Consider the following 288,358-nt stretch of genomic DNA (forward strand, 5'->3'; position numbering starts at 1 on the left):
AGAGAGAGAGAGAGAAAAAAGAGACGCAATGATTGAAAGCACGAAGCTTCACCATCTGACCAATCAGCGGTCAGACAGGCCGGCAGGCAGTTGTTTACAGGTAGAGAGAGAGAGAGAGAGAGAGAGAGAGAGAGAGAGAGAGAGAGAGAGAGAGAGAGAGAGAGAGAGAGAGAGAGAGAGAGAGAGAGAGAGAGAGAGAGAGAGATGGCTTCCAAACCTCAATACGATTCAGGAGCTAGCAAAAGAAAGAAAAAGTCCAAACAGTCAGAGGCTCGTGCTTCACTTGAAGGTGGGATGTTGTTGACATAAAAAAGAAAAAACTTTGTGGCATAAACTGTTTATGCCACAAAGTTTTTTCAGACGTGTGCATCTGTAAAGTTCTTGTTCCACTGTTGATCTGTAAAGTTCTTGTTCCACTCTTGATAGAGGCTGTTCATTTGATTCATTAGTAATTGTAATTTATTATTATTATTATTATTATTATTATTATTATTATTATTATTATTATTATTATTATTATTATTATTATTATTATTATTATTATTATGTTATTGGAAGGGGGGCCCCAAAATAAAATCCTGCTTAGGGCCCCCACTTGGCCAGGGGCGGCCCTGAGTAAAACTCATCAATAATGCTGAAGCAGAATCCTCATTTGGTGACAGACTGTCTTCACGCTCTGTGATTGGCCAGTCACACACAGAGCCGCCCTCCACACACACACACACACACACACGCACACACACAAACGCACACACACACACGCACACACACGCACGGCACAATCCCCGCTTGCAGTTTCCCTCCGCACCACAGAGGACGCTCGCACCCTCGCAGCGGCTCGTCGTCACTTCCGGCTTGAAAACAAGAAAAAGAAAAATGTGTGGCGCCAAAGCTTGACAAGCAAGCGGCAGTAACGGACACGGTCGTCGCGGTAGCCACAACACCTACGGTCCAGACTGGTTCGTTGCCACTGAAGCGGCAGTACGAAGTGGACGTTTGTTCGCAGGTTGAGCGGGAATGGGACGTTTCCCGTTGGGACTGCACTGATGTCAACATGTCCGCGAAGACAGGTCAACTTCTTGTTGTTGTGTCCATCCTGGAAGGTGAGCACTTAAACTCGTGCTCAGCTGAGCGTGAACTTTAATGCAGATGCGCTTCGTTGACACGGCTGGGTGTGACGCATATCGTCGTGTTCGTGCAGTGTGGTGTCTGAAGCAGCAGCAGCTCTTTTCTCTGTCAGTGAAATCCTCTGACTTGTACTGTGTGTTGTTCTCCGACTCCTTTCTCTACTGCTCCTTTTGAATGCTTTTCTGGTCTTTTATTTACATCACAATTCCACACATCTGCTGAAGAATGTACAGAATAATCAGCTATTCCACTGCACCAACAAGTACAATTCCACAAAACTGTCTTTTCTAATAGTATTATCACTACCTTTTTGAAAAATACCATTGCATATGTACCTCAAACCTCTTGTGTTTATTTCATGGTCATCTACTGTTAGAACCACAACTATTTTGATGATAAACAGTTAACATTTGCAGCCACATCTGCCTCTGTTGCGCTTTCAATAGAATAACAAAGCTGAAGTGTCTCATAATACACGAACTCCGCTTCTCATTGGTGCTTCTGAACACTTTCTGTGTTCCAGAACAAAAACCCACACAAATTAATTTCAGCAAAATTAATGTTTGTCTCATCACATTGCCTCAAGAATAGCAACCTATAATCTCTTGTTTGTATATCAAGTAAATATATTGGCATTAGTGCAAATAACCCTGATCTTAACACAGTCATTGTGACATATCGTTGAGTTCTGAGGCGTGACGATCTGGAAAGAACAAAGTGTTATAACATCATAATGAGGATAAAAGTCTATTTTATCTTTTTATGTAAACCTTTCCACTTGAGTAAAAATACAAGGTGATGCTTGAATGAAACTCTGCTAAACTTCTCTTCATCTGAACTTAATCCTTGTTATCTTTACCAAGAAGAAACCCAACATTTCTCAACTGTAGTGAAACGTGATATTTTGAGAGGAGACAGATTTGACTGGATCAACTGTTTTCACTTTCAATTCCGTAAGTTGAACATTTATACAACTCAATTTGAGATGGAAGTATTTTTAAAAGGTGGTCTGGTGTGCAAATGCGATGTGAATGTTTATTCACATAGAGTTGTGTACGAACTTTAAGGGGATGATGAGATGTGGTGGACAAGAGCCTGTGGCTGCAGGATCACACCCCTGACGGAGGAATGTGTGGTGCTCCTGAGCAGTCAGTGCTTCGAGAGCTGAATCGCAGCTTCTCACTCCTCTTCCAGGACGCCACTTCCCCAAGAATCCTCGGCTCACCCTCTTGGTTCAAGCCAGCTTCGATGGGGAGCAACTGGCCACGGACTGGGCCGAGCACAGGGAGCAGCCACAGTTCAACACGGAGCTGGCCTGGGAGCTGGACCGCCGCACGCTGCACCAGCACAGGTCTGGAGGACAAACCAGTCTGCACCGTCTCTTCAACCATACGTTTGTCAATCTTGTGCATCTCTACTCGTTCCCCAGACTGCAGAGAACTCCCATCAAGCTTCACTGCTTTGCCGTTGACTGCGTCAGCAAGAAGAAGGAGAGCGTTGGCTACATCGTTCTGGACCTGCGCTCGGTCCAGGAGGTCAAACAGGTCCTCTTCTTCTCTGAATGGCACACTGTAACATCTGACTGGTGCCTGCTGGGCCACTGAGTGGACGATTCTGTGATGTTTTCCAGGAGCCTCGCTGGTATCCGCTGTTGAGCAGTAAATATGTGAAGCAGAGGCCGGCCCTCCTCCTCGCCGTGGCACTGGAGAACGACTCCAAGCCATCCAAAAGCAGCCCTGACGGGTTCAGAGCCAAGAAAGCCCCGCCCCGACAAGGTCTGCTCCCTCTGCTACGTTGTGTCTGACCCTAGTGTCATGTTCTAAACATGTACACAGTATATTTATTTAAGTGGTAAATTAATTTCACTTGTATAGCACTTTTCAACTACTTGAGCCCCAAAGCGCCTATGTATTGTTGATCATGTTCACCTATTCATGCACACGTTCACACACCAATGGAGGTCGCTGCCATGCAAGGTGCCTAATCCATCCACGAGAAGCAATTTGTGGTTCAGTGTCTGGCTCAAGGACATTATGACATGTGGACAGGCAACGATGGGAATCAAACCTGCAACCTTGTGATTGGGAGATGACCGCTGGATCAACCGACCCACAACTGATTGGGTTGTAACGGACTAATAGGTTGTCACGGACACACAACAATTATCTTCAATCATTGCAAATCGTCTCATACATAAGATGAGATAAGAGAATCCTCTATTCATCTCTGACAGAGAAGTTGACAGTGTGACAGCAGTAAAGAAATATCAGAAGAAAATCTCACAGTACAAAATTAAATGAGATAAAAATGTAAGGAAATATGCATCAAAAATAGTTAAAAAGACCCAGTAACTTAAAGAAGTCTGTAAACCAATTGAAATAAAAAAAACAAAACCCAATAATATCAGATGACAGTGACATCTTATAATGTGATTGATGCACAGAGGCAGAGATGAATTACTGTTTGTGCGCGTGTTTGTGATCAACTGAGAGCAGCTTGGTTAAACAATGTGACTGCAGCAGGAAGGAAGGAACTGGGGTATCTCTCCTCCAGACCGCGGGTCACTGAAGGAGCTGCCCAGGGCTGGAACAGTACCATGCAGGGGTGGAGACGTTCTCCGTCAGGGAGGATAGTTTCATCATCCTGTAACAGTACCATGCAAGGGTGGAGACGTTCTCCGTCAGGGAGGATAGTTTCATCATCCTGTAACAGTACCATGCAAGGGTGGAGACGTTCTCCATCAGGGAGGATAGTTTCTTCATCCTCCTGTAACAGCACCATGCAGGGGTGGAGACGTTCTCCATCAGGGAGGATAGTTTCTTCATCCTCCTGTAACAGCACCATGCAGGGGTGGAGACGTTCTCCATCAGGGAGGATAGTTTCTTCATCATCCTGTAACAGCACCATGCAGGGGTGGAGACGTTCTCCGTCAGGGAGGATAGTTTCTTCATCATCCTGTAACAGCACCATGCAGGGGTGGAGACGTTCTCCATCAGGGAGGATAGTTTCTTCATCATCCTGTAACAGCACCATGCAGGGGTGGAGACGTTCTCCATCAGGGAGGATAGTTTCTTCATCATCCTCCTGTAACAGCACCATGCAGGGGGTGGAGACGTTCTCCATCAGGGAGGATAGTTTCTTCATCATCCTCCTGTAACAGCACCATGCAGGGGTGGAGACGTTCTCCATCAGGGAGGATAGTTTCTTCATCATCCTGTAACAGCACCATGCAGGGGGTGGAGACGTTCTCCATCAGGGAGGATAGTTTCTTCATCCTCCTGTAACAGCACCATGCAGGGGTGGAGACGTTCTCCGTCAGGGAGGATAGTTTCTTCATCATCCTGTAACAGCACCATGCAGGGGTGGAGACGTTCTCCATCAGGGAGGATAGTTTCTTCATCATCCTGTAACAGCACCATGCAGGGGGTGGAGACGTTCTCCATCAGGGAGGATAGTTTCTTCATCATCCTCCTGTAACAGTACCATGCAGGGGTGGAGACGTTCTCCATCAGGGAGGATAGTTTCTTCATCCTCCTGTAACAGCACCATGCAGGGGTGGAGACGTTCTCCATCAGGGAGGATAGTTTCTTGATCATCCTGTAACAGCACCATGCAGGGGGTGGAGACGTTCTCCATCAGGGAGGATAGTTTCTTCATCCTCCTGTAACAGCACCATGCAGGGGTGGAGACGTTCTCCGTCAGGGAGGATAGTTTCTTCATCATCCTGTAACAGCACCATGCAGGGGTGGAGACGTTCTCCATCAGGGAGGATAGTTTCTTCATCCTCCTGTAACAGTACCATGCAGGGGTGGAGACGTTCTCCATCAGGGAGGATAGTTTCTTCATCCTCCTGTAACAGCACCATGCAGGGGTGGAGACGTTCTCCATCAGGGAGGATAGTTTCTTCATCATCCTCCTGTAACAGCACCATGCAGGGGTGGAGACGTTCTCCATCAGGGAGGATAGTTTCTTCATCATCCTCCTGTAACAGCACCATGCAGGGGTGGAGACGTTCTCCATCAGGGAGGATAGTTTCTTCATCATCCTCCTGTAACAGTACCATGCAGGGGTGGAGACGTTCTCCATCAGGGAGGATAGTTTCTTCATCATCCTCCTGTAACAGTACCATGCAGGGGGTGGAGACATTCTCCATCAGGGAGGATAGTTTCTTCATCATCCTGTAACAGCACCATGCAGGGGTGGAGACGTTCTCCATCAGGGAGGATAGTTTCTTCATCATCCTCCTGTAACAGTACCATGCAGGGGGTGGAGACATTCTCCATCAGGGAGGATAGTTTCTTCATCCTCCTGTAACAGCACCATGCAGGGGTGGAGACGTTCTCCATCAGGGAGGATAGTTTCTTCATCATCCTCCTGTAACAGTACCATGCAGGGGTGGAGACGTTCTCCATCAGGGAGGATAGTTTCTTCATCATCCTGTAACAGCACCATGCAGGGGTGGAGACGTTCTCCATCAGGGAGGATAGTTTCTTCATCATCCTCCTGTAACAGTACCATGCAGGGGGTGGAGACATTCTCCATCAGGGAGGATAGTTTCTTCATCCTCCTGTAACAGCACCATGCAGGGGTGGAGACGTTCTCCATCAGGGAGGATAGTTTCTTCATCATCCTCCTGTAACAGCACCATGCAGGGGGTGGAGACATTCTCCATCAGGGAGGATAGTTTCTTCATCCTCCTGTATCAGTACCATGCAGGGGTGGAGACGTTCTCCATCAGGGAGGATAGTTTCTTCATCCTCCTGTAACAGCACCATGCAGGGGTGGAGACGTTCTTCATCAGGGAGGATAGTTTCTTCATCATCCTCCTGTAACAGCACCATGCAGGGGTGGAGACGTTCTCCATCAGGGAGGATAGTTTCTTCATCATCCTCCTGTAACAGCACCATGCAGGGGTGGAGACGTTCTCCATCAGGGAGGATAGTTTCTTCATCATCCTCCTGTAACAGTACCATGCAGGGGTGGAGACGTTCTCCATCAGGGAGGATAGTTTCTTCATCATCCTCCTGTAACAGTACCATGCAGGGGGTGGAGACATTCTCCATCAGGGAGGATAGTTTCTTCATCATCCTGTAACAGCACCATGCAGGGGTGGAGACGTTCTCCATCAGGGAGGATAGTTTCTTCATCATCCTCCTGTAACAGTACCATGCAGGGGGTGGAGACATTCTCCATCAGGGAGGATAGTTTTTTCATCCTCCTGTAACAGCACCATGCAGGGGTGGAGACGTTCTCCATCAGGGAGGATAGTTTCTTCATCATCCTCCTGTAACAGTACCATGCAGGGGGTGGAGACATTCTCCATCAGGGAGGATAGTTTCTTCATCCTCCTGTAACAGCACCATGCAGGGGGTGGAGACGTTCTCCATCAGGGAGGATAGTTTCTTCATCATCCTCCTGTAACAGTACCATGCAGGGGGTGGAGACGTTCTCCATCAGGGAGGATAGTTTCTTCATCCTCCTGTAACAGTACCATGCAGGGGTGGAGACGTTCTCCATCAGGGAGGATAGTTTCTTCATCCTCCTGTAACAGCACCATGCAGGGGTGGAGACGTTCTCCATCAGGGAGGATAGTTTCTTCATCATCCTCCTGTAACAGCACCATGCAGGGGTGGAGACGTTCTCCATCAGGGAGGATAGTTTCTTCATCATCCTCCTGTAACAGCACCATGCAGGGGTGGAGACGTTCTCCATCAGGGAGGATAGTTTCTTCATCATCCTCCTGTAACAGTACCATGCAGGGGTGGAGACGTTCTCCATCAGGGAGGATAGTTTCTTCATCATCCTCCTGTAACAGTACCATGCAGGGGGTGGAGACATTCTCCATCAGGGAGGATAGTTTCTTCATCCTCCTGTAACAGCACCATGCAGGGGGTGGAGACGTTCTCCATCAGGGAGGATAGTTTCTTCATCATCCTCCTGTAACAGCACCATGCAGGGGGTGGAGACATTCTCCATCAGGGAGGATAGTTTCTTCATCATCCTGTAACAGCACCATGCAGGGGTGGAGACGTTCTCCATCAGGGAGGATAGTTTCTTCATCATCCTCCTGTAACAGTACCATGCAGGGGGTGGAGACATTCTCCATCAGGGAGGATAGTTTTTTCATCCTCCTGTAACAGCACCATGCAGGGGTGGAGACGTTCTCCATCAGGGAGGATAGTTTCTTCATCATCCTCCTGTAACAGTACCATGCAGGGGGTGGAGACATTCTCCATCAGGGAGGATAGTTTCTTCATCCTCCTGTAACAGCACCATGCAGGGGGTGGAGACGTTCTCCATCAGGGAGGATAGTTTCTTCATCATCCTCCTGTAACAGTACCATGCAGGGGGTGGAGACGTTCTCCATCAGGGAGGATAGTTTCTTCATCCTCCTGTAACAGTACCATGCAGGGGTGGAGACGTTCTCCATCAGGGAGGATAGTTTCTTCATCCTCCTGTAACAGCACCATGCAGGGGTGGAGACGTTCTCCATCAGGGAGGATAGTTTCTTCATCATCCTCCTGTAACAGCACCATGCAGGGGTGGAGACGTTCTCCATCAGGGAGGATAGTTTCTTCATCATCCTCCTGTAACAGCACCATGCAGGGGTGGAGACGTTCTCCATCAGGGAGGATAGTTTCTTCATCATCCTCCTGTAACAGTACCATGCAGGGGTGGAGACGTTCTCCATCAGGGAGGATAGTTTCTTCATCATCCTCCTGTAACAGTACCATGCAGGGGGTGGAGACATTCTCCATCAGGGAGGATAGTTTCTTCATCCTCCTGTAACAGCACCATGCAGGGGGTGGAGACGTTCTCCATCAGGGAGGATAGTTTCTTCATCATCCTCCTGTAACAGCACCATGCAGGGGGTGGAGACATTCTCCATCAGGGAGGATAGTTTCTTCATCCTCCTGTAACAGCACCATGCAGGGGGTGGAGACGTTCTCCATCAGGGAGGATAGTTTCTTCATCATCCTCCTGTAACAACACCATGCAGGGGTGGAGACGTTCTCCATCAGGGAGGATAGTTTCTTCATCCTCCTGTAACAGCACCATGCAGGGGGTGAAGACGTTCTCCATCAGGGAGGATAGTTTCTTCATCATCCTCCTGTAACAGCACCATGCAGGGGTGGAGATGTTCTCCATCAGGGAGGATAGTTTCTTCATCATCCTCCTGTAACAGCACCATGCAGGGGGTGGAGACGTTCTCCATCAGGGAGGATAGTTTCTTCATCATCCTCCTGTAACAGCACCATGCAGGGGTGGAGACGTTCTCCATCAGGGAGGATAGTTTCTTCATCATCCTGTAACAGTACTATGCAGGGGTGGAGACGTTCTCCATCAGGGAGGATAGTTTCTTCATCATCCTCCTGTAACAGCACCATGCAGGGGGTGGAGACGTTCTCCATCAGGGAGGATAGTTTCTTCATCATCCTCCTGTAACAGTACCATGCAGGGGGTGGAGACGTTCTCCATCAGGGAGGATAGTTTCTTCATCCTCCTGTAACAGCACCATGCAGGGGGTGGAGACGTTCTCCATCAGGGAGGATAGTTTCTTCATCATCATCCTGTAACAGCACCATGCAGGGGGTGGAGACGTTCTCCATCAGGGAGGATAGTTTCTTCATCATCCTGTAACAGCACCATGCAGGGGTGGAGACGTTCTCCATCAGGGAGGATAGTTTCTTCATCCTCCTCCTGTAACAGCACCATGCAGGGGTGGAGACGTTCTCCATCAGGGAGGATAGTTTCTTCATCATCCTCCTGTAACAGCACCATGCAGGGGGTGGAGACGTTCTCCATCAGGGAGGATAGTTTCTTCATCATCCTGTAACAGTACTATGCAGGGGTGGAGACGTTCTCCATCAGGGAGGATAGTTTCTTCATCATCCTCCTGTAACAGCACCATGCAGGGGGTGGAGACGTTCTCCATCAGGGAGGATAGTTTCTTCATCATCCTCCTGTAACAGCACCATGCAGGGGGTGGAGACATTCTCCATCAGGGAGGATAGTTTCTTCATCATCCTCCTGTAACAGCACCATGCAGGGGGTGGAGACGTTCTCCATCAGGGAGGATAGTTTCTTCATCCTCCTGTAACGGCACCATGCAGGGGGTGGAGACGTTCTCCATCAGGGAGGATAGTTTCTTCATCATCCTGTAACAGCACCATGCAGGGGGTGGAGACGTTCTCCATCAGGGAGGATAGTTTCTTCATCATCCTCCTGTAACAGCACCATGCAGGGGTGGAGACGTTCTCCATCAGGGAGGATAGTTTCTTCATCATCCTCCTGTAACAGCACCATGCAGGGGGTGGAGACGTTCTCCATCAGGGAGGATAGTTTCTTCATCATCCTCCTGTAACAGCACCATGCAGGGGTGGAGACGTTCTCCATCAGGGAGGATAGTTTCTTCATCATCCTGTAACAGCACCATGCAGGGGGTGGAGACGTTCTCCATCAGGGAGGATAGTTTCTTCATCCTCCTGTAACAGCACCATGCAGGGGGTGGAGACGTTCTCCATCAGGGAGGATAGTTTCTTCATCATCCTGTAACAGCACCATGCAGGGGGTGGAGACGTTCTCCATCAGGGAGGATTGTTTCTTCATCATCCTCCTGTAACGGCACCATGCAGGGGGTGGAGACGTTCTCCATCAGGGAGGATAGTTTCTTCATCATCCTGTAACAGCATCATGCAGGGGGTGGAGACGTTCTCCATCAGGGAGGATTGTTTCTTCATCATCCTCCTGTAACGGCACCATGCAGGGGGTGGAGACGTTCTCCATCAGGGAGGATAGTTTCTTCATCATCCTCCTGTAACAGTACCATGCAGGGGGTGGAGACGTTCTCCATCAGGGAGGATAGTTTCTTCATCATCCTCCTGTAACAGCACCATGCAGGGGGTGGAGACGTTCTCCATCAGGGAGGATAGTTTCTTCATCATCCTGTAACAGTACTATGCAGGGGTGGAGACGTTCTCCATCAGGGAGGATAGTTTCTTCATCATCCTCCTGTAACAGCACCATGCAGGGGGTGGAGACGTTCTCCATCAGGGAGGATAGTTTCTTCATCATCCTCCTGTAACAGCACCATGCAGGGGGTGGAGACATTCTCCATCAGGGAGGATAGTTTCTTCATCATCCTCCTGTAACAGCACCATGCAGGGGGTGGAGACGTTCTCCATCAGGGAGGATAGTTTCTTCATCCTCCTGTAACGGCACCATGCAGGGGGTGGAGACGTTCTCCATCAGGTAGGATAGTTTCTTCATCATCCTGTAACAGCACCATGCAGGGGGTGGAGACGTTCTCCATCAGGGAGGATAGTTTCTTCATCATCCTCCTGTAACAGCACCATGCAGGGGTGGAGACGTTCTCCATCAGGGAGGATAGTTTCTTCATCATCCTCCTGTAACAGCACCATGCAGGGGGTGGAGACGTTCTCCATCAGGGAGGATAGTTTCTTCATCATCCTCCTGTAACAGCACCATGCAGGGGTGGAGACGTTCTCCATCAGGGAGGATAGTTTCTTCATCATCCTGTAACAGCACCATGCAGGGGGTGGAGACGTTCTCCATCAGGGAGGATAGTTTCTTCATCCTCCTGTAACAGCACCATGCAGGGGGTGGAGACGTTCTCCATCAGGGAGGATAGTTTCTTCATCATCCTGTAACAGCACCATGCAGGGGTGGAGACGTTCTCCATCAGGGAGGATTGTTTCTTCATCATCCTCCTGTAACGGCACCATGCAGGGGGTGGAGACGTTCTCCATCAGGGAGGATAGTTTCTTCATCATCCTGTAACAGCATCATGCAGGGGGTGGAGACGTTCTCCATCAGGGAGGATTGTTTCTTCATCATCCTCCTGTAACGGCACCATGCAGGGGGTGGAGACGTTCTCCATCAGGGAGGATAGTTTCTTCATCATCCTCCTGTAACAGTACCATGCAGGGGGTGGAGACGTTCTCCATCAGGGAGGATAGTTTCTTCATCCTCCTCCTGTAACAGCACCATGCAGGGGGTGGAGATGTTCTCCATCAGGGAGGATAGTTTCTTCATCATCCTGTAACAGCACCATGCAGGGGGTGGAGACGTTCTCCATCAGGGAGGATAGTTTCTTCATCATCATCCTGTAACAGCACCATGCAGGGGTGGAGACGTTCTACATCAGGGAGGATAGTTTCTTCATCCTCCTGTAACGGCACCATGCAGGGGGTGGAGACGTTCTCCATCAGGGAGGATAGTTTCTTCATCATCCTCCTGTAACAGCACCATGCAGGGGGTGGAGACGTTCTCCATCAGGGAGGATCGTTTCTTCATCATCATCCTGTAACAGCACCATGCAGGGGGTGGAGACGTTCTCCATCAGGGAGGATAGTTTCTTCATCATCCTCCTGTAACAGCACCATGCAGGGGGTGGAGACGTTCTCCATCAGGGAGGATAGTTTCTTCATCATCCTCCTGTAACAGCACCATGCAGGGGTGGAGACGTTCTCCATCAGGGAGGATAGTTTCTTCATCATCCTCCTGTAACAACACCATGCAGGGGGTGGAGACGTTCTCCATCAGGGAGGATAGTTTCTTCATCATCCTCCTGTAACAGCACCATGCAGGGGGTGGAGACGTTCTCCATCCGGGAGGATAGTTTCTTCATCATCATCCTGTAACAGCACCATGCAGGGGGTGGAGACGTTCTCCATCAGGGAGGATAGTTTCTTCATCATCCTCCTGTAACAGCACCATGCAGGGGTGGAGACGTTCTCCATCAGGGAGGATAGTTTCTTCATCATCCTCCTGTAACAACACCATGCAGGGGGTGGAGACGTTCTCCATCAGGGAGGATAGTTTCTCCATCATCCTCCTGTAACAGCACCATGCAGGGGGTGGAGACGTTCTCCATCAGGGAGGATAGTTTCTTCATCATCATCCTGTAACAGCACCATGCAGGGGGTGGAGACGTTCTCCATCAGGGAGGATAGTTTCTTCATCATCCTGTAACAGCACCATGCAGGGGGTGGAGACGTTCTCCATCAGGGAGGATAGTTTCTTCATCCTCCTGTAACAGCACCATGCAGGGGTGGAGACGTTCTCCATCAGGGAGGATAGTTTCTTCATCATCCTGTAACAGCACCATGCAGGGGGTGGAGACGTTCTCCATCAGGGAGGATAGTTTCTTCATCGTCCTCCTGTAACAGCACCATGCAGGGGGTGGAGACGTTCTCCATCAGGGAGGATAGTTTCTTCATCCTCCTGTAACAGTACCATGCAGGGGTGGAGACGTTCTCCATCAGGGAGGATAGTTTCTTCATCCTCCTGTAACAGTACCATGCAGGGGGTGGAGACATTCTCCATCAGGGAGGATAGTTTCTTCATCCTCCTCCTGTAACAGCACCATGCAGGGGGTGGAGACGTTCTCCATCAGGGAGGATAGTTTCTTCATCATCCTGTAACAGCACCATACAGGGGGTGGAGACGTTCTCCATCAGGGAGGATAGTTTCTTCATCATCCTCCTGTAACAGCACCATGCAGGGGGTGGAGACGTTCTCCATCAGGGAGGATAGTTTCTTCATCCTCCTGTAACAGTACCATGCAGGGGTGGAGACGTTCTCCATCAGGGAGGATAGTTTCTTCATCCTCCTGTAACAGTACCATGCAGGGGGTGGAGACGTTCTCCATCAGGGAGGATAGTTTCTTCATCCTCCTCCTGTAACAGCACCATGCAGGGGGTGGAGACGTTCTCCATCAGGGAGGATAGTTTCTTCATCATCCTCCTGTAACAGCACCATGCAGGGGGTGGAGACGTTCTCCATCAGGGAGGATAGTTTCTTCATCATCCTCCTGTAACAGCACCATGCAGGGGTGGAGACGTTCTCCATCAGGGAGGATAGTTTCTTCATCATCATCCTGTAACAGCACCATGCAGGGGTGGAGACGTTCTCCATCAGGGAGGATAGTTTTTTCATCATCCTGTAACAGCACCATGCAGGGGTGGAGACGTTCTCCATCAGGGAGGATAGTTTCTTCATCATCCTCCTGTAACAGCACCATGCAGGGGGTGGAGACGTTCTCCATCAGGGAGGATAGTTTCTTCATCATCCTCCTGTAACAGCACCATGCAGGGGGTGGAGACGTTCTCCATCAGGGAGGATAGTTTCTTCATCATCCTCCTGTAACAGCACCATGCAGGGGGTGGAGACGTTCTCCATCAGGGAGGATAGTTTCTTCATCATCCTCCTGTAACAGCACCATGCAGGGGTGGAGACGTTCTCCATCAGGGAGGATAGTTTCTTCATCATCATCCTGTAACAGCACCATGCAGGGGTGGAGACGTTCTCCATCAGGGAGGATAGTTTTTTCATCATCCTGTAACAGCACCATGCAGGGGTGGAGACGTTCTCCATCAGGGAGGATAGTTTCTTCATCATCCTCCTGTAACAGCACCATGCAGGGGGTGGAGACGTTCTCCATCAGGGAGGATAGTTTCTTCATCATCCTCCTGTAACAGCACCATGCAGGGGTGGAGACGTTCTCCATCAGGGAGGATAGTTTCTTCATCATCCTGTAACAGCACCATGCAGGGGTGGAGACGTTCTCCATCAGGGAGGATAGTTTCTTCATCATCCTCCTGTAACAGCACCATGCAGGGGGTGGAGACATTCTCCATCAGGGAGGATAGTTTCTTCATCCTCCTCCTGTAACAGCACCATGCAGGGGGTGGAGACGTTCTCCATCAGGGAGGATAGTTTCTTCATCATCCTGTAACAGCACCATACAGGGGGTGGAGACGTTCTCCATCAGGGAGGATAGTTTCTTCATCATCCTCCTGTAACAGCACCATGCAGGGGGTGGAGACGTTCTCCATCAGGGAGGATAGTTTCTTCATCCTCCTGTAACAGTACCATGCAGGGGTGGAGACGTTCTCCATCAGGGAGGATAGTTTCTTCATCCTCCTGTAACAGTACCATGCAGGGGGTGGAGACGTTCTCCATCAGGGAGGATAGTTTCTTCATCCTCCTCCTGTAACAGCACCATGCAGGGGGTGGAGACGTTCTCCATCAGGGAGGATAGTTTCTTCATCATCCTCCTGTAACAGCACCATGCAGGGGGTGGAGACGTTCTCCATCAGGGAGGATAGTTTCTTCATCATCCTCCTGTAACAGCACCATGCAGGGGTGGAGACGTTCTCCATCAGGGAGGATAGTTTCTTCATCATCCTCCTGTAACAGCACCATGCAGGGGTGGAGACGTTCTCCATCAGGGAGGATAGTTTCTTCATCATCCTCCTGTAACAGCACCATGCAGGGGTGGAGACGTTCTCCATCAGGGAGGATAGTTTCTTCATCATCCTCCTGTAACAGCACCATGCAGGGGTGGAGACGTTCTCCATCAGGGAGGATAGTTTCTTCATCATCCTCCTGTAACAGCACCATGCAGGGGGTGGAGACGTTCTCCATCAGGGAGGATAGTTTCTTCATCATCCTCCTGTAACAGCACCATGCAGGGGTGGAGACGTTCTCCATCAGGGAGGATAGTTTCTTCATCATCATCCTGTAACAGCACCATGCAGGGGTGGAGACGTTCTCCATCAGGGAGGATAGTTTCTTCATCATCCTGTAACAGCACCATGCAGGGGTGGAGACGTTCTCCATCAGGGAGGATAGTTTCTTCATCATCCTCCTGTAACAGCACCATGCAGGGGGTGGAGACGTTCTCCATCAGGGAGGATAGTTTCTTCATCATCCTCCTGTAACAGCACCATGCAGGGGTGGAGACGTTCTCCATCAGGGAGGATAGTTTCTTCATCATCCTGTAACAGCACCATGCAGGGGTGGAGACGTTCTCCATCAGGGAGGATAGTTTCTTCATCATCCTCCTGTAACAGCACCATGCAGGGGGTGGAGACGTTCTCCATCAGGGAGGATAGTTTCTTCATCATCCTCCTGTAACAGCACCATGCAGGGGTGGAGACGTTCTCCATCAGGGAGGATAGTTTCTTCATCATCCTCCTGTAACAGCACCATGCAGGGGTGGAGACGTTCTCCATCAGGGAGGATAGTTTCTTCATCATCCTCCTGTAACAACACCATGCAGGGGGTGGAGACGTTCTCCATCAGGGAGGATAGTTTCTTCATCATCCTCCTGTAACAGCACCATGCAGGGGGTGGAGACGTTCTCCATCAGGGAGGATAGTTTCTTCATCATCCTCCTGTAACAGCACCATGCAGGGGTGGAGACGTTCTCCATCAGGGAGGATAGTTTCTTCATCCTCCTGTAACAGCACCATGCAGGGGGTGGAGACGTTCTCCATCAGAGAGGATAGTTTCTTCATCATCCTGTAACAACACCATGCAGGGGTTGGAGACGTTCTCCATCAGGGAGGATAGTTTATTCATCCTCCTGTAACAGCACCATGCAGGGGGTGGAGACGTTCTCCATCAGAGAGGATAGTTTCTTCATCCTCCTGTAACAGCACCATGCAGGGGGTGGAGACGTTCTCCATCAGGGAGGATAGTTTCTTCATCCTCCTGTAACAGCACCATGCAGGGGGTGGAGACGTTCTCCATCAGGGAGGATAGTTTCTTCATCCTCCTGTAACAGCACCATGCAGGGGTGGAGACGTTCTCCATCAGGGAGGATAGTTTCTTCATCATCCTCCTGTAACAGTACCATGCAGGGGTGGAGACGTTCTCCATCAGGGAGGATAGTTTCTTCATCATCATCCTGTAACAGCACCATGCAGGGGTGGAGACGTTCTCCATCAGGGAGGATAGTTTCTTCATCATCCTGTAACAGCACCATGCAGGGGTGGAGACGTTCTCCATCAGGGAGGATAGTTTCTTCATCATCCTCCTGTAACAGCACCATGCAGGGGTGGAGACGTTCTCCATCAGGGAGGATAGTTTCTTCATCATCCTCCTGTAACAGCACCATGCAGGGGTGGAGACGTTCTCCATCAGGGAGGATAGTTTCTTCATCATCCTGTAACAGCACCATGCAGGGGTGGAGACGTTCTCCATCAGGGAGGATAGTTTCTTCATCATCCTCCTGTCTCCCTCCACCTCCACAGGGTCCCGGGGGGGCAGCAGCCCAGGACAGAGCTGGCCTTCTTCACCAGTTTGTTCAGTTTCTTCCTGTCTGTGGCCATGGTGCTGCTGCTCCAGCAGACTACTCCATAAAAGATGGCTGATGCCACCACGGAGTCATAAAAGATCCCCAGGAGTTCTCCCTGCACTCCAAAGGACCTGATTCTGAGCTGCTGTCAGCAGGGGGGAACGTACGCAGTTATCGCCATAACGTTTGAGATTTCCTGCAGCAGATAGTACTTCCTCATGCTAACAGCTAGCAATTCAATGTCATTACAGCAGAGTTGTTCTTTGATAGTGATGTGCCCTGGATGACATCATCTATTGTTCAAAACACTGCCAGCCCTCCTCCTTTCCTCTTACCACTCTCCTTTGTCTTGTCGGCCCACATCAGCTGGAAACCATCCAGCGTTACGTTGGAGTGCAGTGTGTGCTCCGTTAGCCAGGTCTCCATGAACAGCATCATACATCCTTGATACTCCCTCTGATGCCAGGCTCGCAATGCTCGCTCCTCCATCTTATTGGGAAGAGATGTTACGTTTCCGGTGACGACTGATGGTAGGATGGGTTTAAAACGTCTTCTCTTGTTGCGGCGCTTTACCCCGCACGGCATCCCCGTCTCCTTCTCCCCAGCACGCAGGGAACATCGGGTCTTTCACCGGTTAGCTGAGCTGCTCTATGGAGGGCTAACAGCTGATCCCCAGTGTAAACAATGGTACCACTGGACGTGGCCTCTGCGGTCACAGGTGAAGCAAGAAGAGTTGATAACAGCAGAAAAAACAGAGAAGACTCGACCTGAATTGTGTCTATCTTGGGGCAGTTGATTATTGTATTAAATCCACAAAAAAGAACAGGTTTAGGAGAGGGAAGAAAGTGTAGAACAAGGAAAAACCCAGCAGGAGCTGCAGTAATGTACTGCCAATAGGGTGGCGCACATACTAGACTAGATTATCACGTATTGCATGTTTTCCTGATGACATTTTCTGATATTTTTAAATAACTAAGATGAAATTTCCCTGTTTAAGTCACAGTAGTGAATATTGCACAACACACTCGGAGATCAGGGATTTTGCTGTAGAGCATATTGTTCACAAACGTTTGGGTGAATTTATGAAAACAGACATGCAGCTTGGTCTTTCAGCAGGATCTCTGAAGAATAATTCTCAAAAATCAACTCGTATATTGCTTTTATAGAGGGAACCATTCTAATTTTCTTTTGAAAATGTCATTGTTTTTTCAAGATATTTCATTGAATGTAAACATTAATATTGCTCTCACTTCTTTGCAGAAAGGGAACAGTTTTAGTTTCATTATTCATTGGTCAATGTGACAAACCTTTTTAGGCGAGATCACGTTGTGTGACTCGTTGGACACAGTTGAACAAGCCTGAGAGCTTTTTTCTGTGCTCTGTCCTGCTGCAGGCTCCTCCCCCTCAGTAGCAGGCCTCCTCCCAGACAAACTGGACGCTGTGTTGGTCCCAGACAAAGGTTACCATCAGGTGGGACCGGCGGACCTCTGCTCCGACATGTTCGTTCTGTCGGTCACCGTGGCCTTCGCCACCAACCTGGAACAGGTAAACACAACTTCTCACCTCCGAGTGTGTGAGGAAGTCACTGCTAGATTCCTCGTGTGTTTCACATCACAGCAGAGAGAATTCTTCATGGCTACTGAGATCCATGAGAAATTAAAAGCAGAACTCTGAGGTGAAAACGTATTGTTTTTGTGTTTCTGTTTCAGACATTGGTATTGTCATATTCACCATAGCTGTGTTCAATAGCTCTTCTGCCCATGCTCAGTAGATGGACAGTAAGAACAAGATGTCCTCATTTTGCTTCTGGCTTTGCTACTGTGCAGACATGTCCTCTTCGCTCTCCACTTCGCACTTTACTTTTGTCCTTTTTTTTTTCCTTATCTTTTATTTCTCTCTGCTTTTCTTTTCCCTTTTCCCTTCTACAAGAAAATATTTTATAGAAATACTTTTGTGTTTCTGTCAACATAATACTTATTCTGAAAGCTGATTAGAGGAATAAAACTTCGGGACACTGGACGTTGTTCTCTCAACCACCAACCAGAGGAATCCTACAAACCGTCCACCGCAAGAATGTCATCCAGCTGAAGGACTGAGAAAAACCTGCTGATAAGGTGAACAGCTTGAACAGAAGATTGAATCGCTGTGTGAAAAAGAAGTGAGGACTTCATTGACTCTGTGGTCGCTATTGTACCTGGAGGAAATGTCACTGAACCGTCACAGATTGTACTGCATGAGAATGCATCTACTGCTACCACTGCACCGTGGGCCTGGCTACAACAATTCCTTGGACTTGTTCCAATGGGACTGAAATATCTGCTGAGGCTCCAAAGTCCAACAATTGCAATGTTTCTTACTAGAACAGCATCGATGCCAGACCTATGGCATCGACTCCAGCCCGGACTTGGTCTGATGTTGTACGTAACAAAGGCAAGCCCAGTACAAAAACAACCAAGGAGACTCCTACACTCACTCCTCCAGCTGAAATTCTTTTACAGAACAGGTACGATCCCCTGGCTCTGGCTGAAATGTGTGATAGCCTGGAGCAGCCAGGACTCGGGGACGCTCATCACACAACAAGCAGGAAATACAAACAGGTTTGCAGAAATGACGCCAAAACCACAACTAAACCAAGGGTGAGGGCAAACCTAAGAAACTCATCAAGTTCCTTTTCAAGTCTGGACCTGCTGGACACTAGTGATTTGGGACTCAATCACCAGGCAAGTCAGAATGAGAAAGACTGAAAATGTCCGTGTGGCCGACGCAACAATGCAGGAGCTGACAGCGATGTGACCCACTGTTTGGTCTGCACATCCCAGCCACATGAACATCCTCATCCATGCAGGCTCCTTTGACATACTGCAGAGCAAGACTGGTGCCGAGTTCCTGAAACATGACTTTCCACTGCTAATGGAGACTCTGAAGGAGTTCGAGACCCAACATGTTTCAATTTCAGGCCCCATTCCAACCCTGGGAAAAGGAATTGAATCTTTCTCTCACCTTTCAGCCCTGAATACTTGGCTGACTTCAACATGCTTCTGCAGTGGGATGATGTTCATTGACAACTTCAACCTGTTCTGGAACTGTAAGGACCACTTCAAACCGGATGGGTTCATCCCAGTATCACTGGATCCAGCCTGCCCTTGGGATAACATGACCCAAGTGGTTCGTGCCTTGACTTTCAGTAGGTTGGATTATGGCAATGGTGTGTTTACAGGCCTCACTAAAACATCTGTCACACAACTGCAGCTCATCCAGAATGCTGCAGCCAGAGTCCTCACCAACACAAAGAGGGTGGAGCACACTACACCCATGCTCCACCCTCTCCACTGGCTGCCTGTGTGCCAAAGGATTGACTCCAGGATGTTCCTTCTGGTCTATGAAGTGCTCAATGGTCTCAGGCCTAAATCACCTCAGATTGACTTGTAGAATCTAGAACCTCCAGACCTCGGAGGTCCTCAGGAAGAGGTTCACTCAGTGTTCCTCCAGTCAGAAGAAACAAGGTGAAGCAGCCTGTAGTTCCTACCTCCTCACCTGTGGAACAAACTTCCTGAACACCTGAAGACTGCTGAAGCACTCACTTCTTTTAAATCACCACTTCAAACATTCTTATTTGCCCAGGCTTCTGAATAAACATCTGATTTTACTTTCTTTATTAAACTTATCTTAATAACTCGCTTACCTGAGTTATTATACTTTTCTTTGTTATTTGTTTTTATGCATTTTCCATCATCAATGGGGCCCAAATATGAGTCACCATGGCAACAGACTGAAAACCCAGGTATTCTGCTGTAAAAGTCCCGCCGCTGCAGCAGCAGAGGAGACGACTGGGACAAAGTTGCTGCATGAATCAAAGCATGCGTTTAAAAGCATTACTCCATTGACTTAATATTTAACTTTAGATCGCGGCAGACGGGTAGAAGTAATAAATAAGGTCAAATCTGAATAGAATTTAGGTGCAATCCAACAGGAGGAAGGCAATTTGGAAGCAGCTACAAATTAAATATAAAAACATCTTTCCGAATGAAAAGGCTTATATGTATAAATGCTGTGATTGTACCTCATTTCGATTTAAATTTTAGTGTTTGAATTGATGTCGGCTTTTAAATTTGTTTAAATAGTAATTTAAACCAGTGACACAATGTTGTTTCTCGTCCTCACTAATATCCTACTTGGTAGATTAACACTGTGTTTTATTAAAGTGGAGTCAGTTAAAATGTGTTGATGTGTACATCAACACTAAATTAATAAAATACTACACACACACACACACACACACACACACACACACACACACACACACACACACACACACACACACACACACACACACACACACACACACAGGCGTTGCTTTATTTATATAACCCAAAAGAAAAGAAAGTCACTTGTTTCAATGTGAGGCTGATCCTCTAACTGCTCTACACACTGTTGCTTTACTAATATATAAAGAAAACTACCATTTCACAAAAAAAACCCTAATACTGTGCTTAAAATGTGCTCTGATGTGAGGCCCTGGTCGATTCGGGAAGGAATTACTACAGTCTTAAAAACAAACTTGTAATGGGCTAGAAGACATACGCTATCTCAAATTATTTGTGCCTCGATGTCAATCAGGTTTGGAAATAATGGACAACCTGCCTCAGGTGGGAGGAGCCAGTAGGAACTCAGGGTTTCCTCTACTAAACCTGCTTCAGGTGGGAGGAGCCAGTAGAAACTCAGGGTTTCCTCTCCTAAACCTGCTTCAGTTGGGAGGAGCCAGTAGAAGCTCAGGCTTTCTTTTACTAAGCCTGTTTCAGGTGGGAGGAGTCAGTAGAAGCTCAGGCTTTCTTTTACTAAACCTGCTTCAGGTGGGAGGAGCCAGTAGAAACTCAGGGTTTCCTCTACTAAACCTGCTTCAGGTGGGAGGAGCCAGTAGAAACTCATGGTTTCCTCTACTAAACCTGCTTCAGTTGGGAGGAGCCAGTAGAAACTCAGGCTTTCTTTTACTAAACCTGTTTCAGGCGGGAGGAGTCAGTAGAAACTCAGGGTTTCCTCTCCTAAATCTGCTTCAGTTGGGAGGAGACAGTAGAAACTCAGGCTTTCTTTTACTAAACCTGCTTCAGGTGGGAGGAGTCAGTAGAAACTCAGGGTTTCCTCTCCTAAACCTGCTTCAGTTGGGAGGAGTCAGTAGAAACTCAGGCTTTCTTTTACTAAACCTGCTTCAGGTGGGAGGAGTCAGTAGAAACTCAGGGTTTCCTCTCCTAAACCTGCTTCAGGTGGGAGGATCCAGTAGAAACTCAGGGTTTCCTCTACTAAACCTGCTTCAGGTGGGAGGAGCCAGTAGAAACTCAGGGTTTCCTCTACTAAACCTGCTTCAGGTGGGAGGAGCCAGTAGAAACTCAGGGTTTCCTCTACTACACCTGCTTCAGTTGGGAGGAGCCAGTAGAAACTCAGGCTTTCTTTTACTAAACCTGCCAGTGAGCAGGTTCAGTTCAGTATGTGTTACAGTGGTGACTGACCCTGAGCCTGAAATGAGTTTCCCTCTCAGACTCCGGTCCTGGAGGGCTGCAGCCCTGCATGTTGTCCATGTCTCCTTGCTTCCACACAGTGGATTGCAATGAGCAGCAGGTTGTCTGGCTTTGTGCTGAACGTGGTGAAGAACCATCAGGACATTCAGGGGAGGGAGACGTGGAAAACATGCAGGGCTGCGCTCCTCCAGGACCGGAGTTTGAGACCACAACTTTGGATTGAGACATGGTGAACCTGAACAGGGACACGAGGTGAACCAGTGAAGGGGTCTTTTCATCCACGGCTCTTTCAGGTTAGGGTATGAAGGTTAACCCCTGGTCTGCTCCATGGAGGCTCAACCTCACCACCTCCTTCAACTTCCATGACACTTTGGTGTCACATACCACAGCAGCCATCAGAGGTCTGGTAGAGTCCAGACATAAATGACAGCCAGTCATAATATTATGGCTGGTTTGTTGTAAACAGGATAGTTTTTGTTGCCAGAAGCCTCTTCAGATTCACCAAGCTGCCACCTTGTTCCGGCAGCTGATCCCCAGCACCATGCCGCTGTCCTCGGAGGGCTCGGACTTCTTCTTCTACTACGCTCTGCTGGGCAACGACATCACCAGCGAACCTTTCCACAACCTGCTCAGCTCCGACTTCCAGCCGGAGCGTGCGTCCGTCCGGATCCGCAGCAGCAAGGCCGTTCTTCAGGTCTTCTTGTCTCAGCAGCCCAGCTTACAGGTGAGACTCCCAGCGATTGAGATTCAGAAGGGTGGCTGCCATCGTCTCTAACGTGGCTCCCGGCTGCTCCCCGTCCTCAGATCCACCTCTGCTGTGGAAGTCGCTCTCTGGGCAGCGCCGAAGTCTTGCTCTCCCCCCTGCTGGCGGCTCCTTTGGACCTGGAGACCAAGGCAGCGACGGTGGAGGGAGCCTTCGTCCTGCAGCCCCTCCAGCACGTCAAGCAGCAACTGTCCACTGTCCACGCTGACCAGCAGCCCACTGTGGGCGTGTCTGTGGTCCTGAGGGGGGAGGGGCTTACTCCAAAGGTACAGCCACACAGGCACATGGGCTTTTATCAGGTTTGGGTTGGAATAACTGAAGAGTGAAGTGCTGTGTTTTCCTCATTATTCGTCACACTACCTGCATTTCTGAAAGTTTTCCATCATGAATATCAACTTTGACCTTTCATTATTTGATGTTTGACATTTCAGTTATTCAACTACAAACCATCAAGTTCAATTTGAACAAATCAAATGTGTTTTAACTGCATTCTTAACATGTGTATTTCTTCTTCGTCTTCTTCTTCTTCCTCCTCGTCCTCGTCCTCGTCCTCGTCCTCTTACTCTTACTCTTACTCTTACTCTTCTTCTTCTTCTTCTTCTTCTCCCTCTTCTTCTTTTTCTTCTTCTTCTTTTTCTTCTTCTTCTTCTTCTTCCTCTTTCTCTTCCTCTTACTCTTACTCTTCCTCTTCCTCTTACTCTTGCTCCTACTCTTACTCTTCTTCTTCTTCTTCCTCTTCTTCTTCTCCCTCTTCTTCTTCTTCTTCTTCTTCTTCTTCTTCTCCCCCCTCTTCCTCGTCCTCGTCCTCTTACTCTTACTCTTACTCTTCTTCTTCTCCCTCTTCTTCTTCTTCTCCGTCCTCGTCTTCTTATTCGTCTTCGTCTTCTTCGTCTTCGTCTTCGTCTTCTTCGTCTTCTTCTTTAATTTATTATTATACGAACCTTTTCAGAATGTTTCTGATATTCTGCCTATGACACCTATAAAAAGAGCAAAGAAAACTCGTGCTTGGAATATTCAAGGAAAGCCGACATTTCTTCATCTTCAGTTTGTAATGTTGTCAAAAGCTTTAGATGTAGTGAGGCATCATTCTCCCTGACCAAGTCTTTTCTTCAAGTGAAATATTTTGACTGGCATTTGAACGTTTTTTCCCAGCTCAGCTTCCATCTCAGACATTTGAACTATAAGTCAATGAGGTGAACACACGTCAGACACGGAGGAAGAAGCCAAGTGGACTTGGATGGTGACGAGTGTGATCCTAAAGCCTCTGTTGTCTCCTGGCTTTTCATCAGGCTGCAGCAACTAAAGACGCTCTGTCTCCTCCTGCTGACCCAAGACCTCAGATGGCCTCTCCTCTCCAGGAACCTCCGGTTTCTCCTCTCCTCCCTCCTCCATCCTTTCTCTCAGAGAGTCTGCTGGAGGAGCTTCAGCCCGGTGGAGAGCAGACAGGTGAGCTCAGAGCAGCCGTCAATCTTATGGGAGTGCTTGGAGTTGTCTGTCTTGAGCGGAATTGTCTTCCGGTGCAGATCTGGACGTTCCGGCTCAGCTTCCCAGCGAGCCGCCTGAAGCCACTGCAGCCTCGCCCGTCAGCGTCTCCGCTCCCAAAGCGTCCATCCAGTCTGCTGCCCATCACTTCTGCTTCTCCCTGGACCTCTGCAGCCTGTCCAAGCTCAGCCTGGCTCACCCCATCGCTGCAACTCTCAGGTGAGGACCACATCGCTTTTTATCACATCTGCTCAAACAAATGCTTGTTCAGCTATGTTATGTTGTGTTGTGTTCATTTCAGACATGTCATATTTCAAACATGTGTGCAGTCACACACACTCCATATACATAAATCCATATAGGAAGCTTTTAATAATGTCAATTATTAAAGTTACATTTTATGAAAATATATTTTGAGAAAAAGTAGATCATTAACACATACTTAAAAATATACAAACCACCAAACATCCAATGTGATTTAGTCATTTTTTGAGCTACATCTGGACTTTTGATCAAAACCGGGATTTAGCCCAAATATAGTCGGGTTGTTATTGGGCCATCCAATGTGGTCCGACCAGATTCAGCCCAAAAACAACATCTAAATCACGTCCGGTGTTTGGTGGGTCATAAGCATGTGACATTTAATGCAGACTTTTTTCACCGTATTGACCATAAAGAGACGTCTTTCAACAACCTGGAACCCACTGCATTCCATCTTCCACTTTTCTAACAAATTCTGACATAGTTTAGACGGAAGGCAAAGAAGTGTTTTCAACGTCTTTGAAATGTTTTTTTGCTCGGTGATATACCTACATCCTATATCTATTGAACATGCCTGACAAGGGGTAAGAAGACTTTTTTCATCAGCACAAATTCAGGCATCACAACAGTTCCATTTTGCACAAAGATGAGGAAAGGTTGTAAACATTAGTAATAAATCAGTAGAATACATGCAGTGCTGTGACACTTTTATTAGATTTAGTCAAAAAAAAGACAATATTCATCCGTAGTCATGCAAATCTTCACAACTTCCTCTTCTGATGTGCCGTCTGTCTCCAGGTATTCGTACCGGTTCTTCGACAGTGCGTCTCCCATTATGACAAACCCGCCAGTAGAGCTGCAGAGGAACTCCGAAGTCTTCCTGCCTCAGTCCTTCTGCACCTTCAACTTTGCCGCCCTGCCGAATCAACTGCACGACACATTCCTGAGGTACGGACGCACCCGAGCGCACACATCCTCTCCTGGGGCTTTCCAATCTATTCTCTGAAGAGAACCGACTCCATCATCCCTGCTGAAGGAGGAACGCCATCTGACAAGCAAGTGCCACAACATTAGAATGAATTACATCAAGAATAATACAACTGTTTTCACACATTTAACTTTTGAAATAAAGATAACTCAGCTTTTAAATATCAACTCCCAAATCTAGAGCTCATATTCAATTCATATATTATTATTGCTATTATGACTTTCACCATTTCTAACTGATTTTCATTGTATTTAGGCATTTTCTATTATATTAATTGAAATGCTCTTAGTTTTATGTGTTATAAAAGCGGTGGGCAATGTTAAAGTTTGTAAGGAGAATAATACGCAAACGTAATGGGAAGAAAATTCACAGGCTGATAATTTTGCTTCATAGTCTGTAAAATAATGGTAAAAAATGTCATGACATTTAAGAACGTTTTTGAAACGATAAAGTCCATAAGCATTGTCAGCTGTGAAAAACTCATTATTCTGTCCATCTTGAATGAAACTATAAAATTTTTTCAGGGATATTCTCGCTCTTTGATTGTTCCAGGAGTGTTTGTGGGAGGAGGAGTTGGACTCTCCGACTCTTCTCTGTTGGTTTCCTCCTCTGAGGCCTGTCTGTTTGTGTGTTAGAGAGCCCCTGGTGGTAGAGCTGTGGCACAGCAACACCAGCAGCGGAGACCAGCTGCTGGGCCGAGCCTCCATCCCTCTGCTGGGCTTGCTGAGCTCCGAGAGCAGCCGCCTGTCATCCACAGCAGAGCAGCAGCACTCGCAGAGCCGGCAGGACGTCCTGGCCTTCCTCTCAGCTCTGAGGTACCGAGCAGAAGCTCTGCTGCGTCTCTCAGGGAGGGTGTCCTCCGTCTGACCTGGGTGTGTGTGTGTGTGTGTGTGTGTGTGTGTGTGTGTGTGTGCGCACGTAGGCCCAATGAGAAGGTGGCAGAACTACGCTACACTGCAACACTGCAGGATCTGGGACTGGTTAAAGCCAGAGAGGTAATACTGTCACACTCATCTCAGGTGTGTGTGTGTGTGTGTGTGTGTGTGTTACATTATTTCCTTTATGGGGCTGAAAAACATTTCACTCAGTGCCTCAAACGTTTGGAGCAGCTATTGATATTATTTGTGCTCCCGACTCTTCTCCATCAGATAGAGGCTCCAGTCCACGTACAGCCTTCTTGTTCCACTGTCACTGCTCCTGCTGCCCCCGCTGCCCCTCCTGGCCCCGCTGCCCCTCCTGGCCCCGCTGCCCCTCCTGGCCCCGCTGCCCCTCCTGGCCCCGCTGGCCCTCCTGGCCCCGCTGTGCTGCCGTCCTCCAGAGAGACCCTGGAGTATCGCACAGCCTTGGAGCTGGAACTGTGGAAGGAGGAGCAGGAGAGTCTGTTTGATGATCAGGTACAAGCTCAAGCCAAAAGAAGGTCATCACATTCAGCTCATCTGGAAACATTGACACCTGCTGGCCAGTTCAAGTATAGCAGCGGGACAGTAGACGTGTACTACATGCCACATAAGCTGTGTTTGCATTGCACTCATTTTGAACTCGATCCAAGAAGTAACCAAAGTACCAAGAGAACCAACACACCATCATTTCACCTTCACATTGTAACACTGTGTGTGTGTGTGTGTGTGTGTGTGTGTGTGTGTGTGTGTGTGTGTGTGTGTGTGTGTGTGTGTGTGTGTGTGTGTGTGTGTGTGTGTGTGTGTGTGTGTGTGTGTGTGTGTGTGTGCGTGTGTTGGTTTCAGCTGAGAAAGAAGGAGCGGAGTCACATGCAGGTGCTGGCAGAGGTGTGGAGGAAGAGAGATCAAGAGAGAGAAGCTGTGATGAAGAAGAAGGTGGACAGCACACACACACACACACACACACACACACACACACACACACACACACACACACACACACACACACACACACACACAGATGCCTCATCCTCGTGTGTGTTTGCAGGAAGTGGAGAACGGCCTGTTGGAGGAGCAACTCCAGAAGACTCTGTTGGACCTGGAGAGGAGAGAGAAGCTGCTGGCGGAGGCTGAGCTGGAGGTGCAACACCAACCTACCTGTGTTGAAGTATCCAAGCAAATAATGAGCATTATTTGCTTTGCTGTTAACATGTGGAGCCTCACTGCCTCTGATTCTGACCTTTTTAAAGTTAAATCCAGAGCAACAAATATTAATGGAAATGAAAGAAACTCACGAGTATTGATTTGTATCACATTGGCACATTAGTACTATTGATTGTTCAGTTTTATCATCGTCAGCTTCAATAATAGAGCCCAATTTAAAAACTGTGATGTAACAAGTGTTTGGACGGGAAAGACATTGGAAAGAGGATTTTTAAAATCCGGTGTGTGAGAAAGTGTGTTTGCTACTGAAGTTGTCTGTGTCGCTCAGACTCGGCGGCTGCAGAGGGAGCTGCAGGCGGAGCACGAGCTCGCCCAGAGGAAGCTGCAGGCCGAGCACCACCTCTCCCACAGGGAACTGCAGGAGAGCGGCCGGAGGCTGCAGCAGGAGTGTGACCACCGGGTGGCGCTGGAGAGGGACAAAGTGCGGCTGATGGAGGAGGAGCGAGGCCGTCTTCTGCAGCAGGTGGACGCACAGGGAGGCTGGGTGTGAGAGGCAGCCTCATTCCTGGGGAGGGGCTAAAGTGTGTGTGTGTGTGTGTGTGTGTGCGCAGATTGCGGACGGGGAGTGTCGCTACAAGCAGCTGGAGAAAGACGTCCACCGGTACAGGGAGCAGCAGAGCAGCAGGCCTGAAGTCCGACTGCAGGCTGACATCAACCTGCTGACTCTGGAGAAGGTACGGCTCCTCTCTGGACGGCTCAAAAGCACAAAGGCAGATTTTCATGCATTCTTTTAGTAATCGATTTCATTTTTGATGAATCCAGTCATTGGACTGAACGGAATTTCCACCTTTTTCTATAGTTCAACACAACTGTACAAGTAACTGGTTCTGGTCAGATGACTGGTCTCCCTTGATCGTTCAATTCAATTTGATTTATTTAGTAACACAATACATTCACTTCAAGGCACTTTTACAGAGAAAAACCAACAATTCAGGAGACACTGGAAAAAAAAATCCTTTTTTTAATTTAAATTATTTAATTTATAGCTTTTTATTATTATTATTACACTATTATATTATATAATATATATTATTATAGCTTATTATTATTTTAATACAGAGTTTGCACATAAGATAAACATAAGAAAGCAGCACAAACTATCACTGCATACAGTAAACCAGGGGTCCCCAAACGTTTTCCTGTGAGGGCCACACAACGTTTCCCTTCTCTGATGGGGGCCGGGTCCGTTTGTCACAGAAAAAGTGTGACGATCGCAGGGGTGCCTAAACGTAAAAATGTATTGTTTTCCACAAAGCCACACATAACCAAATGACCCTTTCAGGGTTCTTCACAAAATAAAAGTCAGGAAATAAATAATAACACTGTTAATGAAATAAACAATAACCAAATGACCCTCTCTCAGTTCTTCATAGCAAAAAAGTCCATGGAACGTTAACTTTCTGTTGTGCTGGCAATAATATAATAACATAATAATAATATGTATAATAAAAGCAGCTTTTTGTTGTGTTGGTCTGAAATAAATGTGATAGTATTTAGACTGGAGCGGTCACACCCTACTGCCATACTACTACCTACTGCCACACCTTATTTATTCTATTAGTCACTTTCTATCCATGTACATTTATTTAATGGCATGGTAAATGTGTCATGTATTTTTATTATATTAACAAATACAATCCTGTCCCTGTTCCTCTTCCTGCTCACTCAACTTTGTTCTGAACCATAAAAAGTTCTGAAACTTCGGGATTAGAAAAGAAAAATGGTCAAAAATACGTTGTTTTAGTTGGAGTATGGAGTCCGGGGCCCTTTAAGAGCGGTCCGGTCCCTGTACACCCGGAGCAGGAGTTTGGTTCACATTAAGTCAGACCTGTTCCCAGTGTACATTGGCCTTTGCCACCACTTCTGTTCATTACCTACATGGACAGAATTTCTAGGCACAGAGACCAGGTTAGGTAAATGGTAAATTGGATTTCACTTATATAGTGCTTCATAAAGTGCTTTACATAGCTCACCACATTCACCCATTCACACACACATTCACTCGCTGTCACTCCTGTTGGGATCTCACAAGACCACAGAAAGTTTCTTCATTTCTAAGGAAAGACAATTTTCATGTGTCATGATACACAGTCATGACATATGAATTGTGACCCAGGAATGTGATTGACCATCACACCCAGTGGGGGGACCTTTTACCACAGCAGACCCTCCCCTGTTTTCTGCTGAAAAGACTCTTCCCCCCAAGCCAGTCACTGATTGGTTGAGGCTCTCAGGATTTGACACCTTCGAATCCACAAACTTTCAACAAAAGCCTGCAACACCAGTCTTGCTGAGAGTCTTCCCCGAGTCAGTGGGTTGCTGGAGACAGCTCACCCAGCGTTAGCATACAGCTAACACTCACCCAGCGTTAGCATCCAGCTAACACTCACTCAGCGTGAGCATCCAGCTAACACCAGAGGCCTGCAACCAGGGCCTTCACTCCTCCACTCCTCTGCTGACCCACCACGACCCGAACCTTTTCTTCTCAACCAATGAGTGAAAGGTATACTGTCACATTACAAGGGTTGGTTTTTTTGCTACTCCGCTCCTTTCACTTCATTTTAGAAGCGCTCCTGACCAGTCTTCCTACTAAAATGTCACGGAAAAACATGAACACAGTTTTCCTCATATCTCCTATCAATATAATTTTAAAACGATCTTGAAATTTTATATCTGCACTTTCACATGGATTGAAGCACTGGACCAGATGATGCTGTGCTGTGATGCTACTGCCTTTTAAAACGGTCACGTGGTGAAGACGCACCGGTGTGTCCGCCGGCCACAGAGGTTTAACAAACAAATGAAATCATTAAGCATTTGCACTGAGGCTATGGCAGAAAGAGGTTTTGTTGACAGCCTGTCAAAGATGGGGTCTAAGTAGCAATTCCAATCACCTCCAATGATGACTTTGGGCCAGCATTCCGGGCTCGATGGAGAGGACAGATAGATTGTGGGGAGGGTTTCACATCCTGGTTCGGAGGTATCCATCCATCCATCCATCTGCTTGTCAATCCATCTTCTATCCCGCTGATCCAGTTCAGGGTTGTGGGGCGCTGGAGCCGATCCTGGCCTGCTGTGGACAAGGGCAGGTTCACCTGGACAGGTCACAGGGCAAACCAACTGCACACTCACCACTCGGGGTCACCAATCAACCTCACATGCAGGTTTTTGGACTGTGGGAGGAACCCAGAATATTTGGAGAAAACCCCACACACACACAGAGAGAGAACATGCAAACTCCACACAGAAAGTCGTTTTCATGTTGAAAAGTTACTTGTTAGATTAAGTCTAACTGAACACAAATTGAATAAAATCACCAGCAGGTTTTCAGGCTCCTCAGGAGAATCAAATTATTATTCCTCCTTGATGTTTTGAAATTTCTGTCACTTCTCACAATAGCAAAAAAGAATTGTGACATATAGTCCAGGAAAAACAAATAAATGACAGACGGAAGACCTTCTGAGGTGTATGTGATCAAGAATGGGATGAGAAATACAGTATAAGTAGATATTACAGGCTAATATGCCGATACAACACACACGAACATGTTTAGCCTAATGGATGTGGGATTGATTTGAGGTTTTAGTCGCAGCCACCTGGTAACACTGTACATTGTTATTGAATCCTTTCCTCTCCCTGTGATTGACAGGTGGAGTTGGAGAGGAAGCTGGAGTCCACCACAAAGTCCAAGCTCCACTACAAGCAGCAGTGGGGTCGAGCCCTGAAGGAGCTGGCCAGGTTCAAACAGGTACAGCAGCTTGGTGGTTCACCAGAGAGCCCCTCAAGGTTTTATCCCTGCATGGTCACTTTTCCTCTCGGGGTCTGTTTGCACGGAAACGACGCTCTAGGAGCCACTGAAAACGTTTGGGCTCCATCGTCGTTTAAACGACATGTTTTTTATTTATTACCCTTCTACTAGATTTGGAAAAGTAAAAATCCATGTGATTTGTTACTATTGTTCTATATGGCTAAGCTCCTACAGTTGCCAACATATGTTCAAGGCAAGGCAAGGCACATTTTTTTTATAGAGCACCATTCAAACACAGGGCAATTGCAGGTGCAGGTTGGAGGGCGACATGGAGCCCAGGGAGGAGCGCTGGCTGCCCACCGTGAAGCTGCGGGCCGTCGACACGCGGCTTTTAGGCGGCGGCACGTCTTCCCTGATCTCGTTGCAGATCTCCTTACATAGAAATTAAAGAAATACAGAATAAAAGAAATGCATTCAAGCTTTAGAAGAAATGAAAAATGCATCAAAACAAATCACAAAGAAAAGTATAATAACTCAGGTAAGCGAGTTATTAAGATAAGTTTAATAAAGAAAGTAAAATCAGATGTTTATTCAGAAGCCTGGGCAAATAAGAATGTTTGAAGTGGTGATTTAAAAGAAGTGAGTGCTTCAGCAGTCTTCAGGTGTTCAGGAAGTTTGTTCCACAGGTGAGGAGGTAGGAACTAAAGGCTGCTTCACCTTGTTTCTTCTGACTGGAGGAACACTGAGTGAACCTCTTCCTGAGGACCTCAGAGGTCTGGAGGTTCTAGATTCTACAAGTCAATCTGAGGTGATTTAGGCCTGAGACCATTGAGCGCTTCATAGACCAGAAGGAAGATTGTGGAGAGGAAAACCTGAGTTTCTACTGACTCCTCCCACCTGAAGCAGGTTTAGTAAAAGAAAGCCTGAGTTTCTACTGGCTCCTCCCACCTGAAGCAGGTTTAGTAAAAGAAACCCTGAGTTTCTACTGACTCCTCCCACCTGAAGCAGGTTTAGTAAAAGAAAGCCTGAGTTTCTACTGGCTCCTCCCACCTGAAGCAGGTTTAGTAAAAGAAACCCTGAGTTTCTACTGACTCCTCCCACCTGAAGCAGGCTTAGTAAAAGAAAGCCTGAGTTTCTACTGGCTCCTCCCACCTGAAACAGGTTTAGTAAAAGAAAGCCTGAGCTTCTACTGGCTCCTCCCAACTGAAGCAGGTTTAGAAGAGGAAACCCTGAGTTTCTACTGGCTCCTCCCACCTGAAGCAGGTTTAGGAGAGGAAACCCTGAGTTTCTACTGGCTCCTCCCACCTGAAGCAGGTTTAGTAGAGGAAACCCTGAGTTTCTACTGGCTCCTCCCACCTGAAGCAGGTTTAGTAGAGGAAACCCTGAGTTTCCACTGGCTCCTCCCACCTGAAGCAGGTTTAGTAGAGGAAACCCTGAGTTTCTACTGGCTCCTCCCACCTGAAGCAGGTTTAGTAGAGGAAACCCTGAGTTCCTACTGGCTCCTCCCACCTGAAGCAGGTTTAGTAGAGGAAACCCTGAGTTCCTACTTGGTCCTCCCACCTGAGGCAGGTTTAGTAGAGGAAACCCTGAGTTCCTACTTGGTCCTCCCACCTGAGGCAGGTTTAGTAGAGGAAACCCTGAGTTCCTACTTGGTCCTCCCACCTGAGGCAGGTTTAGTAGAGGAAACCCTGAGTTTCTACTGGCTCCTCCCACCTGAAGCAGGTTTAGTAGAGGAAACCCTGAGTTCCTACTTGGTCCTCCCACCTGAGGCAGGTTTAGTAGAGGAAACCCTGAGTTTCTACTGGCTCCTCCCACCTGAAGCAGGTTTAGTAGAGGAAACCCTGAGTTCCTACTTGGTCCTCCCACCTGAGGCAGGTTTAGTAGAGGAAACCCTGAGTTTCTTCTGACTCCTCCCACCTGAAGCAGGTTTAGTAAAAGAAAGCCTGAGTTTCTACTGGCTCCTCCCAACTGAAGCAGATTTAGGAGAGGAAACCCTGAGTTTCTACTGACTCCTCCCAACTGAAGCAGGTTTAGTAGAGGAAACCCTGAGTTTATACTGGCTCCTCCCACCTGAAACAGGTTTAGTAAAAGAAAGCCTGAGTTTCTACTGGCTCCTCCCAACTGAAGCAGGTTTAGGAGAGGAAACCCTGAGTTTCTACTGGCTCTTACCACCTGAAGCAGGTGTAGTAGAGGAAACCCTGAGTTCCTACTTGGTCCTCCCACCTGAAGCAGGTTTAGTAGAGGAAACCCTGAGTTTATACGGGCTCCTCCCACCTGAAACAGGTTTAGTAAAAGAAAGCCTGAGCTTCTACTGGCTCCTCCCACCTGAAGCAGGTTTAGTAGAGGAAACCCTGAGTTCCTACTTGGTCCTCCCACCTGAGGCAGGTTGTCCATTATTTCCAAACCTGATTGACATCGAGGCACAAATAATTTGAGATAGCGTATGTCTTCTAGCCCATTACAAGTTTGTTTTTAAGACTGTAGTAATTCCTTCCCGAATCGACCAGGGCCTCACATCAGAGCACATTTTAAGCACAGTATTAGGGTTTTTTTTGTGCAATGGTAGTTTTCTTTATATATTAGTAAAGCAACAGTGTGTAGAGCAGTTAGAGGATCAGCCTCACACTGAAACAAGTGACTTTCTTTTCTTTTGGGTTATATAAATAAAGCAACGCCTGTGTGTGTGTGTGTGTGTGTGTGTGTGTGTGTGTGTGTGTGTGTGTGTGTGTGTGTGTGTGTGTGTGTGTGTGTGTGTGTGTGTGTGTGTGTGTGTGTGTGTGTGTGTGTGTGTGTGTAGTATTTTATTAATTTAGTGTTGATGTACACATCAACACATTTTAACTGACTCCACTTTAATAAAACACAGTGTTAATCTACCAAGTAGGATATTAGTGAGGACGAGAAACAACATTGTGTCACTGGTTTAAATTATTATTTAAACAAATTTAAAAGCCGACATCAATTCAAACACTAAAATTTAAATCGAAATGAGGTACAATCACAGCATTTATACATATAAGCCTTTTCATTCGGAAAGATGTTTTTATATTTAATTTGTAGCTGCTTCCAAATTGCCTTCCTCCTGTTGGATTGCACCTAAATTCTATTCAGATTTGACCTTATTTATTATTTCTACCAGTCTGCCGCGATCTAAAGTTAAATATTAAGTCAATGGAGTAATGCTTTTAAACGCATGCTTTGATTCATGCAGCAACTTTGTCCCAGTCGTCTCCTCTGCTGCTGCAGCGGCGGGACTTTTACAGCAGAATACCTGGGTTTTCAGTCTGTTGCCATGGTGACTCATATTTGGGCTCCATTGATGATGGAAAATGCATTAAAACAAATCACAAAGAAAAGTATAATAACTCAGGTAAGCGAGTTATTAAGATAAGTTTAATAAAGAAAGTAAAATCAGATGTTTATTCAGAAGCCTGGGCAAATAAGAATGTTTGAAGTGGTGATTTAAAAGAAGTGAGTGCTTCAGCAGTCTTCAGGTGTTCAGGAAGTTTGTTCCACAGGTGAGGAGGTAGGAACTAAAGGCTGCTTCACCTTGTTTCTTCTGACTGGAGGAACACTGAGTGAACCTCTTCCTGAGGACCTCCGAGGTCTGGAGGTTCTAGATTCTACAAGTCAATCTGAGGTGATTTAGGCCTGAGACCATTGAGCGCTTCATAGACCAGAAGGAACATTCTGGAGTCAATCCTTTGGCACACAGGCAGCCAGTGGAGAGGGTGGAGCACGGGTGTAGTGTGCTCCACCCTCTTTGTGTTGGTGAGGACTCTGGCTGCAGCATTCTGGATGAGCTGCAGTTGTGTGACAGATGTTTTAGTGAGGCCTGTAAACACACCATTACCATAATCCAACCTACTGAAAGTCAAGGCACGAACCACTTTCTCACAATCTTGTTGGTCAGAAATCCTTTGATTCTTCAATATTGTTCAGATGGTAGGAAGATGGTTTTGTTCTTGTCTTAATGTGGCTGTTGAACTTCAGGTGTGAGTCCAGAACTCCACCCACATTTCTGCCTGATTGGATGTCCTGAGGGACCTGGAGTCAAGATGAGAACTGACCTTTAACCTTTCTCCTTTGGGGCCAAAGACAATGAGCTCAGTTTTCTTTGGATTGAATTGTAAGAAGTTCTGACACATCCACTCATTAATTTCATGTATGCATTTACTCAGCCAGTATAAGAGGACGTGGTCATTTACTGATACTGATATGTAGAGCGGTGTGTCGTCTGTAATTATGATCAGAGGTGTTGTAATGTTCCATGATCAGAGCCAGTGGGAGCAAGTAGATGTTACATTAAAGACGCCCAAGGATGGAGCCTTGAGGAACCCCACAAGTGATTTTAATTTGCTCAGATTCATAATTAGCTATTGACACAGAATAGTCGCCATCTTGCAAGTAGGATTTAAACCAACTGAGTGCAGTGCCAGAACTTCCCACCCATTGTTCCAGTGGGTCCAGCAGGATGTTGTGGTCAACCGTGTCCAAAGCAGCACTAAGATCCAGTAACACTAAAAGTGAGACTCTGGAAGTGTCACTGCTCATGTAGATGTCATTCAATACTTTAATAAGAGCTGTTTCAGTGCTGTGATTTGACCTGAAGAGAGCTGAAGAGAGCTGTTGACGATCTGTAGTACATCTGGAGCTAAACGGTTAAAAACATCTTGGTGTGCAGAGTGTGGAGGCTGCATGTTGTGGGTTTGAGGTGTTGAACAATGTGGGTGAGTGCTGCTCAGTCTAACAGCTGAAAATCTGCCACATTAGACAGAACATCTTTGTGTGGAGGCTCAGGTGTTCCAATCACAATGCCTGAGCTCCACTGACTGACTCTCAGTCTGATCTGGTTAATTTTATGGGTGAAATGGGATGAAAACCATTACAAGATGCATCTGATAACAGTTCAGAAGGAACTGATGGCGAGGGACTGGTCAGTCTGTCCACCACACTAAACAAAGTACTGCAGTATTACTGTGTTTGGTAATAATCTCAAGTAAGACAGATTGTCTGGCCCTTTTTAATTCTAGGCTATACATGGCAAGTGTTTCTTTGCAGATGTCATGGTGAACATGGAGCTTAGGTTTTCTCCACTGTCTTTTTGGGGCTTTAACCTTTAAGCTGCATTTTAATCAGTTTTATCCAAGTTAAAGGAACCATCACAGGAATTTGAGCTTTTCTGGCCAATGATGGTTTAAATTTAGCTCTGGGTTTATTGTTGACCCCTAAGAAGTCCCTGGTTTTGTCATGGTACTCTGGAAATATTCATAAAGTTTTACTATTTATATTGATGAAATTGGAAGACTGAGAAAATTCCTACTCTTTTGAATCTGTCTTATTATTGTGGTTATTCTCCTTTCAACCATAATCTTATGAACTCACTCAAAGGAAAGCTCCATCAAAGTTCTTCCCCCAGTTTTTGCTCCATCAGACCCGGTGACGCTCCGTAACTTTCACAGTGTGTTTGTTGAATGACTCTCGAGTTCTTCTGCTGCCTGGAAGTCCCTCGATCCTTCTTTACATTTTTTGGTTACAGACCTGGGGCCTCATTTATAAAACCTTGTGTAGGATTTCTACTAAAAATGCACGTGTGCCCAAAAGCTGAAAATGGCATGCGGCAATTCAAAATCGGATCAATAAAGCCACGTAGGGTACGCACACCTGCACGCACTTTCCTTTTATAGATCTCTCTTTATGGATCTTTATCGATAAATCCTGACAGAAACGATGAGGGAAAGAAATTCTACGGAGAGAAAAGTAGTCATGGACAAGGTGGAGGTCAGGAGAATGATCTTATCTGGTGTCACAGCAATGGAATCACTAATAAAAGAAAAACCAGCAATCGGCAGCACGTCGTCACTGCTGGAAATACTGAGTCTGAGAGAGAACAGTGACTGTCGAGGTGGAGGAGAGGAGTCTGATCTGAAGGTGGAGGTCAGAGGAGAGTGACGTCATGGAGGAGAGTGACATCACGGAGGAGAGTGACATCACGGAGGAGAGTGACATCATGAGGAGAGTGACCTCATGAGGAGAGTGACCTCATGAGGAGAGTGACATCATGGAGGAGAGTGACATCATGGAGGAGAGTGACATCATGGAGGAGAGTGACCTCACGGAGGAGAGTGACCTCACGGAGGAGAGTGACCTCACGGAGGAGAGTGACATCACGGAGGAGAGTGACATCACGGAGGAGAGTGACATCACGGAGGAGAGTGACATCATGAGGAGAGTGACCTCATGAGGAGAGTGACATCATGAGGAGAGTGACATCATGGAGGAGAGTGACCTCACGGAGGAGAGTGACCTCACGGAGGAGAGTGACATCACGGAGGAGAGTGACATCACGGAGGAGAGTGACATCATGAGGAGAGTGACATCATGAGGAGAGTGACCTCATGAGGAGAGTGACATCATGAGGAGAGTGACATCATGGAGGAGAGTGACCTCACGGAGGAGAGTGACCTCACGGAGGAGAGTGACCTCACGGAGGAGAGTGACCTCACGGAGGAGAGTGACCTCACGGAGGAGAGTGACATCATGAGGAGAGTGACATCATGAGGAGAGTGACATCACGGAGGAGAGTGACATCATGAGGAGAGTGACATCACGGAGGAGAGTGACATCACGGAGGAGAGTGACATCGCGGAGGAGAGTGACATCGCGGAGGAGAGTGACATCATGAGGAGAATGACATCATGAGGAGAGTGACATCATGGAGGAGAGTGACATCACGGAGGAGAGTGACATCATGAGGAGAGTGACATCACGGAGGAGAGTGACATCACGGAGGACAGTGACATCATGAGGAGAGTGACATCACGGAGGAGAGTGACATCACGGAGGACAGTGACATCATGAGAAGAGTGACATCGCGGAGGACAGTGACATCATGAGGAGAATGACATCATGGAGGAGAGTGACATCACGGAGGAGAGTGACATCATGGAGGAGAGTGACATCACGGAGGAGAGTGACATCATGAGGAGAGTGACATCATGGAGGAGAGTGACATCACGGAGGACAGTGACATCACGGGGGAGAGTGACATCATGAGGAGAGTGACATCGCGGAGGACAGTGACATCATGAGGAGAGTGACATCATGAGGAGAGTGACATCGCGGAGGACAGTGACATCATGAGGAGAGTGACATCACGGAGGACAGTGACATCATGAGGAGAGTGACATCACGGAGGAGAGTGACATCATGAGGAGAGTGACATCACGGAGGACAGTGACATCATGAGGAGAGTGACATCGCGGAGGACAGTGACATCATGAGGAGAGTGACATGAGGAGGACAGTGACATCATGAGGAGAATGACATCATGGAGGAGAGTGACATCATGAGGAGAGTGACATCATGGAGGAGAGTGACATCACGGAGGAGAATGACATCATGGAGGAGAGTGACATCATGAGGAGAGTGACATCATGGAGGACAGTGACATCATGAGGAGAGTGACATCATGGAGGAGAGTGACATCACGGAGGACAGTGACATCATGAGGACAGTGACATCATGAGGAGAGTGACATCATGAGGAGAGTGACATCATGGAGGAGAGTGACATCATGGAGGACAGTGACATCACGGAGGACAGCCCCCTGCTGGACCCTGAAGCAGCCTCCCAGGTTGTGACGGCCAGCGAGTGTCAGTGTTGGAGAGGAAGGAGACACAGCAGACTGATGAAGTTCACTTTTATTGGTTTATTAAATGTAGGAATTAGATATTTGAACATTGACTGTAAAATCGCTCAGTGGACTTTGTGTTTTATCCTCCTTCACTGGAGAGGTGGAGGAGGGTGGAGGTGGAGGAGGAGGTCATCTGTCTACAGCAGCAGTGCCTCCAGGGTGCAAGACCGTACCATGTGCAGTTCATATCAGGATTTACAGTCATAACATAAAAATATACTAAACTGTATTACGTATCACGTATGTAGAATAATAATAATAATAATAAGCAATATAAAATCTCTAATATATTTTACATGTAACACATTGGTAAATCATCTCAATTTGCAGTTCTTTTTTGCATGAGACTTTCCCAGAGACTCACTTTGTTACCGCGTTCATACAGTGTAGTATATGTTTAAGTTGTAAGTCCTATTAAAAGCAGCTGGAACAGAACAGACGTCTCGTCAACAGCCAGTCAGTGTGCACTGCTGACACTGCACTTTACACAGGGCTGTCACCACGCCATTTATGTGTTCACTCTGAAATGACTCTGATTGTTACACACCTTGTCACAATGGATCATCAATCAGTTCTATCCAGCACTCTGGATCACTGGAAGATGAAAGTTTGACTTAAGAACATGGAGCTGCTGATTCAGTAGTAATGTCCCACTAAAGAAACATCTGTACCACTGCAGCTTGACTGTTTAGGATTATGTGGATCTGTGAGTCTGGTGTTTGAAGATATTGAATGTATGAGATGAATGTGGTTCAATCCTCCAGCTCACCTTCAGCACCACCAGGTTCATGTCTCCACAATGTGCTGCTCCAGGTTCTAAGTTGTCGTACCGGGACGCAATTCTCCCACAAAGTTTATTTTTTTAAATCACAAACTGCGAGGGAAGTCACATACACATCTTTCAGGACCTGTTTTGTGCTTCAGCAACCTTTATAAATGAGGCCCTGCTCTGTTTACCTGCTGTCACACAAACCCTCACTTCAAATCTCAAACAAATGGTGGCAAGTCTGATCAGGGTCAGTGTTACACACACACACACACACACACACACAGCACTAAGTGGAGCTTCACAGAGACCAGGACCAATGTTTACATTGGTCCTGGACAGAGCCAATCTGACAATCTAATAATTGTTCCTGACATGAAGCAGCTGAAGAAGCACCTCCCTCGGACTTTCTCCGTCATTCTTTTCTCCTCTTTATTTCAGTACTGACCCGTCTGTTGCTTTCTCCTCCTCCTCCCGTCGCTCTCTGTGACTCCGCTCACACTGATCTTCTGCTCACAAGTATTCCGTCTATTTTGTGTTCATGTGAAAGTTGCAATTCTGAGTTTTACACACGAGACCCAGGCCTCCATTTTATGTGGTACCAAAGTGGACATTTCATTTCTATTGCCAAAATGTTGGAAGCTGTGCTCTCTTTTTTCTTCCTCAATCTCAATCTCAGCTCCTATTGCACAACCACATGTACAGCCTGATGTCAGGCCTTCTACTGTGCACACAGGTCACTTTCATATCTGTCTGATGGATATATATATAAGAAGTGCAAAAGCTGGCTTCAAGCAGAATTCCCCAAGCGTTGGATTGTTCACCACTAATAGGGAATGTGAGCTGGTCAGACCGTCGTGAGACAGGCTGGTTTTACCTACTGATGATGTGTTGTTGCAATAGTAATCCTATTACTATTATATATATATATATATATATATATATATATACACCGTATTTTCTGCCCTATAAGGCGCACCGGATTATAAGGCGCACCTACATTGATTGAAATAATTTACAACTTTGTTCATATATAAGGCGCACCGCATTATAAGGCACATGGAATAGACCAGTGGTCATAACCTTTATAGCTCAAAGCCATTAGGTTACATTTTCCACTGATTCTAACACCCAGAGAGGTGCACACACTTTATTTTGATAGTCCTACCTGCAGCCTATGCCAGGAGGACACTACACACAAAACCTTCTTCACTGCTGGTTGACAACTTACAACTACCGGTAATAAACTAAACTACATGAACTAAGCAACAAAAACACAACACAACACAATTATTACCGACACCACAAACCAAATAGAACCCCCAATAATTGCATTTAAAACACCACAAACAGAAACTCCCATAATTCATTGCAGCTATCGGCTGCACTGAGGAGCTCAGGATGCAAGGCATGATGGGAATTCATGTTTTGTGTTGTTGGAGGTTATTGTGGGTTGTTGTTGGGCTTGGTGTTGTGTTGATTGTGTTTATGTGTTTTTGTTCCCCAGTTTAGGGAGTAATTATTTCATCTAGTTTATTTTGGTTTGTTAGAATGTTGGTGTGCAACCATGAGTGATGAAGGTGTTGTGTGGAGTGTCGTCCGCTCTGAACATCCGGTTGCAAAGTTAGAGTTGTCAAAATAAAAGCTTCTGGTTGTTCAGCTGTCAAATAGCAGTCTGGAGTAGAGCAATTCTTCCATATATAAGACTCACCGGGTTATAAGGCGCACTGGCAGCTTTTGAGAACATTTGAGGTATTTAGGTGCCTTATAGTGCGGAAAATACGGTATATAGAAATCAGAAGTGAGCATGAAAACGTGCAGTGTGAATGAGTCCTACTGCCTCGTTCAGACCGATCACTAGCATGCTAGCATGTGCCTCCTGTGAGCCGATCACACGTGTTGAGCCCTGACAGATTGTTTACGTTTGTCCATGTCATGCATTTTGGCCGACGCCAACCACTAGAGATTACTGATTACTGTAGAGTGTTACTACCTCTACGTCACTTCCGCCTAAATGGCCCGGGGTGAAGTATTGTCTTCACATGTTTCCATGGCGACGGAGCGTGAGCGCTTTAGAAAAGTGCCACCTTGGGAGGCGTGTCCAAAAGGTTTGGTTTTCAGCAGCTCTGAGCATCTGGGCCTCAACCTCCTGAAGAAAAAACATCTTCATAATTCACTCTTTCCTCGAGTTTGTCTCCTTCACTTTAGTATATTCTGTCAATATTTTCTTTCCCTCCCTTTAATTCTGCTTCAATTTCTTCCCCGTGTTGGTTTTTTCACCTCCACACGCTTTCTTTAACTCCATCTCTTCCTGCCTCATTTTGTCTTTTCAAACCCCCCCTCCACACACACACACACACACACACACACACATTCTACGCGTCACATCACTGTGAAGAAAACACGAAGGGATTTATGCTGTGCTGAAGAATTCACATGTCACACACTTTTTTCAGTTCTCTGTGGAATATTAAGGCGGTGTTTACACGACCATTCATCTGGGCATTTTTAAAGCTTGTTTGGTTTTGCTGGCCTATTTATTCTCTCCTCTCAGCGCCTCACATGGCGTGCTGTTTAGCTCAAGTCAGATCATAAAAATTCTTGCCTGAGGAATAATGTGCTATTCCAGCGGCGAGGAGCAGCGCCGAGCTTTGAGATCAGAGAGGCAGCACCAGTTCTTCTCAATTCAAAATATTGGGACAAGGAGCTTAAGTTGGTCTTTTCAAAGCAAAAATATTGAGACAGAGAGATTAAAGTGCCGAGTCCTGGAGGTAAATGTGCTATTTTTAAAGGCAAAGTAGAAGGTCAGTCCACCAAATTAGGAATGTTAACCATAAAGCCACTTAGTCATGTTTTATGCTCAATATTTATTTCTGTAAATCCAAAGTTTGGTCACAAAAGGCTTCAGCTTTAATGACCTCAGGGAGATACTTTGGGCTCTTTCCACAAAACAAAATTAATCTAAAGCCAAATTTAAAATGAGATCAGATCAGAAAGTCGCATATATAGTTTCGCCATGCTAATGTGGACTCTGGGTTAAAATCTAGCATTTTTTTTTCTTTTTCTTTTTCAGCAAAGCTTTTCCAAGTACATGAAGATGTATTTCATGTCCAATCTTTGAAGCAATGTCTATCACTATATTTGGACCACAGTTGATTATTTTAACACCTTGTTGATGTTCATATTGGCTGAAATGGGATGTGATGGAAAGATCTGGCTCTTGTTGCGGATCTATGTTCTCCGCATGTTCTGTGTTTTTCAGGTTCAGATTGAAGCTTCGATCAAAAGCAATCTGAGCTCTGGCAGCAGGTGTGAGTGTGAAACCCTGCAAATTCCTAATATTACACTTCTACCACATAGATTTCTTCTGTTTACGTCACTGAGAAAGTTTTCCAACAAAGTGTATCCCAAAATCAGTTGTCAGAAAAGGAGGATGACTTGGATCAGACGGTTTCCCTCCGTCACGTCCTGTTTTAGGAGGTCATGTGATCCCTGACAATGCTGCCACTCTGTTTGTATAAAGAGCAGATGTAACATGTCGTCTCAGGGAATTTCTCTGTTACGGGTCTCAGCGGACGCTCTCTGATAGTTCCCACTGGTCATTCCTGGAATATTATGACGGGCTGTTGTTCCAGACAGCCGGGGTCACACAGTTTTCATACATTTTGTTGAGCAAACAGGGATATTGCAGAGAATAGTTTACTGCTCGTGATGTCTTTCCCATTAGTTTGCAGATGGATGGCTTTTATCCAAAACACCAGACTGAAACTGTTCAAAAAAACCTGGAAGACAAACAGGTGTAGATCACAGAAGCACTGAGAGCAGAGGTTCAAACATTTTTCCCAGGATCCCCTGAAGATTTCCTCTAAGAGGAGCTGCTTCCCCACTGACCCGCCACTGGAAGCTACACTGGCCAGGCGCACTCAGTTACAAAGACGAAACACAACTTGGATTATCACTGTTACTCTTGCTTTTAACGAGAGGGTTTTAACTCAAAGCCACAACAACAGACTGAGTCATGCAGTATTGCTTTGGAGTATCATGACAACAAAGTGTTTTGTGAAATAAACACTTACGCAGATGATGTTAATGTCTTTGTGCTTTCAGATTTGTTTTCTTGAATAAAAGTGCTCTTTCTCTTGCCCCTCATCGACGAGGCTGTGGTTTAGTTTGTTGGCTTTTTTCTGTGTCTGCAGTTCCGTTCAGTTCTATTTGTGTGCAGTGGTCCCTCACTATAACGCCGTTCACCTTTTGCAGCCTCGCTGTTTCGCTGATTTTTTTGTGTGCTATTTTGCATGTTTTTGTTTTTTTAACAGAGTATGAAACAGTGTTCTGCATCCTGATTGGCTAAGGGAGAACCTGCACATTGTGTTCTGTGTCCTGATTGGCTAAGGGACTGTAGACCCTTGTCAATCAAACTCTGCGCTGTGTCTCATGTACCCGAATGTGTTCAACTTGCCAAATATACATCAATGTCTGATCGATAGCAGTGAGACTCTAAAGTTTTGTTCCTGACAAACTCCACAATGTCGACATAACATTCTGCATCGACAAAGGAAACTGTGGTCGCAGCCAAAAGGCAGAGGAATGTTTATGTTCTAAAATCTACCAAGGTTTGACTCGGGGAGTTTAAACAAGAGAGAAATGTGAAGAAATGTTAATTCCTGTCTGAGAAAAGTGTTTAAAGTGAGGGCTTTTACAGCCTTAGAACATAGAATGCATACCCCGCGATAAACAAGGACCACTGTATTGTAGCTTCTGTTAAGTGGAATGTAGGGCCTGTTTACACGCCAATGAATTCAGTTGAAAACCCAAAACTGTCATTGCGTTTTGGGTGTGTTTTCATGACAACGGTGCTTGGAGCCACTGAAAACCCAACTTTTTGGAACAAAACTCCCAAGGTGGAAGTTTTTGAAAACTGAGCCTTTCTGGAAATGCTTCTCGTTGACGACCCATCTCCTTGGCGACGGCAGAGTTGCTGCTCCTGCGCATGCACACAGTTGTCATAGAAAATACTTCTTCTGCTTCTGCTTCATGCTCAGACGATGGACAACAACAACAAGACTCCAGACTGTCACGTTCTCCTGGGACTTGGTAGTTCCACCTTGGGAGTCATTTCCAAAAAGCTGTGTTTTCAGTGGTTCTGGCCACTGTTGTCGTATAAACAATGAAAACATTGGCGTGTGAACAAGCACTCAGAATAGTGGTGCTCCAGTAGCTCTTGTGCCCCACACAGCGGTAAAGCCCTGTGGTGGGAGATGAAGTGTGTTCAGGCGGCTCTGTTGGTCCCTAGCATGATAAGCAGGAGATGAGACGGTGTAAGAATATGGTCTGTTCAGTGTTGGTAGAACGTGGCCTCTGACGTCACGGATCCATTGTGGGAGTGACTGTGCATCCATTGTTTTTATGTGTTTCAATGCTGAAGTTGAAGCTCCAACCAGGTTGTTTGTAGAAAACAGCCAAAGCCTGACTGATTTCAGGAAATGTCTTCGTATTAGTGCTGGGACTCATTTAGGAAAATTGATCATGAAGCTGGTTGCTGCATGTTTAGCATTGAGTTAATACAAAGGCTTGAACTTGTTGATGTGTAAATTCTTTGTTCATATTTTGCACACAGCCCTTCTTCTTTTCACAGTTTTTAAACAGAAATGTTCCCGTTTCATCCTCCCTTTCATCAGCTGCTAATGTTAGCTTAGCTTCTTCCCACACTGACGCTCTGCTGCATGGATATTGTCACTGGAAGAAGTAGCAGCAACTGTCTTTGAACTGCAAACCCTTTATTAAAGTTTCTTGTTTGGTTTCTTGGACCTGAGCGCAGTGTTTGTCTGAATGTGACGAGCTGCGGTCTCCACAGTCGGTGTGGTTCAGCCGCGTTACACCGAGTTCCACAAGATGAACAAGGAGATGCAGGCGGCTTCTCCTTCTCACTCCAGGCCTTTATGCCTCAAGTAGAGTCGTCTTGATTTTCTGGTAGATGTGTGGCGATATCAACTCCAGTTGATAACTCATGTTTTCAGCTTGTGTTGACGGGTTCCTGTTCAAACACTCTGATGAGAGATTTATAGCATCAGTGAGAAACGTCTGCTTTACAGACTGGAGCTTTTCCCCTCCCCGCCACGGAGGCCTCCGTATCACCTTGTGCTCCAATTGTTTCAGGGCTCGGCCTCAGATTGTCTTTGGCAGCCGACAGTGGAGAAAATGTTTAGCCTGTTTGTTTTCTTAGTAATTAGCCTTAAAACCGCCCATAACAGACTGCTAATGGTCCTCGGAGAGTCGGGCCTGTGTCAACACGTGTGTGTGTGTGCGTGTGCGTGTGTGTGTGTGTGTGCGTGTGCGTGTGCGCGTGTGTGTGTCTGATCAGGCCTGTGAAAATGGAAGCTCTCTGTGTTGGTTTTCCCATCCAGAACCCTGCTCTGCTCTGCATCGCCGCCACTCAGACACATTCCAGCCGCTACGTCACTTCCATTTTTGATGTCTTACCAAAGCGGCTACAGTGTGGTGGTGTCAGCTAAATTAAGATGTTTAAATGCCACTAAGCTTTCGGGAACTCTGAAGCCCAGTGACATTTTTTGTTCGTGCATTAAGTGTTTTCCGTTCGGCATCTGCAGATTTCAGTTCAGTTTAATTTCCACTGAGTGAAGTACTAAAATGTAAAGCCCTGTTTACTCAGCAATAACTTCCAGTGAAAAAGCAAGACTTTTGTTGTGCTTTGGTTGTGTGTTTGCACAGCAATGGCGCCCGGAGCCAATGGAAATGCAACTTTTTGGAAACGTCTTGCAAGGTGGAACTTTTCAAAAACGGTCGCCATGTAAACAGACGAAAACGAGACTTTCTGGAAACACTCGGTACCTGTCTGCTTGTTGGTGGTGGAAACGCTGCGACAGTGCATGGGCACTACGGTCATGATAAATAATGAGTCAATGGACATATTTAACATTTTTAAATACGTAATAAGTCTACAGTTGTAGATTCAGCCTTTGCTGCTTTACGTTCAGGTCGGCCATAATGGTGAAGCTCTGGATGTTTGCTCAGGTGGTTACTGTGGAAAGTTTTAGAGCTGCTGACATAATGGATCTGTTCAAGACGTGTTTTTTCTCCGTCGTGCTGCAAACATATTGGGATTTCTGGACTATGACTATACACCTTGGATTCACTGAAATTCGTCATTTCCAAAGGCTGCTTTGTGTGATTTTCAGGCATCCCAGACAAAAGATATTAGTCAGGGGATAATGGTGGCGATATCTTTGGTCTTGACTTTAGATTGGTGGTCCGACGTGTCACTGTGGAAGTGGTTCAAGGACTCGTGGTCGTGACTCGTGCTGCAACCGACTGTGTGTCAACTAAGGAACCAATAAAAACACAGTATGAAATGACTTGCTGATCAGTTTACTGGAGCGAAACCCAAACAGATGCTTGGTGGCTTCAATGGCAAAATGTGTCAAAATTAAGTATATGGTATGTAAACAAATAAAACAGCCGAGTAAAGTTGTTTTTATTGTTTCTCTCCATACACATACATGTCAGAAGGGTAAGACTCCATTCAGGCTTCACAAGTTTCTTTTTCTTTCTTTCCCCTTGTCCTGTTTGTCAGCTTGGGAGACAAGATGATGAGATTGAGAGCTTCTGATGTCAGAACAGTTTTTGCTCTGGAAACAGGAAGAGACTAAGAGTCTCCTCATGTTGCTGCTTTATTAGAAGTTGGCATGGCTGCTGTACACGACTGGGGGGGGGGGGGGCGCTTAGAGAGGAACAGACAGAGAGAGAGAGAGCGCAACCTGAGCAGTACTATCTAGACAGTAATGTGACTTTCTAGATTAAACCAGCCTGAGCAGCTCTATCTAGACAGTAACGTGACTTTCTAGATTAAACCAACCTGAGCAGCTCTATCTAGACAGTAACATGATTGTCTAGATTAAACCATCCTGAGCAGCTCTATCTAGACAGTAACATGATTGTCTAGATTAAACCATCCTGAGCAGCTCTATCTAGACAGTAACATAATCATGTTACAATCGGGTTCTATCATGACAGTAACATGATTTTCAAGCAAGAGTATAAATTAGCAGGTAGGCAATACGTCAAAACAAATGACAAAAAAAACAACAATGATAACAAAAGCAAAAACAAAACAAAAACCTGATTTTGATCATTGAAAGAACAATCGCAGAAAACAAGAAAAATCAGCAGCAAATCTCATTGATAAGGTGTGAGTGTGAGTGTGAGTGTGAGTGTGAGTGTGTGTGTGTGTGTGTGTGTGTGTGTGTGTGTGTGTGTGTGTGTGTGTGTGTGAGTGTGAGTGTGAGTGTGAGTGTGAGTGTGTGTGTGTGTGTGTGTGTGAGTGTGAGTGTGAGTGTGAGTGTGAGTGTGAGTGTGAGTGTGAGTGTGAGTGTGAGTGTGAGTGTGAGTGTGAGTGTGAGTGTGAGTGTGAGTGTGAGTGTGAGTGTGAGTGTGAGTGTGAGTGTGAGTGTGAGTGTGAGTGTGAGTGTGAGTGTGAGTGTGAGTGTGAGTGTGAGTGTGAGTGTGAGTGTGAGTGTGAGTGTGAGTGTGAGTGTGAGTGTGAGTGTGAGTGTGAGTGTGAGTGTGAGTGTGAGTGTGTGTGTGTGTGTGTGTGTGTGTGTGTGTGTGAGTGTGAGTGTGAGTGTGAGTGTGTGTGTGTGTGTGTGGTTTGTCCACTGGGTGTGGTTGGAACTGGACCAGCTACCCTCAGGAGCCCCAATACCCCATACACACACACACACACACACACACACACACACACACACACACGTGGGGTGTTGGATGCATGTAGAGATGTGTATTTGTGTTGATGATCTTGATCCTGAAGGTCCAGGATGGATTCCTTCATCTTCTTGTTCTCCTGGTTCAGTCCTTCAGCTCCCTGGTTCAGCAGGTCCACCTCGTCTCTCAGTCCCTGGTTCAGCTCCTCCACCTTGGTGGAGCTCCTCCACCGGGGTGGAGCTCCTCCACCGGGGTAGAGCTCCTCCACCGGGGTAAAGCTCCTCCACCGGGGTAAAGCTCCTCCACCGGGGTGGAGCTCCTCCACCGGGGTAAAGCTCCTCCACCGGGGTGGAGCTCCTCCACCGGGCTGGAGCTCCTCCACCGGGCTGGAGCTCCTCCACCGGGCTGGAGCTCCTCCACCGGGCTGGAGGTCCTCCACCGGGGTAGAGCTCCTCCACTGGGGTAAAGCTCCTCCACCGGGGTAGAGCTCCTCCACCGGGGTAAAGCTCCTCCACCGGGGTGGAGCTCCTCCACCGGGGTAGAGCTCCTCCACCGGGGTAGAGCTCCTCCACCGGGGTAAAGCTGTCCAGGATGTCCTCCAACTGTTTGTAGGTGAAGGAGCTGCTGTTGGAGAGCTTCCAGCACGGCTCCTCTTCAAGAGGAGGTCTGTGGAGTGTTGGACATGACGAGACGGTCGTAGCACTCGTCCAAGTAGGCCTGAACGTCTTCTATTGTGTCCTCTTCCAGCGCTATGATTTAGCTTAGTTTACCCTTTGTTTCTCTGTTTAGTTTAGTTCGTTTTTCCCTCGGTGGTCAAAGTTTGCTTTACATCCTGGGTGGCGCCATGTTGGGTCGCACTTGATGACGTCACCCTGGAATCACTCACTGTGCATGCTTCCTCCAGAACTACTTCACTAGTTTCCGTCTCATGGATGTTGCACTCTTATGACCTTTTCTTCTTGCTCAGTCACGTCGGCTGCGGTTCAGCTTGTTTTCATCCTGCAACTGCACACAGCAAACTTCATGTTGTACAGCGTAGCTGGCTGTGAACCTCGGAGATTGTCTGGCCGGATCAGCGTACCTGTTGGTTTTCTCAGTACGTTTCGCTGCTTCTTTTCAGTTGGAGGATTAACCTGCTGACTTTACCCAGTTGTGTGTTTGTCACAGAATGTGACCGAACCCTTGTGAATGTCATGACGCAGAGAACAGCTCCGTCTCCATGTCAGTGTTTTTGCTTTCCCTCTGGATTGATGGTGATGTGGCCTTAAACTCGCAGCTCTGACTGGCGTTACGACTCCATTTGGAAAGTCTGAGGCAGGAGGTCTGAGCAGATGAGAGAAATATGAGTGTTTGACGGTTTTAGGAGGTTTCCTTTTAGTTCTCACTGTTGTTGGTTGGCGTGTGAAAACTCTCAAGGTCCAGCAGCTTTGTCCTCGGGGGGGGTTTTCATAAAAATGTGAAAGCAATCAAATTTATCACTAAACTGCACTCAGTGCAATTAGAAAAAAAGAGCTTTCTTGGCTGGTGGCGGCTCACATTTCATCAACAGGGTCAGAGGTTTGTTTGAAAGTATTTACTGTCTGATTGAATGATGGCAGCTCCGAGATTCAACCTGTGAGTTTTAGAAATCATGGGAAGATTCGTTTTATTCCTGAAGTCCCGAGTCAGAGAGAAACTCTGATGATCTGTGTGTGTGCGTGTGCGTGTGCGTGTGTGTGTGTGTGTGTGTGTGTGTGTGTGTGTGTGTGTGTGTGTGTGTGTGTGTGTGTGTGTGTGTGTGTGTGTGTGTGTGTGTGTGTGTGTGTGTGTAGCGTGACCAGGAAAGCGCTATGTTGCGGCTGCAGAAGCAGCAGGAGGAGCTGGAGGCCATGAGGCTGCATTACTTGGCAACAGCGGAGAAGGCGGCGGTCGGACAGGACCGGCAGGAGCTGGACGGCATCAGAAACCAACTCAATAGGTGACTGCCGTCGACACGGGTCTTCTGACGAGACACTGTTCACGTCAACCTTTTCTTCCTCCGTCCATCTTATATCCATCTTCTCGGCTTTGGATCCAAATCCCAGTTTTCTGAAACGCTCAGGCTCCGTCACCATGTAAACGGGCTAAAACAACACTTTTTGGAAACACTTGGGCTCGGTCCTGATGAGACACTGGAAGCACTGCTATTGCGCTTCAGCAGTTTGAGTCATAGTTCGACTTTAACATGCCTGAGGATGGGAAGAAGTCCAACTTATTTGATCCTACCTCTTCTCCAATAGTCCAGAGTCACATTTTATCATTATACTTCTGTCAGTTCACACTTGAACTCATTTTAAACTCAACTCATCTTGTTTCAGGCTGGGAGTCTGTGTGACGAAAGTCCAGTTATTTCTTACTGTGGACAGGCTTCGACTGATTAAGACCTAAACACAGAACATTTACTTCTGTCTGTGAGGGAAGATCCTCAAGGAGGACATATGGAAAAACACAAACAACCACATATATTTATGTATTTCTTCTTAGGCTGCTCACAAAATCCTAGTTTTGTTGTACGTTGTCAGTGATTCATGTGGAATCTCATTGTATGCATATTATTGTTACCTCACAGGTTAAAACTGCAGGAAGAGCGATTAGCTCCTGCCCCCGGCGTGTCTGGCCCCGCCCCCAGCCCAGGTGTCCCTGAGAGCGCAGGTGAGCACGTGAGCCGCCTGCTGGAGGAGCGAGACACGCTGCTGAGGACCGGCGTGTACACGCACGAGGACCGGATCATCTCCGAGCTCAGCAGGCAGATCCAGGATGCCATCGGGGACAGGAAGCAGCTCTGACCAATCAGACGCAGGGAAACCAGAGCCACAGCTCAGACTGACTCGTGAACCGTGGAAGAGATTTGCTGAAATTCACCACGTGAAGGAAATGTTACATTTAATTAAGACGTTTAGTTGGACTGGATTTTCTGTCACCCTCCATGGATGTTTGTCATGTTTGTGTGCCTCATGCAAAGTGTGTAACTGCTCCTTTAACGGTGGATCAGCGTGAAGCCTCAGCAGTACTGAACGCTGAGTAATACCTCAGTGTGGCAGCAGGTGGCGCTACAGCCTCAGAGAAGTCTCCCAAACATTCCTGCAGACACAGAGGGATATTAATTTATTTATTTTTGTCATCGCTGAGCCGTGTGTGTGTGTGTGTGTGTGTGTGTGTGTGTGTGTGTGTGTGTGTGTGTGTGTGTGTGTGTGTGTGTGTGTGTGTGTGTGTGTGTGTGTGTGTGTGTGTGTGTGTGTGTGTGTGTGTTGTTTCAAAGGTATGTGATGTCAGTATGTAATAAAGAGGTTTTTTTTAAGTCTTTGTCTTTGAAATCATTTTAAATTGACAAGAACAGATGAATGCTGAAGATGAAGTTCAGTAGTCAATTCTTCAGCGTTGCTCCTCTTCATCTGGATGTCCACGTCACTCTCTCCATCAGTTGGGGGAAGATTCTAACCGTCTTGAAGGAGTTCAGACTGGCTTCACTCTGTTTTCCGGCTGGGTTGAGGTCAGGAGGTCACGTCGGCTCATGCAGCTCTCCAACACTTCCAGGTTCAGTCATCATGAGGGACAGTTTCATCCTGGGGTTGGAAGGTTTCCTCACAAAGACCTTCCAAGTTCTTGGAATGTTCCAGATCGACGGGTCGAATTCTCAGGCTCAGCTTGAGCTTCAGCGGCTCGTCTTCATCATGTCTACATGGAGGACAAAGATTACAGTCGACATGAAGTGGAACAGGTGAAACTAATAAAATGGCCAGGAGACACCAAAACATATTATAAGGCAGCAAATAAAATATTTAGTCAAACACTCAAAGGAAGTTGATTTGAAGTGTGGAGAGGTGAGCTGGAGGTCGACGGCAGCGTGTGTGAACCAGACACATGACGTGTTATCACGTACACACACACACTGCTGATGTGGAGGCTCTCAGTGCTGACGAACATGTTCTCAGCTCATCCATCTACTTCGAGGAGGAAGACAAGGAGACGAGGGAGAGAATGTGATGTCACATTGAGGAGCACCTGCAGTGTTTGGAGTGTGTCTGTTTTCAACACGACTGAGAATATCTCTTCCTCATTGTCAGTCCTCAGAGCTCTGAAAATGAACTCTCAGGGTGGATGTGAGGGTGGATGTTAAGATGGATGTGAGGGTGGATGTTAAGATGGATGTGAGGGTGGATGTGAAGATGGATGTGAGTGTGGATGTTGAAGATGGATGTGAGGGTGGATGTGAAGATGGATGTGAGGGTGGATGTGAAGCTGGATGTGAGGGTGGATGTTAAGATGGATGTGAGGGTGGATGTGAGGGTGGATGTTAAGATGGATGTGAGGGTGGATGTGAGGGTGGATGTGAAGGTGGATGTGAGGGTGGATGTTAAGATGGATGTGAGGGTGGATGTTAAGATGGATGTGAGGGTGGATGTTGAAGATGGATGTGAGGGTGGATGTGAAGATAGATGTGAGGATGGATGTGAGGGTGGATGTTAAGATGGATGTGAAGCTGGATATGAGGGTGGATGTGAGGGTGGATGTTAAGATGGATGTGAGGGTGGATGTGAAGATGGATGTGAGGATGGATGTGAAGATGGATGTGAGGGTGGATGTGAGGGTGGATGTGAAGGTGGATGTGAGGGTGGATGTGAAGATGGATGTGAGGGTGGATGTGAAGATGGATGTGAGGGTGGATGTTAAGATGGATGTGAGGGTGGATGTGAGGGTGGATGTTAAGATGGATGTGAGGGTGGATGTGAGGATGGATGTGAGGGTGGATGTTAAGATGGATGTGAGGGTGGATGTGAAGGTGGATGTGAGGGTGGATGTTAAGATGGATGTGAGGGTGGATGTTAAGATGGATGTGAGGGTGGATGTTAAGATGGATGTGAGGATGGATGTGAAGATAGATGTGAGGATGGATGTGAGGGTGGATGTTAAGATGGATGTGAGGGTGAATGTGAAGGTGGATGTGAGGGTGGATGTTAAGATGGATGTGAGGGTGGATGTTGAAGATGGATGTGAGGGTGGATGTGAGGATGGATGTGAGGGTGGATGTTAAGATGGATGTGAGGGTGGATGTGAAGGTGGATGTGAGGGTGGATGTTAAGATGGATGTGAGGGTGGATGTTAAGATGGATGTGAGGGTGGATGTTAAGATGGATGTGAGGATGGATGTGAAGATAGATGTGAGGATGGATGTGAGGGTGGATGTTAAGATGGATGTGAGGGTGAATGTGAAGGTGGATGTGAGGGTGGATGTTAAGATGGATGTGAGGGTGGATGTTGAAGATGGATGTGAGGGTGGATGTTAAGATGGATGTGAGGGTGGATGTGAAGATAGATGTGAGGATGGATGTGAGGGTGGATGTTAAGATGGATGTGAAGCTGGATGTGAGGGTGGATGTGAGGGTGGATGTTAAGATGGATGTGAGGGTGGATGTGAAGATGGATGTGAGGATGGATGTGAAGATGGATGTGAGGGTGGATGTGAAGATGGATGTGAGGGTGGATGTTAAGATGGATGTTGAAGATGGATGTGAGGGTGGATGTTAAGATGGATGTGAGGGTGGATGTGAAGATAGATGTGAGGATGGATGTGAGGGTGGATGTTAAGATGGATGTGAGGATGGATGTGAAGATGGATGTGAGGGTGGATGTTAAGATGGATGTGAGGGTGGATGTGAAGATGGATGTGAGGATGGATGTGAAGATGGATGTGAGGGTGGATGTTAAGATGGATGTGAGGGTGGATGTGAAGATGGATGTGAGGATGGATGTGAAGATGGATGTCAGGGTGGATGTTAAGATGGATGTGAGGATGGATGTGAAGATGGATGTGAGGGTGGATGTTAAGATGGATGTGAGGGTGGATGTGAGGGTGGATGTTAAGATGGATGTGAGGATGGATGTGAAGATGGATGTGAGGGTGGATGTGAAGATGGATGTGAGTGTGGATGTTGAAGATGGATGTGAGGGTGGATGTTAAGATGGATGTGAAGCTGGATGTGAGGGTGGATGCGAGGGTGGATGTGAGGATTGATGTTAAGATGGATGTGAAGCTGGATGTGAGGGTGGATGCGAGGGTGGATTTGAGGCTGGATGCGAAGATGGATGCGAGGGTGGATGTGAAGATAGATGTGAGGGTGGATGTCAAGATGGACGTGAGGGTGGATGTGAAGATGATGTGAGGGTGGATGCGAGGGTGGATGCGAGGGTGGATGTGAGGGTGGATGCGAGTGTGGATGTGAGGGTGGATGCGAGGGTGGATGCGAGGGTGGATGTGAGGGTGGATGCGAGGGTGGATGTGAGGGTGGATGTCAAGATGGACGCGAGGGTGGATGTGAAGATGGATGTGAGGGTGGATGCGAGGGTGGATGTGAGGGTGGATGCGAGGGTGGATGTGAGGGTGGATGCGAGGGTGGATGTGAGGGTGGATGTGGCTGAGAACAGTTTGAGTTGAGAGCTGGAGCCGCTACACTATGACTGGAACTCACAGCTAGTCCAGGAAGCAGGTTCACAACTCACAGATAGTAGGAAGCAGGTAAACAACTCACAGCTAGTCCAGGAAGCAGGTAAACAACTCACAGCTAGTCCAGGAAGCAGGTTAACAACTCACAGCTAGTCCAGGAAGCAGGTTCACAACTCACAGCTAGTCCATGAAGCAGGTAAACAACTCACAGCTAGTCCAGGAAGCAGGTTAACAACTCACAGCTAGTCCATGAAGCAGGTTAACAACTCACAGCTAGTCCAGGAAGCAGGTTAACAACTCATAGCTAGTCCAGGAAGCAGGTAAACAACTCACAGCTAGTCCAGGAAGCAGGTTAACAACTCACAGCTAGTCCAGGAAGCAGGTTCACAACTCCACAGTGAGTCCATGGGTCAGAGGTCAACTGTTGACAAAGTGGAACCATCTGGGTGGGCCAAGGCGACCATATATGTTCTGGAAGCTCACAGTCCCAGGTGTTTCAAAATGCATGACAACCTTTTCACCTTGGTAGCTTTTATACAACTTGACAAAAATGGGATATTTCCAGGCATATTACACATTTCCTGAAAGCCCACACACTGTCATTTACACAAAAATAATTTGTTGAGTTCCTGTAATTTAATCATGTCACACATTTCATCTATTCATATTAAGTAGATTGAATCCCATTTATTCATATTATCTGAACAACATGCATGAGAATGAACAATTTAACAAGAAACTCAATATGCTCATGTTAATCAAACATATTTCTGATATGTCATCTGAAAAACTAAGTGTCGCCTTGCCTTCAAGATTATATTACTTTTGGACCACATAAAATATATGTGGTGGTATCTAGAGCATGTTAAATGAAGTCATATCCTGAATAGTGCGTGTTTTTGATGATACAGTGCCATAAATTAATTCCCTATATCAAATAACCTATCAGTAGTGCTGGGATCTCACAAGACCACAAAAAGTTTGTTCATTTATAAGGAAAGATAATTTTCATATGTCATACAGTCATGACATATGAATTCTGACCCAGGAATGTGATTGACCATCACACCCAGTGGGGGGACCTTTTACCACAGCAGACCCTCCCCTGTTTTCTGCTGAAAAGACTCTTCCCCCCATGCACTCAGCCAGTCACTGATTGGTTGAAGCTCTCAGGATTTCACACCTTTGAACCCCCACCCTTCACCAAAAGTCTTTGGAAGAGACTCCTCAAGAGAGTCTTGCCCCGAGTCTTCCCCGGTGAACACCAGGGAGGAGCTGTGTCCCAGCAGCTCCTCTCACACAAGGCTTTTGCTCCTGTTCTTCAATGGAGGAGGTTGCTGGATGAGCTCACCCAGCATTAGCATACAGCTAACACTCACCCAGCGTTAGCATACAGCTAACACTCACCCAGCGTTAGCACACAGCTAACACCAGAGGCCTTCACTCCTCAACTCCTCTGCTGACCCGACCACGAGGGTCAGACCTTCCCCTGATCCAGAGACCAGCACCCAGAGTCTGGTCTCCCATCAACCAGGGAAACCAACCAGTTCCTCCAGGACGGACCAGGGAAACGACACGAGGCAGATTCTCAGCAATTTCAGAATATTCTATAAATTGGAATAAATCAGTTGTCTTGCCTATTAACTCTATTTTTCAGCACACATCAAATACTCCACTAAAACCAGGGAACATCAAATACCTCGGCATCAATATCTCAGCTAAACTGTCAGACTTGGTGCACTTAAACTACACCCCCCTTATTAAAACAATAGAAGAGGACCTCACTCGATGGAGGACACTTCCTATATCACTTATGGGGAAAGTAGCAACAATTAAAATGATGGTCCTGCCTAAAATTAACTACATCATTTCAATGATTTCAACAAAACCACCAAAAACATGGTTTAATACATTGGATTCCCATATCTCAAAATTCTTATGGTGTGGTGTGCACCTGAGGGGGAGGTTCTCCCAAACAGAGTGCAGTGGGTGTGTTGGTGACGTAGTGTGGTGATGGTAGTGGGAGGAGTTATAAGGGGAAGTACGGTGACACAAGGGGGTTGGTTCTTGACAGGTGAACTGTCAGTACTGTGAGAGGAAATAAAAGAAAGGGACTCGACTCCTTCGTCCGTCTCCTCTTTCTCCGCCTCCACATTGGTGACCCTGACATACGAACATGTCTACCGAAGCCAGCAGCAGTACAATCCCCGGCGGCGCGGCGGCCGGAGCGTCCGTTTTGTATGCCACGGCGGTAAAATTACCGGAGTTTTGGCCACATCATCCGGAACCGTGGTTCCAGCACATCGAGGCTCAGTTCCACCTCCGGGGAGTCACGGCCGACGACACAAAGTATTTTCACGTAGTCGCAGCTCTGGACTCTTCCACCACTCGCCGAGTGACGGGGCTGCTTCAGGACCCGATGGGGCTGCTCCGGGACCGGCCGAGTGACGGGGCTGCTTCGGGACCCGCCGGCACAAGAAAAATACACCGTCCTGAAAAGTCTACTCCTGTGGCTGTTCCAGCTGTCCGACGCCGAGCGAGCCAAGCGTCTCCTGTCGGTCAACGGCTTGGGAGACAGTAAACCCACGGAGCTGATGGAGAACATGTTGGCGCTGCGGGGATCGAGGGACGTGGAGTTCCTGTTCATCCACCTGTTTCTGCGTCAACTCCCAGCTCCGGTACGCACGGCTCTGGCGAGTTCTCCACTCGTGAGCACGAAGGACTATCGGGGGCTGGAAGAGGCAGATCAGATCCTGCTGGCGTCACGGCAGTACGGAGTGCATGCAGTCCTGCCGGAGCCACCGGAACACCGGCCGGAGGAGGAAGCGCAGTTTGCTGTCGGGACGATTACGGATCGGCGCAAGAATGACGGCCAGCTGTGTTTTTTCCACCGGCGGTTCGGGAGCAGAGCCAAGCGCTGCACTCTGCCCTGCTCCTTCTCTGTGCAGGGAAACGCCAGACCCGGTGCTCGTTAGCAGCCATGAGCGCCGGGGACATCGTAACGCTGCTCTTTATTAAAGACTCTGTATCCGGGAGGCGCTTCCTCGTGGATACCGGGGCCCAGCGGAGCATCATTCCCGCCTCCTCCACCGACGTCGAGAGCGGCGGTAAAGGGCCTCTGGATGTGGCTAACGGGACTTCCAGCCGCACATTTGGCACCAGGTTGGTGAATGTGTGTTTTAATGGCCGTCAGTTGGGATGGGATTTTGTGATGGCTGCTGTATCCGTGTCCATCCTGGGAGCAGATTCTCTGTGTGCACACAGACTCTTAGTGGACATGGTGAATCGCTGTATCATTCTCCTCCTTCTCCTGCACTTTGGGGAAAGGAGAGGTGGTGTCCCTCGCTAATATCTTAGCTTCGGGGGATGTGTACCAGCGGCTCCTGGCGGAGTTTCCTGAACTGACAGTCCCCACGTTTTCAGCCGCTGTTGTCAAACACGGAGTGGAACATTATATCCCCACGGCTGGGCCGCCAGGATTTGCTCGCCCTCGCCGACTGGATGTTGCAAAGCTGATGATCGCTAAGGAGGAGTTAGCCACTATGGAGAGACTGGGTATGGTGCGGCGCTCTGACAGCCCGTGGGCGTCACCATTGCATATGGTCCAGAAATCTGATGGGAGTTGGAGGCCTTGTGGGGATTTTCGACGCATTAATACGGTCACGGCACATGATCGGTACCCTGTTCCGCACATCCAAGACTTTTCCGTCCACCTGGCGGGGAAGGTAATGTTTTCCAAGGTGGATCTGGTGAGAGGCTACCACCAGGTACCAGTCCACCCACAGGATGTAGCCAAAACTGCAGTGATCACACCTTTTGGACTGTTTGAGTTTCTGCGGATGCCGTTTGGTTTGAAAGGTGCAGCACAAACATTCCAGCGCTTGATGGACTCCATGTTAAGGGGCTTGCCTTTCCTGTTCATCTACCTGGATGACATCCTGGTGGCCAGCGCCTCGCCTGCGGAGCACCTACTACACCTGCGTCAGCTGTTTGAAAGACTGCAGGAGCATGGGCTGATCGTGAACCCAGCTAAGTATTGTTTTGGACTCTCAGAGATTGAGTTTCTGGGCCACCATGTGTCAGCACTGGGAGTGGTGCCCTTACCGGCTAAGGTGAAAGCAATCACTGCTTTTCCGCGCCCGAAGACCATCAGGGCACTGCAGGAGTTCCTGGGCATGGTGAACTTTTACAACCGCTTCATCAGACATGCAGCTCAGCTGATGCGGCCGCTGTATGAAGCACTGAGGGGCGGAAAGGCCAAGCAGGACGTGGACTGGTCCGCAGAAAGGATCCTGGCTTTCCAAAAGGCCAAGGCTGCGCTCTCCAACACCGCCATGCTGGCCCACCCATCTCCCACGGCACCGGTAGCGCTCACCACCGATGCCTCGGACTACGCAGTGGGGGCGGTATGTGAACAATGGGTGGCTGGAGCCTGGCAGCCTCTGGCCTTTTTCACTAAACAACTGCGCGACAACGAGAGGAAGTACAGCACGTTGGACAGAGAACTTTTGGCTCTTTTCCTCGCCGTCCGCCATTTTAGGTTCTTGTTGGAAGGTCGGCGGTTTACTGCCTTTGTGGACCACAAGCCCCTCACCTTCGCCATGTCCAAGACCTCGGAGCCATGGTCTGGGTGGCAGCAGCGCCACCTCTCTGCCATTTCTGAGTTCACCACAGACATTCAGCATGTGGCTGGAAAAAGTAATGCTGTGGCCGACTGCCTCTCCCGGGACTCGTGGACTCTGGGCACCTTGGGGTGGACTACACTGCCATGGCCAGCGACCAGCAGGCAGACTGGACTCTGGGCACCTTGCGGTGGACTACACTGCCATGGCCAGCGACCAGCAGGCAGATTGGACTCTGTGCACCTTGGGGTGGACTACACTGCCATGGCCAGCGACCAGCAGGCAGATTGGACTCTGTGCACCTTGGGGTGGACTACCCTGCCATGGCCAGCGACCAGCAGGCAGACTGGACTCTGTGCACCTTGGGGTGGACTACACTGCCATGGCCAGCGACCAGCAGGCAGACTCTGACATCCAGGCCTTCAGGACATCCGCCACAGGTCTACAGCTGCAGGATTTGCTGTTCCACGACGATGGTGCCACACTCCTCTGCGACGTGTCTACAGGTCAGCCCCGCCCCATGGTACCTGCTGGCTGGAGACGGCAGGTTTTTCATGCTGTTCATGCCCTAGTGCATCCAGGCGTGAGAGCATCGGTGAAGCTGGGGGGGCAAAGTTGGTCTGGCCGGGCCTCAAGAAGGACGTCAGGAGCTGGGGAGCCTCCTGTGTGGTGTGTCAGCGGGCCAAGGTACAGCGTCACACCAAAGCCCCCCTAGAGCCGTTCCTGGTCCCGGAAAGAAGATTTGACCATGTGCATCTGGACTTGGTGGGTCCGCTGCCTCCCTCCCAAGGCTTTACTCACCTCCTCACCATGGTGGACAGGACCACCAGGTGGCCACAGGTGAGTAAAGCCTCCCTCCCAAGGCTTTACGCACCTCCTCACTATGGTGGACAGGACCACCAGGTGGCCAGAGGTGAGTAAAGCTTCCCTCCCAAGGCTTCACTCACCTCCTCACCATGGTGGACAGGACCACCAGGTGGCCAGAGGTGAGTAAAGCCTCCCTCCCAAGGCTTTACTCACCTCCTCACCATGGTGGACAGGACCACCAGGTGGCCAGAGTGGTCCCGCTGGCTTCACCGACGTCGGCAGAGGTGGCTCACGCTTTCATAGCCACCTGGGTGGCACGGTTCGGGACGCCATTGGACGTCACTTGGGACAGAGGCTCCCAGTTCACCTCTGAGCTGTGGACAGAGGTGGCTAAAGGCCTCGGAGTGCAGCTGCACTGGACCACGGCGTTCAACCCACAGGCCAATGGACTTTGTGAGCGTTTCCATCGCACAATGAAGGCTGCTCTCCGAGCCACAGACAGCAGCTGGGTTGACCGACTGCCATGGGTCATGTTGGGCCTGCGTTCAGCTCCGGAGGAAGATCGTCTGCAGAGCTGGTGTTGGGTCAGCCACTACGGGTCCCCGGAGAGTTCCTGCCAGAGCCATCGGAACCCTGGGGGGTCGCAGCGGGACCGCCAGTGTTCAACGGGGCAGTCCACACATTGGAGCCGGTGCTGTGAGAGGAAATAAAAGAAAGGGACTCGACTCCTTCGTCCGTCTTTCTTTCTCCACCTCCACAATGGAAAAATAAACCATCACGTATAAGTTTAAAAACACTGCAAAGGACCAAGGTGGCTTAGAACTTCCAAACTTCTATAATTATTATCTTGCCAATAAATGACTTTATGTGGTAAAATGGATTAATCAGAAACTACACTGTGATCTCCTTGATACCTGTCTACACTGTAATCTCCCTGATACCTGCTACACTGTGATCTCCTTGATACCTGTCTACACTGTGATCTCCCTGATACCTGCTACACTGTGATCTCCCTGATACCTGCTACACTGTGATCTCCCTGATACCTGCTACACTGTGATCTCCTTGATGCCTGTCTACACTGTAATCTCCCTGATACCTGCTACACTGTGATCTCCCTGATACCTGTCTACACTGGGATCTCCTTGATATCTGTCTACACTGTGATCTCCGTGATACCTGTCTACACTGTGATCTCCCTGATACCTGTCTACACTGTGATCTCCCTGATACCTGTCTACACTGTGATCTCCTTGATACCTGTATACACTGTGATCTCCCTGATACCTGTCTACACTGTGATCTCCCTGATACCTGTCTACACTGTGATCTCCTTGATACCTATCTACACTGTGATCTCCCTGATACCTGTCTACACTGTGATTTCTCTGGTACCTGTCTACACTGTGATCTCCTTGATACCTGTCTACACTGTGATCTCTCTGGTACCTGTCTACACTGTGATCTCCTTGATACCTGTCTACACTGTGATCTCTCTGGTACCTGTCTACACACTGTGAGGATGGGGCTTCTCTCAGAACCCCCCCCCCTCCCATGGTGTTGGATGCATGTAGAGGTGTGTTTGAAGAGGTGGGTGCAATGTGTGGGAGGGCGGCCGTCCTCCAGCCGCTTTACACTCACTGTGATCTTATCCAGAACATAACCTGATCTCCAGCAGGTTGGACAGTCTGAGTAAGTTACCAGGTGACTGATCCAGAAGCAGCACACCCGAGTCTCTTCCCTCCCGTCTTGTGGCGACATGGAGAGTTATAAAGGCAGAGCATGAAGAAGAAGGGAAACAATGGTGGCTTGAAAAGGCATCAGACATTGTGGTGTTTGTAGCGTATTGCTCTGAGGTTTCATTACAGAAACAACCAACTGCACCAACTTGTGGCCTGACATGCAAACCACTTGTTTCTACACAATGTTGCCATGTACTGGAAATACAAACCTTTCCTGAAAAGACCATGCCAAAATGATGCATTTTCACTTGAAACGTTGTGATGTAAAGTGTCTGAACCTTGCCTGTTTTAGTGGTAGTGGTAATTAACTTCCACTTGTGTGAGGTCCCAGGTTCAAATCCCCAACAAGCCGAAAGCCATCCAGTAAAGCTGGTTGTTGGTGTGAAGCAGCGTTGTGACCGTCATGACAGGTTTTCAGATTGTACATATTCTCTTTCCTTTGTTGTCTTCTCATTATTTATACTGTGGAGATCAAAATGAACCAGAATTAATCAGGGTCTGTATTGTGGGTGAGATGCAGTTCGTTCTGCTGGAGTCTGGTATTATTATCACATGAGCACAAACACATTCAGCAGGTTGTTGTTTTAAATTTGTGGCGCAGATATTGAGTGTGGAAACGTTCAGTCAGCCTCTCATATCATTATGGCATCAGACCAATGGACTGTTTGATCCAGCAGAGAGCAGTTTGCTCTCTCACACACTCTACCATTCCACTTTTTCTTTTCCATCATGTTTTCAATTAGAACACACCAAAAAAACTCCACAAGTTCGTCTAATTTGTTTGGAAAGTGCGACCTCCCGTCTTTTCAATATATTCCGTCTCCCCCGACAGGAAATTCCAGTGAAAGCAAACCATTAGAGCCGTTAAACACTTAAACACACTGAGTGCTGCAGCCGGGGAACTCTGTTGATGTCTGACTCTCCCATAAACACTGTTTACCGGCTGGCTCAAGTTCTGTGGGGATTCCCTGAAAACTCAGCACAGCTTTTCTGAATAGTCATTTATTTGCTGTGAAAACACACATTTCTCTGTAAAGAAAGTATTCAGTGAAGCTAATGAACATATTGAGACACAATAAGTTTCACTAACATTCTGAAACGTCACAAGTTGTTCAGGAGCTTCTGGTCACATTCTGCTTCTTATTGGTTTGGTTGAACTGAGTTGCTCCATCATGTAGTGACAGACTCAATGTAAACAATGGCACATGGCATGAGGAGAGGAAGCACTTCCTCCTCTTCCCAAGATCAAAGTCAAAGTCAAAGTCAGCTTTATTGTCAAATGCGCTGATATGCATGACATACAGCACAGATGAATGGCCATGTGGGCGGAGCCAGTCCAGCTCCTGAAACCAGCAGGTTCTGAATGAGGCTCAATGATCAAATATTGAACTGGCTGAAAATCAAGGACAAGCTGGATTTGGGGCAAAAAGCTTTGAATACAATGTTTGTGGAAACAATATGAACCATGTGAAAGTGATGAAACGTTGAGTGATGTGATTCCTTTAATGTGGCTATTGAACTTCAGGTGTGAGTCCAGAACTCCACCCACATTTATGCCTGACTTTACGCAGCATTTACTCAGCAGGTATAAAGGGATGTGGTCAGTCACTGACACTGGTATATAGAGCTGTGTCGTCTGTAATTATGAGATGTTCTCATGTTCCATGATCTGAGCTTGTGGGAGCATGTAGATGAGACCAAGAGTCTCCTCCTGTTGCTTCCTTTATTAGAAGTTGGTAGAGCTGCCATACATGACCAGGTGGGGAACGCTCAAGGAGAGAGAGAGAGAGAGAGAGAGAGGAGAGAGAGAGAGAGAGAGAGAGAGAGAGAGAGAGAGAGAGAGAGAGAGAGAGAGAGAGAGAGAGAGAGAGAGAGAGAAGATTGACGGGAGAAATGGGGGATATGGGTGGGCGACATCATACAATAGTGCTACAAATATTATTTACAGTTATCACACTGATCCTTTTCAACTGTTGGTAGATTAAACCAACCTGAGCAGTTCTATCTAGACAGGAACATGATTTTCTAGATTAAACCAACCTGAGCAGCTCTATCTAGACAGTAACATGATTTTCTAGATTAAACCAACCTGAGCAGCTCTATCTAGACAGTAACATGATTTTCTAGATTAAACCAACCTGAGCAGCTCTATCTAGACAGTAACATGATTTTCTAGATTAAACCAACCTGAGCAGCTCTATCTAGACAGTAACATGATTTTCTAGATTAAACCAACCTGAGCAGCTCTATCTAGACAGTAACATGATTTTCTAGATTAAACCAGCCTGAGCAGCTCTATCTAGACAGTAACATGATTTTTTTTATTAAACCAGCCTGAGCAGCTCTATCTAGACAGGAACATGACTTTCTAGATCAAACCAACCTGAGCAGCTCTATCTAGACAGTAACATGATTTTCTAGATTAATCCAGCCTGAGCAGCTCTATCTAGACAGTAACATGATTTTCTAGATTAAACCAGCCTGAGCAGCTCTATCTAGACAGTAACATGATTTTCTAGATTAAACCAGCCTGAGCAGCTCTATCTAGACAGTAACATGACTTTCTAGATCAAACCAACCTGAGCAGCTCTATCTAGACAGCAACATGATTTTCTAGATTAAACCAGCCTGAGCAGCGCTATCTAGATCAGGGGTCGGCAACTTTTAATGCTCAAAGAGCCATTTGGTCCCGTTTCCCACTGAACACAACACCCAAAGAGCCTCACACATTTTATTTTGACAGTCCCACAGGGAGACCATGCCAGGAGGACACTACACACCAGTCTTTTATTTTGACAGTCCCACAGGCAGACCATGCCAGGAGGACACAACACACCAGTCTTTTATTTTGACAGTCCCACAGGCAGACCATGCCAGGAGGAAACTACACACCAGTCTTTTATTTTGACAGTCCCCCAGGAAGACCATGCCAGGAGGACACGACACACAAAACCTTCTTCACTGCTGGTTGACAATTTACAACTAATAAACTAAACTACATGAACTAAGCAACAAAAACACAACACAACACAATTATTTCCAACACTACAAACGTAACATAACCCACAATAATTACATTTAAAACACGACAAACAGAAGCTCCCATAATGCATTGCAGCTCTCAGCTCCTTTATTGCTACACATTATTAAAATGGAAGATAAATGTGGGAGATGTGGATTGTTAGAACCATGAGTGTGATGGTGTGTCTTTAATGTCCTGTAGCTGTTGTGTAATTCACTAGAATGTTCCGTCACTCTCAACAAGTCTGCAATGAACCTCCTGGAATTGTCGGAAGCCGCGGGTTGCCGACCCCTGATCTAGACAGTAACACGGTTTCTAGATTAAACCAGCCTGAGCAGCCTATCTAGACAGTAACTGTAACTTTCAAGCAGGAATATAAATGAACAAAGAAGCAACAACAAGATAACATGATTTTGATAATTGAACGAATGACGGCAGTAAACAAGAAACATCAGCAGAAAATGAAAGTGGAAGCATGTGTGTGTGTGTGTGTGTGTGTGTGCGTGACAGATAACCCCAGTTTGATTACAGAGTGAGCAGATTCATAAAGTGCTGATAAACTGATGTAACTGGGTGTGGTTGGAACTGTTGTGGGGGGGGGTCTGCAGCGACACCCCAGGGCTTGAGGCCATCGGCCCGGACACCACCACCCCAGTGGCTGACAGGCCCCCAGACTCAGAGAGGCCCTGGTGAACCACCCTGAAGAGCCACACCCCAACCCAGACGGCACCTCCCTGCACCAGGCTGAGAGTGCAGATAAGACCCCCCCCGGACTAGAGGGGCCCCCAGGAGAAGGACAAATGGTGCAGTGCCCCAGGTCCTGAGCCAAACCGCGAAGTCGAGACCAGCCGAAGCAGGGCCCCCCAGGCTGAGCAGGCCGTGAGCCCCCTCCCCAACCCTGGTGGCGAAGCCTGCCACACCCCACCACCATCCCCCGAACCTGGTGGGGCGGAGAAGGCCCCGGCTGCCGAGCCCCGGACCAGCCTCCCCCGCAGTCTAGGAAGAGCCAATGTCCAGGTCTGGCTGGAGGACAGCCACCCCCCATGTTCCCGCCCCATACTCCTCCTTCCTGATCATGATGGACACACATCCATTGTTTATATTTGTGTTCCATGGAGAAAATGACAACAGCGCTGATGGCAGAGCTGTCTGTGGTGCTGAAACACACCTGCAGTGGAACTCCTGTCTGATCCCCACATTCACATGAACGTAGGAACAATGTTCTGACCTTTCCTTTGGTGAAGGTCTGGGAGCTCAGGTGTTGGTTTCCCATTTTTGAAAATCTGCTGCTTTTCCTCAAAAGAAAGTTGTGAAAATGTCTTTCTGGTCTCTCGCGCTGCCATCCTGCCTCTTTACCCACCAACTAACTAGAGAGCAGAGCAGCACTGCATCCATTCACTAATGCACCGCGAGCGTACGTCTTGCATTTAGCACAACACGGTTATGTCCAAAGGCAGCGTAGAGATCTGCCTTTTTACATAAGTGACGTTCATATTGGAGAACTGAGTGCAGGAGTTTTCAACTCCCTGAAAAAAACATTAGGGACATCTCAGCTGGCCGAGCCGATTGTGTTCACCGTTCCTGGGGTGAAATACTTTTTAGCTCTTTATTCTGTGTGGAAACACTTTTTTTTTTTTTACTATTTGACTTGAATCGGGATTTTGGTAGATGCATATTATTTGTGATATGAACATGTTAAAAAATTATTTTGCTAGTTATTTTTATTGTGAAAAACCAAAATAAACACAATAACATCTGTATGTTTCTTTAATAGAAATCTTCATATAATAAAAATACATATTTCTTTAACAGAACTCTGTCTGGCTTAAATTACAACAGAATACGTAAAAATGTACTTAAATTGTATATATTAATAGAAAACCATAGAAAGCAGAAAATTCCACAATAATGCACATTTAGTGCATTCGGCATGGAATTTCACCTCTGGGGATTAATAAAGTGCTATAAATAAAATAAATAAATAAATAAATTAAGAATGATGCAAACAGAAAGTGTGTGGAAAAGTTCTAAATATAATATACTTGTTCCTCAAGGTGAATGACAATAGGCTGCCGTTGAACTAAAAAAGAAATAAAGATTGAACTCATGAACTGAAAAGCTCAATGCTACATCATGTAAGGACTCTATTTTTTCATTTGTATTTCAGTTGAGCTGCAGTGAGGAGTTTGTTTGTCTTTCAGCGCTCCAGAGTCAAACTGAGCAACACATTTCATCATTTAGACTGACAATGACTTCACTTCTCTTCATTCAGCAGAACATTTGTTCTGCACATCAGTCCACTTATTGTTCATGTAAGAAGAAATCCTCTCCACAAACACCGTATCAGCTGGATGCTGGGGGCAGAGGACAACAGCTGGATGCTGAGGGCAGAGGACAACAGCTGGATGCTGAGGCCAGAGGACAACAGCTGGATGCTGGAACTGGAAACTCTGCTGTTCTCTTGGACTGTTTCCTTCTCCTGAGGTTCTGTAGTGGAGTTATGTAGTGAGGTTCCGTAGTGAGGTTCTGCAGTGACATTCTGTAGTGAGGTTCAGTAGTGTGGTTCTGCAGTGAGGTTCTGCAGTGAGATTCAGTAGTGAGGTTCTGCAGTGACATTCTGCAGTGAGGTTCTATAGTGAGATTCTGCAGTGAGGTTCTGTAGTGAGGTTCTGCAGTGATGTTCTGCAATGAGGTTCTGTAGTGAGGTTCTGCAGTGAGGTTCTGTAGTGAGATTCTGCAGTGAGGTTTTGTAATGAGGTTATGCAGTGAGGTTCTGCAGTGAGGTTCCACAGTGACGTTCTGCAGTGAGGTTCAGCAGTGAGGTTCTGTAGCGAGGTTATGCAGTAAGGGTCTGTAGTGAAGTTCTGCAGTGAGGTTCTGTAGTGAGGTTCTGCAGTGACATTCTGCAGTGAGGTTATGCAGTGAGGTTCTGCAGTGAGGTTCTGTGGTGAGATTCTGCAGTGAGGTTCCGCAGTGACGTTCTGCAGTGAGATTCTACAGTGAGGTTCTGTAGTGAGGTTCTGCAGTTAGGTTTTGCAGTGAGGTCCTGCAGTGACATTCTGCAGTCAGGTTATGCAGTGAGATTCTGCAGTGAGGTTTTGTAATGAGGTTATTCAGTGAGGTTCAGTGGTGAGGTTCCGCAGTGACATTCTGCAGTGAGGTTCATTAGTGAGGTTCTATAGTGAGATTCTGCAGGGAGGTTGTGCAGTGAGGTTCTGTAGCGAGGTTATGCAGTGAGGGTCTGTAGTGAGGTTATACCGTGAGGTTGTGTAGTGAAGTTCTGCAGTGAGGTTATGTAGTGAGGTTATGTAGTGAGGTTCTGCAGTGAGGTTCTGCAGTGAGGTTCAATAGTGAGGTACTTCAGTGAGGTTCTGAAGTGAGGTTCTGCAGTGAGGTTATACAGTGAGGGTCTGCAGTGAGATTCTGCGGTCAGGTTCTGTAGTGAGATTCTGCAGTGAGGTTCTGCAGTGACATTCTGCAGTGAGGTTCAGTAGTGAGGTTCTGCAGTGAGGTTCTGCAGTAAGGTTCTGTAGTGAGGTTCTGCAGTGAGGTTCTGCAGTGACATTCTGCAGTGAGGTTGAGTAGTGAGGTTCTGCAGTGAGGTTCTGTAGCGAGGTTATGCAGTGAGGGTCTGTAGTGAGGTTATACCGTGAGGTTCTGTAGTGAAGCTCTGTAGTGAGGTTCTGTAGTGAGGTTCTGTTGTGAGGTTCTGTAGTGAGGTTCCACAGTGAGGTTCTGTAGTGAGGTTATGCAGTGAGGTTCTGTAGTGAGGTTATGCAGTGAGGGTCTGTAGTGAGGTTCTGCAGTGAGGTTCTGCAGTGACATTCTGCAGTGAGGTTATGCAGTGAGGTTCTGTAGTGAGGTTATGCAGTGACGTTTTGTAGTGAGGTTCTGCAGTGAGGTTCAGCAGTGAGGTTCAGTAGCTAGGTTCTGCAGTGAGGTTATGTAGCTAGGTTCAATAGTGAGGTACTGCAGTGAGGTTCTGAAGTGAGGTTCAGTAGTGAGGTTCTACAGTGAGGGTCTGCACTGAGATTCTGCAGTCAGGTTCTGTAGTGGGATTCTGCAGTGAGGTTGTGCAGTGAGGTTCTGTAGTGAGGTTCTGTAGTGAGGTCCTGTAGTGAGGTTCAATAATGAGGTTCTGTAGTGAGGTTCTGTAGTGAGGTTCTACAGTGAGGTTCTGTAGTGAGGTTCTGTAGTGAGGTTATGCAGTGAGGGTCTGTAGTGAGGTTATACCGTGAGGTTGTGTAGTGAAGTTCTGCAGTGAGGTTCTGTAGTGAGGTTATGTAGTGAGGTTCTGCAGTGAGGTTCTGCAGTGAGGTTCAATAGTGAGGTACTTCAGTGAGGTTCTGAAGTGAGGTTCTGCAGTGAGGTTATACAGTGCGGGTCTGCAGTGAGATTCTGCGGTCAGGTTCTGTAGTGAGATTCTGCAGTGAGGTTCTGCAGTGACATTATGCAGTGAGGTTCAGTAGTGAGGTTCTGCAGTGAGGTTCTGCAATGAGGTTCTGCAGTGACATTCTGCAGTGAGGTTGAGTAGTGAGGTTCTGCAGTGAGGTTCTGTAGCGAGGTTATGCAGTGAGGGTCTGTAGTGAGGTTATACCGTGAGGTTCTGTAGTGAAGCTCTGTAGTGAGGTTCTGTAGTGAGGTTCTGTTGTGAGGTTCTGTAGTGAGGTTCCACAGTGAGGTTCTGTAGTGAGGTTATGCAGTGAGGTTCTGTAGTGAGGTTATGCAGTGAGGGTCTGTAGTGAGGTTCTGCAGTGAGGTTCTGCAGTGACATTCTGCAGTGAGGTTATGCAGTGAGGTTCTGTAGTGAGGTTATGCAGTGACGTTTTGTAGTGAGGTTCTGCAGTGAGGTTCAGCAGTGAGGTTCAGTAGCTAGGTTCTGCAGTGAGGTTATGTAGCTAGGTTCAATAGTGAGGTACTGCAGTGAGGTTCTGAAGTGAGGTTCAGTAGTGAGGTTCTACAGTGAGGGTCTGCAGTGAGATTCTGCAGTCAGGTTCTGTAGTGGGATTCTGCAGTGAGGTTGTGCAGTGAGGTTCTGTAGTGAGGTTCTGTAGTGAGGTTCTGTAGTGAGGTTCAATAATGAGGTTCTGTAGTGAGGTTATGCAGTGAGGTTCTGCAGTGACATTCTGCAGTGAGGTTCAGTAGTGAGGTTCTGCAGTGAGGTTCTGTAGCGAGGTTATGCAGTGAGGGTCTGTAGTGAGGTTATACCGTGAGGTTCTGTAGTGAAGTTCTGCAGTGATGTTCAGTAGTGAGGTTCTGCAGTGAGGTTCTGCAGTGAGGTACTGTAGTGAGTTTCAGTAGTGAGGTTCTGTAGTGAGGTTCTGTAGTGAGGTTCAATAATGAGGTTCTGTAGTGAGGTTCTGTAGTGAGGTTCTACAGTGAGGTTCTGTAGTGAGGTTCTGTAGTGAGGTACTGGAGTGAGGTTCTGTAGTGAGGTTCTGTAGTGAGGTACTGCAGTGAGGTTGTGCGGTGAGGTTCTGCAGTGAGGTTCTGTAGTGGGGTTCCACAGTGAGGTTCCACAGTGAGGTTCTGTAGTGAGGTTATGCAGTGAGGTTCTGTAGTGAGGATCTGTAGTGAGGTTCTGCAGTGAGGTTCTGCAGTGACATTCTGCAGTGAGCTTCTGCAGTGAGGTTTTGTAACTAGGTTTTGCAGTGAGGTTGTGTAGTTAGGTTCAATAGTGAGGTACTGCAGTGAGGTACTGCAGTGAGGTTCTGCAGTGAGGTTCAGTAGTGAGGTTCTACAGTGAGGGTCTGCAGTCAGGTTCTGTAGTGAGATTCTGCAGTGAGGTTGTGCAGTGAGGTTCTGCAGCGATGTTCTGTAGTGAGGTTCTGCAGTCAGGTTCTGTAGTGAGGTTCTGCAGTGAGGTTCTGTAGTGAGGTACTGTAGTGAGGTACTGCAGTGAGGTTCTGAAGTGAGGTTCTGCAGTGAGGTTCAGTAGTGAGGTTCTACAGTGAGGGTCTGCAGTCAGGTTCTGTAGTGAGATTCTGCAGTGAGGTTGTGCAGTGAGGTTCTGCAGCGATGTTCTGTAGTGAGGTTCTGCAGTCAGGTTCTGTAGTGAGGTTCTGCAGTGAGGTTCTGTAGTGAGGTTCTGCAGTGAGGTTCTGTAGTGAGGTACTGTAGTGAGGTTCTGCAGTGAGGTTCAGTAGTGAGGTTCTACAGTGAGTTTCTACAGTGAGGTACTGCAGTGAGGTTCTGCAGTGAAAAGTAAATGATCACCATTATTAGTAAAGTTCTCGTCTTTCATTGTCAGCTGAATCCTTACTAGAGATTATTGAGAACCATCAATCAAAGCGTTTCTCTCCGTCTCAGCTTGTTCAAACAAACTGAAGTGCAAACACTTTTCCTTCTTGTTTTCTCCTCCCAGTCAGCACTCCTGTTTGTTTTCCTTCTGGCACACTAACTGCTCCTCATTAAAACTATCACTGCTGTAATCTCATTACATGTAATGTAAACCCCACTGCTTGGCATGTTTGTCAGACATTAAACGTAGAAGGAGAAAGTCCTGACATGTGGTGGTTTCAATGAAGTTCCCACGGTGAAGAACAGCTGTGATTGATGCCTGAACGCCACCGCCGTGTTTGTTTTGGTGGACCGGGGGAATCCTCGCAGGAATAAGCCACAACTCAGACGGCAAAGTGGAAAAGCCGCTTTACAGACTGACGGAGCCCAGGTCAAGGTAAGGGTGTGTGTGTGTGTGTGTGTGTGTGTGTGTGTGTGTGCGTGTGTGTGTGTGTGTGTGTGTGTGTGTGTGTGTGTGCGTGTGTGCGTGTGTGTGTGTGTGTGTGTGTGTTACATGTTAATGGCAATAAGTGGAGGCAGCTGCTGCTTAACAAAGGACACATTCCAGCATAACTCAATGGGAAATATCTGTTTTGACCAGTGTACACACACACACACACACACACACACACACACAGAAACTGAAAGAAGAGCAATGAGGAAGTTCATCTTCATCATTTCTGCTGTAATAAAGTACACTGAGTGATCACAGTGCTGTCCGTTTACATCACAGATGAGTTCATATCACATAATCTCACCAAGTCAGCATTAACAAGTCAGGAATGTTCTGGTTGCAGCAGCAGTGTTGCTTTAAGCCTGGTGGACGTGTTTTGATTCTTCATATTCTCAGAGAATAACTGCTTCTTCAGTCATGTGGAAATTGTGCTGCGAGTTGATTGGTCAGATGCTGAAAACTCCGCCCCTTTCATGTGAACGTGCACGTAGGTCTGGGTTGAACTGGTGAGTTGAAAACCTGCTTGGTAATAATGGCGATCAGGATGGTGAATGTGGAGATCAGTCAAGCACATAGAAATGTTAAAGTAGATTCCTGTTCAATAAACCTCTTTTAACTCTAGTTCTATAGGTCTGTGGCCCAGTTCCTCCTGCTGCTAGCGTCAGTAGCTCACAGCTTGTACTTCCTGATTGTTGTGGTGATTTGATGACATCACGGACTGCGGTGGGGGGAGGGGGGGTTACGTCATCTTTTTTCCCCAGATGATGGTGTTTGCCATCCACACCCCGGGGCGTTGGACGACACAGGTTTTAGAATTCCCCCACTCTGAGACCCGTGTTCAAATAAACCTGTTTTCACGCTTCAATGTGGACGACAGGCCACAAACAGGTTGTCAATGTGTGGACGGCCCCCCAAGTCTCTTCCTGTTGCAAGAGCAGAAACTGTTCTGACACCGGAAGGTTCTCAATCACGTCATATTGTCTGCCCACGCTGTCGAACAGGACTAGGGAAAAATAAATAAAAGACATGGATATCACTGGCAGGCCGTGCATTTCAGACCCAGGCCTTCACTGGTACTGGTCTGAGTCAATCCAACCCTCAATAACGTTTTTATGGCTGCAGAAACCATGTTACTGCAGAAATGCAGTATAAAAATCCTTTGCATTACAGACGGATACTCGTGTATCCAGAATAAATACCTTTAGAATGAAAAAAAATCCAAGTTCATGTCTCTCCTCATGCTGCTGCTGCATAAAAAAAGTGTCTGCTTTTCCCGAAACGTCTGGGGCTCCAGGAGGGAGACAAACATCAGCTTTGGTGGTCTTGAAAATAATATAATGGTAAATAATATAATCCTGAATCCTGCATGGAGTTTGTAGTGAACAAGAGTAAATTGCACCGGACATGTGCTCAGAGAGCTGCGGTGCGTTCAAAGACCTCTTGAAAAGTCCTTCTACAAATTTGTTTTGACAATAAATCTGCAACCAAATGTCTTTATCTTCTCCTTTAGTCATTGTTGGTTGACAAATCTGCTATTAATTATACACAACTATTCTTTTGTCCGTACAGCTGCTACAGATGCTGCTAGCTCGCTGGAGAGTGACTCTCTGACCATCCAATCAGAGGGCTTGAATACAGTGACATCACACTAGGCCTTCCAGAAGGCTCTGAGTCGTCAAGATCAAAATGTGATCGGTTGAAGCAGCAGCGTGACGACACTAGTTTTACACTGCAGACGCCTGCAGAACTGACTCTGAAGGACTCAGCAGATTTTTTTACCCGGTAACAGGTGACGCTAAATTGTGATTGGTTAAAAGCTTTAATGTGGAAGGAGTCTGGAAGCAGTGCAGTCGGGGAGAAGCTGTGAGAAGAAGCCGACAGACCGTTTGGAATGATTGAATCATTATTCATGGACACAATCTAATGAACATCAGTGTGTGATTCAGAGGTTTTCCTTCGGCCTGCTGAGCAGCGTTACGGCGCTGACGGCCCGGCCACAGTGCAGCTCAGGCCTCTGGATCTTTCTCCAAAACAATTCAGCCTAAAAGAGGACGATCTGTTGAAGACTCATTGACGTGCAACTCCTGTGACGTCTGTTTCTTCCTCAACTTTTCAATTGCTTTCAGTCTCATTACTGTGTCTTTTTGTCTTTTTGAGGTTTTACTCAGACATTCTCCTGACGCCTGTAAACGGACATTGTTTTGTGAGTAAATAGTAAACTTTACTTGAACAAAAACAGAAAACGATGTTCACTTGAAACAACATAACCAAGGCCTAAAGCTGTTGCAGCTTCACCAACAGACCAAAACTCCTTCCCCTTGGTTTCCTCGTGACGGATCTTCACAGGTCAAACTGGAGCTCTGACTCCAGGCGGAGGTCCTCTGCCGACTGGAGGCCCAGGGTGGATCCATGACACGTTCCATCACCTTTCTCCTCCGGGATGTTTTCACACTGACACAGACAAACACTTTCTCTAAATTGCAGCTGTGATCATGAAGAAGAAGAGGTTTTTACATGATATTTCTCTTTATTAAAGCTTTTTAACTCTCAGGCACACAAACCTTTTTGGTGTAGTCATGGAATAATAATTGTGCTTTTCACCCTCCTGGGAATACAAAGTGTATCTCAACCACGCCTATTTACTATTTACACTTCTGAGATTGTGTGTGTGAACAGATTGAGGTTGACGATGGATCCCGACCTTTGTTTCCCCCGGGTGCACTGGGCCTACAGGGGTTCCAGGTCCCGGGTTTGGAAACATGGCTCTGCAAGACGATGTCCACCATGAAGAATGAGACAATGTGACTCCACAGAGGACGTTCTGTGGGTGGGGTTACAGACGAAGTCAAATTTCAGGCTAAAAATAAAAAGGAAGAACCCAGTATGGAGTACATATTTAAAAACATGCTGAGTCAGCTTTATATTTCACAAGTCTTCATGACCCATCCCATTATTTCTATAAGAAATCATTTTCTCTTCAGCAAAACAATTAAATTATCAACATTTTTTTTTCTTTTCGTTTTTAAAAAAGTGCTGGAAGCGTGATGAAATGAAAATGAAGATAAATATAATGTGTCTCTTTTGTCCGTTCTTGTCTTCTTTGTACGCACACACACACACACACACACACACACACACACACACACACACACACACACACACACACACACACACACACACACACACACACACACACACACACACACACACACACACACACACACACACACACACACACACACACACACAGCAGGTTTAGTATGTGGTGTCAAGGTTCCTGGGACTGGTGCATTCAGCCTGTTTGCTTTGGTCGCGCCTTCCTTTGGCGTTGCTGCTTCAAAACAACAAAAAACAAGAATGGAGAGTTAAAGCCACACGCAGACAGCCGGTCTGGATTCTTTCTGTTTTTGGTATTTCCTGGGTTTTTTTGTCCCATTTTTCAAGAGTTTTCTTTGGAGGGAAACTTGTTGAGTCTCCAATAAATAAATATCCCAGAAGTTTGTGAGTCGGACTCGTGCATCTCAAAGTTCAGCGAGAAGAAAAGAAGATCTTTGGTTTGGATAAATTGGGATGAGTGAGGTTTCAACGTAGGCTGAGTGGAATCTACGTCACATTAACGCTGCGACGTCCTGAAGGCCTCCACCCACACTGACATCACAACCACAGGAGGAAACCGCTTCTCATCAGCTGCTCAGTAAATAGCTTTAAGATCCCAATGCAATTCATCATTTTGTTTTTTTAAAGGCAAATAAATAATTGCATTCAAATGAAACATGCTCCGGGGGCGCTGACTTTTCCAAACTTTGTAGGTGGCGCTGTTGAGACATTTTGTCACTCACATGTGTCAACTCACCCTAAATATCACTTTTTCCTCCGAGTCTGATGAGCATGCAAAAATGTATTTCCAAATCATGAAGAAATAATGATAATTATAGCAGTTTCAAAAGGGTCAGTGTGCGGAGCCCAATATTATACAAAGCAAGGCCAAGAGTGATCGCTCACACTTGTTTTCACTGTGTGATGTTTTGCTGAACCAATCAGGCTCAATGGTGCTTCTATGCTCATGTTAATAACCAGTGGAGGGAACAACATGTTCAAAAGTGATGCTATGGAACTTGATTTGCAAGAACGTTATATTAAAAGTGACTGTACAACTGTACAAAAGTAACAGTTACATTTCTTTAGTTGTAGTGAGCTTGTTCTGTGTGCCTGCCTCTTGAAAAGGAAATATGCAACGATTACTCTCCAAAGTGCCGGTTTGTTATTTTTATCCCTCGTCTTTTTCGTCTGCTTTCTGTACAAATTGCAAAAAATTTCCAATAATATGCCCTGCTGAAATTGGGAGCCAGTGCACGAAACGTCTATCAAAATGTGTGGAAAATTCTGAAATAGTGTGCTATGACTTCTCTTAATGATTTGGAAAACCATTTCTGCAAATAGAGCAAATACAATTTGAAAATGCACCATTCAAAGCAGATTGGTTTCTGCTGACAATAGGAGCATGGACATAAAAAGCACATCAAAAACATGTGGAGCATTCAGGAACGGTGTGGTTTGACATTCGTTAATGATCCACCAAACCATTTCCACAAAAATACCAAACAACTACGAAAAAATTATTAAAGCAAAATGGAGGAGATACTAATCAGTGGCAGGCACACAAAGTTGGAATTGAAATTGAAATAGTATATTATGGATTAAAAAAAATATATATATATATATATATATATATAAATATATATATATATATATGGTTCCCCTAACCCGATACTAATATGACACCTTTTGCATTTCATAGGTGGAGGAAAAACAAAATGAAAAAGTATGAAAAAGAATCAACCTCTGCTATTTCAACTAGTGTAGCGTCACATGGAAATGCATTTGTTTTCAAATGTAACTTGTTTTGATGTTTATGTTTTGAATGTTTATGTAGATTCTTCCCATCAGTTCCTATAAAAATGCAAAATGTAAAGAATTGCATTGTGTTTTACTGATTGAGCATCATAAAGGCAGTTTATGAAGGTTTTATTTAAATAAATATATTTAGTATCACAGTGTACTGTTTGACAATACACTCTGGTGTCAAATTACACGCACTTGATGCTCAGTCTTGGCTGATGTGAGTCAGATAGGAGTAAACTCTGCAGGAAGGACCAGGATGAGATCAATAAACACTTTCTAGAGACTTCCAGGATATAAAAAAAACCCTGGGACAGCCCGTAACGGCTCCCTGTGAAGAAAGAGCTGGGCACGCTAGAGTATTTGAAAGCCTGTTATTTGTCTATTTGATAGCCTTCCCAACTTGTAGTGACTTTTTCCTCCCTGACAAGTTTAGTGAAGTAAATTTCCACCGGCAGCCTGCAAACTGTTGGCTCTCTATATGTTGGGACTCATTAATTATGGCGATTGACCGAGGCCTCCAGTTTTCCTGTGGTCTCACCGCAGGTAGACCGAACGACGGAGTTAGAAGCCGAGGGAGGGGCTGGGGGAGGAGCTGGGGGAGGAACCAGGGGAGGGGCCGGGGGAGGAGCCAGGGGAGAAGCTGGGGATGAGCTGGGGGAGGGGCTGGGGGAGAAGCCGGGGGAGGAGCCAGGGGAGGGGCTGGGGGAGGAGCCAGGGAGGTGCCGGGGGAGGGGCTGGGGGAGGAGCCAGGATATGAGCTGGGGAGGGGCTGGGGGAGGAGCCAGGGGATGAGCTGGGGAGGGGCTGGGGGAGGAGCCGGGTGAGGGACCAGGGGAGGAGCTGGGGAGGGGCTGGGGCAGGAGCCAGGGGAGGAGCTGGGGAGGAGCTGGGGGAGGAGCCAGGGGATGGGCTGGGGGAGGGGCCAGGGGAGGGGCCAGGGGAGGAGCTGGGGCAGGAGCCAGGGGAGGAGCTGGGGGAGGGGCTGGGGAGGAGCCAGGGGAGAAGCTGGGGAGGAGCTGGGGGAGGAGCCGGGGGAGGAGCCAGGGGAGGGGCTGGGGGAGGAGCCAGGGAGGTGCCGGGGGAGGGGCTGGGGGAGGAGCCAGGGGATGAGCTGGGGAGGGGCTGGGGAGGAGCTGGGGAGGGGCTGGGGGAGGAGCTGGGGGAGGGGCCAGGGGAGGGGCTGGGGGAGGAGCCAGGGGATGAGCTGGGGAGGGGCTGGGGAGGAGCTGGGGAGGGGCTGGGGGAGGAGCTGGGGGAGGGGCCAGGGGAGGGGCTGGGGAAGGAGCCAGGGGATGAGCTGGGGATGGGCTGGGCGAGGAGCTGGGGGAGGGGCTGGGGAGGAGCTGGGGAGGGGCTGGGGGAGGAGCTGGGGGAGGGGCCAGGGGAGGAGCTGGGGGAGGAGCTAGGGGAGGGGCTGGGGGAGGAGCCAGGGCTGCAGCAGGTCTGTACAGTCGTGGTGTGGAGGCATCAGTTCATCCGTTCAGGTGGGTGGAAACAGGAAACAGGAAACAGGAAACAGGAAACAGGAAACAGGAAACAGGGGGGTTTTTCCTCAGCAGCTGCAGCGATGCGACGCCACACTGACGAGTCTCAGTCCACTTCGATGGACTCGCTGCTGTCGTTCACCGGTTTACACTCGTTGGGGAGTCGCTGGTGGCGGCTGAGCTGAGTGGCCTGCGTGAAGCTGCGGTCGCAGCGCTCACACCTGGACACACACACACACACACACACACACACACACACACACACACACACACACACACACACACACACACACACACACACACACACACACACACACACACACACACACACACACACACACACACACACAAAGAAACAGGAGATCAGTTCAGCAGTCAGCGTGATAAGAGGCTCAGCGTAAAAACACACGACTCCTCAGATGTGTTCACACACACGTGCATGCTGTCACTGGTACACACTAATGTCCAGTGACAGTACAAAGTGTGTGTGAGGCCCAGTGGAGCAGCACAGCTGTAATTGTTGCCCTGATCTTCACAACCTGACCCACAAATTACACACAAGGTTCACCTGTCAATAATCTATCTGGAGGGCCAAGGAGGGGATTCCCATCACACACACACACAGACACACACACATGCACGCACGCACGCACGCACGCACACACACACACACACACACACACACACACACATACTTAGTGCCCTTCTTAACCCTCCCAGCTCTCACTAAAAGCCCCCTCTCGTCTGTCACTATTGAAAGTGACAGTGACACTTATCAAGCCTGGGTATATCTGTGTGTGTGTGTGTGTGTGTGTGTGTACGTGCATATGTCTTAACATCACATATATACATGCATTTAGCACCAAAGTAATACAAAACATTGAGTTTGTTGATGTGTAAACTCTTTCATGTTCGTCTATATGCTTCCTTCTCAATTTTAAAGGGAAACTTTCCTCAATTTCAGCCTCATATGCTTTCATCTGAGAGTTAAAACGATTCACTCACAATTAGATGAGTTTTTCATTCCACACAATGTTTTGCTGTAAGTGAAGTAGTAAAAGATGTCAAAATGAAAGCATATAAATGTCATTTCCATGAGGAACCATGGAGTCACAGCTGACTGGATATCATTGTCCTGAGATCCAGGTAAATATATACGTAAACTCTATTCAATGGAGAAAGGTCAGAAGAAACTGCAGCAACATCATAAAACTGTTGTCTTTGCATTTGTTAGTATTGTGCTCTTATTCTAGTTGTTTCATTTCTTTGTGTATCTTCTTCATCATCACGATCATGTTGTTTCTTAAAGTACTTTCTAAATGAAATTAGATTAAAAACATTGTCTTGTAGGAATGACAATGATGTTTTTCAGTAATTACATTAAACCCTAAAAATCCCTGCGTGCGCCTGGAGGATGTCCTGACCTGTAGAAGATGGGCTTTCCATCTGTCCCTGTTCTCATTTGCTAAATGTTCTTACAGTGCAGGGAAAAGAAAGCAGACCGCTGCCTGCTGTGGCCTGGAGGACGTTCCTGCTGTTATTTGTCTGTAAATGTAAGAAACCACAACAGCTCGTGACATCAAAGCTCCTCTGAAGCTCCTCAGTCATGTCAGCTAATCCAGCGGGACAGACAGCGAGTCAGCACAACAAAGGGAGCGGGCCCAGGCGGGAGCCCTGCAGTCTGTTCCTTCTCAGGGGGGAATGATGCTGAGCGGCTTGTCCAGGCGGCTCTCGTCAGCTCAACTTCAGCTTCGCGAAGCTTCAGCTGGTCTCTCGCCCCGTCAGGTTCAGCGGGAACCGTGAACACAGCACTGCTTCTACACCTGCTGCTTTACCTCGAGCAGTGATGCCGCTAACGCGTTGATCAGTAACACGTTACGCTCATATGACCATCACCTTTTTTCAGTCACTAGTAATGTAACGTGGTACTATTTCCAGCCCAGTAATCAGATTCAAGTTACTTGACCAGGTCATCGTGCCTTACTGTTGTCGCGTCCTGCAAGACGAGTTTCTTGTCTGCAAAGCCGCTTTATTACTAAACAGAACCGACCCTCCTCCGTTCTCTGACACAGACACTGCACACTCATCTGACCCGCCCCCTTCTCCACTCTCAGCCAATCACAGGCCAACCAGCTCATCAAATTGTGCCTTCATGGAACACAAAAGATTCGGAACCAACCATTATTATCAATAAACCTTAACATTGGAATAAGCCCCCTCTTTTTAAATTAATCAATCAATCAATTAAATACTTTATTTGTCTCATAGAGCAGGCAGTGCAAATAAATATAGAAATAGCACAACAACAGACTACAGTTGGGTAAATAAATAGCAGTAATAGTAAAATTGTGATGATCAAAGCGTGAGTCAGATATAAATAGAACAGAGAATGAAGGTCAAAGGTTAAATATGTATAAACATGGTGCAGGAGGCCGGGGTCAGCAGAGATTCATTGCTACCCTCTGATGGAAGCTGGACCTGCTATTGAGTTAAAACATTGAGTGACAGTATCATCAGCCAATCAGATGTCGATGTGTTATTGACAGAACGCTTTAGGACCAGCAGAGTTTCTAGTGCTGGTCTGGGTGTGGTCGTTGAAATGAGCTTGACTGATTGGCTCATGGGCTCATGGGCAGGTGGTGATGACTCTGTTATTATCTGCTCCTCTGGAGTGATGGAGGCTGATTGAACATGAAGATCATGATACATAGAGGACCTGCTCCAGGACCTTTTTCAGTTGTGAGGAGAAGAAGATCGACACAGGAATGATGAGCTGAACTCAGACCATCCAAGGCTTTGTCAGCATTTTACAGCAGGATGGATTTAATCTACAAGTGATGGTGAGTGCTCTTTGTGTTTTTGTTTTTTACTTTCTCTGGATTAGATTGGTGCTGCTGTTGACATTTGGTGCAGTTTTTTGATTGTAAAGTGGTGTTTCCCATACAATCGTACACACAGACAGACAAGCCGCCCCTCCGTGTAAACCTGCTAGAAACACTGGAGAATGATGTGATGGTGAAGCTGCACAGTGGAGTCTTGATGTGTTGTGGTTGTTGATCATTGTCATGTTGGTGGATTAAGTACGGATGCATAATAGTGGCCTTACAATGGATTCAGAGGACGTAATGTGGGGCGGCGGCGGGTTGTGACTGGCTCTGACTGAAATACCACCGCACCCTAATGAAAGTAACTGTGGCAACACTGACCACAACACACTTGAGTTTTGTTCCCGTGTAACGAACTTCTTGTGAATGCGACAAGCAGGGGCTATAGAGATGAACTGACGTACGAATATATACTCGTCAACCTTATATTTCAATCGATGATTAGTTGATTAATAACACTTAATTTTACCATGAGTGGTCCTTTATTTTTTTTTATTTATTAATTTTTTTCGATTTTAAACCAATCTGTTCCAGCAGCTACCACCGAGGTGTGATCAACAAGCACAGCCGGAGAAGAAGCCAACATTTGGTCTGGTTTTGCATCAGGAAGGTCAATGCTTCCATCAAGATGGCGGGGGCGGCTAACGAAGGGCCCAAAACCCGGGAGAAAAGAGATTCATCAGGAGAGAAAACTTCTCGAATAAAGCCTCCTTAAGTGTTTGAGCACTTCACACTAAATCTACAAAACATATGAGTGAGCAGAACACTGAGATGAGGTTGAGACAGCAGATTATATCCGCATCCATTTGTTGCTCATTAAGCTTTGCTTAAGCTCTTTGTGTCAGTTCCTGTCCACACCAGACAAAACCATCTTTTTTCACCCCGTCATTCTAATAAAGTTTCTTGCCCACATGACACAACGAAAATGGCTCAAAACAATGTACATATGTCATGTGTATAGGTGGCGCTGTTACTGCCATAGAAATACACCAACACAGAGAAGAACTCAGAAATGAACAAATCCAACATCTGGTCTTAATAAAGCGATTGCTTCAGACACTCCGACAGCTCCACCTGCAGCAGGTCGTCCGCCATGTTGTTGTTGTTAAATGACGCTGTGGGGGCTCGTGGGACTATGGGGTGGAGAGCTGGGGCGATGACATGGCATGTCTTGTGACCTTAGTTTTGAGCTGTTTTATAAAATGATTTGAATGAAATGCTGTAAAATGCACAATCCCCTTTTTCTTTTTCTTCATAAAGTATGGTCTCAATAACTTACTTGGCTAAACCAAATGTTTGTTTAAAATAAATCCACAAAAATCCATTAATCGAATAATCACAAAAATAATCTATAGATGAATCGATTATCGAAATAATTATTGAGAAAAGAGAAGCTAAGATCATCCTTTATTCATCTCTCATGGAGAAATGTAGTGTTACAGCAGCAAAGAAATATCAGAAGAAAATCACACAGTACAAAACTAAATTAGTGGCAGACTTAGACCAGAGTGGAAAAAGATATTAACTGAATTCAACATCAAGTTCTGTCTGTGTGTGTCTGTGTGTGTGTGTGTGTGTGTGTGTGTGTGTGTGTGTGTGTGTGTGTGTGTGTGTGTGTGTGTGTGTGTGTGTGTGTGTGTGTGTGTGTGTGTGTGTGTGTGTGTGTGACAGATTACCCCAGTTTGATTACAAGGTGAGCAGATTCATAAAGTGCTGATAAACTGATGTAACTGAAGTTTTAAGAACAAACTGAGCTCAATGACTCCACAGAATCATCTCCAGAATAAAGAAGACTTTTCCCTGATTGACAGTGGAACAAAGAATTGTTGTAAATCAGCGCAGTTGAAAAAGTTCTTCCAGAGAGCTCTAGAACGATTGGGTCTGGAATGCGTGAGTGGCTCCACAGTCCGCTGAATCCTCGGTTCACTCTCCTCAGCGGGAAAATAAAGTTGAGGCTTTTCCTGACAAAGTGACAGTGGCAGCTTTAATCTATGTGCCGCGCTGTCCGAGAGGAGATAACTCCCCGAGGCATCGATCGGCTAAAGATTTCTGACGCTGGTGATTGTCTTTGTCGCGCTCTGCCTCCACCGAGACTCTGAAGTGCTGATGAAAAGGTTCAGGGTTTCCTCTGATTGCTTATTAAGAACGCTGATTTGCTTTAACTGGATTCCTCGTGTCGTTTCACTTTTCACGTCGTGATCTCTTGTTCCTTCACGCTCTTTCTCCCTCTCATCCCTTCGCTGCCTCACGTCAATGACCGCTTCGGATTCCTATGATTGCTTATTAAGGATGTTAATTTGTTTCCAGCAGCTTCCCCCAGAGACGAGTCCTCTGCATTCACCACAACTCCAACCCATTATTCTGCTTTCCTTACTTGCTCTGCACCTCTGGTGCTCCTTTGCCCTCCGTTACTCCCCTGACTGCTGACCTCTTCATCCCTGAGGCGGCCATCTTTGTCCGCAACCAGCTGACAGCAGGAGCATCCAGAAAGCCTCCTATTGGGTCAGACTCAGGTGAGGATTCATTACCAGGCTCCTAAACGGCCGGCAGCTGCTGTGTTCAGAATGAGGCTCTGTGAAGGTCAGAGTTCACCGCAGCCTCGACAGGACGGGCAACTAAATATTCGAAAGAGGGATAATGAAAAATGGAAAAGCCAAAATAAGACACGGTTCAAACATGATGCCAAGTGTTTCTGTCAGCAGACGTGAAATAAGGTCCTGTCCACACCACAACGCCGTTTCAAGTTACCGCATCATTGTTAGAATATTATCGAATGGAGACATTTTAATTTGCTGCCTTGGTTTCAACGTGCGGACAGACAATACGCGCAATAGCTGAAAACAATGATGTCATCGCCCCACCTCTCCACCTGATATCCCCGCCATCACTGATGCCGCTCAAATGACCACTTTTTCAGTAACCAGTAATCTAACGTGTTACTATTTCCAAACCAGTAATCAGAATAAAGTTACTTGTCCAAGTCACTGTGCGTTACTGTTGTAGTGTCCAATAAGACGAGTTTCTTTATTATTAAACAGAACCAGCCGCCCCTCCATTCACCTCACACACAGGCAGCACATGCAGACTCTGGAGCTCATCTGACCCGCCCCCTTCTACACTCTCAGCCAATCACAGGCCAACTAACAGGTAACACAAAAAAATTGGAACCAACCATTGGAACCAACAGTTGCCATCAATGAACCTTAACATTGCAATAAGCCCCCAACCCCACCTTTAAAATTAATCAACCAATCAATAAAATACTTTATTTGCCCGGGAGGGGGGCAATTAAAGTCTCATAGAGCAGGCAGTGCAAATGAATAAAGACATAGTGTCTCTGGGTCAATAAATAGCAGTAATAGTAAAAATGCGATGATCAAAGCGTGAGTCAGATATAAATAGAACAGAGAATGAAGGTATTAAATATGAGAATATGAGAATTAAATATGTATATAGATGGTGCAGGAGGCCGGGGTCAGCAGAGATTTAAGTTCAGATGATGGGGATTGTTGTCAGCAGCTGCTGAAAGTAACTAAAACTTATAATATAACTTAGCTACTTTTAAAAACAAGTAATCCTTTTTAAAAGGAGTAACTAGTAATCAGTAATCGGATTAGTTTTTTAAAGTAACTGTGGCAACACTGCCCGCGAGCCTCCGCAACGTCACTGAACATTAACAACCTGACCTGCTGCAGGTGGAGCTGCTGATGCTTGTCGCTTTATTAAGACCAGATGCTGGATTTGTTGATTTCTGAGTTATTCTCTGATGTCGGTGTATTTCGTTGGCAGTAACAGCGCCACCTATACACATGACATATGTACTACATTGTTTTGAGCGAATTTCCTTTTGTAGTGTGGACGGGAAACTGAAAAATGTGTAATCTCATTACAGGCATATTCGATAAAAACTAGGATTACCGAGGGGAATTACAATAGAAAATCAGATGGCATAAACTAGAAATACAGCTGTAACATGATCTGTCCACTGGCGTTGCGACACTTCCTGATGCTTTCAGGTAACAACACACTGTTGTCACTGACACGTTGCCATGGATACTGCAGCCAGCTGCTCTCATCACTATGTTTTAAAGTGGGAGGAGCCTCTTCACCTCTGTACAATGTTAATGACGCCTCCAGCAGTGAAAGTGTTGTGAACGTCTCACCTCAAGAAACATCTGGTAGATAAAACCTGCTGACTTTACTGAAACACACCTGGACTCTGTCAACTAGTTTTATTAGCTCCTAACCTGCCAGTAACCTGCCAAAACCAACTAGTTTTATTAGCTCATAACCTGCCAGTAACCTGCCAATACCAACTAGTTTTATTAGCTCCTAACCTGCCAGTAACCTGCCAAAACCAACTAGTTTTATTAGCTCATAACCTGCCAGTAACCTGCCAATACCAACTAGTTTTATTAGCTCATAACCTGCTAGTAACCTGCCTATACCAACTAGTTTTATTAGCTCCTAACCTGCCAGTAACCTGCCAATACCAACTAGTTTTATTAGCTCCTAACCGGCCAGTAACCTGCCAAAACCAACTAGTTTTATTAGCTCATAACCTGCCAGTAACCTGCCAATACCAACTAGTTTTATTAGCTCATAACCTGCTAGTAACCTGCCTATACCAACTAGTTTTATTAGCTCATAACCTGCCAGTAACCTGCCAATACCAACTAGTTTTATTAGCTCATAACCTGCCAGTAACCTGCCAGTACCAACTAGTTTTATTAGCTCATAACCTGCCAGTAACCTACCAATACCAACTAGTTTTATTAGCTCATAAACTGCTAGTAACCAGCCAATACCAACTAGTTTTATTAGCTCATAACCTGCTGGTAACCTGCCAATACCAACTAGTTTTATTAGCTCATAACCTGTCAGTAACCTGCCAATACCAACTAGTTTTATTAGCTCATAACCTGCCAGTAACCTGCCAATAACAACTAGTTTTATTAGCTCATAACCTGTCGGTAACCTGCCAATACCAACTAGTTTTATTAGCTCATAACCTGCCGGTAACCTGCCAATACCAACTAGTTTTATTAGCTCATAACCTGCCAGTAACCTGCCAATACCAACTAGTTTTATTAGCTCATAACCTGCCAGTAACCTGCCAATACCAACTAGTTTTATTAGCTCATAACCTGCTAGTAACCTGCCAATACCAACTAGTTTTATTAGCTCAAAACCTGCCAGTAACCTGCCAATAACAACTAGTTGTATTAGCTCATAACCTGTCAGTAACCTGCCAATACCAACTAGTTTTATTAGCTCATAACCGGCTAGTAACCTGCCTATACCAACTAGTTTTATTAGCTCATAACCTGCCAGTAACCTGCCAATAACAACTAGTTTTATTAGCTCATAACCTGTCAGTAACCTGCCAATACCAACTAGTTTTATTAGCTCATAACCGGCTAGTAACCTGCCTATACCAACCAGTTTTATTAGCTCATAACCTGCCAGTAACCTGCCAATACCAACTAGTTTTATTAGCTCATAACCTGCCAGTAACCTGCCAATACCAACTAGTTTTATTAGCTCATAACCTGCCAGTAACCTGCCAATACCAACTAGTTTTATTAGCTCATAACCTGTCAGTAACCTGCCAATACCAACTAGTTTTATTAGCTCATAACGTGCTAGTAACCTGCCAATACCAACTAGTTTTATTAGCTCATAACCTGTCAGTAACCTGCCAATACCAACTAGTTTTATTAGCTCATAACCTGCCAGTAACCTGCCAATAACAACTAGTTTTATTAGCTCATAACCTGTCAGTAACCTGCCAATACCAACTAGTTTTATTAGCTCATAACCTGCCAGTAACCTGCCAATACCAACTAGTTTTATTAGCTCATAACCTGCCAGTAACCTGCCAATACCAACTAGTTTTATTAGCTCATAACCTGCCAGTAACCTGCCAATACCAACTAGTTTTATTAGCTCATAACGTGCTAGTAACCTGCCAATACCAACTAGTTTTATTAGCTCATAACCTGCCAGTAACCTGCCAATACCAACTAGTTGTATTAGCTCATAACCTGCCAGTAACCTGCCAATACCAACTAGTTTTATTAGCTCATAACCTGCTAGTAACCTGCCAATACCAACTAGTTTTATTAGCTCATAACCTGCCAGTAACCTGCCAATACCAACTAGTTTTATTAGCTCATAACGTGCTAGTAACCTGCCAATACCAACTAGTTGTATTAGCTCATAACCTGCCAGTAACCTGCCAATACCAACTAGTTTTATTAGCTCATAACCTGCTAGTAACCTGCCAATACCAACTAGTTTTATTAGCTCATAACGTGCTAGTAACCTGCCAATACCAACTAGTTTTATTAGCTCATAACCTGCCAGTAACCTGCCAATACCAACTAGTTGTATTAGCTCATAACCTGCTAGTAACCTGCCAATACCAGTACTGGTGCTGATGGGAGGAAGACATTCTCAATACATTTAGAGGATCTACTGTTTTAGGATTCATTGGGGCGACACGTGACATAACTTTTTTTTTAAGTCTGATCATTGACTCAGTGGATCAGGGCGTCAAACTCATTCCAGTTGAGGATCCACATCAACCTAATCTGACCTCTGGAGGGCCGGACAAGTCAAACATCACATATTAAACTGCAGATGTGGACAATTTTCAAAGTCTTTCCTTCTTTTGATCCTTTCGTAACTGCAACAATTTGCCAGTCTATTCTGAAATGTACACATTCAAGTTAATCAGATATTATTGTTGGGATCTGCAGGACCACAGAAAGTTTGTTCATTTCTGGGGAGAGACAATATTCATTTGTCATGAGACGCAGTCATGACATGAATTCTGACCCAGGAATGTGATTGACCATCACACCCAGTGGGGGTGGAGGGCCTTCTGCAGGACCTTCCTCCCCCCCTTTCTGCTCACAAGACTCTTCCCCCATGCAATCAGCCAGTCACTGATTGGTTGAAGCTCTCAGGCTTTGACACCTCTGAATCCACGCGTGGAACAAAGAGCCTGCGAAGCCAGGCTTCTTGAACTCTTGCAAAGCAAACTCCAAGGAGGTGGGTTGCTGAAGGCAGCTCATCCAGCGTTAGCACACAGTTAACACCAGAGGCCTGCAAACCAGAGGCCTCCACTCCTCAACTCTTCTGCTGACCCAACCAGGAGGGTCAGACCTTCCCCTGATCCAGAGACCCGCACCCAGAGTCTGCTCTCCAGGGAACCACCCGGTTCCTCCAGGACGGACCAGGGACCCTCACAGAACTTCGTTGTGTTTTTGTTGAACAAGCAGGAAAACCATCACAGACCTGAGCGACCAGCTCCTCAGTCTGGACAAAAGGAACAACCAGGAGCTGCAAAGAAGGACTCCTGAAACATCAACTTCATCTTCTTCTCCTCAACCTGCAGAACCAGCAACCACAGTTAGCAGGAGGTGCTAACTACAGGAGAAGACACCAGCTTCCCTCCAGCAGGACAACAACTGAACTCCTTCAAGGAAGTGGGAACAACAACTGGGCTTTACTTGAGATTAGTTAAACCTGATGCTATGATAGAACTGTTTAACTTTCATGAAGATGTGTTGATTCTATTACAGTGATTAAGTTGTTTTGATAATGATACTAGGAGCAGTTATCAACCTGTAAACCAACGTTAGCTCTGCCACAGACACAGGGTCTGCATGCTAATCTTTGCTTTACTAACTAGTTAACTCACAATCCTACACATATCACATCAAAGACAACATCACACAGTAATCGAACACCATCTGACGACTCCTGACGTTTTACAAGACAAATCACAGTCACATCAAGTCATTCTAGAAATGGTCCTTTAGCAGAGACACACCAGAAGCAGATGCTGTGGCTAGCTTCTATTGTTCCATTGCTATCAGCACATGGCCGAGACTCAGGACAGACTTCCTGTTCTCTGACAACCTCCATTTGAATGTAGTTTCTTGTGATCCGCCATCTTGTTTTGTAGTTCCATCACACGTCACACACACACACTCCCTCCAACTCTCTCTCTCTCTCTTTCTCTCTCCACACACACACATGCACCTACACACACACAGCTGTATATAGGTAGTTAGAATCTGTGTTTTATTTGTTTTCATTGTTAATAAATATAATTTTTGGAATCATACTTGCTGTTTTATTAATGAGCACAAATGTGAATGAAATGTCGACCTCTTCTGTGTCAAGAACTCCAAAATCCTTCAACCTTTACTGTTAATTCTGGTAATTGTAATTAATTTAACTATTAATTCAAATTCCCGATTAACTGTTTAGTATATCTTATGAGACTGATAGAACTGAATTGGCTATCATTTCCTGTTTAGACAGGTGGAGCTCTGAGGTTCTGATACACATCAGATTAAATTTCAACATTATTAATAACTATCTGTGATAATTATTAACCATTATCGATAGCCAACAATAACATAAATAGTGATCCATATGAGGTAATAAATCCCTACATAATGGTCCCAACATTATTATATTTGCAAAAAAAAAAAAAAAAAATCTGTATCTGGATATCATATTTTTATTCAGGATTAAAACAATTTGTCATCATCTGGACATTTTTTTGAGTTTACGTGTCTAAAGTATCACTTCACATAAATTGGGCACCTTTATTGTGAAAGGTGTTGTGTCATGTGACCTCCACAGATGCATTAATAAATTCTGACCAAGGGCGGTTTTGAATGTCATTTTTACCAATCTAGTGTTTTTTGATCAGCCTCTGTCAGTTTTCATATTTATACTTATCAAACATTCATATTTAGTCTGGAAAATAAAATATTAAGACCAACGAGGAAATGGGGGAGCTAGAGAGAGAGAGAGAGAGAGAGAGAGAGAGAGAGAGAGAGAGAGAGAGAGAGTTTTGAAAATGTTTTGAAAACATTTTCTTGAATAGAAATTGTTTTGAGGACTAATACTTGAATAATTGAAAGCTTTATTTGTATTGCAGTTTTGATTCTTTAAAGAAAAGTGTTAAAACACCTGTGCCCGTATTCACAAAGCATCCTCAGGCTAAGAGTAGCTCTTAAGACCCGTTTCCACCACACAAAAGTGCGGGGACGGAGCGGAGCGGTACGGAGCGGTACGGAGCGGTACGGCAAAGCGAAGCCGGAGCTCTGGTCCGGTACCCGTTTCCACTGCAGAGAGGAGCTTAAAAAGTGGGCGGGGCTTAAGAGCTCAGCAGATCTGTGACGTTACAACAGAAAAGAAAGTCGTCAGATCTAGATCTTATGACTCCTCTGTTGTTGTTTACATCCTCCATTTTGCACTTGTTGTTTAGTTAACTCTTTTTTTTTGCAGCGGCAAAAAAAACCTGTTATTTTTGGCAGCGGTTATTTTTTGCAGCGGCAGAACTGCAGCCGCAACTTCCTTGTTCTGAGAGAGCGAACGCTCCGGCTACTTGCGCCGCCCCTGAGCGCTGGGAGGCGGGGCAAGTGGCCGGAGTGTTCCCCCCGGTTGGCTGAGGCACAGACACGGGAGTCTGGCGCTTTCTGCTCAAATGCAGGAGCAGCCGCTCCACTTCGGCGCTGATCGCGGTCTGGCAGCTAAGTGTCGGAACACGGAGGCGCCGAGCTCCTCTTCATCGCTTCCGCGGTCCGTCCCCGCGATATGGCGCCACTGACCGCGATATAGCGCCACTGAAACAGAACGCTGACCACCTCTGGGAAGCGGAGCTGTCGGAGCGCGATCAGCACCGGAGCCCAAAGCTCCAGACTCCCGTGTCCCAGACGCACATCCACGGCACGGCGAGCGCTATGCTAACAGGAAGCTCCAACGTGATGCAAAGTCCCTCCCCCCGGTCTCCCCCTGCCTCAAGTCGCTGTTTCACCACAAACACTAAAGTTGAGCAGCAAAGAAAAGAAAAGGAAAAAAAAGCTGCAAAGCTGAGCACGCTAACAGCAGAGGATTCATCCAGCCAACACAATAACATATTGAGGGCGTGTAGTAAATCACTGACCAATCAGCAGACAGCAGCTCAACCTCAGACCCGTTCCGTGGTCCTGGTACCCCAACGGAAGGGGAGCGGAAAAGCAGTGGCCTTTGGAGCGGTCTGGAGCGGTTTAGACCGCATTCCTGTCCTGACACGCGAACCGGAGCGGTTTAGACCGGTCTAGGCCGGCACTTTTTGTGCGGTGGAAACGGGGCTTTAGTGACGTCACTCTTAGAAAACCTTAGAATTCCTTGAAATTCAGGATTTTTCTTAGAATTTTTCTAAGGAAGCATCTTATACCCTAAGAGGGCTCCTAAGGTGGAAAACCACTAGAAGTAGTGAGGAGGACTTTAAGAAGTCTACGTAAGTTTCTTAAACAGACAAGATGACGTAAATAGAAAGAGAAAGGAAAGATGTTCTCCGTTTGTTTAACCAGTGGCGCTGTGCACTGGGCGTTCAATTTTGTTAAAGGTGTAAAAGAATAAATATTTTAAAGGGGTGTTTGTTTTTGACTCTGCTTGGTATGTTGTTTCTGTACAGGTAGTGTCTGTAGCTTTCCCAGCGACACAGTTCAACAAAAGTCCACTCCGGATACATTGTTTTAATAAAGAAAAATATTAAAAACTCTCTGTTTAATTTCTCAGTTCCAGAGTTCCAAATCCACTGACTTACAAAGAACATGGCTGGCTAAAGCACTTGTAATTACTTACTAATCAAGTAATAAGTAAGAAGAACGTAAGAAAACCTTTTGCTTCTGTAGTTCTCAAGCACTGTCTCTCTGTTTCCTGGAATCACCAGCATCTCACTAACATATGTGGTCTTAAAGGGGAAGTACCCTCTTTTATGAACATGCACCAAACCATGTAAAAACATTAATTCCAGTTTGTTTTCAACATTTTTAACCATCAACCTCTACAGTGACCATAAACGGATCTTTCACTGCCCCACATTGGTGGTCAATCACTGGGATTGACCACGGCTGCGTCTCGTCCTCCATTAATATCATTATAATACATTAAGTGGTCAAAATAACCAGCGTGGACAGAAAAGATAACAATAATTAAATCAATAAAATTATCAGCATGTGAACGAGGTAAGCTCAATCATTTATAAACTGTGTACAAATTAATTCATTTTTCTGAGTTTCATTAATTGGACATAAAATAATTGTCATGATTATACAATTTTAAATCAGCCCAAGAGATGTGATGGCTAATTTTACAACTCACCTGTAGACAGGAGTCACAGTGTTTTACTGCAGCTCACCTGTAGACAGGAGTCACAGTGTTTTACTGCAACTCACCTGTAGACAGGAGTCACAGTGTTTTACTGCAGCTCACCTGTAGACAGGAGTCACAGTGTTTTACTGCAGCTCACCTGTAGACAGGAGTCACAGTGTTTTACTGCAGCTCACCTGTAGATAGGTGTCAGTGTTTTACTGCAGCTCACCTGTAGACAGGAGTCACAGTGTTTTACTGCAGCTCACCTGCAGACAGGTGTCAGTGTTTTACTGAAACTCACCTGTAGACAGGTGTGGCAGTGTTTTACTGCAGCTCACCTGTAGACAGGAGTCACAGTGTTTTACTGCAGCTCACCTGTAGACAGGAGTCACAGTGTTTTACTGCAGCTCACCTGTAGATAGGTGTCAGTGTTTTACTGCAGCTCACCTGTAGACAGGAGTCACAGTGTTTTACTGCAGCTCACCTGTAGACAGGAGTCACAGTGTTTTACTGCAGCTCACCTGCAGACAGGAGTCACAGTGTTTTACTGCAGCTCACCTGTAGACAGGTGTCAGTGTTTTACTGAAACTCACCTGTAGACAGGTGTCAGTGTTTTACTGCAGCTCACCTGCAGACATGAGTCACAGTGTTTTACTGCAACTCACCTGTAGACAGGTGTCACAGTGTTTTACTGCAGCTCACCTGTAGACAGGTGTCACAGTGTTTTACTGCAACTCACCTGTAGACAGGTGTCACAGTGTTTTACTGAAACTCACCTGTAGACAGGTGTCACAGTGTTTTACTGAAACTCACCTGTAGACAGGTGTCACAGTGTTCTACTGCAACTCACCTGTAGACAGGTGTGGCAGTGTTCTACTGCAACTCACCTGTAGACAGGTGTCACAGTGTTCTACTGCAACTCACCTGTAGACAGGTGTGGCAGTGTTGTGATCACCTTCATCTCAGCGTTATTACATTGCTTCACTGTGGGAGAAGGAAGATCATCCCTGAGGTCGACCACAAAATTATTCCTGCACATCGAACTGGCAGTGTGTCATTAAATTGTTGTCATTAAACACAGTGGCAGTGCCAGAATTAAATTTCATAGAATGCACCCCCGCTTTGTGAATTACTTTTATCTTAGTGAGGAACAATTCTAAGAAAAGTCTTAAATTTGGAGGAATTCTGAGATGTTTCTAAAGAGTGACGTCACTACGAGCTACTTTCAGCCTCAGGAGGCTTTGAGAATATGGACAAGGAGCTCAGAGCATCTTCCTCCCTCTAACAACCAATCAGCTCTCAGCAGACTGCATCATACAGAGCATCTTTCTCTCTAACAACCAATCAGCTCTCGGCAGACTTTGTTATACAGAGCATCTTCCTCTCTAACAACCAATCAGCTCTCAGCAGACTGCATCATACAGAGCACCGGGGTCAACCACTCCTCCTCACTAAGATAAAAGTTGTGTCAAATTCTTGCTGAGTTACTCTGAGACACTTCTGAGTCACTTTAAGCTCAGAATTCTTTGCTCAGTGACTTTTAGGCTGAGATAGTAGTTCTGAGACGCTTCGTGAATATGGACACTGATTGGTTACTGAGTTTTGATCGTTCAAAACTTGTTCTGTTAAGTGCAATTTGTTTATGCTGTGTATAAGATGTGTCAACACACTGAGCAGAGGACACATTCTATTCTTTCTTGTCTTTATTTTTTATGTTTGTTGGTGAAGTAATCAGAAAGTAACTAAAAGTACTCTGGTACATTACTTTTTTATTTTAGTACTTAGAGTAAGTTACAGATTCCATTTTTTGACAGGTAAATTCTAATTGTAACAGATTACAAGTAACCTTCCCAACCCTGCATACATATAGGGTCTCAAGCTCGCCACGGAGAGCAAAAATCGAGGACTAATCCTCAAAAGTCTCAAAACCTCAAAACCTCAAAACCTTTTCTAAATGTAGACAAATCACTGCCAACTTTTGTGCTCAATCATAATGTGATCACAACAGAGAAACCAGATAGGGAGACGTTGGAGACTTTAGATTTCACTCCGAGGGTGAAGGCAGGAACAAAACATGTTGATACCAAGACCACAAAGTTCAGTAAGCTTTGATCTGAACTGTAGAGAATGTTTGACGACTTTGGTTATATTGTCATTGGAACAGATGTGGTTGGCAGTTTTTAGACATGATGAAGGAATAAAAACATAAAAAGAACTAGAATTTACCTTTAAAAGTTGTATGTATGTAAATGTAAAAGGTTTCTTCAGCAGGTTCAATAGAAAAACACCACTCACGAGGTGAAATATCTCATTGAATGTGCATGTCTTTAGTTTTGTCATTTTGGGTCTTAAACACCAATACTGTATTTGTTTGTGATGAGCCTCATTTTGTGGATAACGTGTTCAAACTCTTCAGTGGACCATGTTGTCAAAAGCACCTAGAAATGACTGTGTTGTATTTGGTGTGATATAAATAAAGTTGAATTGAATTGAATTGTTCCATGTCCCAAGGGTCTCTGGTACCTGTTGTGGCGGAAATCCCCGAACCCGGTGGTGGAAACCGGAAGTAAGGGATGCCGTCAAGCTGAAGAAGGAGTCCTACCGGGCACTGTTAGCTCATAGGACTCCCGAGGCAGTCGACAGGTACCGGCAGGCCAAGCGAGCTGCAGCCCGGGCTGTGGTGGAGGCAAAAACTCGGGTCTGGGAGGAGTTCGGAGAGGCCATGGAGGAAGACTTTCGGTCGGCCCTGAGGAAATTCTGACAAACCGTCCGGCGCCTTAGGCGGGGGAAGCAGTTCTCCACCAACACTGTTTATAGTGGAGGTGGGGAAATGTTGACCTCAACTGGAGATGTCGTTGGGCGGTGGAAGGAATACTTTGAGGACCTCCTCAATCCCATAATCATGTCTTCCATTGAGGAAGCAGAGGCTGGGTTGTCAGAGGTGGACTCGTCCATTTCCCAAGCTGAAGTCACCGAGGTTGTTGTGAAGCTCCTCGGTGGCAAGGCACCGGGAGTGGATGAGATTCGCCCAGAGTTCCTTAAGTCTCTGGATGTGCAGGGACTGTCATGGCTGACTCGTCTCTGCAACATCGCGTGGCGGGCGGGGACAGTACCTCTGGACTGGCAGACTGGGGTGGTGGTCCCTCTCTTCAAGAAGGGGGATCGGAGGGTCTGTTCCAACTACAGAGGGATCACACTCCTCAGCCTCCCCAGGAAAGTCTATTCCAGGGTACTGGAGAGGAGGGTCCGGCCGTTAGTCAAACCTCTGACCCAAGAGGAACAATGTGGTTTTCGTCCTGGTGGTGGAACACTGGACCAGCTCTATACCCTCCACCAGGTTCTCCTGATGGTGGAACACTGGACCAGCTCTAGACCCTCCACCAGGTTCTCCTGATGGTGGAACACTGGACCAGCTCTATACCCTCCACCAGGTGCTTGAGGGTTCATGGGAGTTCACCCAACCAGTCCACATGTGTTTTGTGGATCTGGAGAAGGCGTTCGACCGCGTCCCCCGAGATGTCCTGTGGGGGGTGCTCCGGGAGTATGGAGTCCGGGGCCCTTTGTTAAGGACTGTTTGGTCCCTGTACACCCAGAGCAGGAGTTTGGTTCACATTGCCGGCAGTAAGTCGGACCTGTTCCCAGTGCACGTTGGCCTCCAGCAGGGGTGTCCTTTATCACCGATTCTGTTCTCTATGCACACCCAGGGGCCGGAGGGGGTCCGGGTTGGGGACCACTGAATCTCATCTCTGCTATTTGCGGATGATGTGGTTCTGTTGGCTCCATCAAGCCTGGACCTTCAGCGTGCACTGACGTGGTTCACAGCCGAGTGTGAAGCAGCTGGGATGAGGATCAGCACCTCTAAATCCGAGGCCATGGTTCTCGACCAGAAAAAGGTGTCTTGCCCCCTCCAGGTCGGTGGAGTGCCCTTGTCACAGGTGGAGGAGTTCAAGTATCTCGGGGTCTTGTTCAGGAGTGGGGGAAGATGGAGCGCGAGATCGACAGGCGGATCGGTGCAGCGTCTGCAGTTATGTGGTCATTGTATCGGTCTGTCGTGGTGAAGAAGGAGCTGAGCCAAAAGACCAAGCTCTCGATTTACTGGTCGATCTTCGTTCCTCCCCTCACCTATGGTCATGAACTATGGGTCATGACCGAAAGAACGAGGTCCTGGATACAAGCGGCTGAAATGAGCTTCCTCCGTAGGGTGGCTGGGCGTCACCCTTAGAGATAGGGTGAGGAGCTCAGTCACCTTTAGAGATAGGGTGAGGAGCTCAGTCACCCTTAGAGCTTGGGTGAGGAGCTCAGTCACCCTTAGAGCTTGGGTGAGGAGCTCAGTCACCCTTAGAGATAGGGTGAGGAGCTCAGTCACCAGGAGGAGCTCGGAGTAGAGCCGCTGCTCCTCCACATCCAGAGCAGCAGCTGAGGAGGCTCAGGCATCTGTCTCAGATGCCCCCCGGACGCCTCCCCAGGGAGGTGTTCCGGGCATGTCCCTCTGGTAGGAGGCCTCAGGACAGACCTAGGACACCTGGCGGGACTATGTCTCTCTATGGCCTGGGAACACCTTGGGGTGCCACCAGAAGACCTGGAGGAAGAGTCTGGGGTGAGGTAGTCTGGGCAACTCTGCTCAGACTGCTGCCTCCGCGACCCGGCCCCGGATAAAGCGGCAGATAATGGATGGATGGATGGATGGATTGAATTGATGGATAACTTTTCTTGAAAGTGTCAATTAAACATGAACCGTGTCAGTGGAAGCAGCTTCTCCTCTGTTTGATAATTGTTGTTTGTTAGTTTTTGTTGCTGCACATGTTTCATTGAACTCACTATGAACACTGGCCGATAATAATAACTGTCATTAATAGTTTCAAATTAGTGATATGCAATATCACAGATTTTCTTTCCAATCTGATTCCAAGTAAAACCAAAGCTGGTATCACAGACATCGATCTGGTATCGCCTCATACCGCTCTGGATCACCCACTACCTATATAGAATCTGCGGATACCAATCTAATTTTCCCTTTTTAGAAATTTTAGTCATTTCAGCATTCAGCAGTCATTTTTTTCCCCATTTCTTGCAGTTTTAGCTTTTGACCCCATCTTAGTTATTGTGTCTTCTTTTGAATGATGAAAGTAATTTCTAAAAGGACTCTGGTGTGTAAATACAATAAAAATAATATAAACTGTCTATATAGGCATAGTGAGAGCTTCATGAAGCCACTAAATAAGGGCTAAAGAGCCAGACGTGGCTGCAGATGCCTCTTTGACATGTGGGTGTAGATTGAACTTGTCGACAGCCGGTGGGAGGCGGGGAGATGTTGGGTGGGTGGGGTGGAAAGGTGGGGGTACTCACTGTTACTTACTTGAACGGCTTCTCTCCGGTGTGCGTACGGATGTGGTTGTTGAGCGTGGTGGCCCCCGCGAATGCCCGGCCGCAGTATCCGCATTTAAAGGGGCGATCGCTGGAGTGCGTCACCACGTGGTTCCTCAGCTCGGACGGCTGGGAGAAGGACTGGGAACAGTGGCCACACTGGTACGGCCTGGGAGACAGGAAGAGTCCAGCCAGGAGGGAACAGGTCAGACAGAACAGGGTTTTCAGATCAACAGCATGGAGGCATCGGGAAGCTTCAACATCTCTCCAGAGTATAAAAACACACGTCTGAAATCAGATTATCATTCACACGTCCCACATTAACAATCAACCAAAGCATCATTCCTTCATTCATCCTTCCACAGCCTCTTCACCATCTCACTTTGACTACCAACTTTCCATTTGATGCTACTTTCAAAACCTGAAAGAAACCTCAGTCTGTTTAAAACTCTGCTGGCTGACTTCTAACCCAAATGTGTTCTTATCACGTACAAATGCGGGCTTCGAAGGAGAATCTTTGCAATGTGCACATATGCAAGGAAGACGGTCATAATGTTTTGCCTCATTATTATGTATGATTCAGAATGAATTATAAAGGTAATAAAGGGAGAATACAACCAAGAGATAATTAATTCCAGAAGAACATCTTCTTTTTATGAGATATTAGACGAATATTCTGCAACATGGTAAGCGTTTAGTTTCATTCATTTCATTGACACATTTTTAGATTTTACTTTTTCTTTTACCCACAAACTGAAACACTTTATTTCAAATTGAGTCATGAAAAAGTATATTAGTGAATATTTCATTTGATCTGATTTTGCAATAAAAAAAATAAATAAAAAAAATCACATTTAGTTTTATATGTTCACATAGAAAAGTTGACAAAACCTTTGCCTCTTTCATTTTTCTTCTCCACAAAAGATTATCTTTGGTGTTGTTAATGAAACTTCTTGTTCTTGTTTACTGACTGTAAACAACCTTCAGTCCAACTGGTTGTGTGTGTGTGTGTGTGTGTGTGTGTGTGTGTGTGTGTGTGTGTGTGTGTGTGTGTGTGTGTGTGTGTGTGTGTGTGTGTGTGTTAGTCCAGAACAAATTCCCACGTCTGGACCCAAAGCAGCTCTGGAACATCACTATCATACAAATAGGTGAACAGAACAAGAATGAAACAAATAGACCAACATCTTCACCGCTCTAATAAATCACAAACACCTCCAGCTCCCCGAGAGCACTCACGACGCACATGCATGCATGGCGCACACGCTTGTGTACAGGAAAGTAATAAGAGTAAAATAGTGTAATATAAAATCGAAAAATTCTCACTTGCAGTTTTCCACATAAAAGGCGTCTCGCCAAAGGGCTGGGTTCATTTATCAGTCGGCTGGTCTATAAGTTCACGCCTCAGTGGACCGCATCACTATTTATTAGGTGGGTTTTCTATGAAGAGCTGCATTGATTGTGAATAGTTTAAGTTGATGAATGTGTGGATATTATTTATTAAGGCAGCAGGCCACGAGATTAATGCCCGGTTATTGTTTATTACAGTGGAGAGAAGAGGAGGAGGAGGAGGAGGAGGAGGAAGAGGTGAAGCATAAACACCTCCATCACCCCCCAATACACACACACACACACACACACACACACACAGACACACACACACACGATCACAACATTTGAAAACATAAGCACATGTAAATGTGTTTTTCCACAGTTTCACTTAAATTTCACTTGAGTCAAACATAAGGCCTCCAATCAGCCACCAAGCCAGGTGGTTATATACAATTATAGAGCTCTTTTTTTACATTTACTGCATTTTGTATGCATTTATATATATATATATATATATGTATACAGGTGATGGTCATATTTTTAGAATACCATGAAAAAGTTCATTTATTTCAGTAATTATATTCAGAACGTGAAACTTACATATTATATCAATTCATTACACACAGAGTTATATATTTGAAATGTTTATTTCTTTTAATTTGGATGATCAGTACTGACAATTACTGCAAATCACACATTCAGTATCTCAGAAAATGTTAATATTAGCTACGACTAATACAAAAAATGATTTTTTTAGAAATGTGGGCCAACTGAAAAGTATGAACATGGAAAGTTTCAGCATGTACGGCAATCAATACTTGGTTGCAGCTCCTTTCGCCTGAATTGCTGCAGCAATGCGGCGCGGCATGGAGTCCATCAGTCTGTTGCACTCCTCAGGTGTGATGAGAGCCCAGGTAGCTTTGATAGTGGCCTTCAACTCTTCAGCATTGTTTGGTCTGGCATCTCGCATCTTCCGTTTCACAACAACATAGGTTTTCTATGGGGTTCAGGTCAGGGGAGTTTGCAGGCCAATTAAGAACAGGGATAGAAAATGTACTTTCATGTGAAAACAGAACTTTGGACCACTCAGCAGCAGCCCAGTCCTTTTTGTCTTCAGTCCAGGCGAGACGTCTCTTATTCAAGAGCGGCTTGACGCGAGGAATGCGACAGCTGAAGCCCAGATCTTGCATCCGTCGGTGCGTGGTGGTTCTGGAAGCACTGATTCCGGCTGCAGTCCGCTCTTTGTGGATCTCCTGCACATATTTGAATGGGTTTTGTTTGACAATCCTCTCCAGGGTGCGGTTATCCTTCTTGCTTGTACACTTTTTTCTACCACATCTTTTTCTTCCCTTCGCCGCTCTATTAATGTGCTTGGACACAGAGCTCTGTGAACATCCAACCTCTTTGGCAATGACCTTTTGTGTCTTCCCTCCTTTAAAGTGCCAATGGTCATCTTTTGGACAGTTGTCAGGTCAGCAGTCTTCCCCATGATTGTGTGTCTTACAGACTCAAACCCAGAGACCATTTAAAGGCTTTTCCAGGCGTTTTGAGTTAATTAGCTAATTAGAGTGTGGCACCATGTGTCTTCAATATCTGACCTTTTCACCATATTCTATTTTTCTGAAATAATGAATTTAGGGTTTTCATTGGTTGTCAGCTATAATCATCCTTTTTTTTGGCAAAAAACACTTGAAATATATCAGTCTGTTTGGAATGAATATATAAATTCTACATGTTTGACTTTCTAAATGGAATTGATGAAATAAATCAACTTTTTCATGATATTCTAATAATATGACCAGCACCTGTATATATATACACACACACACAACACACACATCTTTATATTGGTTTAGTTAAGTGCTTTCATATAAGAGTGTTTCTTCTATAACATATTTGGTGTTTGGTTCGTTCAATATCAATTGTGACAGTGGAGTATCTAGCAGAATACATTAGAATGCTCCATTTAAGGTCTATTTTTTACAACATTTTTCAGGGTGAGGCCCTCAGTTAAGGCCGATTCATCCTCCATAAGAACAAGAAAGCAGTTTCAGCGCGGGGACTTGCTGAACCAAAGGTCTTCAGCCAGCTCCTTCTGGCTGAAGACCTTTGGTTCGGCTGTGCCACCCGTCCAGGCCCAAGTATATCGGTGCCACACTGCAGAAACCTGGGCACTGCTGTGTGCTACACATGCACGTTCAATCATAGTTTGAAAATAATGATCTTGTAACCTCACTACTGTACGAGCTTCGCAGCCCGTTGACACGTCAGACGGTGGATCTACATGATGTATCTGAATGCATTGCTCAGCTGTCAGTTCCTACACTTAATACTCAACTGTTGCTAAACTTACTGTTCAGAGAAACATGTTTATTAAACCTTTTGAAAAGAGAAATAAAGTGTGCAGTTGAAAAGTTAAAACTTGGCTGTGGGGGGGTGGCCTGAGCTCCACGGCGTCTTCTCCAATATGAACTCTCTCCTGCCGAAACTGCATTTTCTTCAGCAGCTGGCTGACGTCACTGCTGAATTGTCTTCTGGTTCTTATGTGTTCTGATGGGAGCCTGCAGGGCCCTAAGTGAGGTTTGTTCTTTCTTTATGTGCTCCACATCTTTGGAACAAGGGGGTGCTCTTCTATTATATTACAAAAAGGAAGCAACAGAATCACCTAAAATTACAAATTAAAAAGGAGCCATTAAAGTTTTTACAAAAGTTTTAAAACAATGTTTTTTTCCTATTAATTTAACCAAAACCAAGTTATCAGAATTCAAATTCCAAAAATTGTATTTATAAGATATTATAAGAAAATCACTAATTATTTTCTCATGTTATTCTGTGAATTTAAAAAAAACCAACAAAAGTGTTCCATTAAAGCCAGTCTGCTCTGACTGTTTTTTGTTTTTGATGTGCCTGTGTGGTTGTTGTTGACATGAGGGTAATGTTGGTGAGTATCTGTGACGACAATCCACCAAAACAAAGAAACTAAAACAAAAGACAGTTTTAGGCACAGCAGCATTGTGTGTGTGTGTGTGTGTGTGTGTGTGTGTGTGTGTGTGTGTGATGCAGTCATGAGGAGTGAAGTGTGCTGGATTGAGCCGTATAGACTCAATCTAATCCATACAGAATAATATCTGTGCTGTGAGGAGACGTCTCCTCTGTCCACCTCATATGAAGACATTATTCCCCGGAGACCAGCAGTTATAAATCACTCCTCCGCCTCGTCAATACACAATCAATGGCTCTCTGAACACACACACACACACACACACACACACACACACACACACACACACACACACACACACACACACACACACACACACACACACACACACACACACACACACACACACACACACACACAGTGCATGTAGTGTATGTGGGAAGACAAACCCAGAGAAGTTTGTTTCTTGTTTTTTGCTCACAGATGCACGTCTCTTTTCTCTTTTCTTTCCTCTCCGTATCGACGGACCTGTTAAAGCAGCGAGTCCACATAATGTCCTCCCTCAACACGCTCACACTCGTCAAAAGGAGCTTGTGCACAAACAGCCACTATGGTATGAGAGCAGCTAGTGTGTCAGGCGTGGGGCCTGCAGGCTGAGTGTCCCTGGAAGAGCTTCAGAACCAGGATGAGACCTGAGCTCAGGGCTTCAGCTGGGAGAGTCTGCTGATTTCTAGCAGGATAGCAATATCATGAGAACTAGGCCCAATTTACGTCACAGCTTTTCAAGTGAAAGTGCACCTTTCATGTTCACGAGGCAACATTTTGAAAACGATGTCCACAAACAACCTCCTGTGTTTCAGTGTAAGTGTTTCACAGTAATGGTTTGCTCTCAGTTCGGAGCTCCCAAATACTCCCGTTGTCCCATTTGTGAGTTGGTACAGTGAACTATGACATCATCGAGTGGTACAGAATGAAACCGCAAGACACGGTGCTGTGAAATGGTTGGTGATGTTGTTAATTGTATAATAATCAGACGGAACAATTGTTGTTTCCTCACATTTTTTTTTTTTTGAAATTTCTGTAACTTTGTTTACAAAGGTTGAGGCTGATAAAGCACATGGGGGCTTTTCCACCAGAAAGAACCAGGTTCTAGTTCTGGTCCAGGACCAGAGTAGCACCAGTTCTTTGTCTTTCCTCCACCAAACCGGTTCTTAACAGGGGCTAAACTGGTTCTACCCTGGTCCACTTCCTTCCTGGGCCAGAGAGGAGCCAGGCTGGAGTCAGACGTGTCATCAGGTGGGGGCGGAGTTATCTCTGGAGTTACCTCTGGAGTTATCTCTGGAGTTATCTCTGGAGTTACCTCTGGAGTCATCTCTGGAGTTATCTCTGGAGTTATCACTGGAGTTATCTCTGCAGTTATATCTGGAGTTATCTCTGCAGTTATATCTGGAGTTACCTCTGGAGTTACCTCTGTAGTTACCTCTGGAGTTATCTCTGGAGTTATCTCTGGAGTTACCTCTGGAGTCATCTCTGGAGTTATCTCTGGAGTTATCACTGGAGTTATCTCTGCAGTTATATCTGGAGTTACCTCTGGAGTTACCTCTGTAGTTACCTCTGGAGTTATCTCTGGAGTTATCTCTGGAGTTATCTCTGCAGTTATATCTGGAGTTATCTCTGGAGTTATCTCTGGAGTTATCTCTGGAGTTATCTCTGGAGTTACCTCTGGAGTTATCTCTGGAGTTACCTCTGTAGTTATATCTGGAGTTACCTCTGGAGTTATCTCTGGAGTTATCTCTGCAGTTATATCTGGAGTTACCTCTGGAGTTATCTCTGGAGTTATCTCTGGAGTTACCTCTGGAGTCATCTCTGGAGTTATCTCTGCAGTTATATCTGGAGTTACCTCTGGAGTTACCTCTGGAGTTATCTCTGGAGTTATCTCTGGAGTTATCTCTGGAGTTACCTCTGGAGTCATCTCTGGAGTTATCTCTGCAGTTATATCTGGAGTTACCTCTGGAGTTATCTCTGGAGTTATCTCTGGAGTTACCTCTGGAGTTATCTCTGGAGTTATCTCTGGAGTTACCTCTGGAGTCATCTCTGGAGTTATCTCTGCAGTTATATCTGGAGTTACCTCTGGAGTTATCTCTGGAGTTACCTCTGGAGTTATCTCTGGAGTTATCTATGGAGTTACCTCTGGAGTTATCTCTGGAGTTATCTCTGGAGTTACCTCTGGAGTTATCTCTGCAGTTACCTCTGGAGTTATCTCTGGAGTTATCTCTGCAGTTATATCTGGAGTTACCTCTGGAGTTATCTCTGGAGTTATCTCTGGAGTTATCTCTGGAGTTATCTATGGAGTTATCTCTGGAGTTACCTCTGGAGTTACCTCTGGAGTTATCTCTGGAGTTATCTCTGGAGTTACCTCTGGAGTTATCTCTGGAGTTATCTCTGGAGTTACCTCTGGAGTCATCTCTGGAGTTATCTCTGCAGTTATATCTGGAGTTACCTCTGGAGTTATCTCTGGAGTTACCTCTGGAGTTATCTCTGGAGTTATCTCTGGAGTTATCTCTGGAGTTATCTCTGGAGTTATCTCTGGAGTTACCTCTGGAGTTATCTCTGCAGTTACCTCTGGAGTTATCTCTGGAGTTATCTCTGCAGTTATATCTGGAGTTACCTCTGGAGTTATCTCTGGAGTTATCTCTGGAGTTATCTCTGGAGTTATCTATGGAGTTATCTCTGGAGTTACCTCTGGAGTTACCTCTGGAGTTATCTCTGGAGTTATCTCTAGCGTTATCACTGGAGTTACCTCTGGAGTTACCTCTGGAGTTATCTCTGGAGTTATCTCTGGAGTTATCGCTACTTACAAGGCAGACAAGAGACACGAACTGGCTTTCTGAAAACTACAACGAACACGGACTCCTGGAGTGGTTATCGAGAAAAAAAAGAAACTAAAGCGCGAACGATGTGATCAGTCGCTCCCTGAAGTTAATAATACGAGGGAACGAGGTAATTTAATCCTTGATCGCGGCGCCACAGCTCTCGAAGTGCAAAGCTCCTCCACTGCGCTTTCCGCTGTTTGATACATCATTTAGAAGGTGTTTTCCAGTGTTTTCACGCTCAACATCCTTGTAACTAACTTCACTTTCATGTCTTGTTTGGCATTACGACCGCAGGCTGAGCCGCTACAGCCGCTGCACAATGCAGTGTGCGGCTGTTATATTCTTAATATAAGTTAATATTATTTTGTAACCCACACAACTTTATAATGAAGTGATACTTTGGTTCATCATCAACTAAAAACAAACTACAAACTACTGTAAATGAAAGCTGGATTTTTTTTAACCATAAAATGAGTCTTTTAATATCTTCATGTGAAAGAGAACTTTAATCAGCGTGTTTACGAAGGTTTCCATTATAAACAGCTGCCAAGCTGCGTTCTATCATTCTACACCTCCATTCCTCATTCTATCATTCTACACCTCCATTCCTCCTGATGTTGAGGCTTTTGATTCAGACACAGAAATTCACTATGTAATGCCCACATGTTGAATTTGGGCATTACATAGTGAATTTCTCTCTCTCTCTCTGGCCACTAGGGGCTCCAGACTGAAACAATTCTCTCTCTGGCCACTAGGGGCTCCAGACTGAAACAATTCTCTCTCTGGCCACTAGGGGCTCCAGACTGAAACAATTCTCTCTCTGGCCACTAGGGGCTCTGGACTGAAACAATTCTCTCTCTGGCCACTAGGGGCTCCAGACTGAAACAATTCTCTCTCTGGCCATGAGGGGCTCCAGACTGAAACAATTCTCTCTCTGGCCACTAGGGGCTCCAGACTGAAACAATTCTCTCTCTGGCCACTAGGGGCTCCAGACTGAAACAATTCTCTCTCTGGCCACTAGGGGCTCCAGACTAAAACAATTCTCTCTCTGGCCACTAGGGGCTCCGGACTGAAACAATTCTCTCTCTGGCCACTAGGGGCTCCAGACTGAAACAATTCTCTCTCTGGCCACTAGGGGCTCCGGACTGAAACAATTCTCTCTCTGGCCACTCGGGGCTCCAGACTGAAACAATTCTCTCTCTGGCCACTAGGGGCTCCAGACTGAAACAATTCTCTCTCTGGCCAGTAGGGGCTCCAGACTGAAACAATTCCCTCTCTGGCCACTAGGGGCTCCAGACTGAAACAATTCTCTCTCTGGCCACTAGGGGCTCCAGACTGAAACAATTCTCTCTCTGGCCATGAGGGGCTCCAGACTGAAACAATTCTCTCTCTGGCCACTAGGGGCTCCAGACTGAAACAATTCTCTCTCTGGCCACTAGGGGCTCCAGACTAAAACAATTCTCTCTCTGGCCACTAGGGGCTCCGGACTGAAACAATTCTCTCTCTGGCCACTAGGGGCTCCAGACTGAAACAATTCTCTCTCTGGCCACTAGGGGCTCCGGACTGAAACAATTCTCTCTCTGGCCACTCGGGGCTCCAGACTGAAACAATTCTCTCTCTGGCCACTAGGGGCTCCAGACTGAAACAATTCTCTCTCTGGCCAGTAGGGGCTCCAGACTGAAACAATTCCCTCTCTGGCCACTAGGGGCTCCAGACTGAAACAATTCTCTCTCTGGCCACTAGGGGCTCCAGACTGAAACAATTCTCTCTCTGGCCACTAGGGGCTCCAGACTGAAACAATTCTCTCTCTGGCCACTAGGGGCTCCAGACTGAAACAATTCTCTCTCTGGCCAGTAGGGGCTCCAGACTGAAACAATTCCCTCTCTGGCCACTAGGGGCTCCAGACTGAAACAATTCTCTCTCTGGCCACTAGGGGCTCCAGACTAAAACAAGACGGACATGAAAAAACCCCAATAGAGGACGAGGAGACTCAATGTTTTTCTTTGGTCTTCATCCGAGGTTCAGGACAGACTAGATGTTGGGACCAGGACCAAACTGATGACTACAGTCCGTCTCCTGGTTCTTCTATGAGCCCTGTCAGTGCTGAACCGTGAGATCAGTGACGTATCATGTTTTGGAGTGACGCAATGACGTGGCTCGCACTTGACTCCGTTAATGGTGTCAGAAGAACCGGTTGTTTGGAGGTGCTCATTTAAGAACTGGCCCTGAACTAGAACATGGTTCTTTTTTTTTTTTTTTTGCTATGTACTCGCGTTTTATTCACACTCTCTCGAATAGAACAATAGAGCCTAAAAGCTGTGCTTTTCTTCTCTAAATCACATTTTTTTTTTTTTTTTTATTACATGTCACTTGTAATATTTAGACAAACATGGTAAGAAAGATTCCAGGTCGGCAGCAGCAGGTTGGTTTTTTTTTTAATTGAAAGAAAGACATTTTTAAATACATTACAGTCATTCCAATGTGCTTTTATAGAGAAAATAGAAAAGCCCAACATATCCACATGAGCAAGCAGGTGTGTTTGCGACTGTGGAAAGAAAAACTCCCCCCAACAGGGAGAAACCTGGTTCTTTGTGGTGGAAAAGCCCTAATACTGTTCCTACAAGCCAGACAGAAGAGTAATACACTCAGTCCAGATATTCGTATCAACATGTTCACAAAATGGACACGTTACGTTCAAAGTATCATCCTCGAGTTTCATTAGTTGAGTTTGATTCTGCAGGTTTCTTCCTGGTAAAAATAAGTTGCTGCATGAAGCTTTATGTAAGAATCAGATATTCTACAGTAACTAACCATATCTACTGTAATTAGGATACATTATAGAGTACATGAACTGCAAACTAAATCTGTGTGAATACCAATGATGCCGGTAACACGTTAATTAGTAACGCGTTACTCCCGCATGACCACTTTTTTCAGTAACTGGTAATCTAATAGGTTACTATTTCCAAACCAGTAATCAGATTAAAGTTACTTGTTCAAGTCACTGTGCGTTACTATCAGAGCACCCAATAAGACGAGTTTCTTGTCTGAAAAACAGCTGACCGCTCCTCCGTTCTCCTCCAAACTGACCCAGACACTGCACACGCATATGACCCGCCCCCTTCTCCACTCTCAGCCAATCACAGGCCAACCCACTCGGCCAATGGTGCCTTCAGGAACACAAAAGAATCGGAGCCAACCATTGTCTACAATAAACCTTGAAATTGCAATACTCCTGCTTTTGAAATCAACCAATCAATCAATCAATCAATCAATCAATCAAATACTTTATTTGTCCGGGAGGGGGGCAATAAAAGAGAGCAGGTAGTGCAAATAAATAAAGAAATAGCACAACAACAGACTACAGTTGTAGTCTCTGGGTAAATAAATAGCAGTAATAGTAAATATGTGATGATCAAAGCGTGAGTCAGATATAAATAGAACAGAGAATGAAGGTCAAAGGTTAAATATGTATAAACATGGTGCAGGAGGCCGGGGTCAGCAGAGATTTAAGTTCAGACGATGGGGGGGGGCGTGGTGTTAGCAGCTGCTAAAAGTAACTGAAAAGTAACTTTTAATCTAACTTAGTTACTTTTAAAAACAAGTAATCTGTGCAGTAACTAAGTTACTTTTTAAAGGAGTAACTAGTAATCAGTAATCGGATTAGTTTTTTAAAGTAACTGTGGCAACCCTGGTGAATAAAGAGTTAATAGAACAGACTGCGGCCGGCGAGCTTCACAGCATCAATCAAGTTAAAATCCACTCACATGCAGATGCAACACAAAGTAGCTTTTCATTCTGATGGCAAACACGACAGATAAAAATAGTCTTTGAAGAAATTTCTACACGCCCGTCCATCACCATGATGGATGAGTGACCCGCGGCTTAGCGCTGAAAAGAGAAGAAAGACATTTTTCAACACATCTGTGTGTCCGGCAGCGACGGCTCACATCTGTGTTAGTGCCCAATGCAAATACGGCCTTCTGTGATGGCCCATACGTCTCCTGAATGTCAACTGTTAGTGACTGAGACGGCCGGTCCGGCCCGTCACGCACACATTTTTCACCTCATTGTGTTTTGAGATGTTTCTCAGCTGGCAGAGGAGCAGAACAAAGCCTGAGCAGAGACTCGGAAAGCACTGGAATATGAATTTCACCTCCATTAGTCATTCCCACTTTGATCTTTACACCCAGTGCTCTGAAAACAACAGCCACTAGAGAAGCTTTAAGTTTGGACACAGTTCAATCTGTCATCATTGATGTAAAACTTTGTCATGTATTTAAAATCTTACCGTGATGGCAATATTCAACAACTTTACTCTTTACATTGACAGCATTTACATTTTACACTAATATGCATCCAGAGTAGCCTTGTATTTATGTCACTGCAATCGAGATGCGAAATGCCGCTGTGACCCCCCTGGACACACCCACTCACAAACAGGCCATTGTGGAGGCGGAGAAAGAAAGACGGACGAAGGAGTCGAGTCGCTTTCTTTTATTTCCTCTCACAGCACTGACAGTTCACCTGTCAAGAACCAACCCCCTTGTGTCACCTTACTTCCCCCCCCCCCCCCCGAACAATCAGAATGGTACTACAACAAGCTTTTTTCTTTTTTCTTTTTCTTTTTTTCCTTTAGTCCCGCTTGGGAGATCTGCACAGCCGACCATACCGACTGCGCTGCACCACCACAGGAGGAGGTGCAGGAGGAGGTGCAGGTACCGGCACCGGGGCCAATGTAGGTGCAGGTGCTGTGGCAGCTGACGACTTGGGGGGGCGCCCACGTCTTGGGGGCTGTGCCACCTCCACCGGCTGCTCCGGCACGGTGTGGGCCAGTTTCAGGCGGTCCACTGAAACCCGGACCCGTTTACCCCCCATGTCCACCACAAAGTTCTTCGTCCCTGCCTCCAGGACGTGAAAGGGGCCGTCATACGGCGGCTGAAGTGGGGAACGGTGAGCGTCATGTCTGATAAAGACATATTTGGCTGCCATCAGGTTTTTTGGACTGTACGACCGGGTAAGGCAGTGATGAACTGGAACCGGGTCCAATGTGTGGACTGCCCCGTTGAATACTGGCCGTCCCGCTGCGACCCCCCAGGGTTCTGATGGCTGTGGCAGGAACTCTCCGGGGACCCGTAGTGGCTGCCCCAACACCAGCTCTGCAGACGATGACTGGAGATCTTCCTCCGGAGCTGAACGCAGGCCCAACATGACCCATGGCAGTCGGTCAGCCCAGCTGCTGTCTGTGAGTGTGGCTCGGAGAGCGGCCTTCATCGTAAGATGGAAACGCTCACAAAGTCCATTGGCCTGTGGGTTGAACGCCGTGGTCCGGTGCAGCTGCACTCCCAGGCCTTTAGCCACCTCTGTCCACAGCTCAGAGGTGAACTGGGAGCCTCTGTCCCGAGTGACGTCCCATGGCGTGCCGAACCGTGCCACCCAGGTGGCTATGAAAGCGCGAGCCACCTCTGCCGACGTCGGTGAAGCCAGTGGGACCACTCTGGCCACCTGGTGGTCCTGTCCACCATGGTGAGGAGGTGAGTGAAGCCTTGGGAGGGAGGCTTTACTCACCTGTGGCCACCTCGTGGTCCTGTCCACCATGGTGAGGAGGTGCGTAAAGCCTTGGGAGGGAGGCTTTACTCACCTGTGGCCACCTGGTGGTCCTGTCCACCATGGTGAGGAGGTGCGTAAAGCCTTGGGAGGGAGGCAGCGGACCCACCAAGCCAGATGCACATGGTCAAACCTTCTTTCCGGGACCAGGAACGGCTCTAGGGGGCTTTGGTGTGGCGCTGTACCTTGGCCCGCTGACACGCCACACAGGAGGCTGCCCAGCTCCTGACGTCCTTCTTGAGGCCCGGCCAGACCAACTTTGCCCCCCCAGCTTCACTGATGCTCTTACACCTGGATGCGATAGGGCATGAACAGCATCAAAAACCTGCCGTCTCCAGCCAGCAGGTACCATGGGGCAGGGCCGACCTGTAGACACATCGCAGAGGAGTGTGGCACCATCGTCGTGGAACAGCAAATCCTGCTGCTGTAGACCTGTGGTGGCTGTCCTGAAGGCCTGGATGTCAGAGTCTGCCTGCTGGTCGCTGGCCATGGCAGTGTAGTCCACCCCAAGGTGCCCAGAGTCCACGTGTGCCCGGGAGAGGCAGTCGGCCACAGCATTGCTTTTTCTAGCCACATGCTGAATGTCTGTGGTGAACTCTGAAATGGCAGAAAGGTGGCGCTGCTGCCACCCAGACCATGGCTCCGAGGTCTTGGACATGGCAAAGGTGAGGGGCTTATGGTCCACAAAGGCAGTAAACCGCCGACCTTCCAACAGGAACCTAAAATGGCAGACGGCGAGGAAAAGAGCCAAAAGATCTCTGTCCAACGTGCTGTACTTCCTCTCGTTGTCGCGCAGTTGTTTAGTGAAAAAGGCCAGAGGCTGCCAGGCTCCAGCCACACATTGTTCACATACTGCACCCACTGCGTAGTCCGAGGCATCGGTGGTGAGCGCTACCGGTGCCGTGGGAGATGGGTGGGCCAGCATGGCGGTGTTGGAGAGTGCAGCCTTGGCCTTTTGGAAAGCCAGGATCCTTTCTGCAGACCAGTTCACGTCCTGCTTGGCCTTTCCGCCGCTCAGGACTTCATACAGCGGCCGCATCAGCTGAGCTGCATGTCTGATGAAGCGGTTGTAAAAGTTCACCATGCCCAGGAACTCCTGCAGTGCCCTGATGGTCTTCGGGCGCAGAAAAGCAGTGATTGCTTTCACCTTAGCCGGTAACCACTCCCAGTGCTGACACATGGTGGCCCAGAAACTCAATCTCTGAGAGTCCAAAACAACACTTAGCTGTTCACGATCAGTCCATGCTCCTGCAGTCTTTCAAACAGCTGACGCAGGTGTAGCAGGTGCTCCGCGGGCGAGGCGCTGGCCACCAGGATGTCATCCAGATAGACGAAGAGGAAAGGCAAGCCCCTTAACACGGAGTCCATCAAGCGCTGGAACGTTTGTGCTGCACCTTTCAGACCAAATGGCATCCGCAGAAACTCAAACAGTCCAAAAGGTGTGATCACTGCAGTTTTGGCTACAGCCTGTGGATGGACCGGTACCTGGTGGTAGCCTCTCACCAGATCCACCTTGGAAAACATTACCTTCCCCGCCAGGTGGACGGAAAAGTCTTGGATGTGCGGAACAGGGTACCGATCATGTGCCTTGACCGAATTAAGGCGTCGAAAATCCCCACAAGGCCTCCAACTCCCATCAGATTTCTGGACCATATGCAATGGTGATGCCCACGGGCTGTCAGAGCGCCGCACCATACCCAGTCTCTCTATAGTGGCTAACTTCTCCTTAGCGATCGCCAGCTTTGCTGCATCCAGTCGGCGAGGGCGAGCAAAACCCGGCGGCCCAGCCGTGGGGATATAATGTTCCACTCCGTGTTTAACAACAGCGGCTGAAAAGGTGGGCACTGTCAGTTCGGGTAACTCTGCCAGGAGCCGCTGGTACACATCCCCCGAAGCTAAGATATTAGCGAGGGACACCACCTCTCCTTTCCCCAAAGTGCAGGAAAAGGAGGAGAATGAGACGGTGATTCACCATGTCCACTAAGAGTCCGTGTGCACACAGAAAATCTGCTCCCAGGATGGACACGGATACAGCAGCCGTCACAAAATCCCATCCCAACTGACGGCCATTAAAACACACATTCACCAACCTGGTGCCAAATGTGCGGATGGAAGTCCCGTTAGCAGCATCCAGAGGCCCTTTACCGCCGCTCTTGACGTCGGTGGAGGAGGCGGGGATGATGCTCCGCTGGGCGCCGGTATCCACGAGGAAACGCCTCGCGGATACAGTGTCTTTAATGAAGAGCAGCGTTCCGATGTCCCCGGCGCTCATGGCTGCTAACGAGCGCCGGGTCTGGCGTTTCCCTGCACAGAGAAGGAGCAGGGCGGCGTGCAGCGCTTGGCTCTGCTCCCGAACCGCCGGTGAAAAAAACACAGCTGGCCGTCATTCCTGCGCCGATCCGTAATCGTCCCGACCGCAAACTGCGCTTCCTCCTCCGGCCGGTGTTCCGGTGGCTCCAGCAGGACTGCATGCACTCCGTACTGCCGTGACGCCAGCAGGAGTTTGTCTGCCTCTTCCAGCCCCCGATAGTCCTTCGTGCTCACGAGTGGAGAACTCGCCAGAGCCGTGCGTACCGGAGCTGGGAGTTGACGCAGAAACAGGTGGATGAACAGGAACTCCACGTCCCTCGATCCCCGCAGCGCCAACATGTTCTCCATCAGCTCCGTTGGTTTACTGTCTCCCAAGCTGTTGAGAGACAGGAGACGCTCGGCGTCGGACAGCTGGAACAGCCGCAGGAGTAGACTTTTCAGGACGGTGTATTTTCCTTGTGCCGGCGGGTCCCAAAGCAGCCCCATCACTCAGCCGGTCCCGGAGCAGCCCCATCGGGTCCTGAAGCAGCCCCGTCACTCGGCGGGTGGTGGAAGAGTCCAGAGCTGCGACTACGTGAAAATACTTTGTGTCGTCGGCCGTGACTCCCCGGAGGTGGAACTGAGCCTCGATGTGCTGGAACCACGGTTCCGGATGATGTGGCCAAAACTCCGGTAATATTACCGCCGCGGCATACAAAACGGACGCTCCGGCCGCCGCGCCGCCAGGGATCGCACTGCTGCTGGCTTCAGTAGACATGTTCGTATGTCAGGGTCACCAATGTGGAGGCGGAGAAAGAGAACAGAACATGATTGAATCTTAAGGTTGCACGGTGGCGTTGGTGAAGGTTTGCGCTCTGCCTGTTCTAGTTTCACTCCTGTCAATGTGAGAAAGCAGAAGGGGAGCAGAGCTCTGGACACGACTGGACTCCTGCACCAGTTCCCAGCATTCACAGTGGACCAAGTGGCTATTTAATAAATCAATGGGAAATAAAGTGACTCAAGTGAGTCTTAGGTATGTTTTATACTCTAACCAAGTAAAGGATTAAACATCTGGGTGCAGTTCTTTGAACTGCAACATGTTTTAGGTGTCTGTTTGTGTGACATCGGTATTAGAAGTCACTGAAGACAAAACTTTTTGGAAAGGGTTAAAAAACAACACTTTCTGGAAGCCCTCGGGTCCCTCTCTGTGCAGATGGCAGAAACACTCATACTGCGTATGTGTGCCATGGCCAGGATAAATAGTTCTTCTGCACATGCTCAGTAGCTCGACAATTAAAACAACATTTTCTCCAGAGGGTCATGACTCACAGTTCATATTGTGCTGGCACTTCTCGTTCTATTTTGACAGTCACCATAATAATAATCCAACTGTCATGGCTGGGAGCCGGTGCGTGGAGCTTGAACCCAGAAGCAGACCTCAACACAGAGAATTGGGTGCAAATGTCCGTTTTATTGTGCAAACAGGGAAAAGGGGAGCTGGAACGGTGCGGAGGCCCCCGTGGAGGGGTGCGGACGGTGCACCGGGAACGCAGCCCACAGTCCGGCGCAGGCGGGAGACCCAGCAGCAGAGGCGTTGCGCGGCACTCTGTGGGAAGAATGCGGACGGCGCATGGGTAAGGACGCTGCTGGACGCGCTGCGCAGACTGGGGAACGGCCGGAGAAACCGGGACTGGACCCGGGGAATCTCGGGCTTCTTGGAACGGGAACGGGGACGGGGACCCGGGGACTCTCGGGCTTCTTGGACAGGAACGGGGACCCGGACTCTTGGGCATCTCGGAACGACCCAGGGACTCTCGGGCATCACGAAACCGTTGAAACGGACCCAGGGACTCTGGGGCATCTTGGAACGACCCAGGGACTCTCGGGCATCACGAAACTGTTGAAACAGACCCGGGGACTCTGGGGCATCTTGGAACGCACCTGGGGACTCTCGGGCTTATTGGAACGGGAACGGGGACCCGGGGACTCTCCTCTCGGGCTTCTTGGACAGGAATGAGGGACTCTCGGGTATCTTGAGACCGTTGAAATGGACCCGGGGATTCTGGGGCATCTAGGACAGGAACGGGGACCCGGGGACTCTCCTCTCGGGCTTCTTGGACAGGAACCAGGGACTCTCAGGTATCTCGAGACCGTTGAAATGGACCCGGGGACTCTGGGGCGTCTAGGACAGGAACGGGGACCCACCCCGGGGAGGACACTCACTCCCCGGGGAGACTCATCTGCGACCGCAGTCAACAGGAGACAAACATCACGGACTGGAGACCAAACAATCCTCTGGCCCCGAACCCACCTCACTGCAGGGCTTAAGAGCTTGGAGCAATCAATTGCTTGATTGCCTGCAGGAGCGTCAATCAGGGCGGGTCCGGAGCTGGAGTGAGGTGTGGATCCTCACACCAACTTGGTCGTCCGTCCACGAGAACGTCTGTGTTTGTTGATGCTTATGATGCATTGTTGTTGCAAGCACATTTCAGTGTTTCTTCCGTAGCGTAATGGACCATGAATCAGTATGCTTTGTGTGTGCGTGAAAGAGGAAGTTGCTCTATAATCTGGATGTTAGAAGAGGAAGATGCACTATAATATGGATGTTAGAGGAGGAAGATGCTCTATAATCTGGATGTTAGAAGGGGAAGATGCTCTATAATCTGGATGTTAGAGGAGGAAGATGCTCTATAATCGGGATGTTAGAAGAGGAATATGCTCTATAATCTGGATGTTAGAGGAGGAAGATGCTCTATAATCTGGATGTTAGAAGGGGAAGATGCTCTATAATCTGTATGTTAGAAGAGGAAGATGCACTATAATATGGATGTTAGAGGAGGAAGATGCCCTATAATCTGGATGTTAGAAGGGGAAGATGCTCTATAATCTGGATGTTAGAGGAGGAAGATGCTCTATAATCTGGACGTTAGAGGAGGAAGATGCTCTATAATCTGGATGTTAGAGGAGGAAGATGCTCTATAATCTGGATGTTAGAAGGGGAAGATGCTCTATAATCTGGATGTTAGAGGAGGAAGATGCTCTATAATCTGGACGTTAGAGGAGGAAGATGCTCTATAATCTGGATGTTAGAGGAGGAAGATGCTCTATAATCTGAATGTTAGAAGGGGAAGATGCTCTATAATCTGGATGTTAGAGGAGGAAGATGCTCTATAATCTGGACGTTAGAGGAGGAGGATGCTCTATAATCTGGATGTTAGAGGAGGAGATGTTCTATAATCTGGATGTTAGAGGAGGAAGATGCTCTATAATATGGATGTTAGAAGAGGAAGATGCTCTATAATCTGGATGTTAGAGGAGGAAGATGCTCTATAATCTGATGTGAGAGGAGGAAGATGCTCTATAATCTGATGTTAGAGGAGGAAGATGCTATATAATCTGATGTTAGAGGAGGAAGATGCTCTATAATAGTGATGTTAGAGGAGGAACATGCTCTATAATCTGATGTGAGAGGAGGAAGATGCTATATAATCTGATGTTAGAGGAGGAAGATGCTCTATAATAGTGATGTTAGAGGAGGAACATGCTCTATAATCTGATGTGAGAGGAGGAACATGCTCTATAATCTGATGTGAGAGGAGGAAGATGCTATATAATCTGGATGTTAGATGAGGAAGCTGCTCTATAATCTGGATGTTAGATGCGGAAGCTGCTCTATAATCTGGATGTTAGAAGAGGAAGATGCACTATAATGTGGATGTTAGAAGGGGAAAATGCTCTATAATCTGGATGTTAGAGGAGGAAGATGCTCTATAATCTGATGTTAGAGGAGGAAGATGCTCTATAATCTGATGTTAGAGGGGGAGATGCTCTATAATCTGGATGTTAGAGGAAGATGCTCTATAATCTGATGTTAGAGGAGGAATATGCTCTATAATCTGATGTTAGAGGAGGAAGATGCTCTATAATCTGGATGTTGGAGGAGGAAGATGCTCTATAATCTGATGTTAGAGGAGGAAGATGCTCTATAATCTGGATGTTGGAGGAGGAAGATGCTCTATAATCTGATGTGAGAGGAGGAAGATGCTCTATAATCTGGATGTTAGAGGAAGATGCTCTATATTCTGATGTTAGAGGAGGAAGATGCTCTATAATATGATGTTAGAGGAGGGAGATGCTCTATAATATGGATGTTAGAGGAGGAACATGCTCTATAATCTGATGTGAGAGGAGGAAGATGCTATATAATCTGATGTTAGAGGAGGAAGATGCTCTATAATCTGGATGTTAGAGGAGGAAGATGCTCTATAATCAGGATGTTCGATAAAACTACATCAGTCAGTCTGTTTATGAACTCCTTGTCCTTTTCTCATCAACACCCGGCCTATTGAGTCAGCGAAATCTGTTTCATTAGGGATTTCTGTTCTGTTAGACATGTTAATTTGACTAGATATTCGATTACTGTAATAACGACATGCGTATTAGAGAATGTTAAATAGTTCAATCGTGCTAAGAACAAACTGTCGACAAAACATTGCTCTGTGAATAAAAGGAAGAAATCTACTTGTAAAGTGGACTCTGTGATGATGCACATTTTCAGTCAGCTGTAAACTTTACATCTGGAGATATACATGTGTGATTATGTCCACATACAAATACATGCATCATTCATAAACACCCTCAGCCAGCTGTATGGGAGCTGAAAAGTGAACACCGCAGATCAGTGCTCAGCTAAAAGAGCCTGTTTCTCCAAAAAGAGCTTAATGACTCTCTAAAACACCAGTGCGGTAAACACATCAATCATAAATCAGTGGTTATTAATCTAGGCCCTGCTTGTGGTTCAGCCTGCGCTGCTTTTGTAACATGTGAAGCCTCTGAGTGAAAACACGGTCCATTAATATTCCCGTTTCTCACTCAATGATTCATCACTCGTCACTATCACGAAACATAAACAGAACCCAGCATCTCCACATGGCTTTCAAAGTGGACGAAGAGCACTTGTGAGGCCTTGCTGATGTAAACAACCTTCTGATGATGGATTCTGCTGAAATCACATGCAGGGAAAGTTCAGGAACAAAACAAACCTGAGAAGACGGAGCTGAAAAGAGGTGGAGTCGATTGAAGGAGCCGTCAGTCCTCAGGTCAAAAAGGACCAATCAGCTAAACATCAATAAAAATGGAGGGAGGGAGGAGGAGGGAGGAGGAGAAGTAGAAGGAGGAGGAAGAGGAAGAAGAGAAGAAAGTGGAGAAGGAAGAAGATGAGGAGGAGAAGGGGGAAGATGAGGAGGAAGAAGAGGAGGGTGAGGAAGAGAAGGGAGGAAGAAAGGGAAGGAGAAGAGGAGGATGAAAAGGAGCATAATGTTTTTGGGGTCAAGCTACCTTGAAAATGTGATACGAAGGCCCAGTTTATTATTTTAGAATTTTGGTTTTCAGAAACCTTTCTAGATCACATGCCAGGCCACCATTTGGTGCTGTTGGCTGTTTTTAAATTGACACACACACACACACACACACACACACACACACACACACACACACACACACACACACACACACACACACACACACACACACACACACACACACACACACGTACCCCACACAATATCTGCTATAAACACTAACAATGTGAGAACACAGACATTCTAGTGGACAGACCACCAAGTTGGATCGTTATTACGGTGACCGTCAAAATACAAGTACCAAGTCCAGGAGGATAAGGACTGGGAGTCACGACACTCTGTACGGAACATTGTTGTTATTCCTACGGTTGGTTCACTGGTACAGGAGGCTGGGAGTCACGACACTCTGTACGGAACATTGTTGTTATTCCTATGGTTGGTTCACTGGTACAGGAGACTGGGAGTCACGACACTCTATATGGAACATTGTTGTTATTCCTATGGTTGGTTCACTGGTACAGGAGACTGGGAGTCACGACACTCTGTATGGAACATTGTTGTTATTCCTACGATTGGTTCACTGGTAAAGGAGACTGGGAGTCACGACACTCTGTATGGAACATTGTTGTTATTCCTACGGTTGGTTCACTGGTAAAGGAGACTGGGAGTCACGACACTCTGTATGGAACATTGTTGTTATTCCTACGGTTGGTTCACTGGTAAAGGAGACTGGGAGTCACGACACTCTGTATGGAACATTGTTGTTATTCCTACGGTTGGTTCACTGGTAAAGGAGCAGCATTTCCACAAAGTGTCATTTCTGCCTGTCGACACTATTTTCACTTTCAGTGGCTCTGAGCACCATTGTCATGTAAACCCATAGACAAAGCAAGGTCACAATGAGGTGACAGTGATGTTGCAGTGAGGTGACAGTGAGGTGACAGCGAGGTGACAATGATGTGACAGTGAGGTGACAGTGAGGTGACAGTGAGGTGACAGCGAGGTGACAGTGATTTTGCAGTGAGGTGACAGTGTGGTGACAGCGAGGTGACAGTGATGTTGCAGTGACGTGACAGTGTGGTGACAGTGATGTGACAGTGAGGTGACAGTGAGGTGACAGTGATGTTGCAGTGAGGTGACCGTGAGGTGACAGCGAGGTGACAGTGAGGTGACAATGATGTGACAGTGAGGTGACAGTGATTTTGCAGTGAGGTGACAGTGTGGTGACAGTGAGGTGACAGCGAGGTGACAGTGATGTTGCAGTGAGGTGACAGTGTGGTGACAGTGAGGTGACAGTGATGTGACAGTGAGGTGACAGTGAGGTGACAGTGATGTTGCAGTGAGGTGACCGTGAGGTGACAGCGAGGTGACAGTGAGGTGACAATGATGTGACAGTGAGGTGACAGTGATTTTGCAGTGAGGTGACAGTGTGGTGACAGTGAGGTGACAGCGAGGTGACAGTGAGGTGACAGTGATGTTGCAGTGAGGTGACAGTGTGGTGACAGTGAGGTGACAGCGAGGTGACAGTGATGTTGCAGTGAGGTGACAGTGAGGTGACAGTGATGTTGCAGTGAGGTGACAGCGAGGTGACAGTGATGTTGCAGTGAGGTGACAGTGAGGTGACAGCGAGGTGACAGTGATGTTGCAGTGAGGTGACAGTGAGGTGACAGTGAGGTGACAGTGATGTTGCAGTGAGGTGACAGTGAGGTGACAGCGAGGTGACAGTGATGTTGCAGTGAGGTGACAGCGAGGTGACAGTGATGTTGCAGTGAGGTGACAGTGAGGTGACAGCGAGGTGACAGTGATGTTGCAGTGAGGTGACAGCGAGGTGACAGTGATGTTGCAGTGAGGTGACAGTGAGGTGACAGTGAGGTGACAGTGATGTTGCAGTGAGGTGACAGTGAGGTGACAGTGAGGTGACCAAGAGCTTTACAAAAGGCAAAACAAAGTTAAAAGGTACTGTTGTACAGTCCTTTACTGATGAAACACACTGGTTTACACAAGTTTGTTTCACGTGGGATCAGGTTCAATTATATAACCCAGAAAAGTTGCAATTACATGTGAAGTTCATGACTAAACAGTTGCTAATGAATGAATGAAAATGAATGAAGATGAATATAATGATATAGTTACAAAATAATAACTCCTGGCCACTTAAAGATATTGAGTGAAACTCCTTCCAGGTGTTCTGGACATGCGTATAGTATAAGTAAGAATGGTGCCACATCTCTCGGGTGCCGTTACTGTGATTTGGAGGAAAAGGACAAAAAAGGAGGATGGAATCAAAGGTATTTTTCCAGGTAAAGTCCATTTCTTGGTGCAGCATGTTGCTGGAGCTCCAGGACTGAGTTCTGTTTGGCTTGTTCAGCTGAATTTTATCTGCTCCTCCATCCCATAAAACCCTCCTATTGACAGGCACACATCGACCCTCCCTCCCCCCTCCATATGCAGCCCACATTTTTCTTCCCTATGAGTATTAGTTTATTGAATAAGTGGCATCTGTTTTCCTGGCCCCGTCACCGTAAGGCGAGGTATTTCTCACTGACGCACAGTGCTGATTTATACGCCGCTCTGACTCTCGCCACAAAAAAATAAAGCTAAGCAAAAAATTTCCAATACAGCCTCTGTCCCCTCAACTAACACACACACACACACACACACACACACACACACACACACACACACACACACACACACACACACACACACACACACACACACACACACACACACACACACACACACACACACACACACACACACACACACACACACTGAAAAACGTCGTTGATATATGTAATTAATTTGGCAGATGTTAGACACACTCAAATCCTTTTACACTCTCTTCACTCCCGTCCACAAACTCCCACTTTCTGTTACACTCACAAATGGTGCAATGATGAGATGAGTTGTAATAAATTACAGCCGAAGTGTCTGCTTCCTCTCAAAAAACTGCAACAACTAATGCTGTGTCATGCTCTCGTTGTCTCTCCCATAAAATCTACTCCTCTCCTTATTTATGACAACAGATGAAAATATAAGCGTTTTTTTTTTTAATGGCCTGTTTCTACAGCAATGATTTCAAGTGAAAACGCAAATCTTGGGTTGTGTTTTGAGTTTCTTGTTTCTACGGCAATGGTGGTTGGAGCCACTGAAAACACAACTTTGTGGATCATCCCTGAAGATTTCGTGCAATGTGGGTTAATAGTTTTTGCGATAAATTGGTCAAATGCAAACATATATTCATACATACATATGGACATAGTTTTCGGAATGCTGCCATGTAAATGCATGACCTTTCTGAGAAGAAAATGAAACGTGTAAATGGGGTCTTGGCTTGGCTGTGTCTTGTCCAGTCTTGTTGAATCATCACCTTCAACACTGGAAAATCAGATTATTCATCCATCAAAAATGTAAGATAAGTGCTTTCCAAATGCCTTGGTTCAGAGATGTTTGGGCTTGATGTACTTGCTCCAGCCGCCAGTACAACCACCGAGGTGGTAGATCTACCTCAAACCCCCAGAAGCTCCTCACCAACTGGCCTTTTCCAGATTGTGTTCAGGAAAATGATCAACCTCCACAATGGCAAGTGGAACCATCTCAAGTGGTTCATAGCATCACATGGAGCTCCTCTGGAGGGATTGCAGGTCAAACCAAACTCCGCTGAAGCTTCTCCAACAGCAGGAGAGACCGTGTGGGGATTCCTCAAGTATCACAACAATCATCAAAAAGAGGTGTTGACCATTTTCAGATAACCACGCAGAGCACTGCAACAGCTTTCTCATAAAGTCCTACAGTAATCCACTGAGGGAACTTGATGATGGACAGGAATGAAACCTCCAGTTCAATTATAATATTTATGCTGGAAAATGAATTCTACATGTGATTGATGATGAAGGAAGACCTGATGACACCGTTCATTTAAATCACAGAAAATCTATAAAACCTTTATATTTGCAAGGAAATCTCTCACTTCCTCAGTTTGTGAAAACTGATGGACTCATCAATCTGTTACTTCTTAAATGGAATGTCTATGTGAGTCAGTGCCTCTTTCAAAATCTATCTTGTAGGATGTTAAAATTGAATACATTGATGGAAAACATGATATAGAAAGAGAGAGAAAGACATGTGACCAACAGGAGCTTGGCTTCAATGCAAGGAAACAGTTTGGTCGGCACCATACAAGGCGGCTCCTCACCTGTCTGGGTTTTGTGGACACACGTGCATCTGCAGCAGGATCCTCTGGGTGAAGGTCTTGAAGCACTGGCCACACTTCCACAGGTGCCAGTCACTGAACTCGCTGCTCAGCTGGCTGGTGGAGGTGGGACTCGCCAGGACTCGCTGGTTCTTCACTCCCAGCTGGCTGAAGCCGGAGTCTGGCTGAGCGCCGACCCCCACCTTGTCCAAGAGGGAGAAGCTCCGGGGGCAGGGGGAGTGCGGGAACACCATGGAGCGCATGACGGTGTTTGATGGCGTGGACGACGAAGATGATGAAGAGGAGGGTTTGCTGTTTTTGCCGAAGGATTGGAGGGACTCCTGCCGGGTCAGAGCCTCCACTACCGTGGCCGGGACGTTCACTGCAGGGGGGGGGCAGACAGAACACATCTTTACGCAGGCTGTTGTCATTTTAGCAACAGCATTAACCTCATTCTTGCTAAAACAGGGTTCATGTTTTGGGATTGGCTCTCAAATGGAAGGTTGCAGGTTTGATTCCCCATCTCCCCCTGTCCACATGTCAACATGTCCTCGAAAAGACACCAAACCCCAAATTGCTCCCAATGGGTAGACTCACACTTTGCATAGCAGCTGCCTCCATTGGAGTGTAAATGTGTGTGTGAATGAATGAATGTGATGAACAGTGGAAAGCCCTTTGAAATTCATTTACCATTTCTACCACCACAGTTGTTGGTTCAATTCCCAACTGACCATGTGACACAGATATTTTACTAAATCAGTTCACTACTATAGTGCAGATCTAACAGCCCCAAAGAACTTGTCAATGTCAGTCACATTCACCCTTTCAGGTCAAACCATCTTTTGGGAGAACTGTCTTAAGGACAATACAACATCTACAGATGAGGGATCAAACCTGCAACCTTCCGAGTGAGAGAGGACCGGTTCTACCAAATGAGCCATGGGGAAAGATTCTGAAACAGCTTGCAGGGCAGCTTGGCGTCCATTAACGTGTGAGTGTGTGCATGAAACAGTGAGTGTGACAGCCTTAAAGGGGACACATCATGCCAAATTCACTCCCTCAAGGTTTTCCTGCAGAAACAATCGTCTCCATACCTGGAATACCACTCCAGAAATGAAGAGAGTCTGCCGTCTCCTTCATGGCTTGTTTACATTTTTCTAAAATCTGTGTGCCAATGAGCGAATTGGAAAGCAAACCCTGGGTTTCATCACCAAGGTTTTTAGCCAACCCCAATCCGGGGAGACCCTCCCTTTGACCCGTGTGAGCGCTGTTTTTTTCACCTGAAGATACAGCAAAACACTCCAGAAGCTCCGTTATTAATTGTATCAAGGAGCAGAGGAGTGGATTTTTACTGTCTTTGCCTGTGACGACCCAGTGGATTAGTTTTATTTCAATGGGAATCTGCATGTTGGAATTTATGGTTGGTTATTAGCAGAAATTACTGGAAGTAATAAAAGTAATAAATCACTGGAAGTAATTTATGAAAAAGTGAAATGATTAATGGCACTAAACTGTCATTTACTCATTAACAAGTCCTGAAGTAATTGAGTAATTACTTAAAAGTTCATAAATTATCAAAAATAATTTGTTAATGAAAAATTATTATTATTTATTCATTAATAATTCAAATGGGCACCACCAGCTAAACTGGAAATAGCTAACACCAAAATATCAGTCTCGTTTGTAAAAAGGTTAATTAAGTTAGTTGATATTCCTGTGTAAATATAACAATCTTTAATAAGGAAGGTGTGAGATTAGAGTACAGACTGTTACAAACCAGTGAATTATCAACAACAAATACACAGTAATTACCAGGAATCCATCAATTCAGCTAAAAGGTGTTTATTACAAAAATTTATTAATTTATTAATTTATTAATAATTCAGAAATTATTTCATAATTCAACACAATTAATTAACAAACGTCATCGAACACGGAGATCTAATCTACTAAACAACAACACTATGTACAAATAAAGTGTGTGTGTGTGTGTGTGTGTGTGTGTGTGTGTGTGTGTGTGTGTGTGTGTGTGTGTGTGTGTGTGTGTGTGTGTGTGTGTGTGTGATGTGAGATGAGTCTGAGTGGGAATGTGAGGATCCACTGGCAGACGTTGGAGGGCCTTGTGAGTTGGTGTGATTAATGATATTGAACGGCCACCAGAGGAAGGCAGGTATTTGGTTCAGTGTGGTCGCCGTGACGACCACTGTGGCCGCACCACGAGATTGCGATGGCAATGACCCACGCGACCACTAGAGGCGTTTGAATCACTCTTTCTGGAGACACGGCAGTTGCTCGGCGACCAGATAAACAAGTCGTCCATCGCATGTGTTGGGCCCGGATCCCTGCTCTCCTTCAAGCAGTTCTCCCCCAAGAGAACCGGCTGCTAGAACCATGGTAGGTAATGGAACAGCAGGGGGGAGGACAGGGACCTGAGGGCCACAAGCCCCAGGTTGGAAAAGCCTCATCATTGGTCAAACCTGACCTGGACACAACTTGGTCAAACTGTCTCCCAACCAACTGTCCCCTCTTCTCACCCTGGTCTCCTACCAGGGACCAGGTCTCTGCTTCTCACCCTGGTCTCCTACCAGGGACCAGGTCCCCTCTTCTCACCCTGGTCTCCTACCAGGGACCAGGTCCCCTCTTCTCACCCTGGTCTCCTACCAGGGACCAGGTCCCCTCTTCTCACCCTGGTCTCCTACCAGGGACCAGGTCTCTGCTTCTCACCCTGGTCTCCTACCAGGGACCAGGTCCCCTCTTCTCACCCTGGTCTCCTACCAGGGACCAGGTCTCTGCTTCTCACCCTGGTCTCCTACCAGGGACCAGGTCCCCTCTTCTCACCCTGGTCTCCTACCAGGGACCAGGTCTCCTCTTCTCACCCTGGTCTCCTACCAGGGACCAGGTCCCCTCTTCTCACCCTGGTCTCCTACCAGGGACCAGGTCCCCTCTTCTCACCCTGGTCTCCTACCAGGGACCAGGTCCCCTCTTCTCACCCTGGTCTCCTACCAGGGACCAGGTCCCCTCTTCTCACCCTGGTCTCCTACCAGGGACCAGGTCTGGTCTGGACCACACAGTGCAATGGAACTGTAAGAGAGCTTTTGTCTAGGCAGCGCTGCCAGATTAGCTTGAAGCTAACCTGCAACTGTTTCATGTGCCGCTGAACAGCATGTGTTGTGTACCAACGTGAGCGTGTTCACGTTCACCATCACAAGTTCAGGACTCTGGTTTTCCCCCTCAGAACAGGAGTTCTGAGGAGATCTCTGTGGAGAACCGAGCCACGGAACCGAGCCTCGCCAGAACTCTCCCTCTTTTCTCTCTCTCTCTCTCCTTCATTAACCCCTCATGCATGCGCCCCCATGCGTATCCCGCCGCCACTTGTGCTACCTGATGGAGATCAGCTCTCCTCACAGCCACAGTTAGCATCTGAACCGCTAACTTGTGCCGCCGTGATCCATCAGTATCGTCACCAGAGTTTGACTTTATGTCTCAACCTCCAGTTAAACTCCAGCGTTACAGTAATGATTCTGCTCGGTGAGACCTCTTTGCTCCTAGCGTCCCTCGTGCATGCGCGAGACGGACATCTTGTTTACCTGGTTGCCGAGCAACCACCACGTCCCAGAAAGAGCAAGTCAAACGCCTCTAGTGGCTGCGTGGGTCATTGCAATCTCTCTTTACCTGTTGGTAGCAATGAGTCATTGCCTCTCCCTCCAGGCGCCCCTAGTGGTCGTCATGGTTACTGCCCCGAACCAGACGCCTGCCTCCCTCTGGGGTCTGTTTGGGATCATTACACCCACTAACCTGACCCTCCCAGGTACACCGCCACCTGGTGGACACTCGTGGTCATTACACACACACACACACACACACACACACACACACACACACACACACACACACACACACACACACACACACACACACACACACACACACACACACACACACACACACTCTTTCTTTGTACATAATGTTGTTGTTTAGTAGATTAGATCTCCGTGTTCGATGACGTTTGTTACTTGATTGTGTTGATTTATGAAATAGTTTCTGAATTATTTATAAATTAATAAAATTTTGTGAATAAACACCTTTTAGCTGAATTGATCGATTCCTGGTAATTATTGTGTATTTATTGTTGATAATTCACTGGTTTGGAACAGTCTGTGCTCTAATCTCACACCTTCCTTATTTAAGATTGTTATCTTTAAAGGGAAATAGTAACTAACTTAAATAACCCTTTTTAAATATGAGACTGATATTTTGGTAAAAGCTATTTCCAGTTTATCTGGTGGTGCCCCAATTTCATTATTATTTGATAAATAATCAATTTATTGAAATTAATAATTTTTCAGAAATAAATCATCTTTGATCATTTATTAACTTTTGAGTAATTACTCAATTACTCAAGGAGTTGTTAATGAGTAAATGACAGTTTACTTCCATTAAAAAATTTAATTTTTCATAAATTACTTCCAGTGATCTATTACTTTCAGTGATCTATTACTTACAGTGTGTGATACAGATGTATCACAGCGGCACACGTGAGCAGTTTGGTTGCTAAATGTGGCTATGTGGAGAGCTTATCTCAGTTACCACTTATCAGTTTCCAGGAGCGGCGGGGGATGGGTTAATGAAGGAGAGAGGGAAGAGGAGGGTTCTGAGGAGGTCTGGCTACGAGACTCGATTCTCCACAATAGATCCCAGTGGGCCTGTAGCTCACCTGGACCTCTGGTTCTGAGGTGGAAAACCAGAGTCCCGAACTTGTGATGGCGCACGTGAACCTTTACACGTGTACACAAAAGATGTTTATTAGCAGCACATGAAACACAACTGCAGGTGAGCTGCAGGATCATCTCGCGGTGTTGCCCAGACAAAAGCTCTTACTGTTCGTGACGTGCCGTTGTTGAGCACTGGTCACGGGGTGGTGTGGTTCTGTGTGGCCATGCTAACTTGTTCGTTGTTACCAGGTTGGGATTTGGCATCCCAGGTCCTTACTCAAATGCCTAAGTAAGCTTCAGGTTGGAAGGCACGGCTGGGGGGAAAGAAGTTGGCTTGCAGCTGTGTGGGTCACAGCGAAGAAAAGGAAAAAAGACAAAAGATAAAGTACTCCACGGCTTTTTCTCTCATCCAGCGAGGTCAGAAAGTTCCGTCCTCGTCCAGGTGAGTTACCACACGGCTGTTTGTGTCCCCCACGTGCAGTTTGCATCTTACTCCACGCAAATCTCTCATGTAGAGAGTTTGTTCTTTCTGGGTGCGACTTCTTACACCTGTTCGTCATGTTCCGGGCCCCTGCTGTGCTCGGGATGGCCTGGACCAATCTGAGCGGGCCGGCTTCGGAATTTCCTGAGCATTTTCTCTGGTGACAGAGGCTTTGGATCCTCCTGGCGCTGCAGCTTGGGGAGAGTACGGCCGGGGGCCTCCGGTGGGGGTCACGACCAGTGGAGAATTCTTCCATGGCTGACCATGCGGTCCTCTTTGTTCTCAAAGAAACATGGTCCTGCCCCCTTCTTCATGAGTGAACTATGGATGCCCAACAGACAAGAAGACTCACGACGTTTTAAACGTCATTCCAAGCACTTCAGGAGAGTCTTCAGAACATCGGCCAGAACGACGCTGGACTAGCTGCTAAACTTCTAATCAAGCAAATGTGGGAACTGTAAGAAAAATATTCTGATTTATATGCTTTTATTTTACTGTTTGAAGCACCAGGCTGGTTAGTTTGGAGCAGCTGATCCCATGGTTTTTTTTAAATTGTGATGTATTGTTTATTGTGAGGTGTTGTTTATTGTGAGGTGTTGTTTATTGTGAGGTATTGTTTATTGTGAGGTATTATTTATTGTGAGGTGTTGTTTATTGTGAGGTGTTGTTTATTGTGAGGTATTGTTTATTGTGAGGTGTTGTTTACTGTGAGGTATTGTTTATTGTGAGGTATTGTTTATTGTGAGGTATTATTTATTGTGAGGTATTGTTTATTGTGAGGTGTTGTTTATTGTGAGGTATTGTTTATTGTGAGGTGTTGTTTATTGTGAGGTATTGTTTATTGTGAGGTATTATTTATTGTGAGGTGTTGTTTATTGTGAGGTATTATTTATTGTGAGGTGTTGTTTATTGTGAGGTGTTGTTTATTGTGAGGTATTGTTTATTGTGAGGTGTTGTTTATTGTGAGGTATTGTTTATTGTGAGGTGTTGTTTATTGTGAGGTGTTGTTTATTGTGAGGTATTGTTTATTGCGAGGTGTTGTTTATTGTGAGGTGTTGTTTATTGTGAGGTATTGTTTATTGTGAGGTATTGTTTATTGCGAGGTATTGTTTATTGTGAGGTATTGTTTATTGCGAGGTATTGTTTATTGTGAGGTATTGTTTATTGTGAGGTGTTGTTTATTGTGAGGTGTTGTTTATTGTGAGGTATTGTTTATTGTGAGGTGTTGTTTATTGTGAGGTGTTGTTTATTGTGAGGTATTGTTTATTGCGAGGTGTTGTTTATTGTGAGGTGTTGTTTATTGTGAGGTATTGTTTATTGTGAGGTATTGTTTATTGCGAGGTATTGTTTATTGTGAGGTATTGTTTATTGTGAGGTATTATTTATTGTGAGGTGTTGTTTATTGTGAGGTATTGTTTATTGTGAGGTGTTGTTTATTGTGAGGTATTGTTTATTGTGAGGTGTTGTTTATTGTGAGGTGTTGTTTATTGTGAGGTATTGTTTATTGCGAGGTGTTGTTTATTGTGAGGTGTTGTTTATTGTGAGGTATTGTTTATTGTGAGGTATTGTTTATTGCGAGGTATTGTTTATTGTGAGGTATTGTTTATTGCGAGGTATTGTTTATTGTGAGGTATTGTTTATTGTGAGGTGTTGTTTATTGTGAGGTGTTGTTTGTTGTGAGGTGTTGTTTATTGTGAGGTATTGTTTATTGTGAGGTATTGTTTATTGTGAGGTTTTGTTTGTTGTGAGGTGTTGTTTATTGTGAGGTATTGTTTATTGCGAGGTATTGTTTATTGTGAGGTATTGTTTATTGTGAGGTTTTGTTTGTTGTGAGGTGTTGTTTATTGTGAGGTATTGTTTATTGTGAGGTATTGTTTATTGTGAGGTATTGTTTATTGTGAGGTGTTGTTTATTGTGAGGTATTGTTTATTGTGAGGTGTTGTTTATTGTGAGGTATTGTTTATTGTGAGGTGTTGTTTATTGTGAGGTATTGTTTATTGTGAGGTGTTGTTTATTGTGAGGTATTGTTCATGTGTGCAAAGTTGTGCTGATAGAGACTGTAGATCAAAGAGGCTTTGCAGAGTCTGAGGTGTGTCTGGACTTGATGACTGTGAGCTTGTTATTGATTTCTATGACTAAATGGAGGTTCAGGATATCGTCCTGTCTGCTACTAGTTGTGATGATTAGTAGAGGATCGTTACATGATCAGATCTCAGTGAGACATGAACATAGTTAGATAAGGTCAGAGTCACTCAGCTGGTCTGAATAGTCATTTATTTGCTGTGAAAACACACATTTCTCTGTAAAGAAAGTATTCAGTGAAGCTAATGAACATATTGAGACACAATAAGTTTCACTAACATTCTGAAACGTCACAACTTGTTCAGGAGCTTCTGGTCACATTCTGCTTCTTATTGGTTTGGTTGAACTGAGTTTCTCCATCATGTAGTGACAGATCCAATGTAAACAATGGCACATGGCATGAGGAGAGGAAGCGCTTCCTCCTCTTCCCAAGATGGGCATGTGGGCGGAGCCAGTCCAGCTCCTGAAACCAGCAGGTTCTGAATGAGGCTCAATGATCAAATATTGAACTGGCTGAAAATCAAGGACAAGCTGGATTTGGGGCAAAAAGCTTTGAATACAATGTTTGTGGAAACAATAAGAACCATGTGAAAGTGTTGAAACGTTGAGTGATGTGATTCCTTTAAAACCACAGGAACACTGAAAACCTGCAACTTAATAGAATCTATTTAGTTTCTACCAAAAGCAGGTCGGCGTTAAAACTCGTGGAATGAAAGTGTTTGAGTAACGAACAACTGGTTTGTTTCCAAACCAAATGTTGGACCACAGGTTTCAGTTTGAAAACAGCTAATTAAAGCTAGTTTATTCAACACTGCGTATGATTACCACACGGACCATAACAATAATGAGAAGTCACCTTAAATTAAGGAAGTACGGCAAGACTCTGCAGGAGAAGCAGTACAAAGGAATGTCACACGATCAGCATTTTCTGAATTTAAAAGAAAAAACGTAGACCCTGTTTACATAACAACATTTCAAGTCAAAACCAAACCAAAAAGGTTTAGTTTTTTTTTTCATTTCTGTTTCATAAAAGTTTCTCATTTCCATGGCAAGAGCAGAATCACTGAAAACGGTGCAGTTTTTCTGTACAACCACAAGTGGGTGCTGTTATTTATTTTGTCATGAGTGTTTTCATTAACAGCTCCTGCTAGTAGCCATTGAAATGAATTTTAAAGAATGTCCAAACTGCTGACATCGCCCGTCCTCTCTGATCTCCCTGCTGCTGACCTTGCTGTCGCATAACGTCACGTAATACTTGCTGGGTTGTATCGGGAACTTTCACCAGTCTGAGTACTCTGTGCAGTATCAGAACTGATAACCCATACCGGTGTTGGTATTGGTACATCCCTAGTTATTTTCCAGGTGTTATTACTGCCACAGCTTACAAGTATTCCAAGTACTAGTTGTACGACTCCAACCAGCTCCCTCCTCTGTATTACAGTGTTTTATTACTGCAGCGGCCATCACTATCGATCCCGACTGCATTAAAAGACGATCAGGGAGCTAAAGCGGAGCTCTCCGTCAGCCTGCTGCATTCTTCAGGGTTAATGGCCGGCTCACGTGGCGGCTGCTTTGTCTCTGTCCTGCTCTGGAGCAACAGATCGGACATGAAGCTGGCAGGACAACGGCAGCAGATGGAGAGATTTGGAGTTGAGTGTTACCAGTGAATAAAACAGTCACACACAGTGATGCTGACAAGGAAAAAACACATTAGATAGAAGTTTGCAAATTAGATTTTGGGCAAGCAGCTGAAGCAAGCTGTACTCACTTGACCCTGAAGTCACAGCGGCACTCAGTGACCTTTCATCATTTCCCGACCCGGAGTTCGTCTCACGTTAACGGCCCACAGAGAACTTGTTTCTCTGATCAGCTGGACAATGTCCACAGTCCAGCTGGAGAAGGAAGGTCCTACCTTTTCATTGAGGTTTGTTGGCAAACGTGCCAGCTGTTTAGGATCAATGCGTTTTCTATCTATACGATGATAACAGTCAGACACTTTTGTCATTTTCTTGTTATTTCCCTATTTCCAACTTCTGTAGCACAAAAGAATCAAATGTTCAGCCATCTTAAGGATTTCAATCCTTTTAAACATCAAGTTTGTTTACTTGATGTCTCTGTTATGATGAAAAAATGGAAAGAAAATAATGGATTTATTTTCTATAATTGTTTTCATCAGTATTGGACAAAGTATGTGGCTACGATGCAATATAATTTTTTGGGTGACGTAAGAATTGTTAATTTAATTAATAATTATTTTTTATTAAATTTTTTTTTCCAATCCTGATTTAAAAAATATCAAAAATGTGTAATTCTTTTATTTGTTACTCCTTTAATCTTTTCTATTTTTCTATTATTTGTATTTATATAATTTTTGGACCTTTTATCCTTTCAATGCCAGCTTCATTGCATGATTTTAATCAGTCTTGAAAATGAAAAAAAAAAGATGGAATATTGATATTGATGCATTATTAGTTAGTATATCGACTCAGATTTATTATCACTTATTCTAATGCTGAAGATAAATCATGTCAACGCACTTTTTAAGTCAGGCTTTTAAAAGGTTAAAATCCTTATAAATGTACAATATTTTGATCAGGACTGAAAGTGAGACAAAAGCAGGAACATTTGAATGTGTAGGAATGTGAGAGATAAAAGGAGAACGTTCTCCTCCCTGGTTCTTCTCTGCAGCCACTCGTCATAACGTCTCATCTTTCATCAGCTCACCTCTGCCATCAGGCCACCAACTCCATCGATTCTCTAATAACCTTATGAGGAGATAATTACACCATTTGTAAGGAGCCCAACGGCGCTATCGACACCCGCGTTATGCGCCGCTTGTCCACACTTAATTAATTTTGTTACCAACACTGCAGATGCGAGCTACGTCACGTCGATAGTGTTTGGGTTGAGTGCGACATGCATCATCAGAATGGGAGAGTTGTGCAGAGTTTGCAACATTGTGGAATTGTTGGAGGCATGAGGTGAAGAAGAGTCCGGTCTGCAGAACAAACTTAGAAAAGCAACTTGTCTTCTCACTGACTGAGTCTGAAAGTGGAGGTCAGACTGAATCTACACCCAAGATCTGAATCTCCATTCGACTGAACTCCGTCACATCTGTTCAGACTGACGGCTCAGCTACCCCCTCGTCCTCCTATACTTTCTGCTTCTTCCTCCTCCTCCTCCCATTATGAGAACCATATGACGTTCCCTTGCAGCCCTGCTGCCTTTTTTCTCCGCCCTCCTGTTTATATCACTTTCTGTTTATTGTTCAGTTTGACAGTTCCAACAGAAAAAACTAAATTGATCCACAAATCATTTTGGGAGCGTGTGACAGAGCCACAAAAGTCACAAACACAAGCTATGTTGTCCTCAAAGTCAGATAATCTAATAATGGAGCAGAAAACAGACTGTACAGGATCATCCTGCCGTCCACTGTCTCTATTGATGTGATGAAATATGACCCGCGACATTGTTTCCGATTATTTAGCTGTATTGTCAGTATTGTCAACAATCCAGATTAAAGACATGCACACACATGCTTCAAATGATCTGAGGATGGAGTGCACTTCCTGTCTTCAGCCGACACCTCCGTTTCTCTGAAAACCAGCGTTTCATGGTCGACGTTCATATAACTTGAAAAACTGCTTGTTCCACCTGCAGTAACTGAACATTTGTACCCAAAGCCCCCGGATGGCCTCAAACTCACCAACGTATGCACTCGTTGTGGTTGGGTCTATATTTCTTTTCTGAAACTAAAAAACACAATATATATACACAATGCTGAAACTGGCTTTAAGTACTAAAGTCGCTGAGCGGGTGAAAGTTTGAGTGTCAGAAATCTGCCTCCAGTGTTGGAGTCTCTTATTACTGTCCTGAATTACAGTTCAGACCTTGTTGCCAAAGCTTTGTTAGTGATCAATACTCCTCACACCATCAGCCATTATCAAGCCTTATCAAATCAATACAGGCTATTATCATGACAGTGATCATCGTAAGTCACATCAGTAAGCTGAGACAGACAAAGCCAGTTTGCTGTGTCCCAGAAGAACCTGCAGAACATGATCTGTGCAACTGTGAGTGGCATTAGTTATTGAGTTTCTGCATTCAGATAGTGAAAGTTTTTGTACCATTTAACTGATCTGGTCCACCCAAAATCCGATTGGTCCACCCAAACTAAAATTGATTTGACACCCATCCTACCCATACACCCATACATTTAAAAAAACGCAATAGGCAAATGGAAAGACAGAAAAATAGCTCTGTTTCTGCTGTTTAGAAGACAGCGAGGAGGTGCCGGAGCATCAGAAATGGAGGATCCCTCTCGGTCTGGGACCACGGTGAGCTGGAGCGTTCCTGCCTCAGGTCCATGAAAAGTTCCAGAGACCACAGAAAGTCCACAATTTGTACCACCTCAGATCTAGTCTCCCTCATGTCACATTTTCTGTGGAGACATGGTTCATGGTGAGGGAGCTCTGGCACTAAGTGTGCATGCGCTGATGATGACCAGCCAACCGAGAGGCCCTCGTGTAGACTCACTTGTGTGGCTTTACTTATGGGTCTGAGAAAGGTCAATAATGGGAATGAACGACCAGCACATGCCCACGCACTAATGGTGGCTGAATATTAGGCCCAAAACATAAAGTCAGTCCATTTTTCAGACCCAATTCCAAGAAAAAAGGCTGTTTAAAATCCAATTACTGTACTTCTTTATATGACGTCACGTCTTGATCTCTAGGTTCAGGTCACTTCAGGACTCGATATGCAAGTCCTGCTTTGTTTTGGTTTGTAGAAATATCCTGAGCATTGAAGAGTTGAATGAATAGTAAATAGAATATAAACTGCAGTGGAGCTGTTTCTCGCTTTCTGCTGGAGTGTCTGCTGCCATAGAACATCATATCATATTTCTATAACCAAAAAAAATCTGTGGTTACTTTAATAAAATCTCTTTTACTTAGGGAAGTGAAACTTTATTAGTAGCAGACACAAAATTGAATTTTAAATGAAGAAGACATTTATCACTTCATGTATTTAGACATTGCTTTGAAGTAATAATAATTCTTGTTAATAATAAAGTAAACACACAGGTGCATATTCAGCTACTTTACAACAAAAGGGAGCTATTTTTAGTTTAAGTTGTCATATATTCATGCGTTAGGCTTCATCAGACGAGTTGTTTTTATTGCAGAACGAGAACACAGTGGAGGTATTGCTCTTTCTCAGCTTTCCAGCCTTGATGTGCTCCGTCAGTATCCAGCGCTCTAATGAAGGTCAACAATGTGAGTTTGTGCTCCGCCGAGGACACCGAATCGCAGTCCTGCTGTCTCCAGTGTGGAGTTTCATCCTTTGTGGGTTCAATCAGCATGCAGCGATACCACGGAAAACTCCAGTTTGTCTTTAATCTGGAGCCACGCAAGAGACCAGTAATTCAATTTGACTTCTCTGGGACCAGAGCAAGGTTTCTTCTTCACTGTGTGTGTGTGTGTGTGTGTGTGTGTGTGTGTGTGTGTGTGTGTGTGTGTGTGTGTGTGTGTGTGTGTGTGTGTGTGTGTGTGTGTGTGTGTGTGTGTTTTTACTCTTTTATTCAACAGACTAACTCTGCAGCGTTTCTGACTGTTGAAGCTTTGGATGAATTAAGTTTGACACTATTAAATGTGAAATCACACATCAGCCCATTCCTGTAACTACTATAAATACATTTCTTTTCCACTCAATCATAGAAAAGAACAACAATGAAAATCCAGGATTTTTGATGCTGTTTCTGTCATCACTGAGGGCCTGTTCACAACACAACCCTTTCTACGGAAACGCAAACTTTTGGTAGCGTTTTGAGCGTCTGTTTACACGACAATGATTCTCAAAGCCACTGAAAATATAAATATTTGAAAATGATATCAAGATGCAACTTTTCAACAATGCTTGGACTCCGTCATTGTGTAAATGGTTTCAAGCGAGACTTTGTGAAACCACTTGAATTGAGTCCCGAGTCGGCAGTGAGACGCAGCTCCTGGTCACCACGGCCATATGACTCGTTGTTCTGCAGATCCTCAGTCGCTGGCGAATAACAAGCATGTTTCCTTCACCTTGTCATGATCATCTTCTCCAGGGACTTGGTGCTTTTAAAGGTGACAGTGACAATGTCTGCGTTCTCCCATTGTTGATGTTTGTAGTGCATTGTCCTCTGATGCGTGTGCTTTCATTACAAAAATAACAAACTGCACCAACTTGTGGCCTGGCACGCCAACTCCATAGATTCCAGTGTTTCTGTTGATTCTTTGTAAATGGACATTGCGTTCATAATGTTTTCATAATGTTGCCGAGCAAATGCGAAACCGTTCTAATATGAAAACGCAAAAACGATGCGTTTTTACTTGAAACATTGTCGTGTAAATGGGGCCATAATCAAAGCTTTGAAATCCAAGCACAAAAAAGGACGAGGACATCCTCTTGGATATTTGAAATCTTACAAGGAAACGTGGAATGCTGATTAGACAATATGATTATTGCACAGGTGTGTCTCAGGCTGGACACAATAAAAGGAAGGACTGAAACAGTTTTATCACACAGCACGATGTCACAAGTTTTTAATCAGCATCTTCATGTGAGGTGCATGGATTATCTGAGCAAAGGAGAAGCGCTCACTAACACAGATTTAGACAAATCTGTCAACAATATTTGAGAGGAACAAACCTTTTGTTTAGGTAGAAACAGTCTTCGGTCTCTGAGTTCAGCTCGTGAAAAATGAGAGCAGAAACAAAAGTGTTGTTCAGTGGATGTGAAGCTCGCAGTGACACTCACATATCAGGCTGCTTCTTCTGAGCATCAGTGATATTGGTTTTGGTTTTCCTTGGTATCGGCTCAGTAAAGCAGATCAGTGAGATTGAATATCAGTACTCATCAGTCCACAAAACCCTTTTCCAGTCGTGTTGTGCTCTTTGGCAAAGTGTGGCTACAAAGGAATCCGGTGGCTGCCGCAACACGTCAGTCAGCAACTGGAAAACAGAGCTTTTCTTCTTTGGTCAGGATAGTTTGATGACCTGGTGAGTCAGAGGGGAGCTTCGACCTGCGTTCTGGTCCAGGAGAACCTCAGTCCGAGTAATCAGGTCCACCACGCCGTGGTCAGGCTTTCTGCGTGACATACAGGCCACTTCAGGCTTTCTAAACAGAAATAAGAGTGTGTGTGTGTGTGTGTGCATGCGTGTGTGTGTGTGCATGCGTGTGTGTGTGTGCATGCGTGTGTGTGTGTGTGTGAGTGACAGTAAACAATGTCATGTAAGCAAGCTGTTCCATCTGTAAAGCCAACCAGTTTGTGGCCAAACGTCTGTAATTTGCAATCAGTGAGATCTCATTTCACTCAAAGAGCGCCTCCTAATTCAATTCATTTCAATTTAGATTCCACCCATTGAAACTCCTTCTTCATGTATTGTTTTGTTACTTTTTTTCTACCTCTGTAATTACATAAGACAAAAAAAAGTCAACGTTTGTTGTTTTTTTCCCCTGCAGGGAGTTTAAAAAACAAAATAAAACAAAAAAAAACAACCTGATATGTATGGAAAAGACATGAATTGGCTGACTGGGCAAAAAAAGTGGAAGAGATGTAAAGCCAAACAAATCAAAGAAGGACGGATTGAGCCAGGAGAGGCCGAGTGAGTAGAGAGAAAAGACAGAAAACAAAAAGAAGAACCAAAAGTCAGAAACATCCAAACATAAGATCTAGAAAAGCTTCAGGATTCCAACCAAAATGGGCCACAAACAGCTCAAGGGCACATCGATAAGCAGACAGACATATACGTTATTCTATGTCTTCCATTTTGTTTCTAGTCTCTTTCCCCCTGTCGTGTATCAGAAGTGTTGCTCAGAAACCCACAGGAGGTAACTGTTTACTGTGGGATTGGAACCTGCAAACCTCCAAACACAAGCCAACTTCACCCAAGTCTCACTGATTTAAGCCAGAGTTGCTATGTCGGATTTTATAGTCATTTTGACTGTTTTTTCATTTGCTGTTTGCTTTTAATTTTCAATGGAAAAAGATTATTTGACATGAAGGGGCAGAGTACCTAAGTGAAATCTTCTTTGTGCTTCTTTTCATTCAGGAATTTGAAAAGTTTTGTTCTGTATCGCATTGAAATGTTTTTTTTAAATTAAGGAAATACACTAAACTAAAACTGAAACTAAGTAAAACCTCTGAGTCTCTTGTCTCAGGCCCTATTTGCAAGGCAAGTGAAAACACTAAAACTTTATTGCATTTTGGTTGTCTGTTTGCACAACAACGGAGCCACTGAAAGCACATTTTTAGAAAATGCTGTGTAAACTGTAGTGACTGGTTGTTCGGCATAAGCTCAGTAGAGACAATCAGAACAAAGTTTCCTCCAGATCAGGGGTCTCCAACCTGGTCCTCCAGGGCCCCGTCCTGCATGTTTTAGCTCCTCCCAGTTCAACACACCTGATTGTAATATGGGGCTCGTTATTGGGCTTTTTCACAACCTTGGTGATGACATCATCATTAGATCCAGGTATGCTGAAGCAGGGAGAGACTAATACCTGCAGGACAGGGGCCCTGGAGGACCGGCGTTGGAGACCCCTACTCTCGAGTGTCGTGGCTCCAAGTCCATATTTTCTTGGACTTGGTAGTTTTATTTTGACAGTCACCGTAATAACAATCTAACTTGGTCGTCTGTCCACTAAAATGTCTGTCCCATTGTTAATATTTAGAGTGCATTGTTCTCTGCTGCATGTGTGTTATTTCATTACAAAAACATTGTTTTCAGAATGTTTCCATTTAAACGTGGAACCTTTCTGAAAAGAAAATGTACAAACGATGCATTTGCGATATGATCACTCGGAACTGTGTAAACAGGTCTCTCTGTCACATTTCCCCAGATTATGTTTCAGGTTTCCTCATGTTTCACGTCTTGTTTCTTGTTTAATTTTGAAATCACTCACCTCTGTCTCTGTTTCAGGCTTGTCTTCCTGCCCCTCCATCTTGTGTGCCTCAGCTCATGTTTTCAATTAACCAATGATCTTCTCCTTCTGTGTGCTCCCATCATTGTGTCCACCTGAGTCTCGTCTTGTCTGAGAGTATTTAGTCTGTGTTCTCCCTTCCTCCTGTGCCAGTTCGTATGTCTTCCTCACTATGTCCCAGCGTTTTGCTGACTGACTCCCTGTTGCCAACCTCAGCTCTGTTTGTGGATTTTCTCCTTGTCTGCCACCTTGGATACCTCTGCCTCAATAAAACCCTTGAACTTTCCTCCTGCCTCAAGTCCTGCATTTGGGTCTTACCTGTCTGTGCCAAGTTCTTGACTGAACGAACTGGCCAAGTATGGACCCAGTAAACTCAGAACCATTCCGTGAGGTTCTCATTGTCCAGGGCCGCAGACTTGCCGGCCAGGAGGAGCAGATGTACCTCCTCCACCGGCACATGATGGAATTTTCACCCCGTCAAGAGACCCTGATGGCCGTTGCCATGCAGCAAGTTCACTGAGCAGTAACTCTGCCGGTTCCAACGCCAGCCCGGGCTCCAAATCCTGCTCCTGCTCAGGATCCAGCTCCTGCCATAACCGCTGCTTCACCGCCCCCTGGTTTGCCACATCGACCTCAGTTGACCCGTCCTGAATGATTCTCCGGTGACTCCGGGGACTGCTCAGTGCAACCTACACTTTGAGCTCCGGCCTTCAGCATATCCCACGGACCAAGCACACATCGCCTTCATAAACTCCCATCTCAACAGAAGACCAGAGGCGTGGGCCACTGCTGAGTGGAATCACGGATCCAGCACCTGTGAATCCCGAGCAAGTTTCACTTCCTCACTACTCCAGATTTCCCAGCACACCACCCCAGGATGAGAGGCTGCTAGAGCTTTAGTCCATCTCTGTCAGGGTACCAGGAGGGTTTCTGATTATGCCAGAGAGTTCCGCATTCTCACAGCTGAGAATGACAGGAATCCTGCGGCCCTTCTGGATGCCTATTTCGAGGGTCTATCAGCATCCATCCAAGACCATTAGATCTTCCCCAGGATCTAGACTCACTGATGGCTCTCACCATTAAAATCGACAAGCATTTAGCCAAGCGCAAGACCTCCAAGTTCCATTCTGTTCTGCGCTATGTACCACCTCACCTTTGCAGACACCCATCCCTGGTCCCATTACCACTTCCCATGACCCCACCATCAGTCTACCCTCCTATCCGACATACAGTTGGGCCAAGCCCGTCTCTCCCCTGAGGCAATGAGTCGATGTATTGTAGAGGGCAGGTGCATCAACTGTAGGGGAACACTGCACTACACTACATCGCCGTCTGTCCAGTCAGGGGAACATGCCCTAAAGGGAACATTGGGATCCTGGTGAGTCATGACCTCGCTCTCTCCAACCTTTCATGCCCTCAAATTACTGTGTTTGTTGAGGCATTGGCTTTTATGAAAAGATCTCTGCGATCATTGACTCTGGTTCAGACACTAATTTGCAGACTTCCGCAGCATGGGTGGAGTCACTCATCACAACTAGCCAGTCATCCTCAGATTCCCGGACTCACATTCAGAGAGCATCAGTTTTGACTCTCCCAACCATGAGATTATTTTGGGCCTACCGTGGCTTCAATGCCACAATCAGTGCGTCAACTGGGGTACAGGAGTGATAAAGGAATGGGGAGATCAGTATTGGTTTGCCTGTCTTTCCCCTCATGACTGTTCGAACCCTTAACCCTGGTTCTGAACTCGTACCTGACTTTCCAGAGATCTCTAAAGTACCTCAGTGCTATCATGACCTGTCTTCCAAGGTTTTGTTAAGCATGTGCTCAGGACCTCCTCAACATCAGTGTGTTTGTATACTTGGATGACATCATCTCCCTGGATCAGGAGACCACATCCCACAGGTCCGCAAAGTCGTCAGGTGCCTTCTCCAACACCAGCTTTACGTCACAAAAAAGTGTGAGTTTCATCAGTCTACTATTGACTTCCTGGGACAAGTCATCTCCAAAGGAAAGGTAATGAAGGATCCAGAGAAGGTTAGTGCAGTCAAGGATTGGCCAACTCCTACTAATCTCAAGGACGTACAACGGCTCCTCAGTTTTGCCAATTTCTATTGGAGATTTAGCCGGAACTTTAGTTCTATTGCGTCTCCTCTCCATGATCATACCTCCAGTCTCACCCTATTTACCTGGACTCCTCAGGCAGAGGCCGCCTTCTCCAGACTCTAGACTTCGTTTATCTCCGCCCCAATCCTGATGACGCCAGATACCTGTCACCAGTTTGTGGTCAAAGTTGATGCCTCTGACTCCGGACAAGGGGCTGTCCTCTCACAATGCTCTGAATCAATGGTAAATTACACCCCTGCACCTTTCTCTCTTGTGAACTGTCTCCAGTAGAGAGGAATTACGATGTGGGACACAGAGAGCGGATGGCCATCAAGGTGGTCCTGGAGGAATGGAGGTACTGGCGAGAGGGGGTGGAGACCCTGTTTCTCGTCTGGACAGACCATACAAACCTGTAGTGTCTATGTACAGCAAAGAGACTCAACTCCAGGCAAGTGAGGTGGGCCCTGTTTTTCCACTAGATTCAACCTTGTTCTTTCCTACCGGCCAGGGTCAAAGAACCTGAAGCCAGATGCTATGTCCAGACTAACTCCGTCTGCTAGATCTGTGGAAGACCTTCCTCTTATTCTGCCCTCTTCCTGCTCTATAGGATCCTTATCCTGGGAGATAGAGAACCCAATTAGAGGCCATCAAGGATATGTCTGTTCCACCAGAGTGTCCTCCAAACCGTCTGTTTGTTCCCCCTGAGTTACGTTCCCAGGTCATTCACTGGTCGCAGGCCTCCCAGATATCCTGTCCTACCGGAATCTCCAGCACCATCTTGGTCATCGCTCAACGATTCTGGCGGTCCTCAATGGAAAAGGAGGTATTGGAGTACATCGCAGCGTGCCCTGTTTGCTCCACAAACAAAACATCCCGTCCGCCTCCCTCTGGTCAACTCCTGCCTCTCCTGCCGACCCGAGTTTTGCACCAGAGTCGGCACCATGATGAGCCTCTCCTCCGGATTCTACCCCCAGACAAATGGGCAGATGGAGAGACTTAATCAAGTGTTGGAGACTGGACTTCAGTGTATAGCCGCCCAAAACCCAGTCTCCTGGACAAAACAGCTGACATGGGTGAAATATGCTCACAACAGCCTTCCCACCTCTTCGGCTGGTATGTATCTGTGGATAACAGCCTCTTCTTTTCTCAGCTCAGGAGAAGGAAGCGACAGTGCCCTCAGCCCTGTAATTGGTGAGACGCTGCCGTTGGCTCCTGGCTACAGAAGACATCAGAGGGTCTGGCTGTCCACTAAACATCCAACATTCCATGTCAGCCAGATCAAGCCCTCCAAAGTTAGTTCCCTGGTCCCTGCATCTGAACCTCCCCCCCCCCGACATGGGACTGTAGAATAGATTGTAGAATGTCTCCTCCTCCACTCTGACTGAGAAACACTGACAACATGTGACTGTAGAATGTGGTTTATCATCGTTTATGCATCAAAATAGGAGTTTTGTTGAAGAAAGGTTATAAGAAACTGGAAGGAGGAAAGGAGATAATAAGCTTAGTCTCCTTTTTAAAATGTTTTTGTTTTGACTCTCAAATCTCCTGTTTTCATTTTGAAGGTTTCCCAAAGACAACTAGTTGAGGAAGAAGAGCGAGGTGGCTTTGAGGAGGAAGGATTCACTGATGAACTGGATGAATAAACTGGATGAATTCGTCCTCCATCTTCATCTTCAAATCCAAAGAACAGGTGTATCATCAATAGGCTATTAGCATTCATGAATGTAAATATGCTCTGGCCAACCACAGGGCAGGTGAAAAACTTATCCTTATATACTGTGTGTGTGTTGTGTCTTATAAATAGCCTCTCATAGATCACAAATCAGAACATTCTATTATTGTTTATTCCACTATGAACATTAAAACACACCAAACCATGTGTCCAGTATCAGAACTACATTTATGAAGTTGTAGAAAAGAAAAGCAGGTGAAGATCAGTTGAGTATTCAGCGAGTTCTGATTGGTTAAAGTCTCTGACACTTCATTTCTCCTGCCAAGCAGATGAGACTGAGCGGAGCAGCGACCGGGCCAAGATGGCGGCGCCACGGCTCGCCAGCGCCAATAGGGAGTCGTGGTCGAAGTGGCGTCTAATCTATATTATGTCCATGGTTATTTACATCACAGTTAGTGATGTAGTATTTTTTCATGGCTCCATGCTTCTCGTTATACTGTCCCCTACAGGTTGGAATGCTCATCGCAGCTCTGAACCAGGTGGATATGCAGGTCGAGTCGATGAAAACTTCTTTTGGAAAAATCCGTTTTTGTAAAAACCCGGGTTTGTGAAATGTGGCCTTTGTCTCTGGAAAAGCTCCAGTTCAGATGTACTTTCTACCAAAGTTGCTCTCACTGTGTAACTCTAACAAACATCTCCAACAGGTGAAGAATCTGCTCAGCAGAGTTTGTTTTATCTTCTTCTCAGTGAAGAGGCCTCTCAAGGGTGAAACACCTTTGTCAAATTAAAGTCGTCTCTGTCTTTAGACTGAATTTATTGGGTTTTGTTTCCAACTCTCAACCTCTACAGGGCTTTCAGAACCTGCTGCTGAGAACAGTATATTGATCATGATTCCAATTATTAAAACAGGAGGTAAAAAAAGATTTGAATAGCTTCTGTTAGTGGCGATTTATGAGCAGCCTTCCAGCTTCTCACTGCACACTGACACACTCAACCTATTTGACTTGTGTTTGTTCTTAACAGGTAAATTGACTTTTTATCCTTTACACCTCATTAGCAGTCCCAATGTGCTTCCACATAATCACTAACATTCATATTCACAACATGGTTGTGAATATCCTTCACTTCCAGGTACTAGTTTCCAGCAATTCATGTTCTTTTCTCCAAAATCAAATTTTGTGAGCTTGCTTTAATAAAACTAGATAATATATAGAAATGGCTGTCTATGGTCACATGGACAATAAAGAGTTAAATCACAATCACATCAATCAGACAAAGCTGTAAAGCAAGGTTGTTTCAATCTGGAGAAAGAAAATAATCAGGTCACAACAGAAAAGAAAGCCCTTCGTACAATTTAGTCCGAATGTGTTTTTGTCCATGGTTCATGTGGTTTTGGCTCGTCTGACCAATAAATCAGAGAACAGGCAGACTGCATGCATAAACGTGCATTTGCATCATTGTTTTGGTGGTGGGTCGAAGGTCTAACACAGTGGTCCCCAAACCACGGCCCGCCTCCACATTTGGCCCCGCCCCCTGAACAATACCAGAGACGCATTTAGATGTTTTTTACATATACAGTCAAGGCTTGACATTAAGGCTTGCCTGAATGTCCAGGGCTAGTAAAACTTTGCTTGGGCAAGTGAATCATCCACCCACCTCGCTTGAACGGGTCAGTGGTTTTTTTTGGTGATATTTTGACTTTTGTTTTGGCAAAATTCACTTGATATCGCCAACAGTCCATGCCACCACAGGGCGCCGCCATTTCTCGCCCCAAGAGTGCGTTCACGTGATTCTTGTGTTTCAGATTCATGACACATTCAGATCGTCACACAAACATATTAAAAACCCACTCGAATTCAACACATAAAAAAAACTTCAACTAAAAACGTATTTTTGATTATTTAGACTTTCTAATCCCGAAGTTTCAGAACTTTTTATGGTTCAGAACAAAGTTGAGTGAGCAGGAAGAGGAGCAGGGACAGGATTTGATTTGTTATTGACCAATATCGTAAAAATACATGACACATTTACCATGTCAATAAATAAATGTATATGGATAGAAAGTGACTAATAGAATAAATAAGGTGTGGCAGTAGGTAGTAGTATGGCAGTAGGGTGTGACCGCTCCAGTCTAAATACTATCACATTTATTTCAGACCAACACAGCAAAAAGCTGCTTTTATTATACATATTATTATGTTATTATATTATTATTATTATTATTATTATTATTATTATTATTATTATTATTATTATTATTATTATTATTATTATTATTATTATTATTATATTATACATATATGTTTAACTGTGTTCAAATAAACACAGTGGGCATTAATTAAATTCTGTGAGGTTAATTCAACTCTGGGCTTTTTGCTATGAAGAACTGAGAGAGGGTTATTTGATTATTGTTTATTTCATTAACAGTGTTATTATTTATTTCCTGACTTTTACTTTGTGAAGAACCCTGAAAGGGTTATTTGTGGCTTTGTGGAAAACAATACATTTTTACATTTAGGCACCCCTGCGATCGTCACACTTTTTCTGTGACAAACTGACCCGGCCCCCATCAGAGAAGGGAAACGTTGTGTGGCCCCCACAGGAAAACGTTTGGGGACCCCTGTTCTGACAGTGTAAATACGGTTTGTAGTAACATCAGAGCGCCGTCCAAAGAAAACTGCGGTAAGTGTGGACGGACCGGTCGCAGAGCCGAGGGGCTCGGATCAAATTCATATCAGCGCCGCAGCCAAATCACTGCCACTGTTTGATGGAAGAAAGCCCCTGCTGGACAGACAGGGATTCTCCCGTCACAATCCTAAACCATTGTTCATGTTTCCTCGTCTGGCTCAGTTCAGTCCAAACCCGTGAAGCATTCACATTCCAACGAGATGTTCCACACAGACAACCAGAGATAAACGCAACGACACAGTAAAGACAGTATAAAGTCAAGTTTTCTCACGGTTCTCATCCTGAGCGATGCACTGCAGAGGAATCCCGAAGAAGGAAGTGTAGGAGTCATTGTACCACACCAGCAGCTCGGTGCCTCGGGGGATATCCATACACGCTCGGTAGAAGATACACGACCTGCAAGACAAACAGAGCAGCAGCAGCATGAGCTTGTGTGGCACGAGAAGCATCAACATCGAGGTTTCTGCTTCACATTGATGTCGACAGTCCGCTTTCTCTGCTCGACTTGTTTTCAACTCAGGGTCCAGCACATCAGGATGTTTTTACAGTGCAGATCGATGTGTGCAAGCGAAAGTTGAGCTTTTTCACTGTAAATCATTGCCATGTAGACGGGCTTTCATATTATCTGAATTAAAAACTGTAAATAGAAAGAAAATGAAATAAATATCAAGAACATAGCCCACTTTAGAAACATAAAATCAGGGTTCTTGGTCCTGTTTTACTCAGATCTTGTGTAAATGATTCAGTAACAATGTACATACCCAAGCAGATTATGCTTTTGTTATACAAAATGACAATAATACTATAATTGACATCACATGCAAACAGGACAATTCAAATGTTTTGCATTAGGCCCTGAGAACTGCTGCCTTCTTTCCACGTTCCTTTGCTTACCTTCACTAATGTAATGGAGTTGAACTGTTAGGGAGGAAGTCACGAGACAAACCACGTCACAGCAAAATGTCTGAATTTGGCAGAAATGAAACCCAACATGGCAAATGAGCTGTGGGAGAGTCAGAGCGGTGGGAACGAGATGAGCAGTGAGAGATTGAGAGAAGACTGAAAATTGCCTACGCACACAAATCGTGAGTAAACCAGGCCCATGGACTGATTTGGTGGAGAAAGTTTCTGTACATTTGACCAAACTGGAAGCAGAAAATGTCTTATACTCTTCTATAGGTTTGTGACTGTGCCCAGGTCTTTTTCTTTTTTCTAATTCTCTCCCATCTGATAAGAGCTGAGTCTCACGTCTAAACCGACCCCAAATGATTTATGGGAAATATCTGGTGTCTCTCACTCTCTTCAGCCCAACTAATGAGCACGCTGTTGTTGGTGCTGGCGGCCGGCGAGCGACGGTTCCCGGGTCACGGCTCTGCTAAAACAACACCTCGCAGGCCCAAAAACATCATTCTAACAACATGAGCAAGCCACAGTCTCATATCCCGCGCAGGGTGTTTCACACACTTTCCCACACGTTTGTCTCCCAGTGGGGGGGGGCGGGCGTCACTGCTGAGAGGTCACCCATTCCACTCTACAGCCTTTCTGCCAATGTGCCCACGAGCCAGATGACTAATGTGCAAACAGCTCGGGGCAAGTGCTTAAAGAAGAAATGTGATCTAATCCAAACCAAAACAACGACGTTACGTCTCAATGACTCAAAGCACGTTGAGTTTAATCCAGCGGGGAGAGAGAAGCTTGACTTGACGTCTCCTAAACACTCCAGCGCTCACTATGGACGTCAGGAGGACGAGGACACGCACACGCACACGCACACACGCACACACACACACACACACACACACACACACACACACACACACACACACACACACACACACACACACACACACACACACACACACACACACACACACACACACTGATGTTACATGAAGCTGGAGAAGTCCTCCACTGAGAAAAGACCCCCCACACACACAGTCCTGAAACACTCCACCTGGGACTCTTCCCCCACTTTGGGCAATCACAGTGAGGAGAATCACATTTACACATAAAACCAATAAAACAAGATGTAGGACACTGTCCAACCTGGGATCAGCCTCCAACATCCCCCAGCCCAGTCTGGGTCAAGTGACATGGACTTGAGCTATAGTTGCTTTCCAAAGTGCAGCAGATTGGCTCTGAGTTCACTGCTTGTGTTTTATTTGATCATTTATTGAGTTGGTTGTTTTTCAATTGGAAGGTCTTGGATTTAATCCCACCTCTCACCCTGGGAAAAGATTCAAGGAGAGTCGAAGGCCCTCCTTCTAAATCTGAACGCGTGACTTAAACAACAGTTTCGCATCAACACAGCAACATTTTGAAAATGATGTTTGCTCCAACGGCAACAGCAGAAACAGTGGAAATAATATTGTTTTCATGTTGCGCCACTAGTGGCCGCTGTTGGTTGTGTTTAAGCTGAAACTACACACACACGTGAGCAGAGAACAACAATATAAACATCAACAATGGGAGAACAGCGGCATTCTAGTGGACAGATTGTTACTACGATGACTGCCAAAATAAAAGTAGCAGGTCCAGGAGAATATGGACTGGGGGTGATGACACCACGGTGGACACATTGTTTCTCTTGCCCCTCCATAGCGGCGGCACACAAAGCGCGTAGCAGCGTTTCAAACGTCAGCCAGGAGTGTTTCCAGAAAGTGCCTTTTTTGACGGTTCCCATGGCAACGGTGCTTGAGAGTTTTAGAAAAGTTTCAAAAAGTTGTGTTTCCAGCAGCCCTTTACCATCACTTTAACCATATCCACAACACGTATGTGATTTAATGTCATTGTTTGGTATTGGAACACCTACACTGGACTATGAGTCCATTCCGGTGGATGTGCCGTGTCTCGTTAAAGGTGGAATGACAAGCAGTGGCTGAGTTACTGTGAGGAGGTTTGAAGAGAATAAAAACAAAGCAGGACGCAGAGGCAGGGTGGGCGGAGCCACAACGTCAAGCCGTGGGAAAAGATGCTTATTTTATCAAGTGTGGACACACCAAACTTAAATACTGAGAGGGAGGAGATTAAAAAAAGCGATGGAAAAAGACATTTTTAGGAGGAGTGCAGGAACATGGAGGCTGTGAAACAACAGGCGAGCGACACAATAACAGAGACTTCTAACAGCTCATTGCAGACTCGTGTTGACAGGAGAAACATTGGCTGTGTCTTCCTATAGATTCCTACTTCACAGTTTAAATCTAATTTAACACAAATCCACCTTTAAAACGGATGTCCGATGTCATATTACCTTATATTACCGTGATAAACTGTTGACTCATCTCAGCCTTTCTTCAACAAATAGCTTTAGCTGATGTGAATCATGGACGCTTGAATCTGTTCAAGAAAAACACTGATTTGGAAAAAGTACTGATTGCCCAATGGTCTGGAGCAAAGATGTTAAAGTACTGTGTATACTGGAGCAAAAGATGTAAATACTCATTTCTACCTCAATACTTTAAGCTGCACTTTCCAAATTCAAGAGTTATTCTGCTGCTGTTTTATCGGCTTACATCTCACCAAGAATCCATTTTTTTTCTCCATTAACCAGCTAAGACCCAAACTGATCTAGCATTGTGGTCCAGATGACTACAAAGTTGTCCAGGTGTGAGCAGGTTGAACCAAACACCACTGAGCTGCATGAGCTCTCATTTGAACTTTCAGTGTTTGCAGTTGCTAAAATGAAGATGTTTCTGCTTCCAGTCTGTCAGATTTCAGTTCATGTGTTGTGCTTCATTGCTCTTAAAATATCTATGTCCTACACCGGCATTATATTAAAAACTTTATAATTACATGCGCAATGCCAAAAAGCTCTAAGTACCTGCTGGACGATATTAACCACAGAGGAGAAATGATGGAAATCCAAAATATTCTTATCTGAAAAAATGGTGTCCTCAGCAAATAAGAAGCAAATTAAACTGAAAACTTTCAGAAGAGTTTCATGTTTCCTCAGAAATGTTTTGAAAACGGTGTCCATTTATATGTAAACAATGTAGTTCTCATGTTGGGCCACAGGTTGGCGCTGTTGGTTGTTTTTGTTATGAAATCACACTCACATGCAGCAGAGAACAATAAGCTATGAACAATAACACAGACAATCAATTGTACAGAAAACCAATCGGATTGTTACTACAGTGACCATCAAAATAAAACTACCAAGTCCAGCAGAATCTGGACTGGAGGTCATGACACCACGGAGTGCTGTTTCTGACTGGTTGTACACTGAGCATGTGCAGAAGAACTGTTTACCACAGTTGTAGTCCCCCTGTGCCGTAGCAGCGCTTCCATTGTCTACATGATGACAGAGGCCAAGCATTTCTGAAAAGTTCCACTGTGCAGTTTTCAAAAAAAATTCAAAAAAGTTTTCAGTGGCTCCGAGCATCGTTGTCATGGAAACAGACATCGAAAACGCAACACAAATCTTGCACTTTCACTTGAAATCAGAACTGAAGTCTGCAGTCACTGAACTGCAGACTCATTTGTTTGCAAGTTTGTTTTCTTCTTGTATGTTTTTGTTCTTCCTTTTTTCCATTTCATACTGTGTCTATAAACGCTATGGAGATTTGCACTCTCAGCTCACTGCAGGAAGATCCCTGGTTCGAATCTGAGAGTCTGGATGACAGAGTATTGAACATGGATGGAGGGACACTGTCCAAAACTTCTTGGATTGGGGAGAAGTAGAGACTGTTGCTTTAGAAAAAGAAGAATTACAGGAACATTTGATGACAGTGAAAGTTTTTATTACCCGCAGGGTGAAGTCTGGACACTGGTACAGATTAAACAGAACAGAACTTTACTATTAAAAAGAGAAGCCAAACTGAGATCTGGGTTTGAGAAAGTGTTTATAATAATAATAATAATAATTCTCTCCACACTGCAGCCAAGGGAAGGGGTGAGGTGGTGTTGGACCCATGTACAAACAGCCAGGGGGGACCGGGCGATAAATCATACATACCCCCCCAAATGGCTTTAAAGAAAGTGTTTGTGTGTGTGTGTGTGTGTGTGTGTGGGGGGGGGGGTTGTCAAACATGAATGCTGCTACATTCAGACATGCTTGTGCAGGTAATCAAACACATCCAATCTTTTCATTCTGCTTTCATACAAAGCTAAGGCAGCCTCACACTCAGCGTTTAAATAATAACACATGAAACGCTTCGGAGGGACGCCGCAAGGTTATAAATCTCCCAACACAAACACCTCACAAGGTCCCGGAACGCGTCCTCATGGAGAGGAAGGTGTTGATCTAACAGAGTCACATGTTGGACCTGCACAGTCCAACTTTCATCAAACAAGGCTGGATTCACAACGTGGGATCCAGAAAATGAGTAAGAAGAATGTCACTTAAAATACGTTTCTGAGTTTGGTCGTGTCTGTTGTGTCCTGCTAGCTGTAATTGTTTTCATATTACACAATATTTGTTGAGCATATCAGTAACACAGAGCTTCACCAGTAGAGGGAGTGGTTATATCCCCACATGACATCATGAAGGGAAAATCTCTGATTCGCTTGTATGAGCACACATTAACTAAAACGTGGAGCAACAAAGTAAGGGAGATGACAGACTTTCTTCACTTCTGGAGCCTCACACATTACACATGTGTCACATAGGGACACATATTACTCTTTGTTAACATTATGAAGGGAATTTTGCACAAGATGGGACCTTTAATGAGACAGACTGTAAATTAGATTCTGAGAAGAAGATAGTCCGTACAACAGCAGCAATCCAGCAGTTAGCCTGATGTCACTCATTAGCTTTCAGCACATAGCTCCAAGTCATGCTACATGCTACATGCTAAAGCGTTTCAGGCTCACACACCAAAGATGCTACATGCTACATGCTATATGTGATTAAAGTCTGACTGATAAACAACAAACTGGAGTGTGTGGCGCATTACACGTCCATGTTAAATTAAACCTTTCATCCAACTTCTCTACTTCTTTCTCCAGTTCAGGAGGTTGAAATCAATCCAAGAACTAACTGTATCCTCCACTTTTCAATTGCACTCTAAATATACCAGATGACACTTTTCCTCAACTTTGTTCTTCAACTTTATTCTTGAATTTTTAAAAGTTTTTGAACACATAGTTGAACAAGCTTTGTCAATTTGTTTTCATGCCATGGAATTCAAAGACTTCTTGCTAATCTGTGGCATTTCCACACAATGAAAAGGCATCTTTTCTGGGAAATCAGTATGCGCCTGCTTCCTGTTTAGACCAGTTGGACCAGTTTTTCCGAGTGCGGAGAAGAAATCTCTTACAGTACACATACAGTAAGTACCTGTTAACAAGCTTGCCTTGGTTGGTGGAATTCCAAGCACAAATACTTCATGTCTAATTTCGTAGGCATCATTTTAAAAAGACAACTGACAAGTTAATCACGTGTTATATAATACATATGTGTATAATATAGTAGCACCTCTGCGGAGCGACCCGGTAAGAGCGACACCCTGTACTGGGCGGACAAGTCACCGTGCACGGACACATATTTTAACTGTTAACACACCTTAATGTGCGACAACTGACCAAATGAGGACAACAGACAGATTTTCCAGGCACATTTCAAGCTGAGTGACACTAAAACGGCCAAAATACTTGGGCAATAGGGGATTGCACCCATACTGCACTCCTGGCTCACTTCCTTAATGTTCAATAACGTAACATAACGATTCCAAAAATATGTCCACTCCATCTGGTCCCACCAAGCAAGGACCTTATAGAGGATTGACACTAGTTTTATTTTGACATGTCATTGTATTTTGCATACATTTTTTATAAACTGTAATCATTTTCAGTACTAGCTGTTTGATCTTGCAAAAATATAGACAATTTCATTATATACACTGTGACCACAACAAAGAAAAACTGAAATTTAAATTTAAATTTAAAGGTTTTTATAGAAATATTTGACCAGTCTGCTCACTCAAGATGAAACTGAACTGTGGTCCCTGAAGTACATAAAATTTTATTTAATCATTATCTTATATACATCTTATATACATGTGTATATATGTATTTATATTATGTGCATATTTATATTGGTTCAGTTATTTTCATTTAAATAACCATAACATATTTGATGTTTGGTTCATTCAATATCAACTGGTCCTACAATTTGTCCTTATATATATATATATATATATATATATATATATATATATATATATATATATATATATATATATATATATATATATATATAAAAAATTCAATTCCCCTCTCGCCCTCCGTGGGCGGTCACCTGTTTTTCTATTCCAAGCTCGGGTCCTCTACCAGAGGCCTGGGAGCTTGAGGGTCCTGGTCCTCTACCAGAGGCCTGGGAGCTTGAGGGTCCTGGTCCTCGGCCAGAGGCCTGGGAGCTTGAGGGTCCTGTGCAGTATCTTTGTACTGAGCTTTTCTAGACTGAGATGTCCGAGGTTGTTCCAGGGATCTGCTGTAGCCACTCCTCCAGTTTGGGGGTTCCTGCCCCGAGGGCACTACTGTCACCTTCACCTTCCAAGCCTCTCCAGCTCCTCTCTGAGCCCCTGGTGTTTCTCAAGTTTCTCATGTTCCTTCTTTCTGATGTTACCATCACTTGGCATTGCTACATCCACCACGATTGCTTTCCTCTGCCCTTTTTGGTAGGACTTCTTGAGATCAGACACTTCAGTTAAGTCCCGCTGGTACATATATATATATATATATATATATATATATATATATATATATATATATATATTTATTTATTTATTTATTTTTTGCACATAACTTTCTCTTTCTTTTGAAAGTTATAATTGGTTTGTAACTGTGAATGTTCTGTGTGTGTGTGTGTGTGTGTGTGTGTGTGTGTGTGTGTGTGTGTGTGTGTGTGTGTGTGTGTGTGTGTGTGTGTGTGTGGCTGCCCTCATGCACTGCCAGGTGGGATCAGATCCGGGTTGGGATGTTTACCAGGTTGCTATCATTGTTGTCATGCCTTTCAGATGACCAACCTCTTTCACATGCAGCGTGTTAACTCCGCCCACTCAAACTTCCTACTGTATGACAATATTCTGGATGATAGTTAGCAGTTGTGACACGACACACTCTCATGTTGTAGTTTTATACATGTATAGCATGTGTTTGTCTCGCCTTCAGAGACTGGACTGTTTCTTTGAAAGCAGCATCAGGAACTCCGTGAGTGAGCGGCGATGAGAGACGACCCAGCCACAAGTGAGTGCAGCTGGTTTTACTACAAAAACATCATTCTTGCTTTTTCCTTTTTGTAACGCTCTTAGTGTTGATAACATATTTATTATCTGTACAATTTGAAAGTGTAATACATGTTGATTTGCTGCTGGTTGTTAAAGTATGCAGTCGTCCTGCATAATGGTTGGCTGGTTGCCTAACATATTCTGATATTATTGACAAAACCTGGATTAATCTTATTATTGTCATTATGCATATGCTTCCATACACACAACATTGCAGTTGGAAGTCCTGACTTTCATCAACATAAAAAAAAGCATAAAATAGTATTTTGCTGATATGATTTGCAATAAATACAAACACTACAAAGACGTTCCTGATAACAGTGGTCTTTTTCTGTCAGTACAATTCTTTTAATTAGTAAATCACTCATTGTTTTGTGAAATAATCACAATCACACAGACTGGACTCCAGAGCAGGAGACTAGTCACATTAATTAATATCTCTGCACAGATCTGTAGGATAAAATTCCAACAGTTATTTTTAATGATCTGCAGTTACTTCACCTTGGACTGCTACCTTATCATAGTGGGCGAGTTCGAGAACCTGAATGATCCTAGGAGCTACGTTGTCAGGGGGCTCTATGCCCCCAGTAGGGTGTCCCAAGGAAAACAGACCCAAGGTGAGGGGTCAGAATAAAAGCAGTAAAAAAAAGCTCCCATGGATAAACCAAAGAGAAGCGTGATGTCACCCAGTAAGGCGCAGCCGGGGCCTCACCCTGGAGCCAGGCCTGGGTTGAGGCTCGTATGTGTGCGTCTGGTGGCCAGGCCTTTGTCCGCGGGACCCGGCCAGGCCCAGCCCAAAGGGACGACGCGGGCCCCTCCTCCTCATCCTCCTGTGGGCCCACCACCTACAGAGGCTGCCGTAGGGGTCGGGTGCAGTGTGGATTTGATGGCTGTCAATGGCAGAGACCTCGAAAACCTCATCCCTTGACACAGAATCTGGCTTTTGGGACATGGAATGTGACCTCGCTGGGGGGGAAGGAGCCTGAGCTTGTGAGGGAGGTTGATATAGTCGGGCTCACCTCCACTCACAGCTTGGACTCTGGAACCCAGCTCCTCCACAGGGGCTGGATACTCCACTTCTCTGGAGTTGCCCGCGGTGTAAGGCGGCGGGCTGGAGTGGGCTTGCTTATTGCCCCACAGCTCAGCCGCCATGTGTTGGAGTTCACCCCGGTGAACGAGAGGGTTGCGTCCCTACACCTTCAAGTAGGGGACAGGTCTCTGACTGTTGTCTCGGCCTATGCACCGAACAGCAGTTCAGAGTACCCAACCTCCTTGGAGTCCCTGGGAGGGGTGCTGGATAGTGCTCCAACTGGGGACTCCATTGTTCTCCTGGGGGACTTCAACGCCCATGTGGGCAATGACAGCGAGACTTGGAAGGGGGTGATTGGGAGGAACGGCCTCCCCGATCTGAACCCGAGTGGTGTTCTGTTATTGGACTTCTGTGCCAGTCACAGCTTGTCCATAACGAACACCATGTTGGAGCACAGGGGTGTCCATAAGTGCACGTGGCACCAGGACACCCTAGGCCAGAGGTCCATGATAGACTTTGTGTCATCTGATCTCTGGCCGCGTGTCTTGGACACTCGGGTAAAGAGAGGGGCAGAGCTGTCAACTGATCACCACCTGGTGGTGAGTTGGATGCGCTGGACCGGGAGGAGGCCGGATAGACTCGGCAGGCCCAAACGTGTTGTGAGGGTCTGCTGGGAACATCTGGCCGAGCCTCCGTCCGTGCAGTCTTCAACTCCCACCTCCGGGAGAGCTTCTCACAGATCCCGAGGGAGGTTGGAGACATTGAGTCCGAGTGGACCATGTTCTCCACTTCCATTGTCCAAGCTGCTGCTCGGAGCTGTGGCCGCAGGGTCTCTGGTACCTGTCGTGGCGGCAATCCCCGAACCCGGTGGTGGAAACCGGAAGTAAGGGATGCCATCAAGATGAAGAAGGAGTCCTATCAGGCATTGTTAGCTCATAGGACTCCCGAGGCAATCGACAGGTACCGGCAGGCCAAGCGCATCGTGGCTCGGGCTGTGGAGGAGGCAAAAACTCGGGTCTGGGAGGAGTTCGGAGAGGCCATGGAGGAGGACTATCGGTCGGCCCCGAGGAAATTCTGGCAACCTGTCCGGCGCCTCAGGAGGGGGACGCAGTTTTTCCCACCACCATGTCTTCCATTGAGGAAGCAGAGACTGGGTTCTCAGAGGTGGACTCGTCCATTATCCAAGCTGAAGTCACCGAGGTAGTTGCTAAGCTTCTCTGTGGCAAGTCACTGGGAGTGGATGAGATTCACCCAGAGTTCCTTAAGTCTCTGGATGTGCAGGGACTGTCATGGTTGACACGTCTCTGTAACATCGCATGGCAGGTAGGGACAGTACCTCTGGCAGACAGTGGTGGTGGTCCCTCTTTTTAAGAAGGGGGATCGTAGGATGTGTTCCAATGACAGGGGGATCACACTCCTCAGCCTCCCCAGGAAAGTCTATTCCAGGGTACTGGAGAGGAGGGTCCGGCCGTTAGTTGAACCTCTGATCCAAGAGGAACAATGCGGTTTTCGTCCTGGTCGTGGAACACTGGACCAGCTCTATACCCTCCACCAGGTGCTTGAGGGTTCGTGGGAGTTCACCCAACCAGTGCACATGTGTTTTGTGGATCTGGAGAAGGCGTTCAACCGTGTCCCTCGGGACGTCCTGTGGGGGGTGCTCCGGGAGTACGGAGTCCGGGGTCCTTTGTTAAGGACTGTTCGGTCCCTGTACACCCAGAGTAGGAGTTTGGTTCACATTGCCGGCAGTAAGTCAGACCTGTTCCCAGTGCACGTTGGCCTCCAGCAGGGGTGTCCTTTATCACCGGTTCTGTTCATTACTTACATGGGCAGAATCTCTAGACACACCCAGGGACCAGAGGGGGTCCAGTTTGGGGATCACAGGATCTCATCTCTGCTTTTTGCAGATGATGTGGTTCTGTTGGCTCCATCAAGCCTGGATCTTCAGCGTGCACTGACGTGGTTCACAGCCGAGTGTGAAGCAGCTGGGATGAAGATCAGCACCTCTTAAATCTGAGTCCATGGTTCTCCACTGGAACAATGGACATGGGAGGATGGGCCAGAAAACCAGTCAGTATCTGGTGTGACCACCATTTGCCTCACGCAGTGCTAAATGTCTCCTTCACATAGAGTTGATCAGGTTTTTGATTGTGGGATGTTGCTCCACTCCTCTTCAATGGCTAAGCCAAGTTGCGGGATATTGGCAGGACCTGGAACACGCTATCGTATACGCCCAGCCAGAGCATCCCAAACATGCTCAATGGGTGACATGTCCAGTGCGGATGCTGGCCAAGCAAGAACTGCGAGGTTTTCAGCTTCCAGAAATTGTGTCCAAATCCTTCAACATGCATTATCACGTTGCAACATCGTTGATGAATATGACAACAATGAGCCTCAGGATTGTCACAGTAACACTGTGCATTCAAAATACCCTCAATAAAATGTACGTGTGTCTGTTGTCCATAGCATCTGCCTGCCTGTACCATAACCCCACCGCCACCATGGGCCACTCCATCCACAATGCTGACATCAGCAAAGTGCTCACCCGCACGAGGCCACACACGCTGACTGCCATCTTCCCTGAACAGTGAAAACCTGGATTCATCCATGAAGAGAATACCTCTCCAACGTGCCAAACGCCATCCAATGTGAGCATTTTCCCACTTAAGTCGGTTACGAGGACGAACTGCAGTCAGGTCAAGACCCCGATGAGGACGACGAGCATGCAGATAAGCTTTCCTGAGACGGTTTCTGACAGTTTGTGCGGAAATTCTTTGGTTATGAAAAGCCACGTAAAGAATTGCCTTTCAGAGACGGCTATGATACAGAAATGAACATTCAGTTCATGGGCAACCGTTTTTGTGGCCAATTGCACACTCCTTCAAAACTTGAGACATCTGTAGCATTGTACTGTGTCACCAAACTACACATTTCAGAGTGCCCTTTTATTTTGGCCACCCGAAGACACACCTGTGCAATATTCCTGCTTTCTCATCAGCATATTGATATGTCATACCTGTGAGGAGGGATAGATTATCTCAGCAAAGGATAAGTGCTCACTTACACAGATTTAGACAGATTTGTGAAGAATATTTGAGAGAAATTGGTATTTTGTGTATATAGAAAATCTTTAAGATCTTTGAGTTCAGCTCATGAAAAATGGGAGCAAAAACAAAAGTGTTGCATTCAGATTTCTGTTCAGTGTAATTCCTCAGCATTTTGGAAAGAAAATTAATCCAAATCCTTCCTCTGTGCTTCAGCATTTGAAAGCATCAGCATGAGAACCAATCAGAGGCCGCCTTTCGAAACATATATACCACATGGTATCAACTGACCAATCATGTCGCTCGTCTCTGGGCGTAATACAAACCGGACGTCAGTTGTGAGTTGTGTACTTCAGCCAATAAATGTGCGATTTTTCAGCAAAAGAAGCTCTCTTGCTCACGGATGACGTCCCGTAGTCCTTGCTGGATTGTATCAGCACCTTGTGCAGTATCAGCTCTGGCAACAGGATTGGTGCATCCCAATATTGATGTTTGAAAGTGCTGCAATATGGAGTTATGTAACTGAAACACTTGAATTATGTGGCATTTAAAATATGACAAAATTCATTTCACTTGAATCACAGCACCTGTACAATATCGTCCAAATATTTTAGCTCAACTCAAGACGCTTTTATAAGGAAAAACCCATTCAGTTTCTTGAACAACAAATATATACAGGTCTAAGAATATCAGGCTTTAACAGACAGACATTTCATGTGTTTTGTCCTTGTTTATATCCAACAGACTTTTCCTTCAGACTGGAACAATAAGTCTCCTTCACAATGGCAACAACAATGTCAGGTAAGAGTAACACACACACACACACACACACACACACACACACACACACACACACACACACACACACACACACACACACACACACACACACACACACACAACACTGATCTATCAGGGGTGTAACCCTGAACAGGCTGCACCCAAAACTACAAAGAACTGACCATATAAATTTTTGCATGGATTGAAAAATAACATGAGGTTCATTCATTTGCACCCTCTTATTTATCCGAACTACTTTTATCATATCAACCCTCGCGGGCCCTGAGGTCCTCCGGCACCGGCCTTTTAATTGTCCCTCAAACGAGGACCAAGACTCACGGGGAGGCTGCGTTCAGCTCCTATGGCCCCCGTTTGTGGAACAGCCTGCCGGGGAACCTCAGGGCTGCAGAGCCTGTTGAGGTTTTTAAAAAAGGGTTAAAAAATCACCTTTTTAATCAGGCTTTTAACTGATTTTATACATGTATGTGTGTATATAGTTATGTATTTGATCAATGTATTTATCTACTTCTATTTATTTATTTCAGATAATTATCTAATTTTCTTTTTTATCTCCAGTGGTTCCTCTAGGGGGCGCTACACTGGTGGTGGCCGGTTTTTGCCACTGGTGGAGCCGTCCCATGGGTTTCCCTGCCCGGGCCCCTGGCAGGTCCCCCGCGTATGTGGTGGGATTGGCTGGTCTGCCCGGTTGGGGGGGGATCTGTGGGGCGTCGCCCCCTGTGGTCGGAAGTTGTGCCGCCCCCAGTGTGGACGGCCCAAATATGTCCCTTTCCTCACCTTAGTCCTCAGTGTCCTGCCATGTCTCCATATCACTCGGCATGTCTTCACCTATGGTGTGTGTCTGCATGTGTGCGTGTGTGTTCACCTGCTTTTTATTCATCTATTTTATCTTTGCACTGTTTTTAATTTTTGTGGAAGCACTTTGTGTTGCTTAATGTATAAAAAGTGCTATAGAAATAAAGATTATTATTATTATTAATAGGTCTGTTAAAATGACCTATCATAGAGATAATGACAAAATTGCATCACTTTTCTGAAAAACGTTGAAATAGGAATACAAAGGACCTGACACAGATGCCGGTATTGAGTCGAATCCTGAATAGAATAGAATAGAATCGAATATAATAGAATAGAATAGAATAGAATAGAATAGAAATATCCCACTGAGCAAGCAAAATCCATAGATGTCCAAAACATGTCAATCCGTCCAAGCTGTAATCTGGACATCTTTAAGGCAGCCAGAACTGGTTGAAGATAGACGTTTTAATCAGGCTGTAATCTAGACGTGATATAACTGTAATCAAATGCACATTTCTATTACAGCATTGTTCTACTACGGTTAATCCTTTCAAAAACCAGATTCTGTTTGAAAAGGGTGTAGGAAGAAGTAAAAAACATATCTCGTCCTACCCCTTATTGCTTCTCAAAATATTCCACCCAAATTCACCCTGAAGCACTGTTCAGGTCATCGTCAATAATATAGTTGGCCCCTAAAATCTAACGACAAAATCAGACCAATAACAGCATAAAAAAAGCTCAATTCAAATCAAAAAACAAAAGGACACATTACTAGACGCACAGTAACCATGATGTTTTCAATTTCTCCCGACTTGTTCATTTCTGTATGTTTAAAATGTCAGTTTTAAAGAGGTCTTCAAACCTACCTATTGTTTTTCATGATTTCAGTTCATCACTACAGTTGTTCCAATTTGTCATTCACAGCATCTGAATTCAGGATTCTGATCTTTGCAAAAAAGCAAGTTGAAAAGACAGAACTGTGTAACTTGATGACAGGAAGAAAAGACTTGAATCCAAATCAAAAACCAGCCAAGACGTTTTCTGTCGTCTATGGAAACTGGAAGCAAATACCGTTCACACTAGTGAGGACTTCAGATGTCTTCAGCTTGTCTGAGGAAAAACTAAAGCATGAACTGAAGGTATGTGTGGCACATTGCCCTCCAGGACCAAATGTCCTCTTGCATGTAGTCCATCCCTCTGATTTCACTGAAGAAGACCGGAAAAAACTGAAATTCATCATGAGCGCCTTTGGTAAAGATGCATTTAAACACTCGATGGTCATCACAGCACAAGATGATGGGCGGGTTAACACTATGGTTAATCAACTCATCCGATTATGCAACCATAAAAAGCAAATAATAAACTTTGCAGAAGAGTTTTGTTCCACTGTTCGTCAAAATCTGATGTCAGATATAGAGAAACTAGTGAAAGACAATGGAGGAAGACATCTAACATTAAATGGAGAGGCTAATTCCATGCCGGTGCCACTTGAAACACCAAAATTCACCAATCCCAAGCTGAACCTGGTGTTGTGTGGGAGACATGAAGAGTGTAAAACTTCGATTGCTAAAGCCATTCTAGGACCGGGAGAATTCGACTCACTCTGTGACACTTCGGAGTATGTTACGAGACAGTCATTGGGGTATGGACCTCGGCTTTCCCTGCTCTCACTATCTGCCCTTTATGGAAAAACATGGGCGGTAGCAAAGAAAAGTTCAGTAGATTGTGTCTCCCTTTGTGAACCGGATGGCGTCCATGCCTTCATTCTAGTCCTACCACTGGACCATCCCACTGAAGAAGACAAAAGAGAACTGCAGACCATACAGGACATGTTGGGTGCTCAGGTCAATGACTTCACCATTGTCATTTTTGCTGTGGAGTCGAATCCTCACTTTCCACCGATTGTGAAGTTTGTAAAAGACCATAGAGACATCCAAGAGCTCTGTCAGAGTTGTGGAGACCGATATATGATCTTCAACGTCAAGAGCAAGCAGCAGGTCACCAACCTGTTACAAACTGTGCCCTCAAAGAAAACATCAAGAGGCTTCACAACAGATCTGATTCCTATAAATCCCACAAAGAATCCCTCTTTATTAAACGTCCACAATGAAATATACAAGTATAAAGACTCTCTCTTCTTCCCACGAGATGATCCAAGAAAAGTGTTGGTCATTGCGCCGAGTGTTGTATCTGCCAGGAAGCAAAGTAACCCATCCAACAAAGTGCAGACTCAAGTACCTTTTATTGAGGAACATCGAGGACCTTTCAAAGAGCCGATCAGACCACTTCCCCCAGTGCAAAGGAGTGATTGCAAATTGGATCAGAGGAAAATACCTCCGCAGGTGTTTCCTCGAGTCCCCGCTTGGAGGCAGAGTGAAGCGTCACCTCAGAGGCCAAAAAGAGAATGTTTAAGAATGGTGCTCATAGGGAAGTCTGGCTGTGGAAAAAGTGCCACTGGCAACACAATACTGGGAGAAGACCACTTCCTCTCAAAGATCTGCACCAGGTCTGTGACTACAGAGTGCAAAAAAGTGACGGGACACATTGAGGGGCAGCCCGTCGCTGTGGTGGACACGCCCGGCTTGTTTGACACGACTCTGTCCAACGAGGAAATCACTCACGAGATCCTGAAATGCATCGACCTGTTGAGTCCCGGGCCTCATGTTTTCCTGCTGGTCTTGCAGATTGGCCGCTTCACAAGGGAGGAGAGGGAGACTGTGCAGATTATCAAGAACTTCTTTGGTCCAAAGTCAGTGAACTTCATATTCATTGTGTTCACCAAAGGAGATGATCTTCAAGGTCAAACAATAGAGAGTTACATTGGCGAAGACCAGGGGCTCCTCAAAAGAATTATTGATGACTGTGGAGGGCGCTACCACGTCTTCAATAACAAAGATAAGAGCAACCAAATGCAGGCCATCCAGTTGCTGCACAAAGTTCAGCGAATGGTACAAAAAAACAACAATAGCTACTACACCTGCCCCATTTTTCAGGGAGCTGAGGCAGCACAACAGAACAAGAGCGAAGAGCAACATGAAGGGGATCAAGACCATGGACTGAAAGAAAGAAAGACTTTACTGGAGAAAAGAAATGTCATTGAAATGTTGCTCAGAAATCAGGGTGAAGGCAACAGACAGAGAGAAAAACCGAGATGTGACAACGAGCAACTTCAAAAGTTTGGAGAAGAGAAAACGGAGACATATGAAAGCTTTAAAATCCAAGAAGACAAACAAAACAATGACATATACGCAGAAATAGACCACACAAGTCCACTGCAATTTGGAATGAAGAGGAATGAAGAGGAAGTCAGGAAGCAGTTCGGTTCTGGTCTCAGTTCATCAGAGAAGCAACTGGAGGTGATGAGGCAGAAGCAACAAGAACATAAAAGCTTCGTGATCGACCAGCTGAAGAAGAACAGAACCTTCAACAAAGATTTTGACAGGCTCATGCAGAAGCATGACGAAGAGATGACAGATCTGAAACTGGGACTGCGTTTGGACGACAAACGGCTGCTGATCAAGGCAATCAATGAGCTGACTGAGAACCACCAGGAGGAAGTGGATGACTGGATAAAGGAGCATGTGAAGAAGGCCACAGACAAGTCATGTAGCATTTTCTGAGACGTTTTTCATTTTCTAACAGCAGCGGAGACTCAACCTCCAGGTGTGTGAATGTCTTGATGAAGGATTCCAGTTGCAGAATAATCTTGGACATTGTCCTGCTCAGACTGCATAACACATACACCCATATTACTTTTGCCTTGCTTTACCCTGTTCTAACTTTTATTTGTCTATTGAGTTTAAAAGATGTCTATAGTTTCTAATTCCTAGTAAAAAATATTTGTTGAAACATCTGATATGTTGCTGATGCTTAATATGACTTCATGCAATTTGAATCGTTTATATTACAGGTTTGTAAGTACAGTTTTGCGATACAACAAATGGACAATTTTACATGAAGGTTTCAGACATAGTGACTTTATAGGAATACTTTTTTCTTGCAAATTTCTGGAATGAAAAACAATAATAAAAGTATATAATATTCCTTTATGTTAACCTATGGAATCTGAGATGTTCTAATAAGAAGGAATTAAGGTTTTCCATCAACAATTTTATTTTCAGAAAATCTAATTATTAAAAAACAAATGCATGAGGATTGAGACTTTGTCTACTTTCGACAGTTTTTTAAATCAAGAGCAGACATATGAAAAAGTGACAATTTCATATTTTAAGGTTCCTGCTTTTGTATACCGTGTGCTCTAAGACATTTTATTAGATAATAATGGAACTTTGAAAAAAATGTTTGTGTACCTAATTGATGGTACACAAAAAAATTTTGATTTATGAACAACACTGTATTTACTAATGTACTTTCTCTGAATATGGTCAATCTTCCTCTTGCCCTAATTTCTTGGGATGTTTCTTCTGCTGCATACTTGGCATGAACTGATCAGATCTTCATTGCATTGTGTTCACCTCACAGTTTTGACTATGAACAGGTTTGACCGGCCGGAGCGGCAACACATTTGTCTTGTAATTACAGCCTTCAGGTTCTATTTCTATTTCTAATAAAATAAAAAGTCTTTCATAAGCATTTGTGTGTTTGTCCTGCATGTGTGTGAGTTGTGTGGGTAACCGTGCATCGAGCTTCAGACCAGCCAACACTGAGGCAACCAGAGCAAATGCAAAAATCCTGCCAGTCGTCAGATTTCAGCTTGGTGTCCAAGTTACTGTTCAAGTTATTGTTACTTTTATTGTTAAAGTTATTGAGCAGCTGCCTCCAGGTTCTGTTTGACTTCGGTCCCACATAGCCTAAATTCTCAATACTTCAGCACAGCTGAGTCGAAGGTTTTACACGGCAACAATTTCTAGTGAAAACACGAAACAAAACCCAGAGCCACTGAAAACGTAACTTTTTAAAGCCATTCCCAAAGTGGAACTTTTTGAAAACGCTTCGACTCGTTGTCTAAATAGGCGAAAACGTTCTGGAAATGCTCGGGGTCCATCTCTTTGTTGTCGGCGGAAATAGTGCTCCTGGTCTGGCGTAGTGATTAGTTGTTCTGCACGTGCTCAGGAGAGGGCCAATAAGAACAAAGTTCCCTCCATCGTGTCATGACTCCCTGTCCATATTTCCTGGGATTTGGTAGTTTTATTCTGACAGTCACTGTAATAACAATTCAACTTGGTCATCTGTCCACGAGAATGTCCGTGTTCTCCCATTGTTATTGTTTATAGTGGATTGTTCTCTGCCGTCTGTGTATGTGGTTTCAAAATAATAACAAACAGCACCAAGAGTGACACGACATGAATACTACATAATTATTTCTGCCATTGCCGCGTAAACGTGAAACTGTTCTGAAACCGAAATGCAAAACTGTGCTTTCACTTGAAATGTAGTGGTGTGGACGGGGCCTAAAGATCAGGAACACACTTAACACAAGCAGCACAGATAGTATCACTAGTAAATATATGTTCTAATGGCTGAAGCTTTTCGTGAAAACGTATTAACAGTAAAAAGACAAACCTCAAACAAAGACACAATAAAGTGTTTGATGTGATGTTCACATTTTCTGTTTGGTTGTTGTACAAGACATCATTAGATTACATTTTGATATTTTGAAAGCCTGAAACAATATTGGACATCAGACTAACTCTGCTGGTCCAAATGTCTGTCAGATTAGGTTGCTGATGTACAAACTATCTTTCTCCTCCTCTTGATATTATGGCAGAACATAATTGAGAGTCTTACGTTTGTCGTTCTCATTGACATTAAAGAATGTTTACTTCATAGGTGAACTAAACCTCCTGATAACATAATTCCATATTATAAGAGACAAGCCGAACAGACGCAGACAGTATTCAGATGAGGCTAAAATACATGTAAGACAGTAAATCAACAAACTGAACTAAATAACTTAACTAAAAGTAAAGAAACTCCAGTGTGCTATTAAAGAGTGTTTTGGTGATCAAGATTCAAGATTCATTTTTGTGGACGTTAAGTGTTTTGTCCCTTTCCTGCAGAAATTGGATTCACATTTTCACTCATTTTCATAGCAGTAGTGGGACATTATATATATATATATATATATATATATATACATACACACACACACACACATACGTACATATAGATATAGATATAGATACATATTGCAGCCAATGAAAAACACACACTAACAAAGTATCATGTAAAACTACTTCTGTACTTCCAAGCACAGCTCTTGCGTCACTATCAGTCTTTGCCGGTTAATGGATTGTTGCAGTCGTTTTTTTTCCTGTCATCTCATCCTGAAGGATCTTCACTCATGAGTCACTGTCATTCTTGTCATGCCGGTATGAAGCTCCGCCTCCTAAAGTCATGCCAGCTGGTTTTCACCTGAGCAGCTGCACTCATTTCAAAGTGTGGAGGAAAGGGACATCCTGAGGACTTCACCTGGTGAGTACACTCTCCCAGACTCCTCCAGGGCACTGGGTGCTTCTCATGAAAAGGCGCAGAATGACTGAGTGAGGAGTTAGAGCTGTGGTACAGGTGATATCTGCACACCATGATGCCAAGAGTTTAACCTGAGTACATCAGAGGGAAAGTATTTGTCCTCTTCCGAACTCAACTGTCAGAGTTGATCTGACTTAATTGTGTATGTAGAACAATTTCAGTTGTTTGTGTTCAAATGCGCTTTCATATTGGATCTTGAGACCTTCAATGTTACTTCTGCAATTCAGAGTACATCTTGTTCAATGGAGTAAGACTACTGTTAAAATGGGTTTGAGTATATTTGCACCGGCGTTATTCCTGTTCAATCGTGTGTCATCGTGTGCTGGTAAATATGTCGATCTGGTTGTTCAGCTCTATCAGGAGGAACGAGGGAGGAACGCCGTCACAACCACACACAGCATGAGCGAGCCCAAACATTCCTGACAGACCAAGTGAGTCCGACAATCAGATCTTGTTCATGACTGCAGTTTCTTACATTGTTAACATGTAGTTTCCTTAAAGTCAACAGGGCGCAGCAGATGTTTCTCTGAGGATCGCCTTAACGTGACAGAAGATATGGCAACAAAGACGTATGGTGAGTTCAGGAAATGGCCACTCACACACAACCAGCTAGAAAAACATACAATTAGGGCCTGATCTACTAAGAGTATGGTCGGTGAAATTAGGTGCAAGATTGAGGATATTTTGCTATTTTTAAGTAGTAGTAGTCGTCAATCTAATTGAATTATTTCAGACTCTGGGATCAGATTACGCCATTTACATGAATACTGAATAAAGTAATTGTGATGTTGCACCGGTTTATATGTTCCAGGATGCGACCCAATTCACTTCTTCAGTGGATCAATCCCATGATGCTTTGCACTTTGACGTTTGCTGTTTGCACTGGCAGGCCGTGCATTTCAGACCCAGGCCTTCACTCGTACTGGTCTGAGTCAATCCAACCCTCAATAACTTTTTTACGGCTACAGAAACCATGTTACTGCAGAAATGCAGTATAAAAAGCCTTTGTATCACAGATAGATACTCGTGTAGCCAGAATAAATACCTGGGGGTCCAGGAGGGAGACAAACATCAGCTTTGGTGGTCTTGAAAATAATATAATGGTAAATAATATAATCGTGAATCCTGCATGGAGTTTGTAGTGAACAAGAGTAAATTGCACCGGACATGTGCTCGGAGTGTTGCGGTGCGTTCAATGACCTCTTGAAAAGTTGGTCTTGAAAATTGTTTTGACATTAAATCTGCATCCAAATGTCTTTATCTTCTCCTTTAGCCATTGTAGGTTGCCAAATTTAAATATATTTAAACAAGTTTTTTTAATGCCTTTTTTTACCGGTTGCTAAGCAACGACATTTCGTTGCCAGTTCCTCACTGTGTGATGTACTGCAATGACAATAAAGAAAGTCCAAGTCCAAATCTGCTATTAATTATACACAACTATTCTTTTGTCCGTACAGCTGCTACAGATGCTGCTAGCTCGCTGGAGAGCGACTCTCTGATCATCCAATCAGAGGGCTTGAATACAGTGACATCACACTAGGCCTGCTAGAAGGCTCTGAGTCGTCAAGATCAAAACGTGATCGGTTGAAGCAGCAGCGTGACGACGCTAGTTTTACACTGCAGACGCCTGCAGAACTGACTCTGAAGGCGTCAGCAGATAGATTTCTTTCACAATATAATCTGGAAGAGACGAGCAGTGGTCACTCTTGACCGTGATGTGGTACAGACTACTGTGCTTCCTTTCCCATCTCCCGAGACGCATGTGGACGCCGTCACGCCGTGACTCAGGTGACCTGATGTCACAGACGCATGCAAAGCTCCGCCTGCAGGGGTTAACCTGAAGTCCCATTTCCATACATTTTGAGCGGATGAAAAACTAGATTACACCGCCCCGACAGTGCCATCGTCATTTCAATTGGAGGGTGCAAATATAAGCAGACTGAAGTGTTCATATGGCGCAAACGTAATCAGACTACCTTTGTTCCATGTCACTGCAGCTATTACTTTACAGTGCAGACTGGAGCTTACACCATCTGAAAACATTTGCATTGTTTTCTGATTGTCAGTGACTCAGCTCAGTCTTTGTTATTGTAGCGACAGGCCTTTCCTCAGCTTTCTTTCTTCTCTGTTGCTGTATTGAAAAACTTTTTGTCAATGACACTGGTGTCTGTGGTTGTTGATCAGATGTTCACTGTTAGTAACAGTCAGGCATCCATCCCCCCCAAAATGCAATCTGCGTTGTTCATTCATTGTGATTGTACTCATGTTTTCTAACTAACAACCCCGAGGTAAAGTTGGATCAAACTATTGATGTAGCTCAGTTTTTAAAACAAGTCCTCTTTCATTCTCAAAGTTACTGGACTAAGCCTCCATCTTTATATTTTGGAGTGTCCTTGAGAGGAACACTAAACCCCATATTGTGTGAGTGTGGTCATGTGTGAATGTGACTCACAATGTAAAACACATCAAAACTGCTGGAGAGTGACAAAATGCAGGACATGAGTAAGGTCCTTTTACCAATAACTGTATTCCTTTAACTTTTATTTATCTATCTGAAATTATAACATCAACAGAGATGTTGGTTAAATTGACAGCGGACAATTTGAGTCATTTCAAAAATGCCCTGGAGGACAAATTGGACTGACTGTAGTCCAATTCCAAAAGATTCTAGTTAAGGCGAGTACATACAATAATCATGATGTCTTTGATATGATTTGGTGGCTTATAATCTGGGGTGGCCTGCCGTCGGGTGGAACACGGGTCGGCACGGGGAACATCTTAATCTGGATATGCACAAGTTCAGAACTACTTCTGTGTCAACAAAGGCACATGTAATTACCATACTGTTTCCAATAGACGTGCACCCCAAGGCGTGCACTGTGCATCTAATACTGATAATACGGTATTTATTTCAAAACAATCAGACCTTTAAGTCCTCGCTCTCAGGCCACATTAAAGAACGTGGCGGGCCAAATGTGGCCCGCTGGTCTTGAGTTTGAGACGTGTCATAAGGTGAATTGATCTTGTTCAACTTGTTAACTGATTCGAGAACAGGGGTTCCTTTAATGCTCAAAGAGCCAGTTGGTCCCGTTTCCCACTGAACACAACACCCAGAGAGCCACACCCTCCAACTCACCCATGCCTACATTGTCACTCACAATATCAGTGATGTCATGGTGAGTCATGTCAAAGTAGCATGCGAGAGGAAAAGCTTATACTTTACAACAGACGTGCACATCAGTCTTTTATTTTGACAGTCCCACAGGCAGACCATGCCAGGAGGACACGACACACAAAACCTTCTTCACTGCTGGTTGACAACTTACAACTAATAAATTAAACTACATGAACTAAGCAACAAAAACACAACACAACACAATTTTTACCGACAATTTTTTACCGACACATAACCCGCGGTTGCCGACCCCTGGTCTAGACTGAGTCACGACACCATCTTGTGGTACAAACAGGACAGGTGTGAATATTTTGAAAATGCTGTAGTTTCAATAACACAAGAAGTCCAAATCTTTTGACTCGTGGAGGAACATTGTCATAGAATGAAACTCAGTAATCATACAATCGTTCCACTTACCTTTCTAGCCCCTCTTTGTATGGAAACAAAGCCACTCTCGCTGTAAATATGATTTGGATCTTTTGGGGGATCGATAAATTGTTTAATATCTTGCAAACATAAGACACACAGCAAAAGTTTCTATGATAACAGTGTTAAATGTACAACAAAAATGGTTTGATGAGACAACAATGCAATACTATGTGAGTTATTTGACATTACTGAGATGACAGTAATATTTACCTACAGTACAATTTGTGTCACTCTACAGCATCTGGACTCAGGATCGTGATGTTTGGAAAGAGCCAAGCCACAAAACTAACGCTGAGCAACTGCATCACTGGAAAAAAGCTGCTTTCTGGTCAAAGTGCTTCCAAAACATCAACGGCGAGAGGAGAATGGAAGAGGATCCCTGTGACGGTGGTGAAGACCCCAGACGTCTTCAGTTTATCTGAACTCAGACTGCGACATGAGGTCAGGATGTGTGTGGCACATTGCCCCCCTGGACCAAACGTCCTGCTGCTGGTCGTCAATCCTTCAGACTTCACTGAGAAAAACCGGCAGAGACTTAAATTCATCATGAGTTTATTTGGCACTGACGCCTATAAATATTCGATGGTCGTCACCACACAGGAGGACAAGGGGGGGAATCCAGCAGTAGATGAACTCATTAAATACTGCAGACAAAAGCAGCACAGGCTTGACTTTAGTAGGAAAGACTTCCTGGACGGAGGCGTCAACACCCTGATGGAGGAAATGAGTAAAATAGTGAGTGACAACAGAGGAAGACACTTGAACTGCACTGAAGAGTCTGAAGCAGAGGACGAAAGCGTGAATCCTCTGCCCTCTCTGAACCTGGTGCTGTGCGGCAGATTTGAAATGGGCAAGACTTCTGCAGCTGATGTCATTCTGAACAGAAAAAGTTCCGCGTCCGGCTCATCAGAGTTGGTTAAAAACAAGGTGGCGGTGTGCGGACGCCAGGTGTCACTGGTGGAGCTGCCCAGCTTCTGTGGAAAGAGTTCAGAAGGGATACAGCAAGCGTTCAGTTGTGTCTCCCTGTTTGATCCCGAGGGCGTCCATGCTTTCATCCTGGTCCTGCCTTTAGATCCTCCTTCTAACGAGGACAAGGAAGAGTTGAATATCATCAAAAACATACTGAGTTCTCGAGTCAATGACTTCATAATGGTCCTTTTCACTGTGGAGTCAGATCCAACGCACTGCGATGTTGTCAACTTTTTCAAAAGCAACCGGCAGATCCAGGGGTTTTGTCAGATCTTCGAAGACAGGCATCTGATCTTCAACATCAATGACAAGGAGCAGATCCCCCAGTTATTGGATGCTGTTGAAAAGATGAAAACTGCAACAGGAAAAGGCTTCACAAAGGACATGATGGCAAAGCCACGTTCGTGTATGGTGACAAAAGACAAAACCAGCCAGGATCATCTGAGAATGGTCTTGGTTGGCAAAACAGGAAGTGGCAAAAGTGCTACTGCAAACACTATTTTGGGGAGAGAATGCTTTGAGTCTAGAAGCTGCATTGAGTCCGTAACAAAGGCTTGCAAGAAAGTGGAAGGGGAAGTGGACGGGAGGCCCGTCACTGTGGTCGACACGCCTGGGTTGTTCGATACGGTGCTGACCAATGAAGAAGTGAAACAGGAGCTGATCGAGTGCATCAGCCTTCTGGCTCCAGGGCCTCACGTCTTCTTACTCATCCTGCAGGTCGGCCGCTTCACCACCGAGGAGAAGGAGACCGTGCAGCTCATCAAAGATTTTTTCGGCGAGAAGTCTCAGGATTTCATCATCGTCCTGTTCACCAGAGGAGACGATCTTGGTGAGGAAAGGTTGGAAAACTACATCCAAACCGACAGTGAAGGTGCTCTCGAGAAACTGATGAAGGACTGTGGCGGCAGATGCCACCTCTTCAATAATAAAGACAGAACGAATCGTTTGCAGGTCAGCCAGTTGTTGCAGAAAGTTGACTCAATGGTGTTGAAAAACAAGGGCGGTTACTACACCTCCACCATGTTCCAGGAGGCAGAGGAAGCCATACAGAAGGAGATGCAGAGGATACTGAGGGACAAAGAAATGGAGATACAGCAACAGGAGAAGAGCCTCGAAAGGAAGTATGAGATGAAACTGCAGGAGAAGATGCAAGAGATTGAACAAGAGAGAGAAGAAAGAGAGAGGGTACTCAAAGGAAAGAAGGAACGCATCTGCAAGGAGGAGGAAGAGAGGAAGAGGGAGGAGGAAAAGGCAACACAAGTACAAAATGAGAGGAAACATCTTGACGAAATCGAGAGGCAGCAGTGGGAACAGAAAGAGAAAGACTTCACAATAAAGCTGAAAAACACGGTGGCTGCAGGCGGGAGGGTGATGCCAAAAGAAGACGTACGGAAGGCACGAGAAGTGTGGGATCAAGAGCGTAAGGAATGGTGGGAAAAACAAGTCCAAGAGAACCAGAAACAAGAAAAGGAGCGGATGCGACTGAAGAGGCTCCGGGAGGAGTATGTGATGGATAAAATCGAGCACGAAAACAAAAGAAAAGAAGAAGATCGAATCAGAAAGCAGCAAGAGGAGCTGCTCCTCCAAAACTTCCAACAAACCATGGAGTTGCTCAACAGGCAGAACAAAGAGAAAGCCAGAGAACAGGCGGAGGAACTGAACGAATTCAAGCAGAGGTACTCGGTGGACGTGGCAGCTTTGCTGGAGCAGCACGGCAGGGAGGTGGAGGACATGAAGCAGCAGCAGCTCCGCAACAAGGACTTCATCATCGGCCAGCTCAACACCAACAAAGCCACAAAGAAGGAATACAACAAGATCAAACAGCGACAGGAGCAAGGCATGACCGAGTTGAAAAAGTATCTGCCGTCGCAGCAGCAGATCCAGGAGCTGAAGAAGATACACGAGATGGAGATCGATGAGTGGATAAAGGATCAGATGCAGAGCAACAAACACAAGAACTGTCCAATTTTATAAAGTCTTCCCACAACTGAAGCCAAGTTTAAAAAAATACAAAGAAAACGGGGAGGTGGTCACAAAAAAACCCTGGAAACCTTGAGGCACTTTCCAGAATCGGAAGCAAACTTTAACAAAGGCACTTTGACTCAACTTTAAATGATTTTCAATGTGGTTGGCTACACTGTGATGGTTTCAGCGAATGAGAGAGAGATCGAGGGTCGGTGGAAATCTCAGGGGGCTCCTGGTGGCTAAAACAGGGCATGGCACCACCACATTACAGGATGACGTAATATACCCGGATATCTGAATTTGTATTGGTTTGTCCGAAAGTCCTATGGACCCAGATTCTAATTAAATACTTTAGATGTACAACTCCAAAGTGACACTGAAGAATATTTCAAGGCCTTTTTTATAAGTCAGTTTTAGGACATGTTTGCACGCTGAGTGAATACAGTGATATTTCAATGGGGTTGGGCCTTTTGTAAATGTAAATGATGCTACAAGTCAATTGTTTTGGAAAATTCCAGCCCAAGTGGAGATTTGGAAAAACTCAGTCTTTCCGTTTTCATGTAGACACACAGAATTGAACGTCACAGTATGCAACGTCATGTTTCAAGTTACTCTTCCAAAAACAGTCCAGTATGTCCTTATATTTGGACTGACACGATTTCCAGTAAATATTTTATTGTATTTGACATGTTTTGTAGTCTAATGCCACATGTAGGAGGGGCTCCCACTTCTCCACCGATCCAAACAAACAAAATTCATGGCGTCATCACCATGGGGATGAGCCGGATACTCGTTTCCAACGAGTGTCAGTACAGATAATGCATTTATTATGAGTTTGAGCATAACACGAGTTTACTCGTCAATACCCGTGCTCATGCTGAAGGAAAATCTTCATTTGCTAACTGACTGTCTTCATGCTCTGTGGTTGGCCGGCGCTGTGTCACACACATGTTTATTGTATATGGCTGTTTATAAGAATAAATATATTAGAAATATTACAAATTAAGCTTTATATACTGTATATAGTTTTTTTATATAAATAAAACCTTGAATCTCAATTCAATTTCAAATAAACAATAAATAAAGCAGCTTCTGATCAATCCATACCAATTTCAGACTTAAAATAATGTACAGATTTAAGCCCCACCCAGTTTCAATTGAACCATTCCTCCTTCCGGTTTAGGCTCCGCCCACTCCAAGTAGGGATACGGATACAGATCATTTAGATGGTTGAACAGATACAGACACAGATACAGATATAGATGTAGATACAAATAGCGGTGTACTCACTCATCCCTAATCATCACTGAAGGTACAGGAAGTCATTTGTGCCCTTCTTATTTTGTTGCTGTTGTGTTATTTCCAGGATTGTAATTGGCTCGCGTGGCTTTATGCTTCTCGTTACGCTGCTGCCTTGAGGTTTGACATGCTCATAGTAGATCTTAATGAGGCTTTTATTGTGTAAATTACTTTTTTAAAACCATCTGGTGTGAACAATCAAATGTAAAAGAGGAAATATCACCTCTTGTAAATATTTGGATATATGTAAACATGGCCTTAATTAAAGTCATTGTTTGCCATTTAAAAATATACATTATAGAAATCTGTTAGAAAGTCTTGTTTCAAAATATTTTAGAATGTATGACACTTCTCTAAATACACTTCTTACTGAATGTCTTACTATGAATTGCGTTCACATGTTGAAGTTAAACGCCTAAACCAGGCTATCCTCAACTTCTATGAATCATCTATTGTGTTGTCCATTAATATAATATCATTAGTAGAATCACCAAATGTACTAACTTGACAATATGCATTTGAGGTTTTTAATATAGTTTATTTTATATTTTAGCATATATCTAATAACTAAGTAGCCATGGAAAACAGGTAAAATATGGTTTCCTGATTTAAAATGCTATAAATGTGCATGTGCTTTCTTCCTCTTTTGTATCCAAATAAATGTAAATAAAATGATTTTTTTTCCTTTTCTTTATCTGTTTTGTAACACAGATCAAGTCCAGGAGTTATTTTTACATTTCCACTATGAAGACCATTAATATGTTTGTAAAAAGAATGAAATAAAAAACACAAGAGCTGTAATTTATGAATCTTTAAATGAACTAAAGTATTTACAAGCTTTAATTTGATTACATGAGCTGTATAATACTGATATATCTTGAATTACATATGATTTACAGACACTGGTTTCACTCTTGCAGTATAATCACTGTCTTTATGTAGTTAATTTGTTTGTGGACATATACCCTTTCATTATCTTTGTTATAATGTGTTATAATGAGTGTCACTGTATTTGCTGTTCGGACGGGAACCTTTGCACTGTTGTGTGTGTTTCACCCTGGAATGGTTATGTGGGCACCAGGTACCAGTGAACTGCTGTGTGATGTGCTGTGTTAAGTATGAATGTAACTAAAAGTTATCCCAACGTGACCCAGTGTGAGTTCATCCTTGCTCCGAGGTTAAAACAATCTTCATTAATCTCCACACAGAAACAGACGCGTCATCATATAGAGTCTTTTATCTGCATGTTGGTTCAACTGAACATTAAAAATTGACATATCATTTAAAAGTTAATAGTTTTGTCAGTTATTTCTACACGTTCAGCATTATTATTTACAAAAAAAAATGAATCAGGGCCACTGGTTTGAAAGTAAAAACTTATAAACTTAAAATACTTTTGAAATAAGATTAGATAAGCCTTTATTGCTCTCACAATGGAGAAATGTACTTGTTACATTCTGCTCTTAAGGACTCTTGAGTAGGAAAGACAAGAAATGTGCAAAGAATAGAGGAATCTTATATACAATGACTATCAAGAATTCTAAGGGCCAAAGGTATTTACAGTAGAAGTAATAATAAGTAAAATTAAATAAAATAGGACTAAATTAAAAATAAGATAAAAATCACAGACTATAATAAAGTATAATAAGTTCTAAGGGGAGCAAAGTATACAGTAAGATTAAATACAAGGAAATTAAACTATGATGGGGGGGGGGGGGGGGGGGGGGGCAAAGTGTAAATAAAAGTACAATAAACATACTATAGTAAAAAAGAATACCAGTGTTGGCAGTGCAGGTTCAGTCCTAAATAATTAACTTCTAGCGATGGCCGGGAATCGAACCCAGGTCAACTGCTTGAAAGGCAACTCTGCTCACCACTACACCATCATCACATATTACTCTACTAAATTGCAGAAAATGTACAGAATGTGTAAATAAGATGTGCTTACCTGTACTGTACAACCATCATGTTCTGCTCTCCACAGTGCCGGGCGCAGCGGATGTACCTCATCCAGCTGGACTTACTGGGGTCGTTACCATCCAGGAAGTGCTGCAACGTCCCCTCGGCATCATAGATCTGAAACACACACATCCAACACATCAGCCCAACGATTCCAAGTGAAAACGCAACATACTTGTGATCCAGAAATGCTGCTGCTGTCCACAGATAGTCTGTTCAACATCTTCTCTGCTGGTTGACTGTGTGAGATTGAAGCTTTTCAGAAGTGATTTTCAACCTGAAGTCACAATTCAATTCACACATGAAGAAGAACAATATGGCCTCATTTACACAACTTTATTTCAAGTGAAAACATTTATGATGCAAATTTGATCAGTGATACTTTAAATTCAACTCACTGTCAGCCAAATACTGCAGTAATGAAATTTCTGAAGTATTTTAGCAGCTTTCTATTGTCATGCAGAGACATCTAGTCGTCACAGACGGTGTTTACACTTTACTTCGATATATAAGTCAATAAAAGTTGCATTACAAGCAACAAGCCCCTCTCTCACCATGCAGTGTGTATTACACTAGTGTAGCTCGCCCCTCTCTCACCATGCAGTGTGTATTACATTAGTGTAGCTTGCCCCTCTCTCACCATGCAGTGTGTATTACACTAGTGTAGCTCGCCCCTCTCTCACCATGCAGTGTGTATTACATTAGTGTAGCTTGCCCCTCTCTCACCATGCAGTGTGTATTACACTAGTGGAGCTCGCCCCTCTCTCACCATGCAGTGTGTATTACATTAGTGTAGCTCGCCCCTCTCTCACCATGCAGTGTGTATTACACTAGTGTAGCTCGCCCCTCTCTCACCATGCAGTGTGTATTACATTAGTGTAGCTCGCCCTTCTCTCACCATGCAGTGTGTATTACATTAGTGTAGCTTGCCCCTCTCTCACCATGCAGTGTGTATTACACTAGTGGAGCTCGCCCCTCTCTCACCATGCAGTGTGTATTACACTAGTGTAGCTCGCCCCTCTCTCACCATGCAGTGTGTATTACACTAGTGTAGCTCGCCCCTCTCTCACCATGCAGTGTGTATTACACTAGTGTAGCTCGCCCCTCTCTCACCATGCAGTGTATTACACTAGTGTAGCTCGCCCCTCTCTCACCATGCAGTGGGTATTACACTAGTGTAGCTCGCCCCTCTCTCACCATGCAGTGTGTATTACATTAGTGTAGCTCGCCCCTCTCTCACCATGCAGTGTGTATTACATTAGTGTAGCTCGCCCCTCTCTCGCCATGCAGTGGGTATTACACTAGTGTAGCTCGCCCCTCTCTCACCATGCAGTGGGTATTACACTAGTGTAGCTCGCCCCTCTCTCACCATGCAGTGTGTATTACACTAGTGTAGCTCGCCCCTCTCTCACCATGCAGTAGGTATTACACTAGTGTAGCTCGCCCCTCTCTCACCATGCAGTGTGTATTACATTAGTGGAGCTAGCCCCTCTCTCACCATGCAGTGTGTATTACACTAGTGTAGCTCGCCCCTCTCTCACCATGCAGTGTGTATTACATTAGTGTAGCTCGCCCCTCTCTCACCATGTACACAATACACACCGTGTATTGCATGCAGTAAAGTGTTCATGCTCAGGCCCCATTCATTCAGTTCACATGATCTTGAAGCCTTGTGGGCCTGGAAGCCCCGCCCACTAACAACGTTATTTAGAAGCTTGGATCTGATTGGCTGACGCTGATTGAGGCTCTGCTTCACAGAACCAGAGTGAGTCGTCACAAATACTAGCTTGTTAGCAACTAAAGCTAACAAACAGTTAAGAATAAAAAATTAATAAGGATGATTATTTACGAGTTTCAAACTCTTACTTTAGCAGAGAAACTTACGATAAGTAGTGGTAACCTATGTAACGCCCTAACTAAATTCTGGATTAACAGCTTTACTGGTGGTTGAATGGTTGAGCTCCTGTCTCTGAATCAGCCGGACCTGGTTTGAATACTACCATTGATTTTTTTTTTTTAATACTTTTTTTTTTTTTGATCAGCTATCTCCAAGGCTCTACATTTTTACGGGATCAGCACCTATGTGATTGTTATATCCATCCATCCATTTTCTGCCGCTTATCCAGGCCGGGTCGCGGAAGCAGCAGTCTAAGCAGAGTTGCCCAGACTCCCCTCACCCCAGACTCTTCCTCCAGGTCTTCCAGTGGCACCCCAAGGCGTTCCCAGGCCATAGAGAGACATAGTCCCTCCAGGTGTCCTGGGTCTGTCCTGAGGCCTCCTACCAGAGGGACATGCCCGCAAAACCTCCCTGGGGAGGCGTCCGGGGGGCTACTGAGACAGGTGCCTGAGCCTCCTCAGCTGGCTCCTCTGGCTGTGGAGGAGCAGCGGCTCTACTCTGAGCTCCTCCCTGGTGACTGAGCTCCTCACCCTATCTCTAAGGGTGACTGAGCTCCTCACCTATCTCTAAGGGTGACTGAGCTCCTCACCCTCTCTCTAAGGGTGACTGAGCTCCTCACCTATCTCTAAGGGTGACTGAGCTCCTCACCCTATCTCTAAGGGTGACTGAGCTCCTCACCTATCTCTAAGGGTGACTGAGCTCCTCACCCTATCTCTAAGGGTGACTGAGCTCCTCACCTATCTCTAAGGGTGACTGAGCTCCTCACCCTCTCTCTAAGGGTGACGCCCAGCCACCCTATGAAGGAAGCTCATTTCAGCTGCTTGTATCCGGGATCTGGTTCTTTCGGTCATGACCCATAGTTCATGACCATAGGTGAGGGTAGGAATGAAGATCGACCGGTAAATCGAGAGCTTCGCTTTTTGGCTCAGCTCCTTCTTCACCACGACGGACCGATACAACGTCCGCATAACTGCAGACGCTGCACCGATCCGCCTGTCGATCTCACGCTCCATCTTTCCCCCACTCCTGAACAAGACCCCGAGATACTTGAACTCCTCCACCTGTGACAAGGGCACTCCACCGACCTGGAGGGGGCAAGACACCTTTTTCTGGTGGAGAACCATGGCCTCGGATTTAGAGGTGCTGATCCTCATCCCAGCTGCTTCACACTCGGCTGTGAACCACGTCAGTGCACGCTGGAGATCCAGGCTTGATGGAGCCAACAGAACCACATCATCCACAAATAGCAGAGATGAGATCCTGTGGTCCCCAAACCGGACCCCCTCTGGCCCCTGGGTGTGTCTAGAAATTCTGTCCATGTAGGTAATGAACAGAACCGGTGATAAAGGACACCCCTGCTGGAGGCCAACGTGCACTGGGAACAGGTCCGACTTACTGCCGGCAATGTGAACCAAACTCCTGCTCCGGGAATACAGGGACCGGACAGTCCTTAACAAAGGACCCCGGACTCCATACTCCCGGAGCACCCCCCACAGGACGTCTCGAGGGACGCGGTCGAACGCCTTCTCCAGATCCACACAACACATGTGGACTGGTTGGGTGAACTCCCATGAACCCTCAAGCACCTGGTGGAGAGTATAGAGCTGATCCAGTGTTCCACCATCAGGAGAACCTGGTGGAGGGTATAGAGCTGGTCCAGTGTTCCACCATCAGGAGAACCTGGTGGAGAGTATAGAGCTGGTCCAGTGTTCCACCATCAGGAGCACCTGGTGGAGGGTATAGAGCTGGTCCAGTGTTCCACCATCAGGAGAACCTGGTGGAGGGTCTAGAGCTGGTCCAGTGTTCCACCATCAGGAGAACCTGGTGGAGGGTCTAGAGCTGGTCCAGTGTTCCACCATCAGCAGAACCTGGTGGAGGGTCTAGAGCTGGTCCAGTGTTCCACCATCAGGAGAACCTGGTGGAGGGTCTAGATCTGGTCCAGTGTTCCACCATCAGGAGAACCTGGTGGAGGGTCTAGAGCTGGTCCAGTGTTCCACGACCAGGACGAAAACCGGGAGGTTTTCGTCCTCGTGCAGGGACGAGTCAGCCACGACAGTCCCTGCACATCCAGAGACTTAAGGAACTCTGGGCGAATCTCATCCACTCCCGGTGCCTTGCCACCGAGGAGCTTCGCAACAACCTCGGTGACTTCAGCTTGGGTAATGGACGAGTCCACCTCTGAGAACCCAGTCTCTGCTTCCTCAATGGAAGACGTGGTGGTGGGATTGAGGAGGTCCTCGAAGTATTCCTTCCACCGCCCAACGACATCCCCAGTTGAGGTCAACAGCTCCCCACTTCCACTGTAAACAGTGTTGGTGGAGAACTGCTTCCCCCTCCTGAGGCGCCGGACGGTTTGCCAGAATTTCCTCGGGGCCGACCGAAAGTCCTCCTCCATGGCCTCTCCAAACTCCTCCCAGACCCCAGTTTTTGCCTCCACCACAGCCCGGGCTGCAGCTCGCTTGGCCTGCCGGTACCTGTCGATTGCCTCGGGAGTCCTATGAGCTAACAGTGCCCGGTAGGACTCCTTCTTCAGCTTGACGGCATCCCTTACTTCCGGTGTCCACCACCGGGTTCGGGGATTGCCACCACGACAGGTACCAGAGACCCTGCGGCCACAGCTCCGAGCAGCAGCTTCAACAATGGAAGTGGAGAACATGGTCCACTCAGACTCAATGTCTCCAACCTCCCTCGGGATCTGTGAGAAGCTCTCCCGGAGGTGGGAGTTGAAAACTGCACGGACGGAGGGCTCGGCCAGATGTTCCCAGCAGACCCTCATAACACGTTTGGGCCTGCCGAGTCTATCCGGCCTCCTCCTTGTCCAGCGCATCCAACTCACCACCAGGTGGTGATCAGTTGACAGCTCTGCCCCTCTCTTTACCCGAGTGTCCAAGACACGCGGCCAGAGATCAGATGACACGACCACAAAGTCTATCAATGACCTCCGGCCTAGGGTGTCCTGGTGCCACGTGCACTTATGGACACCCCTGTGCTCCAACATGGTGTTCGTTATCGTCAAACTGTGACTGGCACAGAAGTCCAATAACAGAACACCACTCGGGTTCAGATCGGGGAGGCCGTTCCTCCCAATCACCCCCTTCCAGGTCTCACTGTCATTGCCCACGTGGGCGTTGAAGTCCCCCAGGAGAACAATGGAGTCCCCAGTTGGGGCTCTATCCAGCACCCCTCCCAGGGACTCCAAGAAGGTTGGGTACTCTGAACTGCTGTTCGGTGCATAGGCCGAGACAACAGTCAGAGACCTGTCCCCTGCTTTGAAGGCGTAGGGACGCAACCCTCTCGTTCACCGGGGTGAACTCCAACACATGGCGGCTGAGCTGTGGGGCAATAAGCAAGCCCACTCCAGCCCGCCACCTTACATCTAACCCTATATCTAGACGGTATCTCTCAACCTCCCTTGCATTGTGGATTGGGTGGTAGTCGACGGCAGGGGCCTCGACGACCCGATCCCCGGACACAGAATCTGGCTTTTGGGACATGGAATGTGATTGTTATAATGCGGCTAAAATGTTGTGCACCAACTTTACTTTGTAATGCAGTGGTGTCACCAGACCTGAAAAAAATTGCCCCACTAAGTATCTACATCTGGAAACACCAGTGGTAACCAGACACCCAAAACACAACTGAATGTTGGCATTTTCACTTGAAATTGCTCTAAATCCAATAATAAAGTTGCTCTACTGCTTTTGTTTTTTTGAATTATTTTTATGATCCATAAATCTAAACAGTTCTTGTGTATAATTAAGCAACAGCCATATTTTTCAATGATCTGAAATATAATAATTTATATAATTTTGTGAGTTATGATAGCTATGTTGTATATATTTGATTAAATTTGAATTTCACTGTGTCAATCAGTTTAAACATCACATTTAATGAGCGATTTTGCTCCTGAAATGTTTACTTGTGGAAGCATGTGTTCATGTAAAATATGTAAGGAGGCATGAAAAGATGGATAATGTCTCAAACAAACAGAAAATGTAATGCTATGTTTACCCAGTATGAATACTTCGAAGAGTTAAGGTAAGCTGTCTAAAACAGAGAGTGTGATATTTATGATAAATCAGACTGAAGTGGAATAATGTCACAATGTCACACCAAAAGAAATAAGTCCACTTGATTTGAAAAGTTTTGAAACAAGTGTTTGCTGCTCATCCCAGCCGTCCTTTCTGAGCTGTAATATTACACATCTGCTGTATGTTAAACGTCACACAAAGCTGATTTGCAAGCTCCTAAAAGCCTCCCTGCTCCGTCTGCCAGCTGGAGAAAGAAGGTGTGGGGCTTAAAATCCTCACTGAGAGCCACAGTGGAAGGTCTGAGCAGCTGCATGAACCCAAACAAGCCTCCATTAACACCTTCTGTTAATCTTTCTGTTTGCTGAGATGATTTCAAGTTGAAGTGACACTTCTCACTTCTTCGTCTGGTATTTTTATAAATGGCAAATAGACTTCACTTATATAACCCTCTTCAACTGCACGAGCAGCCACAAAGCACTTTACCTCACAGCCATGCAAGGTGCTGTCACTCCAATGGGAGCAATGGGATTAGTGTCTTGCTCAAGGAGTTGGATGTGAACTTCGTCATCAGTGGATCTGATGTTCTGAACACCGAGGCAGCAAGAAGCACTGAGCTGTCAAATGATGCCCAAACTTCAACCAAAGTTTTGTGTTTCACTCAAATCGTTGCTGAGTGAACAACTCAGTTACCAACCAAAAATACAGAAAGCATACTTGTTCTTTTATGTTAACTTCACATACCATAGTGGGATTTCAGCATTCAATAACATGCAGGCTACCTCTGCCCTAACTCAGCTGGTCTTTCAATCAGGTTGTGGGTTTGATTCCCCAAGTCTCCCTGTCTGGGTGTGGAAAGTTCCTTGAGCACGTGTGCATCATGTGAACAGTGTAGGGATTTCTTACCTCATATGGATCACTATTTATGTTTTGGTTGGCTATCGATAATGATTAATAATGATCAAAGATAGTTATTAATAATGTTATGGAAATTTAATCTGATGTGTATCAGAACCTCGGAGCACCACCTGTCTAAACAGGAAATGATAGCCAATTCAGTTCTATCAGTCTCATAAGATATACTAAACAGTTCATCAGGAATTTTAATTAATAGTTAAATTAATTACAATGACCAGAATTAACAGTCAAGGTTGAAGGATTTTGGAGTTCTTGACACAGAAGAGTCGACATTTCATTCACCTTTGTGCTCATTAATAAAACAGCAAGTATGATTCCAAAAATTATATTTATTTACAATGAAAACAAATAAAACACAGATTCTAACTACCTATATACAGCTGTGTGTGTGTGTGTGTGTGTGTGTGTGTGTGTGTGTGTGTGTGTGTGTGTGTGTGTGTGTGTGTGTGTGTGTGTGTGTGGAGACAGAAAGAGAGAGAGAGAAAGAGAGAGAGAGAGTTGGAGGGAGTGTGTGTGTGAGACATGTGATGGAACTACAAAACAAGATGGCGGATCACAAGAAACTACATTCCAATGGAGGTTATCAGAGAGCAGGAAGTCTGTCCTGGGTCTCCACCATGTGCTGGAGAACAATGGAACATGGAAGCTAGTCTTTAGCGTCTGCTTCCTGTGTGTCTCTGCTAAAGGACCATTTCTAGAATGACTTGATGTGAATGAGACTTGTTTTGTAAAACGTCAGGAGTCGTCAGATGGTGTTCAGTTACTGTGTGATGTTGTCTTTGATGTGATATGTGTAGGATTGTGAGTTAACTAGTTAGTAAAGCTAACATTAGCATGCAGACCCTGTGTCTGTGGCAGAGCTAACGTTGGTTTACAGGTTGATCACTGCTCCTAATATCATTCTCTATAGAACTCAATCACTGTAACAGAATCAACACATCTTCATAAAGTTAAACAGTTCTATCATAGCATCAGGTTTAACTAATCTCAGGTAAAGCCCAGTTGTTGTTACCACTTCCTTGAAGGAGTTCAGTTGTTGTCCTGCTGGAGGGAAGCTGGTGTCTTCTCCTGTAGGGTGCGCGGACAAGTCGTCCCCGGACAAGTCGTCCTCAAAACTGCAAACCCGGACAACTCATCCTCAGGATTCTGGACAGCTCGTCCACAACAATTTTTCCTGTGTTCTGTGTTCTGAAGTTCTGTGAGGCGTCGTTTCCCTGGTCCGTCCTGGAGGAACCGGTTGGTTTTCCTGGTTGATGGGAGATCAGACTCTGGGTGCTGGTCTCTGGATCAGGGGAAGGTCTGACCCTCGTGGTCGGGTCAGCAGAGGAGTTGAGGAGTGGAGGCTCCTGGTTGCAGGCCTCTGGTGTTAGCTGTATGCTAACACGGGGTGAGTGTTAGCTGTATGCTAATGCTGGGTGAGTTGAGCTGCTGGGGCGCAGCTCCTCCCGGGTGTTCACAGGGGGAATACTCTGTTAAGACTCAGGGGAAGACTGTGTGAGCTGCCTCCAGTAACCCACCTCCTCTGTCGAAGAACAGGAGCAAAAGCCTTGTTGAGAGAATCTTTTAACTTTTCACTCTTTTAATGAAAGTTTGTGGATTCAAAAGTGTCCAATCCTGAGAGCTTGAGAGAAGCCTGGCTGAGTGCATGGGGGAAGCGTCTTTTGAGCAGAAAGTGGGGGAGGCTCTGCATGGGTCATGACATGCTGTGGCATGCTGTGACAAAAAGGTCCCCCCTGCTGTGAGTGATGCTCAGTCATATTCCTGAATCAGAATTCACATGTGATGATTGCAAAACATGACAATTGAAGATTTCTTTCCTTACAAATGAACAAACCTTCTGTGGTCTTGTGAGATCCCAACAACAGGCAAGCTGGGTGATAGGCCTTTTCCACCAGAAAGAACCAGGTTCTAGTTCAGGGCCAGTTGTTAAATGAGCACCTCCAAACAACCGGTTCTTCTAACACCATTAACGGAGTCAAGTGAGAGCCACGTCATTGCGTCACTCCAAAACATGATACGTCACTGATCTCACGGTTCAGCACTGACAGGGCTCATAGAAGAACCAGGAGACGGACTGTAGTCATCAGTTTGGTCCTGGTCCCAACATCTAGTCTGTCCTGAACCTCGGATGAAGACCAAAGAAAAACATTGAATCTCCTCGTCCTCTATTGGGGTTTTTTCATGTCTGTCTGTCTCCAGAGCCCCGGAGTGGCCAGAGAGAGAGAGAGAGAGAGAGACAGAGAGAGAGAGAAGAGAGAGAGAGAGAGAGAGAGAGAGAGAGAGAGAGAGAAGAAATGCATGAATGAGCTTGGGGCTTATTTTTCAACATTTGGGCATTACATAGTGAATTTCTGCTCCTTTCACTTTATTTCTGGACGTGTTTGAATCAAAAGCTTCAACATAAAGAATGTTTATAGATACAGCTGTTTATGATGGAAACCTACGTAAACACGCTGATTAAAGTTCTCTTTCACATGAAACCAGTAAAAAACTCCAGAGGTAACTCCAGAGGTAACTCCAGAGGTAACTCCAGAGGTAACTCCAGAGATAACTCCAGAGGTAACTCCAGAGGTAACTCCAGAGATAACTCCGCCCCCACCTGATGACACGTCTGACTCCAGCCTGGCTCCTCTCTGGCCCAGGAAGGAAGTGGACCAGGGTAGAACCAGTTTAGCCCCTGTTAAGAACCGGTTTGGTGGAGGAAAGACAAAGAACTGGTGCTACTCTGGTCCTGGACCAGAACTAGAACCTGGTTCTTTCTGGTGGAAAAGCCCCCTGAGCAGGCCCGCCCCTCCCTACACGCAGAACACGCGCTGTGCGTAGGGCCCCGCGATCCATGGGGGGCCCCTTTTTGCGCAAGTGAATTGAATTTCCCTCGGGGTCAATAAAGTATCATCATTCTCTGCAAATGCGCAAAGGATGCGCTGCATTTTGCCGAGAGGAGCGTAGAACACCGTCACCAAGTCAGCCTGAGGCAGGAGAGAGAGAGAGAGAGAGAGTAGAGAGAGAGAGAGAGAGAGAGAGAGAGAGAGAGAGAGAGAGAGAGAGAGAGAGAGAGACGCAACGATTGAAATTGCGAAGCGTCACCATCTGACCAATCAGCAGTCAGACGGGCCGGCAGGCAGTTGTTTACAGGTAGAGAGTAGAGAGAGAGAGAGAGAGAGAGAGAGAGAGAGAGAGAGAGAGAGAGGAGAGAGAGAGAGAGAGAGAGAGAGAGAGAGAGAGAGAGAGAGAGAGAGAGAGAGAGAGAGGAGAGAGAGAGAGAGAGGAGAGAGAGAGGAGAGAGAGAGAGAGAGAGAGAGAGAGAGAGAGAGAGAGAGAGAGATAGAGAGAGAGAGATGGCTTCCAAACGTCAATACGATTCGGGAGCTAGCAAAATAAAGAAACAGTCCAAACAGTCAGAGGCTCGTGCTTCACTTGAAGGTGGGATGTTGTTGAAATAAAAAAGAAAAAACTTTGTGGCATAAACTGTTTATGCCACAAAGTTTTTTCAGACGTGTGCATCTGTAAAGTTCTTGTTCCACTCTTGATAGAGGCTGTTCATTTGATTCATTAGTAATTGTAATTTTTTATTATTATTATTATTATTATTATTATTATTATTATTATTATTATTATTATTATTATTATTATTATTATTATGTTATTGGAAGGGGGCCCCCAAAATAAAAACCTGCTTAGGGCCCCCACTTGGCCTGCCCCTGAGTGATGGCCGTTATTTGTTCTGTCAGTGATGACAAGCATCCTAACGTCCACCATCGGCTGGGAGCCACGTGACAATCTAAGAAATGTTACAAAATATGTATATTTCTGCAATGCCTAGTAATAATAATATTATGTCCTGATACATTTCAATGATATAACGTTTAATTTAATTGAAAGTGTTATGTTCTAATGTGAAAAAGTTTTACATTCAAACCAATTAATGCAACTTTGCACATAACAGAGTTTGCTTCAAATACATTTGAGTTCTATTCTATGAAGTGACATTAAAAATGTGACACAAATTCACTTAGTTTTGGTTTTATAGAAATGACTCTGAAAACTATTACCTTTTTTTGTAATCCTAATGATGTAAGTTGACCATTTTGACAAAAGTTTTTGGATTCGGAAAGTCAAAATGACAGTGAAAAAAAGCCTGTGGTCACAGAACCAGTTTGTGTGTCACCTCAGTGAAGACAATTACAGAGATGGGAAACTGGGACTCCAGACTCAGGCTCGACTCAGACTCGAGCCACGATTTTATGACTGTTTGACTCAACTTGATGAAATTAAAAAAAGACTCGGACTTGCTTGGACTCTCGGCTCAGTGACTCTAGACTCAGTGACTCTCGGCTCAGTGCCTCTAGACTCAGTGACTCTCGGCTCAGTGACTCTAGACTCAGTGACTCTAGACTCAGTGACTCGACCCCCTTGACTTGACGAGTCAGATCAAGTCATGGCATATGACAAGTGTGATATATAAATCCTACTCAATTTTATGGCTTCATTTCCTCGTATCACAGTGACACCCACTGTCAGTCATGTTCAGGGCGGCTGCAGCCGCGACATGATGAACCCGTGACGTGACTCACCCCCTCCAGCGTAGGAAGGACTGACGGCGGCAGCATGAGCCAACCAAGAATTATTTCCTTTGCTTACAAAAATTACAAAGTTATTAACAAACAACGAATTACTGAATGCAGGTTCAGTGATGTGAAGATCACTGATGGTCACGAAACAACTTCCAACTTCAACCGGCACTTGAAGAAACACAAGGATAAGTTTCTGCTCCCTGTTGTTTAGCGTTTTACTAGCAAGCAAGCTAATCCTGTCTTATAAAATCCTTGTGTAACTTTTACAAACTGCGGACGACTTGTGCTCTACTGATGTTTTTGGCATAGGATCGTAAAGCTAGCTATTTGTCAAATGAGCTGCTACTATGGAATCATGAGTGTGAAAATTAGACACTAACAGGTCATTTAGTTCCATTTGTACTCTCTGCATGTAGTTTGGGTTACCACAGCCGACTTTTTAAAATAAAGGTTATTCATAAAAATAACAATATCAAAAGATCTTTAAAAAAATGTGTGGAACGAATGGGTTCCCATCTACAAAATATATTTCTGTAGTATATATGGTATGTTTTAAATTATCATTTACATCATTGCAGTGTGTCTTTTCCAAGGTTTTGCATTAAAATGAGTTTCACAGTCCCTGGACATCATTGTGGGGCAGTACTCCACAAACCATCCACAGCAGAAAGCTATTACCAATGGATTTGGGGGAAATGAGTGATTGAATGCAACATGCCCCTGTCAGTGGTGGAACACAGGAGTTTTCAGGATTTCCTGAGAATAGATGATCCTAAATACAACCTGGTGTGTCGCAAAATACTGACCGCAAAAACCGTTGCTGGAGAAAGGTGTGACCATTTGAAAAATCAGATAGCACTTCAGTCACTGTTGATATTTGGACTGACGAAGGATGAGCGGGTTTCTTGGAGTCACCGTACACTACATGAAGATAGACCAAGACAACATACAGCTGAAGTCCAACCTCCTGGCTTCAAAGGCTCGCACACAGGAGAAAGGATCTGTGAACAATTTGAGGCCATATGCAATGAGTAAGACATTAAAAGTCAGCTGGACTATGTTATTACTGACAATGCAGCAAATATGCAAAAGGCGTTCACAGTATGTTTCCCCAATGAAGAAGATGAGGTCCATGATGACGATCGCTTGATGACCAGAGCTATGGCATGACCTCAGGTCAGTGGTAGATGAGTAGAGATCAGTGGAAACGGCAGGGCTTGTTTCGCCCACCGGGGGCAGCACATCTCATTTCCTTCCATAAAAGCCATTCATTCTCGATTTTTTTTTGAAGGAATGTGACAAAAACCTAAATTACCCTTGTATTGAACTCATTCTGGGGCGAGTCACTGACAAGCCATTTTAAAGGTGAAGTGGTCCTTCAAAGAAACATTTACATTTAAAAATTAAACATTATGTATGAGTTATTTTTAGAGCAATCTTGTTTAAATCAGCCCAAGGACTGTTATAGGCAACAGAAAAAGTTGTGTATTGTGTTTATTTTTGTTCAAATTCAGTGGCATTAAAAAAAAAAAAAACATATTTAAAGAAATAAAGATTTTGTAACTTTGTCCGAATATGTTTCTATTCTTTATTCACTGAAGTTAATATATTTATATTATCTTTTGCACATAATGACAGCAGCAGAGAGTTTCTGGATCCATAATTCCATCCTTTTTCTCCAACGCTTATCCGATTCAGGGTCGCAGGTTGCTTGAGCCAATCCTAGCATTCTACGGGTGAGGGCAGGACACACCCTGGATATGTTGCCAGCAAACATCCTTTCTTGATTCTTAATGTATAAATTCATTTTATTTTATTGTATTTAGTTCAAGGTATGAACATTTCTTTAAGTGTCTGGAGTTGTCGGAGTGGAGCATTTGTTACCAGACAGACAAATATTGTAAGAATAACTAAAAGCTTAAATCTCACAAGTGCATGGAAATCTCAGCCCAATACGTTTGTCCTTGTCTAGACTTGGACTCGACTCGGGACTTGATTGTCTAGACTTGGACTCGACTTGGGACTTGATTGTCTAGACTTGGACTCGACTCGGGACTTGATTGTCTAGACTTGGACTCGACTCGGGACTTGATTGTCTAGACTTGGACTCGACTCGGGACTTGATTGTATAGACTTGGACTCGACTCGGGTTTGATTGTCTAGACTTGGACTCGACTCGGGACTTGATTGTCTAGACTTGGACTCGACTCGGGACTTGATTGTCTAGACTTGGACTCGACTCGGGACTTGATTGTCTAGACTTGGACTCGACTCGGGTTTGATTGTCTAGACTTGGACTCGACTTGGGACTTGATTGTCTAGACTTGGACTCGACTCGGGACTTGATTGTCTAGACTTGGACTCGACTCGGGACTTGATTGTCTAGACTTGGACTCAACTCGGGACTTGATTGTCTAGACTTGGACTCAACTCGGGACTTGATTGTCTAGACTTGGACTCAACTCGGGACTTGATTGTCTAGACTTGGACTCGACTCGGGACTTGATTGTCTAGACTTGGACTCGACTCGGGACTTGATTGTCTAGACTTGGACTCGACTCGGGACTTGATTGTCTAGACTTGGACTCGACTCGGGTTTGATTGTCTAGACTTGGACTCGACTTGGGACTTGATTGTCTAGACTTGGACTCGACTCGGGACTTGATTGTCTAGACTTGGACTCGACTCGGGACTTGATTGTCTAGACTTGGACTCAACTCGGGACTTGATTGTCTAGACTTGGACTCAACTCGGGACTTGATTGTCTAGACTTGGACTCAACTCGGGACTTGATTGTCTAGACTTGGACTCGACTCGGGACTTGATTGTCTAGACTTGGACTCGACTCGGGACTTGATTGTCTAGACTTGGACTCGACTTGGGACTTGATTGTCTAGACTTGGACTCGACTCGGGACTTGATTGTCTAGACTTGGACTCGACTCGGGACTTGATTGTCTAGACTTGGACTCGACTCGGGACTTGATTGTATAGACTTGGACTCGACTCGGGTTTGATTGTCTAGACTTGGACTCGACTCGGGACTTGATTGTCTAGACTTGGACTCGACTCGGGACTTGATTGTCTAGACTTGGACTCGACTCGGGACTTGATTGTCTAGACTTGGACTCGACTCGGGTTTGATTGTCTAGACTTGGACTCGACTTGGGACTTGATTGTCTAGACTTGGACTCGACTCGGGACTTGATTGTCTAGACTTGGACTCGACTCGGGACTTGATTGTCTAGACTTGGACTCAACTCGGGACTTGATTGTCTAGACTTGGACTCAACTCGGGACTTGATTGTCTAGACTTGGACTCAACTCGGGACTTGATTGTCTAGACTTGGACTCGACTCGGGACTTGATTGTCTAGACTTGGACTCGACTCGGGACTTGATTGTCTAGACTTGGACTCGACTCGGGACTTGATTGTCTAGACTTGGACTCGACTCGGGTTTGATTGTCTAGACTTGGACTCGACTTGGGACTTGATTGTCTAGACTTGGACTCGACTCGGGACTTGATTGTCTAGACTTGGACTCGACTCGGGACTTGATTGTCTAGACTTGGACTCAACTCGGGACTTGATTGTCTAGACTTGGACTCAACTCGGGACTTGATTGTCTAGACTTGGACTCAACTCGGGACTTGATTGTCTAGACTTGGACTCGACTCGGGACTTGATTGTCTAGACTTGGACTCGACTCGGGACTTGATTGTCTAGACTTGGACTCAACTCGGGACTTGATTGTCTAGACTTGGACTCGACTCGGGACTTGATTGTCTAGACTTGGACTCGACTCGGGTTTGATTGTCTAGACTTGGACTCGACTCGGGTTTGATTGTCTAGACTTGGACTCGACTTGGGACTTGATTGTCTAGACTTGGACTCGACTCGGGACTTGATTGTCTAGACTTGGACTCGACTCGGGTTTGATTGTCTAGACTTGGACTCGACTCGGGACTTGATTGTCTAGACTTGGACTCAACTCGGGACTTGATTGTCTAGACTTGGACTCAACTCGGGACTTGATTGTCTAGACTTGGACTCAACTCGGGACTTGATTGTCTAGACTTGGACTCGACTCGGGACTTGATTGTCGAGACTTGGACTCGACTCGGGACTTGATTGTCTAGACTTGGACTCAACTCGGGACTTGATTGTCTAGACTTGGACTCAACTCGGGACTTGATTGTCTAGACTTGGACTCGACTCGGGACTTGATTGTCTAGACTTGGACTCGACTCGGGTTTGATTGTCTAGACTTGGACTCGACTCGGGTTTGATTGTCTAGACTTGGACTCGACTTGGGACTTGATTGTCTAGACTTGGACTCGACTCGGGACTTGATTGTCTAGACTTGGACTCGACTCGGGACTTGATTGTATAGACTTGGACTCGACTCGGGTTTAATTGTCTAGACTTGGACTTGACTCGGGACTTGATTGTCTAGACTTGGACTCGACTCGGGTTTGATTGTCTAGACTTGGACTCGACTCGGGTTTGATTGTCTAGACTTGGACTCGACTTGGGACTTGATTGTCTAGACTTGGACTCGACTCGGGACTTGATTGTCTAGACTTGGACTCGACTCGGGACTTGATTGTATAGACTTGGACTCGACTCGGGTTTGATTGTCTAGACTTGGACTCGACTCGGGTTTGATTGTCTAGACTTGGACTCGACTCGGGTTTGATTGTCTAGACTTGGACTCGACTTGGGACTTGATTGTCTAGACTTGGACTCGACTCGGGACTTGATTGTCTACACTTGGACTCGACTCGGGACTTGATTGTCTAGACTTGGACTCGACTCGGGTTTGATTGTCTAGACTTGGACTCGACTCGGGTTTGATTGTCTAGACTTGGACTCGACTCGGGACTTGATTGTCTAGACTTGGACTCGACTCGGGACTTGATTGTCTAGACTTGGGACTCGACTTGGGACTCGAGCACAAAGCCTTGTGACTTGCAAAACAAGGACTCGGTCCCACCTCTGGACAATTGGCACAATCATCATTCTGGAAACTGCTATTCATGTTTTTAAAAAATATTAGAGGAGCAAATAAACCCAAAAAGTTTTACATGAAATTCTGGAAATTTAGCCGGAAGCTTAACAACACTGCTCTGTAGGTTAATAGATAAATTATAGATAAAGTTGAAGCACATTACAGGAAGTACCGAGTGAACTGAAACATTAAGAATCACAACGTTTTGTCACAATGGGAAAGTCTGCTGGAATATAGGAAGTGGAAGTTCACACTGATGAACAGGAGCTGAAGTAGCAGAGATGATGAGGAATGAAACCTGAGTGACGAGTGAATAAATACCGAGGAAAGAGAGCACTTGGTGTGTGCGCGTGTGTGTGTGTGTGTGTGTGTGTGTGTGTGTGTGTGTGTGTGTGTGTGTGTGTGTGTGTGTGTGTGTGTGTGTGTTTGAAGGTTCCTGTTGAGAGTGGGTATGTTCATTTCATGATTTCACTTTAAAAAATGTTTCATTTTATATTGGAATGCTTGGCCCTTCCCCAAGGGGTTTAGAACCGGCACTATAAAAAACTCATTCTGAAGATTTTGTATGGTAGAAAAAAATCAAAACACTGGGGATGCACTAATACCATCTTTTTAAAGGATGAGTTAAAGTATGAGTGCCAGCCTTTATATTAAATCAACATGCTTATACTCTATTCTACAAAGTCAAATTGACGGCAAATAACAGCTCCTTTGTCACAGTTAATTACTTAACTGATTTAATCATTTTAAATGGCACACAAACAATTTTATTTACACTTTAAATATTTTATATTACATTTCATCGAATTACATACAATTTGTATTTTCATTTTGTTATGAAGAATTACCTTGAAGCTGATTCAGTCTAAAATCATTGTAAAGCTGATTAAGAGGGTTTTTTTCAACAGAAATGACAAAAACAACAACGGCATTGTAATGACTTGTAATGGGGAGTCTAATGGAAGAGCTGATTACACACACACACGCACGCACGCACGCACACACACACACACACACACACACACACATACACACACACACACACACACACACACACACACAGACACATGCTCACAATTGGTGTGTGTGTGTGTTTTTAAGAGAGTGGATTACATCTCACTCCTTCAGCCATTGATCTTCACTGTCAGCACTTCACTTACTGCTCTGTCAGTCCACACGCACACACATGCACACGCGCGCACACACACACGCGCGCGCACACACACACACACACGCATCCAGAAACCCTGTGACAGCCGCGCAACCTGTTTTAGACAACATTGCCAGGAAATGACTCCTATTTAATGTTTGGTTTTTAAAAGAAAATGTTCAATTTTGAAGGACCACATCACCTTTTAAAATGACTTATTCTGTCAGTGACTCGCCACACAATGAGTTGAATACAAGCATAGTTTAGATTGTTCCAGAAATCCAGAACGAATGTCTTTCATGGAAGGGAACGAGATCCGCTCCCCCTGGTGGACAAACTCAAACCCTGTCATCTCCATTAATTCTGGATTTCCTGAATCCCTTTCAAGTAATGTGACAAAATCCTAAGGCAGTGTAGATTTGTTCGGTCAGGGAACTGTGCCAACTTTGGCTATTTGTCCGCCAAACACTCTGATTGGTCGAGAGCGGAGACGTCATTAATTGTTATTTTTCCTGTGCTCAATACACATGTCTTGAGGTGTATTAAGGCTGACTGAGCGTGTGCATACCATTATATTGTCTTGTTGCCATCAACCCCATCGTGCATTGTGTGTAACACCTTGAGTCCAGGTGACTCATACACTTTATTTTCCTCCGCTTAGTAATATGCTTAAATTCAGCGGGTCGTCTCGCCTGATCTGAGGTTGGAGGTGGACGTGAGCGGGTTGCCTGGGACAGACCCGGTCATGGCGCCGCGACGACGTACGTCCGACACCCAAGGTTGGCGGGTGGCCGGCGGCGGCGGGAGTGTTTCGTGGGGAGCGCCCCGTTTGACGAGCGACCAGCAGCCCAGCGGGGCGCCCACCCCACCCCGAGGCCAGCCGCGGCGCAGGCGTAGCGCGGGCAGCACAGAGAACTGTCGGGCCACCGCCGGGCCACGCCCGACCCATGCGGACCCAGTCATAACGGGGGCCCCCGGTCACCGGAGCGGCTGGGCGAGGGGAGGAGGAGGGCGGTTGGAGCAACCCCAGGAGGCTGGCTCCGCCGTTGCACACTCTCTGCAGTCTGCACACGGGGGAACAGAGGCGTGGCCCGGGGAGCGTGCCTGTGGTGGTCCCAGAGAGGTCAGTGGGGGGGCCGGGCTCGAACCATTGATTGCAAAGCGACCCCATGTTCCGAGACGGGGGGAGGGTTTGACAACCCTCCGGGCGCCCATCAAATGAGTCTTTCATTCTGCAAAGGAAGAAAAAGTATCTCCAATGCGAAACGCCATCGATGCAAATGACCCGCTGAAGTTGAGGACGTGATGACATCACCGCGCTCCACCAATCAGAACGTTTGCCGAACAAATAGCAAAAGTCACTGCGGTTCAGTGAACGGACAAATATACAATTGGAAAACCTAAATGATCCTTGTATTCAACGTTTTGAGTGTACAACGCTGAAGGGGGTGTGTCACACCACACGTAGTGAACAGCCAATTAATAGCGTGTGGCAGCAGCCAGCGCTGTACCTGGATATGATGAAACCAAGCGGTAAGATGAATATGATTTCTATATCACACTTGTCATTATGGCATGACTTGATATGACTCGTCAAGTCAAGTCCAAGTCTGGAGTCACTGAGCCTCGAGTCCAAGTAAGTCCGGTTCTTTTTTTGATTTCATTAAGTCGAGTCAAAAGTCATAAACTCGAGACTCGAGTCCAAGTTTCCCATCTCTGACACACACACACACACACACACACACACACACACACACACACACACACACACACACACACACACACACACACACACACACACACACACAGCTGCTCTATTAAATCAACCATTGTCAAATTTGTGCAACATTTTAACCAAAAATATGAATTAGTTTATCAAATTAAAAGCATGGAATTAAACTTGTTCCGTGAGCACAGTATCTGAGGCTGATGCTTAATCTCACTGTATGAATACTAAGACAATTTATTTGTTTCACTGAGTAGCTGCCATCACATTATACTTTGACATTGTTAAATATTTTAATGAACTTTTAATTGTTTTTGTGAACGAGCTGTCTTCAAAGGAGTTTTATTTAGAGCTGACTAAAGCCCTGCACTACCCCCAGCTTATGATATTTATAGTTTGTTTGCTTGCTACAGTGGGAATCACTTCAACTAAACATTTAAAATAAATAATCCATAACGTTTTAGGTATGTTTAATGAACGTACAGATATATAAATTCACATGCAACTTTATTCTATCCATTTATCTATTCATTCATTCAAAGCAAACCAAAACAAACTAGCATATGTTTTTTTTATTGAAAACAATAAATGTAAATGTAACCTTTACACTTTTCTCAGCTCACGTCGGAAAACTACATGGTGAAGCGAAGCAACAATCTTTTGGACAGAAAAGACATTTTACTTCCCTTGGCAGGATTGAACATATAGCATTAGCATCACGGCTAAAGAGACGCTGTATGTGAGTGCTGCTGGTGAGCCATCTGCACAGCCTCAACCAACAGCTGTGTGTGTGTGTGTGTGTGTGTGTGTGTGTGTGTGTGTGTGTGTGTGTGTGTGTGTGTGTGTGTGTGTGTGTGTGTGTGTGTGTGTGTGTGTGTGTGTGTGTGTGTGTGTGTGTGTGCGTGCGTGCGTGCCTGCGTGTGAGAGAGACAGAAAGCGTGTCTAAAATTTACCGACAGTGTTTTGGCCTTCTGACCTAATTACTGAGAGTAAATCTTGTGCTTGTCTGCGCTCTGAACAGATGCCGCAGAGATATAGCCGTGTGTGTGTGTGTGTGTGTGTGTGTGTGTGTGTGTGTGTGTGTGTGTGTGCGTGTGTGTGTGTGTGTGTGTGTGCGTGTGTGTGTGTGTGTGTGTGTGTGTGTGTGCGTGCACGCAGGCTGGAATGTGAATCACTTATCACTTAGAAACACTTAACTGCAGCTCCGAACCAACATCGGCATGTAAATGGGTGCTGTGGCATCAGAGGACAGTGTGTGTGTGTGTGTGTGTGTGTGTGTGTGTGTGTGTGTGTGTGTGTGTGTGTGTGTGTGTGTGTGTGTGTGTGTGTGTGCGTGTGTGCGTGTGTGTGTGTGCCTGCGGAATGAGTTTATCACTGTGCATGTCTCAGTAAGTCACTAATGCAGCAAAGACTTATCGTATCTGAAGGTGATACCACACTGTCTCACACACACACACACACACACACACACACACACACACACACACACACACACACACACACACACACACACACACACACACACACACACACACACACACACACACACACACACACACACACACACACAGATGAGATGTTCCTTTTGACTAAATTAACTAAATTAGAGGTAGATTTAATGGACACCTTGAAAACAGTCAGACATGTTCATTGTTAGAATGAAGAGACATTTCTAGCCTCTACCTGCAGTCGTTAATGTCTCGTGAACACCTGTTCAAATACCCATTAGTCCAAATCTCTGCTCCTCCAGTCGAATGTGAGCAGCTCAGTGTGTTTCTGCATGTGGACGTGATGAAGATGAGCTGCTGAAGGTCAAAGTGAGCATGGAAATGATAAGGGAAGGTTATTTAAGTGACTTTAAAGCTTCATGCCTGAGTGCTTGACAAACTGCTGATCTGCTGGGATTTTCATAGCACCCATCTGCCAAGGCTCCAGAGAATGAAGAGAAATAGAACATCTTGGGTGAGTAGCAGTTCTCTGGGGTCAGAGCAGAATATGAATAGGCTGGTTGGAGATGATAGAAAGACAGCAGGGACTCGGAGAACATCTGGTTCTACCCTGCAGTGTGCAGAAGAGCATCTGGGAGCTTTTCCAACAAGAACAGGAAACTCAAGATACAATTCAGACCGAACCAGCAGAACTTGACCAGAAAAGCTTGGAGGCATCCTGCCTGGTCGCAGCGGTTCAGCTGAGAAGGTTGAAGCTCCACAGTCTGCCTGAGGACGTCCATCTCTTCATGACCACAGTGGAGCTTGTTCTGAAACCACTACCAGCTCTCACAGGTCAAACCATCTCAAACCACACATCTCCTTCCAGCACCGCTCCTTTGGGATGTAGAAGAACTAGACACTGACATCCTGATGTTCAGATGACAAATCTGCAACTACTGAGATGGAACCATGTCAATATGGACCAAAGGAACATTTCAGAACCGGGAACCGGGTTGAATCGATGGCACCGAGAATTAAGGAGGTCCAACCTGCTACGAGCAAGGAGAACGTGATGAGAGTGTGTGTGGCTGCGACTGTCAAGAGTTTGTGTGGCTGCGACTGTCAAGAGTGTGTGTGGCTGCGACTGTCAAAAGTGTGTGTGGCTGCGACTGTCAAGAGTGTGTGTGGCTGCGACTGTCAAGAGTGTGTGTGGCTCCGACTGTCAAGAGTGTGTGTGGCTGCGACTGTCATGAGTGTGTGTGGCTGCGACTGTCATGAGTGTGTGTGGCTGCGACTGTCAAAAGTGTGTGTGGCTACGACTGTCAAGAGTTTGTGTGGCTGCGACTGTCAAGAGTGTGTGTGGCTGCGACTGTCAAGAGTGTGTGTGGCTGCGACTGTCAAGAGTGTGTGTGGCTCCGACTGTCAAGAGTGTGTGTGGCTGCGACTGTCAAGAGTGTGTGTGGCTGCGACTGTCAAGAGTGTGTGTGGCTGCGACTGTCAAGAGTGTGTGTGGCTGCGACTGTCAAGAGTGTGTGTGGCTGCGACTGTCAAGAGTGTGTGTGGCTGCGACTGTCAAGAGTGTGTGTGGCTGCGACTGTCAAGAGTGTGTGTGGCTCCGACTGTCAAGAGTGTGTGTGGCTCCGACTGTCAAGAGTGTGTGTGGCTGCGACTGTCAAGAGTGTGTGTGGCTGTGACTGTCAAGAGTGTGTGTGGCTGCGACTGTCAAGAGTGTGTGTGGCTCCGACTGTCAAGAGTGTGTGTGGCTGTGACTGTCCAGAGTGTGTGTGGCTGCGACTGTCAAGAGTGTGTGTGGCTGCGACTGTCAAGAGTCTTTATTCTCAAAAACTACACAGAAAAAGAGTCCTGCAGGGAGATGACATAACCCAAACCCCCAGTCAGGGTTATGCACCCCCAGAATGTCTCCCCCTCACACACACACACACACACACACACACACACACACACACACACACACACACACACACACACACACACACACACACACACACACACACACACACACACACACACACACACACACACACACACACACACACACATTGAGAGCCAGTGGTCTATGGAAGGAACATCAACAACCTATTCTTCTTTTTTCAGTCCAAATCCTGTAAAACTGTTGTTGAGAGCCGATCAATGATCCAACGCCTCCGTTCTACAGGTAATCAATGGAACTCCACTAATTCTACTGTTATCTGCTCTCTTCATCGGCTTCTTCCTCCTCCTCCTCCTCCACCTCTTCTCCAGTCTCACCATGTCTCCTCCTCCTCCTCCTCCACCTCTTCTCCAGTCTCACCATGTCTCCTCCTCCTCCTCCTCCACCTCTTCTCCAGTCTCACCATGTCTCCTCCTCCTCCTCCTCCTCCACCTCTTCTCCAGTCTCACCATGTCTCCTCCTCCTCCTCCTCCACCTCCTCCACCTCTTCTCCAGTCTCACCATGTCTCCTCCTCCTCCACCTCCTCCACCTCTTCTCCAGTCTCACCATGTCTCCTCCTCCTCCACCTCCTCCACCTCTTCTCCAGTCTCACCATGTCTCCTCCTCCTCCACCTCTTCTCCAGTCTCACCATGTCTCCTCCTCCTCCACCTCTTCTCCAGTCTCACCATGTCTCCACCTCCTCCACCTCTTCTCGAGTCTCACCATGTCTCCTCCTCCTCCACCTCTTCTCCAGTCTCACCATGTCTCCTCCTCCACCTCCTCCACCTCTTCTCCAGTCTCACCATGTCTCCTCCTCCTCCACCTCTTCTCCAGTCTCACCATGTCTCCTCCTCCTCCACCTCTTCTCCAGTCTCACCATGTCTCCTCCTCCACCTCCTCCACCTCTTCTCCAGTCTCACCATGTCTCCTCCCCCTCCTTCCCAAACTGAATCCATGCTGATGACAAGCTGTCTTACAGCATCAGCAGCATCAGTCCCGTCCTGGTTTGGAGGGTCAGACAGTTCTAGGGTCAGACAGTTTCTGGGCACAGACTGCAGCACTGGAATCTTTTCATTTCTAATTTTCATCTTGACTCGTCTCTGCATCTTTCTGGACTCATCTTTTTCTCATTTAGTCACTTTATTGACAGACAGTCCTACTTCTTCTGCATCCTGGAGCGCCTCAGGGCCAAGGCTGCTTTGTGAGGCGACGCTCATGAAGCACGGATTTGAAGAAGAACAAAAATGGTGACTGTGGATCAGTTGGTAGAGGGGGCATTTCTCAATCAGAAGGTTGTTGGTTTGATTCCCCTGTCCACTTGTCGAAGTGCCCTTGAGCAAGACTCTTAATACCAAACTGCTCCCAGTGCATAGACTGAGCAAGTAGCATGGCGCCTACCTCCAGTGGTGTGAACGTGTGTGTGAATGGGTGAATGTGATTAGCAGTGTTGTTAGGATCTGGGGTTTTGAGCCGGCAAACCCTCCCTGATTCTTTGGTCCTTGGTTTTTCAAATAGGGTCTGGACAACTTACATTTTAACGGTTTATTCAAGCAAAGACAGCCTAATGCAACGCGCCGGGCCTGTTCCAGCAGGGTGCCTGGTTCTTCTGGCTGTGGGCCCCACTCCAATAATCAGTTGGGCTTTTAATGCCACTGGACAATTTCCTTGTAACATCTGTTGCAACTGAAACCAGACTTTATGAAAGCTGTGTAGGTGTGTGTTGGCTTCCAGAGTAGTTTCGTCCTAATATTTAGTGCTGTCATTATGGGGTTATATTTGTGCTAAAATTCTGAGCGAGCGATGGGAAAATTTGAGCGCAATAAAATTAATTGTGTAAGCGCACTTATAACATTTTGAGGAAATATTTAAATTGCGCAAAGACAAACTTGAGATTGCGCGCTCAAAAATCATTTCTGCGCTCAGATTCTTCCTCTCCGTGCTCAACCTCTCTCTCTCTCGCGCTCAACCTCTCTCTCTCTCGCGCTCAACCTCTCTCTCTCTCTCGCGCTCAACCTCTCTCTCTCTCGCGCTCAACCTCTCTCTCTCTCGCGCTCAACCTCTCTCTCTCTCGCTCGCTCAAATCTCTCCACGTCCGCTCAAGTCCTGCTGTGCGCTCGCTCAAAATGTGCAAAGCCCAAATGTGACAGACACGGTTGTCCACCAATCACAGAAATTTGGGGCGGGTGTTGAATTCTGATTGGTTACTTCTGATTCTGGACGTGCCTCATAACCAACGAAGAAGAAGAAGAAGAAGAAGAGGGAAAAACAAACTGGGAGAGAAAACAGAAATAAGGAAAACTAAAGTTAATGATCCTGGATTACAACATGTTTTCCCCCGCAGTTTGTTTTTCCCTCTTCTTCTTCTTTTTCTTCTTCGTTGGTTATGAGGCACTTCCAGAATCCGAAGTAACCAATCAGAGTTCAACACCCGCCCCAAATTTCTGTGATTGGTGGACAACTGTGTCTGTCACATTTGGGCTTTGCACATTTTGAGCGAGCGCACAGCAGGACTTGAGCGGAGGTGGAGAGATTTGAGCGAGCGAGAGAGAGAGAGGTTGAGCGCGAGAGAGAGAGAGGTTGAGCGCGAGAGAGAGAGAGGTTGAGCGCGAGAGAGAGAGAGGTTGAGCGCGAGAGAGAGAGAGGTTGAGCGCGCAGAGGAAGAATCTGAGCGCAGAAATTATTTTTGAGTGCGCAATCTCAAGTTTGTCTTTGCGCAATTTAAATATTTCCTCAAAATGTTATTAGTGTGTTTGCACAATTAATTTTTTTGTGCTCAAATTTTCCCATCGCTCGCTCAGAATTTTGGCACAAATATAACCCCATATGTCATCGCATGTCGGGCTGATAGGAGAACAGCCTTGTCCTGGAATGAACGGTCAGATTTTCAGTATGTAAACCTATGCATAAACCACGATCATAGCATTGCTGCTGTAATAATCTTCACTGTAAAGTACTTTAAGGATTGCTCAAGCAGCAGAAAAGTGCTACATAAGAGAAATCCATTTGTCATTTTACCATGTCATCTAGCAAAATAAGCAGCAGGGGAAGAAATGACGGTGCATCAGGGAAAGATGAGTCGGTCAAAAAGTAAAAAAACAAAACAAACATTGGGTACCAATAAAGGTCTGAAGGTGGGGTTGATGCTTTTTACAAGCATCATTGTTTCCTTTTCATTTCTGTCACGAAGCCATGAAATGAAAAACATGGAGCTCACAATGGGGCAAACACACAGTTCAAACACAAAAAGACCCCAAAGCCTCTCACAAGCACAAGAGCAGTTTTGCTTTTTACTTCCAATGGAACCAAAAATTACTGTATTTTTTTTTTTACATTCAGCCATAAATTGCTATACTTAGTGGGAGACAAAATGTGTGTAATGAGAGCTGGGGGTGTTGAGGGGGCACAATTTGATTGAAGCCAGAGCGGCACAATAAACATCATCTTTTCTACCAAAAGGCTGAATTTTAACAGGTTGTCTAACAATAGATGAGAGTTTGAGTCACTGATTGACTATGAGTGAATGTAGACTCATCTTACTGATGAACAATAAACTTCTTCACAGTTTTTTACTGTAGTAGGGGTAGTAGGGGTCCTGAATTCCACCATCTGACGTTGATGTCATTGTCTAGCTTGTGAAAAAGCCAAGTAACAAGCTCCTTATTGCATTCAGGTGTCTTGCAACTGGGAGAAACCTAAAACAGGCAGGACATGTTGATGTTTTTGTTGTGCTTGAACCGATGTGTGCTACAGGCAGCCACTTTCTCATATGTAATTAAAGCTTTGTGAACGATACTGTTGCTTAGCTGTACATTTTGAGGCGAAATAATAGTTCAGCTGAATTTACTTCAGCTTTGTTTGTTTTTGTGTAATCAGCAATAAAATGCTAAACGGGCAGTACAAGAAGCTCAAACAGGACATCTCTGCAGCACAGCACACTTAAAACTGGGATACATTTCCGAGAACACATGCATGACGTAACACTCGGCGAGCCGATGAAGGAGCATTGGAAGCACAATAAATGAGCAGCCGCTTTCAAATATGTGACCCGAACCAAAGGAACCAAAGTGTTGCTTCTGCAGCTCGTCTCAGCAGGTCAAAGACCTTCGGGAAAAAACAAGTGTTGCAGACGTACGACTGGAGCATGAAGACATTCCCAGCTCCTGACTCCGATCTTAACCTTCTCTACAAAGTGTCTGACCTGTGATTGTGAAAACCTCCACCTCTTTACTTGGTTCAGGAATCCAGCAGTTTAGATTCCATCAGGTAGAAAAGAAAAGCACAGAGTGTTTGGCTGCTTGGAGGCAGAAGCTGTTTCAATATAGGATCACACACACACACACACACACACACACGCTCACTGTTATTCCAACATATACATCCCGGGTGGAAACCCCCCGTCTTTGTTCTGGAGCCCCCGCAGTTCACCGTGCCTCCAGGCTGAAGTCACACAGAGTTTGAAACGAACAAAGTGAACCGACTGACTGAGTGGGTTTAACCAAACAGCAGCCAGCAAGCTGTGGTGGCCACAGTTTGACCTGAGGCCCCGTTTACACCACGTTTCAGGTGAAAACGCATCGCATTTTTGTTTCAGAATAATTTTACGTTTATATGGCAGTGTTCTAAAGACAATGCATTTGGCGTGCCCGGCCACCAGTTGCGACTGTTGGGGTATTCTATGTAATGAAAGGGCACTTTACTGCCACCATGGTGCGTACGCTCAGCTGCTGGGAGGCTGAGCGTTTCCATAAAGCCTCTTTACATGACAACAGATTCTGAGTGTTTTTGGAAAGTTCTAGCTTGGGATCTGGTTTCAAAAAGTTGCATTTTCAGTGTTTCTGAGCACTAAATCTGAGTTGTGTAAACAGACCCGCAAAACACAGTGAAAGTTTTGGGGATTTGAAATCACCGGCATGTGAATGGGCCTTTTGACCCCAGAGGTCAAAGTGCACAACGTCCCTGTGACGGTTCCTTGCACTTTGGAGAAGTTCCGATGATGCTCCTCATCGTCGAGGACACTTCCTGTGACAGTTTGCAGCACATTAGTGACACTTTAGTCCTCTAGAGGGAAAGCGTGGTCGCTAATATCATTTTGGGAGTCAGTAAAAACTGACTTGATCTGTCATTTCATTGAAAGTTGTGCGGGAAAATAGAATTTTTCTTGCCCAAATAAGTAGCTTTCTATACTGCATTCATGCCATTACAAACACATATTACATCATCTGTGTGACCATAACTGCTTTAATAATAAATTCCACCGATAAAAATAATGTTCGGCTCACTGAAACACAAGCAAGAAGAAAGTGGCCTCACGTACTTTGGCATAAAGTGCCTGTGATCGTGAAGTCCAAGCAATGATGTCAAAGTCGATCAGACCGCTTTCCCCAACCCAGGACACAAACAAAAATAATGACATCAGTCAAATAAAAACACTTCACATTCTTCACCGGATGCCGTTTCCACAAACCTCTGAAAACACACTGTCAATGGGAATCCAGCAGCAGGAACGCTGACGGACCGACAGGCCAACGACCAGAAACAGACAAAGCAAACAGTTTCACAATGCAAAAAGCCGAGACACCGAGAGGAATTTTCTGAATCTGAATCCTCAAGTGTTCCATCAACATCCCACACTTAACACAATATTTAGCCTCAAACTGCGCAACGCCAGTTGTTCTTTCTTTGTCGCTCCTGAGTTATGATGTTCAAAGCTGTTTTCACGGACTGCGCTGACAGCTCCTCCAGCCTCTGATCTGTATCAAAGAAAACTCCTGTAAAAAGAAAGCCTGAGAGCCCGGGGTCAGAGCGGAGGCTTCGGGGATGGCTCTGTTGTTTTTACTGCACATTCTTTCAATCAAAAGGTTTGGAGGGGGAGGTCGCCGCTTTCGGACGAGAACAAGAAAATGTCTCGCCTTCCTAAGTCCCTCCAAGGAAAAGTATATTTACTTCCATGTCGCTGCACTATTCCTCAAATCTGTTGAAGTTGGAGGCTCTCATTGGTACTGTAGTAATCAGTTTGCACTGCTCCCATCCAGGAACCAGGTTTATGGATTGTGTCATCACATGTTTCATTGAGCAAATCTAAAGTCCAACCTCCTTCCTCACTCAACTTGAGCAGGTTGGGTTCGAGACTTCAAACCGACAAACTTCCAAGAATCTTTAGTGAATTACATATTTGGAAATAATTACAGATAAGTGCATAACTTTTCAGGTGACTCCTGTTTAATCAAAGTTCAGGTTGTCCGGTTGATTAATGTCACTTCAGTACACTAGGTGGCAGTGGTGAGTCACTGCTCCTTGATGTCTTGCTTAAAAATGGGAGAAAATACTAATATTTCTGAATTCATGATTTTTTTCAATAGTTGCACATCAGTACTATTTCACAAAGTTCCAGTTGCAAGACTTTTTAGAGGTAAAGTGATTTTGTTTCACTTGAAAGGATAAAAGTAGCTTTCAACTCAGTTTGGAAAGTGACTAAAATCCCAAAGCACTTAATTATCCTAATATCAAGCCTTTATTCTAATAACATCTTGGTATAATGAAGCCCTGTTTATGCTGTCTCCTGTTGACAAAATTTCAAGTGAAAACACAGTTTTTGCACTTTTGTTTAAAGTTTCACATTTTCACGGTAATGGCAAAAACACTGACAACGATGTAGTTAGCGTATTGGGCCACGAGTTGGCACTGTTGTTAGTTTCATTAATAAAACCACACACATGCGATCAGAGAACAATAAGCTATAAACATCAACAAGGACCAATGATGACCAAGTTGGATTTGTTATTACGGTTGACTGTCAAATTAAAACTACAAAGTCTCAAGAGAATATGGACTGAGAGTCACGACATTCTGGAGGAAACTTTGTTGTCCAGCTACTGAGAAAGTGCAGTAGCAGCATTTCCATAGTCTGAGGGCCGGTCCACAGGACAATGCAGTTCAATGTAAACACATCGTTTTTGTCCAGTCATCTGACAGCTCACGGCGTTTTGGGAGAACGACAATGTTTTCTTTCAAACATGGGATCCAGAGTGAGGGAATTTGAAAATGCCGGCTCGGCTTTGCGGTGAGGATGGGCTTTTGTGGAAAATGATGATGTCATCAATCCCCCAAACCCCCACCTGACCACCACGATGCGCTCCACTCCTTAATAACGCCATCGATGGCGGGCTATCTGCTCCAGGTGGAGCTGCAGAAGCTCCTGATACTGGGAGGTCTAATAAGGAGATATGGAGGATTTCTTGAGTATGAGGAGGAGCAGGACTATTCTCCTTCCTCTCCATTCTCCATGTTTTTTCTGCATTTTGGTGTTTTTAGTGAGTCACACTGCCCCCTAAATGTACGACATTGAGTCATATTCATAGTGACCTGTGGACAGAATTTTCTCAAATAATGCCAGGGAGTAAAGAGACGGCTCTGGCTCGTGTAGACAGGGCCTGAGCAGTTCCAGAAAGTGCCGTTTTCTTCTGTTTCCATGGAGACAGAGTCCAAGCTTTTTCAAAAAGTTGTGTTTTCAGGGCTCCGGGCCTTGCTGTTGTGTCAAAAGACCCCCCAAAGCCTAGCACGTTTTGTGTTTTTTCTTGAAATCGCTGCTGTGTAAATGAGGCCTTGACTTACTTATTATTTTCAGTTGAACCATGTTTCCATGAATTGGAAGTTTTACCAAAGTACATGTGCACAGCTGTGGAAAAAAGTCCCCTAAAATGAGTGTGTTCAGGTGGACGTCTCTTCTCCTGAGGGTCTCGGCTTCGCAGCAGATCAATGTGTTGAGCTGCGAAATACTGCAGCACTACAAAACCCTCCCCCGCTCTGGCGCACATTAGCACCCGTTGTCTTAATTAAATGTGGCCCTTCCTGGATACCATAGACAACATGACAGCAGCTCGCTGATTGGCTATAGGACACACTTCACTTCCTGTTATGGGGGGCGTCAATAAGCCAGTTTAACAACCAGCGAGCTTTAATGGGATCTTTGTGTGAGGCGTCTTCATCAATAGGCCTAATGACCGGTTTCAGGCCAACAGCCGATAGTCTGAACACGGTTCAAGCCCTGTTATTGGAGCCACGGCTCTCTGGGGCCCCGTGGCTCCAAACACTGGTCTGACAACCCAGGAAGAGTCTCAGCGTGAATGTGTCTGGGTCCAGAGAGGAAGACTCTCTGTGGGATTTGCATGTTCTCCCTGTGCATGTGTGATTCTTCTCCTACAGACCATAGTCATGCTTGTTGGGTTTATTGTTTATTGGTTTATTTGCTGCAGCCATCAATGGCATGAGACTGTGTGTGTGAATGGGTGAATGTGATGAGGTGTGTAAAGCGCTTTGGGGCTGCTCACACAGCTACAAAGTGTTATATAAGTGAAATCCATTTACCATGTTGAGTCCGAGCTGAATGAAGACTACAGTCAAGCTGATGTGCTTACGTCACTTACATGTTAGTTTAGGGGGCCACATGCCCACTTTCGTTTTGGCTGGGGAAAATAGTGCAATAATAACCTTTAAAGTAGAACTTAAAACTTTTCTGTCATGTGATACAGAGTATATATGATGAAATTTTATATAATTTCACCAAAAGTAAACAATTACTTTTAAAAACTATTACAATCTCAACATAAAGCCAATTTTAATGAAACCTTCTGATGAAAAATACAGTGAAATGTTAAAAAAATTAAAAAATATTTTACAAACTCACCCTGACAGCTCAGCTTTGAGGCTAGTTTTAACATTATCTCAGCTATGGTATCATGAGACATGTTTTAAAAAAAAATCTGTTTTCTTTTGAATGTTTATTATTTGCTTGTTGACCAATGTTGGGCCAATGTTGACCCACGAGCCTGAAGTTTGACAGCCCTGGTCGAGGGTCTGCTACGACGTCTGTGTGGTTCACTGAGGTCCTGCTTGGTGATTACATCCTGCATGTCTGGGGGAAGATATTGTGATCAGATATGGTACAAATGCAGGCCGAAACATCAAACTGATGGTGTGTATGGTTTGATTTTTATTGAACAGTCGATATAGGACATATTTTGGATGTAATGTTTTTAACAGAGACTTGGATCAACACCGGTGAGTCCACCGCTTTCTCAGAGCTACTACCCCCCCCCCCCTTTCTGCTCACAAGACTCTTCCCCCATGCACTCAGCCAGTCACTGATTGGTTGAAGCTCTCAGGCTTTGACACCTCTGAATCCACACGTGGAACAAAGAGCCTGCAAAGCCAGGCTTCTGGCTCTCTGGCAAAAGCAAACTCCAAGGAGGTGGGTTGCTGAACTGCTCAACTCACCCAGCGTTAGCACACAGCTAACACCAGACGCTCTTGCAACCAGAGGCCTCCACTCCTCTCTTGCAACGAAGACTCTGAGGAAACCTTCCCCTGATCCAGAGACCAGCACCCAGAGTCTGCTCTCCAAGGAATCCACCCGGTTTCTCCAGGACGGGACCAGGGAAACAACACCTCACAGAACTTCTTTGTGTTTTTCCTGAACAAGCAGGAAAACCATCACAGACCTGAGTGACCAGCTCCTCAGTCTGGACAAAAGGAACAACCAGGAAGCTGCAAAGAAGGACTCCTGAAACATCAACTTCATCTTCTTCTCCTCAGCCTGCAGAACCAGCAACCACAGTTAGCAGGAGGTGCTAACTACAGGAGAAGACACCAGCTTCCCTCCAGCAGGACAACAACTGAACTCCTTCAAGGAAGTGGGAACAACAACTGGGCTTTACCTGAGATTAGTTAAACCTGATGCTATGATAGAACTGTTTAACTTTATGAAGATGTGTTGATTCTGTTACAGTGATTGAGTTCTATAGATAATGATATTAGGAGCAGTTATCAACCTGTAAACCAACGTTAGCTCTGCCACAGACACAGGGTCTGCATGCTAATCTTTGCTTTACTAACTAGTTAACTCACAATCCTACACATAGTGCCCTCCTTTTGTAAGAAAGCTGTTGTAGAGCCTTTGATTAAAAAACCTGGCCTTGACCCATCAGTACATCACAGATCTCATCCAAATGTACCAACCCCCCCGTTCTCTGAGGTCTGAGGGCCAGCTCCAGCTCGTGGGTCCTAAGACCAAGTATAAAACCAGAGGGGACAGAGCGTTCTCCGTTGTAGGCCCTAAGCTGTGGAACGCTCTGCCCCTCCACGTCCCAACAGCCCCCCACTTTAGACTGTTTTAAATCACGTCTAAAAACCCACTTTTATTCTCAGGCTTTTAACGCCGCGTGAGTCGTGTGGTCCCCTGTGTCTTTTATTTATTGTTTTATTTATTGTTCTCATTTATTTTATTGCTTTTTAAGCGTCTTTATATTTTTATTTATTATTTTTAATTGTTTTATTCTTATTTGGAGTTTCTTAATGTGTTTGTAGTTTTTAATCTGTTTTTATTTTTATTTTATGGTTTTATACTTATTTAGTGTTGGACTGTTTAGTTTTGTTCGTATGTGCAGTATGTGAAGCACTTTGGAAACGCTTCGTTGTTAAAATGTGCTAGATAAATGAAGTGGATTGGATTGGATTGGATTTTCATGAATCTTGTCAGTCTTTCTTTCTGTCTTCACTTCAACAAAATAAAAAGTCAGATTTATCTACTCTAACGCTGCAATATGTTCAATAACTTCTACTCTCAACTCATTCCAACATGATATGTCAGACCTCCAGCCAATCGGTGCATGGAGAACACAAGCAGACCACCAGAGAACAAACACAATGGAAACATCCATTCATCCATCCATTGTCTGCCGCTTTATCCAGGCCGGGTTGTGGAGGCAGCAGTCTAAGCAAGGATGCCCAGACTTCCCTCACCCCAGACTCTTCCTCCAGCTCTTCTGGTGGAACCCCAAGGTGTTCCCAGGCTATAGAGAGACATAGTCCCTCCAGTGTGTCCTAGGTCTGTCCTGAGGCCTCCTAGCGGAGAGACATAGTCCCTCCAGTGTGTCCTGGGTCTGACCCAAGACCTCCTACCAGAGGGACATGCCCGGAAAGGGGTATCCGAAACAGGTGCCCGAGCCTCTTCAGCTGGCTCCTCTGGATGTGGAGGAGCAGCGGCTCTACTACGAGCTCCTCCCTGGTGACTGAGCTCCTCACCCTATCTCTAAGGGTGACTGAGCTCCTCCCCCTATCTCTAAGGGTGACTGAGCTCCTCACCCTATCTCTAAGGGTGACTGAGCTCCTCACCCTATCTCTAAGGGTGACTGAGCTCCTCACCCTATCTATAAGGGTGACGCCCAGCCACCCTACGGAGGAAGCTCGTTTCAGCCGCTTGTATCCGGGATCTGGTTCTTTCGGTCATGACCCATAGTTCATGACCATAGGTGAGGGTAGGAACGAAGATCGACCGGTAAATCGAGAGCTTCGCTTTTTGGCTCAGCTCCTTCTTCACCACGACGGACCGATACAACGTCCACATGACTGCAGACGCTGCACCGATCCACCTGTCGATCTCACGCTCCATCTTTCCCCCACTCGTGAACAAGACCCCAAGATACTTGAACTCCTCCACCTGTGACAAGGGCACTCCACCAACCTGGAGGGGGCAAGACACCTTTTTCTGGTGGAGAACCATGGCCTCGGATTTAGAGGTGCTGATCCTCATCCCAGCTGCTTCACACTCGGCTGTGAACCACGTCAGTGTACGCTGAAGGTCCAGGTTTGATGGAGCCAACAGAACCACATCATCTGCAAATAGCAGAGATGAGATCCAGTGGTCCCCAAACCGGATCCCTTCTGGTCCCTGGCCGTGTCTAGAAATTCTGTCCATGTAAGTAATGAACAAAGGATAGTCCTGCTGGAGGCCAACGTGCACTGGGAACAGGTCTGACTTACTGCCAGCAATGTGAACCAAACTCCTGCTCTGGGTGTACAGGGACCAAACAGCCCTTAACAAAGGGCCCCGGACTCCATACTCCCGGAGCACCCCCCACAGGATGTCCTGAGGGACGCGGTCCAATACCTTCTCCAGATCCACAAAAAACATGTGGACTGGTTGGGCGAACTCCCATGAACCCTCAAGCACCTGATGGAGGGTATAGAGCTGGTCCAGCGTTCCACCACCAGGCTAAACCGCATTGTTCCTCTTGGATCCGAGGTTCGACTAACGGCCGGACCCTCCTCTCCAGGACCCTGGAATAGACTTTCCTGGGGAGGCTGAGGACACACCCTCCAATCCCCCTTCTTAAAAAGAGGGATCACCACCCCAGTCTGCCAGTCCAGAGGTACTGTCCCGAGTCAGCCATGACGTCCACACATCCAGAGACTTAAGGAACTCAGGGCGAATCTTGTCCTTGTCACCTTGCCACCGAGGAGCTTAGCAACAACCTCGGTGACTTCAGCTTGGGTAATGAACAAGTCCACATCTGAGAACCCAGCCTCTGCTTCCTCAGTGGAAGACAGGGTGGTGGGATTCTCAAAGTATCCCTTCCACCGCCCAATGACATCTCCAGTTGAGGTCAACATTTCCCCACCTCCACTGTAAACAGTGTTGGTGGAGAACTGCTTCCCCCTCCTGAGGTGCCGGACGGTTTGGCAGAATTTCCTCAGTAGCCAACTGATAGTCCTCCTCCATGGCCTCTCCGAACTCCTCCCAGACCCGAGTTTTTGCCTCCACCATGGTCTGGGCTGTGGTACGCTTGGCTTGCCGGAACCTGTCCGCTGCCTCGAGAGTCCTATGAGCTAACAGTGCCCGATAGGACCGATAGGACTCCTTCCTTACTTCCGGTTTTCACCTCGGGTTCGAGGGTTGCTGCCACGACAGGCGCCAGAGACCCTGCAACCACAGCTTCGTGCAGCTGCTCCGATAATGGAAGTGGAGAACATGGTCCACTGGGTCTCAATGTCACCAGCCTCCCCCGGGATCCATGAGAAGCTCTCCTGGAGGTGGGAGTTGAAGACTGAGTGGACAGAGGACTTGGCCAGGCTTTCTGAACAGACCCTTATGACACGTTTGGGCCTGTCGAGTCTATCTGGCCTCCTCCCACTCCAGCGCATCCAACTCACCACCAGGTGGTGATCAGTTGACAGCTCTGCCCCTCTCTTTACCCGAGTGTCCAAGACACATGGCCAGAGATCAGATGACACAAAGTCTATCATTGACCTCCGGCCTAGGGTGTCCTGGTGCCATGTGCACTTATGGACACCCCTGTGCTCGAACATGGTGTTCGTTATGGACAAACTGTGACTGGCACAGAAGTCCAATAACAGAACACCGCTCGGGTTCAGATCGGGGAGGCTGTTCCTCCCAATCACCCCCTTCCAAGTCTCACGGTCATTGGCCACGTGGGCGTTGAAGTCCCCCAGGAGAACAATGGAGTCCCCAGTTGGGGCACTATCCAGCACCCCTCTCAGGGACTCCAAGAAGGTTGGGTACTCTGAACTGCTGTTCGGTGCATAGGCCGAGACAACAGTCAGAGACCTGTCCCCTACTCGAAGACGTAGGGTCGCGACCCTCTCGTTCACCAGGTGAACACCAACACAAGGCGGCTGAGCTGTGGGGCAATAAGCAAGCCCACGCCAGCCCGCCGCCTTACACCGCGGGCAACTCCAGAGAAGTGGAGTATCCAGCCCCTGTGGAGGAGCTGGGTTCCAGAGTCCAAGCTGTGAGTGGAGGTGAGCCCGACTATATCTAGATGGTATCTCAACCTCCCGCACAAGCTCAGGCTCTTTACCCCCCAGTAAGGTCACATTCCATGTCCTGAAAACCAGATTCTGTGTGTGGGGATTGGGTGGTCGCCGTGCCCCTGCCATCGACTGCCACCCAATCCACACTGCACCACAATGCAAACAGATCACATAAAACTTCCTTTGAATGCTGCTGGTTGGGTGATGTTCTATGCCGTGTTAGTTCTCGTTTGCCCTCTGCACACTAATGTAATGTCTCTGCGTTAATATGCATTTAAGCTCGATTAACACGGGATTGGACAAAGGCCCTGCCCACACGAAAATTCTGTTTCACAAAACTGCATCACTTTTTGGCAACTGTTGTATTTCTGCCGCAGCATTACAGCGCCTGGCATATGTACTAAAACCTTTTGAGTCATTTTCATGGTGTCGTGTGGACAGGAAACGTTTTAGGAACATCTGTGAGAATTCAGAATAAAGATTGCTTGGGCTCGTGGGACTGGGCCAAGATCAGCACCAAGTGACAAAACAATGTGGTTCTTACACTTTGCTAGTGTCTTAATGTCATGCAAAGCTTGAAGCATGTGAGTAGTAATGTTTTGGTGATTTCAGGTAAACTGGTACTTAAAGCATGAATCCCGACATGATGGTACACTCATGTCTCCAGCAGCCTCCAAGCTCCTTAACCTCTGAACCCCTGGAACCCCCCCAGCCCCAGTTTCTCTCCTCCTATTCCCCCTCCTGCTGATCCCCCTCCTCCTCCTCCTCCCCTTCCTCCTCCTCCTCCTCCTCCTCCTTCTCCTCTCACTCCTGCTGCGGTTAACAGCAGAGACTGATGTCTGGTCAACTGACGTCTGACTGACCTTTACCAACTGGGCCACAGGGGACTCATCTATTTCTCTGTCTCCCAGCATCCCTCACTGCCCCGTCTGTCTCACCCCCCCCCCCCCCCCCCACCCCCACCCCCACCCCCACCCCCACCAATGTTAATGCAGCTGTTTATAACCGCCACATTGACTTTCTCCTGCCACTGTATGTAAATACAATCTCCTCTGATCAATGGGCCGAGAGGTGACACACACACACACACACACACACACACACACACACACACACACACACACACACACACACACACACACACACACACACGCACATACACACACACATGGCTATGGATGGATGGCTGGCTGGATGGATGGATGGATGGATGGATGATGGATGGATGGATGGATGGATGGCTGGCTGGCTGGCTGGATGGATGGATGGCTGGCTGGATGGATGGATGGATGGATGGATGGATGATGGATGGATGGATGGATGGATGGATGTATGGATGGCTGGAACAACAGCAGTCTATAGTTTGGTGACACACAGTGACCTCTTACTAAGCCAACCACAGTTCTTGGCTTTTGAACAATCGGGCTGACAAATGGTATGACGTTGTTGTGGTTCACTAGCGGTGTGTTTGGACTCTTACCTCCCACAGGTGTCGGGTGTTCCTGACGGCGCCACACTGCAGTTTGTCCAGCAGCAGGGGAACACCCTGAAACGGGCCGATCCACGTTCCCTGAGGAATCCTCTGAGCTGCACAGATCCCATAACCCAGACCTGGAACTGTACTGGTGCACAGACACACCTGCACACACACACACACACACACACACAACAAAACAATACAAATGACAAAACTCACATTTACTACAACATACTGCATACGTGAAGACACTTTTCTCATATACAGCAGGAGGACTGATAAAAGAAGTTGACATGTTTATATGGTATTGTTCTCTGTGCATATGTGTATAGTTATGATTGGGGATGCACTGATATACATTTTCTCACTTCCAATACTATCCAATACCAATGCTATTCCGATACCAGAACTCTGTTTGTTCTAATATTGTTATTATCATTATTGTTGATTTTATATGAGGCTGTAATAAACTCCTCTCTACAGGAAAATATGAAATGTAGGAATGTATGCCTGTACTCTCTCTACAGACAACTTGAGGTTAGTAGAAGATGAGAAAAGGAAGCAGTACAAAGTATTTTAGTTCCATTAGGACAATGTGGGGGTCTGAGTGACGTCATCATCTCATGATAAACTAGTTCTATCTTTAAACCCTCAATCACTGTATTAATCCTGGAGAAATTCTTCATCAAGCAGCACTCACACAATGTTTCCGCTCTAAGCAGCTCCAACCACTGGGACTATTTCCAGGGTGTTTAGCGTGGAGGAGGACGCAGCTTCACTGAGGTGTGAATCTCCTGCTACAGCCTGGAGGAGCTGCTGCTAATTGTTCTGATGTCAGAACAAAACTTCTGATGGCAGTTTTAAAACACTGACGTCTGGTCCACGTCGATGCTTTTCAGTGTTTTGAGCGTAAAATCCGTCCAAACAACATGTCATGAACAGTTGGATAGCACAGTGCTACAACGCTAGCCTGCTGGCTGGCTGCAAACTGTGGACTGGATTTCCTGACTCATTTCTCCACGTCTCATTGAGACCGGCCTCCCTTTACGAAATCCAGTCCACAGTTTGCAGCCAGCAGAGCAGCAGCAGGGAAACACTGTGGAGTCATTTCAGCAACAGTAAAGCAGACGAGGCTTTATGGATCTGAAATCTCTGCAAGTTGGATTGGAAATTTTCAATCCGTGAATTAGTTTGGGATCAGAACCTGATAGTGATACTGGATTGGATCGGCCCCATCCCTAGTTATGATACAAAAACCACAGCACCAACTAGTGGCCTGACATGCAAACTACAGCATTTTTTTTTTTTTTATGTTTCTGTAACTTTTGTGGCTTGAAAACTAAAGGATTATCCCAATTCCAGCAGATCCAATAAACTGAACAGTCATGGAAAAGCCAGATTCTGGCTGTTGCACATTGATAAATATGACTTTTTAACTCCTGCTGGGTTTTTTCTGATTTGTAGGATGGACAGAAGTGTTGTTGTCCCACATAGTACTGATGATGAGCATCCATTTTCATTTTCTCAGAGACAAGTGAGGAGTGAGCTGGTACCAGGACAGAAGGGGAGGGGTTACCTCTCGGGGCAGATCTCGTAGCCAGTCGGGGACATCGGGCAGCGTGACGGACGCCGCCGAGCTGCTGGTGCCGACAAGCCGCCGCAGTGAGTGAAGAGGGCCGTGCATCGGACACTCGCCGTTCCTGTTGTCTGCGCACATGTCACAGCCTGGCGGGAGGAAAAAAACAGAAACATTTCAGGGTCGACTTTACATATAATCCTGTTAGTCTCCATGACGTGTGATGGCTTTTACTTCTCTAAAATTGTCTTTAATTTTATATTTTTTAGCCACTGCTCAGAGCTTGAGAGCATCTTGTATATAAAACCAGAGAGAAACTTATGCAGCAAACTATGAGTGTGAGGAGAGCTGAAGTATTGTTATTTTTCATTGTTAAAATGCACACACACAACAAAACGAAACAAACGACCACGCAGCACACGTGATTGTAGTACAAAAACAACTCCATCATTGTCTTGTAAACAGACACACAAAATGCGGCAAAAGTTTAGCATTTTCACTTGAAAATTGTTCGTGTGTAAACGGACCCAACATTTGCTCTTTAAATGGTCACAGGACTGAAAGACGCTGCAGAACACTTCTTGGTTCTTTTGTGTGTTTACTCACAAGAATTTAAATCCAACCAAATATCAGATAGATTAAAGACCTGAATTTTCAGCCTCTTTCCTTTTAAAAAAAACACCTAATTTTGTTTTAATGACGTCATTAAGAGTCACAGATGGAGATTTGTGGTGAAGAAAGAGCAGCACCGTCACCCTCTATTGTGCAGAAAACTGTTTTTCCTTCTGAATGAGTGAAAAAAATAAGTAGAACAAAAAAGTTCCCTGATAAAAAAAAATGTTTAATTCCATGCTGTGTTTTTGCAGGTTAAACACAGCGAGCAGCGTATTGCTGGGAATTAGTGAGCGTCAACATTTACTCAGAGATGCAGGCTGACAGTAATGGATGTTAATTGACTGTGGCAACATAATGAGAGATTGTTATCTGGTTGGGAAAAACTCCCACCGAACGCAGCAGGATGTTAGTGTTGTTTCTTCTTCATTCTCTCTTCTCTTGTTCCCAAAATGAAATATCCGCCTTCTGATAGACTGACAGATACTTTTACACCATGATTAATTGGAGTTAATTAAACCAGATTATGGTCATTTATAAACCACAGAGTGAACTCCGGGTTACACGGTCGAGTGAATGAGAAATATTCTCCATGACTTTGTGAAAGTTACACAAACAAAAGTTTTCATTGGACATGGGAGTGTCACGTTGCACTGCAATGATTTCTGTTTCATTATGATTTCTGTTTCATTAAGGAGCAGCTTTTATCATCATGAGGGAAATAAAAGTGTCCTAATTTGAACAGAACATTTCACAATGAAGAAGAATCTCAGATATTCTGGTGAAAATATCTATAAGAAAAGTCATGAATTTACCTTTTTGTATCTCAATTACACATTTAGTTTCATGTAATTAAATAGTACTGGCAGTTCATATTAACTTCAGCTCTTGCATCAATATTTTTGGAAATGATCGTATCGCCACAAAGAAAGCTAGCGAGGGCCGCATGTTGTCTACGCCTGATCTATTTTATTCACATGTGCAAACGTGTGTGTGTGTGTTTGTGTGTGTGTGTGTGTGTGTGTGTGTGTGTGTCAGACATCACGCGTGAAGTTCTGAGAACTCAAGAGAATAAAAGCAGCAGGATTCAGTTACAAGGCTTTAAAAATTAGTGATTGGATTTGAGCTTCTGACATGAGAGACGACGAGATAAAACCTTTACGATGCACAACAACGTCAAACTAATCATGAAAATGTGTTTTCACAAAATAAAACACACACTGAACCCTTCTGTGAGTTGATGGAACAAATCTTACGCCAGCAGGAGGTGAATTTGAATTCGTTAAATCTTAATCTTAATGGTCCAAACTGAAATCCAGTTTTTAGATTCAGATTGTTCGGGACCTGGCACCAGGCTAAACCAGTCGAACTTTGATGGGAAGATGTTATGACAGGAACGCACTTTATGTTGTCTGTTTAATTTCAATTTTAACTAACTGACTAAAAGTCACATCAAATTATTATAAAGGGACAAAATAACCACAAACAACCAAAGGGTTCAATATCAGATTCTGCTCAAATAGCAATAATGCCTTCAACTCGGTTCATTACTTTTACATTACGTACATCCTTGTTATTCTCCTATGCCTTTATTTTTCTATTTGTGAGACGCTTGGCTGAAACAAGTCTGAGGAAGCAGTTTGCAAACACACGTGGTTCTCGAACTAGAATCAAACAAATAAGCAAACAAGCGCATGGTGACTTGCGTCGCTTTACGCTGTTTGTTTACAGGCTTCCAGTCAGAGATCGGCCGTGTGCTTCCAGCCACAGGAGGAAGTCATCAGCCGTGCTGAAGCAGCTTTTCTCTCTATAACATGCAAAAAAACTGAAAACAATCTTGTGTAAATATTAAGTTTCAAGGATTTTGATGCTTTAGCGTAAATATATAAAAAGTGTACAGATCGAACAGTACTGGGGAGATTTGTCGGTCTGTAATTAGATCTGTGTGTGTAAAAACTTTTTTTAATAGATACAGGATGCTGTCTTCTGCCTTTTTTGTAATTTGATCCTAACTGAGCCTGACAAGTTTGTGAATGCGGACGCAACAACACCACTTTTTAAAGGACAAGTACTAACTTTCAGCTACCTGCCCATACCGAGTACTGATGTCAGTACATTAAATGCCATAAAACGTAATTCATACTCCAGATGCAAATGATACGCAAAGGGTATGCGTCGCTGTTGACCACCTCTTTAGTCAACTGTACGCATATCGTAATGCGTAGCATCTGTCTACACACACTGAGTGTATCAGTCACTTTAATCATGCTTAGCACGTAGCATCACTAGTGAGTGAGCCCCGATACTCTTTAGCATGTAGCAGGTAGCATCACTGGTGAGTGAGCCCAGAGAGTCTTTAGCATGTGGCAGGTAGCATCACTGATGAGTGAGCCCAGAGAGTCTTTAGCATGTAGCAGGTAGCATCACTGATGAGTGAGCCCAGAGAGTCTTTAGCATGTAGCAGGTAGCATAACTGGTGAGTGAGCCCAGAGAGTCTTTAGCATGTAGCAGGTAGCATCACTGATGAGTGAGCCCAGAGAGTCTTTAGCATGTAGCAGGTAGCATCACTGGTGAGTGAGCCCAGAGAGTCTTTAGCATGTAGCAGGTAGCATCACTGGTGAGTGAGCCCAGAGAGTCTTTAGCATGTGGCAGGTAGCATCACTGATGAGTGAGCCCAGAGAGTCTTTAGCATGTGGCAGGTAGCATCACTGATGAGTGAGCCCAGAGAGTCTTTAGCATGTGGCAGGTAGCATGGCTAGGAGTTACGTGCTGAGCAGTTAAGCTAATAAGTGAGAACTTGGTGTTTCAGTTAAACTGGTTTCCCTGTAACTGGTGACCTACCCCCCTTCAGCATCCATTTTTGCTGCTAAAAACAGTAAATACATAAAACGTACGTAGCTGTTCTGGCGAACGCAGTTTAACCAAATTTAAAATTAAGTTTTGAAGTGTTGCACCTTTCGTACATATGTTTTTAATATCTGCCATTACAAAGCAGCAACCACGGACGCTAAAGGTCACCATTTAACCAGTTATTCCAAAACACCGGCTAACTCTGCTGGTCCAAATGTCTCCGGTGATAAAGTTACTGGTGTACAAATCTTTTTCCCCCCTTAATATTTTGGCAGAACATACTTTAAATTCTGTGTTACACTTGTCATTGTCATTAATATTACAAAGCTTCAGGTTGCAGACATCACTTGTGCTGTCTTGTCTACCTGATGCTGACACGACGTCACATATAATACTCCCCAGGTTGCATCGGGGACCAAGTACAAATATATAATAACTTTTAAATACAGATATTTCGGACAACTCAAATCAAGGTGAACAGACAACAAACTGTGCCACCTGAAAAACTGTGACGACACACTGAGGCCACCAGGTGAACAAACACCGTAGAACAATCGCCACACACCCACAAGTCAGGTTCTACTTCCAAGTTCTCCATGCAGAGATGGAGCACAGGAAACATGGCATCATAAAACCCACTGGTAAACGTCCCATCGGCCAGCTGAGGAAACGTCTCACCTTCAAGACCTTTGGTGGGACAAAAAGAAGTAATACATTGCAACAGATTCTCAAGGATGTGATGCTAAGCTGAAAGATAAGCAGCTTCTGTGTTGCTCAGTGTTGGATTGAGCTGGAATACCAGGAAATGTTCCCCAAAGCAGCTTAAGAGCTGCGAGAGTGGACCATTATGTGTTTTTTAAAGGATGTGGGGTCCAGCGTGCCTCGTAGCCTGTAGCCTGTTAGCCTATAGCCTGTTAGCGGGTTACCTGTTAGCCTGTAGCTTGTAGCCCATTAGCCTGTAGCTTGTAGCCCGGTAGCCTGTAGCCCATTAGCCTGTAGCTTGTTAGCCTGTAGCTTTTAGTCTGTAGCTATTATTCTGTTAGCCTGTAGCTAGTAGCCTGTTAGCCAGTAACCTATAGCCTGTAGCCTGTTAGCCTGTAGCCTGTAGCCTGTTAGCCTGCAGCCTGTAGCCTGTAGCCTGTTAGCCTGCAGCCTGTAGCCTGTAGCCCATTAGCATGTAGCTTTTAGTCTGTAGCTATTATCCTGTTAGCCTGTAGCTAGTAGCCTGTTAGCCTGTAACCTATAGCCTGTAGCCTGTAGCCTGTAACCTATAGCCTGTAGCCTGTTAGCCTGTAACCTATAGCCTGTAGCCTGTAGCCTGTAGCCTGTAGCCTGTAGCCTGTAGTCTGTAGCCTGTAGCCTGTAGCCTGTTAGCCTCCAGCCCGTCCAGCGGAGCTGCGGACGAAGCTGCCGGGCGACATTAAGTCCAGATGGACTTCAGAGAACCATCTGTTTCCTATCAAAGCAGAATCCCACCCAGCTGTCAGTTAACTTCCACTCACTACTTTTATTTGCCGGACAAGGACGTTGAGTAAAGCTTAAATACATTTCTATTGATCGGACATAAAAACGCTGTCTCTTTCTTCTGCCCAGTGAAGAGAGCCGCCGACACGAACACTGAAGGAAATATATGTGAGCTGCCGAGCCAAACCACCAGAAACAAGACTAAATAACCTTTACATTACAAAAATTCTACATGTTTTCCTATCGTACAAAAAAGAGCTGGTATTTGGGCAAAATGGGGACAAAGGCTGATTTACTCAACTTTGATCACCAAACACAATAATGTTGGAATTGAATTCCTCTTTATCAGTGCAAACCACTTCACCTGTCTCAACATCCACAGCTGCTTTAGCAGTAAAAATGCAGTCGTTGCAGTTGAATAATCATTCAATTTAATTCAGGTAAAGGTTTGGTCTCTGCGCTGTACAACATGAGGAGTAATCGTTACTTTCACTGTAGTTTACACACTTCATAAGGACCAGATTAGACTCGGACCATCTGTTGGACACCTTCATGCCTTCATGTCGGATTATGTTTGACTTTCTTGACCAATATATTCACAGAAAGCTGAAAATCCATGAATGAGCTGCCTGGCTTTCAGCAAAAAAAAAAACAACAACAAACAAACCTGAAGATCTTAAAGAGATTAGATATGTTACAGATTAAGTTCATCTGAGTGAGCCAGACTAAACTAAATGCTTCAGTAGTTTTCACAGATAGTTTAATACGTTGAATTGATCTGGAAGATTTACTTCTGGAGAATCAGTGTCCAACCCGCCCAGATTACAAGCTTTAATCCGTCAGAAACATTTATTCAGATCCCGAAATACACAGGAAGGCTTATTATGATCTAAAGTTAATGTTACTCACAGCCTGGAGACATCATTGAAATGGTGTCTTTCATTCATTCAGATGAATTCTATTCAGAATGCACTTCCTTAATTCAGAAAGTTTAATCTGATCTGTACAAGTTTTGTCGCTTTATTCTGATTTAAATTGAAAGTTTAAACCTGTTAGGTTAATTTGGACTTGAACCAGTCCGGCCCAGATCGTATCATGAAGTGAAAACTGCTGTGAAACTGAGGTGTTTTAGTGGGACACATCAAGGCCTCACTGCTCTACTGGGATGGAAACCGTGTCCAGACTGATGCTAATTCACAACTTCTTCTATTTACCTTCAAACAAAGCTGAGGGGGAAAAAACACACCGGAACCATTTTTTGTTCAACTGAATCTTCTGTTTGCAGTTCAATTAAAAATGAGGGCCTATTTACACGGCAAGGATTTCAAGTAAAACGCTAAACGTTTGTCTCCATTTGGGGTCTGTTCATACAACAACTTCACACGCAGCCACTGAAAACATCACTTTTTGAAAACAATCTGACTTGTCTGAAATGCTGCGACTGCAGCTGCTCACTGGATGAACAGTAAGAACAATGTTTCCTGAATCACGTCATTGGTACTTTTTTTTTTTTTTTTACTTATTGTAATAATCCGACTTGGTCGTCTGTCCATACAATTGTCTTTTTCCTCCCGTTGTTAATGTTTATAGTGTTTTACTCTCTGCGCATGTGTGTGTGGTTTCATGACAAAATCAACAACCAGCCTGGCTCACTAACTACATCCTTTTAATTTCCATGGAAACGTTTTTTTTCAGAATGTTGCCATGTAAATGTGAAACTTTTCTGAAACAAAGCATCTTCACTGGAAAAGTGCAAACGAATATAAATGTTGCCAAGAAACAGCATCTGTTGAAGACGAGAAGAAGTTTAATTCTAAATCTGAGTTTGAATCAAAATACTAATCTCACTTTTGCCACCTATTGTTTTTTGTTGCGACTCTTTTGAACATCTTGGGATTCATTTTTAAAATGCTTTAAATAAAAATCCTCACACTGAATCTTTTCTTCAATGTATTGTTTTTGTAAATAGCCCTGTGATTTAAGCTCCAAACACTGAATTCAGACAATAGATTTTAGATTCTAAGTATCAAACTAACATTTCTTGGCGTTGTTTTATTTTCCATTGATGTCTGTAATTCTAACATGTCATCTTCGTGTACATTAACATGCTTGTGTGCCTCGTATGCTCGTCATTATTACTCCTGCAGGCACTGAACTTCTGATCCTGGGATGTTCAAGAGATTAAAGATGTTTATTGAAACAAAAAGGTCCTAAAATACCATCATATAAACAAAGTACGATTCATATTATATCAAACTGAACTAAATAAAACCCAAGATGTGAATATGAATCTGGTTATGAGGAAGACAAATCTTTTTAATGATAATTGAGAAAATAATGAATTATTGTGAAAAGAAAGCATTTTTGGGGGGATAATTTAAAACAAGGTCTTTCCATCATCATCATTACATATTTCAAACAATGAAGAAACAAATGTATATTTCTATCATTTCAATTTCTTTAATTTCTTTAAATTACAATTTTTTGAATGAGTGATACTAATTTGTTTCAGATCTGTCAAAAATATTTATACATATATATGTTTGTGCGTGTGTAAATTGTGTATTTTATGAATATCCATTTACACAGAATAAATAACCTAAGTATACACAAATATATGTACTTCAACATGTCTGAAAAGGCAGTATTTAATCCTGCACCGCTAAAATATTTACTAATCAAGTTTTATAATCATCCTTTTTCCTGTATCCCTTGTATTGAAAAAAATATAATTTTCTATATATACAAATATAATAAGAATGACATCTAATTTAAATGACACATACATATATTGTAGTCATCGCTAGTTTCTACAAATAGCAACACTTATTTTATTATTATTATTATTATTATTGTTGTTGTTGTTATTATTAGTGTAATTAATAATGGGGGGGTCAGACAGTGACAGATTGTGTGTTTGTGACTGCTTTATCTATACCCCCACCTAAACACACACACACACACACACACACACACCCCAGAGAGCTGAGCAGGGCCGTGTAGGGATGATAAATAGCGGGCCGGTAGGCCCGGGAATCGATCTCGCGCCCTCTCTCTCTCTCTCTGCACCACAAACACAAAACTATATACGGCAATTAATTCCTGCTTGTCCCTCCATCCCTCATCGGCCCTGCCGGCGCGTATCGACTCAGATTACTGCTGATGGTCCGTTTTATCACCGCGGAATATACAGAGAGGAGCGCTTCTCTTCGGCCGCGCGCGCGCGCACGCGTATTGTTTTCAAGGCGTTTAGCGTCGCGACGGTTCGGATCCAAAACCCTTAATGAAAGTCAATGAATTGACTTTCAAAGCTCAGTCAAAAACAGGTAAATTACAAGATGAAATTAAAATTTGACAATATATTATATGAATATATAATATATTCTATATTCTAAAATTAAATACATACATTTGTGCGTGTACATGCGTGCGCGTGTATCATTTCAAATGGATTGTTTTAATTTTATTTTTTATCCGTGTGCTGTATCTGTTTTTAACATGAATTAATTGAATTAATTCGAAAAACTGAACGGGAAAGCGCATCCGACTCAAAAGTCATTATTTAGCGATGTCTTGGTCATGAAGCCTGACGTGTCTGTCGACAGATGTGTGACAGAGGTGGACGTTTGATCCGGGACCCAGACGGATGAGGGGAACGCGGCGGTGGTCGCGGGTTCGAGTCCCGCTGTGGAGACACATGACCGTCCGAAGTTAGACAGCCATCATTAAATAATTGCCCCAATTAACAGAGGGGCTAGAAATAAACACAAAAAATAAAGTGCGTTGCTGCTTAACTCGACATTTAATAAACGTTTTGCTTTAATTTGACTTTTACGTGACGATACATTTACAAATTCTAACTTGGACAGATAAAAAAGAAAGGAGCTCATTTGAAGATTTTCTTCTGAACAAATCAAATCGTCCTGAAATGTAAAACAGATCAAGGTTTTTGAGTAAATCCACACCATCGGTGTGACGGTTTGTTGTTCTTCAATATAAAATCCAGTGAGGAAGAGGAAGGTGGAAGAAGGTGAACAAGTGCAGGGAACCAGAAGAAGAAAGAAGAGTCCATTTAGAGTGGAGTTAATATTAACTGTGAGCAGAGCCCAGCCAGGCTGCTGGCCTCTGACCTCCAACTGACACCCCCAACACACGCACGCACGCACACACACACACACAAAACCAGCATCTTCATTCAACTTGCATGTTGAACGAATATAATGATGCTAATTTCATAATGAATCACCTTCAAAATAAATGTACAACACAGACACTTTTGTGGTTTATTGACGTTAAATCAGGCTGACTTGATCTTCAAGACTTAAAACTAAAGTTAATGAGGATACAGAGTTCAGTGGACCTCAAAACTTAAACTTGTTAAAGTATGCTGAAGCTTCCGTGTCACATATTTATCTTTTTTTTTTTTTTTTTGTGAAACAGAGTTTATGATGAAAATTAAGAAGTGTAAGAAATTATCAATTATAACTGTTTACATCTGAAAAATCTGTTTTTATACAGATTCTAAAATCAATTATTGAATTAGTTTTTTAACTGAACAATTTGCATTTTCACAAATAATCTGTAAAAAAATGTGTGTTAAAATGTATATCTTAAAGGCATTGGAAAAAAGCATTAACGCAACGTTTAATTTGTGATTGATTTAATAGAAATAAAAGTAAAATCCTGAACCATAATTTCAAATGAAGCCTGTTCAAAAACACTGGAGAATTAAAAATGATCATAAATCATATTTGTTTAGTTTTTTACGAGCTGATAAATTCCCTGTGGTGAAAACATTTCTGTTTAGCAGAGAAAAGTCATTTCATTAAGAGACAGTAATTATTTGAGTTGATGACAACGATCCCAGTGTTAAACCGTTTTGGAGTTTTCACCTGCAGAGAGCAGGTGTTATTAACAGAGGTAATGATTTAATGGGAACTACCGGGTCAAAGGTCACCGCCGTGACACAATGGGAACATCACAGAAGTGTGTGTGTGTGTGTGTGTGTGTGTGTGTGTGTGTGTGTGTGTGTGTGTGTGTGTGTGTGTGTGTGTGTGTGAGAGAGACGTACGGTTGTTGAGTTCTCCTGTGTGGTTGCTGAGCGGGATGATCTCCATCCTCTGCTGTCCGTACAGGTAGTAGTCCAGCTCCTCCGACGTCAATTTAAAGCCGCCGGCTGCTTTTCCTCCATCTTCGCCTCCTCCTGCTCCTCCTGCTCCTCCTCCACCACTGCTCTTCACGCTGGATGACACCACCCCCACCCCCCCACAGCCCTGCTGCTCTTTGGCCTGATGGAGGAGCCCCGCCACCGGGTTGTGACCCTGCTGGTTCTCCGGAGGGACCACCACGACCAGGTCGCCCCCCCCTCCTCCTCCTCCTCCTCCTCCTCCTCCTCCTCCTCCAGGGCCTCCAGGCCCCGAGCACACCGGGGCCAGCGCCTGGCCGAAGAGCGCGATCTGCTGTGGGACGGGCAGCTGCGAGAGGCCGGCGGGGCCGATGGAGATGGACGAGGACGGCGTGAGAGAGACCGAGGACGGCGCCGAGGACGAGGTGGACGAGGAGGTGGACGAGGAGGAGGCGCCGCAGTGCACGGAGGCCAGGAGGTGACTGTGCAGGCGGGACGGGCGCAGGGCGTCCACGGGGATGGCCAGGCGGTCTTGGGGGGGCAGCGGCGGGGCCAGCGGGGCCTTGAGCTGGGCCTGAGGGAAGAGCTGCTGCCAGTGCTGCAGGTACGACGGGTCCACCTTCAGGAAGGCCGAGCCGCTCGGGTCGCCCGGCTTCAGCATGGCTCACAGCTGGAGGCGGCGGAGACAGGGATTTCAGCCATTAAGCAGAGAGGAACAACATCCACTCACAAGTGAAATGAACAGTGTGAAAAGGGAACAGTTCAACCAGAGAAAACCTCAAAGTGTAAAATGTCTCATGAAACTGATCTGTGGTTCCGAAGCTCTGCAGCAGCAGAACAATTCTCCACAGCCATGAAAATGTGCTTATTATCAGAAGAAACTCCACAACCATGCAACTGTACACTTGAACCTTTATTCAAATTACACTAATTACATTGTTTTATCAATTTATATCCCTTTTTATTAATTAAACTAATTTGTGGTATAGCTTAAATAAAGTGTGGTTAGAATAAATGTACAGTTTAAGGACAGAAAATAGAGAATTAATTTGCTTTTACTTCAACTTGAGCCAGATGCTCAATTTAAAAAGCATTTCCTCAAACAATCTGGTGTGAAGGATTGGAATTGTATAAGCTATACTTGTTTATATTATGTTATGTAACTTGTATTGTGTGCAGGTTTGAAATACAATTATCGACTTAATATGTACTTAAAAAAAGAAGTTAAAACACATTAATCGAGATAAGCTCAACATTTCATGTTGTATAATAAATTGGTTGATTTCAGCTCAAAGAGGAAACGTTAAAAATATTTTGATCTTCCTGACAGATGAAAAAAAACACATTTGTGGAACTGCCTTTCCTGTTGTCGCCTGGATTTATTTTTATTTTTACTTCAACTTGGATTCTTAAAGACGCAATTAAAGCCACGTTCATTCAGGGAAGGAGCGATGGTTAAAAGGTGTTTCATTCTGCAGGACTCCACTGCGCTGGCCGTCAGCTTTCAGTTTTTACACATCACTTCTGCCCATTTATTTAAAAATGTTTTGACCAAAATGTAAGAAGAATAACGAGAACATTTAAGTATTTGAAAAGCGTAACATGCGGTGGATATACAACTTCAAAAGGAGTTCAACCCCTCCGGTCATAATGGATGATGAGGATTTGGGGGTTTGAATAGAGATGACTGCGCCTTCTCCGCTTTTTAAGTCTATTTTTTCTTAATCTGTTCTTTTTAAGACTTCAGAAATTGAACATGATCCTACAGACAATATTGAATGAAATTAACAGTTTCAGTGCATGAACAGTGAATGAAGTGGAACACGTCTCCCCCTCTACAGGAGTCCTGTATTTAGAACACATTTTACGCACGCCAAACGCACAATAAAAAAAAACGCGCTGAAGTAGAGCCTCGAAATCTCCGCGCGTTCACCCACTCACGTGCACTCTTTGCATTAGAGAAAATGAGGTCCGCTTTAATTCAAATTAAAATAATAATAATAAAAAAAAAGATGTGGTTAGTCCGGATGACAAGCGCCGTGGCGGTCAGGCGCGCCGCGCGGTGCCGGGGCAGAGTGTGCGGCAGGCGGCGTGGAGCGCCGACAGACTCCGCCGGACTCTCTGGGAGTTTCTGCGGGCGGATAAGAAAGTTGTTGGAAGCGCAGGAAAAGGCTTACAGCTGTCGGAGAGTGCGCGGCTCCTGGTGGAACGTGGAAGGTTTGTCCCTCCTCCGGAAGACGGTGAACCATTGAGGGTCTAAGCGGGACGGTCCACTGAGTCCTGCGCGTCTCCGGAGCCAAAACTGGCCGAGCTGGAGCTCAGAGGGTCTCTCGCTCTCTCTCTCTCTCTCTCTCTCTCTCTCTCTCTCTCTCTCTCTCTCTCTCTCTCTCTCTCTCTCTCTCTCTCTCGCTCTCTCTTGCTGTCACTCTCGCTCTCTCCCTCACTTCATTGCATTAATCTCCTGGTTCAATTAAACGATCTGTATTGATTAAAGATGTAATCTATGTTCTTTTTTAATTGTGCTTCCTCCAGAGCACAACACGACAAACGCACAGATTATGTTTTACAGTAATTCTAAAGCCTTTTTGTCTTCTTCATGGAGCAGTCTTCTCTTTTGCATTATTATTGATCAACATTTAAAGTTTAATCACTGCAACAAGCCCTTTAAAATTACCCGCAACCTGCTTAAATACAAATTGTTAATCAGATTATTTGGATTTTATAAAAAGATATTCTCACTTTTATCTTTACTAAAGATGACTGAATACATCGTTTTTCCTATAATACTGCAGATCTTTATGTCCAGGCTGAGATTCTTACTTTAAATCATCTTTGTGCAGATGTTAAACAAGCAGACCTGGTTCCAATCCTATCAATGATACTTTTTGTAATGAATTCTTTTTTTTTTTTTGATTGGCTATTTCCAAGGCTCAACCTTTTTATTGGATCAGCGCCTATGGTTGTTATAATGTGGAAAAAAGGTTGTGCACCCACTTTACTTTGGAATTCTGTAGTTTCACTGGACCTGAAACAACATCTTGCCCCACCAAGTATTTACATCTGGAAACACCAATGGTCATTTTTCACATTTTTATTATTGCAGCATGTTAATCATTTATCTGTTTTTCTTTTAGAATTTTCTCAAGGTTTTAGCTGTTTATGTCTTTTTGTGTATTTTTGAGAAACTTCCCCTCTTTTAGATGTCTCATGATTTATTTATGCTTTTTAACTTCTATCTGTTTTATCACAACTCTTCAGTGGTTTGTGTTTACAACTCAGAGCTGCAGCAGGTTAACAGAGAACATAAGTGAGTCAAACTCTGTATTTTACCCTCAAATGTGTCTCTTTTTGAATTCAGCCCTGGTCATCTTGAAGCAGCGGTCAGCACTCTTGCCTCACGGTGAGAAAGTCATGGGTTCAAATATTGTCCAGGCCTTTCGGTCTGGAGTTTGCACGTTCTCCCTGAGTGTGTGTGGGTTTCCTCTATGGCCTGGGAACACCTTGGGGTGCCACCGGAAGACCTGGAGGAAGAGTCTGGGGTGAGGGGAGTCTGGGCAACTCTGCTCAGACTGCTGCCTCGGCGACCCGGCCTGGATAAGCGGCAGATAATGGATGGATGGATGGATGGATGGATGGGTGGATGGATGGATGGATGGATGGATAGATGGATGGAAACAGGGCTTTGGTGACTCTGAATTGCTCTTGGTGTGAATGAGTGTGAGTCTCTCTGTCTGTGTGTTTCCTGTGATGGACTGGAAACCTGTCCAGGATGAACCCTGCCCTCGATCATCGTACGTTGGGATTGGCTCCAGCAAACATTCACCCATGAGAGGTTTATGTGGTACAGAAGGATGGATATCTTCCCAAGAAACTCAACATTTTTCAGCTAAAGTGAAAGAGTGACATAAGCCCCGTTTCCACCACACAAAAAGTGTGGGTATAGACCGGTACAGTCCATTCCGGTTCGCGTTTCCACCACAGGAATGTGGAAACAACCGCTACAAACCGCTCCAAAGGCGGTCCCTTTTCCGCTCCCCTTCCGTCGGGGTACCCTGGACCATGGAACGGGTCTGAGTTTGAGGAGCCGTCTGCTGATTGGTCAGTGATTTACTACACCCTCAATATGTTCATGTGTTGGCTGGATGAATCTTCTGTTGTTAGCGTGGTCAGCTTTGCTCTGGTAGTTTTGGGGGTTTTTTTTCCCTTTGCTTTTCTTTACTGCTCAACTTTAGTGTTGGTGTCGGGCTTGGGACTTTGCATCGCGTTGGAGCTTTCTGTTTGCAGCATAGCGCACGCTGTGGCATGGGTGCACCGTGCGCTGTGACGTGGCGTGGCGTGGTGTGGTGCGCGGCTCTGGGACATGGGAGCCTTGAGCTTTCTGCTCAAACACAGGAGCAGCCACTCCATTCTGGTGCTGATCGCGCTCCGGCAGCTCCACGCCGGAACACAGAGGCTCCGAGCTCCGAGCTTCTCTGCATCGCGAGAGCAGCGGCACTGACCGCGGTTGAACAGAAACCACAGACCTGCGGTGTTCCCATGGCCGGCGTGTGCGCGGCGCGCCATGGGTCTGTGGTTTCTGTTCAAAAGCGAGGCAGAAGTGGTCAGCGTTCTGTTCAGTCAGTGCCACTACATCACGGGGACGGAATGCGGACGCGATGCAGAGAAGCTCGGAGCTCGGAGTCTCCGTGTTCCGGCGCGGAGCTGCAGGAGCGCGATCAGCGCCGGAGTGGAGTGGCTGCTCCTGCGTTTGAGCAGGAAGCTAAAGGCTCCCGTGCCGCAGCCAGCCGGGGCGAGCTCAGGTGCGGGGCATGTCGCCGGATCGTTCGCTCTCTCAGAACAAACATGGAAGTTGCGGCTGCAGCTCTGTGGCTGCAAAAAATAACAGCTAACTAAACAACAAGTGCAAAGTGGAGGATGTAAACAACAACAACAACAGAGGATACATAATATCCAGATCTGCCTCCAGACTGAGACGACTGTTGTAACGTCACATATCTAGGGAGCTTTTAAGCCCCGTCCACTTATTAAGCTCCTTTCTGCAGTGGAAACGAGTACCAGAGCCGAGCTCCAGTTTCGCTTTGCTGCGGTGGAAACGGGGCTATAGATTATCTTGGTTCAATCTGTTGGCTCAGACTGTGTTATAGAAATACAACACATAGAGAGGCTGCAGAGCTGCAGGGTCATGACCTCGGAGCTACACATTTAAAGCACAATGTGTCTGAGATCAGAGAGGAGGTCCGGAGTCATTTCTTCATTCTGGGAGGAAGCTCATCGTCCAGGTAGAACTGTACAAGAGTTTCCAGACACACAAACACACACACACACACACACACACACACACACACACACACACACACACACACACACACACACACACACACACACACACACACACACACACACACACACACACACACACACACACACAGACACGCACATCCAGATGTTTTTTAAACTTAAGACTTGAAATAAACTGGAAAAATAAAACAAAATTTTTCCTTTTTCTTTTTAAAAGATGATCAGTTCAAAACAAAATTCTACCTCCATTTTTGTATATCTGAAATGTACTGAATTTGATGGCTGAAATTCTGAATAAAGTTAGAGCATCTTAAAATGCCTTAAAAGACAGCAGCCTAACCATTTGACCACTGGTAAGTTTTTGGTTCATGGGCTTCTCAATACCTTTTGTTCATGGCGTCACAGAGGTTTCCACTAGCTTCCTTAAACGACCATATTGTGTATATTTCATGTTTCACAGTCCCTCCTCTGCTCATGTGGATAATAATGTAGGTGATCAAGTAGAAACACTCACAACTAGTGAAATTCTAGTATTTCTTGGACTGAGCTGACGTCACCTCATGATGGTGGTTCTCAGCTCCTCCACCTCCTCCACCCTCACGGAGACTGCAGCCCAGCCCACAGCCACCTCCTCCACCCCCTGGGTGACGTAGCCAGGTAGTTGTAGTAATGTACTGACACATCTCGGCCCTCCTTAGTCTTTTATTGTGGGAATAGCAGCAGGTTTCAAGAGGAGCTTCTGAGGAAGTCCAGTTTCAAAGTACCGTAGTTCTGGAAGCTTCTTTGGTGAAGAGTCGCTCACAAACAAACATTGTTTGTGGAAAAGAACAACAAGTCCAGACACATTGGCCGCTGTGCTTCTTCTTTCAAATAGAATCAAGGTGTTGAGCTCCCCCACCAGGTAGAACAGAGAAAGATCACTGTGAACTCAAGCTGGAGGGAATCAATGAAAAAACACTTTGGGGATTATATGAACCCCAAATAGCACTTTTATCATGTTTAAAGACCAGAAAAGTCCATTTAGTAGAACATGGGACCTTGAACTTTCTCTACTAAAGTAAGAGTTTCAAACTCTTAATCGTAAATAATCGACGTAATTAATTTTGTTTGTAACTGTTTGGTCATTTTAGCTGCAAACAACTAGTATTTGTAACGACTTCCTCCGATTCTGTGAAGTAGTGCAGCCAGCCAATCAGCTCTGAGCATCTTAGGCCCCATTTACACGACAACAAATACAAGTGTATTCGCAAAACTTTCTTCACTTTTAGAGGGTCTGTTGATACAGCACCAACATGGGGCTGCATATCCGCTAAGTTTTGATCCCGGCTCCAGAGGTGGAAAGGTTCGTTCACAGCCGTTATTCCCTCCTGCAGAGACTGATGAAGGCACATGAGCATCTCTCCCCCTCTATTCCTCTTCATCCATTTCTAAACAAACATGGCGACCCGCAGTGGTATTAGTCGCGGTCCGTGTTCTAGTTTTATCATCCAGACGAGTAGTTTTATAGTTGAGACTCACCCTGATAGCATCTGATGCATCATCAGTCCATGCGGGTGTTGGGTTTTCTACATTTTCTTCACATTTGTAGCGTATTGTTCTCTGCACACATATGTGTGTGGTTTCATTATGAAATCAAGCAACAGTGCCCTCCCATGGCCTGCCATACGCACTACACCGTTGTCCCTGTGTCTGCTGCTGCAGCGGAAACACACTCCTTTTTTTAACGGATTAGGTGTCGTCACGTGAAACATTGACGTGTAAATAGGGCCTTAATGACATCAGCATGTAATACACACTGCATGGAGAGAGAGGGGCGAGCTACACTAGTGTAATACACACTGCATGGTGAGAGAGGGGCGAGCTACACTAGTGTAATACACACTGCATGGTGAGAGAGGGGCGAGCTACACTAGTGTAATACACACTGCATGGTGAGAGAGGGGCGAGCTACACTAGTGTAATACACACTGCATGGTGAGAGAGGGGCGAGCTACACTAGTGTAATACACACTGCATGGTGAGAGAGGGGCGAGCTACACTAGTGTAATACACACTGCATGGTGAGAGAGGGGCGAGCTACACTAGTGTAATACACACTGCATGGTGAGAGAGGGGCGAGCTACACTAGTGTAATACACACTGCATGGTGAGAGAGGGGCAAGCTACACATGTGTAATACACACTGCATGGTGAGAGAGGGGCGAGCTACACTAATGTAATACACCCTGCATGGTGAGGGAGGGGCGAGCTACACTAATGTAATACACACTGCATGGTGAGAGAGGGGCGAGCTACACTAGTGTAATACACACTGCATGGTGAGAGAGGGGCGAGCTACACTAGTGTAATACACACTGCATGGTGAGAGAGGGGCGAGCTACACTTAGTGTAATACACACTGCATGGTGAGAGAGGGGCGAGCTACACTAGTGTAATACACACTGCATGGTGAGAGAGGGGCGAGCTACACTAGTGTAATACACACTGCATGGTGAGAGAGGGGCGAGCTACACTAGTGTAATACACACTGCATGGTGAGAGAGGGGCGAGCTACACTAGTGTAATACACACTGCATGGTGAGAGAGGGGCGAGCTACACTAGTGTAATACACACTGCATGGTGAGAGAGGGGCGAGCTACACTAGTGTAATACACACTGCATGGTGAGGGAGGGGCGAGCTACACAAGTGTAATACACACTGCATGGTGAGAGAGGGGCGAGCTACACAAGTGTAATACACACTGCATGGTGAGAGAGGGGCGAGCTGCACTAATGTAATACACCCTGCATGGTGAGAGAGGGGCGAGCTACACTAGTAGTGCACCATCAGTGTGGATCAGGAGGAAACGCAGCCTAAAACAGCAAGAGGAGACCAATAACCAGGGAGTACAGTCTTCACAGAGTTATTATATGCTATTTAAGAGGAACCTTTATTCATAGACTAGAAAATATTGCAGCAAGAATTAATTGCATACTTTGCATGCAGTCCTTTCGGATGACACAGGTGGGGCTCACCCACCAGCCACCCAAGAAAAAGACTGAATTAATCCAAAACCTATAAAGAAAAACTGCTACAATATAGTTTTGAAAAAAGTTTGAAAGAGCTAATGTAGCAAAAACTGCTCGATAAGTATTTTACAAAATAGAGAAAGCAAAAAGAGCTCGTTGCTAAACATAAAGACAAAATCACTAAAATCAATGAAAATATGGCTAAACCAACGTAAATCAGATCAAACTGATGGTTGAAATAGACAAAATGGCCAAAACCTCGAGAAACTGTTTGCAAAATGTAAAAGCTAAAACAGCTATAATGAAAATTGAAGAAATAACTGAAATGGCTGTAAAAAAAAGAATGATAAAGGAAAAAGCTGATAAATTGAATTTATTTCCATGCTTGAAATATCTGAAATGGTCAAAGCTGCCCGAAAAGTAAAAAAAACAAAAAACAAAACCAAGAAAACAGAAAGCGAAAACAGCAACATTTGATTAAAATAACTAAAACAGATCAAACTGAGAACGTGAAAAGTCACAACTAAGGCCATGTTTACACATACCCGGGCTTTTTTTTTTTTTTTTTTAAACTGATATTTATGAGCAGCCAAACCTGTAGGGGGCAGTGTGTCATGATCCTGCCTTCACTCCTCCCCTCCTGTGTTCCCCTTAGCTCCGCCCCTGTGTTCCCCTTAGCTCCGCCCCTGTGTTCCCCTTAGCTCCGCCCCTGTGCTCTCCTGCTTCCTCCTCCCTGATCACAACTGTTTGTTATTGTCATTAGTGTGTATTTAGTTCCCCTCTCCTGTAGCTCCAGTTTCCAGTTCGTCTGAGTTCTTACACCATTCGTACCCGCCTTTTTCCCTCGTGTTGCCTTTCCTGTGTTTTTGACCTTCTGCCTGCCTGCCCGACTTCTCCTCCTGGATTTCCTCCTCCATTGCCTGCTCTGGTTTTTGGTCTTGGACTGCCTCACTTTGCTTCTGCTGTGTTTTTGAAAATAGAACACTTTTTGAACTGAGCTTCTTGTCTGCCGTCCAATTGAGTTCACAAACCCTGACACAGTGTAGCAAGAAGCATGAAGCCATGATAGCCAATCAGAAGCTTGGAAAAAAACACCAGTCACAATTGTGACGTTAATATCTGCCTACCCCCCTTTAGAGTGAACCACAGACACAGAGTTTATCCAGATCTTCACTGTGGCCAGAGTTTTCAGGAATCATCGTTTGTGGTGAGTCGTAGCTGTGTTTATATGTAAATGCGGGGCCCAAACACAGAGAAATATCACAGTTTTTTCAATGTAAACATGGCCTAAAGCATGAAAATGAACTAAAATGGTAAAAACCAATGAACTATCACACATTTTTAAAACATGATACCAATAGAAATGAAAAAAAGATTTCTACTGTTCTAAATGGCAGCTCTGAAACATCAGCTTCTATGTAAAACTCAAATATTCGCCTTTATGAGCTGTGAACTCTTCTCTGTGGCTCCAGGTGAATTTGATCGAAAATAAACTTGGTGAAAATGTCTCTATAGTTCATATTGCTGCAGATACTTCAGATGGAGTCGTGTCACGTTTCAGGCTCATCATGATTCATGTTCATAGGCTGTGACTGAAACCAGAAGCTGAATGGGAGGCGGCACTCGATTAAGGACGAGACGTGAACTGATACCTTTTTTAAGCACTTTTAAGTCCTGAACTTTAGCTGCTTGCTGATACCAAGTACCGTGATGAGTACTTCTTAAATGCCAGAAAGCCTAATTCATGCTCCATATTCAAATGATGGGAGAAGGCTACGCTGTGCTTCAAACCGCCTCCCTCAGCCTCTGTCATTGGTTTTACCGTGATGTGCTCCGCCAACGGGACTGTCTACGGTACGCCGAGCGTCGGGCACTGGGCGTACTGTCGACTGGAGAACAAGCGTATCAGTCATACTTTAATCATGTGGAGCTTGTAGCGTTGCTTGTGTGTGATCCCCACATCTCTTTAGCATGTAGCATGGCTCCATGCTGCTGAACTCACTGGGCTGTCAAACAATGAGCAATGACTTTGTGTTGTACCAACTATTGTTCTCCTCCTCTTGATATTTTGCCAGAACATTATTTACAGTCTACGTTTGTCAAGCTGGTGGATGTGTCTCCTGCTCTCCTGCGTGCGACGTGTTGATGAATGACATCACATAATATGTATTGGGGAACGTTCATGAGTACGAGTACTGCATGCAGCATCGGACCTGAAACCACCAACGTTCTGGAAGGTTGTTGGAAAGTGAGAGAAATGAAGGTGGAGATATTCTTTTTTGTTTTTTTTTTATTAAAAAAAGACATTTTTAAATACATTCCAGTCAATCCAATGTGCTTTTACAGAGAAAATAGAAAAACCCAACATCCACATGAGCAGCAGGTTTGTTTGTGACTGTGGAAAGAAAAACTCTAACAGGAAGAACCTTTGTAGAAACCAGAGGTGGAGGAGAGAGGAGAGGAGAGGAGAGGAGAGGAGAGGAGAGGAGAGGAGAGGATAGGAGAGGAGAGGATAGGAGAGGAGAGGAGAGGAGAGGAAGGGAGAGGGGAGGAGGGGAGAGGAGAGGAGGGGAAGGGAGGAGAGGAGAGGAGAGGAGGGGAGAGGGGAGGAGGGGAGAGGAGAGGAGGGGAAGGGAGGAGAGGAGAGGAGGGGAGAGGGGAGGAGAGGAGAGGATAGGAGAGGAGAGGAGAGGAGAGGAGGGGAGAGGGGAGGAGGGGAGAGGAGAGGAGGGGAAGGGAGGAGAGGAGAGAGAGGGGAGGGGAAGAGAGGAGGAGAGGAGGGGAAGAGAGGAGGAGAGGAGAGGAGAGGAGAGGAGAGGAGAGGAGAGGAGAGGAGAGGAGAGGAGAGGAGAGGAGAGGAAGAGGAGAGGGGAGGAGGGGAGAGGAGAGGAGGGGAAGGGAGGAGAGGAGAGGGGAGGGGAAGAGAGGAGGAGAGGAGGGGAAGAGAGGAGGAGAGGAGGGAAGAGAGGAGAGAGGAGAGGAGAGGAGAGGAGAGGAGGGGAGGGGGAGGAGAGGAGAGGAGAGGAGAGGAGAGGAGGGGAGAGGAGAGGAGGGGAGAGGAGAGGAGGGGAGAGGAGAGGAGAGGAGAGGAGAGGGGAGGAGGGGAGAGGAGGGAGGGGAGAGGAGAGGAGAGGAGAGGAGGGGAGAGGAGAGGAGAGGAAAGGAGAGGAAGGAGAGGGGAGGAGGGGAGAGGAGAGGAGGGGAAGGGAGGAGAGGAGAGGAGAGGAGGGGAGAGGGGAGGAGGGGAGAGGAGAGGAGGGGAAGGGAGGAGAGGAGAGGAGGGGAGAGGAGAGGAGGGGAGAGGGGAGGAGAGGAGAGGATAGGAGAGGAGAGAGAGAGGGGAGAGGAGAGGAGGGAAGGAGGAGAGGAGAGGAGAGGAGGGGAGAGGGGAGGAGGGGAGAGGAGAGGAGGGGAAGGAGGAGAGGAGAGGAGGGGAGAGGGGAGGAGGAGGAGAGGAGAGGAGGGGAGATGGAGGAGGGAGAGGAGAGGAGAGGAGAGGAGGGAGAGGGGAGGAGGGAGAGGACGAGGAGGGGAAGGGAGGAGAGGAGAGGAGAGGAGGGAGAGGGGAGGAGGGGAGAGGAGAGGAGGGGAAGGAGGAGAGGAGAGGAGAGGAGGGGAGAGGGGAGGAGAGGAGAGGAGAGGGGAGGGGAAGAGAGGAGGGGAAGAGAGGAGGAGAGGAGGGGAAGAGAGGAGGAGAGGAGAGGAGAGAGAGGAGAGGAAGGGAGAGGGGAGGAGGGTGAGGAGAGGAGGGGAAGGGAGGAGAGGAGAGGGGAGGGGAAGAGAGGAGGAGAGGAGGGGAAGAGAGGAGGAGAGGAGAGGAGAGGAGAGGAGAGGAGAGGAGAGGAGAGGAGAGGAGAGGAGGGGAGAGGAGAGGAGAGGAGGGGAGAGGAGAGGAGAGGAGAGGAGAGGAGAGGAGAGGGGAGGAGGGGAGAGGAGAGGAGAGGAGAGGAGAGGAGAGGAGAGGAGAGGAGAGGAGGGGAGGGGAGAGGAGAGGAGAGGAGAGGAGAGGAGAGGAGAGGAGAGGAGAGGAGAGGAGAGGAGAGGAGAGACAGAGATAGACTGGGTGGGGAGATACATACAATTTTGTTTTAATACAGTAATCACACTGGTCCAAATATTTTCCAACTGTCATGAGGTTAAACCAGCCTGAACAACAACAGAGCAAAAAGCAAAACAACAACAACAACAAAAATAACAAATGCAAAAACAAAAAACATGATTTTGATAATTGAAAGAACAAAAGTGGAAAATAAGAAAAAACAGCAGCAAATCTCATCAATGAGGAGTGGAAGTGTGTGTGTGTGTGTGTGTGTGTGTGTGTGTGTGTGTGTGTGTGTAGTTTGTAAGTAAGTAAGTAAGTAAAACTTTATTTATAGAGCGCCTTTCTCAGACCAAGGTCACAAAGCGCTTCACATTTTTAGTAAAAAAAAATACAAAATAAAATAAAACAGGAATAAAATGCAAATACAGATTTAAAAGGCCAAGACAACACATTGATAGACATAACATCCCTAAAAGAACAAAGCGAAAGCCCGAAGAAATAAATAGGTCTTTAGTTGACCCTTGAAGGAATCAACAGACTCCAGAGAACGCAGAGAGAGCGGGAGATCGTTACAAAGCTTGGGAGCAACAGCCTGGAAGGACCGTCTCCTCTGGTCTTGAACAGAGAACAGTTTGTCCACTGGGTGCGGTTGGAACTGTTGTGGGGGGGCCTGCAGTACCCCCCCCCCCCCCCAGGCCAGAGGGGCCCACAGGAGAAGGATAAAGGGCGCAGAGCCCCAGGCCCTGACCCGAGCCGCCAAGCCGGGACCGGCCAGCGGCAGAACCCTGAAAGCCAGCTGATCCCCTCAAGACCCTGCGTGACTCAGTGTAGTTAACATTGTGGGCGGTGCAAAGTCGGGGGAGGGGCAGACCACAGTTAAGTGGCCTGGACCCCCCACCCTAGTCCACTGGCCCCTATTGTTGAATGAGGTAAGGTGAGGTAAGGTAGGGGGGGCTGAGAGGGAGAAGGTCCCCCCGTCGCTAGGACCTTGGCCCAGCTGGACCCCCCACGCCACCCCACCCCCAAGTGGCCGGCCTGGAACACGGGGACCAACACCCACTCCGACAAGGCACCACAAGAGGACCCGGACAGGAAGCCCCCCCACCCCCACCCGACGGCCGAAGAGCAGAGTATAAGACCCGCATGGCCCAGCACGAGCCCGGCTAGGGAGCGTAGACCCCCCCCCCCCACGTCACATACTCACACAAGACGAGGAAGAAGAAGGTGGAGATGTTCATGTGGAGGAGAGGAAGGAAGGTGGAGATGTTCATGTGGAGGAGAGGAAGGAAGGTGGAGATGTTCATGTGGAGGAGAGGAAGGAAGGTGGAGATGTTCATGTGGAGGAGAGGAAGGAAGGTGGAGATGTTCATGTGGAGGAGAGGAAGGAAGGTGGAGATGTTCATGTGGAGGAGAGGAAGGAAGGTGGAGATGTTCATGTGGAGGAGAGGAAGGAAGGTGGAGATGTTCATGTGGAGGAGAGGAAGGAAGGTGGAGATGTTCATGAGGAGAGGAAGGAAGGTGGAGATGTTCATGAGGAGAGGAAGGAAGGTGGAGATGTTCATGTAGAGGAGAGGAAGGAAGGTGGAGATGTTCATGTGGAGGAGAGGAAGGAAGGTGGAGATGTTCATGTGGAGGAGAGGAAGGAAGGTGGAGATGTTCATGTGGAGGAGAGGAAGGAAGGTGGAGATGTTCATGTAGAGGAGAGGAAGGAAGGTGGAGATGTTCATGTGGAGGAGAGGAAGGAAGGTCATGGATGCAGTGAGTAAGACGAACTCAAACAAAAGCAAAACAAGACGAGGAAGGAGAAATCTGCAATTGTGTCTACATCCAGTAATGAAGTGAAATGAAACGTTGAATGTAGTTTCCATTGATCTGTAAAAGGGTTGGTTGGTCTATTAGCCTGCTAACTTTAGCAGCTGATGAACGTAAGAACGAAACAGGAACATTTCAGTTTAAAAACTGTGGATAACAAAACAGCTGTGAAAGAAATTAAAGTCTTTGTATCAACTCAATGCTAAACATGTAGCCACCAGCTAACACTGGTGTTAGCTGTTGTATGCGAGAAATACTTCAGGAATACACGTACTGAGTTAGAACTGAACTGAAAACAGAAACTGAACTCAAACAATGTTCAGGCATGAGACGGATCATTTTAAACAAGTATGGAGATGTAACCATGTTCACAGTGTTGCCAGGTCAGATTGACAGTTTCCAGCCCAGTCACCTCTCTGAACCTGCCCATTCCAATAAAAACCAGCCCAAACTACAAAGTTGCCTACGAAGTTGCACCAGCCCAATGTATTTTTTCCCGTCTGACGTAAACAAAAATAGCCCAGTTGGGTGGAAAACCACCTAATCTGGCCACACCTAATCTGGCCACACCTAATCTGGCCACACTGCTCTTGCGCTGTAAACTGGACTATGGATGTGTGATTATTGGTGGTTTGGGAGTGAACAGGCATATTGGGAAGGAGTGCACTGTCTGTATGAATGTGTACGAATGCAAACGTGAAATTTATATTTCATATATGTGTATGTATATATGTGTTTATATATGCACATGTGTGTACATTGTATGTGTATATATGTCTTTTATATTAGTTCCCATTCTTACTGCATACATTTACATATATTATGCTATCTATTCTAATACAGAAACATAATTATTAAACTATTGGTCTTATCCCTACCACTTTTTGGCTATGTTGATTAGATATGATAATTATTATATGACAATATTAGATGAGTGATGTTATACATGATATATAGAGATAAGAAATATTTGAATGATGTTTTTGACATTAAGATTGTATTATCGCTGATTTTCTTTTTAATATATGAGCTATATATGTATGTGTGTTTGTATGATTGTTTGAATGAGTGTGTGTGTGTGTGTGTGTGTGTGTGTGTGTGTGTGTGTGTGTGTGTGTGTGTGTGTGTGTGTGTGTGTGTGTGCGTGTGTGTGTGTGTGATAAGGCAGATTACAGCTCAGCTTATTGTGTTTTGGGTCAGACTTTTTATCCACGACCCTTTCCCACCCGTCTGCTCTCCTGTACACACACACACACACACACACACACACACACACACACACACACACACACACACACACACACACACACACACACATACTCACACACACACACACACACACACCTGCACTACAGTAAATGTGTGTACATCAGTCATTGTAAGCTGCTGTGGATAAGGACATCAGACTTAATGCCTGAGAATGTGTGTGTGTGTGTGTGTGTGTGTGTGTGTGTGTGTGTGTGTGTGTGTGTGTGTGTGTGTGTGTGTGTGTGTGTGTGTGTGTGTGTGTGCGTGTGTGTGTTGTTATGGCTGGCGTCACCCTGACAGGCTCCATTTGTCATCCTCAGGACCTCTGGTGGATTGATAACGAACAAAAACACAAACATAAGCGTCTGAAAATGAACTCATGTCAGCTTGCAGCCACTTTTTCAGCACTCAGGAATGCGCAGTAACAACAGATTGTCTCATTGGCTGAGACACGGGTTTGGGGTCCACAGTAGCATACAGGAAGTCACAGGTCCTGCATTTATTTGACCGAAAGAACTGTAGGCTGTTTGTGTGCGGAGCTTGTATTAACCTGTGCTGTTGAACACCTTGTAAACACTGCAGTGTGTCTGTGTGGAGAAAACCATTCAATTTAAAACTAAATATAGCTTTTTAGCCTATATAGTGACTCAGTATTTAAAAGGATATTTTAATAGCTGTCCAACATTCAGTATGAACTAACGGGTTTTCAGACTTGGACGATTCTGAAGCAGCCATTGTGAGACAGCAGTGCGAACCACTACACCTTACAAACATGTCTCATTTGTATTGTTTAAAACTACTATTACCTGTAAAGATCTGCTGTCTTGGCAACAAAAAAAAGTCAATAGAGCATGTGGAGGGACATGAGCTTAAGCGTCTACAACAGCTAAAAAGCTGATTAAAACAATTTTGAGCTGCTAAAACATCTTTTTTTAAAAAAACTAAAACAACTATAAACTGCTATAACAGCTAAAAAAAATGAAATAGCTGGAGAAAATAACTAAAACAGGTACAACCAAAGAGGATACTAATATGTGTAAAACAACACAAACTATAACCAAAATGGACTTAAGAACTAAAAATGACGGAGAGCTTCAGATAAGAAAGAGATTCCAAATAAGTTAAGGCCTCCATTACAACTTAAAAGTATCATAAAATCAGCCTGAAAACATCAGAACAATGGTGAAACAGTCCATGTTAGCGAGCTGCAGCCCATCGCTGCCGATTTTTATGGTTAAATAAGTCAAATGTTGATCATTTTGCTGGAGCTGCTGCAATGCCATCTTTGATATCCCAGAATGCCTTGTGGCAGGTTTCCCCACAATGAAGTCAGTTAGTGAAACGTAAACAGGTTGATGGCTATAAATTCCAATTTGCTTGTAAACATATGGAATTTGGTGTGACGTTTGAAATGAGTGGTGAAAGTCTGTTTTTTTGTGTTTTGGTTTATTCTCTGTGCAGAAGGGATACTTTAATAGGAAGTATATTTTAAAGATGTTTTTTCTGGTAGAGTAGCTTTAAGATTAGACTGGAACTTTCTCATTTAAAAAAGCTTATAGTGAGGGCCCGTTCAGGAAACGCTCAACCGTTTCTGCAGGTTTGGATTTAACTGCACTCAGTTTCTGTCCTTTCTCACTCCCTGTTTCACTATTATATTTCAACGTTTGTTTCTCTTCTGTAGACTATGCTCTCTCTCTCTCTCTCTCTCTCTCTCTCTCTCTCTGACAGTAGAACTGGAGGTCTATGGAGTTAATCTCTGTCTCCACCGGAATCTGGTTCTGCTGATTTCTTCCTCTTTTTTTCTCATGTGGAATTCTTGTTTTCCTCTCTGTGTTTGTGCCTTATAATTGTATTTGGTGTTATAGAAGCAACATTTTATTTAATTTGCTCAGTGCTCTCATTTCAGATCCTCCGTGTCTCTACACCTCCCCTGAAGGTGGTCCCACCACAGTTTATAAATCATTGCTATAGATGAACAGGAAAAGACGTTTGGGGAATACATTAATCCTTCTGAAGTCACCTGAATATGAAACAAAAGAGTTCTTAGTGTACCTGAATGTAGACATTTGATTTACTTCATCATGTTGTGCAGAGTTTTGATTCCTGCTCAGACGACCCAGGGGGAAGAAGAGGAGAAGGCAGAGGAAAAAGGTGAATCTGAGCAGGGTAGAATTAGGTGTTTCCATCCATTGATTAATGGCTCTCCACAGCATGGCGCATTGAAAGGAGCCGGCCGATCGATAAATTAACTGCCCAAATTCATCATTTTCTACAACAAAAGCTAATTATTTAGACAGCTGCGGGAAAAGAAAACAGAAATATTAACAAGAGTTCATTTCACAAAGCATGCAGGGAGTTCAGCTCATTAAAAACTCTACTTTTAAAATAAGATTGTTTAAGGCGTAATGGCTGCTCGTAAATCTGAGAAATCACCTGCAATTTCACTGCATTCTTTTATCATTCTTTCACTTCAGTGATGTGATGTTCCATTTTTTAAAACATTCATTTCTTTATCTTTAATGGACACATGTAACAGTGTACAAATAGAAAAGGGGAAAAATACAATGCAAAGTAGTCATACACAAATATAGTAATGCACCAATGTGGATACAAGTATTGGGTATGACCCATGGCATATTGTTTGCGTATGGAGTATACATTAAGCTTCATGGCCTTTAGTACGTATGTGCACTCTATGTCAGCGCTATATGAGCTAAAGGGCAATACTTGTCCTTTAGCAAAGTGGTATTGGTGCATGTATAAACAAATACATTGTCCAGAATCTAACATAGAATATCTCTGTATAACCAATATTTTATTTATTTATTTATTTATTATATATTTTATTGAGGGAAAGAAAAGAAGCACAAGCTTAAAATCTGAGTCTTAGTGACACACATTCATCACATTACTTCTTTGCAAAGTGAGATGATGGAATGAACATTATTTTAAATAGAAAGTGAGAACATTTGGTCTCAGTTAGGGTTTGCCTGACCTTGGTTTGAGGGGAGACAGCTCCAGGCCGCCTCATGCTTTCTTGTTTCCTCATTCTTTCACCTGGGAATTCTCCAGATTTGGCACTTTTGATGTTAAAATCCCAGAAACAATAAAAATGATCAAGCAATGACAAGTAAGGCATGCAAATATTACAAGGGTTTTTATAGGGGCAGGTGAGGAAAGTTTTACTATATAGTCACAATTGCAGCTCAGAAGTACCTACCATAGCTGACTTTATCAAAAAAACAAAGCGTCAATAAAACACGCCTTAGCAGCTCGCTAATGCGTCACTACTTTCATGATTTGATCTTTATGCTACTTTTATATTGGGCACGAGCATCACTACAGCATAAAATATTGTGTGGAAGCTGAAATCTGTTGCTCAGAATAAAATCCCTGCAAAGTCAACATAACGACTCAAATTACAACATGGAGTCCAAAAAGTTGGGACAGCTCTATGACTGTCACTGTCTCTTAGATTAGATTAGATTAGATTAAACTTTATTGTCATTACAAATGCAATGAAATGCAGCTTATCATCTAACCAGAAGTGCAATATCGCAAGTATCAGATATAACATACACATACACACTCACATATATAGATAATAAATAAATAAATAGGGAACAGTGTGAAGTTGCTATTGCTAGAATTTACATTATTTACATTATATTACATTTAATGGACTAAGTGCTATTAACGCGCTTTAACAGGGTGAGAGTTCAGTAAAGATACTGCTCTGTGGAAGAAACTGTCTCGTAGCCTGCTGGTTCTGGTCCGGAGGCTCCCGGCCCGGGGGCTTCCGGTCCGGAGGCTCCCGGCCCGGAGGCTCCCGGTCCGGAGGCTCCCGGCCCGGAGGCTCCCGGCCCGGAGGCTCCCGGCCCGGAGGCTCCCGGCCCGGAGGCTCCCGGCCCGGAGGCTCCCGGTCCGCAGGCTCCTGTAGCGGCGGCCAGAAGGCAGGAGGTTAAAAAGTCTGTGTGCAGGATGGGAGGAGTCCTTCACAATGTTCAGAGCCCTACACAGGGAGCCTTGCTCTGGATGTTCTCCAGGGCAGTGAGTGGAGTCCCGATGATGTGCTGGGCTGTTTTCACCAGCCGCTGTAGTGACTCTCGCTCAGCCACAGTACGTTGTGGTGACTCTCGCTCAGCCACAGTACGTTGTAGTGACTCTCCCTCAGCCACAGTACGTTGTAGTGACTCTCGCTCAGCCACAGTACGTTGTGGTGACTCTCGCTCAGCCACAGTACGTTGTGGTGACTCTCCCTCAGCCACAGTACGTTGTGGTGACTCTCGCTCAGCCACAGTACGTTGTAGTGACTCTCGCTCAGCCACAGTACGTTGTGGTGACTCTCGCTCAGCCACAGTACGTTGTGGTGACTCTCGCTCAGCCACAGTACGTTGTGGTGACTCTCGCTCAGCCACAGTACGTTGTGGTGACTCTCGCTCAGCCACAGTATGTTGTATTGACTCTCGCTCAGCCACAGTACGTTGTAGTGATTCTCGCTCAGCCACAGTACGTTGTGGTGACTCTCCCTCAGCCACAGTATGTTGTGGTGACTCTCGCTCAGCCACAGTACGTTGTATTGACTCTCGCTCAGCCACAGTACGTTGTAGTGATTCTCGCTCAGCCACAGTACGTTGTGGTGACTCTCCCTCAGCCACAGTATGTTGTGGTGACTCTCGCTCAGCCACAGTACGTTGTAGTGACTCTCGCTCAGCCACAGTACGTTGTAGTGACTCTCGCTCAGTCACAGTACGTTGTGGTGACTCTCGCTCAGCCACAGTACGTTGTGGTGACTCTCGCTCAGCCACAGTACGTTGTGGTGACTCTCGCTCAGCCACAGTACATTGTGGTGACTCTCGCTCAGCCACAGTACGTTGTAGTGACTCTCGCTCAGCCACAGTACGCTGTAGTGACTCGCTCAGCCACAGTACAGTTCCCATACCAGGCTGTGATGCAGTTTGTTAGAATGCTTTCTATCGCAGAGCGGTAGAAGTGTAACATCACAGCAGGGGACATGTGGTTCTTCTGAGGATCCTCAGGAAGAAAAGGTGCTGGTGTTCCTTCTGGATGAGGCTGGAGATGTTGATGGTCCAGGACAAATCCTCAGATATGTGGGTTCCTAGGAATTTGAAGCTGGAGACCCACCTGACCATCATCCCATTGATGTAAATGAGATTGTGTTCTCCCTCTCTACTCCTCCTGAAGTCCACTATGAGTTCTTTGGTGTTTGGTGTTGAGGTGCAGGTTGTTCTCAGACACCAGGTGGACAGGAGGTGGATCTCCTCTCTGGAGGCTGTTTCACCATTGTTGTGGATGAGGCCTATCAGTGTGATGTCGTCTGCAAACTTGATGATGGAGTTAGTGGGGGACACTGGTCTGCAGTCGTGAGTGAAGAGAGAGTAGAGAAAAGGGCTTAGAACACATCCCTGTGGGACTCCGGTGTGGGTTTGAAGAGTCTTGGTACTGTGGTTGTATATACGAATGTGCTGTGGTCTGTTTGTTAAAAAGTCCATGAGCCAGTTACACAGAGCTGGATTGATGCTGAGGTAGAGGAGTTTGTTGACTAGCCTCGATGGAATGACGTTGAATGCCGAGCTAAAATCAACAAACAGCATCCTGACATATGTGTTATTATTATCCTGATGGGTCAGAACGTTGTGAAGGGCCAGGGAGATAGCGTCCTCTGTGCTCCTGTTGTTACAGTAGACAAACTGGTGGGGGTCCAGGCCCGGTGGAATAGAAGCCCTCAGTCTTGCCAGGAGGAGCCCCTCAAAGCTCTTCATCCCGAGTGGTGTGGGTGCTATGGGGCGATAGTCATTCAGTGGACTCGGGCTGTGATGTTGTGGTACAGGCATAATTGATGTTTTTAGGCATTTGGACACAGTAGCTTGAGCAAGAGCCAGGTTGAAAATGTCTGTCAGAACTGGTGCAAGCAGCAGAGCACATGCTTTAAACACTCGCCCTGGGATGCCGTCTGGCCCGGCAGCTTTGTGAGCGTTGGTACGGCTTAACATGGAGTGGACCTCGGCCAGAGTGAAGGTAAGTGACTGGTGGTCAGGGGGGAGAATCCGTTTAGTAGCAGAATCTCCATTATCTCTTTCGAACCGAGCATAGAACTATCTATAAACTGTCTATAAAGTGGATCTGAATGCTTTTGTGTCATTTTATCTCTTCTTGTCTGATGCAGGGTTGTAGTAGCATTATGTTCCGATGCTGATTAAGAAAACTGCTATATACCTGTTAGCATAGATGTGTAAGCTGCTGGCGCCAGAGGCACTAGTGTACCCTCATACCATCAGAGATGCAGGTCCCAGGTTCTTCTCATCTTTACTTTTTTTCCATCCATATCCATCCATTATCTCCTGCTTATCTGGGGCCGGTTCCTAGAGGCAGCAGTCTGCCTCAAAACATGTTAAATGAGCTGTGGATCAGAGAAGATGGGAGCCTTTAAGCTGATATAAGTGTCCCTGAGGCCTGATGCAGTAGTGTCCAGAAAAGAATGGGTCTGAGGGCTTGAAGATGACCCATATCTGTGAACGTGTCTCCAGCACACAGAGATAACTCTTAATTTTCTACTATGGAAACAAAGGGATGGTCAGTCTTTTGCAATTCCAACTTTACACCTAAAATATTCCTTTGAAATTAAATTAAGTATAATTTCTTTTTAAACCCTATTCGTTTACATTTTTGCAAATTACTTTCCCCGCCATTTGTTGTTTCTGTTGCAACATTTTTGTGATACATTTCAAAATATAGAGAATAGTCAAAAGTTGCAGTGGTTAATGGTAATGATTACTGCTAATTTTTTTATCTATTACAAAAGGATATTTGATTACGTTTTGGATATTTTCCACTAAAAATTCACCTAATGTGGGGAATTATTTCTGAACATAAAATTGCATATGTATTCAACATTTTGTAAGAACAGTTATTGTCCAATAATCAGAACTCAAAGGGAGAAAAGAACTGAACCCGCAGCGGAGCAAATTTGATTTTCTTCTTCCTGATTGACAAAAAAATGCATTTTGCAGTATGCATGGATCGATAATCGGCAGCAGCACCTCATTTTCAGCACCAGACAAATGTATAATGAAGTCTATACAGCGTACCGTTAAATCTCCTCAATGCTTTACTGCAATAAAAACACCTCTGCTCACTTCAGCTGCAGGAAACACAACAGAAAAAAGGGAATATAAGTCCCAGCTGAATACATGTCTATCGAGATGAATTATAATAGTCAGCCTGCCGTGACCTTAACACCGCAGCCAGGACACACACACACACACACACACACACACACACACACACACACACACACACACACACACACACATTTATCGGCCTCCTGTCAAAGCAGCCCATCCATTCGTCTTTTCTTGTTGCCATTTGCCGAATTAATTAGGCAGAAATGTAAAGGTTTTAATTGAATGTCAAAGTAGGACCTTAACAACATGCTCCTATGTAAATGAAAGTGACAATGCATTAAACCTGTATGCTTATATATACCAAGGTTACCTGGACCTGGTCGTGTGTGTGTGTGTGTGTGTGTGTGTGTGTGTGTGTGTGTGTGTGTGTGTGTGTGTGTGTGTGTGTGTGTGTGTGTGTGTGTGTAAAGGAACTGCAAGTGCTTTAATTGAATTACCGTCACTCAGTTACTAACTAACCCTGGTGGATTTCAACCAGTAACGCCTCAATTACCCCAGAGTGGATATAAAGCCTTTAAAGCCCCTTAAATGTCCTCCCAATAGCCCCATCAAAGATTTATGGCCATATGAATTACAGGCAAATAATTCCGTAGGCCTGGCAGACAGATTTTGACCTATAAATAAGGGTTTGTGTGTCTCACCAGCTCATCACGACTCTATTGTTCATCATCATCATCATCATCATCATCATCATCATCGTGTATCAGCAAACTATTTTACTCGTACTTTATTTAGAAAAACTCATCTGAAGTGTATGGACGTACCTGTGATTAAGCCTTACTGTGAAGTGTCATAATGAATTACTATAATAACAATAAGAACACAGTGAAGTTCAATGAGTTTGTTCATTTTTGTGGCTCAGTACATTAGAGCAGCTGAGGACTTGCTGTTTTCCTGGAGGTGAACGACCTGAGTCTCGAGCAGGTCTGCAGCCACTTTTCGCTGTTAAACACTAAAGTTTGGAATATTTTACTTTGTGGTGAGATTTATGGAAATTTACAAGGATCACACTACAGTGATATTAAATTAAAATTCTTAGCCATCCTGACATTTGCAGATGACACTGCAGTGATCGGACACATCACTGGATGAGACGAAGCCGCCTACAGGAGGGACGTGTCCAGTCTGGTGACATGGTGTGAGGACAACAACCTCACCCTCAACACGGACAAGATGAAGGAGCTGACAGAGGACCTGAGGAATGAGAGGGGCCCTCATCAGCCACTGGATATCCAGGAGCTGGAAGTGGAAACGGTGAGCAGCTTCAAATATCTGGGGTCCACATCAGTGAGGACCTCCCCTGGACCCTCAACACCTCACAGCTGGTCAAGAAAATTCAACAGCAGCTGTACTTCCTGAGGAGGCTGAGGACATTTGACATTTCACCAAAGATCCTAAGCAACTTCTCCAGCTGCATTGTTGATCCCGTCCTAACCACCGTGTGCTATGGCAGCACCACTGTCATGGACCAAAGACTGCAGAGTGGGGAAGACTGCTGCAAAGACCAGCAGGACTCCACTGTCCTCTCTGCAGAGAGTGGTGAAGACAAAGACCAGCAGGACTCCACTGTCCTCTCTGCAGAGCAGCTCCAAGCACAAGAGTCTACAGGAGAGCTACTCCATCGTCAAGGACTCACTCACCCCAACATGGACTGTTCACACTTCTACCCTCAGGCCGGAGGTACAGAAGTGTGAAATGAAGACCACCAGACTCAAGAAGTCTTTCTTCCCTCTGCTATCAGACTCCTGAACAGCTGACAGGAGTCCAATGGACGATTCATGCCTCCATATATCTCTCATTTACACTGAATTTGCACAACTTCTGTACTGGATATGTACTTTAGATGCGCACGTGTCCAGTTCACATCTCATCCATCTACTGCTGACTACTTTGCACATTTATGTGCAGAGTATTACATAAGGTTTATGGTTTTGTACAGGTTTATATTTCTATTGGTTAAGTTTATTGTCATTTCATAGTTGTGATAGTATTACATTTTGTGGCATTCAATGTGGACAGAGTTTGATGGTGCAGGGAAACAGATTTCTTACTGTGCATATGACAATAAACACTTTGAATCTTGAGTATCATGAAAAAAATGAAATTATAACCATCATTTTCCTCATCTCAAATTATTGAAACAGATTCCAGCAGCAGTGGAGGGTAGGCCAAAACAAAACATCTAAATGTGTCAATGACTTGTTGCTCAAGGTCAAGTCTCGTGCGATTCACAAGTGGACTTATTGTCCGCTGAGGCATGACGTCACACTCTTCTCAGGTCAGTGATCTGTACGACCACTCAGCTGATTCCGGAGGTCTTCTGTGGATTCAGGTCTGGAGAAAGTAAGGGTCACTCCAGTCGAGGTCCCTCCGTCTCCAGCAGCCGTTTCCTGATGATGCTACCTTCATGCTGCTGGAGCATTGTCGTCCATGAATAGAATGAGGCTTGTGTTGTTGCAGCGGCACAATGACTGGATTAATGAGTTGACTCAGGCAGTATGAGACTGTTATTGTACCATTCACACAGTGTAGGTCAGTTCTGTGGTGACGAGACACGCCTGCCCACACTGGAACGGCACCAAAGGCTCATCTGGAGAGGCTGCGCTGCCCGGCTCAAACTAAAGGCCCATCCATACTTTCTGCATTTGCGTGGCATCAAACTTGTAGTCCGCCCTTGTGCGCTTGGGTCCGCTCCGACCCTCCACGTCCGACTGGCCACTGCCCAAATCTTGTGACGGGGCAGACTGTGCACGCCGACTGCACATGCACCAGAGTCTAGTGGGGGCTTGTGGGAGAAGATCCTCTGTCTCCCCATCTGAACAATCACAATTTAAAAGCAAACAACGAGCCAGCCGGCTCAGAGATCCTGGACTGAAACAAAAACTACTTCAGGAACGGAGGAATGCCAGCCACCAGAAGTGGAGATATTTTCAGGATCATTATGTTACGTTACAGAATGCACACGGAACTGAGCCCAGAGTGTAGTGTGGATACGACCGTGTACACACCGTGATCCACACACACTCTGTGGACAAGCAATGTGGAAGTTATGGAGGGACCTTTACTCCTCACTCCAGGATCTGTTCATGTTTTAAGTGATGAAGGATGGGGACATGTTTTGGGAGAATTATCATCGGTACCTATGTGGAGGTGAAAGCACAGCAGTGCGTATCTCCATCAGGCAGTGGTGAGCTCAATGAATACAGACAACAGAAGTATCACTGTGGAACAGATAGAATATGAAGACACAAGAAGACTCGAGATTGACTTGGAGAGCAGATTTGTCCTGAATCCTGATGAGAAGATTGTCCCTTGACCAGAGACTTCATCTCCTCCTACATGTGTGGAAGTTAACAAAATTGCATAGAACTGAAAGACAATCACGCTTGTGAGGAAAGATGCTGCTACAGCTGACAACAAAAGAGGGACACAAGAGTCTGAGGATCCAGCTCTTGTGGCTTGTATCAGGAGCAGTCAGGAGCAGCAGAACAGAGACCTTGTGGTTCCCTTCCACCACTGCTGCAGTGAGTGCCGTCTCCACCTGAACGCAAATAAAACCATATAGATGTTAGATGGGGGGCATTGAGGTGGAGCGTACCTACAAATACCTTGGTGTCATTGTGGACGATAAGTTGGACTGGCCCCCGAACACATACACACTTGTGGAAGAGGCAGAGCCGCCTTTCCTCATGCAGACACTGAGATCCTCTGATGTGTGTGTGGAGATGATGACCGTGTTCTACCACAGTGTGGAGGCCAGCGTGCTGAAGAGGCAGCCTTACCAACAAAAGCACCAAATGACTGGACAAGCTGATCAAGAGCGTGCTCAGCATGCGTCAGGCGACTGGACCCACTACAAACTGTGGTGGAGAGAAACACACTGAACAAACTGAAAGCTCTGACGGACGACAGCAGACGCACTCTGCAGAGTCACCAGGAGTGACAGGAGCCACCCTGGTGGTCGACTCATGTCACTGCGCTGCAGAACAGAACAACACCAGAGAGCTTCCGTACACATGGAGACAAGACTGTCTTAACCTCCTGAACACACTCACAGCTGAACTTCTGTTCAGGGATTAATAGAATCCATCCATCCCTCCATCCATCCCTCCATTCATCCCTCCATCCATCCCTCCATCCATCCATCATCCATCCATCCATCCATCAATCCATCCCTCCATCAGTCCGTCCATCCATCCATCCATCATCCATCCATTCATTGATCCGTCCATCCATCCATCCATCCATCCGTCCATCCCTCCATCCGTCCATCCATCCATCCATCCATCAATCCATCCATCCATCCGTCATTCCCTCCATCCATCCCTCCATCCCTCCATCAGTCCATCCATCCATACATCCATCCATCCATCCATCCCTCCATCCCTCCATCAGTCCATCCATCCATACATCCATCCATCCATCCATCCCTCCATCAGTCCGTCCATCCATCCATCCATCCATCCCTCCATCCATCCCTCCATCCATCCCTCCATTCATCCCTCCATCCATCCCTCCATTCATCCCTCCATCCATCCATCCATCCGTCCATCCCTCCATCCGTCCATCCATCCATCCATCCATCAATCCATCCGTCATTCCCTCCATCCATCCCTCCATCAGTCCATCCATCCATACATCCATCCATCCGTCCATCCCTCCATCAGTCCATCCATCCATCCATCCATCATCCATCCATTCATCGATCCGTCCATCCATCCATCCATCCATCCCTCCATCCATCCATCCATCAATCCATCCATCATCCATCATCCATCATCCATCATCCATCCGTCCATCCGTCCATCCCTCCATCCGTCCATCCATCCATCAGTCCATCCATCCATGCATCCATCCATCCGGCCATCCCTCCATCAGTCCATCCATCCATCCGTCCATCCATCCATCCATCATCCATCCATCCATCCATCCCTCCATCCCTCCATCCGTCCATCCATCCATCCATCCATCCATCCATCCGTACATCCCTCCATCCCTCCATCCATCCCTCCACCCGTCCATCCCTCCATCCATCCATCCCTCCATCCATCCATCATCCACCATCCATCCATCCATCTCTCCATCCATCCACCCACCCATCCATCATCCATCATCCATCCATCAATCCATCCCTCCCTCCCTCCATCCATCCCTCCATCCATCATCCATCATCCATCATCCATCCCTCCATCCATCCATCATCCACCATCCATCCATCCATCTCTCCATCCATCCACCCACCCATCCATCATCCATCCATCCATCCATCAATCCATCCCTCCATCAGTCCGTCCATCCATCCATCCATCATCCATCCATTCATTGATCCATCCATCCATCCACCCATCCATCAATCCATCCATCCCTCCATCCATCCATCAATCCATCCCTCCATCAGTCCGTCCATCCATCCATCCATCATCCATCCATTCATTGATCCGTCCATCCATCCCTCCACCCGTCCATCCCTCCACCCGTCCATCCCTCCATAAATCCATCCCTCCATCCATCCATCATCCACCATCCATCCATCCATCTCTCCATCCATCCACCCACCCATCCATCATCCATCCATCCATCCATCAATCCATCCCTCCATCAGTCCGTCCATCCATCCATCCATCATCCATCCATTCATTGATCCGTCCATCCATCCACCCATCCATCCGTCCATCCGTCGATCCATCCATCAATCCATCCACCATCCATCCGTCCATCCGTCCATCCATCCATCCATCCCTCCATCCATCCATCCATCCATCCGTCAATCCCTCCATCCCTCCATCAGTCCATCCATCCATGCATCCATCCATCCCTCCATCCGTGTATCCATCCATCCATCATCCATCCATCCATCCATCATCCACCATCCATCTCTCCATCCATCCACCCACCCATCCATCATCCATCATCCATCCATCAATCCATCCCTCCCTCCATCCATCCATCCCTCCATCCATCATCCATCCATCCATCATCCACCATCCATCCATCCATCTCTCCATCCATCCACCCACCCATCCATCATCCATCATCCATCCATCCATCCATCAATCCATCCCTCCATCCATCCCTCCATCCATCCATCCCTCCATCCATCTTCCATCATCCATTCATCCATCATCCCTCCATCCATCCATCAGTCCATCCATCCATCCCTCCATCAGTCCATCCCTCCATCCGTCCATCCATCATCCATCCATTCATCCATCCGTCCATCCCTCCATCCATCCATCCGTCCATCCATCCATCCATCAATCCCTCCATTCCTCCATCAGTCCATCCATCCATCCATCCATCTCTCCATCCATCCACCCATCCATCACCCATCATCCATCCATCCATCCCTCCATCCATCCCTCCATCAATCCATCCCTCCATCTCTCCATCCATCCATCATCCATCATCCATCATCCATCCATCCATCCCTCCATCAATCCATCCCTCCATCTCTCCATCCATCCACCCATCCATCATCCATCCATCCATCCCTCCATCCATCCCTCCATCAATCCATCCCTCCATCTCTCCATCCATCCACCCATCCATCATCCATCCATCAACCCCTCCATCAATCCATCCCTCCATCCATCCATCAATCCATCCATCCATCCCTCCGTCCATCCATCCATCCATCCATCAATCCCTCCATCCCTCCATCAGTCCATCCATCCATGCATCCATCCATCCATCCATCTCTCCATCCATCATCCATCCATCCATCCCTCCATCAATCCATCCCTCCATCTCTCCATCCATCCACCCATCCATCATCCATCCATCCATCATCCATCCATCCATCCCTCCATCAATCCATCCCTCCATCCATCCATCCATCCATCCATCAATCCCTCCATCCCTCCATCAGTCCATCCATCCATCCCTCCATCAATCCATCCCTCCATCCCTCCATCCATCCATCCATCCATCAATCCCTCCATCCCTCCATCAGTCCATCCCTCCATCAGTCCATCCATCCATCCATCCATCATCCATCCATCCATCATCCCTCCATCCATCCATCATCCATCTCTCCATACATCCACCAATCCATCATCCATCATCCATCCACCCATCCATCCATCAACTTCTCCCTAAAGATGATGACTCAACAGTTGTCATCCTCAGAAAAACAAGTGTGAGTATCAGCAACAATGTTACCACAGGCTTTTTTATGTTGTATTTCTAAATTAAAATTCTGAGCCGAGCTATGAGCTAATAGTTGTTGTTGTACAATCGGTTTATAAACACAAGTGGATTGTGGTATTTAAATAGCACGACAGGCTGGGGAGTCAAAGTTACGCAACTTCACTGCAAACAGATCGAGCAAGAGCGTCCCACAATTGTCTTATGACAAAAAAAAAGTAAGACAGACCAGTGAACACCACCACATTCTACCACTTGGGGGGATGGTTCCCATCGCTGCCATCTCCGTCTCAAGTGTCCTTGGGCAAGACAACCCCCAAGACAACCCCAAACTACTCCCATTGGAGTGACAGTGCTTTGCACGGCTGCAGCCTCCAATGGTGTGTGTGTGTGTGTGTGTGTGTGTGTGTGTGTGGGTGGATGTGATGAGCTATAGAAAGCTCTTTGGTGATGCTCACACAGCTATAAAGCACTATATAAGTGAAAGCCATTTACCATTAAAAAAAGGAGTTAGGAAAGGCGATCATGTTGTTTAGGCAATACGACTGCACTTCCACTCGGTGATGTAATACTAATCTGATGGTGGCGAAGGTTAGTCATGTTTGTCATAGTGAACAAACCACAAATTTCCAAAAATACACTACCAAAATTGCATTTCTAACACTTTCTCCTGAACCTCTAACTGCTGATATAATCTCAAATATCACAAGGTTTGAATGTAAATCAAGGAGCAGAGGAACGGAAGGCAAATGGCTGCCAGGTGAATAAATAACCAATCAAAGTGAAAATAGGCTGCACAAAAGGTTTACTTTACTGTGTTGGTTCCACAACATCCAGAACATTCCTGTTGGGATCTGGGTTCTAGATGATCTAAAGTTGTTGAAGGCAGTTTGTTACTTTGGTAACTTACATGATCTGCTGCTTTTTCAGTCACTCTGAGTTTCCCTGAATGCTCCGATGAGCCGGCCCTTTAAATGTTGTCGCTGCAAGGAATTGTGGGGCAGCAGGAGCTGGTCTCCTTTAGTAAAGGAAGCATCAGTGTGTCCTAGGCTTAAAGGAGGCTCTAAAGGAAACATCAGTGTTTCCTAGGCTAAAGGAGGCTCTAAAGGAAGCATCATTGTTTCCTAGGCTAAAGGAGGTTCTAAAGGAAGCATCAGTGGTTCCTCGGCTAAAGGAGGTTCTAAAGGAAGCATCAGTGTTTCCTCGGCTAAAGGAAGCATCAGTGTTTCCTAGGCTAAAGGAGGCTCTAAAGGAAGCATCAGTGTTTCCTAGGCTAAAGGAGGCTCTAAAGGAAGCATCAGTGTTTCCTCGGCTAAAGGAAGCATCAGTGTTTCCTAGGCTAAAGGAGGTTCTAAAGGAAGCATCAGTGTTTCCTCGGCTAAAGGAAGCATCAGTGTTTCCTAGGCTAAAGGAGGCTCTAAAGGAAGCATCAGTGTTTCCTCGGCTAAAGGAGACTCTATTGGAAGCATCAGTGTTTCCTAGGCTAAAGGAAGCATCAATGTTTCCTAGGCTAAAGGAGGCTCTACAGGAAGCATCAGTGTTTCCTAGGCTAAAGGAAGCATCAGTGTTTCCTAGTCTAAAGGAGGCTCTAAAGGAAGCATCAGTGTTTCCTAGGCTAAAGGAAGCATCAGTGGTTCCTCGGCTAAAGGAGGCTATAAAGGAAGCATCAGTGTTTCCTAGGCTAAAGGAAGCATCAGTGTTTCCTAGGCTAAAGGAGACTCTAACGGAAGCATCAGTGTTTCCTAGGCTAAAGGAAGCATCAGTGTTTCCTAGGCTAAAGGAGGCTCTAAAGGAAGCATCAATTGTTCAAAGGCTAAAGGAAGCATCAGTGTTTCCTAGGCTTAAGGAGACTCTAACGGAAGCATCAGTGTTTCCTAGGCTAAAGGAAGCATCAGTGTTTCCTAGGCTAAAGGAGGCTCTAAAGGAAGCACCAATGGTTCAAAGGCTAAAGGAGGCTCTAAAGGAAGCATTGAGCCTCCTTTCCTTTGCTTATTGAGAATTTGAACTTTCCTTATCATGGAAAGTTATCCTTATCACTTAAACACACCCAGTGGTTAAGGAAAAGTAGATAGGAAAGAAGATAGGAGGGACTATTAGGACGCACCCAGTACCTCATGTGGTGGATTCAACATGAACCTTTTAACACAAAAAAAGGTTAAAAGAAATGAAGTCTAGGATGTTTCTAAATCTCACTGAACCAGGAATACATTTCAAACACAGCTGAGTGCCATGTGTTTAATGGACGATCACTGAGAGTTTGGATTATTTGGCCTTTTCTCAAGTGCTTCACTCAGTACAGAGGAGTGTGATCAACCACACCATCATGCTCAGTCACGGCGTCACAAAATCTGCCTTAATAATGATGGGGAACCATAAGGAAACAATAACATTTGATGGTAAATTAACATGAATAAAGTCCCAAGAAGAAAAGTCAATAATCCGTAATTTGTGGCAGAGTAAACAAAAACCAAGTGAAAAACATGATTGTATGTGTGTATGGATAGTTCCAAACATAAATCCATATGTTTGAGTGCAGAATAGACCACTACAAGTGAGTGCGTCACTACTGAAAGCATATTTTTGAAAAGCATCCATATTGGAAGACCAACGAAGCGGCTCAGGGTAGAGAGTGTGTGTGTGTGAGGGCAATTATCAGCCGCTTCATCAGTGATATCGATATTTTAAATGGTCTTAACCTTTCCTGCTTCAGCCTCCAGACCACGGCCTGGAGACACAGGGGCCGAAGCCATCCTCACTGTCTGGGTTCACTTCTTGTACTTCACTGCAGTGGGGAAGCAGAACACAGGACTCAGCTTTGTTAAGCTTTGTTGTTGAGGATTGGAGCATTTATTTGCCAGATGTTTCCTGCACAACTATACATGTACTGCTACTTATGCCTGAACTGAGCCTGCTGATCACCTGCTTCTCTCACACTTTCCCTCAATCAGTCTGACACTCGCTCGCTCACTCAGCATCTCTTCAAAGGAGCCACACACTCCGATAACAACAGGATCTTAGTGACAATTCATCATTTAGGTTTGGTAGACTATTGTCAAATACTGAGCCCTGGTGAAAGGCAGTGTTTGTCTCAATGCTTGAAATAAATGTTCCAAAATGGGGGGAATTCTGAAGTAATGCAGGATATGACACTAACACATAGTGTTTACATTATCAAAATGTACCTCAGATGGATCCACCAAATGGTGTTTCATTCTTCTCGCTGTATTTTCGGAACTTTATATATTGCTGTAGTTTCATTGTCTCTTCGTCCTCCTCTCTTCTGTGTATCTTTTTTTCAACATTATTTATAGATTTTTCATTTTACAGGTATACACATATTCCAATCAACCATCCATCCTCCCATGTCACACATACACAACAGCACAGACAAAAGAAAAAACAAAACAGTGAATATACATTACAGATAACAGATAAATCTCCCCCTTGAACTGCTACCTTATCGTGGTGGGGGAGTTTGAGAACCCAAATGATCCTCGAGGGGCTTTATGTCCCCCAGTAGGGTCTCCCAAGGCAAACAGGTCCAAGGTGACGGGTCAGACTAAAAACAGTTCAACATACCCCCATGGAGAAAAAAACAAAAAGAAGAGAGACATTGCCCGATGAGGTGGAGCCGGGGCCCCTCCCTGGAGCCAGGCCTGGGGTTGGGGCTCGTTTGCGAGCGCCTGGTGGGCGGGCGCCTGGTGGCCGGGCTCTTGCCTGTGGGACCCGGTCGGGCTTAGCCCAAAGAGATGACGTGGGCCCCTCCTCCTCTTCCTCCTGTGAGCCCACCAATCACAGAGGCTACTGTAGGGGTCGGGTGCAGTGTGGATTGGGTGGTTCTAAAGTCTCTGGATGTGCAGGGACTGTCATGGCTGACTCGTCTCTGCAACATCGCGTGGCGGGCGGGGACAGTACCTCTGGACTAGCAGACTGGGGTGGTGGTCCCTCTCTTCAAGAAGGGGGATCGGAGGGTGTGTTGCAACTACAGAGGGATCACACTCCTCAGCCTCCCCGGGAAAGTCTACTCCAGGGTACTGGAGAGGAGGGTCCGGCCGTTAGTCCAACCTCGGATCCAAGAGGAACAATGCGGTTTTCGTCCTGGTCGTGGAACACTGGACCAGCTCTATACCCTCCACCAGGTTCTCCTGATGGTGGAACACTGGACCAGCTCTATACCCTCCACCAGGTTCTCCTGATGGTGGAACACTGGACCAGCTCTATACCCTCCACCAGGTTCTTCTGATGGTGGAACACTGGACCAGCTCTATACCCTCCACCAGGTTCTCCTGATGGTGGAACACTGGACCAGCTCTATACCCTCCACCAGGTTCTCCTGATGGTGAAACACTGGACCAGCTCTATACCCTCCACCAGGTTCTCCTGATGGTGGAACACTGGACCAGCTCTATACCCTCCACCAGGTTCTCCTGATGGTGGAACACTGGACCAGCTCTATACCCTCCACCAGGTTCTTCTGATGGTGGAACACTGGACCAGCTCTATACCCTCCACCAGGTTCTCCTGATGGTGGAACACTGGACCAGCTCTATACCCTCCACCAGGTTCTTCTGATGGTGGAACACTGGACCAGCTCTATACCCTCCACCAGGTTCTCCTGATGGTGGAACACTGGACCAGCTCTATACCCTCCACCAGGTTCTCCTGATGGTGGAACACTGGACCAGCTCTATACCCTCCACCAGGTGCTTGAGGGTTCATGGGAGTTCCCAACCAGTCCACATGTGTTGTGTGGATCTGGAGAAGGTGTTCAATCGCATCCCTCGGGATGTCCTGCAGGGGGTGCTCTGGGGGTATGGAGTCCGGGGCCCTTTTGCCGTGTTTAAACCGCACAAAAAGTGCAAGGACGGAACGGAGCCTTACGGAACACAGGAGCCAAATCCGGTACCCGTTTCCACTGCAGAAAGTAGGTTAAAAAGTAGGCGGGGCTTAGAGCTCTGCAGATATGTGGCGTTACAACAGTCGTCTCAGCTTGGTGGCAGATCTGGATCTTGTGAATCCTCTGTTGTTGTTGTTGTTTACATCCTCCACTTTGCACAAGTTATTTCTTGCAGCCACAGAGCTGCAGCTGCAACTTCCGTGTTTGTTCTGAGAGAGGGAACGATCCGTCGACTGGCTCCGTACCCAAGTGAGCCCCAGCGGGGGACGGGTTGTCCTTAGCTTTCTGCTGAAACGCCGGAGCAGCCACTCTGGCAGCTCCGCGCTGGAACACGGAGGCCCCGAGCGTCTCTTTGCATTGTGTCTGCGGTACGTCCCTGCAACACACCTTCTGCCTGACGACCGGCAGCAATGCATCGCGAATGGCAGCACGAACGCCGAGCTTTCTGTTCAAACACGATGCAGCAGCGCTGACCGTGGTTGAACAGTCTCCAAATTCTACCAACAAGATAAATCTCACGCCATGTCAATGCATCCGCAGCTGTCCGCCGTGCTGAAACCACTCCTGCTGTGCTCTGCAGCCCAAATTCACATAAAAGTGAATTGAACATGGGAGTTCACCCAACCAGTCCACATGTGTGTTCCTGATAACTGAACAATCTGCTACTCAGTCAACGATCAGAATTAAAGAAATAATAATAATAATGTCACGTGTCGCCCAAATTAACACCTAAAACATGAGATCCTCTAAACGTATTGAGAATGTCTTCCTCCCATCAGCACCAGTACTGGTATTGGCAGGTTACTAGCCGGTTATGAGCTAATAAAACTAGTTGGTATTGGCAGGTTACTAGCCGGTTATGAGCTAATAAAACTAGTTGGTATTGGCAGGTTACTGGCAGGTTATGAGCTAATAAAACTAGTTGGTATTGGCAGGTTACTGGCAGGTTATGAGCTAATAAAACTAGTTGGTATTGGCAGGTTACTAGCCGGTTATGAGCTAATAAAACTAGTTGGTATTGGCAGGTTACTGGCAGGTTATGAGCTAATAAAACTAGTTGGTATTGGCAGGTTACTGGCAGGTTATGAGCTAATAAAACTAGTTGGTATTGGCAGGTTACTGGCAGGTTATGAGCTAATAAAACTAGTTGGTATTGGCAGGTTACTAGCAGGTTTTGAGCTAATAAAACTAGTTGGTATTGGCAGGTTACTGGCAGGATATGAGCTAATAAAACTAGTTGGTATTGGCAGGTTACTAGCAGGTTATGAGCTAATAAAACTAGTTGGTATTGGCAGGTTACTGGTAGGTTATGAGCTAATAAAACTAGTTGGTATTAGCAGGTTACTAGCCGGTTATGAGCTAATAAAACTAGTTGGTATTGGCAGGTTACTGGCAGGTTATGAGCTAATAAAACTAGTTGGTATTGGCAGGTTACTAGCCGGTTATGAGCTAATAAAACTAGTTGGTATTGGCAGGTTACTAGCCGGTTATGAGCTAATAAAACTAGTTGGTATTGGCAGGTTACTGGCAGGTTATGAGCTAATAAATCTAGTTGGTATTGGCAGGTTACTGGCAGGATATGAGCTAATAAAACTAGTTGGTATTGGCAGGTTACTAGCAGGTTATGAGCTAATAAAACTAGTTGGTATTGGCAGGTTACTGGTAGGTTATGAGCTAATAAAACTAGTTGGTATTAGCAGGTTACTAGCCGGTTATGAGCTAATAAAACTAGTTGGTATTGGCAGGTTACTGGCAGGTTATGAGCTAATAAAACTAGTTGGTATTGGCAGGTTACTGGCAGGTTATGAGCTAATAAAACTAGTTGGTATTGGCAGGTTACTAGCAGGTTATGAGCTAATAAATCTAGTTGGTATTGGCAGGTTACTGGCAGGTTATGAGCTAATAAAACTAGTTGGTATTGGCAGGTTACTGGCGGGTTATGAGCTAATAAAACTAGTTGGTATTGGCAGGTTACTGGCGGGTTATGAGCTAATAAAACTAGTTGGTATTGGCAGGTTACTGGCGGGTTATGAGCTAATAAAACTAGTTGGTATTGGCAGGTTACTGGCGGGTTATGAGCTAATAAAACTAGTTGGTATTGGCAGATTACTAGCAGGTTATGAGCTAATAAAACTAGTTGGTATTGGCAGGTTACTGGCGGGTTATGAGCTAATAAAACTAGTTGGTATTGGCAGGTTACTGGCGGGTTATGAGCTAATAAAACTAGTTGGTATTGGCAGGTTACTAGCAGGTTATGAGCTAATAAAACTAGTTGGTATTGGCAGGTTACTGGCGGGTTATGAGCTAATAAAACTAGTTGGTATTGGCAGGTTACTGGCGGGTTATGAGCTAATAAAACTAGTTGGTATTGGCAGATTACTAGCAGGTTATGAGCTAATAAAACTAGTTGGTATTGGCAGGTTACTGGCAGGTTATGAGCTAATAAAACTAGTTGGTATTGGCAGGTTACTGGCAGGTTATGAGCTAAAAAAACTAGTTGGTATTGGCAGGTTACTAGCAGGTTATGAGCTAATAAATCTAGTTGGTATTGGCAGGTTACTGGCAGGATATGAGCTAATAAAACTAGTTGGTATTGGCAGGTTACTAGCAGGTTATGAGCTAATAAAACTAGTTGGTATTGGCAGGTTACTGGCGGGTTATGAGCTAATAAAACTAGTTGGTATTGGCAGGTTACTGGCGGGTTATGAGCTAATAAAACTAGTTGGTATTGGCAGATTACTAGCAGGTTATGAGCTAATAAAACTAGTTGGTATTGGCAGGTTACTAGCAGGTTATGAGCTAATAAAACTAGTTGGTATTGGCAGATTACTAGCAGGTTATGAGCTAATAAAACTAGTTGGTATTGGCAGGTTACTGGCAGGTTATGAGCTAATAAAACTAGTTGGTATTGGCAGGTTACTAGCAGGTTATGAGCTAACAAAACTAGTTGGTATTGGCAGGTTACTGGCAGGTTATGAGCTAATAAAACTAGTTGGTATTGGCAGGTTACTAGCAGGTTATGAGCTAATAAATCTAGTTGGTATTGGCAGGTTACTGGCAGGATATGAGCTAATAAAACTAGTTGGTATTGGCAGGTCACTAGCAGGTTATGAGCTAATAAAACTAGTTGGTATTGGCAGGTTACTGGCGGGTTATGAGCTAATAAAACTAGTTGGTATTGGCAGGTTACTGGCGGGTTATGAGCTAATAAAACTAGTTGGTATTGGCAGATTACTAGCAGGTTATGAGCTAATAAAACTAGTTGGTATTGGCAGGTTACTAGCAGGTTATGAGCTAATAAAACTAGTTGGTATTGGCAGATTACTAGAAGGTTATGAGCTAATAAAACTAGTTGGTATTGGCAGGTTACTGGCAGGTTATGAGCTAATAAAACTAGTTGGTATTGGCAGGTTACTAGCAGGTTATGAGCTAACAAAACTAGTTGGTATTGGCAGGTTACTAGCCGGTTATGAGCTAATAAAACTAGTTGGCATTGACAGGTTACTAGCAGGTTATGAGCTAATAAAACTAGTTGGCATTGGCAGGTTACTAGCAGGTTATGAGCTAATAAAACTAGTTGGTTTTGGTAGGTTACTGACAGGTTATGAGCTAATAAAACTAGTTGGTATTGGCAGGTTACTGGCAGGTTATGAGCTAATAAAACTAGTTGGTTTTGGCAGGTTACTGACAGGTTATGAGCTAATAAAGCTAGTTGGTATTGGCAGGTTACTGGCGGGTTATGAGCTAATACAACTAGTTGGTTTTGGCAGGTTGCTGACAGGCTATGAGCTAATAAAACTAGTTGGTATTGGCAGGTTACTGGCGGGTTATGAGCTAATAAAACTAGTTGGTTTTGGCAGGTTACTGACAGGTTATGAGCTAATAAAACTAGTTGGTATTGGCAGGTTACTAGCAGGTTATGAGCTAATAAAACTAATTGGTATTGGCAGGTTACTGGCAGGTTTTGAGCTAATAAAACTAGTTGGTATTGGCAGGTTACTAGCAGGTTATGAGCTAATAAAACTAGTTGGTATTGGACGGTTACTGGCAGGTTATGAGCTAATAAAACTAGTTGGTTTTGGCAGGTTACTAGCAGGTTATGAGCTAACAAAACTAGTTGGTATAGGCAGGTTACTGGCAGGTTATGAGCTAATAAAACTAGTTGGCATTGGCAGGTTACTGGCGGGTTATGAGCTAATAAAACTAGTTGATATTGGCAGGTAACTGGCAGGTTATGAGCTAATAAAACTAGTTGGTCTTGGCAGGTTACTGGCGGGTTATGAGCTAATAAAACTAGTTGGTTTTGGCAGGTTACTGACAGGTTATGAGCTAATAAAACTAGTTGGTATTGGCAGGTTACTGGCGGGTTATGAGCTAATAAAACTAGTTGGTTTTGGTAGGTTACTGACAGGTTATGAGCTAATAAAACTAGTTGGTATTGGCAGGTTACCGGCAGGTTATGAGCTAATAAAACTAGTTGGTTTTGGCAGGTTACTGACAGGTTGTGAGCTAATAAAACTAGTTGGTATTGACAGGTTACTGGCAGGTTATGAGCTAATAAAACTAGTTGGCATTGGTAGGTTACTGGCGGGTTATGAGCTAATAAAACTAGTTGATATTGGCAGGTAACTGGCAGGTTATGAGCTAATAAAACTAGTTGGTATTGGCAGGTTACTGGCAGGTTATGAGCTAATAAAACTAGTTGGTTTTGACAGGTTACTGACAGGTTATGAGCTAATAAAGCTAGTTGGTATTGGCAGGTTACTGGCGGGTTATGAGCTAATACAACTAGTTGGTTTTGGCAGGTTGCTGACAGGCTATGAGCTAATAAAACTAGTTGGTATTGGCAGGTTACTGGCGGGTTATGAGCTAATAAAACTAGTTGGTTTTGGCAGGTTACTGACAAGTTATGAGCTAATAAAACTAGTTGGTATTGGCAGGTTACTAGCAGGTTATGAGCTAATAAAACTAGTTGGTATTGGCAGGTTACTGGCAGGTTTTGAGCTAATAAAACTAGTTGGTATTGGCAGGTTACTAGCAGGTTATGAGCTAATAAAACTAGTTGGTATTGGACGGTTACTGGCAGGTTATGAGCTAATAAAACTAGTTGGTTTTGGCAGGTTACTAGCAGGTTATGAGCTAACAAAACTAGTTGGTATAGGCAGGTTACTGGCAGGTTATGAGCTAATAAAACTAGTTGGCATTGGCAGGTTACTGGCGGGTTATGAGCTAATAAAACTAGTTGGCATTGGCAGGTTACTGGCAGGTTATGAGCTAATAAAACTAGTTGATATTGGCAGGTAACTGGCAGGTTATGAGCTAATAAAACTAGTTGGTCTTGGCAGGTTACTGGTAGGTTATGAGCTAATAAAACTAGTTGGTATTGGCAGGTTACTGGCGGGTTATGAGCTAATAAAACTAGTTGGTTTTAGTAGGTTACTGACAGGTTATGAGCTAATAAAACTAGTAGGTATTGGCAGGTTACCGGCAGGTTATGAGCTAATAAAACTAGTTGGTTTTGGCAGGTTACTGACAGGTTGTGAGCTAATAAAACTAGTTGGTATTGACAGGTTACTGGCAGGTTATGAGCTAATAAAACTAGTTGGTATTGGCAGGTTACTGGCGGGTTATGAGCTAATAAAACTAGTTGGTTTTGGCAGGTTACTGACAGGTTGTGAGCTAATAAAACTAGTTGGTATTGGCAGGTTACTGGCGGGTTATAAGCTAATAAAACTAGTTGGTTTTGGCAGGTTACTGACAGGTTATGAGCTAAAAAAACTAGTTGGTATTAGCAGGTTACTGGCAGGTTATGAGCTAATAAAACTAGTTGGTATTGGCAGGTTACTGGAAGGTTATGAGCTAATAAAACTAGTTGGTATTGGCAGGTTACTGGCAGGTTATGAGCTAACAAAACTAGTTGGTATTGGCAGGTTACTGGCAGGTTATGAGCTAATAAAACTAGTTGGTATTGGCAGGTTACTGGCAGGTTATGAGCTAATAAAACTAGTTGGTATTGGCAGGTTACTATGAGCTAATAAAACTAGTTGGTATTGGCAGGCTACTGGCAGGTTATGAGCTAATAAAACTAGTTGGTGTTGGTAGGTTACTGGCAGGTTATGAGCTAATAAAACTAGTTGGTATTGGCAGGTTACTGGCAGGTTATGAGCTAATAAAACTAGTTGGTATTGGCAGGTTACTGGCAGGTTATGAGCTAATAAAACTAGTTGGTATTGGCAGGTTACTGGCAGATTATGAGCTAATAAAACTAGTTGGTATTGGCAGGTTACTAGCAGGTTATGAGCTAATAAATCTAGTTGGTATTGGCAGGTTACTGGCAGGATATGAGCTAATAAAACTAGTTGGTATTGGCAGGTTACTAGCAGGTTATGAGCTAATAAAACTAGTTGGTATTGGCAGGTTACTGGCGGGTTATGAGCTAATAAAACTAGTTGGTATTGGCAGGTTACTGGCGGGTTATGAGCTAATAAAACTAGTTGGTATTGGCAGATTACTAGCAGGTTATGAGCTAATAAAACTAGTTGGTATTGGCAGGTTACTGGCAGGTTATGAGCTAATAAAACTAGTTGGTATTGGCAGGTTACTAGCAGGTTATGAGCTAACAAAACTAGTTGGTATTGGCAGGTTACTAGCCGGTTGTGAGCTAATAAAACTAGTTGGCATTGACAGGTTACTAGCAGGTTATGAGCTAATAAAACTAGTTGGCATTGGCAGGTTACTAGCAGGTTATGAGCTAATAAAACTAGTTGGTTTTGGTAGGTTACTGACAGGTTATGAGCTAATAAAACTAGTTGGTATTGGCAGGTTACTGGCAGGTTATGAGCTAATAAAACTAGTTGGTTTTGGCAGGTTACTGACAGGTTATGAGCTAATAAAGCTAGTTGGTATTGGCAGGTTACTGGCGGGTTATGAGCTAATACAACTAGTTGGTTTTGGCAGGTTACTGACAGGCTATGAGCTAATAAAACTAGTTGGTATTGGCAGGTTACTGGCGGGTTATGAGCTAATAAAACTAGTTGGTTTTGGCAGGTTACTGACAGGTTATGAGCTAATAAAACTAGTTGGTATTGGCAGGTTACTAGCAGGTTATGAGCTAATAAAACTAGTTGGTATTGGCAGGTTACTGGCAGGTTATGAGCTAATAAAACTAGTTGGTATTGGCAGGTTACTGACAGGTTATGAGCTAATAAAACTAGTTGGTATTGGCAGGTTACTGGCAGGTTATGAGCTAATAAAGCTAGTTGGTATTGGCAGGTTACTGGCGGGTTATGAGCTAATACAACTAGTTGGTTTTGGCAGGTTACTGACAGGCTATGAGCTAATAAAACTAGTTGGTATTGGCAGGTTACTGGCGGGTTATGAGCTAATAAAACTAGTTGGTTTTGGCAGGTTACTGACAGGTTATGAGCTAATAAAACTAGTTGGTATTGGCAGGTTACTAGCAGGTTATGAGCTAATAAAACTAGTTGGTATTGGCAGGTTACTGGCAGGTTATGAGCTAATAAAACTAGTTGGTATTGGCAGGTTACTAGCAGGTTATGAGCTAATAAAACCAGTTGGTATTGGACGGTTACTGGCAGGTTATGAGCTAATAAAACTAGTTGGTATTGGCAGGTTACTAGCAGGTTATGAGCTAACAAAACTAGTTGGTATAGGCAGGTTACTGGCAGGTTATGAGCTAATAAAACTAGTTGGCATTGGCAGGTTACTGGCGGGTTATGAGCTAATAACACTAGTTGATATTGGCAGGTAACTGGCAGGTTATGAGCTAATAAAACTAGTTGGTCTTGGCAGGTTACTGGCGGGTTATGAGCTAATAAAACTAGTTGGTTTTGGCAGGTTACTGACAGGTTATGAGCTAATAAAGCTAGTTGGTATTGGCAGGTTACTGGCGGGTTATGAGCTAATACAACTAGTTGGTTTTGGCAGGTTGCTGACAGGCTATGAGCTAATAAAACTAGTTGGTATTGGCAGGTTACTGGCGGGTTATGAGCTAATAAAACTAGTTGGTTTTGGCAGGTTACTGACAGGTTATGAGCTAATAAAACTAGTTGGTATTGGCAGGTTACTAGCAGGTTATGAGCTAATAAAACTAATTGGTATTGGCAGGTTACTGGCAGGTTTTGAGCTAATAAAACTAGTTGGTATTGGCAGGTTACTAGCAGGTTATGAGCTAATAAAACTAGTTGGTATTGGACGGTTACTGGCAGGTTATGAGCTAATAAAACTAGTTGGTTTTGGCAGGTTACTAGCAGGTTATGAGCTAACAAAACTAGTTGGTATAGGCAGGTTACTGGCAGGTTATGAGCTAATAAAACTAGTTGGCATTGGCAGGTTACTGGCGGGTTATGAGCTAATAAAACTAGTTGATATTGGCAGGTAACTGGCAGGTTATGAGCTAATAAAACTAGTTGGTCTTGGCAGGTTACTGGCGGGTTATGAGCTAATAAAACTAGTTGGTTTTGGCAGGTTACTGACAGGTTATGAGCTAATAAAACTAGTTGGTATTGGCAGGTTACTGGCGGGTTATGAGCTAATAAAACTAGTTGGTTTTGGTAGGTTACTGACAGGTTATGAGCTAATAAAACTAGTTGGTATTGGCAGGTTACCGGCAGGTTATGAGCTAATAAAACTAGTTGGTTTTGGCAGGTTACTGACAGGTTGTGAGCTAATAAAACTAGTTGGTATTGACAGGTTACTGGCAGGTTATGAGCTAATAAAACTAGTTGGCATTGGTAGGTTACTGGCGGGTTATGAGCTAATAAAACTAGTTGATATTGGCAGGTAACTGGCAGGTTATGAGCTAATAAAACTAGTTGGTATTGGCAGGTTACTGGCAGGTTATGAGCTAATAAAACTAGTTGGTTTTGGCAGGTTACTGACAGGTTATGAGCTAATAAAGCTAGTTGGTATTGGCAGGTTACTGGCGGGTTATGAGCTAATACAACTAGTTGGTTTTGGCAGGTTGCTGACAGGCTATGAGCTAATAAAACTAGTTGGTATTGGCAGGTTACTGGCGGGTTATGAGCTAATAAAACTAGTTGGTTTTGGCAGGTTACTGACAAGTTATGAGCTAATAAAACTAGTTGGTATTGGCAGGTTACTAGCAGGTTATGAGCTAATAAAACTAGTTGGTATTGGCAGGTTACTGGCAGGTTATGAGCTAATAAAACTAGTTGGTATTGGCAGGTTACTAGCAGGTTATGAGCTAATAAAACTAGTTGGTATTGGACGGTTACTGGCAGGTTATGAGCTAATAAAACTAGTTGGTATTGGCAGGTTACTAGCAGGTTATGAGCTAACAAAACTAGTTGGTATAGGCAGGTTACTGGCAGGTTATGAGCTAATAAAACTAGTTGGCATTGGCAGGTTACTGGCGGGTTATGAGCTAATAAAACTAGTTGATATTGGCAGGTAACTGGCAGGTTATGAGCTAATAAAACTAGTTGGTCTTGGCAGGTTACTGGCGGGTTATGAGCTAATAAAACTAGTTGGTTTTGGCAGGTTACTGACAGGTTATGAGCTAATAAAACTAGTTGGTATTGGCAGGTTACTGGCGGGTTATGAGCTAATAAAACTAGTTGGTTTTGGTAGGTTACTGACAGGTTATGAGCTAATAAAACTAGTTGGTATTGGCAGGTTACCGGCAGGTTATGAGCTAATAAAACTAGTTGGTTTTGGCAGGTTACTGACAGGTTGTGAGCTAATAAAACTAGTTGGTATTGACAGGTTACTGGCAGGTTATGAGCTAATAAAACTAGTTGGTATTGGCAGGTTACTGGCGGGTTATGAGCTAATAAAACTAGTTGGTTTTGGCAGGTTACTGACAGGTTGTGAGCTAATAAAACTAGTTGGTATTGGCAGGTTACTGGCGGGTTATAAGCTAATAAAACTAGTTGGTTTTGGCAGGTTACTGACAGGTTATGAGCTAAAAAAACTAGTTGGTATTAGCAGGTTACTGGCAGGTTATGAGCTAATAAAACTAGTTGGTATTGGCAGGTTACTGGAAGGTTATGAGCTAATAAAACTAGTTGGTATTGGCAGGTTACTGGCAGGTTATGAGCTAACAAAACTAGTTGGTATTGGCAGGTTACTGGCAGGTTATGAGCTAATAAAACTAGTTGGTATTGGCAGGTTTCTGGCAGGTTATGAGCTAATAAAACTAGTTGGTATTGGCAGGTTACTATGAGCTAATAAAACTAGTTGGTATTGGCAGGTTACTGGCAGGTTATGAGCTAATAAAACTAGTTGGTGTTGGTAGGTTACTGGCAGGTTATGAGCTAATAAAACTAGTTGGTATTGGCAGGTTACTGGCAGGTTATGAGCTAATAAAACTAGTTGGTATTGGCAGGTTACTGGCAGGTTATGAGCTAATAAAACTAGTTGGTATTGGCAGGTTACTGGCAGATTATGAGCTAATAAAACTAGTTGGTATTGGCAGGTTACTAGCAGGTTATGAGCTAATAAAACTAGTTGGTATTGGCAGGTTGCTAGCAGGTTATGAGCTAATAAAACTAGTTGGTATTGGCAGGTTACTAGCAGGTTATGAGCTAATAAAACTAGTTGGTATTGGCAGGTTACTAGCAGGTTATGAGCTAATAAAACTAGTTGGTATTGGCAGGTTACCAGCAGGTTATAAGCTAATAAAACTAGTTGACAGAGTCCAGGTGTGTTTCAGTAAAGTCAGCAGGTTTTATCTACCAGATGTTTCTTCAGGTGAGACGTTCACAACACTTTCACTGCTGGAGGCGTCATTAGCTTTGTACAGAGAGGTGAAGAGGCTCCTCCCACTTTAAAACATAGTGATGAGAGCAGCAGGCTGCAGTATCCATGGCAACGCCTCAGGTCAGCCCGAAAGCGTCAGAAAGTGTCGCAATGCCAGAGGACGGATCATGTGACACTGCAGTTCTACTTTATTCATGTGATTTTCTATTGTAATCCTGCTCAGTAATCCCAGTTTTTATCAATATACCTGGAACCAGATTACACTTTTTTTATGTACTGTAACGGATTACAGTTAGATTTTTTTGTATCCTAATTACGTAATGCCGTTACAAGTAATATGTTACTACCCAGCCCTGAAAATGGGACACCCTTTCTGATCAAAATGGCCACGCCTCTCAATCTATTGCCATAGTTAGAGTGATACATTTGGTCAATCCAGCCTTGTCTTAGTTTTAAATGTTCATTGGAATTGAGATGAGTCTCCTGCAAAAACACTACATCAGGCCCCAAAGTTTTCAGGTGTGCACTGCTCTGCTGTGTTTTATAGCATGGTGCAATCCTTTCACATTCCAGCTGATAAAACGAGTGGAGCCGGAAGAGCCGGAATTTGGTCGACTCTTGTATACCAAGCAAAACCCCAGTTTTTAAAATGGAAAAGGAGCAGAAGAAATGGGTAAATAGATCAAAAACCAAAAACATCATCAACAAAAATGAAAACAGTAACGATATAAAAAGAACAATAAGTCCCCAAATGTGCTGCTCTCCCAGGAACCAATGGAGATCGCACCCACTCTCCCACCAGAAGCAACAACAACTGGACCCAAAGTGCACAGTGTGAACGAACACAAAACCTGGCCAACATAACAGAACATTACAATTTAGAATAGAAAGGCACTTATTAAGTGATTCTGAAAGCCAGAATGGGAAACATTGATTTGAAAAAGGCTCTATGTAAAATAAAACAAATCAAATACTGTAGAATAAAACTTCGTAAAAAATATCTAGAATAATAAAAAATATCAAATAGTATTTATAAAAAAAAGACATTTTAAGATTTAAATAATCTCTGAGCTGTGATATTGTTAAATCTAAGAATCCGAAGCCTTTTGTTTGTTTTTCATCATCATTCAGTTGTTTGTCACCTGTTCAGGGTCCTTTAATGTTCTGGGTTATGTATAATAATAATAATAATAATCATAATAATAATCATAATCATAATCATAATCATAATCATAATAATCATAATCATAATCATAATCATAATCATAATAATAATCATAATAATCATAATCATAATAATAATAATCATAATCATAATCATAATCATAATAATCATAATCATAATCATAATCATAATAATAATAATAATAATAATAATAATAATAATAATAATAATAATAATAATGAATTGGTTTTACATTATTATTGGTTGTTTCTAGGTCCTGAAAGATGCTGTACATTGCATTATTCATTCATGCCACACCCAACAGTGGCAACCTCCACAGATAGCCACAGCTGCCCTGGGGCAGACTGACGGAAGCGAGGGCTGCCCTGTCCAGGCACTGGGGCTGAGCGATGCGCCATGTCCAGCAGCGGCACCTCCTTCAATTCCAACGCTTGTTTGAGCAGTTCAGAAACTGAGGATGTAGAACGTACCTGGTCTTCAGGAACCCCCACCAGTCTGATGTTATGTCTCTGTGACCTCGCGTCCACATCCTCACTGGCTGCATTAACATGGGCACTCACAATTGCCATCTCGCTTTCCAAAACACTTTTTTAAGTGTGTATCAAATCCTTCCGCAGGGAGGACAGAAGCTTGCGTTTGACGGTGTCGATGGAGGAAGCAGCCTCACCTGGGCAGTCATTGCTGGTAGAGGCCGCAGGTCCACTCCGAGTTGTAGGCCTCATTTGCAAAAGAGTTGTTTGCTTTCCTCTTGATTGTTTTCCAGCCATTTCTGTTTTTTTTTTTTTATCTAGTTAGCAACTTCAAACAAGCCCGGATTGTAACTTTCTTAGTCAAACTCTGCCTGATAATACACTCTTTAAAATATTCTTCTGCTCGGCAAAATGCGACCTACTCCATTGCTTGGTCAAAAGCACCCCATGTGCATCTTTTTATGCTGCATTTGCATTCTTAATTGTTTCTTCTTTAGCTCCTCTGCTCCATCTCATCTCTTTAAATAAAGTATCTGACAGCTTACACTCCCTGAACTCTACACATTGCTTTGATTCTCTATGCTCTGTTTTTGTTCTCTGTCTTCTCTCCCCTCTCATTCCACTTGATGCCACTTTTGTTAAAGTCACACTCCTCTTGAGGAGGGCCGAGCTCTGAAATGAGCATAAGATTGTACGTCTCCCCGTATCTGCTCTGTTTTGAGCATCTCTGCTTCTCCTAAATTTGCCCTAAAAGTGAAATGTCTGCCTTCCTGACCTCGCCTCACTGTTGTAGTCTTCATGTGCTGCTTTAGGTGATCCAGTTAGTGATGATCCAATTTGAACGAATCGTTCAAAACCCGCGAGTCACTTTGCTGAACGGTGGCTCACGAGTTATCACGTTCATTAACTTGTTCAGAGTCATTCTTGCTGCAGCCTCCAGCCAGAGAGGAAAATATAAATGTCACTATTCTGCAGCTCGTCTAACGCCATTACTCACTTTAGTCGCCCTGTGAGAAAAGCAGCTGTAATGCTAAAAGAGCTGCTAAAAGAGCTACTTAGCTTGTAGCCGAGCCGCAGCTTCCAGCCCCTTACAGTCACCCGAGGCTTTCAGCAGCTCCAGTCAGCTTGGAGGTGAAGTTCAGCACGAATGACCGACTCAGCTCGTTTCCGTCGTTCAGCTCACATACCGGAGTCAGCTCGAAACTCGAAAGAGTCGTTCAGTGAATCGGTCAGCAGCACTTCCGCTGTGTCGTTCACCTCGTGAGCGGTGAGCCCTCCACCCCTCCCTCACCTGAAAACCTGCAGCTCCGCTCAGAAAGTTCCTGAGTGACGGCGGAGAAAAGAAAAAAACACATGTTGTTTATTTCACAAAGCTTGTAGAGATAAATACATGAATAATATTTGAATAAATACACAATAAACAATGTTAAAATGCCACTGTAGTGTGTATTGTGTCACATTATATATTGTCCCCTATACTCTGTTCTGCCCTATGAACGTCACATTATTTATTGATACTAGTAAAAAAAAAAAAGGAAATCAGAATGTTGGAAGGAAAAAAAATATACAAAATCATATGTACATATTAATATATACTGTATATCTGCCATTCTGGATGCCAGGTATTTATTCAGTTTAATCATTTATTTAATTTATTTCCTGGTTCAAATAAACCTCAGAAACAACACATAATCTAGAATAAGGAGACCAGGACCACTAAAAACTAATGTGTACTTATTGTTTATTTTCCTCAGAAGTGTTTCAGCATTTTACTATGAATACATGATTCTCCCCCTGGTTCATGTCGCAGTTCAGCCTCCAGGTCCTGGAGGTGGAAATAGTGCGCAACTGAATCAAATGACTCAGACAACCGGTTCACTTGGATCGTGCTCAGAGGAAAATCTTCCTCAGAATCACAGTCAGCAAATAGCCGATAAAATGCTTTATCAACAGACATAAAACCCTCAGTGTTTGTATACATTTTGCTGTTCCTCTCTCTCTCTCTCTCTCTCTCTCTCTCTCTCTCTCTCTCTCTCTCTCTCTCTCTCTCTCTAAAATAAATCTGACCACACCCACAATTGTCACAAAATGTGGAGTTACGGATGGTTTTATAAAGCGCTTTCTGGTGAACGCGGGGAGAGCTTTTCTGCAGCAGGCGGAATATACACACACGCACACAGACACACACACACACCCACACACACACACACACACACACCCACACACACACACATTTATCGGCCTCCTGTCAAAGCAGCCCATCCATTCGTCTTTTCTTGTTGCCATTTGTCGAATTAATTAGGCAGAAATGTAAAGGTTTTAATTGAATGTCAAAGTAGGACCTTAACAGGGGAATTTCCTGCACTTTGAAATACAGATTTGTAGGAATTGACGTAAATATGTGCAATCCCTGAAATCCTGCAGGGAAATTCTGGCCCTGTGACTTCCAATAAGGCAGCATGAACATAAATCACATGACCTCTGATGACATGTGGAAGCGGTCTTAAGATATTTTGTTTGCTCAGAAACGTTCCTTTGCTCAAGGGTTGGGGTTTTATTCATGCTCAAAATTTCATACATCTTGCTCAGGATTGTGGCACAAATATAATTCCATGGGTTAAATGTTCAATCCTCCCACAGTCCACAATCTAAAGGTTGGGAAACAGCATATTTTTCTGACACATGTCTTAATCATTACAAAACTTCGAATGGAGCTTCAGATCATGTTCCACAATCTCAAAACCTGGCCTGCAGCAGTGCCCAAACAAAAATACCATCTTTAAACCAACCAGTCATTGCTTAAACCCGGAAGTCACATGACCTCCACCTATCTTCATTAACCAGTCGATAAATTCCACATCTGATTTTTACATTTTACAAAGTGTTTGTACAAACTACACAATGACAAACCTTTGCATGTCAAACGTACGTAATGTATGCAAGTTTAATTACTGAATGATTTGGCTGCATTTGTATTAAAGAAAACTAAACTCATTCATTCAGAGATACAAAATCTTTTCAACTCACCAAATCTTCATTTAAGTTGACAAAAACAATCTAATATCAACAACAGAGGAGTGAAACCAGATCCATTTCCCCCAAAATTAAAATCAATAGGTTCATTCCTGAGGTCATGTGTTTTCCTCAGGCCACTTCCTGATACTGTTAACCTTGCGCTCGTGCTGCTGGCTACTCAGGTATTGGGACATTTCCTTTGAAGGCATTATTAAAAAAACAAACAAAACCAATGTAAGTTTTATTCGCTCAGGTTTCTGAATGTTTTGTTCAGGCACTTGTGGAATCCTTTATTTCTCTCCAGGAGACCAAGGTTCATGGCTTCCACAGCCTGTTTCATGTGACTGTGTGTGCGGTGGTAGCTGGGCTACTGGCTGGCTGATTTTGGTTTTCATGTCTTTCATACCTGACAGGTACTCTAATCTTCTTGGATCTTGAACAGGTATCTGGACATGACTGTTTGTCTGTCTCTCGCCGGGACTTGTAGGATTCCAGTCCTGTTTGGATTGTGTTAGGTATAGTGTTCTCTCTTCCATGTATCCTCCTGTGCTTTCTTCAGAACCAGAGTCACTTTGGTGATTCTGTCACAGTCTCTGGTGCGTTTGGTTTGTCTCCTGCAGGTTCAAGTCTGTCGGCGGCGCTCAGTATTACAGTAACGAGCGGCAGTAAGTCTTGATGGAGGACTCGTGTTCTGTCGGCCTCCTGATGAACTACATACACCGAGTTTCCTGCATCTTGTTCCTTGATCACATAAATGTCCTGTTCCTGGTATGACCTAGGCTTTCCTGGTCCTCGCCGCTCTCTAAAGTCTCTAACAAGGATTCTGTCAGCAGGGTGTAAGGTTTCAGTTTCTCATCATAGTAAGTGTGTGTGTGTGTGTGTGTGTGAGAGTGTGGTTTGTCCACTGGATGTGGTTGGAACTGTTGTGGGGAGGCCTGCAGCGACGCCCTGGAGCCCGAGGCCATCAGGCCCCCCGGACCCTGGAAGACCCCAGTGAACCACCTCGGAGAACCATGCCCCGGCCCAGACCCCCCAGCCAGGAGAGATTCCAGGACAACTCGTCCACAACTGCATAGCCGGACAAGTTATCCACAGACAGCACACTCAGCCCACAACTCAGCTTCACAGTTAATGACAAGCTGTCTACTCATTAGCTATGACAGCATAGCTAATGTGGCTAACCGCGTTAGCTCAGCTTCAGTAACACACCAAGATATCCTCCAAAGGTAAGACAATCCTGGTGTACAGGTCTGAGAATAATCTCTTTCAGTCAGCTCAGGGTCTGGTTAGGTAAATTCATTCATTCATTCATTCATTCATTCATTCATTCAAAGCATTACAACATGCATTTATCTTGTAATGACGGCTCTGTGAAGGGGCTGGAATGACTCCATTAACCAATCACAAGGCTGCCTCCCCTAAAGTAGCTCAGGGAGATTAAATGCAACAGAAAATGTATATGTATATATGCGGTGGCATATATACAGTCCAAATGGGCCACAGTCCAAGACCATCTCTCAGCCAGAACAAAGGGCCCCCCTGTTGAACTTGCACTCTGGGCAGTTGCCCACACAATTCACCACTCTATACATGTGGGAAGATGAGATAAGTTTTACTTCTACTTACCCTTTTTCAGGCATGCTAGTTGGATATAGGATGTATATATGTATATGTGTGTATACGCTGATATATTTTAGCTATTTATTTCTAAATATACAGTATTATAATAAAATATGCATTATATTATCACGAAAGGATTTATATCTGGATTTGTATAAACATATTATGTATGCGGATAGATGGAGTCCATATGATTAGACCCATGTTAAAATACCACATGTCTGAGATGAATTTATGTTATAATACAAAATTAAATAATAATTTAAAAAAATGTCAAACTGTGTTAACTTTCTATTGGTGAATGGGTGAATGTCATCACCAATGGAAATGCTACTGGAGCTGGTAAAGCCACCATAGCACTTCTGGTGAAACATATTGACCATTTTACAACAACTCCCTCCATGAAGCACTGAATGTCACTGACTCAGACCCAGTTCAGAGTGACAGCAGGTGATAGGGAGATCAAATTCCGCACAATTAAAGTTTATGATAATGTAATAATTGACTATTAAAAAACAATTACTTTCCTCTGCGCAGTGGGTGGGGCTTCACTCAGGCCCCGCCCACACGAGAGCCTTGTCGTGTGACGTACCGCCGTGCGGCGATGAGCGTCATCTCCCTCCAGCCTCCTGCTTGTAAGTCGCTGTGATTTCCTCCACGTCCGCTCCTCCACACCGGTTCCTGCCGCCGCCGCTCCGCCGCTCCGCCGCTCCGGGAACGAAACAACATGGAGCCCCGCTGTCTCCTTCGCCTCCAGGCGCTCCTGCTCCTCTCTGCCGCCTGTCTGCAGCCGAGCTCCGGGGCAGCGTCCAGGACCGGCCCGAGAGTCACCGAGAAGGTGTGTGTGTGTGTGTGTGTGTGTGTGTGTGTGTGTGTGTGTGTGTGTGTGTGTGTGTGTGTGTGTGTGTGTGTGTGTGTGTGTGTGTGTGTGTGTGTGTGTGTGTGTGTGTGTGTGTGTGTGGACAGGGCCATGCAGATTCTTCTAGAATGACTGTGACATGTCAGTCAAGCTGTTTACTGCTGTGCAGTGCGGCATGTAAAGTATCAGTGGAGGAAGATGCTCTATAATCTGGTGTTAGAGAAGGAAGATGCTCTATAATCAGGATGTTAGAGGGGGAAGATGCTCTATAATCTGGTGTTAGAGGATGAAGGTGCTCTATAATCTGGTGTTAGAGAAGGAAGATGCTCTATAATCAGGATGTTAGAGGGGGAAGATGCTCTATAATCTGGTGTTAGAGGATGAAGGTGCTCTATAATCTGGTGTTAGAGGGGGGAGATGCTCTATAATCTGGTGTTAGAGGAGGAAGGTGCTCTATAATCTGGTGTTAGAGGAGGAAGATGCTCTATAATCAGGATGTTAGAGGGGGAAGATGCTCTATAATCTGGTGTTAGAGGAGGAAGGTGCTCTATAATCTGGTGTTAGAGGAGGAAGATGCTCTATAATCAGGATGTTAGAGGGGAAGATGCTCTATAATCTGATGTTAGAGGAGGAAGATGCTCTATAATCTGGTGTTAGAGGAGGAAGATGCTCTATAATCTGGATGTTAGAGGAGGAAGATGCTCTATAATCTGGATGTTAGAGGAGGAAGATGCTCTATAATCAGGATGTTAGAGGGGAAGATGCTCTATAATCTGATGTTAGAGGAGGAAGCTGCTCTATAATCTGATGTTAGAGGAGGGAGATGCTCTATAATCTGATGTTAGAGGAGGAAGATGCTCTATAATCTGGATTAGAGGAGGGGGATGTTCTATAATCTGGTGTTAGAGGAGGAAGATGCTCTATAATCTGATGTTAGAAGAGGAAGATGCTCTATAATCTGGATTAGAGGAGGGAGATGTTCTATAATCTGGTGTTAGAGGAGGAAGATGCTCTATAATCTAATGTTAGAAGAGGAAGATGCTCTATAATCTGATGTTACAGGAGGAAGATGGGCTATAATCTGGATTAGAAGAGGAAGATGCTCTATAATCTGATGTTACAGGAGGAAGATGCTCTATAATCTGGATTAGAGGAGGGAGATGTTCTATAATGTGGATGTTAGAGGAGGAAGATGCTCTATAATCTGGATTAGAGGAGGGAGATGTTCTATAATGTGGATGTTAGAGGAGGAAGATGCTCTACAATCTGATGTTAGAGGAGGAAGACGCTCTATAATTTGATGTTAGAAGAGGAAGATGCTCTATAATCTGATGTTGAAGGAGGATGATGGGCTATATGCTCTAATCCAGACCAAGATGGCGCCGTGTCAGGGCGCCCCAGTGAGAGCTCTGCTGTGCACAATCTCCATGTGTTTTGTATGTGATTCACTTGCTACTGTGAAGTACGACCGAGAGACACTTCTCCACATTCGGGGTCAAGTTTGCGTAGTGTCGCGAATCTTACCTGAACTGAGGTGCAATAGCTTCCACGAGTGCCCCACTGGAGAGGCCCGAGGAGCAGGGCAAACGGGCCGCTACAGTGGCCGCCAACAGAGCGAGGGGACTGGGCGTCTCCGCCGTACTCTCCGTGGCGTGGAGCCGGGTACCACGAGCCGGCGGAGGAAGCGCAGACACCGGGGTAAACGAGGCGGTCTGCTCGTTCGAAGCCGCTCCTCCAGGACCGCTCTGCCCTCCATGTACCTGGCAAACGTCCAGTCTCTGCCGAACAAGACGGACGAGCTCCTGTGTCGGGTCCAGAGCCAGCGCGAGGCACGAGACTGCGCCGTGTACTGTCTCAGCGAGACGTGGCTCCACACGAACGTCCCGGACTCAGCCGTACAGCCCCCGGGATTTACTGCTCACCGCGCAGACAGAGAAAAGGAAACCACGGGGAAGTCCAGAGGTGGAGGTGTGTGCTTTTTAATTAATCAGAGCTGGTGCACGGACACTCGAGTCATGAACCAAACATGTACTGCCAATCTGGAATGCCTGGTTTTAAGCTGTCGCCCCTTTTATCTTCCCCGGGAGTTCTCGGTGATGTTTTTATGCGCCGTTTACATCCACCCATGAGCGGACCATACTGAAGCTCTTCACGATCTGAGCGAGATCCTCCACAAACATGAGGCTGCTCATCCTAATGCAGTCATCATTGTTGCTGGTGACTTCAATAAATGTAATTTAAAAACTGTACTCCCGAACTTTCACCAACATGTGACTCAAGCTACAAGAGGAGCACAGATTCTGGATCACTGCTATAGCAATGTGAAGGAAGCTTACAGGTCCAGTCTCAGACCGCCTTTTGGGAAGTCTGACCACTCCTCTGTTCTCCTTCTTCCTTCGTACACTCAGAGGAGCAGGGAACATAAACCAACTTCCCGCACTGTGCAGTGCTGGTCTGAGGAGACTAACATGAAGCTACAGGGCTGCTTTGATGCCACTGACTGGTCTGTATTTCAGTCAGAGGATGTTAATGAATTCTGTGACGCTGTGACTGGATACATTCACTTTTGCATTGACTGCTGTGTCCCACAGAAGGTCATTAAGGATCACTGTAGTCAGAACCCATGGATGAACGCGGAAGTGAAACTGAAACTTCATGAGCGTGCTTTGGCGTTTCAATCTAATGATGCAGTGGCCTACAAGTTATCCTGCTACTCATTGAAACGTTCGATTAAATCTGCAAAGCGCAGTTACGGGGACAGATTAAAGGGTTATTTAGATTTTGACCCTCGCCGCATGTGGAACGGTATAAAAGCCATCACGTCCTGGAAACCTAGTGCTGGGAACATTGCATCTGTTGGCCAAGCTCTGCCAAACGAGCTTAACACGTTCTACTGTCGCTTTGAATCTGCGGATGCCTGTCCTGCTGTATTCCCCGATTGTTTCAATCAAGGTGCCTTCACCGTGACTCAGGAGGAAGTCAAGCGGGTCTTGTCCAGGACCACAGTCCGGAAAGCCCCAGGCCCGGACGGCATCCCTCCTCGTGTCCTGAAACTGTGCTCTGAGCAACTTGCCCCTGTTCTAACAGACATTTTCAACCTGTCGCTAAGGAACTGTACTGTGCCGAACAGCTTTAAAGAGTCGACCATCATCCCCGTTCCTAAGAAAACTCCTGTGTCTTGCCTTAATGGCTATCGTCCTGTGGCCCTCACGTCTGTTCTCATGAAGACTTTTGAGCGGCTCGTGTTGGACTTCATTAAGAGCCAGATCCCTGTGAGCATTGACCCGCTCCAGTTTGCTTACAGACAGAACAGGAGTGTTGAGGATGCCATCTCCTTTGCTCTGAACTCTGTGTACAGTCACTTGGACAATAGCAAATCTGTCGCGAGAATGCTTTTCATTGATTACAGCTCTGCTTTTAATTGCCTTGTCCCAGGTAAACTGGTCGAAAAGCTCATGTCTCTCGGTTTGAGTGTTGCCATGTGTAAGTGGATTTTTAGTAGGGATGCACCGAATATTCGGTAACCGAATATATTCGGCCGAATATTGCAAAAATAGCCACATTCGGTATTCGGTAGAATGAGTAAAACACAAAGCCGAATATTAGCGGCGCCTTTTACTGACGCAATCAAACTACGTCCAGTGACGCTGTAAACATAAACAAAGATGTCGGCAGTGTGGAGAAACTTCAGAGTTTCGGAGAGCGATAAAAGAATTGCGGTTTGCAGCGAGTCCTCAGCCGAAATATCTAGAGGGGGGGGCTCTGCTAAAACCTTTGGCACTACGGCTTTAATGAATCATTTAAAAGCCAAACACCCCGAGCAGCTTGCTCAGTATGAGAGAGAGACAATCTGCAGCAGCAAAGAGGAAAGCTCCGTGTCCCAGCACCCCCACTCCGTCCGTGGCCGACGTCTTCGAAAAGACAACAAAGTTTGCAAAGGACAGTGCCAAAGCAAACGGAATCACGAAGAAGGTCATGGAGTTCATTGCTTTGGATGATCAACCGTCTAGTGTTGTGGGGAACATTGGCTTTCGGAGGCTTGTTGAGCACATTGAGCCTCGTTACACGTTGCCCAGCAGGCGCTATTTTCAAAACATACTTACAAAGTGGTTTACAGTGGTAAAAACAAAATGTATAATGTAATTAATGCAATATAAAACAATATAGGAATACTACAATGAAAGTGCACACGAGCAATGGTGATGTACAGTAACATTTAAAACAATAAGCTGATATTGTGGGAAAGGGATTGGTTTTCTTTTTCTCTTTATAATTTATTCTTAATTGCTTGATAACAATGAACTGGACCTACAATGTTGTTTCCATTCCAAGGTACCTGGCTGCTCCATGCACAAGCACTGATAGAGAGGCTGTTTAGTGCTGATCTCATGTCCTTGATGAGATGAGGAACAGACTGACATGTGACCAAGCAGAGAAGCTACTGTTCATAAAGAAGAACCTCCACTGTTCCTGAAGGAGTAGGCTCAGTAGACTTATGCCAAAGGACAATCATTCATTGGTTGTTTGCACTTTTAATTTTATTTTTGCAATGTCGGCTTGACATTATACAGGCACAGTTGTTTGTTTTAGTGTTTTTGTTTGTATAAAACAATTGAAGGGTTGTCTCAGATGTCATAGTTTTGTCAAAGTTCTGTTACTGACAAATCTGTTCTGGTCTGGGATATGTTATGTACCTGTATAAATGTATGAGGTTACAAGCACGCTTGTGGCAATTTACTTGAGCCTTCTGTTTACATTATTAGCCTACTGTGAAGAAGACTTGTGCCTAAAGGACAATAATTCATTTGTTGTGGGTTTATCCACTTGTGCACTTTAGTTCTTTTGGGAATGCACTTCTAATGCAGGTTTTGTTTGAAGGCCTACAGAAGAGATATTTCTGAACTCAGTTATTTAGGGCTAATATAAATGTGAAACTACTGGAATATTCAAATGTCAGAATATTAAATAAACATTTATTTTGTTTGAAAATCATGTCTAAAAATGTATTTTATTTATACAATATTTTAAAAAAAAGAATGAAAAACTTAACAACCACATTCGGTATTCGGTATTCGGTATTCGGCCAAGGGTTTGATTATTATTCGGCTTCGGCTTCGGCCAAAAATTTTCAATTCGGTGCATCCCTAATTTTTAGCTTTTTAACTGACAGATCTCAGAGAGTGAAAATCAATGACTGTTTTTCAGATGTTGTTTCTGTGAGCACCGGATCTCCTCAGGGATGTATTTTGAGTCCTTTGCTTTTTACCTTGTACACTCACGACTGTGTGTCTTCCTCTGACTCTAACTTGATAATCAAATATGCTGATGACACCACCATCATCGGTCTCATCAGTGATAATGATGATTCCTCTTATAGAGCAGAGATCCATATTGTGGTTCAGTGGAGTAAAGCTAACAACCTCCAGCTGAACGCATCAAAAACATGTGAACTGGTCTTTGACTTTATCCGGAACAGTTCTCACACACCTGTCATTATTGATAACTCCCAGGTGCAGATTGTAGAGGAGTGCACGTTTCTCGGTTTAACTCTCTCTAATGACCTGAAATGGGTCAAAAACACTAACCGGGTTGTTAAAAAGGCTCTTCAGTGTCTCTACTTTCTGCGTAAACTTAGAGAATTTACCACTAACTCTAAGATTCTGCTTAATTTTTATCGCTGCACCATTGAAAGTTTACTTGTTGGCTCTGTGACTGTGTGGTTTGGTAACACCACAGACAAAGAGAGGAGAGCTCTAAACAAGGTGCTCCGCTCTGCAAAGACGACTGTGGGCTGTGAGCTTCCTGTTCTGGAAGTTCTTTATAAATCCAGACTTTTAAACCGAGCACTTGGAATAATCAATGACTCTTCTGGCCACCCTGGAAAAACCTTGTTCCAGCTTCTTCCTTCTGGCAGAAGATATCGTTCGCTGAGATGCAGGACATCTCGATATGCCAGCAGCTTCTTTCCACAAGCTGTTATCAGTCTAAACAGCACTTTTATGAATGATCTTGCACTTTTATTGAAACTGTTTCAGTCGATCGATTTCACAGTGTCAATTGTTTACTGTTCTCTTTGTTTTATTTCTGTACTTTTATCTTGTTTTATTTATGTACTTTTAATTAATGTTGTTTTATGGCTGTACCTGTCTTGTGCACACTGGGGACTTACAATACAAATGTATTCCAATGTGGTTTTACTGCAAATGGCAAATAAAATTAATCTGAATCTGAATCTGAATCTAATCTGGATTAGAGGAGGAAGATGGCCTATAATCTGGATGTTAGAGGAGGAAGATGCTCTATAATCTGATGTTAGAAGAGGAGATGCTCTATAATCTGATGTTGGAGGAGGAAGATGGGCTATAATCTGGATTAGAGGAGGAAGATGGCCTATAATCTGGATGTTAGAAGAGGAAGATGCTCTATAATCTGGTGTTAGAGGCGGAAGATGCTCTATAATCTGGATGTTAGAAGAGGAAGATGCTCTATAAACTGGTGTTAGAGGAGGAAGATGCTCTATAATCTGATGTTAGAAGAGGAAGGTGCTCTATAATCTGATGTTGCAGGAGGAAGATTGGCTATACTCTGGATTAGAGGAGGAAGATGGCCTATAATCTAGATGTTAGAGGAGGAAGATGCTCTACAATCTGATTTTAGAGGGGGGGATGCTCTATAATTTGATGTCAGAAGAGGAAGATGCTCTATAATCTGATGTTGAAGGAGGAAGATGCTCTATAATCTGATGTTGGAGGAGGAAAATGGGCTATAATATGGATTAGAGAAGGAAAATGGCCTATAATCTGGATGTTAGAGGAAGATGCTCTACAATCTGATGTTAGAGGAGGAAGATGCTCTATAATCTGGTGTTAGAGGAGGAAGATGGTCTATAATCTGGATGTTAGAAGAGGAAGATGCTCTATAATCTGGATGTTAGAGGAAGAATATGCTCTATAATCTGGATGTTAGAAGAGGAAGATGCTCTATAATCTGGTGTTAGAGGCGGAATATGCTCTATAATCTGGATGTTAGAAGGGGAAGATGCTCTATAAACTGGTGTTAGAGGAGGGAGATGCTCTATAATCTGGATGTTAGAGGAGGAAGATGCTCTATAATCTGGATGTTAGAGGAGGACGATGCTCTATAATCTGGATTTAGAGAAGGAAGATGCTCTATAATCTGGATGTTAGAAGAGGAAGATGCTCTATAATCTGATGTTAGAGGAGGAAGATGCTCTAAAATCTGATGTTAGAGGAGGAAGATGGTCTATAATCTGGATGTTAGCTCTTCTTTAAAAAAGTGAATTATGAAGTCATGACAATGAAAACCAGATTACGTAACTGCAACTCCTGGAAAGAGAAGCTCCAGGCTGCTAATGCTAACAGTGTTTACTGTAGACACAGGCTTTGCTCCGCCCCCACATGGACAAGCCCCTCCCCCTCCTCAGTGCAGCCTCTCCTCTTGTCCAGGTCTTCTTCGACATCACAGTTTCAGGTCACGAGGTTGGACGCATCGTCATCGGCCTGTTTGGAGAAGTCGTACCCATCACTGTCGGCAACTTCGTTGCCCTGGCAACCGGAGAGGTGACACACACACAGACACTGGCCGTGTCGTGGTGATGGGTCTGATTGGGTCCCTCCTCAGCAACACGTCTCTTTGCGTGTCTCCATCAGAAAGGATACGGCTACAAAGGCACCAAGTTCCACCGAGTCATCAAGGACTTCATGATCCAGGGAGGAGACTTCACCGCCGGAGACGGGACCGGAGGTGAGAACCTCCTCCTCCAACACTCGGGGGGCTTCAGGAAGTTCCTGCTGAAACCAGGCAAAGCTTTTTAACGGCCCAACATGTGTTGTGAGTGAGCATGGTGGAGGCACCGTCATGGCGTTAGCTGTGTCCTGTGACTGCAGAGTTTTCTTCAAAGTTCTCAAACAAATGGCAGCAAATAAGTCATAATGCAAAGAAAAAGAAATGCAATGCGTGAGGTGATTGGTCACAAACTTTAAGTTGGAAGTAAAACAGAGAAAAAGAAAGTTGGACTCCCAACGAGCGAGAAAGGAAAAGTCAGCGCAGCCTCTCTGATCACAACCTGTGTCGCAGGTCACAGCATCTATGGAACAACTTTCACCGACGAGAACTTCAGACTGAAGCACTCAGGAGCAGGCTGGGTGAGAAACACACACACACACACTCACACACACACACACACACACACACACACATTAAACTATGTGTGTGTCAGGTGAGCATGGCGAACGCCGGACCAGACACTAACGGCTCCCAGTTCTTCGTCCTGGCTGCCAGGGCGCCGTGGCTCGACGGGAAGCACGTGGTGTTTGGGAAGGTGTTGGACGGGATGGTGAGTCTGAGCACCGCCACGAGCATCATGGTGGAAACACACTCTGATCTATGATACACAAGAAACACAAGCTGCACTCATTCCAACTGCTTTAAAACTGTAACCTGGAGCCACACAACATGTTTGTTTCAAAATGGAGAGAGCACTGCGAGAGAGACCTTTTGTTCAAAAGAGTCTGAGGTGGTACTTTTAGGAACTGAAGCATTTTTAACTTGACTTTTAATTAGGAATGGGTCCGATCCAGTATCGGTATCGGGTTCCGATGTTGACATAATTCATGGCTTCAAAATGTCCAATCCAACCTGCGGAGGTTTCCGCTCCGTGAGGCGTCGTCTGTCCAAAAGGGGCTCCCTGCCGCTGCTCTGCTCACCTGTGGACTGGATTCCCTGAACGTCAACGAGACGTGGAGTAACGAGTCAGGAAATCCAGTCCACAGTTTGCAGCCAGTGAGCAGGCTAACGTAGTAGCACGGTGCTAGCCAACTGTTCATGACAACGTGTTGCTGTTTGGACGTGTTTTACGCTCAAAATGCCACAAAGCATCGACGTGGGTGTTTGTGAAGCCGTTGTCCAGCAGGTGGCGCTCTGCTGCCAGACGTCAGTGTTTTAAAACTGCAGCTCTCCAGGAGAAGCTCTGACATCAGAACAATGACCAGCTCCAGGCTGACAGTTAATCAGGAATTTGAATTAGTAGTTAAATTAATCACAATCACCAGAATTAACAGTGAAGATTGAAGGATTTTGGAGTTCTTAACACAGAAGAGGTCGACATTTCATTCACCGTTGTGCTCATTAATAACACAGCAAGTATGATGTGTGTGTGTGTGTGTGTGTGTGTGTGTGTGTGTGTGTGTGTGTGTGTGTGTGTGTGTGTGTGTGTGTGTGTGTGTGTGTGTGTGTGTGTGTGTGTGTGTGTGTGTGTGTGTGTGTGTGTGTGTGTGTGTGTGAGACGTGTGATGGAACTACAAAACAAGATGGCGGATCACAAGAAACTCCATTCAAATGGAGGTTATCAGAGAGCAGGAAGTCTGTCCTGGGTCTCCACCATGTGCTGGAGAACAATGGAACATGGAAGCTAGTCTTTAGCGTCTGCTTCCTGTGTGTCTCTGATAAAGGACCATTTCTAGAATGACTTGATGTGAATGAGACTTGTTTTGTAAAACGTCAGGAGTCGTCAGATGGTGTTCAGTTACTGTGTGATGTTGTCTTTGATGTGATATGTGTAGGATTGTGAGTTAACTAGTTAGTAAAGCAAAGATTAGCATGCAGACCCTGTGTCTGTGGCAGAGCTAACGTTGGTTTACAGGTTGATAACGGCTCCTAATATCATTATCTATAGAATTCAATCACTGTAACAGAATCAACACATCTTCATAAAGTTAAACAGTTCTATCATAGCATCAGGTTTAACTAATCTCAGGTAAAGCCCAGTTGTTGTTCCCACTTCCTTGAAGGAGTTCGGTTGTTGTCCTGCTGGAGGGAAGCTGGTGTCTTCTCCTGTAGTTAGCACCTCCTGCTAACTGTGGTTGCTGGTTCTGCAGGCTGAGGAGAAGAAGATGAAGTTGATGTTTCAGGAGTCCTTCTTTGCAGCTCCTGGTTGTTCCTTTGTCCAGACTGAGGAGCTGGTCGCTCAGGTCTGTGATGGTTTTCCTGCTGGTTGAGGAAAACACAAAGAAGTTCTGTGAGGCGTTGTTTCCCTGGTCCGTCCGTCGAGGAACTGGTTGGTTTTCCTGGTTGATGGGAGATCAGACTCTGGGTGCTGGTCTCTGGATCAGGGGAAGGTCTGACCCTCGTGGTGGGTCAGCAGAGGAGTTGAGGAGTGGAGACCCTGGCTGCAGGCCTCTGGTGTTAGCTGTATGCTAACGCTGGGTGAGTGCTAGCTGTATGCTAACGCTGGGTGAGCTCCTCCAGCAACCTCCTCCATTGAAGAACAGGAGCAAAAGCCTTGTGCGAGAGGAACTGCTCAGACGGAGCTCCTCCCTGGTGTTCACCGGGGACGACTCGGGGCAAGACTCACTTGAGGAGTCTCTTCAGCCCCGTTTTCACTGCACTAAAAGTGCAGGATAGACCGGTAGAGTCCGTTATGACTATACCGGTCAAAACACTGTAAAACCTTTGATATTTAAGAGGGAAACAACACAAGCCATTATAAACGCCACACAACAGACTGAGATTGTGTCCAACTCGTGACATCACACATAGGCTCCGCCCACAATGGCCACGAAGGAGAAGGATTCCCCCGATTTTGTCTGTTGGAGATTAAAAATTCTAATAACTTTGTTTTGCGACAACAGTGGTGGGGCAGAGTTGGAGGAACCTTATAAGTTGTACCCCAACTGTCGATTTTTGCATAATAGGGTGTTACACTTCCCAGCAGGCAAGTTTGTTAGAAGCTGGAACAGGAACTGGAATTAGTCAGCAGTGTGCTAATGTGTGTGTGTGTGTGTGTGTGTGTGTGTGTGTGTGTGTGTGTGTGTGTGTGTGTGTGTGTGTGTGTGTGTGTGTGTGTGTGTGTGTGTGTGTGTGTGTGTGTGTGTGTGTGTGTGTGTGTGTGTGTGTGTGTTTGTCAGTCTGTAGTTCACACCATCGAGCTCCAGGACACCAATGACAGGAACCTGCCGTACACCGAGTGTGTGATCGTCAACAGCGGGAGGATCCCCGTCAAAGAGCCCTTCATGGTGGAGGTGGAGGACTGGTAGACTCTCTCTCTCTCTCACACACACACACACACACACACACACACACACACACACACACTAGCCCTACAGGAGTGCCAAATTCATCTTTTTTCTGTCGCTTTCTGTTCTGTTTTCTGCTAGCGGATTAGCTTCTGTCTTCTTGGAGATGGAAAGAAAATGAACAAATATGAAAGTCCAGCACATTTATACCAGCTATCAAAGTATTCATGTATCAGAGAGGAAGCTAACATGATCATGTTTACGTGCGAACTGGGAATCTCTCGAGCTTAGCTTAGCAGGCTTGCATGGGCTAAAAATCTAGATTTATTTAAAGTTATTTTTATTATACCTGCAATATAAGTGATCAGATCAATTTGAGATTTGAAAATGCAACAAATAGCCAAGGTTAAATTTATCAGATTAAAACAGCACAACACCGTA

At 45.3% G+C, this 288,358-nt stretch overlaps 4 protein-coding genes across 4 annotated transcripts in view; 3 read left to right on the top strand and 1 right to left on the bottom strand.

The window, feature by feature from the left end:
• Window positions 1–974: 974 nt before the first annotated feature.
• On the top strand, window positions 975–51,502 carry cep120 (centrosomal protein 120). The gene is made up of 20 exons (XM_080499230.1): window positions 975–1,103; window positions 2,323–2,479; window positions 2,558–2,672; window positions 2,759–2,903; window positions 17,631–17,782; window positions 22,274–22,471; window positions 22,552–22,776; window positions 23,800–23,956; window positions 24,034–24,211; window positions 25,052–25,201; window positions 25,877–26,056; window positions 26,164–26,236; window positions 26,390–26,635; window positions 26,984–27,073; window positions 27,186–27,278; window positions 27,630–27,824; window positions 27,913–28,035; window positions 31,011–31,109; window positions 50,101–50,246; window positions 50,877–51,502. Exons 1-20 carry the CDS (start codon window positions 1,055–1,057, stop codon window positions 51,091–51,093), a joined length of 2,988 nt encoding a protein of 995 aa, XP_080355356.1. The 5' UTR covers window positions 975–1,054; the 3' UTR covers window positions 51,094–51,502.
• Window positions 51,503–78,167: 26,665 nt separating this feature from the next.
• On the bottom strand, window positions 78,168–224,994 carry prdm6 (PR domain containing 6; the record flags this gene model as incomplete). Its single annotated transcript, XM_080498808.1, has 8 exons — window positions 78,168–78,282; window positions 97,472–97,648; window positions 122,077–122,455; window positions 145,044–145,168; window positions 174,945–175,072; window positions 212,710–212,868; window positions 214,283–214,431; window positions 224,280–224,994. The coding sequence occupies 8 exons, from the start codon at window positions 224,992–224,994 to the stop codon at window positions 78,168–78,170; spliced, it is 1,947 nt and encodes a 648-aa protein (XP_080354934.1).
• LOC308132712 (GTPase IMAP family member 8-like) lies at window positions 165,479–174,167 on the top strand. Its single transcript, XM_080499893.1, has 3 exons — window positions 165,479–165,590; window positions 165,661–165,733; window positions 169,002–174,167. Exons 2-3 carry the CDS (start codon window positions 165,715–165,717, stop codon window positions 171,704–171,706), a joined length of 2,724 nt encoding a protein of 907 aa, XP_080356019.1. The 5' UTR covers window positions 165,479–165,590; window positions 165,661–165,714; the 3' UTR covers window positions 171,707–174,167.
• Window positions 224,995–276,752: 51,758 nt separating the features above from the next.
• The window catches only part of ppic (peptidylprolyl isomerase C), a gene marked incomplete at its 5' end in the record, with an annotated part of 11,866 nt that continues 260 nt past the window's right edge, over window positions 276,753–288,358 (top strand). The window contains 6 exons of the mRNA XM_080499742.1: window positions 276,753–276,863; window positions 284,351–284,464; window positions 284,555–284,648; window positions 284,982–285,049; window positions 285,124–285,240; window positions 287,810–288,358. The exon at window positions 287,810–288,358 is cut by the window's right edge and continues 260 nt beyond it. Coding sequence (XP_080355868.1) covers window positions 276,753–276,863; window positions 284,351–284,464; window positions 284,555–284,648; window positions 284,982–285,049; window positions 285,124–285,240; window positions 287,810–287,938 — 633 coding nt within the window. The 3' untranslated portion in view covers window positions 287,939–288,358. The remainder of the gene's footprint in view (window positions 276,864–284,350; window positions 284,465–284,554; window positions 284,649–284,981; window positions 285,050–285,123; window positions 285,241–287,809) is intronic.

Source organism: Blennius ocellaris (assembly GCF_963422515.1).
Source record: "Blennius ocellaris genome assembly, chromosome: 7".
Lineage (NCBI taxonomy): Eukaryota > Metazoa > Chordata > Actinopteri > Blenniiformes > Blenniidae > Blennius > Blennius ocellaris.

Excerpts from the sequence above, each read along its gene's own strand:
- cep120 (XM_080499230.1), top strand. The coding sequence starts at position 1,055 with ATGTCCGCGAAGACAGGTCAACTTCTTGTTGTTGTGTCCATCCTGGAA. Across the intron at positions 2,904-17,630 it reads GAAAGCCCCGCCCCGACAAG|GCTCCTCCCCCTCAGTAGCA; the intron begins GTCTGCTCCCTC and ends GTCCTGCTGCAG. Across the intron at positions 27,825-27,912 it reads GAGGCCGTCTTCTGCAGCAG|ATTGCGGACGGGGAGTGTCG; the intron begins GTGGACGCACAG and ends GTGTGTGCGCAG.